This window comes from Mus musculus, chromosome 19 (genome assembly GCF_000001635.26).
Source record: "Mus musculus strain C57BL/6J chromosome 19, GRCm38.p6 C57BL/6J".
Classification (NCBI taxonomy): Eukaryota; Metazoa; Chordata; class Mammalia; order Rodentia; family Muridae; genus Mus; species Mus musculus.
The window spans coordinates 41,922,459-42,170,341 of NC_000085.6; the positions used below are offsets into that span (position 1 = coordinate 41,922,459).

General features: G+C 47.1%; 11 protein-coding genes and 2 pseudogenes across 54 annotated transcripts; 9 read left to right on the forward strand and 4 right to left on the reverse strand.

Moving 5' to 3' along the window:
- Positions 1-519: 519 nt before the first annotated feature.
- On the reverse strand, positions 520-10,965 carry Exosc1 (exosome component 1). 9 transcript variants are annotated; one of them, XM_011247312.3, is made up of 8 exons: positions 10,794-10,961; positions 10,552-10,706; positions 8,898-8,972; positions 5,567-5,655; positions 4,074-4,107; positions 2,731-2,781; positions 2,253-2,337; positions 520-1,630 (listed from the first exon to the last, which is right to left on the reverse strand). In XM_011247312.3, the coding sequence occupies exons 1-8, from the start codon at positions 10,834-10,836 to the stop codon at positions 1,524-1,526; spliced, it is 639 nt and encodes a 212-aa protein (XP_011245614.1). In that variant the 5' UTR covers positions 10,837-10,961; the 3' UTR covers positions 520-1,523. The 9 variants fall into 9 exon arrangements, with proteins under 9 accessions (XP_011245614.1, XP_011245615.1, XP_030106887.1 ...); NM_025644.4 differs by having other exon boundaries at positions 522-1,630; positions 10,591-10,706; positions 10,794-10,856; XM_011247313.3 differs by lacking the exon at positions 2,731-2,781 and having other exon boundaries at positions 10,794-10,965.
- Positions 10,966-10,986: 21 nt separating this feature from the next.
- Positions 10,987-21,646, forward strand: Zdhhc16 (zinc finger, DHHC domain containing 16). 11 transcript variants are annotated; one of them, XM_017318300.2, is made up of 13 exons: positions 11,001-11,207; positions 12,280-12,425; positions 15,145-15,392; positions 15,565-15,759; positions 15,906-15,994; positions 16,350-16,378; positions 17,142-17,275; positions 17,399-17,446; positions 18,192-18,277; positions 19,058-19,181; positions 19,478-19,548; positions 19,672-19,766; positions 19,856-21,117. In XM_017318300.2, the coding sequence occupies exons 3-12, from the start codon at positions 15,150-15,152 to the stop codon at positions 19,751-19,753; spliced, it is 1,101 nt and encodes a 366-aa protein (XP_017173789.1). In that variant the 5' UTR covers positions 11,001-11,207; positions 12,280-12,425; positions 15,145-15,149; the 3' UTR covers positions 19,754-19,766; positions 19,856-21,117. The 11 variants fall into 11 exon arrangements, with proteins under 11 accessions (NP_001347605.1, NP_001347608.1, NP_076229.2 ...); NM_001360676.1 differs by lacking the exons at positions 19,672-19,766; positions 19,856-21,117 and adding an exon at positions 21,124-21,645 and having other exon boundaries at positions 10,987-11,207; XM_006527406.3 differs by lacking the exons at positions 19,672-19,766; positions 19,856-21,117 and adding an exon at positions 21,124-21,646 and having other exon boundaries at positions 11,000-11,207; positions 16,262-16,378.
- Positions 21,249-58,706, reverse strand: Mms19 (MMS19 cytosolic iron-sulfur assembly component). Of its 16 annotated transcripts, XR_001782617.2 has the most exons (32): positions 58,541-58,702; positions 47,245-47,293; positions 43,756-43,856; positions 41,860-41,945; positions 41,405-41,479; positions 40,943-41,012; positions 40,492-40,620; positions 40,342-40,403; positions 35,400-35,486; positions 34,683-34,757; positions 34,051-34,128; positions 33,365-33,503; positions 32,961-33,115; positions 32,660-32,738; positions 32,275-32,400; positions 32,008-32,089; positions 31,459-31,559; positions 31,211-31,360; positions 29,949-30,104; positions 28,294-28,393; positions 27,523-27,625; positions 27,311-27,379; positions 26,997-27,123; positions 25,758-25,858; positions 25,232-25,288; positions 24,459-24,645; positions 23,464-23,745; positions 23,275-23,357; positions 23,001-23,165; positions 22,871-22,930; positions 22,199-22,299; positions 21,411-22,122 (listed from the first exon to the last, which is right to left on the reverse strand). XR_001782617.2 is itself a non-coding variant. In NM_028152.3 (31 exons), exons 1-31 carry the CDS (start codon positions 58,653-58,655, stop codon positions 22,095-22,097), a joined length of 3,096 nt encoding a protein of 1,031 aa, NP_082428.1. In that variant the 5' UTR covers positions 58,656-58,678; the 3' UTR covers positions 21,249-22,094. The 16 variants fall into 16 exon arrangements, 12 of the variants coding, with proteins under 12 accessions (NP_082428.1, XP_011245652.1, XP_030106942.1 ...); NM_028152.3 differs by lacking the exon at positions 23,464-23,745 and having other exon boundaries at positions 21,249-22,122; positions 58,541-58,678; XR_001782619.2 differs by lacking the exon at positions 23,464-23,745 and having other exon boundaries at positions 26,997-27,134; positions 31,459-31,556; positions 58,541-58,703.
- Gm23113 lies at positions 52,730-52,828 on the forward strand (annotated as a pseudogene).
- A 598-nt stretch (positions 58,707-59,304) lies between the features above and the next one.
- Positions 59,305-112,192, forward strand: Ubtd1 (ubiquitin domain containing 1). Of its 3 annotated transcripts, none has more exons than NM_145500.3 (3): positions 59,305-59,550; positions 109,431-109,658; positions 111,131-112,183. In NM_145500.3, exons 1-3 carry the CDS (start codon positions 59,481-59,483, stop codon positions 111,514-111,516), a joined length of 684 nt encoding a protein of 227 aa, NP_663475.1. In that variant the 5' UTR covers positions 59,305-59,480; the 3' UTR covers positions 111,517-112,183. The 3 variants fall into 3 exon arrangements, with proteins under 3 accessions (NP_663475.1, XP_006527060.1, XP_030106756.1); XM_006526997.1 differs by lacking the exon at positions 59,305-59,550 and adding an exon at positions 94,695-94,848 and having other exon boundaries at positions 111,131-112,192; XM_030250896.1 differs by lacking the exon at positions 59,305-59,550 and adding an exon at positions 96,917-97,118 and having other exon boundaries at positions 111,131-112,192.
- A 1,266-nt stretch (positions 112,193-113,458) lies between these two features.
- On the forward strand, positions 113,459-122,653 carry Ankrd2 (ankyrin repeat domain 2 (stretch responsive muscle)). Of its 3 annotated transcripts, none has more exons than NM_020033.2 (9): positions 113,569-113,664; positions 117,392-117,493; positions 117,626-117,784; positions 117,878-117,985; positions 119,494-119,592; positions 119,911-120,009; positions 121,295-121,393; positions 121,585-121,683; positions 122,403-122,652. In NM_020033.2, the coding sequence occupies exons 1-9, from the start codon at positions 113,578-113,580 to the stop codon at positions 122,547-122,549; spliced, it is 999 nt and encodes a 332-aa protein (NP_064417.2). In that variant the 5' UTR covers positions 113,569-113,577; the 3' UTR covers positions 122,550-122,652. The 3 variants fall into 3 exon arrangements, with proteins under 3 accessions (XP_017173753.1, NP_064417.2, XP_006527297.1); XM_006527234.3 differs by lacking the exon at positions 113,569-113,664 and adding an exon at positions 113,774-113,974 and having other exon boundaries at positions 122,403-122,653; XM_017318264.2 differs by lacking the exon at positions 121,295-121,393 and having other exon boundaries at positions 113,459-113,664; positions 122,403-122,653.
- Positions 122,654-123,100: 447 nt separating this feature from the next.
- On the forward strand, positions 123,101-149,231 carry Hoga1 (4-hydroxy-2-oxoglutarate aldolase 1). 3 transcript variants are annotated; one of them, XM_030251054.1, is made up of 8 exons: positions 123,101-123,652; positions 136,648-136,839; positions 137,430-137,558; positions 137,709-137,836; positions 138,470-138,604; positions 138,845-138,941; positions 140,734-140,867; positions 147,730-149,231. In XM_030251054.1, exons 4-8 carry the CDS (start codon positions 137,729-137,731, stop codon positions 147,877-147,879), a joined length of 624 nt encoding a protein of 207 aa, XP_030106914.1. In that variant the 5' UTR covers positions 123,101-123,652; positions 136,648-136,839; positions 137,430-137,558; positions 137,709-137,728; the 3' UTR covers positions 147,880-149,231. The 3 variants fall into 3 exon arrangements, with proteins under 3 accessions (XP_030106914.1, XP_030106915.1, NP_080428.1); XM_030251055.1 differs by having other exon boundaries at positions 123,104-123,652; positions 136,651-136,839; NM_026152.2 differs by lacking the exon at positions 136,648-136,839 and having other exon boundaries at positions 123,412-123,652; positions 147,730-148,485.
- On the forward strand, positions 129,770-131,170 carry 4933411K16Rik (RIKEN cDNA 4933411K16 gene). Its single transcript, NM_025752.2, has one exon. The coding sequence runs from the start codon at positions 129,974-129,976 to the stop codon at positions 130,886-130,888; it is 915 nt and encodes a 304-aa protein (NP_080028.1). The 5' UTR covers positions 129,770-129,973; the 3' UTR covers positions 130,889-131,170.
- Positions 149,232-152,480: 3,249 nt separating the features above from the next.
- On the reverse strand, positions 152,481-163,918 carry Morn4 (MORN repeat containing 4). 2 transcript variants are annotated; one of them, XM_030250897.1, is made up of 6 exons: positions 163,739-163,918; positions 156,221-156,318; positions 156,026-156,125; positions 155,507-155,621; positions 153,997-154,106; positions 152,484-153,797 (listed from the first exon to the last, which is right to left on the reverse strand). In XM_030250897.1, exons 3-6 carry the CDS (start codon positions 156,090-156,092, stop codon positions 153,649-153,651), a joined length of 441 nt encoding a protein of 146 aa, XP_030106757.1. In that variant the 5' UTR covers positions 156,093-156,125; positions 156,221-156,318; positions 163,739-163,918; the 3' UTR covers positions 152,484-153,648. The 2 variants fall into 2 exon arrangements, with proteins under 2 accessions (NP_932776.1, XP_030106757.1); NM_198108.2 differs by lacking the exon at positions 156,221-156,318 and having other exon boundaries at positions 152,481-153,797; positions 163,739-163,912.
- Positions 163,919-167,689: 3,771 nt separating this feature from the next.
- Positions 167,690-199,760, forward strand: Pi4k2a (phosphatidylinositol 4-kinase type 2 alpha). Of its 4 annotated transcripts, none has more exons than XR_877696.3 (10): positions 167,691-168,478; positions 178,179-178,379; positions 182,400-182,531; positions 182,872-183,025; positions 190,585-190,646; positions 192,579-192,678; positions 193,427-193,560; positions 194,049-194,108; positions 197,335-197,558; positions 199,137-199,573. XR_877696.3 is itself a non-coding variant. In XM_011247405.3 (10 exons), exons 1-9 carry the CDS (start codon positions 168,044-168,046, stop codon positions 197,494-197,496), a joined length of 1,440 nt encoding a protein of 479 aa, XP_011245707.1. In that variant the 5' UTR covers positions 167,691-168,043; the 3' UTR covers positions 197,497-197,526; positions 199,137-199,573. The 4 variants fall into 4 exon arrangements, 3 of the variants coding, with proteins under 3 accessions (XP_011245708.1, XP_011245707.1, NP_663476.1); XM_011247405.3 differs by having other exon boundaries at positions 197,335-197,526; NM_145501.2 differs by having other exon boundaries at positions 167,977-168,478; positions 197,335-199,760.
- Positions 199,761-200,816: 1,056 nt separating this feature from the next.
- Positions 200,817-206,535, reverse strand: Avpi1 (arginine vasopressin-induced 1). Its single transcript, NM_027106.4, has 3 exons — positions 206,413-206,535; positions 202,290-202,568; positions 200,817-201,390 (listed from the first exon to the last, which is right to left on the reverse strand). Exons 2-3 carry the CDS (start codon positions 202,556-202,558, stop codon positions 201,231-201,233), a joined length of 429 nt encoding a protein of 142 aa, NP_081382.1. The 5' UTR covers positions 202,559-202,568; positions 206,413-206,535; the 3' UTR covers positions 200,817-201,230.
- An 18,395-nt stretch (positions 206,536-224,930) lies between these two features.
- On the forward strand, positions 224,931-229,245 carry Marveld1 (MARVEL (membrane-associating) domain containing 1). The gene is made up of 2 exons (NM_183195.2): positions 224,931-227,101; positions 228,340-229,245. Exon 1 carries the CDS (start codon positions 225,191-225,193, stop codon positions 225,710-225,712), a length of 522 nt encoding a protein of 173 aa, NP_899018.1. The 5' UTR covers positions 224,931-225,190; the 3' UTR covers positions 225,713-227,101; positions 228,340-229,245.
- Positions 237,173-238,310, forward strand: Gm6937 (predicted pseudogene 6937; annotated as a pseudogene).

Sequence of the window (247,883 nt, forward strand, 5' to 3'; positions counted from 1 at the left end):
CCCTCTGACTACGCACGAGCCTACACTTATATACACAGCACATGCTTACACATACTAAGTCATTTCTTTAAAAAAGATAAAACTAAATAAAACATACTAACTTGCTGAAAGTTAGCAACCAGAGCTCACGGACCCAGGCAGGTTGAACCCAGAGCTCACCTCCAGCATGGATAAAGCACACTGAACTTCAAGGTCCTTGCATGTCAGCAAGAGCCACCCCTGCAGTGTCTTCATGCTTAGCTAGCTCATAGCTTTCCTCCTCCCCAAACCCAGAGTGTGATTTCTGATCTCCACGCACTAGGATCACCTTCACGCTTACCAAATTCCTTCACAATTCTTTTGGTCTTGTCACCAATCCTCAACCATCTCACATGGTGGCATCCTGCCTCTCCTGTCAATTCAGAGTCAACAGTTCAGGGATGCCTACTCTGTCACAGTAACTATGTTTACTAAACATTTTCAGAGCCACTCACATGCTGTTTGAGTCACCCACAGGCACAACAGTTTTCACTAAACATAATGCATGTTAGTGAGAGGTTTATTATGTAGTACTCAGACCTTGTCTCAAGAAACAAAACAAAAGAGTGGCTGAGACCAGTGGCTGAGAGTAGTTGGAGCTCACAACTTGTGACTCCAGTTCCGGGGATCCAATGCCATCTTCTGGCCTCCAGAGACGCTACACAACGACTCACATAGAGGGAAGCAGGCACACATCAGATAAAACACAAAAGGATGGGTTGGTGATGGGCATAGTTAATGAGGGCCACTAGGTAAATACACCTGATCCAAAAGTCACGCTACTACTTAGATTCTTCTCTCTGCTAAAGACAACAGAAGACATGTTAGCCATGCTTGTAATCCCTGCATTGGGGAGATGGAGTCAGAAATATCACTGCAAGTTCACCCAATAGTGACAGCATGGGCTGTGGAGATGGCTTAAGGGTAAAGGAAATCAATACCCAGTCATGAGCAGCTGAGTGAAAATCTCAAGCATTCACACAAAAAAGTGAACCTGGTATCAAAACACACAGAGAGAGAGAGAGAGAGAGAGAGGAAGAGAGAGAGAGACTATATCACTAACAAATGAAAAGAATTTTTTCCAGTCATAGCAAAATACATATGTACATATTTATAAAGAAGGCATAAGGTATTTTCAATATTACATGATTTTGTTTGTTGAGTGCCTTTAAATGAGATTCATGAGCCCAGAGTATAAAAATTAGTTTCCCAAAAATAGTGTTTTAGATAGTGTACATTTTCTTTTTTGTCTTTTGGTTGAAAGAGTCTTAATATGTAGCCCAGGCTGGCCTCAAACTTGGGCACTAACAATCTCCCTGTCTCAGCAGCGGCAGGGGCCTTGGGTGTCATTACAGCATGAATACATTTCCGGCACATTGTTTCAAGAGATGGTTGCCAGCTGACCGCAGGTACCTTAATAAAGACCATTGCATCTTGATGGTTTTTTTATATGTGTACTTTTAGAAGTAGCTGAAGTGCTGAAGTCCTCTTTGGGGTAGGTGGGCTTAGGTCTGTAGGAACTCGGGCTGTACTCGGGCCACTTTTCGGAATTCTTTAGTGTGGGTCTTGGGGCACTGCATCTCACACCAGCTGATGGGAACCATCTGAACACCTAGAGGGAAAAGACAAAAAGGAGGGGGCTCCAGAGACTCTGCTAAGGCTCTTTTCTTTTCAGCTGGACACGACGTGGCTTCAGCTGAAGAAAGCTTGCTTAGCATATGGAAGACATGGGTGTCATCTCTAGCACTAAGGGAACGTTTCTCTAAGGGAAAAGAAGAAACCCTATTTATTTAATTATTCCATGATACATGGGGCAGTTACCTAGTCTCTAATCCTTAGGGAATCAATCTAATCTCAGTAAACTGAGCTATACATTGCTCAACAATGGGTACATGTTCTCAGAGATGAGACATCAACACTGGGCAAGCATCGGCGTGAACTTGCACAGTAAGACAGATACATCACCAGGTGACTTTATCTTGTGGGGTTTTTTTTTTTTTTTTCTTCTGGAAGATGCTGGGGACTGAACCCAGGACTTCATGAATGCTAAGGAAGTACTCTAACATAAAGCTACATCTTTAGCACTGGGTGTTACAATTGTAGGGGACCATGGTATGTGACATCCATAATCGATCAAAATATTGTTTTCCATATCACATCTAAGTATGTGTGTCCCTATTGCTTCCCAGATAGCCATGGTTCCCAGGACGAGGGACTTGGGAGCAAGAACTTACCTGACTCACTGTGGGCCACCACAACGCCCAGCTCGTTTTCAGCAGTAGTCAGCAGGTAATTGGACTGTGCATCGCCTAGGGAGATCTAGTCACACCGCACAGTGAAGGGAAATGAGGCTCTCAGTGCTGTTCCTTCCACCACTTCACCTCCCTTAATACTTGTTTTCCTGACATGGTTTTATTTATTCCAGGCCAGCCCTGAACGCCTGTCTTCACCTCCCAAGCACAATGATTACATGATGTCATCGTGCCCAGTTCCATTTCTTCTGATAAACCACCCGAGTCTAGGGAATGAGGAATGCTGCTTGGGCTGGGCAGCTGCAGTGAGACCCTTTAATCCTAGCACTTAGGAGGCAGAGGCAGGTGGACATCTGACTTCAAAGGCCAGCCTGGTCTAGAGTGAATTCCAGGACAGGCAGGATTACAGAGAAACCCTGTCTCAAAAACAAACAAACACACAAACACTACAAAAGGATACAACTTTGGCCAAAACTATGTCACCTGGCCGAAAACTCTTGTAAATTTCTACCTGCAAAAAACAAAAAGGAGGGCTGGTGAGATGGCTCAGTGGGTAATAACACCCGACTGCTCTTCTGAAGGTTCGGAGTTCAAATCCCAGCAACCACATGGTGGCTCACAACCATCTGTAACAAGATCTGACTCCCTCTTCTGGAGTGTCTGAAGACAGCTACAGTGTACTTACATATAATAAATAAATAAATGAATCTTTAAAAAACAAAAAACAAAAAAACCAAAACAAAACAAAAAAAAACCAAAAAGGAGTAAAAGATATAGACTAGGTCTGCGTGGCATCACTAACCATGCAGAAGAGGTAGGGACCTAAATTCAGGCTCTCATGCTCACACAGTATAAGCACTTAACATTTTCATGCCTACTAATATCTTTTATTTATTTATTATTTTTTGGACAGGGTCTCTTTTTTCTTTTTTTAAAGATTTATTTATTATTATAAGTAAGTACACTGTTGTTGTCTTCAGACACACCAGAAGAGGGCATCAGATCTCATTACGGGTGGTTGTGAGCCACCATGTGGTTGCTGGGATTTGTACTCAGGACCTTCAGAAGAACAGTCAGTGCTCTTAACCGCTGAGCCATCTCACCAGCCCGGACAGGGTCTTTCTATGTAGCCCTAGTTTGCCTAGGACTTGCTATGTAGACCAGGCTAGCCTTAAACACACAGGGCTTCACCTACTTGCTTCTCTCTCTCATGGGCACTGAAATTATAGACATGTACCACCATACTTGACTAATACATTTTAGCAATAATATCAGCCTAACTTTATTTTGGTCAACTGAATAAAAAACATCTTGTATGGGAAGAAAGAGCAGTGATGTAAATTTCATGTTATAGCAGGAAATGTACCTTGAGACAAGGTCTTTGTTGTCTTGACCATCCTGGAACTAATTATGTAGACCAGGCTGGCCTCAAATTCAAGAGGTCTGCTAGCTTCTGGAGTGCTGGAGTTAAAGGTTGAGTATGCACCACTCCTGGCTATCCATCTATCCTCCTTTCTCTTAGATTTATTATATATGTATGCATGTGTGCCTGATATGTGCACCACATGCATGCAGGTGCCTGTGGTGGCCAAAATAGGTTGTCAGATGCCCTAAGACTGGAATCACAGGGGGTTGTTAGCCATTAGGTGCTGGGAACAAAATTGGTTCCTCTGGACAAAGAGTAAGTGCTCTTAAAAACGCTGAGTCCTGAGGGTAACAATTTTTAAAGTAAGATTCCTAAAGTCATAGGACTAAACCCTCAGACCCCCACAAAAACAAATGCTCAAACCACCAATCACCAACCTTGTCTTTTTCAGTTGCTCGGATATCTTCTTTGCTAAACAAACAAACAAACAAACCCGAAAACAAAGAAAGTAAGAGTAGTTATTTGAGAAGGAAAGGATAATGAAAGCAGACAGAAAAGGCCACACTAGGTTCCCAACTGTCCCAAGGATGGATGACCATCTTTAGCATGGATGATAAAATTTTCCCTTTCTTGGACAATACAGAACAGTAACAATGGTTACCAGAAATTCAAGGTCATTCTTGGCTACATATGGAATTTAAGGACAGCTTGATTACAGGACTTTTGTCCCCCAAAAAAACAAACAAACCAAATCAAATCAAACCACCCCCACCAAACCATCTGCCTACAATAATTGTGTAATTGTTTCCTTTCAAAGAAGCCACATAACAATCTACCGTTTTATCCAGAAACCTTCTCTTCTTTTTAAAGATTGATTTCATGAGTATGAATGTTTTGCCTGAGAGCATATATGTGTAGCGCATGCATGCCTGTTTGGTTCCTGGTACTGGAATTACCATGTGGGTTCTGGGAATTGAACCTGGGTCCTCTATAAGAGCAACAAGCACTCTTAACTGTGGAGCCATACCTCCAGGCCCTCTACAATGTTTTTCTTACAACCTTTGGGTTCAGTCAATATTAAAGAATAAGGTATACGTTGTAGTGCACTTCTTTAATCCTAGCACATGGTTTATAGAGGCAGGAAACCTTTTGAGTTCAAGATCAGCCAGGGCTAAACATTGGGATGCTATCTTAAACAAACAAAAAAATAAAATAAAGAAAAAGGTGGACGGCCAAGGTGGCTCAGGGCTAAAGACATGTGTCGTCTAAGCCTGATGAGCAGTTTAGTCTCTGGGACCTGCATCAAAGTGGAGAGAGAGAGAGAATCACTGCCATAAAGTCGTCCTGGCTTTCACGTGTGTGCTGAGGTATGGGTCAGCATACACAGATCATATACAATAATAATAAAAATGGGAGAGCAGAAAAAGAACATGAAGGTGCTTCCTACGAGGCTCTACTTTGTTTTGCTTGGTTCATCCCGACATGGCTGGCTAGTGTACAGCTTTCCTCAGTTCTTACTGAGACAGGATCGCATGCAGCCCAGGCTGGGCTTGAACTTGCTATGAAGCCCATATCTGCTTTTAGATTTATCTTGCTGTGTTTGTTGTGAACTTCTCACGTTCCTGTCTCCATTCCGGGCAGGCGCTGCTGCATCCGATCTATGTGGCACCTGAGAATCAAACCTCCACCAGCTGAGATGCATCACCATCACCCTCTGCTTTATTTATAAGTCCTCATTGTTAACATTGTCCTCCTCTTGTAGCTCATGTAACATTTCTCTGGCTGTACTGTGGGGCAAGCAGTGAAGCACAGAGGGGAGACTAAAGAGCAGAAAAAGGAACTATAATTGCTCCACAAATTCCAGTCTTGCCCACCATCCTCTCCTGACTCCTGGTGCTGAGGCAAATGTAAACACAAGAATACCTCTTACCGGATAGTTCCTCGAAAAGCATTTTTGAGTGGTGTGGATCCCACATACAGGATGTGTACTTTGGCAAACCGTGAGTTGATGCTAGAGACCTAGGGGGCAGAGAAAGGGTCAGCACCAGGGCACCGGCTGCTGTCACTCAGGGAGCCGGAGAGCAAGGAGGGATTACTAGGACTTTAGCTCAGATTGAAGGGTCTTTGCTTGGTTTTGCTTTTATTTTTAGAGTTATCTGATGCGATGAGTGTTTTGCCTACATGTATGTGTGTGTACCACATGTGTGTCTGCTGTCTACAGAGGTCAGAGGAGGGGGTTGGATCTCCGGGAACTGGAGTTATGGGTGATTGTGAACTACAATCTATGGGTGACTGTGGGTGGTGGGAACTAAACTCAGGTTCTCTGCAAGAGAAATAAGTGCTCTTAGCTACTGAGCTGCCTTCCGGTCCTCACTTCATATTCATGTGTGTCTGTATTTGGGTATGTGCACTTGTGTGCAGGTACTCATGGAGACTAGAGGTGTAATACCCACCCCCCAGAAAATGCTGTCCCAGGCAGCTGACCTGCTCAAAGTTGACGCTGGGAACTGAGAGCAGCCAGTGCCCCTAACCCAAGAGCCATCTGTCCATCCAGTTTAAGGGAAGTCAGCACCCATCTAAGACAAGTCTGTGGGCTTAAGCCACAGTGGCTACAGTGCTATTATGAGAATTCAAAGAGAATATACAGTATTGATTTTAAAAAGTACTCAGTAAGCCTAAATCAGGTGTGGTGTTGTGGTGAATTGTCTACAATACAGTCCTAGCTACCACAGAGGTTGACACAGGAGGCTCTCAAACTGAAACCAGCTTGTTCTTCATAGCTGCAAGTCTGAACCCAGCCTCAGCAACGCTCTCTCACTGGTCCTTCTTTCCCACTCCCCCAGACAGGGCTTCTCGGTGTAGCCCTGGCTGTTCTTGAACTTGGACAGCCTGCCTGCCTCTGCTTCCCAAGTGCTAGGATTTAAGGATGTGAGCCACCAAGGACTGGCTCAAAATTTAATAAAACAACAACAACAACAACAACAACAAAAACAAAGCCCACTAAGTTTTACATAAATATACAGTATAGGATAACAATCTAGCCCCTTAACACAAGAACCTAGTCTGTGGATGGAATGTAATCTACATTTCAGCTAATTCCTTGACAATGAGATCATTGTGACTTTGTAACATTTTCAGAACAACACAATATTTTTTACTGTAATAGTCTGAGGCCAGCCCTGGGCTACACAGTAAGTTCCAGAGCATCGAGCACTATAGGATGAAACTTTTTCAAGGAAAAAGAGAAAGAACACCCTTTTTCCAGACATGAGCAGAAACAGCCTCGTGGGAATTATGAATTCTTTTTTTTTTTTAATATTGATTCTTTTATTTATTATTATATCTAAGTACACTGTAGCTGTCTTCAGACACATCAGAAGAGGGCATCAGATCTCATTACAGATGGTTGTGAGCCACCATGTGGTTGCTGGGATTTGAACTCAGGACCTTCAGAAGAGCAGTCAGTGCTCTTACCCGCTGAGCCATCTCTCCAGCCCGGAATTATGAATTCTTGATGCTAGGCTGGGATCTTAACTCACTGCATAGGAAATGGTGATGCTGAACTATCTACCTTGATCCTGGAAGTCTTCAGATCAACAGAGTACAGTGAAACTTCTTCAAACAAAATAAACAGAGCAAGCCTTTCTCACCTTTTAGAAATTCATTATTATTATTAGTAGTAGTAGTAGTAGTGTGTGTTGGGTGCACTGAGTGCAGGCTCATGTCCCACAGCAGAAGTGCAGAAGTGTGGAGGTCTGTTCGGTTTACTTTCTGTTACTGTGATAAATACACAGACCAAAAGTAACTTGGGAAGACTCCTAACATTACAGTCCATTATCAGGGAAAGCCAAGAAACGTAAAGGCAAAACCTTAGGGTCAGGAAGAGAAGCAGAGGCCATGGAGAAGTGCTGCTTACTGGCTCTCCTTGGCTTACCCAGCTAGCTTTCTTATACAATCCAAGATCATTAACCTAGTGGTGGCACTGCCCACAATGGCCTGGGCCATCCCATATCAAATGTCAATCAAGAAAATGTCCCATAGACAGGCCAAGCTGACAGAGGCCAATCCTCAACTGAGGCTCCCTCTTTCCAGGTTAACTCTAGTATGTGGCAAGTTGATCAGACCAGACACCATTGTTGAGTTGGTTTTCTCCTGGATTCATATTTACATGGGTCAGCAGGCTTGCATGGAAAGTGACTGACCAGATAAGCCACCTTACTGACTGACCCATGCTCTCCCCCACCCCTCCCCTTTTCCCCTTTGTTTAAGACAGGGTCTTACTATGTAGCCCCCCCCCCCCCCCCCCCGTATCAGCACTAGCCATGTACACCAGGTCGGCCTTGAACCACAGAGATACGCCCGCTTCTGCCTCTTGAGTGGTGGCATTAAAGGCACATGCTGCCCAGTCTGTCTTCTCTCTTTGGGACACAGATCTACCACGCAGCCCGGCTCCCCTTTGAGATCCCCCACCTCTCAAGCACCATCTGAGGAGTGTGCACCTATGCCTGCAAAACTTTCTGTGATGTCATTTCCTGGGGCTGGACAGATGGCTCAGCAGTTACAGAGCACTGGCTGCCCTGGTAGAGGGTCTGGATTCAATTCCTAGCAGGCACACGAGGGCCTATAGTCATCTGCGCCTTCAGTCCCAGGGGGTGCCACACCCTTCCCTAGGCTTTGTGGCACCAGGCATGCATATGACGCAGACAAGGTGACTATTCACACGCGATAAAACAAAACAAAATAAAGAATCATTTGCTAGACCCAAGGGTGTACTTCAGAGGAGTCCATCACTTTCCCACACCCCCCAAACAAAAGTCCTATGCCAGCCAATATGGCAGTCACTAACCACGATTTGCTACTGATTACTTAAAATGTGAAGAGCGTTGGGACTGTGGGGTACAGGGTCTCACTCTGTAGCCTATTCTGGTCTTGAACTACTGTCCAATAACTCTGTTCAGCTTCCAGATACTGAGACCACAGATAGGATGAATCGTATCTATATTGTAGCCTGGCTAAAAATAAAATTTTCATTTTTCTTTTCTTTTGAGACAGGGTTTCTCTAGGAAGCCCTGGCTGTTCTGAAACCACTCAGTAGACCAGGCTGGCCTCACGTATCTACCTGCCTCTGCCTTCTAAGTACTGGGATTAAAGGCCTGAGTCAACACATCCAAATAAACTTCAACAGCCCTATATAGCCAGGCGACTACTGAATTCAGCAGCCGACCATGGCAGCTATAGCACAGTGACTAGGACCCGCTCACCTTACAGGTGACGACAGCTCCCACATCTGGAAGCAACTGGGACTCTGTTTCTCTCATCACTGACACCACGGGAACCTGTGGAGAAAATAGAAAGGTCAGTGTAGTGGCTAAGTAAGCCTTGGTTTGAGAAAGCAGCCTGTAGATTAGTTTTTAGCCTATAGCAGAGGACATCAGTCATTTTAGGAAATAGAGGATCAGAAGCCATTAGAATTAGGTGGCCAGGTTTAATATAGCCTTTCTGATTAGTTGTAAATTACTGAAGATTCTCTTGGAATTTCCTGGTACAAATCCTTTTGCTTATAATTATGAATATCCTGACTCTTCCAAGCTATACTTTTTTTTTTTTTTTTTACACTTCATAAGTCAGATCTTGCAATTAAATGCTACAGAATGGCAACTCTTGTTTTAGTCCAATGGCAGCTGGCAAGTACCATCTTACCTCTCTTGCTTGGTGCGGTTTCCTCACCTTACTAAGTCCCTCCCATGTCAGTGTCCGTCTAACCCATTCTCTACAGGAGGATCACATTCTTTGCTCTCCTCCACCTCTACTTATATTCAGATGACTAAATCCTGTCACTGTCTAGAATGCACAGAGCCTGTTACATGTTCTTATTGTACCGCACAATTCTTTTGTACATTTGCTCATGATTTCTGTCCGCCTCCTCAGTAAGAAAAGCTGTGTATTGGGCTCGTGACTCTATCCCCAGTAGCAAATAAGGGCAGCCCTGAGCAGGTCACATTGAAAGTGCTCAAGAGACATCGATGCAGTGACTAAACACACAGGCTGAGGCTGACTTTATCTCCAGAACCAACAGACTGGAATCTGTTTTTACAAATAAGCTCAACACAAAGAGAGATGTTTAGGTCTAGCCAGTTCCTAAAGAGTTTTTATTTTTTCGGGAGATTGGATCTGTGGTCCCAGGGTCAGCATACTACGTAAGCTCTGTACTGATGAGCCACAAGTCTAAGGTTTTAGTTTTTATTTATTTTTTATCGTCTTACATGTATCAACGATTGCTTTTATCTGTGCCTGTTAGAAGCTGGGGATACGCTGGTGTACCACCAATCGTGGCTCCACTTAAATGTCTAGTTGGGCAAGAATCTAGTGATCAAGAGTAACATTTAAATAAGTGCCCTGGAGGGAGATTCTTGGGCATATCGATCCTTCTGCCACCAAACCCACTTTTTTTTAGTCAGAAGGTCCAGAAGGGCTTCTCTGGGAAAAAAAAAAAACAACTAAAAAAACCGATTAAATAAAGGGGTTGAGCAGGAGTGTGTTCCAGATAGACGACACGTGAATTGCACAGGCTTCGCGACAAGAGCGAGCTTAGTGCACTAAGACACTGGAAATCGCCAGCATTACTACATTGATGTCAGTGACGTGGGACACATGAAAGCGGAGGGGTAGTCGAGATGTACCACGTGAGGAAGCTCTCGGCTGGCTGGGCTACTCTTACATTTGCGTGCTTTTCCCTCCACTTCCTTCTGTGTGCATCCACAGAACTTAAGTCAGATTAACCTAACGGGTGTGCGGCCGGTGTGCTTCAGCACAGCGCAGAGATCACAGCCGGGAGACCAAAGCGTTCTGCGGCTGAGCCACCAAAGACGCGTCCGCCCGCTCTGCCTGTGCCCAAGGACCGGAACTCAACGGCACCCGGAGAGGGAACGCGCGCTGGGTAGCCGCTTCCTTTACCGCGCCATTCTCGCTGGTCTTCATCAGGCAGCCAGCCAGCGACGAAAAGATGTAGCCATGCCGGGTGTAGGTGCCGCTGCCGGGGCTGCCTTCCTCCAAGTTACACAGACGTTCGCCTGCAGAAGACAAGCTGCCTCAGCCACGGGCTCCCAGAAGCTGGTTGCCACACAGCCTGGAACTGCGTGCGGAGACCGCTCACTTACCGGGGATGCAGTACCTCACCGGTGGTGCCATGCTTGCCACCATCCACAACCCGGATGAGAACCAAGACGACTTCTCATTGGTCAGCTAGAGGAGCGGCCTCGCAGTTACACGAGTACCAATTGGCGCCTTCGACCGCACGGGGTGTAAGAGCGAGGTCTGACTCCATTTCCCAGGCTGCCCCGGGACAGATCTCTGGGCGTGCCTTTGCGGGCTCCGGGCCTCGCGCCTGCGCAGCTGGGTGGTGATGGGCGGGCGGCGGGTCCCGGTCCGCTGGCTAGCGCTGTGGGCTGAGGGCCATGGTGGGTCAGCCTTAGCTCGGCCCGGCCTGGGTCCTGAGCTGGAAGGGGAGGCAGTGGGTGGCGGACAGGGAGACTGGGCCTAATCTGGCTGATTGAGAAGCTGGCAGGAGGCAGGTAAGAGTAAAGGCGCGGTTCTTGCTTCCCATCCGAGTCCCGGTGTCCAGGCCTTTAAGTTAAGTTCCTGATCTCTCTACGACCTGCCCTGCGTGGATGCGTCCTCCTAGGTCCGAACGCATTTTCAGCCCCAACTCGCCCATTTCATGAGTTTGAAGACTCAGATCCAGGTTTGCTTTGTACAACAAAGTGTCGAAGTTGGTTCGAGACAGCCCAAGCTTAAGCCGATTTTTTTTTTTTTTTTGGACCTGAGCCCATCATAGATGGACCCTGCTGCACCTGGAGACACAACCTTTTTCTAGTTTTGTAGAACGACAGTTTCTTCTCTTGCAGGCAGATACTCTATAGAGTGTGAGCTCCTTAACTATGAATGAGCAGCTTGACGTTAGCATAGCATTCCTTTTGCTTTTTTTTCCCTTTTAGCATGTTAGCCGGGAAAGAAGCCTTCATTAATAGAATATTGTGCTTTATTGATATCTGACATCAGCTTGAGGTGGCAAAGGTTCCGGGAGCAGCAGCTTTTTCCGGATGAAATTTGCCATGACTTTGATCTCACTTTCATCTATTGGCTCTGGAGTTTATTGCTCTCTCCCCTTCCCTCCCTGTCAGCCAGGCTTCTTTGAGATACAGATGGTGATTTAGGGGAGTGCTCTTGCCTGCTAATCTCTAATCTGGTGGCAGATGGCCACTGTGGCCTGTGGGTCCTACTGAGAGGTGGCAGTACTTGGAGTGTGGAGAAATTATGCTGGCTTTATTCCTCCTCCGTGCATTCAGGTCATTCGTGCCTTCCCGCCACATTTAGATGTAAATACGACTTTGCTTTTTCTCTGTTTCCTGAGGGAAAACTTTTTCACTTGTGGCCCATTTAATACGTCTTTTTCTAGCCTCGTCATTATCCTGATATCCCATTAGGCTGAGGGGAGAGGGTCCTGGTCTCACTCTGTTCACTCAGAGTTGATAGGCACCACAAGCTTTCCATTTTACGGGTTTGATTTCCGGTTTGATTTGTCCTCTAGGTTATTGATCTCTAGAGCTATGATTCTAATACTGGTTTTATTTCTTTGTTAATCAGAAAGGATGAGCGCAGCAAATACTTGGGTGTTATCACATTGGTGAGAGTGTCTTTGCTGGCTCCTGTACAGCTGCCAGCCTTTCCTGTTCTGCATCTCTCCAGGTCATTCATTCAACAAGTATTTATTGAATACTTCTACAAGCCAGGTATTAAGATGTTTATAAGCATTTGATTTAAACCTTGGGCATATGTGTGTATATGTATGTATGTATGTACACGCATACATTTGTATGTATAAGAATTTAAGGTTTAGAGAAGAAGGTTCCAGGACTACTTATGGAAAGATTTGAACCCTAAATAGGGTATACATAGATGAGAATTGGTCAATCGAGCCTTAAAGTAGGCATTTCACACAGAACTCAAGGATGGAGAAGGTGATTGACAGTCGGATTCTTTATAAAGATACATTCTCGTGTATCTCATGCTGGTCTCAGACTGGCTGTGAAGCCAAGGATCATTTTTATCTAATCCGCTTGTCTCCAGATGTACACACATGCCCAGTTTTGAGGATCTTTATTTATTTTTTTTTAGGTGGGATAACACACTATGTTTTAGATAGAACTGATTGTCCTGGAAACTCACTCTGTAGACCAGGCTGGCCTCTGCCTCTGAATGCTGATATTAAAGGCGTGTGCCTCAATCTTTCTTTTTTTTTTTTTTTTTCTAAGATTTATTTATTATTATATGTAAGTACACTGTAGCTGTCTTCAGACACACCAGAAGAGGGAGTCAGATCTTGTTACGGATGGTTGTGAGCCACCATGTGGTTGCTGGGATTTGAACTCTGGACCTTCGGAAGAGCAGTCGGGTGCTCTTACCCACTGAGCCATCTCACCAGCCCCTCAATCTTTCTTTTCAACAGTTCCTTTTAATTCTTTCAGCTTCATAGGAAGTGATGGGAAAGGCCGGTCTCTTACCCTGTGAAGTGGCTATTGGTCTTTTCCCCATTACGCTTCAGTTTTCTTGCAGGCTTTTTTTTTTTTTTTTTTGCATCTTTTTATCTCACCTTGGGGTTTCCAAGATTGTGGAAGGAGATCATTAATGATTTTTGCAAAACTTTTTAAAGTGGGGTTGAGCCAGGGTGCAAGGAGAGTACTTTACTCCAGTTACTGAACTGAAACCCATCTCCACAGCAGAGTAGCTGCATCCAGTTTCTGCTGGGTCATGAGCTGCCTGTTAAATAAGTCAGTGAGGTTGCTGAAGGCAAAGCAGTATTCCTTATCCATCCATCATTAAAACAGATTATTTTTACGAAGCTAATGAGACTATCATGGAAAGTCTGTTGGTGTCTCTGTGTCCACAGTTGTATTCATTGCCTGGGCAGTCAGTGTCTGGGAATTTTGGGGCCAAGACTATCAACCACAGAAATGCTACTTAAACAGAGAAGACCTGGAAAAGCTCCCAAGAGGGCAGGTCCCTCCCACTACTGTCTCATACTCTGAATACTTGAAGTTAACTTGGTTGCTATATCCCAAGGATAAGACTGGGAGTGAAATTGGAGACAAAGTATCTTATGTCATGCAAGTGGTGGTTGACTGTTCTTATAGCTCACAGCCATCTGAAAGTTTCAAGGGATCCTCTGGCTATGGCACTAGGCACAAGCATGGTACTGTTGCAGCAAGTTTGATCACATTGTGAATCCCAAGATTATGTTATTTATTTACTGAAAAACTGTCTAGTTGTGGTGTGGCTCAGATTTTTTTTTTTTTTTAAATATTTATTTATTTATTATATGTAAGTACACTGTAGTTGTCTTCAGATACACCAGAAGAGGGAATCAGATCTCATTACGGGTGGTTGTGAGCCACCATGTGGTTGCTGGGATTTGAACTTCGGACCTTCGGAAGAGCAGTCGGGTGCTCTTACCCACTGAGCCATCTCACCAGCCCCGGTGTGGCTCAGATTTAGCACACACTTTTAATCCCTCTGGCTGGAATACAGACACTTGCTTAGTTCACACCTTTAATCCCAAACAATGAAGGTAAAGTTAGTTTGTAGAAGGAAGCACCCATGTTTGAAAGTGATGTCTAACTGAGTGGCAGACAAAGTGATGAATCAGAGAAAGATTTTGACAGGATAGGATATGCCTAAGTCTCATGAGAAGAGAGAGGAAAGGAAAGATGTGTAAGAGAGCAGTGCAGAGAGAGGAAAGAGGCAGTTTTATTGAGACAGTTTTACAGAGACAGGTTGCAGAGAGAGAACAAGCCAGAGAATGAGAAGGAGCCAGAAGATTAGAACATACTGCCAAAGTTAGTATGAAGCCACGCATAGTAATTTAGGAGAAGCTGAGAGTGTTTTGAGGCAGAACAGCTGAGATGAACCAGAATCAGCGATAAGTCTCAGGCTGAAAACCTTCTAGGCCGAGATTAGATTGTATGGAGGCTAGGAGCTTCTAGGACTGGGCCTAGGTTAGCAGATGGAGGGGAGACAACAACTAATTCAGGCCAATAAAAGATACTTTTAATATGGTCCACTTACATGCAGTTGTAAAGAAATACATGGAGAGCGACAGGGGAAGAGATACCCGATACTCATGTCTGGCCTCCACATGTGTCCTTCACACACAGAAAAGAACTCCGACTTAAAGCTGTTTCTCTTTACTGTGGCCCTTCAAGTGTAAATTACCTGGGATTTCCTGCATAATCATGTAGTATAATGTAAATATGACCTTCATTCCCTACATCCTGTAATATGGTTGGAATAATGACACTGGAAATCCTATAGAAAAGTGACCTTTTCTATTTTCATAGCTGATGACTGGCCTAATTGAAAAGTGCTCTAACTTGATGATTTGGGGTCTTCTCACTGTTGGAGTAGGGTGAGGTATGACTCAGGCTGGATCCTTATATTAGTATACTCTCCTAGGAGCCATGCGAGGCCAGCGAAGTCTGCTGTTGGGGCCAGCCCGCCTCTGCCTGCGCCTCCTTTTGCTCCTGGGCTACCGGCGTCGATGCCCACCTCTGCTCCGGGGCCTGGTACAGCGCTGGCGTTATGGCAAGGTTTGCCTGCGCTCCCTGCTCTACAATTCCTTTGGAGGCAGTGACACTGCCGTTGATGCTGCCTTTGAGCCTGTCTACTGGCTGGTGGACAATGTGATCCGCTGGTTTGGAGTGGTAAGTGCTGGTGCTCTAAGAGCCAGGAAAGAGGATGTTTTATGGGGAGAGGGTACGTTTCTGATAGGCTTACACTGAGCTTTGGAGGCATCTTACAAAGCTCTGGAAGTTTCTGGGTCTTCCTGGGTATTGCTCCCTAATGGCCTTTCCTTGACCTCACTGGTGTTGGCAGGTGTTTGTGGTGCTGGTGATCGTGCTGACCGGGTCCATCGTGGCCATTGCTTATCTGTGTGTCCTGCCCCTCATCCTCCGAACCTACTCGGTACCACGGCTCTGCTGGCATTTCTTCTATAGTCACTGGAATCTGATCCTCATCGTCTTCCATTACTACCAGGCCATCACCACTCCTCCTGGATACCCACCCCAGGTGGGACCCCACAGGGCATGGGGAGGAGCAGAGCTGCCTGCTGTGCTAGCCAGTCCCATATATGGGAGGGAGAATGATTTGGGATCTTTGGAGGCAGAAATCTTCTCCTACTATTGTGGTCAAAATGTTCTTCTCAATGTGCACAGGGCAGGAATGACATTGCTACTGTCTCCATCTGTAAGAAGTGCATTTATCCCAAGCCAGCCCGAACACACCACTGCAGCATCTGTAATAGGTGGGTCTCAGCTTTGCTCTGAACCTCATTTGAGGGCAAACCGGCCCTGGAGTTAGTTAATTGTGTATCAAAGTATCTGTTAAGATGTAGCACTGTGCATCCCATCTGCTGACACTTAGTCTTCAGCATGGTCTATGAGTGAGCCACTACTGTCACTTGTACAGACTGAGGCCCGGAGATGTTTCCTTGTCAGTAGCCAATAAACGACAGAACTGTGTTTGAAGGAAGGCCTGGCTGTCTTCAAAGTCTGTGCCCTTTCCACCTCAGCAGGATGCTGGTCCTAGTAGGAAAGGATTGTCACTGACATCTCAAGATCCTTGGCCACCGTAACAGAGCCTGTGTCCCTCCCTCACAGGTGTGTGCTGAAGATGGATCATCACTGCCGTATCCTTTTGTTCTCTTCAGCCAAGACCTTCTGTTTTACCCTCAGAGCACTGCACGGGGTTCATAGTCATGAGCTCCATACTTTCTCACTAGCATCAATCAATCCAGAGAGTACTGGCTCATGAGAAGTTAGGCATTGGGGAGCCGGGGGGCTTACCATTTTTTGGGAGGAGCAGAATGTTTACAGGCTTTCTAGAATGGATTTTTGTAGGAGAAAGGAATTTTCTGGCATGTCTCTTGTGGAGAATCAAAAGGTGTTTGGGCATCTGTGGCTGAAGGTGCCAGCCAGAACTGTGGGTCCCATTTTGACTTTCTTTTTTTTTTTTTTTTTTTTAGATTTATTTATTTATTATATGTAAGTTACACTGTAGCTGTCTTCAGACACTCCAGAAGAGGGCGTCAGATCTTGTTACAGATGGTTGTGAGCCACCATGTGGTTGCTGGGATTTGAACTCCGGACCTTTGGAAGAGCAGTTGGGTGCTCTTACTCACTGAGCCATCTCACCAGCCCCCCATTTTGACTTTCTATGCAGATGGCTAACCTGAGTTAGGTTGAATATTTGCAGGTGGTTAAGATTTCCTGGTGGCATCTAGAAGCCCTGAAAAGCTTAGACAATTTTTACCTTAACCTTGGGAAACTGTCTTCTATTTCCTTGCCTTTATGCTGATGCCTTTGGGTGATGTCTTGAACTAAGGATGAGCTGTAGGGGCTTGGACAACCCCAAATTATATTTGATCTTGTCCTTAATCATTCCTCCACCAGCCTGGCTAAACAACTGTGTGGGCCACTATAACCATCGCTACTTCTTCTCTTTCTGCTTTTTCATGACTCTGGGCTGTGTCTACTGTAGCTATGGAAGTTGGGACCTTTTCCGGGAGGCTTATGCTGCCATTGAGGTGAGCCCATGGCTAGGAAAAGACTAAGTCAAACATAGCACAAACCTTTTCCCAAGGAGTTACTGGATAGCCCCTTGTCTTAGAGGCTTGAGAGTATAACCCGCACTGTTTTCATCCCCTTAGAAAATGAAACAGCTTGACAAGAACAAACTACAGGCGATTGCCAACCAGGTGGGCAGTCTCCACTCCACTGCCTCCTGCTGCTCAGGCCTGAGGGTTAAGAGTTATGTAATCAACTGGGTCTGCTCTTTTAGGAACGTAGGGGTCAGAGGTTTCTAAGGAAGCTTTCAAGGGTAGATTAAGTAGCCTGAGGGCAAGCTGAAAGTCTTGAGTAATCTATGCCAATCATCATTTCTTTGGGTTGAGCTTGGACTCTGCCTTTATGGGGGCCTGAGCAGCAAGGGGTCTATGTTAGTCTGTGTAATGGGGTTCCAGGGGACAGATACCAGGCTGGTCTGGCAGCTTTGGGATCACCCTGTTCATTTTAGGAACCCCTTATCCTGTGCACTTCTTGGACATTTATATTGCACTTCTGTTGCTTTCTCAGAGTCTTGCTTCCCCCCTCCCCATTAGTCCAAGCCAGGTATAGATCTACCTCTTGTGGGTGTAGCCACATAGTGAAGGATGTGGCTAGAGATTGGAGTGGTCTCCCCTGGAGTCCCATTACTGCTGGCAAGCTACAGATTCAGTTAGTTCCTTCTGTGCTTGGCTGTCTACCCACTGTCTGTCCATGTGATGGTGCCACTGGGCTTGGTCCCCCATTTGCCTGCTGGTCTCATTTCCTCTGTGGCTTTAATCCCCACTTTTATCTGCCTGGTTTTATATTAATTCCTGCCCGTAGGTGCTTGGGGTTCTGGTGACAGTTGCTGGGACTAGCACAGCACGGGGGCCAGGCTTTGCTGTTTTCTTTTTGTAGACGTACCACCAGACTCCACCACCTACCTTCTCCTTTCGAGAAAGGATAACTCACAAGAGTCTTGTCTACCTCTGGTTCCTGTGCAGGTATTTAACTCAGTTTTAATAGTCCCCCATCGTCCCCCTCCTCCTCCTGGGTTCTCGTTATAGCCTTGGCTGTCCTGGAACTAGCTCTGTACACCAGGCTGGACTTGAATTCCTAGAGATCTGACTGCTTCTGCCTCTTGAGTTCGGGGAGTAAGGGCGTATGCCATCATTGCCTGGCTCCATTTGGTAATTTTAAGGGAGGGCAGCATTAAGAAAACCCTTTTTAGATGCCATTGTCCTGGTCTGAGGCTGGCAAAGAATGCTTTTCTTATATATTTTTGGGGCAGAGAACAATGGAATGTGGCTATAAGTACCAATGGTACAATCATGCTTGTTATGGGACAAGGTTTAAGTAAAGCTCCTGTTTTATTGATCACAAAAGAACATAGCTCTATTTACTGAGAAGGGAAATCAGAAACTTAGAGGAATAAATGGATTTGTTCTGTAGTGCACAGCTAGGAGTTGCAGAGTTGGAATATGAATTTCTGACAACCAAGTACAACCCCTTATGCTTGTATGAGCCTTCACTATCTTCTGAGCATGGACATTTTAAGAAAGTCTACATTTTTCTCAGTGGTAGACTTATTTTCCCATCTTCCTTTCCATTACCACTTTTCTCCAGCCTACTTTAATAAATCTCTACTTTAAAACGTAGAATATGTGCTCACCTAGGCCCTATATGAGATCAGGAAAATGAAGCAGAGAGGCTATGAGCCAGTCATAACCACAAGTTTGACTCCTGTCTTCCAGCTTCTAAGTTCTATCAATTTTGCATCTTAGTTCTGTGGCCCTGGCCCTGGGTGCCCTAACCATGTGGCATGCTGTTCTCATCAGTCGGGGTGAGACTAGCATCGAAAGGCATATCAACAAGAAGGAGAGGCGCCGGTTACAGGCCAAGGGCAGGGTGAGTGGGGAAGGGACTGGGTGAGCAAGTGGGGAAGTGATTGTATGTCTAATAAACAGACCACTGTCAGGGCTGACTTAGACAAGTTTCTAGTTTTTTGTTTTATTTTAAAGCTGGGTCCTATTATGTAGCTCTGGCTGGCCTGGAATGCCTAGTGCTGGGGTCAAAGGCATGTATCAACCACAACCAGCCAACAGGTGTCTTAAAAGCTAGACTTTGCTTACAGGAATTCCATCATCTCCAAGATGAGGAGGAGATTAAGTTGAAGAGTAGCAATGTATTTTTCTTGTCTCTAGGTGTTTAGGAATCCTTACAACTATGGCTGCTTGGACAACTGGAAGGTGTTCCTAGGTGTGGACACAGGAAGGTAAGTACAGACAGAGCGGGGCCGTGCAACAGAACCGTGATGGGGAGGTGGTCCACACCCAGGAGAGAGACTGTAATTGAGCTGAAGCTAAAGCTAGTGCTGTGCATTAAACTCCCACAACAGGGAAAGCGGCCTGTCCACAGCAGGGAAAGTGGTCTGTCCACAGAAGCAGAGACTGCTTAGTGCCACCGGAGTCTGCCATTAGGTTTTACCCTCAGGTGACCAGCTTTTTGTTATACATTTGGAATAACTACCATTTTATTTGACCCATTGGGGCCTGAAGCTAAAACTTTTTTTTTTTTTTTAGGGGGTTCTTGTGTTCAAGACAGGGTTTCTCTGTATAGCCCTGGCTGTCCTGGAATTCACTCTATAGACCAGGCTGGCCTTGAACTCAGAAATCCGCCTGCCTCTGCCTCCCAAGTGCTGGGATTACAGGTGTGTGCCACCACTGCCCGGCAAGACGAGTTTCAATTCTGGTTTTGTTTTGTTTTTCGAGACAGGGTTTCTCTGTGTAGCCCTGGCTGTCCTGGAATTCACTTTGTAGACCAGGCTGGCCTCAAATTCAGAAATCCACCTGCCTCTGCCTCCTGAGGGCTGGGATTAAAGGTGTGCACCACCATAAAGAAAATAATTGTACAAGTATTTTTTCTGTGTACATGTATGCACATCGTGTGCATCTGGTACCTGAGTCGGGAGAGGGCACTGGATGGATCCCTTAGGACTGGAGATGGTTACAACTTGCCATATGGGCATTAGGAATCAAAACTGGGTCCTCTGTAGGAGTAACCAGTACTCAACTGCTGAGCCATCTCTCCAGCCCCTAAAACTGTGGTTTAAAAGGTATGTCTTCTCAAGACAACTAGAGAAGAGCTTGTGGTTAGGCACTGTATGTGGAGTTCAAGCCAACTGTGAGAGACTGAGGTAACTTACACATGACAGAGGCCCTACAGCAATGTGTGAGACTAGCTCTGTCCAGTCCAAGAGGAACCCATTTTCTAAACTGCAGATTACTAGGCCTGGCATGATTACGTACATCTGTAATCCCATCAGTTGGAAGGCACAGGCAGAGGATCAGGAGTTTGATGGCTTTGCCTCTCCTCACCCTATGTCCACCCTGACGGTTACTGAGGGTAGCAGTCAGATGAATCTGTGTCAGTCCTTCCTTCCTCTTTGCCCCATCGTCACCACATTCCCACCTCTACTGTGCTTGCAATCTCTTAAAAGATTGTGGCTGGTAATGGCAGCCCACGCCTGGAATCCCAGCACTTCAAGACCAACCCTATTGTGAAACAAAAATAAGTGACTTAAGTTGAGAATACAATTTAGAGCATTTATGAACTGTTCTTAAGCTCTGTCTCCCCACTTTCTAGGCTTTTTGTGCTGAAACATAAATTAAAACTTTTCTTTAAAAAAGTGCTTAAGATGCCCTCAGAGCCCCAGAGGATACAGTTCTGACAGAATCAGATAGAGATGAGAACTCTGTCTTTTTGTTTGATGTATGCTTGCTGCAGGGAAAATGGGAAGGACAACCAAGAACTGAGAATTAAAGAGATTTTCCCCCATCATTCCTCACAGGCATTGGCTGACCCGGGTGCTGTTACCTTCTAGTCACCTGCCCCATGGGAATGGGATGAGCTGGGACCCTCCTCCCTGGGTGACTGCTCACTCAGCCTCTGTGATGGCCGTGTAAGCCACAACTTGAACACTATTTGATGTTTATTGTCTCTCAAGAGCTTCCAAGGGCAGCTTTTCCTGGAATCCATGACCATGAAGAGCCATCAGGCTTGCCTTAGAGTACTACACAGGGACAATCAAGACCAATCTTCTGCCACCTAAAAACAAGATGCAGTGTGGAGAAACTCAAGGATTGAAGTCCCTTTACTCAGGCAAATAAGTTTTAGCTCCAGCCGAGCTCTAGGTCACAGCACTGGGGCTAGACACCATCTCTTTCTTTCACTTTGGGAAAAGATCCATCAGGTATGTTGAAACTCTGGCTTCTCAACGGGACAAAGACAGTAAGCCTATTGCCAAGGTCACTGCCATTTCTCACGTGCTACAGAGGGAGCGAAAATAAAGGCATTTGATTTGTAAAAAGATATGTAGCTTCTCTGTGCCTCGGTGCTGTACTGAAGAACTGGGAGCTCTCGGTGTGTGCTTCTCTAGCATCTGTAGAATAAGGCAGTACACGTGAGTGTGCCCATTACAAAGAAGGCTTTATTCTCTGGCAGGTGAACTCATGTAACACCAACCCCAGTTCTCGAGGTCACACTCCACTGCACTGACCCTTCAGCAGCACAGCTTCCTATTCCTGACAGACACGGGAGAGCCCCAACATCCAAGGTCTTTTCCTCAAATACAAGTCTCAGTCTCTTCAACAATCCATTAGAAGTCATGGCTCTTTAAGAGTTTTGCACAGCCATGCAGGAGGCCCAGCATTTGTACTGCATCCATGGGAAGGCAGACCAGTAGTCTTGCCTTGTGGGATGGCTCAATAGTTAGTACTTGCAGGTTAGATTGTCAGGAGGGTTTAGGCCAGGACCAAGGGCTCAGCTCCCCGGGCTCCCAAGTAGGAACCTGTAGACATGAAGAATGTTACACACTATTCTGAGGTTCTCCTTGGTCCCGCCATTCCCTTCAGCCAACAGCTTACCATTCTCCCCTCGCTGACACTGCTTCCTTTCGCACAAGTCTCTTCTTGTCGTCCAGAGGCTTGGCTAAGGCTCGGATGACCTGAGATTTGTATGGCAGTAGCTGTGAAGTCAGAGACATTATCTTACTCTTGCTGCTGAGCAACAGGAAATGATGCTTCCCACAGCATGCAGCTTGCATTCTGATGGAAGTAAAATGTGTCCTATTTTAAAGAATTGTTTATTTTATGCGTATGCCTGGTGTCATGAGGCCAGATAAGGGCATTGGATTCCCTAGGAAGGACATTACAGTTGACTGTATACTGCTAGGTATGTGGGTGCTAGGAATCAAACCTGGGTCTTGCTGAAGAGCAGCCAGTGTTCCCAAGCAATGGGCCATCTTTCCAGTCCCATTGTCCTTATTTGGTGTTTGAATGTAGGATGACCAATGTTATGAGGTGGTCAGAATTTACTAGATCCATTCTGTACTCAGGGGAGGGGGTGGTAGCATATCTATGCTTATCTATGTGTACCATGTATGCAATTCCTGTCTTACCACACTCAGTTGGTGGCTAATCTCACTTGAAAGCAAAAAAGTATTCAACCAGGTATGGCAATGTACATGAGTCAGGCCAGCATGGAGAACAGTGATTACCCTGTCTCAAACAAGCACTTCTGACTCTTTAGAGACTTACCACAGAAGTGGGGAGGCGAGTGAGAGCGTGCATACACTGCAGAGCAGCAATCCGGACAGCCTGGAACACAAATGAGGTCAGGGGAGACAAAAGGAGAAAGGTACTGAAGGGTGTGCTGGGCTCAACGCACCATTGAGTAACTGGAGCTGAGGTTCAGGAATTTTGTAACCAGAGTGTCAACATGAAGACTCATGATTTGAGGTGCTTCCAGTAGTAGGGGTTGGAGACAGCTCAGAGTGGAAAGCTGGACCACAGAGTCAGGGCAGGATAATGCTTCCAGCAGCAAGGAAAGAAGCTAAGGAACAACAGAAAATAGGATGCACGTTATGGTCTTGGATCTCCCTCTACCAGCTGTAGCCATGGGAACAGCCCTCTCCTTTGCTGAGGGTGTCTGCAGGACTTACTGTGGGCAGCTCTGGTAAAAGCACAGGCTTGGGCAGCCTGTTGAGTACGTGAGACAGACCCTTCAGATAGTTTGGCTTCACATCTGGGGATAGAAATAAAAAAAGAAAATGTGTGGGAGACAAACTGGGGTTAGACATTCAGTTTGAGAATTCAATCTCTAACTCAAATGAGTAGGTACATCAGCTTACATAGTAAGATGTGATGACTGAAGCCTATTCAGCATTCAGGAGGCTGAGGCAAGGGGCTTCAAAGCCAGTCTAAGTTAGACAGTGAGAGATCTGCCTAAGAGAAGGGTTGGGGCTAGGGAAGATAGGTCAGGTGGGAAAGTACTTTCTGAGAAACACGAGTTTTAGTCCCATTGACCCATAGGTACTATAAGTGCTGCAGTGCAGCCGAGTGGAGACAGAGCACCTGGCTTGCTGGCTAGCTGATCTTGCCAAAGCAGCACGTTTGAGGTTCCCTGGGAAATCCTGTTTCAAAAAAATGAAGTAGAAGCACTGGCAAGATAACTCCTTAGGTAAAGCATTTATGACCTAGCTCAATCCCTGGAACCCATTTGGTACAACTAACTTGGTTAGCTGTTCTTTGACCTCCAGGTATACATATCTTTGTGCATGTACACACATACCACACACACATACACATGGAGAACAATGGAAGAACATGCTATCAGGCCATCAAACTGGATCAGCAGGTCAGTGGGTAAAGGCACCTGCTGTTAAGCCTGATTAGCATTCAATCATTGGAAGCTACATGGTGGAAGGAGAGACTTCCACAGACATATTGTGGCAAGCAATTAATACATAAAAAATGTAATAGGGCTGGAGAGATGGTTCAGTGGTTAAGAGCATCGACTGCTCTTCCAGAGGTCCTGAGTTCAACTCCAAGCAACCACACAGTGGCTCTGTTAAAGTATTAGATGTTGACTTTTGGCTCCCACACAAACATGTCTGTGTCTGTCTCTCTCTCTCTTTCTCTCTCACACATACACACACACACACACACACACACACACACACACACACACACACACACACAAATAGCTCAGATGTACTCATCAGGGAAAAGTGGGATTTAGTACAGCTCTGTAGGCATAGACCACAATATAGCATCTGGGTCCTAAATTACTGTAGAGGCTTATGGCCAAGAGTAGAGGTCCATATATTTGGAGATCAGCTTTCACCTTGGGGAGCGGCATGGAAACCTTGGACCAAAGCAGGCACATTGTCTGTGAAGAACCGCTGGCGGAACATGATCCGAACATCAGCATGGCCGGCACGAGTCAACACATCAGTGCAGTCAGACATGAGCAGAGAGAAGCCATCAGCTGCTGCACAGCCAAGTTCTGGATCACTGAGGAGGCCCATGAGCTAGTGAAAAACCAAACAAACCAACCAGCCTTTTAAGTGTGCTAGAAAGAAAAATCTCAAACAGCAAAGAGGATGAAAGCCTTGTAAGAATAAGAGACCAGGGGCTGAAGAGGTGGATCAGTGGTTGAGTGCACTTGCTGTTCATCCAGAGAACTTGCGTTAAGTTTCCAGAACCACATGGTAGCTTACACCCACCCATAACTCCAGTTCCAGGGGATCCAATGTCCTCTGCCCTCCTCGGGCAGCAGGGATGCATATGGCACATCCTATATACAATGGCCACATGTGCAAAACATAAACATTTTATGTATGTTTGTATGTACGTACGTATGTATGTACGTATGTACGTATGTATGTATCAATCAATCGAGACAGGGCTTCTCTATGTAGCTCTGGCAGTCCTGGAACTCTTGAGGTAAACCAGGCTGGCGTCAAACTCAGAGATCTGCTTATCTCTGCCTGAGTGCTGGGACTGAAAAGCATGATGCACCACACCCAACAAAGTTTAAATCTTTAAAACAGTAAGAGGTAAATAGGATCCAAGGCAAGTTCTCTTTTAGATTCAAGTTATGTGTTAGAAACTTACCCGGGTGGTCAGGCAGGCACTGAGAGGATGGTATCTGAGGACTAGAGCCTTGGTTACCTGTAATCACCGAAAAGAGCAATCAAACTCCAGAAGCCAGAGGCACTCATACACACTCCTTCTACATGTGGCTCGGGGCTTTGGTGGCTTGGATGAGATGTCTGTCTCTGGTAAGTCTGGCATTTGAGGACCTAGGAGGTCTGGCCTTGCTGGAAGGAAGAATGTCACTGGGGGTAGGTTTTGAGGTTTCAAAAGATTTAAGTCATTCCCAGACTCTCTCTGCCTCCTGATTTTGGATCAAGATGTGAGCTCTCAGCTGTTTCTGCTGTCATGCCTTTGCTCTGCCATCACTGCCTGACTCCCTGAGACAAGTTTAAACCCAATTAGATGCTTTCTTTTTAAGCTATTTTAGTCATGGTATTTTAACCCAACAATAGGAAAGTAACTACTACAGGGGTAAATAGGAATATATTTTTTAAAATCTGACACACTTATCTGAGTCTAGCCAACATCTATGCTACCTCCTTACCCAGAGCAGCAGTGTGAAAGCCTGATCACGGGAGGATTCAGAGGCCAGGCCCGCCTCCACTGTGCCCACAGCGAGCTGGAGGAACTCCTCCAACTGCTGCCCTAGAAAGACGAAGGAGGACATAGTGGTCTGTAGGTTGTTCTTTAAGGACAAAGGATGTAAATCGACCTGGTGCTGAGGACATACGAAGCTATTAGAAAAGGACAACCAAAATGGCAGAATGCCAGCAGGACAGACTGGCAGAGTGCAGTACTCAACACAGGGTGCTGGCCCCTGAGAGCTGTCTACTCCAATAAAGACTCACTCTGTGGAGGCTGGAGAGAGAGCTCAGCACTTGAGAGTACTAGGTGCTCTTGCAGAAGACTGCGGTTTGGCTCCAGAACCCACATGGCAGTTCACAACCATACACAACTCCAGTTCCCAGGGATCCAATGCCCTCCTTTGGCTCCTAAGGACACCAGGCACCCATGTGGTACATATAACAGGTAAGTTCTCATATACAAAAGATAAGCATCTTTTAAAAATATTTCTATGATCTTTAAGTATGTGTATACAAGTGTCTGTGCAGCTATGTATACTGAGTGCAGGCGCTCCTGGAATCCAGAGGGTGGCCATCATATTCTGGAACTAGACTTTTTTTAATATGAATTTATTTATTTATTTATTTATTATATGTAAGTACACTGTAGCTGTCTTCAGACACACCAGAAGAGGGAGTCAGATCTCATTACGGATGATTGTGAGCCACCATGTGGTTGCTGGGATTTGAACTCAGGACCTTTGGAAGAGCAGTCAGGTGCTCTTACCTGCTGAGCCATCTCACCAGCCCCTGGAACTAGACTTACAAGCAGTTGTGAGTGTTCAGACGTGTCTACTGGGAATTGCTCTATGAGCACAGTACATACACCTAACCCCTGAGCCATCTCTTTAGCTCCCACTTCCCCACATTCTTGATAGCAGCATGATGGAACGAGATGGCAGGAGTGACTTGAATCTCCTCCTCCTTCTTGAATCTCCTCCCTCTTGGACCCTGAAATGCTCTGCTAAACTCTAGTCTCTGATAAGACTGTCTGAGGACAGTGGGTGAAGATTAGTCATTATGAGACCCTTTAAGGAGAACAAGGACTAAATTTGTAGATTTCATCACTCGGTGGCCAGAGGAGGCTCGTGACCCAGCCTAGCCCAGCCCAGCCCAGCCTAGCCCAGCCCAGCCCAGCCCAGCCCAGCCCAGCCAGGTACCTGGAGGCTGCTTGTTGAGGAGCCCTGCAAAGCACTTAGTGGCGGCAGTGGAGGAGAAAGGACAGCTGTGGCCACAGCTCTGCTTCAAAAGCTCCCGCATGAGTCGGTTCAGCTGAGGGATTTCCACCTACAGAAAACCTGGCCATGTAATGGACCCAGAAGACACTTGAACTCTAAGAAATACTCAATAGAAAGCAACATCAGAGTTCAGTATGGAAAAGAACTTTTTTAAGTGGGGAAGCAAAAGACAGCTTAGCCTGTGAACTAAGCCCAGAGGTCATCTTAGTCCAAGAGTCTTAGCCGTGCTCACTTACATTTCGTGGCAGGGAGCAGACAAAAGCCGTAAGTAGTGCAACCAGCCGCCTCTGCCCAGAGGAGCCATCCTAGAAAGGAAGGAAGAGCCCCTTTGAGCCTGCCCACCAGCAGAAGGCATGTAAGTCCATATGACCACCACAGAATAGTCCGAAAAATGAAGTCTAAAGGATATAGACTCTAGGCTCACACATCAGAGATATTAGATTATTACCTGGAACGGCTGGAACTGGTCAGGGAAGCTGTTTTCAGGTAGAAAGGAAGTGTTGCCATCTAAGAAGAGGGGCACGATGCATGTGACGCTCTGGGCAGCTAGTCTGGAGACAGAGTACCAGGTGTCATCAAGCAGTTAGGGTATGTACACATTTGTGTGCAGGTGCCATGGTTGTCACATATTAATATGTTAATTTGGTACAAAAAAAATGTCTATTCTAGACCCTGATGGTATAGAAATGAACCAGACTGATCAAAGCTGATTAAGACTCTGGGCCTATAATCTTGTTAGGAATTCAATGCATACTTTTAAACAGTCCACCGGTGAGCCTAGGACTGAAAAGTTAGCTCAGTGGTTAAGAGCACTGAGTGGTTAAGTGTTTGCAGAGGACCGGAGTCTGGTGCACAGAACCCACAGGGAGGCTAAGTTCGAGAGGATCTGACATCTTTTTCTGTCTGCATGAGGCACTGCATGCATATGGTACACACATTTGCATGCAGGTAAAACACAATACACATGAAAGAAAAAGAAATAAACCTTAAAAACCCTAACAACATAAAACACTAACAAAACCCATTACCCCAAGGTTCACCTAATAGTCTATGGTGCTTTTGAGAGACCCTTTCTTTGTGTCACCATCAAACTTATAAAACAACTGCCCCCACACTTCCATACAGACTCAGTGGACAACTGGAAAAACACCATCTGTGGCTTCTGCCCAAGAATGCTGTCCCCTTCCTGGGGGACCAGGCCACTCATGGTTTTACTCACTCAGGGCTCAGATGGGTAGTGGCAGTGCCAATGACAGATGCCAACGCAGCCAAGACCTCATCCTCCAACAGTACTTTTCTCAGAACTGAGGATTCCTTCTCTGCAAAGAATAAGACCCACATGTACACCCACAGAACCAGAAGGCCACTAGTGTGGTTCAGAAACCCAACTTTGACCAGGCACCTTTAGTCTCGGCGGTTAGAAGGCAGATCTCTGAGTTCGAGGCCAATCTGGTCCACAGAGCAAGTTCCAGGACAGCTAGGACTACACAGAAAAACCCTTTCTCGAAGAAAAAGTACCTGAAATTTGGGGTCAAGGTTGCTTGTAGTATCAGCTTTACAAGGCTGAAGCAGAAGGGCTGTGGGCTTGAGGTCAAGCCTGGGCTGTGCTAAATAGTGAGACTAGTAAGGAAAAAGGAATTCTAAGTAGCTCTTGTCCTCCTCCTGACAGGCTAACTCCAGAGCATGTTTTAGAGTGAGTGACTGAGTGTGTGTGTGAGTGTGTGTGCGTGCGTGCGTGTGTGTAGGGGACGGTTTATGCACCTGATTGCAAGTGTCCTCATAGTCCAGAAGAGAGTATGAGATCCCCTGGAGCCAGAGTGGCAGGTGGTTATGAGCCACCCATGTATTGGGAACTGAGCACAGGTTCCCTGGGAAAGTAGCCAACACTTTTAACTACTGAGCTACTCTCTCACCCCTAATATTACACGCTATTTTTTTTCTTCTTTTGCAGAAAGGGAATCATCATGTAGTACTAACTAATCTGGAACTTGCTGTGTAGACCAAGCTGGCTTCAAACTCACAAGAGACCCGCCTAATTTTGCCTATTGAGTGCTGCTGGGATTAAAGACATGCAGTTACCATGCTTTTTTTTTTTTGTATTTTTAACAGTATCTCATGAAGTGTGGGCTATACCTGAACTACTGATCCTCCTGCCTCCACTTTCCACTGGGATTATAGGAGCACTCCAGAAGTTTAATGTACCCTGAACAAACGCTATGGGCTTAAAACCTCAAAGGAAGGCATAGCTACACTTGATCTGACATAGGGCACAGGACTAGGAACACTGCACTGTGCTTATGGTAGTCAGCAGTGGAAAACAAGGCTAATTGGACAGTCTTGGCACTGTAAGTAGAAATGTTGGCCTTCCAAAATTTTTTAAGACATGTGCTTATTTTTATTGAGTCTTATTTATAAGTAAGTATCATGCAATACTACTGTCACATTATCATTAATCCTTATCAATAACCTGTGATCACACAATATGTCACACACACACACACACACACACACACACGCACGCACGCACGCACGCACGCACGCACACACACACATGCTCAGCTTAACTCTGCATGTTGTAGTGAGGAAGTAGCATTCAGATACGGCATCTTGTAAAGTTAGCAAGCTGAAGATGAAACCCAACTGGACCTACTAGACTCCAAAGCTCAAGCCTAATAAATTAATAAAGCAATTACCATGTGCATCCCTTTGACTGATGCTATTACCACTCGATTCTGGTTACTGTCACTGTTCATTACAGTGGCATTTGTGCTTTACAGTACAACACACAGTGCTGGCAATATCCAGGAGGTAGTAGTACTGTCCAACGCTAGTAGAAAGCCAACCTACTACAGGATGGAAGCAGAGAAAAATCACCTGGCATTGAAGCCTGCACAGCCAATGCAAACAGGCAGGGTACAGCTGTCTTGTGGAAATACCAGTAGCTCTCAGGGTCCTGCTGGCATTTTTCTGCCACCTGCTGGAGACTCTGACAGACAGCAACAACTTCACTGGACTCTGTAACCATATTCCCTGTGGAGGATAACGTCAGAATTCTCCTTAGGGTTTTCTGTAAAGCACTTCCAGGTCTAGGGGTGTTTTGCCACCATGTCTGTGTACCGTGTGCATGCTTAGTGCCAACGGTGCCAGAAGAGGGCATCGGGGTCCCTGTGACTATAGTGACAGACATTTGTGAGTTGCCATGTGGGTTCTGGGAGCTGAACCAGGGTCCTTGGGAAGGGTTTTATGTATCCAAGATGTCCATGCATTTCTGATCTTCCTACCTATCTCCACATCTGAGTGTTGGTATACAGGCAGGAAGACCTTGCCTATCTGATTCAGTGCTGGGGATGTGGCCCGGTGTTGCATGTGTTCTAGACAGTGCTCTACCAACTAAGCGACATGCCCAGCTCACGGTGCAACTTTTATACACACAGATAGAACAACAAGATCTCTAAAATAGAGCTGCGGGGCAGAGGATGTGTACTGTGTAATTCAAGAAGAGTAGCTCATTCAGTTTTTTGAAGATAATGAGACTGACAGAGTTGGACTGAAATCCAAGTATCAGACTTTTCTTTCTTTTATTTTTAACGTTTACCATGTCCACAAGAAAAATTTTTTTTTCATGTTTCAAATATTGGTTACCGGAAAGGAAGTGAAAGGGAGAAGAGGGAGAGGGTAGATACTGTGTGCCACACGGGATTAGAAGAATAGCTTTTGTGGGTGTGCACGGTCTCTGAATCAGCTACGAGGGTGAGCCAGGAAGCCCCGAGGATCCTCCCAAGAGATATAGTGTTCAACAGGATAACTAAGGATGACAACGGTTTCTAGAATATTGCAAAATACCAACTAGAAATGACTCTCAAGACTTCCGAGACACCAAAAGGGTTGATATGTAAGCTAACCGTAGACCACTTCCTTTCTTATGGTGTATTTGGATGAAACACCGAACTGTACAACCATAAATGTACATCCGCTTACTGTATAGCTATATTAATATAACCATATAAACAATCACTAGATATTGGTTTTAAAGAGCTTACCATGTCACTGCTACGTACAACTACAATTACAACTTACAGGCCCTAGACCAGGGTTCCATTTAGTCCTGCCCCTTGATGAGTGTTACTGCTACTTACCTTTGTTTGCTTGACAGAGATGCTGCAGTAGCAGAGGCAGTGTCTCCTTGACAATGCTGGGATGTGTTGAAACAGCTGACAAAGCTTGCAGACAGCGGAAATGCCGGGAACATTTGGTGGGACCATCTGCTCTAGCCACATCTGACTCCCCTGAAAGCAATTGGTGAGATAAGTTTTCCCTGTGTGGTGGTGTGAAGGCCCTCTCAGAAAGCCCTGCTGGCAAGGGTTGGAACAGTTAGGACACATACCTTTATGCAGCTCCTCAGCAAGCTTGGGGAGCAAGTGTCTGCTGAAGGCTCCAGGATACAGAGTGGCCAGGGTTCCTGATGCCTCCAGTGCGGCCACCCTACTGGGGACAATGAACAGCATTAGCAGAGCCTTGGCCCATCCCTCTCTTCCCAAGGCCTGGGAGCAGGAAGCTCCACGAGAATGGGCTATCATGGATACCTTGCTGAAGAGCAAGACCCAAGTCCTACAACACTTGGTTGGACAGGACTTCTTTTTTTGTTTTTGTATCGTTTTTGTTTTTTGTTTTTTCCTTCTTTTTGAGCCAGTGTTTCTTTGTGTAGCCCTAGTTGTCTTAGAACTCTCTGTAGACTAGGTTGAGGTCAAACTCACAGAGATCGGCCTTCCTCTGCCCTCTGAGTGCTAGGATTAAAGGCTTGTGCCATTGTCTTTCTGACCACTCAGGAGCCATAACACACAGCACAGAACTCTGGCCCTGGCTGCATCTGCTGCTACTGATACAGAGGTGGGGAACAACTGCCCAGGATACCTCAACTGCTTTAGATTCTCACCAACTCTGGGAATCTTCCTCCAGGAAGGTCAGTCGGTACAGGTGACCTACTGCCAGCTCCAAGTCCTCAGCAGACAGGAGACCTGCAGTTAGAGAGAACACAACCTGCATCTGTGTGTCCTTGTAGCCACCGCCCTCCCAGGAAATCCTAGGAGAAATTACAGCACCCAGTGCCGCAGTGAGGACAGGGAAACACTGCTCTTCACTCAAGACAGAGAATGCAAGGAGGGATCAATGCCCTCCTTGTCCTTTCTCCTGTGACATGTACCTGGCTGGGCACCCAAGACTGTGAGCGTCCGGATGCCAACAAGCTGAAGCTGGGTGCTGGGGTCTGTTAGAGCCATGAACACCAATGAGCATAGCTGGTCTTTGAAGCTACTCAGAGGCCTTTCATCTAGGAGAGACAAAGGCCAGGTCAGACGCGCTCACACCCATCCCTGACTGCAGTGCTGCAGACAACGTTGGGCAGATTTTAAGAGCTGGGATTCTAGGAGACATGCATTGGAAAATGGCAATGCCATCAGTATAATATTGCACTGCAGCCTATGAACATGGCCACTCTCCTGGACTCCTCTCTAGTACTCTGTCCTGCTGTACTTCTGGGCTACAAGGCTCAATAACTGCCCAGGATACCTCACTCCAAGTGACCTCACCTCTGTCTTCATAGCTCCATTTCTGCTGTAGCTTTAGGAATCCCAGGATCATTTCAAGGATTGTCCGACGCTGGTTGCTCTGTGATATTTCAAGGAATACTGGGGTTAGAGACTATGTTAAAGGATTTCAGCTCTGCTATTCTAACAATGAACCTTTTACTTAAGACAGAGACTATGTGAGAGTAAACAAGGGAACAAGCTAAGGCTAACAGAAAACCCAGATCTATCTGAGACCAAACTAGAGTATCAGTCTCTCCAAGAAAGGGACCACAGGCACCCAAGTCTCATCTGTCGCCCTTACCTGGCTGTGCTTGTGGAACTGTTCCAGCAGCAAGGGAAGCACGTTGCTGGTGAGGTGCTCACAGGCCCGGGCAGACGCACCTGCAGCTGCCTGCAACAGCTTAGCGCTAGGCCATACAAGTTTCATGTCTGGTTCACATAGATGGTGCCTGCAGTCTAGAGAGGCAGCAATCACAGACCTGGGGAGTAGGCCAAATATTGCCTGTTTCCCCTTTAATCATAGAGGTTGGAAACTGACACCTGGAACTATTTGCTATCAGTTAGCCTCTAACTGCTCTCAATACAAGTAGGGCTGCAGCCCCCAAATTATTGGACATGTGGGAGCCACCCATAAAGGACCACTGGCCCAAAGGAATATCAGCTCTAAGGTGCTCACTCCCTTCGCTGGCTCCACAGTCCCATTACCTTGAAGGATGTTGCTGAGGAAGGAACCAAGGAGGTCCTCAGCATCAGCTCTCAGCACAGAGCAGGACAGACACGCAGTCAGGGAGTGGAGAGCTGCCAGGCCCTCTGCCTCTACTCGCTCACTAGCAGTCTGGAAAACCTGTCAGGAAGGGATCCCATGGCTACTGAGGTGAGCTTGTACCAGCTAAGTCCCCACCACTCCACTGCCTTTCTTCTTGGGGTGCAGAAGAATATGTACTTGAGAATGTTTGGGGCACAGCAATGAAAATTAAAAACCCAATCTACTAGTATCATCTTGGTTGGTTATATGTTCAACAAGTCTTTTACCCCACTAGGAATGACATACTGCAAGAAACAGTTACCCACATAGAATAGAGATTATTGTGACCCTTATTTAAGTCTCTTTCTCTCTCTTTACATTCAGATGGTGCCAGACCTATGCTCCTTGCCATGACAGAACAAGAAGCAGGCATTGTACAAAGGTGGCCATGTATTGTCACCAAGCAGGAAGCCCTCAAAAGAGAACTGCCCTCTTTGACATTCAACTGGAAATCTTTCTATCCCCTTGCTTGTTCACTGAAAAGAACACACACAGCGTCTTGACCCTGGGAGACAGGAAAAAGGACAGGCAAGGGCCATTACTTCTCCTCAACTAACACCAGTGAGTTCAAGTAACCAACACTCACCTCTCTACGGATGGAAGCCCAAAGGCTGGGCAGGAAGTCCTTCAGCTCCTTCTGTCCATACACAGCACAGCAAGCATTCTGCCAAAAGAACCACAGCCATTAGCTAGCTCACGCTCAAGGTGCTCCAGGATACATGGGCACCTAAATATGGTGGATTCTCAGCAGGGAAACCTTCAAGGTGTCCTAACAGTTCTACTGAGTGCTGAGAAAAGATCTCAGCCTATTTCTTATTGAAAGTACAAGGCTGATGACAAAGCCCAGTGAAAGAGTGCTTGCTTACCTAGGATACATGAAGCTCTGGGTTCAATTACTAGCACCCATCCTCCACTAAGACAAAGTCTGCATTAGCAACACACATTAATCTTATTAATTGGGAAGTGGAAGTAAAAAGATTAGGCCAGCCTGACCTGAGAGACCCTTTCTCAAACATCCAAAAAGAAAAAGAACACTGACCAGTTCTTAGCTACACAGAGTAAGACAGTATGAATGTAATACAGTGCTTAGATAAACATTATAAGCCTAAGTCCTGGCCCCTGAGGCACATGAACTGACCCCCGGCTGTCCACGAAGCTGCACTTTAGTATCACTAACCTGTGCAGAGATAGCCGGATCCTCCAAGGAGAAACACTCACCAGAGTTTGCAGAGAATCCAGCTTGGCACTTAAAATCTCCGAATCCACTTTCTCAATTAGCAGAGGCAGTAAGAACTGTAGCAAAGGAGGAAAAAGCAGACGCCTGAGAGAATATTTTAGCCATCAGAACCAATGCCCATATTATCATCAGCCCTAAGAGACAGGTGCTATACCAAGGAGTGGGGTTCAGGTCACGAGTTACAACTGTAACCAACATTCCTGCTACGCTGTGGGACTTAAGAAATAGGTACGTTAGCAAAGCTGATGTGTGTGAAGTACGCTGTCTACAGAAGACATCAGTATTTTAGGGGATGAAATGATGACGTTTTCAATGCTGAAAGTCTGAAAGTATTTGACATATAAGACACTTATAGAACATCAACCCTAAGATACATAATGGAGCATTCTATCTCCTTATGCTTTTACTTTCCAAAAAACTTGTTGTTATAATTTTGTTTTACGTGTATAAATGTTTGCTTGCAGGCACGTCAGTATATCACATGCATGTCTGATGCCATGCAGGCCAGAAAGGTGTGTTGTATCATCTGGAACTAGAGTGACAGATGGCCGTGAGCCACCATGGGGTACTGGGAATCCCACCTGGGTTCTCTGGAGGAGCAGCCAGTGCTCTTACTGCTGAGCCCTGAGCAGACCCCCACACGGCTCTTTCTTCGGAGCGTTCTCTGGGCAGAGACTGTTACATTAGAGCAGACCCACCTCGGCAAAGCGCGGTGTAGACGCCAGCACAGCACGGAGACTCAGGATGAGATCCTCTCTCTGGATGCCATAAGGATCGTTAGGCGGCTGAAAATGGAAAGGAACCATGGCTTTGTACAATTTTCAGGCCACCCTTGGACATAAGTCTGAACCTGGCAAGCCTGCAGAACAGGCAATCCTTAGACACAATCTAGCACAATCATACACCACGAGCCCCAGCAAAAAAACTTGCTCACTCTTAACATATTTTTGTCTTTAGGCATTTATTTTATTTTTCGGTTTCTTGAGAGTTTTTCTAAGTAGCCCTGGCTCTCCTGGAACTCTAGACAACACTGGCCTTGAACTCAGAGAGATCCGTCTGCCTTTGCCTCCCAAGTGCTGGGATTAAAGGTGTGTACTGAGTGGTGACACCCAGCAAGTCACTTATTTTTGCAGTGCTAGAATTAAAACAAGCATTTTGTACATGCCAGGCAAGCATTGTACCACTAAGCTGTCTTCCCAACCCAGGCACATTCCATTCCCCTTTACCTTTATTCCTGTGTCTTGGAACGGTTGCTATGTAGCCTCCTAAATGCTAATTAGCATTACTAATATGAGCTACCACACCACTCCCCAACACATTTTCTATCGCATCTACTATTTACCACTTAGAGATAAAGATAAGTCCAATTACCAGCTGCCGTGCTTCTTCTCTGTATGTTGTTAAGATGACTAATTGTATGGCTTGTAATCTATTTCTCACTTACTACATCAAGAACACCTTTTTAATAAGAAATGATCTCATGTAGCTCAAGCTAACTTGGAACACTGGATGTAGCTAACGTTGACCTAGAACTTCTGATTCCCTTGTGTTTACCTTTCAAGTGTTGGCGCTACAGGCGTGGGCCAACAAACTTGTATTTTATGCTAGAATCAAACCGAGGATGTGGGCATGCCAGGCAAGTACTCTACCACCGAGTTACACTGTCAGTTACATTAAGATCATTCTCAGCCAGGTGTGAGGGCACACAACCCTCTCTTTAATCCCAGCACTCAGGAGGCAGATCTCTGAGTTCCAGGACAGCCTGGTCTCCAGAGTGAGTTCCAGGACAGCCAGGACTATACAGAGAAGCCTGTCTGGAAAAAACTAGAATGAAAATAAAAAAACATTACCAAATGGTATTATTCTTCCTGAATATTAGTTTTATTATGTGGTTAAGCCAGTTGAAATAATTTCTCTTGGATGGACATCTTTTTTTCACTTATATAAAAGGCAGCAACTATGACAGTATAAAAAGCATTGATAACATCTGTGTCAAACCAGCAGACTGAAAATATCAATCAGATTTTTCCTTTTCTCCTCTAGAAACTGCACTATAGTATAGTAAAGTTTGTTTACAATATAGTAAAGTTTGTTTGGTTTGGTTTGGTTTAAGTCAAAAACCTAAATGTTGAAGAGAACCAGATAAGAGAGACAAAATTCTAGAAACTGGAAGGCAGACAGTAAGAAGGAAATGACTCAACACAGCTAAGATGAAAGACCCAGGGTAGACCTGGGGATAGCTGAGTGACGATCACCGCACAGTCCCTGAGGGCTTTGGAACTGGCAGTTCTAAGGGAAGCTGGAACTAGGGATGGGGGCAGAGAAGCAGACGGAGCTCCTGGACAGTCTCTCTATTCTTCCTTCATCGTAGCAGAGCCTTCAAGTTTAATTTTCAACACTGGGTCAGAAAGGAGTCTACAGTTTCGGTGGTGCAGTTGAGAGCCTCAGTGCTGCACCAGGAGGTCAAAGGGATATGGTATCGGTATTGATAATCTCAAAAGGGATATGGTACCGGTATTGATAATCTCAAAAGGGATATGGTACCGGTATTGATAATCTCAGTTCACTTCTGCTAGGCAGTCCTTTTTTTTTTCCCCCTTTTTTCTTTTTATTTTTTCTTTTCTTTTATTTTTTTTCTTGTGCTAGGCAGTCCCTAAGGTTTTTTGTTTTGTTTTTTAAAGAAGATTGGCAAAATAAGAATGATTTTAAGAAGTTCCCATACTATCCATGTAAGTCATTAGAAAACGAAGCTCATATAGAATTTCCCCCAATGTGTTCAGGGCTTCCCCTCAACAAAACAAAACAAGGAAGGGAGCAAGGAATATGTATGAATATGTGTGTATGTATGTATGTATGTGTGTATATACATATATATATACATATATATATATGGAGAGAGAGAGAGATTGACCGACTGATGGAGCCAGTGATGGCTCACCAAGTAAAGGCCCTTTCTGCATAAGTCTAGAGCTGAGTCCAACCCTGAGAACCCATGTAAAGTGCAGAGAAGAACTGACTCCACAAAGCTGCCCTCTGATATCCACCTGTATCCCACGGCGCCTAAGTACCAGCTATCCTCACACACAGACTAAGGAGCCGGCTCAGTGTGGGGAAGCGGGCACCGAGGCTGACGACCTGGGATCCGCATGGTGGAAGGTGAGAGCCAACTCCTGCACATGCACATGTGCTGTGGAGCAGTTTCCTCAGAGGCTAATTAAGCCTTTTGTTTTGGAGAAGCTTAAGACCCAGGATAAATGGGGATGTCAAACTGGGTCTTTTAAGAAAGAATGTTTACAGGGAGATAAAGTACTCTATCCTCCAGGCAAGCTAGCTAAGACAGGAAACAAACAACTTAAAATATCTTTAAGAAGTCCTTGAAATTGACCAGATTCACTAGTCTCTCCCTCTCCCCAAGTATACATCATAGGCAGTAAAAATTGTGAGACGCTCTCAGAGGAACCAAGCAGCCTGGAAGAAAGACCAGCTGAGCTGCCTGAAGGGCTCAGGCCAGTGGAGGGAGGCATCTGAAAAGGGCACTCGCTGGCCTGCTGAGCTGCAGCAGACTGGGCAGAGTGCACCGAGTTTTATTTTGTGAGGTGTCTTTGGTGATGCACTTATCTTTGAATCATTTCTTTCCTGTAACCCCTCACTCATATTCCTGTTAGAACCTCAATAAAATTGTTTCACCAATTCAGACTGTGTTGGTGTCCGTACTGTGGTCTCTTGAGTGGGCAGACCTTTGTTTATACTTGCCAGGAACAGTGTTCCAGTGTGAGCAGTCACATGAATGTAAACAAAAAAGACTTAAGGGCTAGAGAGATGGCTCAACTGATTAGGGCACATAGTGCATGAACAAGGAACCTGAGTTCAGGTCCTAGACTCACGTTCGGATGCTCATAAGGACCTGTAATTGCAGCATCAGGGAGCCAACACCCTATTCTGTCATATGCACACATAAGGCTCAGATATATGCCATAAATTTTTTAAAATCTTTAAAAAAATTTTAAAGTAACATTATTATTTTTGAAAGATATATCTACCCATGAACTAAAAACAGAACACTACAAAACAAAGAGAAATCAATAATCATAATGATAATAAACTTAAAGAAAACTTTCCTATCTAAGAGTGACACAGAGTGTGTGTCAGGAGATGTGTGGGAGGCCAGGCCTAGTGGTACAGCTTGTAATTACAAGTTAGGGACTGAGCCTTGCTACAAGTTCAAGGTCACACACATAGAGAAACTTTATCTCACAACAACACCAGGAATAAAACTCACTTGTGTAGCCAGAGCTTTTACCTGCTGAGGCATCTAGCTTGCCCTATTACTTTACACACACATACTCACTCACTCTCTCTCTCTCTCTCTCTCTCTCTCTCGCCCTTGCCTGCCTGCCTGCCGGTCTGTCTGTCTGTCTATGTATCTTATCTATCAGCTGAACCAGTCTTTCACAGGTCTAAGGTTGTTCTGAGCTGTAACGATGGTTATTGGTTATGAAACAATTTATTGATTATGAAGCAGTGTCAGCAGAAAGGAGGTCTAGCAGGATACTGACTGAGATAAGCTGGGGAATGATGTCTAGTAAAGACAGCTGGGGCTCTTTAAAGTCAGCCAGAGCCAATATTCTCCAGCTCACTTGGCATGCTGCAGTCAAGGCTTTCAATTCTTTCACATTGCTAATACTTGCAGCACACATTCCCACACATCCCATGTAGAAGAAGACCAAGAGTACCTGACCGTAGAAAAGAAACATAAAAGGCCCAGAGTCAGAGCACACACTTCCTGTGCACACTGTGTGGAACTGTAATATTTTGTTGTGATCGTTTGTTTTATTATTTTTTTTCTTTTTTTTATTACGTATTTTCTTCAATTACATTTCCAATGCTATCCCAAAAGTCCCCCCCTGATCGTTTGCTTTATTATCCTAGATGCCCTCCATAACTACAAATTCATCTTCTATACTTCCCTCAGCAACCACCCAACATCCTCTCATCTGCTAGGTAAGTTCCTGCCAACTGTAGCTTCTACTAAACCCTTGTCTTTCAGAATGACTATAGTACCATTCATTTTGATATCTAATCTATATTGCTACCTCAATGCTGCAGCCTTCAAGGGCAGGGACCGCAGCTTACAACCCTGTGCCCTTCAGCACTGAGTGCATTGCTAGGTACCCTCTCACCTTTGAATCCTACCTTTGGTGTTGGATGACTCTCCATTTTTCAGTTTACTAAAATATGAATCCATAAGGACTTTAAAATATCTATCAGCCTGGGAAAATAGCTCGGTGGAAAAAGTGACAGGACAGCAGGAGCCACAGACCCCAGTACAACTGTCCCTGGGGCAGTGGACAGTGGTGTGCAGACAGTGGCCAGTCCAAAACCAGGGAGCTCCAAGTTGCGTGGCAGACCCTGGTGGCAGGAGGGTCTGTCATGAGCAAGTGGACAGGTATAAAGGAGACACTCAACGTCCTCCTCTGCCTCCACACTCAGGCACCCACACTGCACAAAACTGCACACGCATACACACTAAACAAACAAAATGTAAATGCAGGGACTGTCTGTTTTGTTTGCTTGTCTAGAACAATGTCTGACATAGCGCATATTCTTGACTATCTGATCCAGAATGAAGGTGCTACTTACAGGGGTAAAATCAATAGGGAAATAACAAGATGTCACTTCAAATAACTCTTCCACGAAAGGTCCTGCGGCAACAGAGAAAGGATAAAGTTGACTTGGGCTCATTACCTCTGAGCAGCTTCAACCAGCTAATTCAGTGCTATGAAAACCTACCCAGACTGTAGTCCTTGGAGATGAGGTCATGGACGATGCGGAAAGCCAGCAGGAGATTACGGGGATCCTTCTCCCCATCCATCACCTGGATGAAGCCAAATGTGAAGTCAGCTCCCAGACCCTTCAGCTCTGGGAAGGAGAAAACAAGGTCACTGCTGTCCCATGGGACAGAAAGCCTGGCGTCTTCCTGCTGCCTCTTGTTCTTCTTTCCTGCCTAGATCCAGGTACTCAGTGAAGATACGTGCAAGTCTGTGTGTGCGTGCATGCGCACTTACTCAAGTCCAGAATTAAAAACCTTCCTCCGCTGGGAAAAGTCTGTACTCCAAACCTTTATCATTCCTCAGTCTGAGGCCTTTCACATATCCCCTAGAGCACAATCCACCCTTCTAATGGGGTTCCGGGGCGGGGGCAGGGGGAGAAAGAGCAATCGCTTGCTTCTCAGACTCCTCACCTTCTTCTCGTGATCGCATGAAGTTAGTGATGATGCTGAAGACAGTATGGCGGTCCACCTGTAGCAGGGACTTGAGGGTGGGGAAGAAAGAGAGTGAGTGGAAAAGAGAACAAAGATTTCTTCAAACACTACAACCATGTCCTACTTCACGAATCTCTAAGGCAGCACGAGATCAGGTTAAGAGGACTGTAGAGAAAGGGCCTGGCTCCCGACCAGCACAACAGTGATGCCAGTGACCTAAACCTGCTTCATGTATGGCTCAGGTTCTTCAGCTGAGAGAACATTCCAGATCTAGTGTCGTCACCCCCCCTTACACAGTAGAAAGGGATACCACATACACAAGATCATCAGACCTTAAAGCATCCAGAACATGGAAGACAATCTGTTGTCACCTCGTCCTAGCTATATCAAGTACACAAGACAAAGGCTAGCAACAAGAAATTAGCAACCATTATCACTCACCTGTACATGTACCTCCTGGAAGATGGCTTTAAGCACAGAGACAGCCAGACCCGGAGGCAGGGCCACAGACATGCTCTGCGGTAGGAGGGAAGATATGAGAGAGAAAACTGTCTCTAAGATACAACTCTACATCGTGCCTCACTGGGTAATTGGGTATCCCAAAATCCCTGCTCAGGAGGAAGCATTCACAGTGAGAAACTTTCTCTAGCCGAGTATTTCTCCAGAGCTCCTTTTTTTTTTTAAAGTGTAGATGAGAGGTGCAGTGTATTACAAGGTAAAGTGAACTGCCACACAGGGTGACCTCACCCTCCAGAGTAAGAACTACAGGTCTGGCCGACAGTAACCTATTCCTCTATTCGCCTTTGTCCTTCAGCATGTGAACGTTCATCTCCAAAAGGCACGGAGAGAACCTTCCTAGGGCTACCGCAGACAGCCATGCAGTGAAAAGGACTTACCAGTGCCCTCAGGCCCTGTAAGACAGATGGGACCACAAGATGGTGGTCCTTCAGCCGGTTCTCATAGAACAGGATCAGGTGGACCACTGCACAGACCAGATCGGTGTTAGCATAGCAGGAGGAAGACCCAGCAGCTACCTTTATCTGCTTCCTAAGGCCATCCCATTGTGACTTCCCCACAAATGTTCTTCTGAATCAAGAAATGCACTTTCAGCCAGGCGGTGGTGGCGCACACCTTTAATCTCAGCACTAGGGAGGCAGAGGCAGGCAGATGAAACCCTGACTCAAAAAAAAAAAAAAAAAAAAAAAAAAAAAAAAAAATCCCCCAAATCGCCCCCCCCACCCCAACAAACAACGATGAAAGAAACGCACTTCCACTTCATGGTGTCTTTACTTAGCGAAACAGGAAAGTCTTTTTTTTTTTTTTTTGGTTTTTTTGAGACAGGGTTTCTCTGTTTAGCCCTGGCTGTCCTGGAACTCACTTTGTAGACCAGGCTTGCCTTGAACTCAGAAATCCCAGAAATCCGCCTGCCTCTGCCTCCTGAGTGCTGGAATTAAAGGTGTGTGCCACCACGCCCGACTGGGAAAGTCTTTTAGTATTCATTTTCATATAAACTCACAGCGAAACCCAGCTTTCCCCTCAGAACTGCTTTCTTTTCAACTGCATTAATTTATGTGTATGTGGTGGTCTGAATAAAGATGGCTCCCAAAGGTTCATCTATTTGAATGCCTGGTCCTCAGGGAGAGGCTCTACTTGAGAGGGATTGAGAGGCGTGGCCTGCTGAAGGGAGCATATCACTGGAAGTGTTTCAAAAGCCCAAGCCATGCCTAGTATCTTTCTCTCCTTATGACTGTGGATCTGGATGTAGAACTCTCAGCTGCTTCTCCAACACCATGTCTGCCTGCATGCCACCATGCTCCCCATTGTGACGACAATGGACTAAACCTCTGAAACCATAAGCAAGCCCTAATTAAATGCTTTTTTAAATAAGAACTGCCATGGTCAGGGCTGGTGAGATGGCTCAGTGGGTAAGAGCACCCGACTGCTCTTCTGAAGGTCCAGAGTTCAAATCCCAGCAACCACATGGTGGCTCACAACCATCCATAACAAGATCTGACTCCCTCTTCTGGTGTGTCTGAAGACAGCTACAGTGTACTTACATATAATAATAAATAAATCTTTAAAAAAAAAAAAAAAAAGAACTGCCATGGTCCCGGTGTCTCTTCACAGCATCAGAACACTGACTAAGACACTCCAGCTATGCACCATGTAGAAAACTCCCAAGAGCCAGACATAAAATGCAGGGCTCCAGGGTTTTGCCTAAAGCACCTTTATCTCTGAGCCGTGTTATCAACCCCACAATCGCAATATGGATCTTTTCCTCTTTTGCTTTGCTGCTGGGGCTGAAAGCAGTTTCACGAGCTCCGCCACTACTAAGCTTGCTTTCTTTCTCATTTTTTTGAGAGGCCCTGACTAAGGACAACTTTTGGGCACCTGTTCTCCCTTTACTGTAGTTCCAGGGATCAAGCCCTGCTGTCAGGCTTGCACAGTAAGCACCTGTACCCACTCAGCCACAACACAGCCCTCCACCTTCCCATTTCTTTACATGCCTGGGATTGAACACAGGCCTATCAATCTTTCTTTAAAGGGCCAGGCAGTAAGTATTATACATGCTTACAGGATGTAGACACTGAGATACACTGAAAAAATTATCAAAGGCTATTTGAAATCTACGTCTTGTATCTTATTTTAATCATCTCTGCCAAGTATACCAATAAGGAATGAAGGCCCTTAGTTAGCTGTGCATAGATAGGTTATAACCCTTTTGTCTGTGAACACTATGTAGGTCATGGCTCTGTGACTTGGGAAGTCATCCCTACTAGTGGTAAAAGTACCTTCCTTCTCCGAGAGCAAGGAGTGACACTGGAGCAGCACCTGTGACAGAAGCTGGGCTCCTCGAGCCCGAGTTCGGGGTTCAGCATTTTCCAGAGAGGACCTGGGAGATAGAAAGATAGAAAGCATCTGTCATTAACCAGTTCAAATTATAAAGAAAACATTCTGCAGCTAGTCACTAGTCACACTTAAGTCTCTAGACAATAAAGAAAGCAAAATCTTCTTAAAAAAAAAAAAACAAAAAACAAAAAAAACAAACCACCCAAAAATCCAGCCCATGAAGGTGCTCCTGAGCCAATAACATTAGTGTCCAGTAACAGAAAGTCCCAGACAGGCAGTGGTAGTGCACTTGGGAGGCAGAGGCAGGCAGATCTCTAAAGTTCAAAGCTAGTCTGGTCTACAGAGCCCAGGACATCCAGGGCTACACAGAGAAGCACTGTCTCTAAGGGGAAAAAAGAAAAAAAAAAAAAAAAAAAAAAAAAAAAAGACTGAAGCCCAAACCTACCCTGATTAATCTGGCAGCAACAGAGGCCTAAGTGACACCACAGTCAACCAAAGTCTGTTTCCCCATCTCTTACTTGGCACCTGATGGGCACCATACTGACTCTGGACACATCCCTCTGAAACAGAGCTTGGTGGTACCCATGGGGCTTCAGAGATGCCTTGCAGCTGCAGCTTCTACTCAAGGGAAGCAGCAGCCTTTCACAGATTAAATAGAAACTCTGTGTACGTAGACAGAAATTTCTGTGTGTGTAAACAGAACTCTGGCTCTAGTCTCGCTTTGGCCCAAAGATTTATTTTATTATTATATGTAAGTACACTGTAACTATCTTTAGACACACCGGAAGAGGACGTCAGATCTCATTACAGATGGTTGTGAACCACCATGTGATGTGGTTGCTGGGATTTGAACTCAGGACGTTCGGAAGAGCAGTCAGTGCTCTTACTCGCTGAGCCATCTCTCCAGGCCTGGAAGGAATAAATTTTTCCCCCTTTTTTGGAGACAGGTTCATATAGCCCAGGTTGGCCTCAAACTCCGCAATTGAGTATAGCCCTGAACTTATCCTTCAGTGTTCACCCTGAGTGCTGGAATCACAGAAGCGAGGCCTGATTTTATGTTGTTCTGGGGACTCAGGGCTTTGTGCGTGCTTGACAAGATCTCTCCCAACTGAGCGACAACTCTAACTGCATCATCTAACTGCAGCAGTTTTTGTTTTGTTTTGGTTTTTTTTGTTTGTTTGTTTTCTGTTTGTTTTTTGAAATAGGGTTTCTTTGTGTAGCCTTACCTGTCCTGAAACTAGCGCTGTAGACCAGCCTTAAAGTCAGAGAGCTCTGCCTGCCTCTGCCTCTGCCTCCTGAGAGCTGGTGTGAAAGGATCACACCAGCACAGTCCCTCCGACTCCAACACTTTTGGCTCATAAGGGAGTAGGTGAACTGCAGCAGCAAGATGATTATATTCAAAATGACTCTCCTGAGATCACACTTCTACATAACCTCAGCAGGAAGTCGATTTCTGGAAAGCTGATCCCACGAATTTAAAATTCAACCTTAGAGATAAAGGAACATACAACGATAGAGAAATAAAAGCACTCCTGACTCTGAGGACAGGAACTCAGAAATGTTCCTTCCTGCTTAGCAGGTAGAATAGCAGGTGCATTTGCAGCATCTGAAAGAGGGACCAAGGCACACAAATGCTCACAAGGGAATTTTTCTTAACAGCACAAGGGTGGAAACAACCCAGATGTCCATTCCAACTCATGAATAGTTAAACGGAATGCTGGTCATTGGTACAATGGAATGCTGTTTAGCAAGCCTTAGACCTGAGCACGACAAGAAAAACCTTGCAAGCATGCTGCAATGCTAACATTGGTTGTTATCTTGCCATGATCTAGAATCACCCAAGAGACAAACCTCTAGGCACACCATGAGGGATTACCTATAGTAAATATTCCTGTTACGGATTTTCTTGATGAAACTGAGTTAAGAAGGCGGACCCTGTATGTGGGAAACAACATTTTCTGGGCTGGGGTCCTGGACTGTAGGAATAGAGAGATCCCGGCTCTCCCCGACAGAGTTTATCCTGGAGCTGTGAGCCCAATACGCCTCCCTCCCTTAAGCTGCTCTCGGCAGCATTTCATCACAGCATTAGGAACAAGGCAGCGCATGCTCAGTGAGAGACACACAGCCCGGGGCTCTATGTATCTGAAATGTCCACAGTCGGTTAGTCCATAGAGTGCTAGGGCCTGGGAAGAAGAGGGGTGAAGGGAATGGGCACTAAGGAGCAGGAGGTTCACTTTGGAGTAAAAAGGATGTTTGAATGGCTGAACGGTGACTGTGGGGAAGGATGCAGGGGGTGAGACAATTTAGTGAGCTTGGATATATCAGATATGTATGTGTGTGTATGTATAAAAATATATATTTAAAGATTTGTCTATGTGTATGGATGTTTTGCCCCTATGTATGTGTACCACATGCATGCCTAGCTCCCACGAAGCCAGAAGAGGGTGCCAGATTCCCTGAGACTGGAATTAAAGATAGTTGTGAGCTGCCATAGGAGTACGGGGAACTGAACCTGGGTCCTCTGGAAGAGCAGCCTGCATTTTTCACTACTGATCCATCTCTCTAGCCCTGTGTCAATTACGTTTTCAATAAAACTATTATTAAAAAAAAATAATGCTGAGTGGTAGCAGTACAACTTTAATCCCAGCACTCAGGAAGCAGAAGCAGGCGGATTTCTGAGTCTGAGGCCAGCCTGGTCTATGGAGTAAGTTCAAGGACAGCCAGAGCTACCTAGAGAGACCCTGTCTCCAAACCAAACCAAACCACACCAAAGCAAAAAAAAAAAAAACCTAGGGCCATGAGAGAGCAACCAGAAAAGCTAAGTAGTCTGTTCTGTGTAAGATGTGGCAGTTTTTAAGACTTCCTTTATCTGTTTTGATTTGTTTTTCCTATTTCAGAAGCATGCGTTTTGAATAATAACTTATTAATAAGACTGGTCAACATAAGTGGTCTGTGGTCTGAGATTTGAGGAAAGCAAGCCCTAGACTACAAGCATGTATCTAATCTGATTCTCAGAAGCCCAGGTTATAACACTCTTCTTTGACTCGCACAGTCAGAGTCTGGGGATCTGGCACAGTCATCCTCCAGACAGGGAGACAGGACCTATCGGATGTCGAAGCCATCTGCGGCAGCTAGACTCCTGAGGGATTAGGTGGATCTAAGGAAGCACAGAGGGTTGGCGTTCCGATGAGACAACAGTGGAAGGCCGTAGCCACCCGTTTTACCTAAACCTGCAGGCTGAGTCAGAACCTGATGTGGATTACAGGTTGTACCTTTCTAAGAGGAACAACCCAAGACCAGCTTAGACTGAGTGCTGACATGGATCAGAAGCCTTCAACTACAAGGGAAAAAAAATCAGGTTCTAGGGAGGGAATAATGCATGGAAGTATCTAGGCAAGACTGGAAGCATATTCTAAAAGAGAGGGGCTTACCCAAGGGCTTCTACTACTTGTAACACTGTATAGCCACCGGACTTCACATCTAGAAGAAATCGAAAGAAATACGAAAAAGTTAAAACAGGGTTCGATGGTTGAGTGCTTCCTGTTTACACCGCGCCCTGTGCTAGGAGACTACACACTGCTGAGTAAGACCCCTCCTAGACAAGAAAGAAGCTGCCACATTTCAAATATGCAGTCGCAAGTTTTTTTTTTTTTTTAAATAAGCATTTTCATCTTTAACTGAAATGATTGTATAGGCAGAAAGGCCAGATTAAAGAATAAGCTGGCTACATATAAATTAGTATTATCAAATAAAAACCCTTTGTGTATATATACACACAACAGTCTATATAAAACAGCATAAAAGATGAATGGGGACAAATGGCACAAAGGCAAAACAAATAAACAAAACCATTGCTGAAGGTGTAGCTCAGCTGACCAAGTGCTGACCTGGCCTGCACTGAGAGCCCTGAGCTCAATTCCTAACAGTGACTAACCCAGCAGCTAGCACAGCCACGTAAGGGGTAGAGGAGGGGTAGATCAGGGAGACCAAGAGAAAGAAAGGAACTAGATAGAAATTCAGGCCAGGCGGTGGTGGCACATGACTTTAATCCCAGCACTCGGGAGGTAGAGGCAGGCGGATTTCTGAGTTTGAGGCCAGCCTGGTCTATTGAGTGAGTTCCAGGATAGCCAGGGCTATACAGAGAAATCCTGTCCTGAAACCCCCCCCTCAAAAAAGATATTTAGCAAAACTGTACATTTAAAAGGCACTCAATGCTCTGGCTTCATACCTGTCAGGATGCTGCTGCTTACAAAACAGACAAGAGACAAGGGTTGGAAGGACAGACAGAAACGGGAGTATGTACAAACTTCGTTGGTGAGAATGTAAACTAGTACAGTTGCTATGGAAAAAAAAAGAGTATGGAGGTGCCTCAAAAAGAGAAAAAAAAAAGCCTCTACAACCCAGCTATAACACTCCTGTTTCATATACAAAGGAAATAAATTAATATCCGCAAAGAGTGTCATATGCCCACGTTCCCTGTAGCATTGTTCACAATAGCTCACATGTGAAATAAGACTGAAGTAGCTATATGTGTGTGTGTACACTGAAAATCGGACAAGATCGTAACACAGAACAGTGTTATACTGTCCATGGTTATAGTATGTGCACAGAATACTTTATTATAATAATAATAAGTGCTAGGATTGAAGGCACATAGCACCACACCTGGCCTTGGGATAGTTTTAGATTAACAGAAAAGTTGCAAAGACAATGCAGAGTTTCTGTACAACCTTCTCCCAGTCTCCCCATTTTATCAGCGGACACAGTACATTTGTCAAATATATACATTTCTTAAAACTAAGAGCATGACATCGGCACATGGCCACCTAACTCTAAACATTATTCAGGTTTCACCAGTCTTCCCACTATGCTATGGGTCTAAGATGGAATTAAATATATCACTTTATAATTAGTGTCAAGAACCCTCAGGCTCGTCCTTAAGTTTCTCAGTTTTCCATGTTCTTCACAACCTTGATGAAAGAGTTCCTTTGATAGGATGTCCTTCAATTTGGGTTTGATGCTCTTCTGTTTAGACTGCAGCTACTAGTTTTTAGAAGACAGTCACAGGTAAGTACTCTTCTGTCACAATGTCAGGGACAGTCATCCACAGGACCTCTTGTGCTCTCACAGGAGCCAGATTTACTTCAGTCATGTGGACCAGGTGTATCTGTCTCTGCAGCAGGTAGGGATACTATTTCCTTTCAGGCACCCCATCCTTAAAGGGGGGCCATGGTTAGCCCTATTCAAGGAGGGCGAGATAAAGTTTAACCATCTGGAGGGAGTAATTCTACCTAAATTACTTTAATTTCGTCTACAAAGAGATTCTAGTTATTACTGTATCAATATTGACTAGTATACATTCGTACACCGAGTTACAAACCAATAAATATAATCAATTTAATAATAGCCAACAAGTCTTTTTCATTGTTCCCGATGCTCCATCTTTAGTCACTGAGCTTTTTGTTTCGTTTATCTGTGTATGTGTGCATGTGTGAAGGTGTTCTTGTACCACAGCACGCAAGTGAGGTCAGAGGATAATCTCTGGGAGACAGCTCTCTCCTTCTACTAGGTGGGCTCTGGGAATGGAATTCAGGTCTGTGGGCTCAGCAGCAAGTCTTAACCTGTTGAGCCATCTCACTGATTTGTTTTTGTTTGTTTTGCTTGTTTGTTTGTTTTGGTTTTTCGAGACAGGATTTCTCTATATAGCCCTGGCTGTCCTGGAACTCACTCTGTAGACCAGGCTAGCCTCGAACTCAGAAATCCACCTGCCTCTGCCTCCAGAGCGCTGGGATTAAAGGCATGTGCTTATTTTTAATTTTTTTTTTTTAACTTTGGCTGTCCAGGAACTCACTATGTAGATCAAGTTGGTCTCAAACTCACATAGATCATCTGGCTGTCTCCTGGGTGCTGGAATTAAAGCAAAGTACTCCTATTCCCAACCCCTACTGAGCTTTTCTCTGAGAACTGGAAGCCAGCTGCTCTCCATAGGAAGCTCGAAGATAGTCAGAGCTATATAGTAAGACACTATCTCAAAATTAAACCAACCAACCAACCATGATCTGGGTGTGTCATTAGAATGAAACTGCTTCTAGATTCTCTCAGTTGAAAGAGCTGAGAAATATATATATGTGTGTGTATACACACACATACATATATACATATACATATATATATATACACATACACATATCTATATATGTACATTATATGTATGTATAACAATCCATCCACATTACATAAACATCTGCCACTATTTCTTTATCTGTATATGTCAAACTAAATATAAAATGATAAAAGTCTCTAAGTCTCAGGGGCTGGAGAGATGGATGGCTCACTGGTTAAGAGCATTGACTGCTCTTCTAGAGGTTCCAGGTTGGATCACATGTTGGTTTGTGGCTCCAAATGCAGTTCTGTGGGATCTGATAACCTCTTATAACCTCTTTGGACACCAGGCATGAAAATAGTTCACAGATATACATGATTTTTTTTTTTTTTAAAAAGTCTGCCAGGGTGTAGTGCCAACATACCTTTAATCCCAGCACTTGGGATGGGCAGGCACATCTCTAAGTTGGAAGCCAGCCTGTTCTACAGAGTGAGTTCCAGGACAGGACAGTTAGGACTACACTGAGAAACCTTGTCTCAAAAAAGCCGAAGGGGGAGAAATGAGAGAGAAAAGAAAGAATAACAAGGAAAATTCTTTAAGTCTAATCTCTGTAGCCTTCAATTTGTAATATCTCTGACAGTGGGAAACTAGTTCTTTTATTTATTTACAATTACTCCTTGGTTATGAGGGTTTTTTATATATACACGTGTGTATGTGTGCTCATATTTGTGTGTGGTATATGTGTGAAGATGTGTGAATGCATGTATAGTCGGGGGCCAATCTCAGCTGTGGTCTCTCAGGCATCTTTTGTCTTTGACACAGGGCTTTTCAGTGACCTGGAACTTCCTGTTGTAGGCTGGCCAGCTCTAGGAATGAACCTGTCTCTACCTTTGGTCACTCCGTCACTAAAGTACAAGCATGTGCCACCATGCCCTGCCTTTTAATGTGGGGTCTGGGGGTCTGAACTCAGGTCTTAATGCTTGTAAGCCCAAGGTATTAACAACTGAGTTACCTTTCCAGTCCCATAAATTATCTTCAGAATTGTTAGCCTCCTTGAGAAACACGTTTATGGGAACAACACAGTGCTTTTATAGTTTTATCTTTGGCTATACAGTTTCTAGACAAACTTGTTCTCTATAATCACTCATGTCAGATCTTTCCCCCACCACTTCAACTGAGGCTATGTCCCACAGTAACAGCAAAGATCGTGCCAGAGTCTACGGTCCACTGTGGGGTGGAAGAGGAGCTTTTCACTGTGTATCCTTTGACACCCTCAGTCTCCTACCTGTTAAGTATATAGCTTATTAGCATTAGCAACACACACAAGCAACAGATCTGCCTCTACATTTGCACGAGGAAAGCAAGGAGTAACAGGCTGTCTTGGAAGGACTGGGTTATCATGGATGAAGTACCTAATGAAGGTATGGGAATTACTTCCAAAAGTCTGTTCAGGGTTCTTGACTTAGACATCTCTAAATGCTGAGCCTTCACCCGTCAACAAAAGGGAAATGCGGGAAAGACTTCAGCACGCTGTCCTAAACCTCCAGTTCCCCGAAGTCTGCTGCTTATGGCAGCAACATTGTGAGCTGAGATGGGCAGAGGCTCAGTTTAGTACTAGAGTAAGCAATCCAACCAGACGGAGGGAAGGGGAACTCTAGTGAGAATTCATAGCTCGTGACTGGCACCAACTTAGCCTTCAGGCACTCCTAGCTCTACTTGTGCCAGGATGTGGAAGGCCCAGCTGCTGCCCACATGCCTGAGAAAAGAGCCCAGGGGAAAATGAGCAAGCTGTACAGTGGGGGTAGGGGCAACAAGGCAGGCTCACAGGACAAGCAGACCAAGGAACTCCCCACAGCCAAGTCCCACTCGAGAGGGCCCTTCAGATTTTAAACTGAAAGCTGCTTCTTCAGCATTCAGAATGAGTCAAATTGAAGCTGGCGGATTCCTACAGCAGAGCATCAGTGTACGTGTGACTCCCTGACACGTGGTCGTTAAGTTTAGTTAGTATCTAATTCTAGCTCTGGTTACTCTACCTCAGACATGACTTTCTACACCTTCCAAATAACGACTACTTCTCTGCTCTTACTTTTGGTGTGATAAAAAGTGTTGGGAGATGAGGATGCTCTGAGTGAATGCAAACTATTGACAAAGACCAGCCCCTAGGCCCATGGGAATTGGCAAAGGCTTCCTCCAGTCTGTGTGAACGTTGACACAGTGTACAAAAAGCGTGAGCTGCAGCTGCTCACAGCCCGACACTGCTCCCCTGCAGAGACCTCCCACAGAGAGGAGCTATCCCTCTTTATTTAGCTATAAATACTCTAGGGGTATTTGGTACCCAGAAGACATCTGTGTGTCTATCCTGTCTTCATTCTCTCACTGCCTCAGTCAGGTTTTCAGGTCCAAGAGGTGCTTGGGTGCAGTGGAAATGTTCCTGAGATTCTTTTTGTGTTGGGGGCAGCTGTGGTGGGGTGCACATGTGCAGCTCAGAAGACAACTTGCAAGAGCTCCTCTTCCCCTTGGTTCCTGGATGCACGTCACTTTTTTAGCCACTGAGCTTTTAGAATGTAGCAATGCTAACAGAACACTGTGACTAGACAAAAGCAGCTGGATTGTGCTCTTAAAACAGTTCAAGTGGGTTAAGAGCACTGGCTGCTCTTCCAGAGGACCTGGGTTCAATTCCCAGCATACACACGACAGCTCACAACTGTTTGTAACTCCAGTTCCAGAGGATCCAACACCCTGATACACCATACAGGAAGGCAAAACATTAATGCATATGAAATGAAATGAATAAAATTTAAAAAAAAGTCTTTGAGCTCACTTTAGCACATATGTTAAAGTTGGAATGATACAGATTCTCATGGCCCCTATGCAAGAATGACATGCAAATTAATGATGCATTCCAAGGTTTAAAGTTTAAAAAAGGTTAAAAGTCTTCCATTCTGCTGGTACTTTATGTAGAATTATCTATCTGAAACACAACTATTTGTTTACCATCCTCATTTTCTCCTTATTGCCCCAAAGTCCTTTACAAGGTGGCTCCGGAGCTCTCTAGTCACTTTCCCAGGAGTCTTCTCACTCAGTCACGTGAAATGGGAAGTCCTTGTCTTTCAGTTTGAAATGCTCCTTTCCATTCCTGGTCTGAAGAACTTACGCACTCAAGTGTCAATACCTATGATGCCTTAAGTACCCCCAAGCAGAATCATTCTCTTCCTCCTTGGTCTTCCTTACATCTTAAAAGGTTGTTTTCCTTCAATACTGTTGTCTTTTATAAAGCAAACACTGTGTAGGGTTTAAGGCAGAAATTGAGAGGGTCTTACTGTGTAGCCCAGGCCAGCCCTGAACTCACAGAGATCTGCCTCCCTCTGCCTTTCGAGGACTGGGCTTAAAGGGAGTGTGCTTCCACACCCAGCTAGACAGGGAGTGCTTAAGAAAACCCACTGTTGCCAGGCGTGGTGGCGCACGCCTTTAGTACCAGCAATCAGGAGGCAGAGGCAGGAGGATTTCTGAGTTAGAGGCCAGCCTGGTCTACAGAGTGAGTCCCAGGACAGCCAGAGCTATACAGAGAAACCCTGTCTTGAAAAACCAAAAAAAGAAAAACCAAAAAAAAAAACAAAACAAAACAAAAAAAAAAAAACCAAACCACTGTCAGGCTGGAGAGATGGCTCAGCTGTTAAAGGCTAGGCTCATAACCAAAAATATAAGAAAACCCACTGTCTACTGGGGCAGGAAGGCATTTTTAAACAAAGTGTCCACCATTCAGTCTCCCCACAGTAATATAAAAAAAGGTAACAGAAGGTGTTCATGTTCTGGGTCATGGATATGGGTTACTAAGTTTATTTTGTTCTTGAAAGCAGGGTCTCCATCCATCCTATAGCCCAGGCCAAGCTGATCTACAACTATTTATCCCAGGCTGGCCTTTATAACTCTTCCTGGTAAAGTTTCCTGAAAGACAGGATTATAGATGTGAATGAGCCACCTGTGGGCCTGGGCTACTAATTTTAAGTCATAGTAATTTTCTCAAATGAAAATAGCCAAAATACACAGAAATACTATCAATTATTTTTTGTACTTTGTACTTCTGGGGTAAGAGAACCTATAATAGTTAAAATAACGAATTATTTTCCCCCAAGGGTAGTTTTACTGGCACAAAGGAAAAATATAAGTTCCTTTCCCTTTATAGGACGCCTAAGTTTTTACAATGTGTGCAGGATTTTCTGTATAACAATGGCCTTGCTAGCTTTCCTAACTTTGTATGCTTTCCTCAGCCGGGCGAGTTCATGTGGAGTATGGAGAAGGGTCAAAAGCAGGATTTATGTGGCCATCAACACAGAAGGAACAATTAGGTCTCTGTCTGATGGAACTGCAGCCTCTTGAGAATCTGGAGTGGTAGCCCAAGGAAGGGGGGACCAGGGCTGGGGTGCTGTGGGTAGAAGCGCATGAGCAGAATGGAGGGAAATCCCCCAGGAATAGGTTCTAGGCAGGCTCTTAAAAAGGCCATTTCTGGGGATGAGGATGTAGCTCGGTTGGGCAAGCGCCTGTCAGAGGCTCTGAGGTAGGTTTCCAGCACTGTATGGCGCAAGCCTGTAATCCTGGCCCTTGGATCATATAAGTGCAAGCTCATCCGCAGTTAATACAAGCAGTTTTCAGCCAGTCTGCTTACAAGAGGCCCCATCTCAAAATCAAAACAAAACAATAAAAACCTTCCTGATGATGCCACAGTCGTTTCTCTACAGTTACTCTTTACTCCTTAATAATTTTATTTCAGTAATAGTGGTTTCTTTGGGCAATCAAAACCATGGCAAAATAGAATGAACGCTGAACTAAAGGGAAACCCTAGTGATGGGGGTGGGAAAGTAGACCGGTGCTTCTGTTTTTGATTAAGTTACTTCTTTTCCCTGGCCCCAGGCTCAAAATGCTGGGTGCATCTAGGGTAGGCTTTTTTATTTCCTTCAAGCCTTAGAGCTAACTGGGCCTCAAATTCCACAGATTCTACTTGCTTCCTTAATTCTTGTCATACAAACTTTCCTTTTTACATTTTGTGTATGTGGAGGTCAGAGAACAATTTCAGAGAAACTGTTTTCTTCCCATCACGTGTATCCAGAGGACTGAACTCAGGATATCAAGCAATTTTTACTCACTGAGCCACCTCACTGAGCCACCTTGTTGGCCCTGAAGAGTTTTGTGGTGTGTGCACTCAGGCTAGTTCCAGGGGACTCTTGGTAGAAATGGTAGGGTAGGTCAGATGTGGGTACTCATAGACATACCTGTGAAACAAATCTGCTCGTGAGTTCATGAGCGGGTGGGAAATCTATTGGGGTTGGAGATGTTGTCTAGACCAGGAAATAAGGAAATACTGGGGGAACAGCACTAGCTGGGCCTTGACCATACGGTCTAGCTTTGGATTTAGATAAAGCTGGTGGAGGGAACAGGAAGGACAGCGCTTGGGAAACGGAGAACAAAGGCTGGTGCCTAGAACTAAAGGTCCAAGAGGCTAGTGGTGAGAATAAAGGCTGGGACAAGTACTGGCTATCAATGAGAGGCTGCCTGAGAGGCCTTCATTCCTCGGCTTCCAACTCATTTCCTTCCTAGTACTTGCATGTTCGTGGGAGCTGACAACTATTTCCACCAGGAACCACCAGGTGCCAAACAAAGATGGCAGTTCCCTTGTGATCACAAAGGATTCCTTCTGCATTTGTAACTTGTAAGTGAGCTGCTGCTTCCAAGGCTGATGTATGGGTTCAGTACTGCACAGACTGACTGACTCAGGCTGGAGAAAGTGCTCTGGGGATAGTTCAAAACTGTCCGCTTATCATAGTCTAACAACGAAGACTATGATCAGTTAAGACTAAGAATACTAATTTAATCCTTCCTAAATTTCCTTTCATTCTACAACCCTTGCTTAAAGGGCTGAACACCCATTACCTAAAACAAGCCATTCAGACCTTACCGCTGGAGTTCAGGGTTATATATAATCCGGCTCCATCAACCCATTCAACCTTACTGGCTACTATTCCTTTGTACCAACCTTCCTTTTGTTAAGAGGAATAAATTACAATAGGGTTCACTTACACAGGTACTACAGAGTAGATTTTAAACCATACATGCACTGGCTAGTTTTGTGTCAACCTGACACAAGCTAGAGTCATCACTGAGGAAGGAGCATCCGTTGAGGAAATGCCTCCATGAGATCCAGCTGTAAAGCATTTTCTCAATTAGTGATCAATGAGGGAGGACCCATCCCATTCTGGGTGGTACCATCCCTGAGCTAGTGGTCCTGGCTCCCGTAAGAAAGCAGGCTGAGCAAGCCACAGGGAACAAACCAGTAAGCAGCACCCTCCATGGCCTCTGCATCAGCTCTTGCTTCCAGGTTTGAGTTCCTGTCCTGAATTCCTCCAATGATTGACTGTGATCTCCGAGTACAAGCCAAATAAACCCTTTCCTCCCCAACTTGCTTTCTGGTCATGGAGTTTAGTCATAGCAATAGAAACACTAAAACAAGATGATAGTTCAGGCTCCCTTTTTTGACATAACAAAAAAAGGTATTTTATGAAAAAATAAGAAGGCAGTTATTTAAGCTGTCTTTTAAAGATGTGTTATGCATCCATAAAATCCAAAATTATTATTCCCAGAGTGCACAAATGTGGAAGAACAATTACAGATAACATTAATATAGTAACATCTATCTTGGTATGGGGGTGGGTTTAAGTATATCTAAGCTTCTGTGAAAACAACGGTCCTGATATATAGTTCACCGGATCTAAAGTTTACCCCCCAAACAAACCAAAAGCAAACACTAGTCAATGAGGAGCTCGATAAAGAAGTTAGAGATTAATGTATTGATCTCTGCAGTTTAAATGGGTAGGTTTGTGACAATTCAAATTAAAGAAAAAAATGTTAGTGATAGGCTCTAAGTAGTGAGTCTATGATCTTTAAAAAAAAATTTAAGTTGGGCAGGGGTAGTGCATGCCCGTCATCCCAGCATTTGGGAGGGGGATTTAGATCTTTGAGTCCAAGACCAGCCTGGTCTACAGAGTTTCAGGATAGCCAGGGCAACACAGAGAGAGCCTGTCTCAAAAGACAATACACAAACAGATAAATAACTAAAAATTAAAATTCTTTAGATTTTGTTAAATGCTGTGAAATCTCCATAGTAAAATCTGGGGGGAAATGGCATTGATAATAACCCATAACAGACTATACTTGATTAAGTTGTAAAATGTTATAAGCTTAAGTGCAAGTACCAGGGGCTTTATTTTCTTTCTGAGATTGGGGCTCACACTGTAGCTGAGGCTGGCCTAGAACTCACTAGCAAACTTGCCACCCCCCTGCCAAATCCTGGAACTAAAGGAATGCACTACCAAGCCCAGCCAATAGCAGGCATTTTTGCCCCTTGATGCTCTGGAACCATATATTTACCTCTTACAACACAGTTCTTTCTCTCACTAATTATAATAGTTTGATGGCCATAGATAGTATCTTATTTGTATTTCTGTCCTCAATTCTTTTCATGCTGGGTAAAAAATACGTGCTCAGAAATAATAGAATGGCAGAGAATGTGGACTATTGCTAAGGACCAACATATATTTCTAGCAGTTCATTTCTCACATATTCTAAAAATTAATCTGTTCAATTTGCTAAAGAAACTTCTTCACCCATAAACTTCCAAACATAATTTTTAAAAACCCGCATCTATATCCATTTTTTATTCTATTTCTTAAACCCGACACTGAAGGCCTAACATTCAACATTCAGAAAGAATTCTAAAGAGGCACCCTGGATTTGTTCAAATCCTGGATAAACTCGGAACTGAGAGATTCCTGAAATTGGAACTCTGGGAAGAAGGATAAAAAAATGGGACATTAAAAAGTTATAAATCTAATTTATCAAAAAGCCTATTTGGGGCTGGAGAGATAGCTCAACAATTAAGAGGACAGACTGCTCTTGAAGAGGTCCTGAGTTTAATTCCCAGCAACCATATGATGGCTCACAATCATCTATAATGGGATCCGATGTCCTCTCCTGGTGTGTCTGACAGCGTACTCACATACTATATATATATATATATTCTTTTTTTTAAAGCCTACTAAGACACATAAGTGAATCTTTAAAGACACTAGTCATCTACACGCCCACCGACCTAGAGCCAGACTGGCTCCTCCCCTCCTCCATCCAATTACAACCACTCAAACAGCTGGAGCGCACGCTACTTCCAGGAAGGCAAGAGGCCGGAGCGTAACCCTTGGAACCCAGACCTTCTCACCTAACACTCCGCAAACAACGCGGTCCTGCGGTGCAAGCACCAGGTTTGGACCAGAACACCCGAGTCCAAGTCCCAGCTCCACTTCCGGACTCGTCTGTGCCTTGCACAAGTCTATTACTCTCGGAGAAATGTAATGATTCTCTATGGACCACAGCGAGATGCGGAATGTAAAGAAAGCTTTAAGGAAGATGCAAGCGACTCTCCAACTTGTTAGGGCAGTAGCGCTCCCAGCGGGGGCAGAGCGGCCAGAGGACCAATCACAATCACCTCTCCCTTCACTCCCTTCCCGCCGCGCGCGGGTGCTGAGGCCGCTCCCTGCGGTCCGGCCCCTGCAGAAGCCTCGCGGCGTTGTTTGCCATACCTGCAGCCACCTGGTCAGCGGGCCCCTCCTGTTGACCCATGACGAAGTCTTGCACGAGGCCACACAGGGCGCCCATAGGCGCCACTGCCTCCTCCAGACCGGTGGCGGCAGCCATGACGCTAGCCAGAGATTGTGGGAGGGGGAAGTGGGTGTGGCTACGAGATGTGTCTCTCCGCGCACGCGCCTCCATGGCCAATAGTTGGGCGCAGACTTCAGGGGCGGGGCACCTCCAGGTCACGTGCCTGCCGGCTCTGGGCCAGGCAGTCCCTTCAGGGACCTAACGGCCCCTCCCCAGAGGGCGGGGCCTGGGCCGGGGCGCGGCTCCGGGAGGGGAAGTGACTGCCGGGCACGCAGCCGGGGCGGTTGAGGGCGCATAATTCCCGGCCGCTCTCCCCGGGAGACGGGCGACAGGGCGGGCACCTGGCTGGGTGGGGCCGAGGGGCGGTACGCATCCTGGGAAAAGCCAATGAGAAAACCAGACCCGGCCCGAGGGGCGGTGCCGTCGGTCACATGCGCACCTGGGGCGGCTGGCGACCGTGGCGCGGCCACCCCAAGCGGGAGGAAGGGAGCGGGGCCGGGCCGGGGCGGGGTTAGGCAGGTGAGTGACAGGCTCCGGGGGGCCGGCCCCAGCTGGGAGCTCGGAGTGATCCTGGAGTAGCTGCGGCGGTGTCCGCCCCCTCCCTCCGCCCCTCCAGCCGGGCTGGTCTCTGGCCGGGCACTGTCGCGGGCCCCCCTGGCCTGGCCACCTCCCTCTCCGCTGGCCCGCAAAGTTTGTGGCGAAGCCGGCGTCGGGCAGAGCGCTCCCCAGGGGAGATCCAGGAGCTCTCGATGTCGGGCTGCGGGAGTCGTTGACCCGGGGACGCCGCGGTTCGGGGCAGCAGCGTGGAGCAGCCGGCCGACCGCCGCCTCTGGTGCATGGGGGACCGGCTGAGAAGCCAGCATGGGCAACTGCGTGGGGAGACAGCGCCGGGAGAGGCCGGCTGCTCCGGGACACCCCCGCAAGCGAGCAGGTAACGCCAGGAAAGGCAGCGGGGTCCCGGCGCGCTGCCAGTTGGCCCTTGCCTTGCCCGAACCTTGGGGTTCCCGAGCGACCTCGCTCGGCGCCGGGCGCTTGGGTTCCCCCACGGCTTCTCGGAGCCAGACGGGGCCCTCCCCGGCGCGGGCTGTCTGGGAAGCGAGTTGGGGTAACTGCGAGCGCTGACCCGGCCGGGAGGCCAACTCGCTCCCACCGGGAAGCTGGGGATGGGGGCGGGGGCAGGAAATGTTTCCAGACCGCGACGAGGCTGGCGGAGGGGGCCAAGCGAGTGCGCCGCGGATCTGGCAGCCCCGGCCAGGGTCGGCCGGCGGCCGGCCGGGGCGCGGCGTGGGCAGCCTGCGTCCCCAGAAGTCGGAGCGATCGAGGCGAACACAGTCGCTCATTCCAGCGAGTCACTGTGTCATTATCGGGCTGCAGGTCGTTGTCTGCGGGAATCCGACTTGTAAAAAGCAGTGCAGGACCATGGAAAATAGAAATCTTTATTTCCTCCCACCTCTCCACACGGCTTTTTGGAGCCTCGGTGGCTGTCTGGGAGTCTAGGAAAGGTGGGGTGCGGGGTGAGCGTCGCCTTCGTGTTTGTTAGGAGCGTTCTCAGCTCTTGGAATGGGATCCCTCTCAGCCATGAGAATGGGATCTGCTCTCTGGCAATCTTCGAAGCTCCAGTAGCGCGGTCTCACTTTCTTGGTACACCAGCCCTGTCCTGGCGCTTCGTTTGAGGGTCATTTCCCTGTCTTGTACTCTCTTCTCTGGGGGTGTTGCAAAGAACTTATGCAAATGATAAACTGTGGCGCGCAAAAAGACCTTCAACACTGGACTGAATTTCCAGATCTACCTCTCTTTTATGTAAAAACACAGATCCAGAGAGGTTGGGCAGCTTCCCCTAAGTCACACAGTGAGTTAGAAGTGCAACTGAGGTTGGAATCCGGTCTCTTCCCCCTTGTTACCACATACCCCTTTATGTAAGAGGAGCCACAGGCGCAGTTGTTAATGAAGTGGAAACTCTAGTTGGAGTTTCCTGTCTGCTTTGACACTGAAGGTGTGTTGTTTTGCTTGTGTAAACTGGGAAGGAAGATGGGGAGAAGCACAGGGGAAGCTGGGAAGGATGTGTGTGTGTGTGTGCTGGACAGGATGACTTGTGCAAGCAGAAACGTTTTTATGGGAGGATGGAGTAAAACTTACAAATTCCTTTTGAAAGCAACCCTGGCCTTTCTTCTGACCAAGGACTTTTGTTCGTTCATTCATTCATTCATTTATATCATTCATACATTTGATCAAGCAGAAAGCAAATAATTTTGATTTCTTGTATGCTCCATCCTTGATCTTGCCTCGTGTTTTTATGGTTGACTACCCTTTCCTACCTCAGTCTCCGAACTGCTTTCTATCTCTGCTATCCTTATCCTGGTTTCCTTTCTCTATCATTATTTTTTTCCAGTTTTGAGGGTCAGGAGTTTACAGAAGCATTCTGCCATTGAATTGCATCTCTATCCTCCGATTTTCCTTTTCAATTTCTCTTGCCCACCCTCACCTGTTATACACCAGTGGCTCAGTCTGACAATCTGGGTTTCCTCATGACACTCCCTCCCAGAGATAGCTTACTTAGTTGCACAACTCTTTGTCCATCAGGAAGACCCCTGTCTCTTAGTTACCAGCTTGATTCCCAGACCCCCATGTCTAGGCAGACATCAGTACTGTGGATATCCTGGGGCTCAACCCATCCACAACAGGTTCTGCACATCTCTACCCGCTGTCCTGTACTCTGCTGACTTGTCCTCAGCTTTCTGTCAGCTCGTCACAGGAGCCTGCTAGTTCTTCCATCAGAGTCATTGTGTCTTACAGACATGCCCTTTCCCAAACCATCTCAAGCCCGGCTATTCCCCCAGGCTGCAGTGAGCTCCAGGGAGGGCAAGCTCACCATCAGTCATTCATCTCATACCTGCATACACTCCATCTAGAAGCCACTGTGTGTCCAGACTGCAGTTATTTTTGTTCAGTACCTTCTACCTCTACAAGGCCTTTAACTTTCAAGACTGGGCAAGTCTGGCCTGGTCCTTTTAGAACCCGATTGCTTCCTCTTCCTTGACATTAAGGCCAGTAATGTTTTCATACCTTTTCCACTTTAGGAGAGTCTTTCTTCAGATTACACCTCAAACCCCAAATGCATCCATCCATCCTATTTGCCTTCATTTCTTTTCTTTTGAGACAGGACATTTGCAATATAATGAAAACAGACTGGCCTAGAACTCCCTATGTACCTAGTATAGCCATGTACCCTAGCTTGGCCTTGAACTCTCTCCAGCCTCGAGTGCTGGGATTATAGGAGTCTACCACCACATCCTACCTTTTGTTTGTTTGTTTGCTTGTTTGTTTATTTGGTTTTTTTGAGACAGGGTTTCTCTGTATAGCCCTGGCTGTCCTGGAACTCACTTTGTAGACCAGGCTGGCCTCAAACTCAGAAATCCGCCTGCTTCTACCTCCTGAGTGCTGGGATTAAAGGCGTGCACCACCACACCCGGCTAATTTTTTTTTTTAAATCAGCACACAAGATGGGTTTAGTTTTTGACATTTTCATATATCTACATCACATACTCTGCTCATACCCATATCCCCTTGAAGCAGCCTGCTCAGCAGGCCCCCATCCCCAGCAGAAAGGTGGCTTCTGAGAACTCCTGCAGACACTTAGCAGTGCCATGGTGCCACTTTGTTAACAATTATCTGTTCTATATTATTAGTCATGTCTTTGAAGTTCACAGTCCTCTATCGGCAGCCGACGCTGTAAGCCTGAAGACCTGGCTTCTGTCTTTCCTTGTGTGTTGGTCTGTTTCTGTCCCTCACTTGCTCGCTCACTCACTCACACAACTATGTACACACAGTCAGCACTGAGCACAGTGGCTCCTACCAAGGAAGCCCTCAGCACTTGTTACTGTAGAAAGCTACCCTGACTTCATCCTGCCACTTTAATCTTTTATGCAAACATTTTGCTGAAGTATATTACTCTCAACTTTTTTTTAGCCTGCTAGTAAATGGTCCTTTTAATTCTGTGGACCCTACTATGAATAGTTTTATTCATAAAGTCCAAAGCCAAGGGCTACTCTGATGGATGACAGATTTGGTGCAAGGGGAGGGATCCCTCTTAACGTCACAGCATGCACTTGGCACCCTGTAGTATCTGTGGCTTTACCTTTTGACAGGGACACAGTTTCATGTTGTCAGACTGATGCCTCGAACTAGGAGGTGGCACAGAGGTAGACTCCTGGCCTATAACGTATAACTGAACCCCCAACACTGAGTTTAGGGTGTACCTGACCCTTCCCCATAACTGAACCCTAACTTTTGCTTTCTTTTGTCATGAGTGGGATGAACCCCTGAACAGAGCAGGTCAGGTCACTTGGCACCAAACCTGACAACCTGCGTTTAATCCTTGAGATCCACATAATAGAAAGAGAGGACAGCCTCCTGAGTGTTCTTCTTTGACTTCCACACTCATGTCTGAGACAGAGTGTATATGCCTCTGTGTGTGTGTGTGTGTGTGTGTGTGTGTGTGTGTGTGTGTGTGTGTGTGTGTGCACGCGCGGAGAGGTAGGACACGGTGATACACATTGTGAATCCTAGTACTCTGGATGCAGAGGCAGGAGGATCTGTGAGTTTGAGGCCAGCCTTGTCTACATATTAAGGTTTGGGCCAGCCAGGGATACATGATGAGACCCTGTCTCAGAAAACAAAACAACAAGAAGTTCAAGAGGAAGAGTCTGAAGTCTGGGCCTAGGCCTCTGACCCTGTGCACCTCAGCAGGGCTCTCTAAGCCACATTTCTACCTTGTCAGAGTGGACAGAATCACTGGAAGCCATCAGTGTTATCGTCTCCCTAAAGGTGGTTGTTCCAGCCGGGCGTGGTGGCGCACGCCTTTAATCCCAGCACTGGGGAAGCTGAGGCAGGCGGATTTCTGAGTTCAAGGCCAGCCTGGTCTACAGAGTGAGTTCCAGCACAGCCAGAGCTACACAGAGAAACCCTGTCTCGAAACAAACAAACAAACAGAAGGTGGTTGTTCTAGACTAGAGTTATTGGACTGAAATGTACCTCGCGATGGTACCCTTTGTCCTTAATTCTGTCTTCTCAGTCATTTGACAAATGAAATGGACTCAATGTCCCTGGTCAAAGAATCTCGGTCAGAGGACATTTGGCCTGAGTTGGTTCTCTCTGTCTACCATGTAGTTTGTGGCAGTCACAGACACAGGTGCTCAGTAGTGGTAGCAAGATCCTTCAGCCACTGCCATCTTGCTGGCCTGATTGTGACTACATTTTGGTTTTTTTGTTTCTTTAAATAGAGGTAAATACTATTTTTTTTTTTCCGAGACAGGGTTTCTCTGTATAGCCCTGGCTGCCCTGGAACTCACTTTTTAGACCAGGCTGGCCTTGAACTCAGAAACCCGCCTGCCTCTGCCTCCCAAGTGCTGGGATTAAAGGTGTGTACACCACCGCCGCCCAGCTCCATAAATATTATTTTTTAAGAGTTATTTTTATTTTATGTGTATTGTGCTTTGTGTCTATGGGTACCCACAGAGGCCAGAAGAGTGTAGAATCTCCAGATCTAGAGTTACCAGCAGTTGTAAACCATCCAGTGTGAGTGCACTGAACTCAGGTTCTCTGGAATAGCGGCAAGCACTCTGGACTGCTAACCTGCCTCTGAGCCCTCACAATAAGTATGATTTTCTAGTCTCGTTCCTGTTGGGAACTCATTTGAGTGCTAGTGATTGAGAAAAGGAATCTTGTGCATCTATGGTATTCTTCATTGTTTAGTGACATTTTAAATTTTTCTTGGGTAGTAACAACTACAGACACCAAAGACACCAATGTATTTTTAAATAATTTTTGAGACATAGTCTTTCATTTTTCTTACTAGTAGCCACCTTTAAAGTTACTTTTGTTTGTTTGTTTTATTTTTTCTAGACAGGGTTTCTCTGTATAGCTGGCTGTCCTGGAACTCACTTTGTAGACCATGCTGACCTTGAACTCAGAAATCTGCCTGCCTCTGCCTCCTGAGTGCTGGGATTAAAGGCATGCTTATTTGTTTGTTCTGCTCCGAATGCACCCTGAGTAGGCTCAGGTTCCCCTTTTCTAGATCCTGGTTATCCCGGATGCTTCGAAGCCTACTTGAGGATTTACTCCTGTGTCGAGTACTTCCCATCCAGTGCCTCAGGCAGGGCAGTATCCTGCCCAGGAATGGGTGAAGCAACCCTGGTCCACAGCCATGGTAGAGAGAAATGGAGGTGGCAGAACAGGCTCCACTCTGTGAGAATGTGGCAGGGCTGAAACCCAAATGTCTGACCCTGTGCTGTGCCAGGTGGATCCGCTTACATCCTGGACTCGTTAGCTTAGAGGGGAGAGCCCTGGGCCCTGGTTCAGCCTGGCTGGGCTGGACTCTGTGGTTGCAAGGACTCTGCTGCTTGTGGGGCTGTGGCCAGTCTTAAAGGAGTAATGGAGCAGCTTCTCCATTTGCTCGGTAAACATTTACTGACCACCAGGCACCTTGCTGGCTGTGGGCGGCCATGGTCCCTGGCCACACAGATCTTACAGTCTTGGGGGTACAGACAGTAAATACAAGGAAATTGCATGATTACCCATGTGATCATGCTTATTGTTTATAGTTATGTATTATATATGCTAGTGACTCCCGTGTTTATAATCTCAACCCATCCTCTTCAATTTCAGCCTTGAAGATTTTCCTGTTTGTCTGTCCCTCTCCTTCCCAAGGGTTTCTCACATGTACATCCAAGCCAGAGCGAATCCACACTCCTCTCTTACGCTCCATCTTGTTTCTGTCTCTGTTACTGGTGACTTCATTCTTCAGTTGTCCAGGCCTCTAAAACTCTCAAGTTGCCCTTGTCTCAAATTCCATATCCATTTAATCAGTAAGTGCTGCTGGCTCTGCCCTTAGTGTATTCTGCACTAGACACTCTCCCTTCCGTACCACTGTGAACCACAGACAAAGTGATGGTGTGACCTGTAAGTTAGATTTTGTTACTCCCTTGCTCAGCCCTTCCTGGGACTGCCCAGCTCACCCTGTCCTGCTGGTGGAGTACAAGGCGCCCGTTCACTTGTCTTTAGGCATCTGCTCTCTTCATCCCCCTTCTCAGCCCCTTGGAACCTGAATTGGTTCCATCTTCTCCTCAGCCCTCCCAGGCCATACTTCTGGAAAATCATCCCTCCTTCCTTTGCTCTTGGCATTATTTCCCATCTCTGTTCTGTTTTCCTCCATAATCCACAGCATCACCTAACACTGACTGGATCACCTTTCTCTGTGTAGTCAGAGATTTGGTCTTCAGTGCCAACAGCAGTGCCTAACATGGTAGGTGCCCAATCAGTTTTTCTGGAATGAGTTAACATGTAACAGAGCTAATAGGATCTGCAGGAAATGTAAGTGAGCCTGCCTGTGTTAGAGCAGGTATCCTGAGGAAAGAACTTGGGCTACAGCCTGAGTGACCTAGGACCAGCATGCCCCTACCCAGGAGCGAGTAGACCAGCTAGTGCCTGGGGTATGATTCTGAGTGGGAGCCTCATGTTGGAGACAGAGGTACTGAAGCTACAGCACTCCTTAGAGCAGCGCCACTGTGAGGTCCTAACCAGGCAGGGGCACTGCATTTGATGTGTGCAGGCTCACCCTGTGTTCATAGTCTGTAACTCACAGGGCAGGGAAGGGGTAGCCGTGTAGAATGTGAGGCAGGAAGTGATGTGGATCCCAGGCCTCTTCACCATTGATTTGGTAGAACATTTTTAGGATCATAGGATTTCAGAGCTGAAAAGAAACCTAGAGATTTCTTTAACTCTTTTTTTTTTTCTTATCCAGCTATTAAAAAGGAGAACAAAGGTGTATCCGTACCTCACCTCGTTCACAGAACTACAGTGCAGCTTATATCTAAACTGCATGGGCTCTGTCAAGTATTGATTGCCATGAGGTCAAGAAGTGTGGTGTCGGCAAGGTCAAACGTATTCAAAAGGGAGGAGCATTTAGTCTCTGTTATGTTCATGATTGGAGTTGGCAGGTCATTTGTTTCATGCTTGGTTGATATATAAGCTGTATACACATATGTATATACATATATGGCACTATTTCTAGTTTACTGCAGCAAGAAGTTATGAGGATAAAGTTAGCTAAATAATTTTAAATTCTTTTCATGGCTGCACAGTCTCAATTCAGGCTTTCATCTGACATTGGAGGGAAAGCTTTTCTTCCTTTCTCCATTCCAGTTGTCTGTGGCTTTGGATAAGCCCCTTGATCTCTTTAAGCCTCAGTTTCCCTGTTAGTATAATGGAGAGACTGCCTCTCTGCTGACCTCTCAGAGAGGTTGTGAGACTGAAACGAGACCCTGGATGAAAAGGAGACTTTGTGAACTTAGGTTTCTATTCAGAGCTACAGAATTTTTACAAAGGCATATCCAATGATTTTTCCCCCCTTTTAGATCACTGAAGCTCTTTTTAAGGTGAAAAACTATAAAAGATCTAGTTAGAACCTATTTTTGGATGGGAATCACTAAAACGACCAAGGTTCTCCTGAGTAAGATAGATGCAGCATAGAGATCGCTGTGTCACTTTGGTTGTTGCGGTCACTCCGTGTATGTGTACAGCACCTGCTTGGTGGGAGTGAGGACCCCCCAACAAGGTCTTCTTAGAAGCTTTATATTAGAAAGAAGAGAGTTCTGGCTGGCGAGAAAAGTGATGGGGCAGAAGGCAACCATGATCTGTCCTGCCTGTCACTGTACATCTAATAACGTGAGGCCTCTGAGGCCTGGGGCTGAGGATTCCCACCTGAGTGGTCCCATGGCTGAGTTCACTGTGGCCCGTGTTTCCACTTACAAACCTTGCTGAGTCTTCCTGGAAATGAGTGGTCACCTTTCCCTGTTAACAAGCAGCCTAGTTAAGCTGGGCCACTGGGGAAGAGGAAGCACATGAATGAGAAGCTCGGGTCAGTTTAGGCCACAGAGGAAGTCAGAGGCCAGCATGGGCAACACTGAGATCCCATCTCATCAAAACACAGCAAACAGTGCCCCTCCCCCACGGCTAACCAGACATGTAACATAAAATATATATAATATACATAAACTATACTTGAGTTTCTAATGACATCTGGGACCTTACACGTGCAAGTCCTAGACCACTCGGTTATGCCCCTTCGGTTTTTTAGGAGTGGTCTCATTCTGTAGCTCAAACTGGGCTGAAACTTGCTATGTAGTTTAGGCTGGCTGTGAACTCATATTTGTTGAATGCCTTACCTCTGCCTTCTGAGTGCTGGGATTCCGGGATTGGGGCACCAGGCCTATGTAGAATATTTTCACTATTCATCCATATTGTAGTATGTGTCAAAGTGTCTTTTCAAAAAAAAAAAAAAAAGGAAAGAAAAAGAAAGAAAGAAAGAATACCTAATTGTCCTGCTTTTTTTTTTTTTTGGCTTTTTCGAGACAGGGTTTCTCTGTAGCCCTGGCTGTCCTGGAACTCACTCTGTAGACCAGGCTGGCCTCGAACTCAGAAGTCCGCCTGCCTCTGCCTCCCAAGTGCTGGGATTAAAGGCGTGTGCCACCACCGCCCGGCTGTCCTGCTATTTTGCTTCTCTATCTTTATAATATCCACACTAATGGTTTCCCATGTAGTGGACATTTCTTTTGGGCTCAGATAGCCCCTTCAGACAGCAGAGCTTCTTCCGTTTAGAGAAAGATCAGTAGATCGGAACTTGAAGCCTGAGGGGTATTCCAGATGGTGGGTGTAGGCCAACATTTCTTGGTCAGAATCTGGCTGGCTTCTGGGTTTCTAACTCCGTGGCTGGTGGTTGGGAAAGATACAACATGGTGTTCTGATAATTCGTCTGGCTCCTAATGCCATCTTACTCAGGCCTAGACAGCCACTAGTCTTGTCCCTTTTGCAGACAAGAGTGGTAGACCTATGGCTCCCATGGGGGAAGGTAGGGCGTGGTCCAGGGCTTTGGCTACATGGTGAACTGCTTAGCCCCCCAACCCCCACCCCCCACTCCCAACCCCCACCCCCACCTGCAAGGACAGCATCTCCCTTGCATTGGAGAGAGACTGAGCTCTGTGTGCATTGTACTTGTACCATCCTCGACCCTGGTTTTTGTTGCCCTCAGGACAGCCCATTAGGAAAGGAACAGACCCTCTGCCGTGTCCATATGATTACAGTGGTGGTTTGGCTCCTCACTTGCTGCTATTTGTTCTAAGAGGCCGGTTTTAGGAGCCCACAGTGAAGAGTGGAATTCTCAGAGCCCAAGCCTGGATGCCTGAGAGCCAGCCAGCCACTGTCTGCCAGTGAGCCCATAGGCTGCAGGGTTATTCTTGAGAGCTCAAGAGATGCAGCTAGCAGGTCATCTGGGGTGCACCATGTTCCAGGAGCATCAGGTGCAGGATTCAGGTGAATTCTACTAACCAAAGGCTGCCACCATCATCTTTAAACAGGCAAAGAAACAGTCCCAGAGAGACAGTTTTGCTGTCCGGGAACACACAGCTTGTTGCACCACTGGACTGAAACCCTGATGAGCTGAGGTCTCAGAGCCCAGGGTTCTAGCCACCACAGTTTTTTTGTCATTGCCTTTTTGTTTCTAGGTTTTTCATTTGTTTTTGTCTTTCAAGACAGGGTTTCTCTGTGAAGCCCTGGCTGTCCTGGAATTGCTCTTTAGGCCAGGCTGGCCTTGAACTCAGAGACTCCTCTGTCTCTGCCTCCTGAGTGCTAGGGTTAAAGACATGTGCCACCACCTCCTGGGAAGGCCTGGACTATTAATTCCATGTCCACAGAGCATGTGTATTGCTGTAGCCCTGTCCAGCTTATGGAAGCACCAGGCTGACAGCCTTGAGGTCTACACAGCTCCATGATGAGAGCTTCCCCCTGTCTGTTGCTGGCTCTGCCTTGTTTGGTTTCCTGGCACCAGACCACACCTTCACAGGCAGAAAAGCCCAGCCACCATCCTCTTGGCACATAGTAGGTACTTGATAGATGTGCCTGGACTGCTATTTGAGGGCTTAGTGCTGGAGGCAGTGGAATTCCGGCCAAGATCCTGATCCTGAAGAGAAAAACAAAACAAAACAAAACAAAACAAAACAAAAACAAATAATAAAACCCGCTAGTAGAATGCAAATGTAACTACTTTCTCTGCCTTCTCCCAGTGAACCCCCACTCCCCAACTGCCAGGTGCCAGGGACTTGAAGAAAGGAGTTGCCCACGCTTCACAGCCTCTGAATTATTCTCAGACTCCCAGGGAAAGCAAAAAGGAGAGTCAGGTTAGTAAGTGCTTACAGAGCCAGGCGTCACTCTTTGTGATTAGGAAGATGAACGATCCCTTGCTTTGCTCAGCACTTTGTAGATTTCAGAGTGCTTCCTCAGCCACTGGGTACTGTTGGACCCCCACAGCCTTCCTGATAAGCAGGCTGGGCAGGAATCACGGTTCTCCTTCCAGGCACCTAGACTTGAGAGAGGCCTGAGCTGCCTTAGGTTGTTATTTACTAGCAAACAGCAGGAGCCTGGGGGTGAGGGGAAGCACTTGCTCCATGGAGTGCTTGATATGTGTGGGTGTTTTGTGTTTTGCCTGCATGTATGTTCCAGTACTGGTGTACAGGGAGGACAGAAGAAGAGGTAAGATCCCTCGGACTGTGAGCTGTCATGTGGGTGCCCAGAATTGAATCTGGAGCCTCTGGAAGAGCAGCCAGTGCTCTTAACTGCTGAGCCACCTCTCCAGCCCCTCCATTCAGTTTCAGTTTCTACATCAGTGAAGTGGAGACCAGAGACTGTTTAGAGTCACTAGGTTAAGTGTGATGATGAGTGGGAGTGGCAGCTGAGGGCCCACACCCATTTTAGAGAATGGTACTGGGTTTTACTGACATAACCCAAGGCAGAGCACCTGGTCCTGTGAAGACTGTCTGTCTTCCCCAGTGTTGAAAGGAGCAGAGCATAGCTCATCCTATAACCTGGGAGGGGCCTGGTAGTCACCCTCTGATCCTTTCTTCAATTGAGTGCACAGTAGGACTGGCCATGACTTTTCTTTCATTCACAAATACTGGAGTTCTCTTGCAGGAAGATTATGAAATAGTTTTCTTTTAGTGGCAGGAAACTGTGGTAATTACAGTAAAAAAAATTTATTCATTTGGTGTTTATCTTAAATATCACAGATCCTCTAGCTCATTAATGTAATGTAGGGCAAAGTAATTTGAATTTTTTGGCTCTCAGTTTGTTCATCTGTAAACTGGAGAAGGCAGTGCCTACCCCAAAGTGTTGTAATGAGGATTCAATGAGCTACTCAGGGGAGAGAATTGTGCCCAGGGCGCATTAAACGTGCAGTTAATATTAGGTATTATTTATTATTGCTCTCTGTACGTGGTGGCTGTCTTCCATCTACCCCTCCCTTGGTTAAGATAACCAACTGATGTTCAAATGCAAGTCCTGATTCCTCAGTTATTTCTAGAGTTAGCTACCATTCTTTTTCATTCCATTTATTCAGGAAGGAAAATTGTAAGCAAGTTGCCAGACAGTGATGTTATTATGGAGCTAGCCTTGAATTCAGCTTCACTTTTAAAATGTGAATCATTCACAAAAACTTGAGAACTTCAGCTCTCATTAGTAGCAAATCATTGGCAGCGCTCCCGGCTGGCCGCTCCTGCAGATGATTGCAGTAGCAGCCAGCGGCTGTTCTAGGCTGTCTCCAAACAGACTCAGACAGTTCTTGTTCAGTAGGTCAGAGCTGCGGAGGGCACTCAGTTTGCTGGGGCGGTAGTACCTCCAGGTTGGCTGGACTGTCTCAGACTCTTTGGGGCTTCCTGGAGCCTCTGCTCATTTGTCTGACACAGGCCAGCTGTGATCATGCTCATTGTTGCCTGCCTCGCACCCCCCCCCCAACCTCTCCACACCTGAGAAGCAGCCCCTGGATTGGGTGAGTCCTGTTGGATTACTGTAGTAAGCATTTACACCTGTTTGCTATGATGGTCCTGTAAAGGTGCCCCTCCCCACCCCGGGTGAGGGGTTCCGCACTTTGTGATATTAACTACTGTGTGAGAACTGGAAGGGGGCTCATACAGTAAAAAATAGAAGAATGTGGACTTAGACCATTCCTCCTGACCCTCTCAGCCTTGGGTTCCTTCTCCACCCTACCTACTTACCTTCCATTTCAGCAAAGGGCTCACTGGTCTCTAAACAGGTATAGCTGGTTTACTGACGTCATTGCCGCTCGTGACTAACAGTACCCTACTTCTGCCAGTTTGCTTCAGTTCCTGAATGTTCCAGAAAGTACATTTGTAACAGTATTATAGGTCCATGCTCCCAGTGCCGCCATCCCAGCATCTGGGGCAGGCCACACTTAACCTCTGTAACATGGGACAGTGCACACAAGGTTGGTGCGTTGTTTTTCCTAGCTAAGGCGCCCTGTCTTCTTGCAATAGGTGCACACACTGTTTTATTTCCGAGGCCCTGTCCCAGAGCTGCAGGAATCCTAGTTACTGAAGTCAGTACAATTTATTAATCTACTACATTTATGGTAAGTCCCCTCCCAAGTGTTTATCATTGAGTCTTTAGTCTTCACTTTGGGTTTGCGGTGTAGACCTGTCACTTCCACTTCACAGAGGCCCAGTGGGTGAGGAAACTAAGACTTCGGAGGATTGCGATTGAGCCAGAGCTTCGTGCTTGTAAGGCACGCACCCTGCTAGTGCCCTGACCACTCTGCTGCCAGCTTCTCCCTGACCACTCTGCTGCCCGCTGCTCCCTGACCACTCTGCTGCCAGCTTCTCCCTGACCACTCTGCTGCCCTCTTCTCCCTGACCACTCTGCTGCCCGCTGCTCCCTGACCACTCTGCTAACCGCTGCTCCCTGACCACTCTGCTGCCCGCTGCTCCCTGACCACTCTGCTGCCCGCTGCTCCCTGACCACTCTGCTAACCGCTGCTCCCTGACCACTCTGCTGCCCGCTGCTCCCTGACCACTCTGCTAACCGCTGCTCCCTGACCACTCCGCTGCCCGCTACTCTTGCGAGATGTGAGAAGCACTGACACAAAGGGTCTGTTCCAACTCCACAGGGAGCGCACAGTGTGATAGCCTGAATGGTGCTGAGTCTCTGTGATTTGTTTTTCTAAGTCAGCTTTCTCCTCCCCACACCTACTCCTCCAGGCACATCCATAGTTCACCGCACCAGGATTCCCAGGGGACCTAGGGGAGGCAGTGCCCGAGGGAGCCTACAGTGCTCTGCACAGCCAGTTTATGCCCAAGGCCAACTTCTGTCTACTTTCTGTCCTCTGAATTCTCATGTCTGCTCCACAGAACCCAGAGCTCATCTGGGTCCAGAGCTCTGTGATATTCCTGGCATGACCTGGTTCAGGTCCGTTTGCTGAGGAGATGGGAGACATCATTTGGCTAGAAACTTATTGCTGCTGTGATTTTTACATCATGGTTCACCAGAATCCTTTTACAGTTTCCTCATTTCTCCTGTCATTGGGGTCTCTCTCTCTAGGAATAGGATGGACTAGCAAAAGGGGGAAAACAAAGGGGGGTGGGGGGGACAGCCACATTCTCTGGGGAGTGCCTGTAACCTGAAACCAACCCTTTCTGAACCTGAGCCTTGCTTTGTTCTAGTAGTTCAAGGTTCCTGATGGAAGAGGCAGGGCCTGGCTGGCTGGTCCTTGATCTTCAGGCATTTCTCCTGAAGGCCTGGGCCAAGAATTGAGCCTGCTACAGTTCCACAGCACCTTTCCTTTGTCATGAGAGCCGTGACCCAGAGGCTGCTTCCAAGAAGCAGCTGCAGCCTTAGGCCCCATTCTTCTGGTGTCTGCCCACCATACTGTGCCAGTTTGAGTTTCAACAGATAGCCTCAGCTCTAGAGGTGAAGGGGTAGTTTTCCAAAACCTGGGAGGTCAACAGGCTTGTCCAGATGCATCCATCGAGGTGACAGGGACTGATATTGTAGGAGTTCCCAACCCAACCCTAGCCCTGAGTGAGAATAACTTGATGTGCAGGGGGCTCAAGACACTGGTCAGTCAGTACAGAGGTGGTGTGAATTTGATGCTCTGGTACCTGATAGGAAACATGAGCCTGTTTCCTGTGTTATTTGTGATAGATAGTTGGTCCTGCTTCACAAACAGGCGCGTATGGCATACTTGTCCATCACATCGTCTGCGATGGTTTATGGAGAAACGCCTAGAGGAGGGAACAAAGGCAAAGACAGGGTAGCATTTCAAACAGCAACTGTGCGGACCAGGCTTGCATGGTATGATCAAGTTGTATAGTAGTCACTGAAGATGAGCTGGGGCGGGGGAGGTCCCTATAGACTCAGGGGTTCAGGGTTCATCTCCAAAGGAAGCAGCTAAGCTGCTCCCTGCAGGGCAGGAGTTGGGGTCGAATGAGAGCAGAGCTGAGCAGAGGCATGAATGGGTATGGTTGGCAGAAAGGTCAGTGCTGGGAAAAGGGTGCAGGTGGGAGAGGAGCAGTAGCATTTTCCTCACTGTAAAATCAGGGTGCATTCACGTAAAATATGTGAATTACAGTGCAGAAAGGCCAAGTAAGAAATCTGTCTTCCTGCCACTGGAGGGTCTCCATTCTCTTTGGATATTTATCTAGCTCCTCACCCGGACCCTTTCTTTGTTCTTCTACACCAAGATTATACAAGATGTTGCATAGTGATCAGGGTGTTTGGATAAATAGGAGTTCCTGTTGGTTTGTGTGCAAGGGGACAGACGTATGAAATGACTTGAGAAGAGTAACCTGGCATTGTGAGCAGGCAGGACTGGAGGCTGTCACACTCGGTGGTTTTAGCATTTAAGAGTTGGGACTTGGGACTGGAGATATGGCTCAGTAGCTAAGAGCACTTGTTGCAGATTCCCAGTCCCCACACGACAGCTCACTGCCATCGGTTACTCCGCTTTCACTGCCCCTTCTGACCTTGAGGATTCTAGGCATCCATGTGGCTCACAGATACACATGAGCAAATCATTCATATATATAATTAAATAAAATTTAAAAAGTTTAAAAACAGATTTGGAATTCATTTAATCACTCATCTACCTCATAAATGTCAGGTTGACACCTCCAGTCCCCCAGAGGTCAGGGGTCAACGACAAGAATTTCACCAGAGTTGTCTGAAACACTTGCTTCCACTTCGTACACCCACCTTCCCAAGCACTGTTTTCCCATTGCTACATGCTTTCTGCCGCTGCCCTCCTCCGGACTCACGGACACAGAGCCAGGTTTTGCCACAGCACAGATCTTTCTACTATGTGAGGTCATTTCAGGGGAGAAACTATATATAGCAGAGGGCCAGCATCAGGACAATCCCACATTGTCAGGGCATTTAGCATCACCCTTCCGCTGATGCTGTCAGGGTCACCTTAGATTAAGCTGTCCGGTGGGAATGGGGTATGATAGGAGCATGTCGGGGCAAGTTCCCTGTGCCCACCACATAAGGCATTAAGACTGACTCCTTGTCTGACGGCGTTGGTCTGGCCCAGGATTCTTAAAACATTTTTAACTACTAAAACTCTTGCAGGTGGAGGTCACAAGAGGCTCAGTAAATACAACCAAATGGACACTGCATTGAGAGAAACCAGGGAGAATGGTCCTCAAAGATTATACTTAGGTCCTTGGGTTCTACGAAGGGCACAATTTGAAAACGAGTTGGCAAATGTTCCTCCGAGGTGTCCTCCAGCTATTGAACTATTAGGTCTAGCCTTGTGTTTAGTCTATGGGACTAATGACTCATTGACATTGTCCTTAGTTTTATGACCTGTTAGAGACTGGCAGTCATCCTGGGCAGATCAGGGGTATAGCATAGGGCAGAAATATCAGGGAAGGACGGTACCGTTTGCAGCCCCAGTCTGCCCTGCTGGCCTGTGTTCTGAAGGCCCGTCATTTCTGGCCTGCTCCTGCTGCCTCTCCTTCAAGTGCTGATTTGCCCCAAAGAAGAGATGAAAATGGGGATGTGATGCATTGTAGGCAAGGAACATGTGTTCAGTTTGAGCAGCCTGGGGCTGAGCTCCTCGCCTCACATAGCGGGTTTGTGGGGTAGTGGTGCCTTTGGCAGAAATAGGAAAGCTCAAATCTGGGGCCAGTTTTCCTTCATTTAGCAACCATTTGTGGAACACCTGCTTTGTATTCCTGGAAAAACTTAAAAGGGAGACCCTAGCTATATTAGGACCCCCAGATCGCAAGTAATGTAAACCAACTGAATCTAGCCTAATTTGGCAAGAAGCCACAGGCGGATTGGTGCCTTGGGAAATTGCCCCTCTGTAGCTCAGCTCTTAGTTGGCTTCTCTCTGTGCACTCTAACTGCTTCTGTCCAGGGCTCACAAGTCCTGTCTTGCTGCTCAAATGGGTTGAGGTCTTTCTACTCAAGAGTCTGCATGCCTGGGGCTAGAGAGATGGCTCAGCCGATAAGAGCACTGACTGCTCTTCCGAAGGTCCTGAGTTCAAATCCCAGAAACCACATGGTGGCTCACAATCATCCATAATGAGATCTGATGTTCTCTTCTGGTGTGTCTGAAGACAGCTACAGTGTACTTATGTATAATAATAAATAAATCTTAAAAAAAAAAAAAAAGCTGGGTGCGGTGGCGCACACCTTTAATCCCAGCACTCGGGAGGCAGAGGCAGGCGGATTTCTGAGTTCGAGGCCAGCCTGGTCTACAAAGTGAGTTCCAGGACAGCCAGGGCTATACAGAAAAACCCTGTCTCGAAAAACCAAAAAAAAAAAAAAAAAAAAAAAAAGTAAAAAGTCTGCATTCCTATAGGGACCAGTTGACCCTGTTCTAGTCAGGTCTCTACTGGTCTACTTAACTCTAGTTAGGATGCAGTCTTGTAAGACAGAGAACTCTGGCACAGGCCACTCCAAACGTTGTACATTTTCGTGACAGTTCTAGAGAAGGTGACCTGGAATCTGCCCAGCTCGAAAGCTCTATGCCTCTCAGGCCTCCAGGAGGAATTCTAGTTCTTGGAAGAAGACCAACTTTGTGGGGAACATGTCATAGCCACACAAGAGGACAATGAAACAGTACCTTTAACAGTGCCTACATCTGCCTCAGAGAAGGCTTGCTCAGCTCGGGCTATTGGACAAAGAGCATGGCTCCCTGAACTTGATGCCCTCAGAGTTGCACAGGACAGGGGGAGATAACCAGTTCAACTTAGAAAAGAGTGTTCTGAGGCTACTGCCCCTAGAACAGGCCTGAAGGAGGTCAGGAATGGGGGAAGCTCTGGGACCTGTGAACATTTCTTTTCTTCTAAACATCTGCTCTTGACTCCTCCCTTGGTAGTCACATCCCTCTTAGTCATCAGCTTGCTTCATGACCTAGCAGCATCCCAACCTCCGCAACATCCCAAACTCCGCAGCATCCCAGGGGAGCCTCGCGCCCTCATGGCTCTTCCAGTCGGAGTGCTGTGCATACTAGAGAATGGATCCTTGTATGAATGAGCAGAGAGAAGAGCTAGGAAGGAGGACCAAACTGAGCTAGAGCAAAGTGTGTGTGTGTGTGTGGGGGGAGGTTTGTGTTCTGAGGAGGGGCGTTGAAAAGAAAGGCCAGAAGGGCACCTTGACTGTAGAACTTAGAGGCAGAGCTGTGGAGCTGAAGGGAAGCCACGGGAAACTGCCACCCAGCCTCTAGGGCACTTGTGGAGTAGACTAAAAAAGGAGGAGATAGGGTAAGATGATGGTCACTTAGAAGAACAGAGTGCTCCAGGCAGAGGGGGTGGGCTGGGAGTAAAGTGAGGTGTAGAAGCCCACTGAGGAAGTCTACAAGACCTGCTGACAGGTTAGCTGCACCAGCAGGACTAGAGGGGTGGAGGCAGATGGTAGGAGACCTGGGGAGGGCTGTATGAGTGTGTGTGTGTGTGTGTGTGTGTGTGTGTGTGTGTGTGTGTGTGTGTGGACTAAGCAGGTGTTCTACCCCTGAGCTACATTCCAAGCCCTGATTCTTCCTCAGAGCAGCAGAGCGCTGCTGCAAAGTTTATAGTTTCTTGCTTAGGCTGTGTCTTCATAGCAGAAAAGGAAGTTCTGGGGTAAAAGGGCAGACTGCTGCACCCACCAGCTCTGCTTCTTAGCAAGTGTGACCTTGGCCAAGTGGCCCCAGCTTCCTCTTCCAAATGGGAACAATATCTGACCAGTCCCTTAGAGTGGGGAAGAAAGCCAGGCAGTGGTAGCGCACGCCTTTAATTCCAACACTTTGGAGGCAGAGGCAGGCGGATTTCTGAGTTTGAGGCCAGCCAGGGCTACAGAGTGAGTTCCAGGACAGCCAGGGCTACACAGAGAAACCCTGTCTCGAAAAATCCAAAAACCAAGCAACCAACCAAACAAACAAACAAACAAAAAAAACCAGAGTCGGGGAGAGGTGACAAAGCTTTGTACACAGCAAACCCAGTAAGTCTAGGAATCTTGTTAGCATGACCTTTGCTACACAGCCATCCTGTGGGGTCAAGGAGACCCATTAGGCCTGAGATGTGACTTGATACTGAAAGACTCTAGGAGAACACGGGAAGTATGAGTGCTAGCTTTATTATGTCTAGTACTGTGCTTGTTTCCCAGTAGGAATCTGGACAGCTGGAAGGGCAGTCATCAGGCACCTGGCAGCCCTCTGCTTTTCATTTCCTATTTATTGTCACAAGTTATGGAATCTGGTTGAGGACAAGAACAGCTGGGCAGGTCAGGGGAACACGCAGCAGCTGCGTTTTAGGAAAAGTAATATGCCAAGGGGCCTAGTTTGGGAACGAGCTGACACTGGAATTCAAAGTCTGGCCTGGAGGGTGGGGGCCAGGCAGTTCCCACAGAGGCTCTGGGAGGGGAAAACAAACAGAAATAGCCAAAGAAGCTATAGAGTGAGGAACACACACACCAAAGGCAGCTTGGGGCTCTGAAGACCAGGCTCCTGGGTAAAGGAAGCTTTAGATCCACAGGAAGAGCAAGATGTTGAAAGCAGAGGGGAGCTGGGCCCCCGGACCAGTCAGCTGGGAAGGCAGGGCAGGATGTGAAGGAATACCATAGGCTCTCCTCTGCCTGACCCTGGTCCTTTCCTGAAGCATCTTCCACCTCCCTAAATTCAGTGGGCCCCAGACTTTAGCCTCCATTCTCTTTCTCCATCTGGGTCCTCTTCCTAGGCTGCTGAGAAAACCAGATGCAGCAACGTTTCACGTCCCCCCTTCCCTGTGTCTCGGGAACATGCGCACCATGGTTTTCTTGATGGGGAGCAGGCCATGGAGGCCAACACAGATGGACAGGGAGTGGCCATAACCATCATTACCATGGGTAAGTTGGCCCACCTGCAGGTCCTTCTAGCACTGCACTTCTCTCTTGGAAGATGAGCTCAGCCCGCTCCCTCCTGACCCAGTTCTGCCCTGACCACACACACACACACAAAGCAGTCATGGGAGACCAACAGAAGTCATCTGGAATGAGGACCTAAAGGTCACTCAGACAGGGCTCCACACCACGCCCAAGTACCACGCAGCATTATGTCATCTGAATGGAAGTATGGGCAGCTTGGGTGGAGCCAGTACAATACAAAACATTTCACATGTATTACATTAACGTCATGTAAGCTACCGAGCTAAGTCGTATCCCCGTCCTCTCACAGGTGGAGACTGAAGCTCCAAGGTGTTCCCCCTCCCCAGCACCATCAATAAGTGGGATCAGGCTAGACTCTGTATTGATCTGACTCCATGGCTGGTCTAGCTTGTGCTACCCTTGCCTCCTACTGGCGGAGGAGAGTTAGTTGAAGGATTGCAAGCCAGATACCTCCACAGCCCATCTTAACCCCAGCTTCTCCAGTTCCCCTTTTGGCTGTCGTAAACTGTTGCTAGCACAGTTGAGGAAACTCCACAGTGTCATTCGCAGAGTGTTGGGTGGGAGTGCTGTGAGTGTTTTTCTTTACTGTGGATTCCTCCACTCCAGTCGCCCACTTCACCGTGTCAGAAACTGCCTTCCTGAAGCTATAGCCCAGTGGTTCTCAACCTTCCTAAAGCTCTGACTCTTTAATACAGTTCTTCATGTTGAGTCAAGCCCAACATAAAATTATTTTGTTGTTACTTCATAACTATAGTTTTGCTACTGTTACAATTTGTAATACAAATTATCTGATATATAGCTATCTGATATGCGACCCCCCAAGGGGGCACAACCAATGGGTTGAGAACCACTGCCCTGGACCTTTAATTGGTGCTGTCCTGACAAAGGGGCAAAGGAGAAGCAGTTGTTGAATCGCTTGAATCCCCCTGCAAGCAGTCTTCCCACTGAGACTCAGCTGCCATCCTGCTGAAATGCCCATGGTTTGCCCTCTTTTGCACACTGTGCTGGCGCGAGCCATCTCTGCTCTTAGAGGCAGGCCCTTTATGTCTGTCATTGTCTGTGAGTGGTAACTGTCAATGGGGAGAAAGAATAAATTGTGATCTCTGGGGACTGTGGCAAATGAGACATTTGAAAAGCATATTCAATATCATAATCCCATTTTGGGTTTTGAAAATATATTTTATAGGTAGAAACTCTTGAAGGGAGAGTTTGACAAAATCTTACCTACTATGGCATTACTTCTCAAGTGAAATATGGCTAGGTGTTGGTGTGTGTGTGTGTGTGTGTGTGTGTGTGTGTGCATATTTATCAGAGAGATGTGTACTCTGAAACTTCATCTTTCATCTCTCGTTCAGCCTTGAAGGGATATACTGAAGGTCTTTGGACATGGTCCCTATCTTAGGGAAGGCCCCAGGCTTAAGCAGATGCAGTATTTAAACACTGGCTTGCTAGCCTCAATCTGGTTACAAAGGGAGACCTTGCAGCTTAAAGGCTAGGGACACAGATTGACTTAATGACTGTATTGCTTAACCTTGTGTTATTGTAATAGACATGGTCTTACAGTATACAGCCCAGGGTGGTCTGGAAAGCTGGGTAACCTAGGCTGGCCTTGAAGTTATAATCCTCTTGTCTCAGCTTCTCAAGTCCTGGGTTATTTGCTATTATGCCCAACTTGTATTTCTTAACTCTTCCTCCCCCCACCCCTCTTAGATAGGGTTTCACTATATAGCCCTGGCTATCCTGGAACTCGATCAGGCTGACCTCAGACATACAGAGATTCTCCTGCCTCTGCCTCCCGAGTACTGAAACAAACCGCATGTGCCACCACTGCCTGGCATATTTGTTAACTCTTAGTGCCTCAGTTTTTACATATCTTTAAGGAGGGTGACTGGCACCAAGCTCATAGAGCAGCTATGAGGGGTAAGTGGAGTTATCCCACTGTCTGGCATCTAGGAGCACTCCGTCACTTGCCCACAGTAGACACTGTTGTTATTTTCCTGGCCTGTCTTGTCTCTGTTGAATCCAAGGTCCTGGGGCACTGGGTGGCCGACTGTGGCTTTGCTCTCTGTATGGATAAAGGTGGCATCTGTGTCTATCTGAAGCATATACAGGTATTCCTGACTCACACTGAGGCTGTGTCCTGATAAAACTCCATAAAATGAAAATATCATTAGGCCAGCACCTCTCATCTAAGCTGGTTTGGTGGTGGTTCTATAGTCTCAGTTTCCCAGAAGGCCTCTGAGTCTGGAGGATGGCTTGAGCCCAGAACTTGTAGACCATCCTGGGAAGCATAGTGAGATTTCCATCTCAAATGTATAAATTAATTATACTTATTAATGTGTTAATTAATGTGTTAATACCTATTATATATTTATTGAGCCTCATAACGGGGTATTCTACCTTGAGTATACTCGAAACACATTAATTTATAGTCAGTCAAAATCACCTAACAAAGGAAGTACTGAATAACTGTGTCATCTGTTGACTGCTGTATTAAAAGTGAAAAGCACAGTGGTGCTATGTGGGGGCCTCAGTGTGACTAGCAAATGGACACTTCCTTAGCCAAGGACTGAACCCCACACCTCGGATGTGCCCTGAGTTTGTATGTGCTGGGCCCTGTGCTCAAGCCTGAGCTTGAAGTTGAACAAGGACCTACAGATAGTGGGGAAAACAGATGATAGTTAAATAACTAACATTGACAAATGCCACTGTGTGAAAGGAGGTGGTATGGGGACAGAATTATAGGATTAGAGAAACGAGAATGGAGCGAGGGGGTCAGGAAGACTTCCCTAAAGAAGGAACACAGTAGCCAAGCAGTCTCGTGAAGGTTGGCACTGATGGAGCCATGTTTATCTCCCTGTGGCCCCATCCCTGTTGAGGACTACCTGTGGATGAATTTAAATAAATAAATGAAACTCCTCAGGGCTGGAGCATCTCTGCCAGAGCCATAGTTGACACTAGAACATGTGCTTTATAGCTGCCACTGCTGGACAGTCCAGTTCTTCTGTGATCCATACAACTAAAGTGGGGTCTGAGCAGAGAACTCCAAAAAAAGGCTCTTGGATGGTGACAGTCTTGCCGTCTCGTAGGAAAGCAGCATGTGCAGCAGGACACTGGCCAGATTCCGAGGGCCAGGCCTGGCAGCCCCTCCCCCTCCCCCAGGACATGGTCTTCTCTGAGTTGTGTGCTGTTACTTGATTTGGATTATCATGGCCTGTGTTAAGAGTTTCCGTCACTGGGACGAAACACCATGGCCAACAAGCAGCTCAGAGAGGAAAGGGTTTATTGGATTTACTTCCACACCGTAGTCCATCACTGAAAGAAACCAGGGCAGGCGCTCTAAGAGGCAGGAAGCTGAAGGCAGAAGTTGAAGTAGAAGCCGTGGAAAGGCACATCTGACTGCTTGCTCCCCATGGCTGCTGGCCCAGCCTGCTTTCTTATAAAACCTAGGACCACCAGGCCAGGGATGGCCCTACCCACAAAAGGCTGGGCCCTCTCCCATTAATCACTAGTTCAGAAAATGCCTACAGGCTTGCCCACAGCCTGATCCGAGGGAGGCATTTTCTCAATTGAGATTCCTCCTCTCAGATGACTTATGTCAAGTTGACATAAAACCATGCAGCACAGGCCTTTTCTACTTTCACCTCAAGCGTACACTCCATAGGAAGAGACAATAGACTCAAAGGCAAATGAAGGTTTAAAGTCAGACTATGCGGGATGCATGAACCCTAGAGCCTTCATGAAGAGACAGCATTGAGTTTACCATAGCATTGCTTTATGGAGTAGCTAGGACCCTAAATCATTGGAAGGAAGGTTTTGGTGTAGTGGAGCAGTGACCCTGCAGGACTCGGTGTGGTACCTGAAGGGTACATCGAAGGTGCTCCTGAGATTGAAGAGATCCCCTCTGGCATCTTACCAGAGAGAGGTGTTCAAATTCTAACACAGAGTTTGGCTCCTTTCCCAAGACATGGCATTGATACTTTAGCTGCCAAGGGACAGCGATGAGGGGATGTTTGAGGAGCTTGAAATTATGCCGTCAGGAACTGGGAACTGCTTAGTAAGAAACTACAGGGACTTAGGGTGACGAAGAGGCTCTCAGAAATCTATCCTAAACTGTCACCAAGGCTCCCTTAGTATCCCTTACCGAGCATGTAGTGGGTGTAGCAGTGTGTCCGAGCTGTGCACGCCCTCCTGCAGATCTCTCCCTTGTTAACCCATATAGTGGATTCTCATCCCCCTTCAATAAGGGAAGAAGTCGGAGGTTAGGTAAATGTTCTACTCTTGGTTTTAAGCAGATCCATCTAAGTCCGTGGCACACAGTTATTGAGCCTACCACAGGGCTTCCTGCCTAGAGAGTTGTTGTGTGATTTTTGTAGATAGAGTTACCACCCATGGAAGGAACTTCCTGGAAGTTAGGTTTTCTGTTCCCTATAAGAGAAAGCTTAAGAAAGCAGTCTAAAATAGGAACCAACTTGTGCCGAGGGAGCCCACCCCACCCCCAATTGCTCATGTCTGCTCAGGGGCATGCTTGCATCATCTGGGGCATCTAGCTAGGACCTTTCCAGCTCTAACAGGATCTGGGTCTGCAAAAGATAAGCCCTGGCGCCACAGCCTGGCAGTAGCTCTTTCTGGATGGTGCTTTAGAAAGGGTCACCCTCACCCAGGCATGAGCAGCAGGGGAAGCCCATTCAGGACCTCTGGTTACCCTTCTTCTTTGAGGATTGGTCCAGGTCCCCTCCAGCAGGAGCTAGGCGTCATTGTGTACCTCTCCAGAGCAGATTATACAACCACCTGGCCAGGTATCTAGACTGGGCATGGAAGCTGACACGGGGCTGGGTCTGAGAGCAGGGTGCACCTACTGTCTGCTGTTGCTAATCAGCTAGCCCGGGATTGTGGGGCTTCAGACTTTGCATAACTGAGCTGCCCATCCTTCGGCCTTTGCTCAGTCTCATTGACTTTCTGTAGGTACAGCATGGGTTTGGAGGTTCCTCTCAAAGCTCCAGATGAATAGGAGCATTGTGTAAACCTCAGAGGCTGCAGGAGGAACATATCTATAACTGGCAGTGCTGGGAATTGATCCTGACCAGGGTTTCATATCAGATATCCTTCATATCAGATATTTATATTATGATTCATAACAGTAGCAAAATTACAGCTATGAAGTAGCAAAGAAAGTAATTTTATGGTTGGAGGTCACTACAACCCGAGGAAGTGCATTAAAGTTCTCACCTTTGGGAGGGTTAGAACCACTGCTCTACACTCTGTTTTGTTGCTACTTTATTGCCCAGGGCTGCTGTGTCCTTTCGCGGACAGTTCTGTTACTCAGCGAAATTTCATGAGCTGAGTGTGCCCGCCTTGTGTGTGCCATGTGCTGGGTCTGTTCTGTTGGTTGGTGGGCTAGGCACTAACAATCTGTCTTAGAGTGGAAGGAATCAAACACAGGCCAAATGACTTGCCTGAGTCACCCCTCGGAATGCCTGCCTTAACTCTTCGCTGCCCAGACACATTCTGCCTCCTTTCTGACCACAGCATTCTTATTGCAGCATCTGAAGAGCTCTGTTTGAAGAGTAAAGCTAGCGCTTTAGTTACCTTCTTCCTTAGAATGTATTTGGCCAGGGGGAGAGTGGAGATGGGCATGCAGGGCCGTGTGGTGCTAGGAACAGGGTGTTAAGAGGTTGGAGGGAATCTGGAGGGTGCTATGCTGTGACAGTGTCTCTGAGAGGGAACTGACTGAAGACACTAGGCTATTCTGGCAACTCCTGGGGTCTCCCCTCCCCTCCCCTCCCCTCCCCTCTCTCCTTCATGCCAGTAATCACACCTAGAGCCTTGTATGCACTAGGCAAGGGCTCTTCAACTGAGTTACATGTCTGTCTTCTCCTAGGTCTTCTGTAGAGGTTTTTATCTCCTTGTCCTGTTTCTTGTCTGCCTCTCTTTTTTCTTCTGATGAAGCATCCCTGAGCTAACAGGCCCCTCTAGCTGCCTTAGCATCTCTTGTCTGCCTACCTAAAGGATCTAGAGACCTTGGGATTCAGCTTCCTTGACACATCGTACTTCCAGGTACTGCTTCCCTCCTGGTTCCTCTGCCACTGACATCTCATTTCAGAGCATCTGTTTGTGCTGGGCACTTTAGCATCAGAGCCTCAGTCAGACACACTGCACTCAGCCTGCTGGCCCAGACCGCCTTGACCCTCAAGGACAGGCCTGACGGTGGCAAGACAAGGAATGAGAGGATGACACTTGGGAACAATAAAAGGAAACGGTCATTTCTGGAATCCCATGCAGGCACAGGCATGTTCTGTGCTTTCTCTAACACCGACAAGCTTTTGCCCAGCTATTGGCTGTTGGCATCTTTATTTACCTATCAGAAGTAACTTGGGGCAGGGTCACTCAGCATCTTACCTGTAGACTCTCTCATTTCTGGGGCAACCAGTCTTAGGGGCCCAATATTAACATTAAAATATAAATAACATTAGGCCAACTCACTATATTTTAGGGTGTTTTTAGAAATGTGTCTATGTCTATGAGTGTGTACTGCGTGTGTGTGTGTGTGTGTGTGTCTGTGTGTGTCTGTGTGTGTGTGTGTGTGTCTGTGTGTGTGTCTGTGTGTGTGTGCGTGTGCGTGTGTGTGTGTGTACCTGTAGAGGCCAGTGTGTGTGTGTCTGTGTGTCTGTGTGTCTGTGTGTACCTGTAGAGGCCAGAAGAGTGCATTGGATTCCTTGGAGCTGGGGTTCCAGAAGCTGCCTGACTTGCTGCTGGGTCTTCAGGAAGAGGTGGCCTGCACTCTTTAACCACCGAGCCGTCTCTCCAGCCTCTGCCTTACAGGCATTGGAAAGTTGTGGAAGGGAATGTTTTTGAGCAAATGAGTGAGATATCACTAAAGTAAGGAAGATGGGTTAGAACAAGAAGAGAGCCTCTTATTTGGCCCAGCTTATCTGCAAAGCTACTTAGCCCCACTTAGTTCCTTAGCCTCAGGTCCTGTTGCTGTAGCGTGACCTGTTCCTGGAAGCCATCCTTTCATTCGGAACCTAAGAAAGGTGCTTCCTGAGTCTTTTGTCCTAACAGTGGAGGGAACAGGAGCTGCCCTCTGACCCCTGTTGGACCTGAACACTACTGCACTTGTGGGCACTACTGGTAGAATGGAAATTCAGAGGTCTTTCTGGAAAGCAGTTTGGCAAAAGGACCAAGAGCCCTAAAAATATCCTGCCTCTTTGACCTAGAAATTCCCCAGTGAGGATTTTATCACAGGGACCAAGCTGAAATGTGCCCAAAGCTTTATGTGCGAAGACTTTCATCACAGTGTAGGAAATTAGAAACATGCTGGGGAGAACTTAGTGGTTGGGTATGTGCCTGCCCTTGGTAAGAGCTCCAGCCTTGGTTTTAGAAACAGAGTTACCTAATATGCAATTCAAGCCCCTCCCAGATCCAGTCCCTCCATCTCCATCTCCATCTCCATGCAGACTGCCTGCTGCAGAGACCTCAGTACACTGCTAGGCCAGACAGGTTCCTTGTCCATCACAGCAGCTCAGAACCCTGACAATCATACCCTCTACTGGGGCCCAGACTGAGAGATGGGAGCACGTCCTCTTCTGCTTTACCTCCTCTAAGGCCATCCATCTCTGTTCTCTGCGCTTGTAACTTGATCTTTCACTGTCCTTTTGTGTTTGTCTCCCTGACTGGCTCTGACCTTGAAAGTGTTTTACTCTGTCCACAGTCACAGGCCTAGGGCTTCGTGCGTGTTGTGACTGAGTGGATGGATGGATGAATGAGTCGAGGATTCTGTCTGGCTTTGAAGAATCACATTTGGTATAGTGCCTAGCACGTAGCGTGGTGAGCACCGAGTAATTGCTTCCTGAGTGAGTCTGGAATAAAGACAGCAGGACTTTTTATTTTATTTAGATTTCACGTGCTTCCTGAGTCACTAGCAGGCACAACCAAGCATTTGGGCATCTGGATTTGCATTGAGCCGCCATAGGTGAATATGACTAGCAGCAGGCGGTTGGGAGTCACTGAGCTGGGGGCTGGCTTCAGAGTGAGGCTGTTACAACACCACAAGCTTCAGTTATGCACACTGTGTGATCCCAGTGAACTGAGAAGAAAAAGAAAATACCTCAGTGTGGTTTTGCTAGTTATTTTTAGGCAATAGAATACAGGTGACTTACATTTTTCTCTTTTTATGTTTCTCTTAGGTAATTTCTCTATGTGTGGCGTATGTCATTTTAAAAAAATTTCTAAAAAATGAGGAAGGTGTTTGGGTGAGGGCTCCTATTTAGTACTGCAGGGGCTGGACTATGTTTCTGCAACTTGTGCCGGTTCTGGGGCTGGTCCCAGGCATATATAACCTAGCCTACAAGCTGATCCTCTGATAAATCAAGTAATTGCCTCATGATCTGAGAAGAATAGAGATAGCTCCTAGGTTGAGAGCAGATTGCCTGTGGCTTGAGGGTCCAAAAGGAAGAAAGGGGCACGAGTGCTGTGACAGACCCTGGGGTGAAGGGGTTTTCCTTAAAAATTTGCCAGTGATGGGGCTGGAGAGATGGCCCACCAGTTAAGTGCATTGGCTGCTCTTATACAGGGTCGAGGTTTGATCCCAACATCCACCTGGTGGCTCACAACCATCTGTAACTCCAATTTGATGGCCACAGGCATCAGACACATACATGATGCACACATACATACGTTCAGGCAAAACACCAGTATACAGAAACATAAAGGAAAAAAAAAGACCTAAATAATTCACCAGTGAAAAAGCCTTCACTGAGGCTGGCCTGGAGTACATTGTTGGGGGAACCTAGGGCTACATGTGAGCCTAGACAGCAGAGATTGTGACACTGGGGTCTAGGTAGTTGGCTGGCTTAGCAGGCAGTTTGAAGGTCAGCCGAGTGGGACGCCATTATTAGAAAGGTAAGACAGCTGAGAGAGACTGACTGGCTTGCAGAAAGCCACCACCTGGGGGGAGCCAAGGTGTTCTCATCTTTGCTTCAGAGCAAACCAAGCAGGTGAAGCTGTCTGCTGTGGGGATGTGCTGGCTTGTTTTGTTATCTAATGCCACCCAGCTCAGAGTCTCTTCTGCATTCTCCCCTAATGTGTTTGTGTTCTCTCTTTTAAAGTCCGGCTCATCTTTGCTCTTGCCTCCTTCTCCAGCTTTCTGCCCTTGCTTTTGGAGGGGCAAGATGGAGCCTTGCACATCTTTGAGGTCTTCATGTGACCATGTCGTTCCATGGTTAGGTTAGAGTTCACTGAGGGAGGCGTGCTTTGCATTTATCCACTTTCCCAGCTGGAAATGTCAAGGCTCAGTGCAGCCCTCTCTGGCTTTGTGACTGGTGCCTGCCCTGTGCTTCCCTGGGTCACCAAGGCGACGAAATGTTCACTTGCAAGCAAATAGCATCCCTGGTCAGGGCTGCCAGCCTTAGCTTTCCTTGCCTTCTAGCTGAGCTGAAACCAAGAGGATGCCTTTCCCACTGCTCTGAGATGTGCCCACAGGGCTCTCAGTCTTTGGTGGCAATACTGAAAACAGATAGCTAGCTCCTGCTGCCTGGCATTGTTGGCACTGCCTCCTCCTCCTCCTCCTCTTCACCTCACTCTGGAGCCTATCTAGCATCTATGGCAGGGAGTAGGTTTGGGACAGGTGCTCTTCTAGTGTACAAATAGCAGCTACAACCTGTCTGCAGGGGCACCATCTTCTTGGGCTGCTTCCTCCTGGGGGCCTCTTTTTTCTCCTGGGTTTGATAAAGAGGCTCCGGTCTTCTAAGCTACCCCAACAAGGGAGGAGCCCAGCGTGAGGCTGCTCTGGCCAGTGTGGGACTAGTGGAGCACTCCTGAGAGAATGAGGCTTGACCCGTCTGCCCTGCCTCTGCATAGCCCCACCTATCCCAAAACTGACTCAGCTCTCTTTGACACAGATCTTAAGCCCTTGTCAGACTTGTCTCAGAAAGGACAGGTGATATGGGCTGTGACCAGCAGCCCCAGGCCAGCCAGGCCCTACGGTCTTCTACTCCAGGAAACCTTACAGCCTGGAGCAGCTGTGACGCCTGGCCACCCAATTGTCAGCCTGCCTTCTGCTAAGAGACTATTCCACGGAGAGTGGGCAGGTCCTCTCTGTTCCTGCTGCCCCTCGCTTACATCACCTTTTCCCAGGAGAACTGAGTGTCCCTGCGTGTTTCACTCTGCTTTGCTCTGCTTTAGCACTGAGCTAAGCACCGTACTGAGCACCGTATATGCCTGGTGCTCCTGCAGTGTGAAGGCTCAGTCCTGCCCCAAACCCCATTTTGGTTTAGGTTTTGGTTTTGAGACACTGGCAACTGCAGGACTCACCGGATCCTGTCTCAGCTTACAAGTATGTGCACCGCACCAACCCTCGTAGCTCATCTGAGGCGCGTGGCAGAGGGAGCAGCTCAAGTTGAAGCTTTAGATGATCCAAGACGATCAATACATTTTTCTGCAACCAAAGATCCAGCTGGGCTGTCTCAGACTTGTCACAACAGAGGCCTCTATTGCCCTACACGGCTTTAAATTCTCTACCAAACTTCATTTAGATGAAAGATACACACTCAGGTGCATTGCTCTTTAAAAAGCCCACCTGTGCACAAACACGCTGCTTAGAAAAGGCACGGCCTACCCAACAGCCCTCAGCTGGCAAGGTTGGTGTGTGTTCATCTAGATTTTCTTCCTCACAAGTGCCAAACCTGAGCTCACTTAGAGTTGCCCGTTTTCTTGGGAAGCACACAAACCTGACAGGACCAACTGACCACCGACAGGGCCACTAACTAACCACTGACAGGACCACTAATTGACCACCAGCAGGACCACTAACTGACCACCAACAGGACCACTAACTGGCCACCGACAGGGCCACTAACTGGCCACCGACAGGGCCACTAACTGACCACCGACAGGGCCACTAACTGGCCACTGGCAGGGCCACTAACTGACCACTGTCAGGGCCACTAACTGATCACTGGCATGACCACTAACTGACCACCGGCAGGGCCACTAACTGACCACCGACAGGACCACTAACTGACCACCGACAGGGCCACTAACTGGCCACCTACAGGGCCACTAACTGATCACTGGCATGACCACTAACTGATCACTGGCATGACCACTAACTGACCCCTGGCAGGGCCACTAACTGACCACTGGCGAGACCACTAACAGGACCACTAACTGACCACTGATGGGACCACTAACTGACCACTGATGGGACCACTAACTGACCACTGGTGGGACCACTAACTGACCACTGGCAGGGCCACTAACTGACCACTGCCGGGACCACTAACTGACCACTGGCAGGGCCACTAACTGACCCCTGCCGGGACCACTAACTGACCACTGGTAGGACCACTAACTGACCACTGGCAGGGCCACTAACTGACCACTGCCGGGACCACTAACTGACCACTGGCAGGACCACTAACTGACCACTGGCAGGGCCACTAACTGACCACTGGAGTTACCCAGCTCTGACATTTGCCAAGTAGAGGTGGTGTCAGATGCAGTTCTTACCCACTCCCCTGTCATATTGCTCTTTGTCGTTGCTTTAACACCATGGCTGGCAAAGGTGTGACCGCCCCCTTTCAGGATGACACAAGAGTAGGCATCAGGGACAGCTCACCAGAGACTGTGAGCATCTGGGTTTCTGTCCTTTCTCTCTCTAGCCTTCTCTCTCAGCTCTTCTGCTGCTGCCCCTTCTCTGTCCTTAAGACCCTCTCAGGCCAGGCACAGCCATCCTTTTGGATTTGGGTCCTATCAGTTCATTATGGCTTATACTAGACCAGTTTCAGTTGACAGACATGTCAGCATTTCCATCATTAAGAAGCTTGCCTGTGGCTGGGTGTTGGTAGCGCACGCCTTTAATCCCAGCACTTGGGAGACAGAGGCAGGCAGATTTCTGAGTTTGAGGCCAGCCTGGTCAACAAAGTGAGTTCCAGGACAGCCAGGGCTATACAGAGAAACCCTGTCTCGAAAAACCAAAAACAAAAAAACAAAGAAGCTTGCCTGTAAGCTAAATATAGTACCACATACCTGTAATCCCAGCTCTCAGGAGGCAGAGGCAGGAGGATCACAAATTCTAGACCAGCCTAGGCTACACAGAGTGTCCTTGCTCAGCCTTGGCTACGCAGTGGGACCCTATCACAAAACAGAACAGCCAACTACTTACTGGGTTATCTGAATGAAGTTGGAGATACCTACTTTTGAGGCTTGGGAGAGCGGGCCATAAGAGCTTTTCTTTAATGCACCCATGGGGCATGACCAGTTAAACGAGCTGATCAAGAGAGGTACAGAGACTGAAAACAAACAAGCAAAACATCAGGGCAGCCCAGTGAGTGGCAGCTAGAGTTCAGTTTAGAACTGACCCCATCACCACACCACAGGCATGTGTTTAGATATTTATAGAGTCCTCATTTATCCACAAAGAAGAGCGTAAGTAGGCGGACCATGGGATGGGGCAGGGCAACCATTAGACCTTGCAAGGTCCAGGTCAACCCATCAGATGCCCAACTGGTCCTGCTGGCTGCCCTGGCTATCCCACCTGACTGAAGGCCTCTGCTTCTTCCATTCCTGCCACATGAACCACTTCTTCCAAAGCCAAGGTCCCAAGGTCCTGTCTCCTGCAGTAAGTTTCCCAGACATGCCCCATTCCCACCTTTGTTTCTCCTCAACCTTTTGGGTCTCCTTTGTGCCAACCAATGCTTGTCTGATAACTAGCCAGCCAGCCATCCGTTCATCATCTACCCAACCACCCAAGGACTACTGAAAACTGAATCTGTGCCAGGGACCTAGCAACTATGAAGGAGAGATCCAGGCCCTGCCCTAGAGGCTCCTTCCAGTAGTAGAGATGGGGTCAAGGTGGTGGGTTACCAATGGCTGGATTGGGAGGAGAGCTGAGATAGGGAATAGGGAGACCACTTGTTAGGTTGGAAGGGAGTCCTTAAGCTTTGGATATTCTTAAGGTAATTAAACTGTCAACTTCACTTCCTCAGGCCCTTGAGGGCCTGGCAAGGTCTTCAACCCAGAGGGTGCTCAGGAATCAAATGTTGAAATGAATCTGGGCCATGACCCTTTTGTCTGGGCCTGCACACCCTAGCAGCCAGTAATCATCTGCTTCCCTGCCTTTGGGCCTCCTGGCTCCACTCCAGTTGTCATTTGAGCACAGAGAATTGGGTTACCTGGGAGGGGGGTGACGGGGTGAAGCAGGGTCCTAAGAACTTGAGTGGCCCAGTATGGAGCTCAAGGCTGACTCCATCAGCACCAGGGGAGAATGGCTGCAGAGCTGGCAGTGTTGGCCCACAGGCTCTGGGTTACTCTTTTACACAGATTCTCTCATAGATGCCTCTGTTCCCATCATTACCCCTAAGGGAAACTGAGGCCCAGAGCTTGTTCTTGTAGCAGCAGCAGTGTGCTGTGTTGGAAGGAGGGTGAAGTGAGGAGTCTGAGTTCAGGCACGAGGCTAAGGCTTCGTCCCTCCCTGCCAGAGTCTGTGTCACACAGGGTCAGGTTTGGAGGCCTCCGCTGAGCAGCCCTGGGTTCCAGCCATTGCTGTGGTAGATGTGGAGGAGTCCGTGGGTCAGGGCGTATGCTCCCTGCAGACTGGCTACACGCCTCCACTCCTGTACCTACTTATTTGGATGCTTGTTTCAGCTTTGAATTTACATATTTATTTATTGTATGTTTATATAGTTAAAAAATGTGCTAGAGCACATATTCCAAGGATTTCCTAAATTATTCAGATATTTTCATAACAACAAGTGTGAACATACTGTATCAAAAAACCAAAAACATTGTGCATCATTTGTGTGATTCAGACTCAGCTGAGTCAAGGAGATAAGCTTGTCTGGTCAGAGACTTATTCTCGTCTCAGAGCTGTCCACTGGGCCTAGCCCTGCCAGAAGACCAGCGAGTGACTGGGAGTATGTGAGTGGTCTGAGCACTTTCTCTCTCTGTCTCTCGTGTCTGTCTGTGTGTGTGCACATGTGCTTGTGTATGTTGGAAGGCCAGGAGTCCTTACAGACTTTCCATTGAGTGGATTGGAGCTGAATGGAGAACGAGAAGCAGCTACGAACAGTAGTGCCGAGGAGCTCAGCTAAGAATCCAAAGCAGTGGGGGCTGGAGAGATGGCTCAGAGGTTAAGAGCACTGACTGCTCTTTCAGAGGTCCAGAGTTTAAGTCCCAGCAACCACATGGTGGCTCACAACCATCTGTAATGAGATCTGATGCCCTCTTCTGGTGTGTCTGAAGACAGCTACAGTGTGCTTATATATAATAAGTAAATAAACCTTTTAGAAAAAAAAAAAAAAAGAATCCAAAGCAGCTCTGCCCAGACTGCTTGATACAGGAAGGGCCTGCTACCAGGTAATGTCCTGGTCTCTGAGAGTATCTCAGCTGAGATGCCCCTGTCACACAGAGCTGAGGTAAATGATGTCCAGGTGAGGGCCTTCCTCCTCCACCAGCAGCTCCTGTTGAGAAGCCCAGGGAAGGCAGTGGAAGCTGAGGCTCTGATGTCCTCTGGAGCCTGTGGTCTTCATGGAGCTGTCAGGAGGATGTTTGTACTCCACCCTTCCCCAAACTGCCTCCCTTTGCCTGCCTTAGAGAAGAGCTTCTTTGAAAGCCTTCTGCTACTTTCTTTGGGGTGTGTGTATGGGGATAAGAGTTTGCTGTTTTTAAAAAGGAAGGAAACAAAAGCCGGTCTCCTACTGTTACTTAAACCAGGCCTCACCTGCCCACTGCGTCGGCCCATTCTGTAGGGAAAGGAAACGAAGGCCTGAGCAGGAGGAGCACGGAGAGTTCCTGGTTCAGTTTGGAGGCCCTGCTCTGGGGCCTGGGATGTGCTTTGTGAGAATGCTGGGCCCCTGGCTGCCCCTGGGTTCCACGCAGGTGTCAGAGCCCTCCTGGGGACATATACCACTGTTGGCTCCCTGTTTTCCAAGACCACTTTTTTAAGCATTGGAAATTAAATGCCTTAGGTTACCTGGACAGCCTCTCAGGCCTTTCCACAACCAGCTGGGCACAGCCAAGGAACGCCTCTGGTCTCTCCACACACTGAGGAGCTGTTACGACTCATGTGATGGCAGAGGACATGGTGCTACCAGAGCTGGGGCTATTGTCTCACCCAGAAATCTGGATCCTGTTATTCCTCCTGTGAAAGGAATAGGAGGCTCTGCTCACCAAGGCCCTAGCTTTTGTTGCTTCTGATTGCTTTGTGGCTGTTGCTGTTTGGACATGCATTCTTGCTGTATAGCCCAGGCTGGCTTTATATTCGAGATCCCCTGCCCCAGCCTCCCAAGTGCTTGGGCTATAGGCCTGTACCGCCACACTGTCAGTTGATGGATGTCGAGATTGAGGTCACATCTGTGAAGGTGGCATCAAGAAGTAGACCCAGGTCTTGTGATTTCAAAACTGCTTTTTTTTTTTTTTTTTAAATTTAATGTTCTAAACCCTTTAGTTTCCTCACCTTCCCCAGCTCAGCTAGTAACTTACTGAGCCAGCCCCAGGAGCCTGTGGCTATTGGGGGCCTAAGCTGAGCTAGGTTTTCTTGCCAGAACAGCCACACAGTCTAGCAGCTATTGTGGCCGGATATGTCCTGGAACACCCAGGGGATTAAAAGGGTGGACTTTATTTGTGCACAGTTCCAGTTGGGAGCCCCCTGTGGACTGCCCACCCAATTCTGGCGAGTGTGTTGCCTGCCTGTGAGTCACACAGACACTAATGAGTCAGGTTTTTCCCTCCTTCAGTCTGGAGCAGCTGGGGAGGAGCAGCTGGGGAGGAGTGGGGTTTCCTTAGGAGACCGATCCCTCTCTGCTCTCCTGCTCACTCCCGTCTTGGAGCGGAGTCTTTTCTATGCACACAACCACATCTTGGGCCTGGATGAAGGGTCCTCTGTGTCCCCACAGAAAAGTGTCTGAGCTATGGTCACACTGGTCAGGCCTCAGGCTGAGTGGAGTCAGGAAGAGGGAAAAGTGAAGGGGCCTTGCCAGCCTTAGAGGTAAGGGTTGCAGGGAGTCCATCCAAGGTGTCTCCCTGGAAATCCATGCGCCTGGGCTGGGGCCCGGTTTGTTCTCTCTGCGCAGAGGTGACTGCCCTCTGGTCATGCATTGAGGTTCTCCCAAGCTCTCCTCTGATCTCCCTTAAGCTGGCCCTTACTGCTGTTAGCCAGCCTGATTGTCCAGATGGTCAGCCTCAAGCAGGCAAAGGGTTCTCCCAGAGTGCCCCTTGCCAGGCCCTCACCAGAGGCCTGATTAAACACAGAGAAAGCAGCCAGCTTGGCCGTGTAGCAAGTTCCTGAGCAGTGCTTCTTGGCATGGCTGTCTATTGGAACCATCTGGAGAGCTTCTAAACCCCTGTGGTGCTGGGAGCCAGGAGCAGACTCTAGAGCAGTTAAGTCAGAACTGTAGCCCTCAAGGCAGGGTGTGTGTGTGTGTGTGTGTGTGTGTGTGTGTGTGTGTGTGTATTTTTTGTGTACCATTCTGTATTGGTTCTCAAGAGCCTGTTCTCCAGTGATTGACGGTACCTGCGAGGACAGCAAACCATGGGAAATATCCCGGAGAGTCACCCAGAGCTTGTGTTGGGGACTTCAGGCTGTCAGGAAAAAGACTTCCTTTGGTCCTGGATCCTGATGGACTGAGGCTAGAAATCTGGACCCCTTAGTGCTACGGAAGGAAAGCAGGGGGCCGAGGTCTGCCAGGGCTGATGAGTCACAGACTAGAGGAGGAAGGGGAAGGGATGAGTCAGGCACAGCTGCCGGCAAGGCCCAAACTTGGCTTTGGAGCACGAATGTGTTCAGTGAGTTCTCTGTCAATCTGCAGACTAAATGGAGTGTGTCCCAAGCTGTGCTGCACAAGGAAGTGGGTGATGATCCTTGAAACAATGGGGTTCAAGATCTCAGAATGTTGAGCATTGGTGTGCATACTTTGAGCAGTTTACAGAGACTCTAGGCAGATAAAGGAGTGGCTTTCGTGTGTGTGTGTGTGTGTGTGTGTGTGTGTGTGTGTGTGTGAGAGAGAGAGAGAGAGAGAGAGAGAGAGAGAGAGAGAGAGATGTGCATGGAGGATCACTCAGGGAGCCGTGATGAAGAGGACTTGGACTTCTCATCCCAAGTTCACTCGACTAAGAATGACAACCAGAAAGACAATGGCATAGAGATCCTTACTGACTCCTGAACAAAATGCCAGTAAAACTAACCGAGGGCTTGGGAGATATTGGAGCCTCACCAGGGAAAGCCACAATCGTTTTAACTGTGATCATACAAAGCAGGGCTTTTGTCTTTGTTTTAGGATAGAGTTTCATACAGTTGAGGCTGGTCTAGAACCCACGATAGAGCTGAGGATGGTCCTGAACTCCTGATCTTCCTGCCCCCTCAGCTGTTGTGATTGCAGATGTGTCCCACATGCCCAGCTTGACCCCAGTAGTTTTCCACATGCTCGGTGTGGTGTTTGCTGTGGGGCAGAGTTCTAGTGAACTTGGTACTAGGCCTCACCTGGGCTGTTCAGTCCTCTCAACTCACCTAACTAAACCAACGCCTGAGTGTTGTTCACGGCCTCTCTCCTGGTTATTGTTACCCTCGGACATTTCATTTCTTCCAGGTAAGTCTGGAGGAGTGCTGTGTCTGCATGTATCAGACTCAACATCCCGAGTGTTAAAAATGAGAGAAGCAGTAGCAGGAAGTAGGGATTGTCAGTGTGGAGGGTAGTGAAACGCAGGGAGCCCCACTGTTGTGTGTACTTTTAAAACTACTGCCTTTGCTGGAGGTCTGACGTGCTCTGACCCCTCCCAGCTTCCCCTTTGTTCTACCAGCCTAGCTCTGGGAGGTGACTCTGTCAGCCCACTCCTGAGACCCTGACAGCACTCACAAGCCTTGCTGAGAGGAGGTGGGGCCTTTAGGGATCTGTCCAGTGAGTGGCTTGATGCTTTCTTCTACGTGCGCCCCTTCCCTTTCCTGAACACATGCTGCTTGTTCTTTGGCTTTTCTGTTGAGCACATGACCTCATTCATTTAACCCCTGTATCCTCCTGTACTTTGAAGCAAAGAGCATCAGGTTTCAAGGTTTTCAGAACAGCAACTTCCTGAAGAAGCTGACTTTGTTCTATTGACTCAGCTTGATGATTGGAGACAGTTTCCAGCACCATGTATGGGACTTTTAGAATTGTGGGCTGAAATAGGCCTCTTCTTCCTTCCTGAGGTAGCTACTCTCTGCTCTTCTGTTATAGCAACGGAAAACGGGCCAAGACAGTAGGCCAGGCTAAGCTGTGCTGTTGGGTAAGTCAGGTATATTAAATGCATTTTTGTTTTATGCTGTTCAACGTACAGAGGGCTTACATTTTCAGGTCTGAGCATCTGTGCTCCCTTCCCCCAGTGAGGAGTAACTAGAATTAGTATTTGCTTTTCAACACTTATCCAACAATGGAAGTAGACTTCTGCATGGTGTAACAGTTGCCCCAAGTGGGGTAGTTATATGAGATTGGAGACTGGTCTCCACTACTGAGCCCTAAGCCAGCACTACTGAGCCCTAAGCCAGCTGTGCTTAGTTGGGGTCTAGCTGGTTCCCCAACCTGTGCCTCTTCAAGCCTGTGAATGACCTGGTGGGCACTCAGTCTTTGGAGTGGGCTGGGATCTAGGATTTAGAGCAGGGCTGGACCTCTAACTCCTGTCACCTTGCTCCTATTCTGGTATTTTGTTTGTTTGTTTGTTTATTTTGTTTTGTTTTTTCTGCCTTTCCCACCCTAATCACTGAGTTTAGCTCCAGATATCTTTATTTTCCAGTTAAAACTTAGCCTGCTCTATTGGTGGAATAGATTTTGTTTGTTTGTTTGTTTGTTTGTTTTCGAGACAGGGTTTCTCTGTGTAGCCCTGGCTGTCCTGTAACTCACTCTATAGACCAGGCTGGCCTTGAACTCAGAAATCCGACTGCTTCGCCTCCCAAGTGCTGGGATTAAAGGTGTGCACCACCCCTGCCCGGCAGAATAGTTTAACAGAAGGAATTTATGACACACACACACACACACACACACACACACACACACACTTGGGAAACAGACATAGGTTCCAGGGCAAGTCGTCTTACCTCTCAGCCCCAGTGTCCTCATCAGTAAAACGAAGGGCCAAGGCTACACTATATTAAGGTATCCCTCTCAGCTTCAAGATTCTGCCCTACCTTCAATGTTATGTGCTGATGAAATGGCGTGCCTAGTCCTCGCTGGGTTTTCCCCTGTGATGGCAGCTGAGACATCTGGTCTACCTGTGTGGAAAGAGCTAGCCCCGCCCTCTCTTTCCTCCCTCCTTCCCTACAGTCCCAAGGTAGCAAAGGGAGCTGGCCAGATGCAGGAGACCTTTCTAGCAGCCCCCAAGGAGCTCCTGATTTATTTATTAGCTGCCATCTCCTTCTTCTGCCGTAGGAAAACTGCTGACCCTGTGCCATGAGGCCTGCAAGGGAACACAGCATCCATCAAGCCTGCGCTTTGTCCCTGATAAACTTAACCTCCTTTAACCCCTGTGTTCTCCTGTACTTGGAAGTACAGAGCAAGGCTTTTCAGGTTTTTAAAAATCACCTCAACTTCAGAAAGGAGCTGCTGACCTCTGTCTAAGTGCACTGTGGTAATGCATTAGTCTTTTATTTAGGCACCAGGCAGAGTGGTCACACTTAGCCCTTAGCATAGCCCCATGAAATGGTCTTTCTACATGTGGGAACACCGAGGCATAGGATGGTACCACATCCACACAGGTGCTTGCTGGTCAGAGAGAGCCCCCTCTGCCCATCTCTGAAGGCCTTGGGGAGTAGTCAGAAAACAGAAAGGTGAACTGTCTCCTTAGTTATCTGTGGCCAGAGAATTTGTGTTCAGGTCAGGACCCTGGTTGCACTTGGAAACAAATGACAGCACGAGGTGAGGAGGAGCGTGTAGTCACTTAAGTGTGGGGACTTTATCAACACCTGCTGTTTAATGGCATTTATGTTCTCTTCCCTCAGACTAGCCTCAGCTACGGGAACAGTTGGGCATATGGCATGTTAGAATACCCTCCTGAGATGGGGGCTCTGTTTGTCACTGAACCTCACATAGGCCAATTCTCCCTCAGGAAGTAGCCCGTTCCCTGGTTGGTAACCAGGGTGGTTGGTTAGTGCCCACTTTGGGTACTATCTGCTTTTGCTTAACTTTCCAGGGGCCTGGGCCTGGGGTTCAGGCCAGAGGGCAGATAATGACATCTTTCCTGGTGTACTCAGGGTGTCCTGCCTGTGAATGTGTACATTGTGTCAGAGTAGTGAAAACACGGGCTGTCTGTGCTCTTGTGAGCCCCCTTGTCCTTTTCCATAGCTGCCCCCGAGACTTGTGGGTAAGACTGTTTCTCTTGGCTACACTTGGAGCTCCCCTCACCGCAGAGGTTCCGGCCTTCTCTGGGCTTGGTTTCTGGCATCCAGTGCCTCGTCCTTCTGCAGTCTCCTCACTGAGCGCTCTGTGACTGGCCTTGGACCTCTCAGGCCCTCCTCTGTTCCCCCTCCCTGTCTTACTCACAAACAGTCCTCTCCCCAGTTTGCAGGGCTTTCTTCCCAGTGAATCTGCCATTCTGTCTGCTCACTTCATTTGTACCAGATGCTGAACCTGCCCATGGGACCAGGAAGATAAACTTCAAGGCTCTTATAGCTTCAGGCCACTGAAAAAGATAGTGGGAGAAGAGTGCAGTGCTCTGGGCGTGGTGCCATCCTGGAGCCAGAGTTCTGGAGGACCGGAGTCTTCCTGCCTTGATCCTTGCCCTGTCCAGGACCGCTTGAGACCCTCTCTACCCCAGGAGGACATACAGTTTAGGATGTCTGCCTTGTCACTTAGCAACCAGCTCCACCCTTCCCCTTCCCTAAGCCCTGGAGGTTGGCCCCAGGGAATGGGAGGCAGGGCCCATAGGCCCGCTTAGAGCCCCAGCTGAAGAGAGCTGGACCAGCAGACTCCCTCTCCTTTCCCATCGAAGGTTACCCGAGCTCTGAGGGTCATCTCAGGCTACCTCTGGCTATAAATACTATCTATCCTGAGGGATTACCTGGACTTTTCTCCTGGCTGCACCCTCTTAGGCTGGGCTGATCCTCTCAGGGCCAGTGGTTCTTTCTGACCTCTCATCCCCTTAGCCAGGTGGGTCACTGCAGACTTCTGCATTCAGCTGTGACTGCTGGGGACAATGGGAAGAGCCAGGAGAGACTGAGGAATGTGTTCTAGCCAAGTGAGCTCTTGCAGCCCAGACTGCTGGGACCAAGTGACTCTGATTCTTGCTTTCTTCTGTGTGGAACTTCATCTCCTTTCAGCCAGCACAAGCCCAGGCTTGTCCATAATCAGTACTTCAGGGCAGGACACTTTTGGCCCCATCCTTGGAGCCAGGCCTGGGGTGGAGCTTGCTTGGTAACTGAGTATGGAAATAGCTGAGGGAGTTCTGCGGGCATAAATAGGGCCAGCTCTTGGCTTGTCTTGGGAAGTGTCTGTTCCCTTTTGTTGGTCTCCAGCTCCGTATCACATCTCAGGGGCTCAGTTGCTCTAGTCCCTGAGCCATAGGAAGGATCTCCTGGGGTCTGAGATCAAGAAGCAAAGGGAGGGCAGGTGTGATGGCAGACTTGTAATCCCGGTGCTCAAGAGCCTGAAGCAGAAATATATGACTTGTAGGGAGCCTGGGCTACGAAAGCGAGACCCCGTGTACACACTCACACAGCCGTGCACTCCCATCCTGCTCTGTCAGTTGGTTCACAATTCAGCTATTTCTGAGAATCTGCATTGTACTTGACACCCTCAAGACACTAGGTTACTCAGAGCAAGGCCACGGAGTCTGCCATGCCCTTCCTGTGTTTCTGAGAACTCCTGTTCTACATAGTCATTCTGACTTAGGCAGTCTGAGTCAGGTGCTGGGAGTGACCACACACACACACACACACACACACACACACACACACACACACACACACGCGAGCGCGCGTGCGCTTTCACCACCTGTAGTGTTCTCTGTCCTGCCTTCCTCTCACCACCCTCCCTTTGGTGCCAGACACCACTCATTATCCAGGCCAAGCCACAGCAGCCACCATCATTATCCTCCCCCACCCCAGACACTGTGCCCTCTTGCTTTCTCCTCTCCCCAAGTCAGCTTGGCATCCACATTGAAGACCATATGTTAAGCTAACCTGTGTTAACCTATGCTGCGTTATGGCATTTCCCTTCCTGTTCTGCTATGTTTACAAATAGGATTTTTTTGGGGGGTGGGGGGGTTGAGGCAGGGTTTCATATAGTCCAGGCTGACTTTGAATTCCATGTACAGCAGAGAATGACCCTGAACAACTAGCTCATCCTGCTGCTACCGCCCAATTCTAGGTTTACAGATATGTACCCCACATATAAGTACGAATTGGGGTTTATGGTTTCCCATGCTGGGGATTGAACCCAAGGCCAGGCACCTAGGCATTAGCTTGGTAATACTCTGTCACTGAGCTGAGCCCCCAGGCTGTCCTCTAACCTCCATATTGCTTTGTGACCCATGCTCCCTCACACACATCATGCCTACACACACACACACACACACACACACACACACACACACACACCCTTGGTTTCAGGGATCAGACTTAAGTCAGCAAGTGTTTCCTCCACCAGGACCACCTGAGCTTTGTCAGCTTGCATCTGTGCTCTTAGCAGGCACTCCAAGAACTCCGGTACAGGAGCTATGCAGTGTCTCTTGGAGGCTCCTGCCCCTCCACTCACACACACACACACACACACACACACACACACACACACACACACACACACACACACGTCCTGCCCAGTCACAAGAGCTTTTGCTCCTGCCTGCTCACTCGAGTCACAGGAGCCCAGGACCTTGTCGCTCTTTCTTTTACCTCCTCCCATGGAGATGCGCCTTGAGCATAATTGTTGTGTTTACAGTCTTTTGTGGGCTACATCCAAAGCCGGGGTGTTTCCTCTGCTCCAGCTTCTAAGTAGTCACCACTGCATGTGCTGCTGTGGAACCTGCAGAACCCACCCTGGCCCAGGACGAAACTCACGGTGCTGCCTGCCAGTGCTGAAACTCTAACTGCTGCTCTCTCTTCCTTCCCATGCTCCCTGCTCACCCTCAGCTGGCTACCCCCAAAATACCAAGTGTCCTCTGAGCTTATTAACAACTTCCATGGTAATCTGATTACAAACACAACTAATTCTCATTGTAGAAAACTTTTTTAAAAGAATTATTTGTTTATTTTATATGAATACTCTGTAGCTGTCTTCAGCCACACCAGAGGAGGGCATGGGATCCCATTACAGATGGTTGTGAGCCACCATGTGGTTGCTGAGAATTGAACTCAGGACCTCTGGAAGAGCAGTCAGTGCCCTTAACCACTGAGCCATCTCTCCAGCCCCCAAAAAACTTTTGAGAATTTAACAACAACAACAAAAAATCACTGGTAACTGCTGCCATTCATCTATAGCCACTGTTCACATTTCAGTATAAATTCTTGCAGCCTTTTTAATATTTATATAATTATGCATACTCTTTTAGAAGCAAAAGCTGGGGCACAGAGCACTTGTTGGTCTAGAGCCTTTCCTCATTGTTACAAAGTGGCTGCCACTGATGGGTGGCACAGAGGGACATTTTACTTCTTTTTCTGCATAGTTCAGCTGTCCCAGCTGTCCCTGCATGAAACTGCTGAATAAAACCATTTATCTTGGGGATATGTTCTCAGAATACATTCCTAGAAAGCCAAAAAGTTAAGCCAAACTTTGTAGTTTTGACATCATATCAAATAAATAAGCTTAATAAGATTTATAACAATGCATTGCCATACGATTGAGTATTCATATCCTTTTTGAGACAAAGTTTCATGTAGCCCATGCTGACCTCAGACTCACTCTGTAGCAAGAGCAACCTTCAACTTCTGACCCTCCTGCCTCCACCTCATGAATCTTGGGGTTATAGACCTGTACCCAGTGGATCTGATACTAAGGATCAAACCAGGGCTTTGTGGGACCACCATCAATCAACTTCATTCTTTTTATAAAATTATTCTTTCATTTATTTCTTCATGTGTTAGTTAGTTAGCACAGCATCTTACAATGGAGTCCTAGCCAGCCTTGCATTTGCTGTAGCACAGGCTGGCCTCAGATTCTTGGCAGTCCTTCTGCCTCAGTCTCCTGACCAGTACAACTACAGCCAACTGTCCAATTTGATTTTAACGTGTGTGCATGGGTGTGTGTGTGTGTGTGTGTGTGTGTGTGTGTGTGTGTGTGTGTACGCGCACACTCGAGTGCGCATCTCACTATAGAAACACAGGCATCACAGACAAGCTCTACCTTTCCCAGCTCTTACACAGGGTTGGGGGGGTTGAACTTAACCTTTTTTGTTTGTTTTGATTTTTGTTTCTCTGAGACAGGGTTTCTCTTTGTAGCCCTGGCTGTCCTGGAACTTGCTCTGTAGACAAGGCTGGCCTTGAACTCAGAGGTCTACCTACCTCTGCCTCCCAAGTGCTGGGATTAAGGACTGTACCTAGGCTGGAGAGATGGCTCAGCAGTTAAGAGCACTGACTGCTCTTCCAGAGGTCATGAGTTCAAATCCCAGCAACTACATGGCAGTTCACAACCATCTGTAATGAGATCTGATGTGTCTGAAGACAGCTACAGTGTACTTATATATAATAAGTAAATCTTTTTAAAAAGGCTTGTGCTACCATCTGGCTGAGGTCCTTATTTATTATGTAGCAAGCATCTTACTCTCTAAGTCATTTCCCTCAGCCCCAGTTTGTTTGTTTGTTTGTTTGTTTTGTTCAATTCAGCTACCTACAAAATATCTTGAAAGTAAAATTTAAAAGCCATCATCAATTAACTTTCGTGCTTAGATGAAAAGCTTCCTTTTCTGGTTTGTCTGGATTTTGTCTGATTATACACTCCGGCACATAGGGCTCAGATATCCAGGCATGTGTCCTGTGTGTGCTCATGTTTGTGCCTGGAGAGCTGATATTTTTATGCTATGTTTGACCCACGATGAGGATCCAGGCTGGCCTAGAGATGCTGCTACTGCCCTCTGCCGGCCCACAGGAGAACAACACTGAAAGCTCACTGGCCTGATGGTACCTCCCTTCTGCTCCTGCCTCACCACCCCCTCATGGCTGAGGGAAGCGTGAAAAGCCTTGTATCCCAGGTCACTGTGGTGCAGAGAGGCTCAGGAACAGTGTCAGCTCACGAGTGAGAAGTGTATAAATGGCACTTTAGAAAGTTAGCTGCTGTGTGGGTGGAGGAGAGATAGCCCTGGAGGTTGCTTTAAGAGATATATGAGCAAAGCAGTATTCCCAAGGAAGTTGTGAACAAAGACAGCATCCCAGGTATAAGTGCGGGCTTCCAAGGTGATGCAGAAGCATCAGATGACAGACACCACACCGCCACGCTGTGTTTACGTGGGTTCTAGAGATTTGAACTCAGGTCCTCACAGTTGCACAACAGAATACCACAGGGTTGTTATTGTGAAGAGCAGTCCTTTACACAGCCCTTGGGAGAGGCACGTATACATAGTTACAGTTCAGATGTCCTTAGGGTCACAACTAAGTAACCTCAGTTGTCAGGCGCGGCTGAGGTAACACTTGAAACATCCCCAAGCTTTCCTGTGGCTTCTGTAGGAAGCCCATGATTAGCAGAGAATGAGGGCACATTCCTGTAACGCTAGCATGGTGAAGTCAGGGGAGGCAGGTTAGGAGTTCAGGGCCATCCTAGACTAGCTGAGACCCTGTCTTACAGGAAAGCAGTAAGAAAAGGAAGCAGTGCAAAAGGAAGCAGTGCTGACACTCAGGAGCCTCCTTTTCTCAGCTCTCAGCAGGTTAGGGGCTGCCATGTGCCAGACCCTACCTCTGCCCAAGCTAAGAGCAGCAGACAGCCAGAGAGAAGTATATCTAGCAACAAAGGAGGCAGGAAAACTACAGAAAGGTTCCAGAGGCCAATGAGCACTGAGCAGGGGCCAGAGGCTCATAATCAGGGTCCCAAGGGCATCCCCACTACTAGCCATGGCTCCTGCTGGATCTCAGCTCCAGCCAAGGAGTAATCACCCCCAAGACCCAGAGAGACAGAGGCAAAGGGCGTAGAAATCAGGAGAGATGGGTCCTTGCTCAAGGCAAAAACATCTTCAAACCAAAGTCCATCCCAAAAATGTGTTTTCAAAATGTGTTGCATTTCCCAGTGCCTCTTTACGTTGATCTTGCTTTGCTTTTTGTGGTTTGTAGGAAGTGTAGGGATTATTCTATACAATAAACCTGTAACCCCAACATGATTACCAGATAGCTCACCTTCTACCCCTGTCCCTACCAGCAGTGTTCTTTCTTGCTGGAGGAGAGGTGGTACGTGCACCTGGGCTCATTTCCGGGCTCTCTCTCCTGTTCTTTTGGTCTCTTTGTCCATTCCTGATGAACATGGCACAGGGCCTCCATAATGGTGGTGCTGGCTATCCCACTGTATCCCTGGCTCATAGCTCTTTCCCATTCATTCATTCATTCATTCATTCATTCATTCATTTTGTATCCCAATCAGTTTATATTGCAGCCCAACTCCCTTTTCCAGTCTCTGGCTCATGTTTTAAAGACTCTTATTGCTTAACTTTGCTAATTGATAACCTGTTCTAATTCCCAGTCTGAAAGTACTTGTAAGCCTGGTTCTTCTGCTGTTCTCTGGCTCTGACTCACACCACTGTATTTATTGCATCTTATGAACTCCATTGTTGGGTTCTTGTTTCTTTTGGTTTTTGAGACAAGGTTTCTCTGGGTAACCTAGATTGGCATAAAACTTACTGTGTAACCAGCCAACCTCAAACTTGTGATCCTCCTACCTCCATCGTTTGAGTACTGGAGTTATAGGCAAGACAGAGTCTTATCATAAAGCCCTGGCTGTCCTGGAACTCACTGTGTAGATCAGACTGGCCTCCTAGCTCACAGAGATCTGCCTGCCTCTTCCTCCCAAGTGCTGGGATTAAAGGTGTGAACCACTACACCGGACCTCTGTTGAGTATTTTCAAGAGCTGGTTTGAAGTTGTTTTCTGTGTTTCCCAGGAACATGTTCCATTTAATGTTGGCCACAGCTTTCCACTCACACAAAAAGAACTGTGTATTTTGGAGTACAAGCCATAGGACTTAGTAAAACCCCTCATTCTGTCTTCAAGGAGGCCATTTAATCTTCCTACATCTGCCCTGTCTTCTGTGAAATTGCATCCTAGTACCTACTGCCTCAGGCCACAAGGCTGGGATGGGGTAGGGCATGTAAATGAAAAGACATCAGTGGTGGTCTGTGAGTAGCGTGTTCTTGTACTGAGTAGCTGCAGTCCTGGCCACCAGTGGGGGCAAAACAGTGCAGCCTCAGCCTCGGCTACTAGCATGACCAGTTACAGAGCACAGCCTTGAACTTGCTTTGTAGTCAAGGTGAACTTTAATGCTTCACCTAGCTCCTGTGAGTTCTCAGCCCTCAGCTTTGAGATGGCTGAGCCTCCAGATGCCTGACAGAAGCCTCTGCCCCTGTCTTGACCATAGGCTGGAACTGTCTTGTAGATCATTTGGACCTGGGCACCAAGAAGAAATGACACTTAACAGAAATAATTTTCTTCAGATGTTGAAGAAATTAGTTGTTTATGACTTTTTAAAATTATTACATCATGAATACACCTCAGAAATATAATGATTATTTATATATACAGACACTGGAAAAAAAGAAAAAGTTCATTATATTGACATGGTAGAGTAATAAGATGTTAGTAATTTTATTTGTATGAGTGTTTTGCCTGCATATAAGTCTGTGTTCCACATGCATGCCTGGTACCTGAGGAGGCCAGAGTAGGACTTCAGGTTCCCTGGATCTGGAGTTATAGCCAGATGTGTTCCAGTATATGGGAGCTGGGGAGCAAACCAGAGCTAGTGAGACAGCCAGTGTTTCTTAACTGCAGAGCCAGCTCTCCAGCCTCAAAATGTTTTAGTCACGTGAAAAGTTGACATTAATATAAATATGAAGTAAAAGGATGATTGAAATCGTATATTGGCATGAAAATATCTTAACTCCTTTCGGGGAAAAGGATTGTAAAGAAATGAATTTAATATCATGATCCAAGTGCAGAGTACAGGAGAATATTGCACCTGTCTGCCTGCCTGCCTATCTCTCTCTTTATTTCTTTCTTTTTTCCTTTTTTTTTTTTATGACAGGGTTTCTCTGTGTAGTTCTTGCTGTCCTGGAACTCACTCTGTAGACCAGGCTGGCCTTGAACTCAGAAATCCGCCTGCCTCTGCCTCCCAAGTGCTGGAAGTAAAAGTGTCCACCATATTCCTTTTGAATTCTAAGTAATTTTTTCCCAGTGGCAGCATAGTACAGTGGTCAGAGGCTGGACTTGGAATCAGAAAGTCATGGGCTTAGCGTCTGTTTGGCTTTTGACGATAGACAGACTCCTGGTTTTCCCATCTGTTGGGTTGTTCTGAGGTGTAGCCACGCGCCAGGGTGCATTTCTAGTATGCAGAAAGCCTTGCCTTTTTTTTTTTTTGGTTTTTCGAGACAGGGTTTCTCTATATAGCCCTGGCTGTCCTGGAACTCACTTTGTAGACCAGGCTGGCCTCAAACTCAGAGATCCACCTGCCTCTGCCTCCCGAGTGCTGGGATTAAAGGCGTGCGCCACCACGCCCGGCTCTTTTTTTTTTTTTTTTTTTTTTTAAAGGAAGGAAAGAAAGAAGGCAGGCAGGTGAGGTGGGGCATTGAGTCTGAGGACTTTCCTGTGTTCTGGCATACTTGGCTGTAAATGGTTTGCGTTACTAGGTTTCTCCTTGTTTATGGTGTGGCTTTGGCTATTTATAAGGTAGGAAGCATATTCATGGGCATACGATGACCCCCTTTTCCTCTCAAAGCATGGGGGGTGGATCTTCCTATAAGGTAATTATTCCCATGATCCTCTTGAAAAGCTTAAAGATGGACCATAGCCACAGTTCGAACGTTCTGTAATGAAGTGGAGTACTCTGAGGATACAGATCTGTCATTAGTGCACAAGTCTGACTACTGGGAAAGTTCGCTGGCACCATAGTTGCTGGCACCGTGGGAAGACCCTAACTGCAGCCTCAAGGATGCTTGTCCATAAAGGGCGTCCTGGCCACTGAGCATTGCTGGGCACTGCTGGGCCTTCCTAGTTAACCCAGCTGGTCTTATTCTGTTATTCTTAAGGTATCTGTACTGTTTCCAGATTTCTTTTATGCTGAACATATACTTCTTTATAATCCAAGAGCAAGATAAAAATGTCCAATAACAAGCTGGAGGCAGTGGGACATGGTTATATTCTCAAACCTTAGAAAGCTGAGGCAGGAAGATCGTAAATTCTAGGTCAGCCATGAGATATTCCATAAAATAAAATAATAAACCTTTAACAACAGCAAAGGTTGTGCAAACAGTCCCTAACTTTGGATCTTTTCATTGTCTATCTGTCTTTTTTCTTTCCTTCCTTCTTTCTTTTCCTTTTTTCCTTCTTTCATTTCCTTTCTTTCACTTTCTTAATTTTTTTTCCTTAAAAAATCACATTGTCAAGGTTAGAGAGATGACTCAGTGGTTAAGAGTGCTTGCTGTTCTTACAAAGGACCCTGGTTCAGTTCCTAGCAATCTTGTATGGCTCACAACTATTTGTAAGTCCAGTCCCAGAGGCTCAGATACCTCCTTCTGACCTCTGAGGGCACGAGGCATACACATGGTGTGCACATGCAGCTAAGACGCCCATACAAATCACAGAAAGTTTAGAAACACATACCCATACCCACACGGAAGTCAGAGGGCAGCGTATAGGGGCTGGTTCTCTCCTTCCACTATGTGGGGTCCTGGGAACAAATGTAGGTAGTGCCTTACTCACCAAGCTGTCTCATCGGCCCAAGATCTTTTGATTTCAGAAGGTGCAGAAGTGACAGACAACCAGTAGAAACCACACCTCAGCTTTTAAGTTTGATCTTTTCCTCTGCTAGCAGCGTACAGTGTGACACCCTCCCCGTGCTGGCTAGCAGCTGTCTCAGCCATTCATGGACAGCTGACACTCAGCTTGGACTGAGTTGCTAAGCTACAGTGGTCTGTAGATTATAGACACTGAATTTTGTCTCAGAATATTTTCAGTTTATAATGGATTTAGTAGTACATTGTAAGTTGAGGTTCATCTGTACAGAACATACTTGGCTCAGGGGCTGGAGAGACGATGGTTCGGTGGTTAAGAGCACCTGCTTCTCTTATAGAGGACCCTCGTTTAGTTTCAGCTCCCATGTGGCAGCTCACAGCCGTTCATAACTCCACTTCCAAGACGTTTAACACCCTCCTCTACTGGTTTCCTTTGACACCAGCCTTGCACATGGTGCACACATATAAAATAAAAATAAGTAAATACAAGGGACAAGAACATACTTGCCTGAAATCTTTATTTCATATTCCTAATGTGGGTTTCCATACTCTTTCCTGCTATTCAGAAAGTGTCCCAGTGCCCTAAATACATAGGGACTGGTAGAGTGAAGTCCCTGATAGGCCAGGGCCAGAGAGGGGGTCAGTTACAGCTTAAGTGGCTTCCAAGATGCTGAACCTGTGCACCTGTCTTACCTAGGTCGCAATGAGCCCTTGAAGAAGGAGCGGCTCAAGTGGAAGAGTGACTATCCCATGACTGATGGGCAGCTGCGGAGCAAACGAGATGAGTTCTGGGACACAGCACCTGCCTTTGAGGGCCGCAAGGAGATCTGGGATGCCCTCAAGGCTGCTGCCTATGCTGCTGAAGCTAATGACCATGAGCTGGCTCAGGCCATCCTGGATGGAGCCAGCATCACCCTGCCTCATGGTAAGCAGGCAGGGCCTGGGCTCTGTCCTTACCTGGACTGGGGCTGGAGGTTTCATTAGCGCAGAGGTGGAAAGCAAGTTTCTCATGTGAGAAGTTTCTGTTTTAGCTGGTGGAGATGAAGGAGTATGCCTATATGTGTGACTGTCTTCTTCGTTTAAATGACTCTTTATGGCATGAACAAAGAAGCACAAGGCACAGAACCAAGCGTAGTGGCACATGCCTGTGGTCATGAGAGGTAGACACAGGGGGAGCTGAAGTTCAAGTTCAAGACCAGCCTAGATTACATGAGACTGTCAGAAGGAGGAAAGGAAGGAGGGAGGGATGGACAGAATCCCCCTTTGCCTAGTGAGAAGACAGGAAGACACCAATAAAACCTACAAGTTTAAAAGGCACTCAGGGCCTGAGAGCATTTGAAGCACTGATCTGGAACCTTCTGCTGCATTGCCGCATTTCTGTTCCTAGCACCCTCATTAGCTGTGAAGGGAAAGTGACAGTGACCTTCAGTCACAGACCTGGGTCTTTTTTTGTTTGTTTTTGTTTTGTTTTTCAAGATAGGGCTTCTCTGTATAGCCCTGGCTGTCCTGGAACTCACTCTGTAGACCAGGCTGCCCTCGAACTCAGAAATCCACCTGCCTCTGCCTCCGGAGTGCTGGGATCAAAGGCGTGCGCCACCATGCCTGGCTTCAGACCTGGGTCTTGACTGTGTTCCTTTCTCAGCTTGTGACTTTTCCTAGCCATATGTCCCAGAGCAGGGCAAGTCTCAGGTTAGAGCCTGAGTCTCTTGCAATCACAAAGGATTAATCGTGATGTGCATAGTACCACCTAGTCTAGTACCAGCACTTACAAGGATACTGAAGACTAAATAAATGTGTTTCCACCTGCATTATATCATACCAGTAAGGAGACAGGGACCCAACCCAACACTTGCATGTGCATTCAGCCACCACAATGTTGAATAAACACATAAGAGGTAGCATCCTGTGGCTGAGGAGCCAGAACCTGATGACCAGGAGGTTAGCCCCAGTCTACTGACTATGGGGAAGGGCTAGGGACAGTGAGGTAGCTGTGGTGAGTGAATTAACCTGCTTACACTGTTGTAGCAGAGGACCACAGGCAGGCTCCTTAAACAGTAGAAGTTTGTTTCTCACAATTTGAGAGACTGGAAAGTCCAAGGTCAAAGGCCCAGCTGTTTAGTCCTGATGATGCTTCTTGGTTTTTTTGCTGTTTTTACGTGGTAGGCGTGCAGAAGAGAGGACTGGGTGGGTTCTCTGTTTTTATTTGGTAGGCATGCAGGAAGAGAGGACTGCTCGGGTTCTCTGGGGCTTTTCCTTGAAAGGAAGCTGGTCCTGTCATTTACCCGTGTAATCTTATTCCTTCCAAATATGCCTTAACATGGGAGTTTGGGGGACACAGCATTCAGTGTGTGACATCAGGCCCCCCAGACTACACTGATCACCCTGCCTTTCCCACAGGAACTCTTTGTGAATGCTATGACGAGCTGGGTAACCGCTATCAACTGCCCATCTATTGCCTGTCCCCACCTGTGAACTTGCTGCTGGAGCACACGGAGGAGGAGAGCCTGGAGCCTCCCGAGCCCACCCCTAGTGTGCGCCGTGAATTCCCACTGAAAGTGCGCCTCTCCACAGGCAAGGACGTGAGGCTCAATGCCAGCCTGCCTGACACGGTGGGGCAACTCAAGAGGCAGCTGCACAGCCAGGAGGGCATTGAGCCATCCTGGCAGAGATGGTTCTTCTCTGGGAAGCTGCTTACAGACCGCACAAGGCTCCAGGAAACAAAGATTCAAAAAGACTTCGTCATCCAGGTCATCATCAACCAGCCCCCACCACCCCAGGACTGACGGACTGACGGACTGACGGCACCAACTCCTAGGAAAAGAGGCCATGGGGGGCCCTGCAGGCTGTGGGGCCCAGTCCTGCCGCCTTCCAGTGCTGCTGTCTTCTTCAGGGGCGCCTCCCACCGCCCTGCTGTATGGCTCTTAGTGAGCTGCGAAGGGACTTGCCCTCTGGGGCACTGGATCCACCAGTGCTCAGCACCCAGGGAGCAGTGCTGCCTGCCACACACAGGCCTTGCCAACCTTGGAGAAAAGGCACATGGCACTCTCCACCACAGGTTGGAGCCATGGGGGCCGTCCTGGCGACCTGTCATCTGGTGCCACGCTGTGCTCACTCCAGTTTTCTGCTCAGGGTTGGAAGCAATTGCTGTCTCCCCTTTATCCCTCACCATGACTCTGCCCTGGGCACAGTGCCAGTCCCCTGGATGGGGAGGGAGCCCGGTGGGCCCCAGGGCTTAAGGAGCTTCAGGTGGGCCTCTCTGCCTCTCCCTGCACCCAGCACAATCTGCAGAGATGAGGCGGGTGGCTGGATAGCCAGGCTTCATGGCAGGGGTTTGCACAGGGCTGTCCCCAACTGTAACCCAGGCAGGGTGGGGTCCGAAGCCTGGTCATAGCCCAGCGGGGCCCTGTGTACAGACACATCTGCATTTTATCAATAAAGCCTTTGCTCCTCTCTTGCCTAGCACATGACTTCCTGTTTCACAGCACGCCAGCCAGCCGGAGCCCAGAGCTTCTGCTGGCTTGGCTGCAGATGGGCACAGCAGAGCATCCAACTGATGCTCCTCCTGGGGGCCCTAGTCTCATCCAACCTCGCTGTGTTCTGTGGGTCCTGAAAAAGGCCACTTCACCTCTGAACACAGTTTGCTTTCCTTTAATGGAGAGATGGTGCCTCCCACCCTGCCTCCTGCAGCAGTTGCTGGGACAATTATGTGTCTGTGTGTGTGTGTGTGTGTGTGTGTGTGTGTGTGTTGGGGGGCGGTCCAGATAGGAAAAGTGAAGGAGCACCCACAGAGGGCAGCATAGCCATGTGGCAACCACCCCACAGGGCCCACATGGGATGCTGTGTCAGAGCGTGGGATGACAAGCTTCCAGAAATGTGCGAGCCAGAGACAGACAGGGCTGTCTCCTCCTGTTTCTTCTGCAGGACTGTGTACATCACCAGAGGGGAATCTCGGGTGCCACTTGCAGTTGTAGAAGTATGGAACATTTGTAGTCCACTGGCAGATTAAACCTAGCTCATAATGACCTCGGGCTCCAGGCTGGGAGTCCCAGGCGAGGAGCTCAAGTGCAGGTCTGCCTTTCCTCTGTGTATTCTCTGTTCTCGGGGAGTGTGACCAGCTCCGCCCACGGCAGTCTGGCATCGCCTAGTACTCGTGAGATGGCCTTAGCTCTGAACTCTGACTTCCTGAGCTCTTAAAACAACACTAGGTTCTGCTGAGGACTCCAGGAAGATGAAACAAACAGATGGACAGGTTCTGTTCATGGCTAATGGACACGCCATGCAGCATAGCCGTGTTTCCCTAGGGCCCATGGGACCCATAGCAGCCACCAGAGGGCAGCAGCCGTTCCAGCTCTTGCTTGGAGAAGGTCTCGGATGCCCACAGGTCTGCTGGGGCTCATACTTGGTTTTTCAGGCTCCCCTGCCTGGCACAAGCTAGACAGCATTTCTGGGCATCCAGCAGGTGGCACTCCAGCCAGACCAATGGCAGCATGTAGGTCCTTTGCAGCCCGTTCACCCTGGCTAAGACTTAGCCAGTTCCCAGCACTGAGGACACACTGGACAGGCCTCTTTCCCGCAGCTGTCCTTCGGGGCGGTGTGCCTTCTGGCTCTGGTAGGCCAGAGGTTAGGGGAGGGGCAAGTTCCCTGGCCTGGACAGTGGCTTCCCATGCTCCCTGGGGCTGTCCGAGGTGAAGGTGACAGGTGGGGGAGGCAGGTGGAGAGTTGAGCTAGTAAGCTCATGACAGATGGAGAAACGAGCCTGTGAGCTAATGACAAAGGCGCCCAGTGGGCGGGGTGGGTGCTTGGGCCTATAAAGACCCCATGCCCTGTGGCTTGCAGAAACAGTCATGGAGGGTACCATGGAGGGGCCCGAGGCGGTGCAGAGAGCCACAGAGCTCATCGAGCAGCGGCTTGCCCAGGAGGAAGAGACTGAGGTGGGAGCTGAGGTGAAGGGTGTCGGGGAGGGAGGGAGGGGGGCCTCAGGGTTAACGGTTGGTCCATCTGTGCTGTCATGAGAAGGGAAAGTCGGCTGCTACCTGGGTCCAGACAACATGCTACTTCCCAGGGCCCAAGCGGGATGTTCCTAACATGGTTGTGGGTGGTGGGAGATGGGGCTTCAGCCCCGCAAACAGGCACTTGGAGGGGGCAGGCCTTCCCGAGACCCTGCCCACTCACCTGGGCTTCAAGAGATAGACTGGACTGGACAGAGAAGACAGATGAGTATTCTCTGGGAAAACCAGAAAGGTAAGGTCCTGACACACACACACACACACACACACACACACAGAATGTCCCCTGGATGCCAGGGCTGGTTGCTGCGGGAGAGCAAACTGACAGGAGTCAGGAAAGGAGATGGGGAAGGGCAGCTGGGACTTAGCCAGGACTGTTGGCAGAGGCCTAATGCACACACGGGTACGTTTTCTCTTGGCTAAGTTAAGTGGGGCTGGACTACTGACTGGTCCTGCTCTACATCTTATTCAAAAACAGTTGAGCCAGGTGTGGTGGTACAATCCTATAATCTCAGAGGTGGAGCCAGCCTGGGCTACATGGTGAGATTACCCCCCCCTGGGGTGGGGGTAGAGGACCAGGAGCCTAGAGTCCAGTGCGTAGGGCGAAGGTGGGCACTAATTGTAACCTTTTATTTGTATCATCAACTAAGAAGAAGGCAGAGGGCAGAAACGGGCGTATGGAAAATGGAGAGTAGTGATGAATGGGTGGGTGAGCCCTTCTGGTCCTCTGGGACTACTCTGGTCAGGATGGAGTGTGAGCTGGACCTTTGGGATTAAGAAGTGTGGTCGGGATGTGGGGAGAGGTACTTGAGGCTAAACAGCAGATAGATAAAAGTGGTCATGAAAATGTGTGACAGACACCAAGAGCTGGGGCTAGAAAGAGGGCCAAGGACAAACCAGAGAAGACCAGGTAAGAGGTGCAGGCTCCGTGAGCAGTGAGGACCACTGACTGTTAAGAGTGCTGTGCCACTGTCTGACCTGTTATAGAGCCGGTTCTGATGTTGCTGATGTTATTAGAGGGGGAAGGGGGAGCCTATCGGAACTCAGAGGCCCCCATCATTTAAGAGAAGTGATGAGCTCAGATTTATCAAGGGGAGTGTGGACAGCAGCCGAGCATCCCAGGAATCTCGCTCCTCCCTCCCCCGAGAGCGTGTGCCCATGGCTGCTGCTGCTGGACAGGAACGTCATCTGCTTGTCATCTCTGGAGTGTGGCCACAAGACACTGGAAGCTTCTGTGAGGGGACACGGTCCTCCCCCATCCATTCATCTAACAAATATAGCCACAGGGCTGCAGGGCCACAGGTACCCACAGTGCCAGCCTTCTCACCCAGCTCCTCTCCCTGCCAGCGTCTTTACAAGCATCCTCTCTAAGCTGAAGTCTGTTCTGTGGAGTCAGGTGGGAGTTTCCTTCTTACTCCGGACCTGCATTCGATTTCATAAACATTCAATGAATGCAAACTCTGCCAGCCCACCAACAAATCTGAGAGGAGTCAGAGTAAGAAAAGGGCAGCACTAGAGTGTAAATTCCTCCTGTATTGGAAGGAATAGAAGGCAATAGATTTGCTGCTCACCAGGTAAAGTCTCCATTAACTAAGAACTACCGGATGGGCAGAGATGCTGCGTCTGTGTGGCCATTACTCATTCACTTGTTCATCGTCTGTTTGATTAACAAGTGTTAAGTGAGCAACTACTCCATGCCAGGCCCTGTCACAATAAATGCTGGAAACAGCAGGTGATTAAGCCCAAATTCCATCCCCCTGATGCTCCCTCATAATCCAGCCAGACTCCCACAAGCTAGTTGTAGCCCAAGGTCATCTCTTTTTTCCTAAAGGAAGATGCCTGAGAACAGCCCTGGAGACTCCAAATCATACAATCCTACAAACCTGCCAGGTTGTGTAGTCAGAAGTCTGGCAAGAAAGGCAGTCAAGGGACCACCAAAATAAACACTGGGAGAGAGTTTGATAGAGCGTTAGACTGTCCTGTGAAGCCCTGAGTTCTAGCTCAGCGCTACGAAAAATCAAAGTAAACGGGAAACATCGGAAATAAAACCTAGAACCTTCCCTGGGAGAGGCTAGAACCAGGGCTCTGTGGGAATGGGCAAGGTGCCTGGGCCACATGAGGGGCAAGTTCTCCCCAGCTGCCCTCCTGCCTGGTTATCCTCAACCTGGGCACATATGTCTACCCACGCTGCTTAGGAGACGCTGGGGAAGAAGTGCCAGAACATCACTAAGACTGAAGCAGTCTGGGAAACCAGAGCTTCAGATGCAGAGAGGAGGCTCGTCATACCAAGACCACGTGACCGTGAAAGCCAGAAGCTGCCGCTCTACCCAAGCTCTGGATATTCAGAGCCGAACGTTTCTGAGAAAAATGCCGTATCTAGCATAGAACTACCAAGCTTTTATATCGCCGAAAGGGCTGTTGTTAGGGGGAGAAAGACGATGGGGCTGGGGACTGTAGCTCAGTGGTAGAGCCCTTGCAAGACCTAAGTTCAATACCTGGGGCTTGGGGGACACCAAGACCAAAATTGCCATCTCTGGTCACAATTATCTCATCAAAACGATTTTTTTTTCCTAATTAGACCCCTGTATCCTTAGGTTCTACCTCTACGGACTCAACCAACCACAGACGGAAACTTTCTTACATTTTGGCTTTGTGTTAAATTTATGTGTGTGAATATTTTTGCCTGCATGTATGTCTTGCATTACATGCATTTCTGGTACCTACAGAGGCCAAAAGAAAGGGTTGTATCCCCTGGAACGGGAATTACAGATAGTTGTTAGCTGTCATGTAGGTGTTAGGAATCAAACCTTGTTCCTCTGGGAGAGTAGCCAATGCTTTTAATTCCTGAGCCATCTAACCCTATGGAAATATTTAAATTTTTTATTTGTAATGAACATGAACAGGATTTTTCCGTCTTTATCCCTTAAACAATAAAAACACTCACATTGTTTTAGTCACTATATATAATATTGAGGTTAAAAATATACGGGACTGTGTATAGGGGTCTTAGGGTTTTACTGCTGTGTACAGATACCATGACCAAGGCAACTCTTATAAGGCAACATTAAATTGAGGCTGGCTTACAGGTTCAGAGGTTCAGTCTATTATCATCAAGGTGGGAACATGGCAGCATCCAGGCAGACATGATGCAGGAGGAACTGAGAGTTCTACATCTTCATCTGAAGGTTGCCAGCAGAATACTGGCTTCCAGGTAGCTGGAACTAGGATCTTAAAGCCCACACCCACAGTGACACAACTACTCCAACAAGACCATACCTCCTAATAGTGCCACTCCCTTGGCCAAGCATATACAAACCATCACAGTAAGTATATATAAAGAAGTATGATATTTTATAAAAGGGCTTAGATTATGCTAGAATTTGTTGTGGTGGGTTTTGTTTTGGATTTTAAGACAGGCTAATGTGTAACTCCAGCTGGCCCAGAACTCACTATGTGGACCAGACTGGCCCTTCAGAGCAGTAATCCTCATTTTTTAGTCTTAAGCGCTCAGATGGTAGGTGTGTACTACTACGCCTGGACAAAAAAAAGAAAAGAAAAGAAAAGAAAGAAAAAAGAAAAGAAAAGAAAAAGAAAAAGAAAAAGGAAAAAAAATCGTATCCTTAGTCTTAAGTAGGTTTCGATGGCTTTCTAGAAACTTCGAAGATCCGCTCCTGGGAAGCTGTCCATGGACATGCTAGTGCTAGAGGAAGAGAAGCGCCTCGGGGTTCAGAGTCCTGCTTTACAAAAGGTTAAGGTAAGCGTGGAGGAACGAAGAGTGTGCGCTCAGGTGACAGGCCAGCTAGACCCTCGACCCGCTGTCATCCTGCTGCCAGCTTGGCTCTTGTGGCTCTTGTATCACTTGTATCATAGGACCATCTCCACACAGGGCCAAGAGCGCGTGCGCAAGACATCCCTGGACCTGCGACGTGAGATCATTGATGTGGGTGGGATCCAGAACCTCATTGAACTGAGGAAAAAACGCAAGCAGAAAAAGCGAGATGCCCTGGCTGCAGCCCAGGAGCCTCCTCCAGAGCCAGAGGAGATCGTAAGGCTCCTGATTTAGACAGATGTGGGCAGGGGGAGCCTGGGAGGCCCGGAAGCTCCCTTTATTCTTTATTGGCGGATGTTCTACCTGCAGACCGGCCCTGTGAATGAGGAGACATTCCTGAAAGCTGCAGTGGAGGGGAAAATGAAAGTCATTGACAAGTACCTGGCGGACGGAGGTTCAGCGGACACCTGTGATGAGGTGATCCCCCGCGCCCCCTGCCGTTGCTCCACTTGTGGGCTTGTTTGAGAACTCTCACAGATATTCTTAGGGTGGCTTAGGTAGCCCCATAGTGGGCTTTCTTCCTCACTCCATAATTCCCCCAAATCCGTTTCAGACCTTTCTCCAGCCCAGGTCACCTCCATAACAAATGTTGCATGTTTCTGCATGGGAGATGAAGGAAAAGAATTCAATTAAGACAGCTCAGGAGATTTGGGCTAAAAATCTTCTATCTCCCTAGAATCCCTAGCTGTAGGACCTGGACCTGTGGCTACGCTGTTCCCTCCTCATGATCCAGATCGTACTAGTGTGGACCATGAGTGCCACAGTACATGTTGAATGGATGGAGGGACTATAAAGTGTGTGCGGAGATAGGACACTTTCTCTTCCTTGTGATATTCACTCATGCTTCTTTTTACAATTATCTTTATTTATTTTAAGACTGGGTCTCACTATGTAGCCCTTGCTGTCCTGGAACTCACAGAGATCCACCTGCCTGTGCCTCTGTGTTCTGGGATTAAAGCTGCACACCACCACGCCTGGCTTACAATTATTTATTAATATTGTTAGTATCATTTGCAGCTCCAGGGCACTGTGTGTGCTAGGCAAGTGTTCTACCACTGACTCACACCCCAGTCCCTATTTTTATTATTCTACTGTGGAAATATATAACATGAAATACATCATTTTAACCATGTTGATTCAGAGTGGCACTGATTACAGTGTTGTACGACTATAGCCACCATCTGTTTTTTTTTTTTTTTTTTTTTTTTTTCCTGTTGCCTGGTGCACTTTTTTTTCCTTGCTCTCATCCCTGTCATGATACCAAGCCTGACAGTGGCTACCTACCCTTGGGCCTGCTCTGTACTATGATAGACATCAACTACGTCTTTTCTGTTCTTTTGCTTCCAGGCTCTTAATGGTTTTTTTTCCCCTCCCATTTGCTGCATATCAAGACAAAAATATAAGATAAAGCAAGAGGAGGGTCATGGAAGACTGCCCATAACCAGATGATTAGCCCATAGAAAGACTTTCATTGTGGCACAAGGGTTCCCTGAATCCCAAGCAGAAAGTGGCCTTCAGAGAGGGAAGTCTGTTCCTTCCTGCCTGTGCATCCAAGCCCCGCACTTCCTGTCCTAGGGATGCAGACTCCAGCCTGTCAGTGTTTCCCTTAGACTCAGGAATGAGCCGGAGGCAGCTTGGAAAGAGGTTTCAGTAAAACCATGGCACACATCTGTGAATCACCACCAAGCATCATAGCATGTGAGGTAGAATAGCCATGACCAGCAGGGGTGCCAGCCACGGGCGTCAGCTGTCCAAAGCTGTGGCTGGCTGCACAGGAGCGGTGAAGAAGCTGGAGTCCCAGAGCAAGACTCCAAGGCCAGTCTGGATAAGAGCTGGCTAAGCACAACACACATAGGCACCAAGTTTTAGCAAGGCCTAGGCCTCGGTTTCATGGAACTCAGGCCTGACAGTCTCTTTGGGGACAGTTCCGTCGGACAGCACTGCATCGGGCCTCCCTGGAGGGACACATGGAGATACTGGAGAAACTTCTGGAGAATGGGGCCACCGTGGACTTCCAGGATCGGGTGAGAGGGCAGGTATTGGGTGGGAGGTAAGAAGTAGATCTAGTCTGTAGAATTCTACTTCCTGTCAAATCTGTTTTAGTGGGCTGCCAGTGGGCTACCAGGGGGCCAGGTCCTACCTCTGTGTGTTCTGTGACATCCAGTGAGCCCCATCACCCCCTAAATTGTCTCTGGGACTCTCACGTGGACTAGTTGGGTCCTGGGCTGTCTATCTGTCCTATTCCCATATCTTTTGTCCTTCCACTTTCTTGGCTTCAATCCTTTCCCCAGAGAGCTTCTTTCCCTTCAGCTCTCCCGTTAAATCCCATCTATCCCTTCCAGCTGGACTGCACAGCCATGCACTGGGCCTGCCGTGGGGGCCACCTGGAGGTGGTGAGACTCCTGCAAAGCCGGGGGGCCGACACCAACGTGAGAGACAAGGTGAAGCAGTGCTTCAGTACACATTGGGGTGCATGGGAGGATGGGGACAGCCAATGGCAAACAAGCTCAAGTGGTGGCCGGTGGGCAGGTAAAGGACCAGCCTGGTTTCTAGTCAGCTGCAGAGAGGCTTCCGGCCCTCCAGGGAGCTTGGCAGGAGCAAGCGCTGAGAGGAGACAAAGACAATACTCTCTTGGAGCTGTGGTCCACTGAGAAGATACAGGGTTTGTACATCCTTGGCATCCGCCATCCTTCATCATCCACCCGCCTGTCCATCAGTTTATTCATTTATTCATCCATCTCTTTACATGGAACCTTGAACAAATACCTTGGCTTCCAAGGCACCGTTTGTCAGCCGTAAAACGTGTGGAGTTCTTACATAGATTAGGAGGAGAATGTTTGTAAAGGAATTACTTTTTAACACAAGAAGCTTTTGCCACATCTACCACAGTCATTTCTCAGTTAATGGCATCGAATATAATTATTCAAAAATGCCGGAGCTGGGTGATGGTTTCACATCTTTAATCCTAGTACTCGGGAGGCAGAGGCAGGAGGACCACTAAGATCAAGGTCAGCCTGGTCTACACTGTGAGACTTTGTCTCATTAAAAAAAAAAAATTACTAAAGAAAGTGCGCCAGGTGTGGTGTGTGACTCCATGGTAGCATACTTGTTTAGTATGTGCAAGATCATGGGCTCAGTCCCACTGTTCCAATGAATAAGCATGTTAATTGATTGAAGGAGAACCTAGATACCTGGGAGGCAGAGATAAGAGAATTGAGAGTTTGCAGCTGCCTGGGCTAGGTAGTGAGGCCCTGACTTTTTTTTTTTTTTTTAAGATTTTATTTATTTATTTTATGTATATGAGTACATTGTAGCTGTCTTCAGATATACAAGATGAGGGTATTGGATTCCATTACGGATGGTTGTGAGCCGCCATGTGGTTGCTGGGAATTGAACTCAGGACCTCTGGAAGAAGTCAGTGCTCTTAACCGCCGAGCCATCTCTCCAGCCCAGAGTCCCTGACTTTTTACAAAGGTGGAGGAGTGGACAATAGTTCACTGCCAGGCAAGAAGGGAACTGTAGTAGGCTCGCCAGAGGAGGTGGCACTTAGAGCTGTACGATCAGGCAACTGGGAGGGATAGTGGTATGTTGGACCATTCTCTCCTGTCCAAGGCTCAGGCTTTGGCACTCGGACTTGAGAGTAGGATTAAGCTGGAGATAGCTCTTCCACCCCAGGATACCACAGCCCAGGCCCATGTGCCAACAGTCCTGTTTCCTCCCGCACAGCTACTGAGCACTCCCCTGCATGTGGCCGTCCGTACTGGACACGTGGAGATTGTGGAACATTTTCTTTCCCTGGGCTTGGATATCAATGCCAAAGACAGAGTGAGTCCTTGCTTGCTCCCCTGCTCAGCCAATATGGGTGTAACAGCAGCCTACCAGGCTGCCAAGGGCGAGTAGTCCTTCCTTACAGGACCCTAGGGTGTCTGCTTCTGAGCAAGGTCTTTAGCCCCATCTCCTATCACCCTACCCACCCACTGACCTCAAGGGTTACCTGTGTGCTACACTGATTCTAGGAAGGGGACAGTGCCCTACATGATGCCGTGAGACTCAACCGCTACAAAATCATCAAACTGCTGCTCTTGCATGGGGCGGACATGATGGCTAAGAACCTGGTGAGTCTGTTCCTCGGGCTTGGTGGTTTGGGGTGCCCTTGCATGGTGGATGTTCTGCAGAGGCCATGGGGCAGCCACAGCCTAGGTACTCATGTCATTGGCGCTTGGCTACACCATCCTAATCCCAGGTCTCCCTTCATGTGTCAAGGCCCAAAGCATAAGTTTAGAGAAACAATAAGAGAGGTAATGGGAGGACTTCCCCAAGGTTCCCAGATAGGTGAAGGGGATCGCAGTGCCCAGGCCCAATCCATGGAGGGCCAGTGGAAAGGGAATCAAATTACTTGGTTGGTGTGGCCATTCTAGCACCTCATGTTGGTTCGTGGTAGGTCTCAGACTTTCTATGAATAGATGTCCTCTGGCCCAAGCCTATCTATTGGTTCACAGAACAATCACAGGAGAGGGGCATGGAAAAGTTCTTCTGGCACAGGAAAGCATAGGGACATTGAGGGAAGCAAGAGCACATGGAGAGGGTGTGGATGGTCTTAGCCTTGCAGACACTGGGGCTGGACGATTCATAATGAAGGGACTTTCCTGTGCACTGTCCCAGCATCTCAGGTCTCTGCCCACTAGATAGCAGTAGCAACCATAACCTCTAGTTGTGAAATGCAAGATGGCTTTACCCCTGGGCATTTGCCTCTAGCTGAGAACCACTGGTACAGCTGAAGACAATTTCGGGTGGACTGCTCAAATCTGAGTATGTCTACTTCTATTTTCTCCAGGCGGGAAAGACCCCCACGGACCTGGTCCAGCTCTGGCAAGCAGACACCCGGCATGCCCTGGAGCATCCCGAGCCAGAATCAGAGCAGAACGGACTGGAGAGGCCTGGGAGTGGCCGTGAGACACCTCAGCCTATACCAGCCCAGTAAATACCTACCCGGAGCTGGGCACCCAACCCCCTACTATGAGCTGCCTGCAGCCAGTCTAGCAGGAACACCCCTAGATGCAACACAATAAAGTGCTGGCTTTGCTATTTGTGGCGTTTGTCTCTGTTCGTGCTCCAAACACGTAAGAGCAAAGACTGGATGCTAGAGTGAGCTTGGGAACGCAGGAAATGTGGAGTCCCTTGGGTCCTGAATTAGTAGGTCTCCCGACGCTGGCCTGGCCTTGCTTTGTCCCTCTCATCCTGCTTTTCTTTCCTAATCCCTGGGGCCGCGATTGTGGTATGTTTCACACTGTGGCATACTCATCTTCTGCTCCTATCTTCAAGACTGTTCCATGGAGCTGTGTGTCCCTGTGTGGCCAGCAGAGGGCTAACACGTGACGGCCCTTGGCAGCCACTTGTAGACAGGAGGAGTGATTTTTCACAACTGCTTCTGGAAGAGCAAGTGGTTGGCTACAGTAGGGCGGGGCCAGGCCAGCTCAACCAATCAGTTCCGTCATGTTCAGCCAGCCTGGAAACGGAGGGTGTGCGTGTTGGGGTCGGGGGTAAGGGTGGGGTGGGTGGCTCCAGGCCCTGGCGCTGGGTAAAGAGGTCCCTGTCAGAGACTGTTTTTAGTGTTGAAACCCCAAGGGCCAGCTCTCTTTTAGGCCGTAATTGTGGCGTTTCTCCAGCGGCTTTCCAGCAGGGAAGAAAGCCGGCCTGGAGACTCTCTAGACCCGCCCCCGACCTGGGACACCCAGTGCAAAGCTGCACGCTCCCAAGCCATGCCCACAGGTTGTGGTGGGAACACAAAATTTTAACTGTGTATGTAGATCATTAACAGAGCGGGGAGGAAGGAGTCCAAACTCAGTTCCCCTGTGGTCACAGACAGCTGAGGCTCCAGACCTCCCGCAGAAATGCTGGGCCCCCAAATTTGGGCCTCCATGAGGCAGGGTCTGAGCAGGGGCTTGTCTAGGAATGTGAAGGGCAAGAAGGTAGACATTGCCGGCATCTACCCACCCGTGACCACCCCATTCACCGCCACCGCAGAGGTAGACTATGGGAAACTGGAAGAGAACCTGAACAGACTGGCCACCTTCCCCTTTCGAGGTAAGAGGGAAGTTGGGGAGCCAGATCCAGGAGGGTGGGGAGCTGTGGGGAAGCTCTGGCACTTTGGACAGAGCCTCACCTGCCTTTGTTTCCCCATCTGGGAAGGGCTAAGGCACCTTCTTTACTCCCAGGGTTATTGTAGTGAAAACATGGGGCAGTGAATGGGGGCATCCTTGTCTCTCAGGCCCGCTTGCTGATGGGAAGGCGCTAGCCAGGTCACACAGGAGGGCAGCCTGTTTTCAGCCTCCTTCCCCCTGGAGCCTGCCTGGGGGCTCAATGTGCTGGATCCTCTGATCCACCTCTTGTTTTAACCTGGGTCCTCTCCTTGAGGCCACGGACTACATCCTATGTGAGATTCATCTGCCTCACAGACATAGGTCCAGTAAGAGAAGGTAGAAAAGGGCAGTCCCCTGCCCTGCTCCATCCCATTCCACCCACCCAGAGCAATTCCTGGTCAGTGCTGTCAATGACACCATCTTGTAGGAGGGAACGTGGGCTCCCAGAGATGTGGTCACTGTCTAAAGCCACTCAGCTAACACATAGCTGAGCTGAGACTTGAACTGCTGACTAGAAGCTCTGTTCTGCCCACTGATTCTAAGTTGTGGGATCTATCTAAGACTATCCCTACAAATGTCGTTTGGTGGGTACCAGCTTGGAAAATGGCTTCCCTCTGACTGAGAAGAAGGTACAAGCTAGCAGCTAGGATAGTGGACTCTAGTTTCCAGTTGCAGTTTTGCCAGTGGTCTTACTCCGTGGGATACTCTAGCCCTGTTTCCCCATATGACACACGGGAGTGATAATGCTCTTGCTGTGGGGCAGCCAGAAGAAGAATCTGGAAGAATGTGAAGAAAAAGAATGGTATAGATTCTATAGTGCTATAGATTGGAAGGGATAGACTCTTGGGAAGTCTCAAACCCTGGGAGAACTATCTGAAGGATCTATTTAATATATCAAAGCGGACCTGGCTGCCAGGTTCTCCCAGCCTCCTTCAGTCCCTACCTGTTACAGGTATGGCTGGCATACCCCACCCTCTAGTTCCCTCTTTCCCCAACTCTCCAGCTCGGGGGCTGGGCTGCCCTATCCCAGAGGCTCTTCTCTGTAGAGTGCAGCCATTTTGGTTATCCACCCCTTTCTTTTACATCTTGGCCCCTGCACCTGATTCCCTTCCCTCCCATCCCCCGTCCCCTCCTTCCTCTCCTCAGTGGCTCAGGGTCCTGGTCACTCTGGACTCTCCCAGATGTTTCTGCCTCTGGCTATGCTCTCCCTTTGACCTACAATGAACTTTTCCCTCCACCACACCTAGGAGCAGTCATGCCCTTTTTCAGTTTTTATTTTTTTTTTTATTTTTTCATTCAACACTGTAGCAAAACTGCTTGGTGCTTGGTGACAGTGACCACTGGCCCAGGTGAGCCCACTTCATAGCTCAGGACCCAGATGATGTTTGTGAAGGGACAGTGGCCTTTGGGTGCACGTTCTGAGTGAGCAGGGGATAGCATGGCTACTAGAACTTGCTTATGCTGGCCTGGAGGGATAACCCTTAGCTTCAAATTGAACACTGTGCTTCAGCTTAAAGATCAAGGACACTTAGTGTAGGGGCCAGAAGACTGGCTTCTGTATCCATTGTGTTTCTGAAATCCTGTATTTAGGATTTCACAGAGATCTCCACAGTTGTCTTTGAATTCCCCCTTTGTCTCTCTAACTCATGCAACCAGCATCGGGTGCCCTGGGCAGGTTTGTTGTTTGGTTGGTTGGTAGAGGGAAGGATTTGGCTTCTGGGTTCCTGATGCTGTCTGATTCCTCCATTCACCACATAGCAGGAGATTGGGGCTTTGGGAGGAAGGCGACCAATCTCTGAAGTTGGAAGACTCCTCCTCTGGCTATTATAGCAACTGAGAAATCACACTCAGGCTGGAGAGATGGCTCAGACATTAAAGGCTAGGCTCACAACCAAAAATATAAGAGAAATCACACTCCCTCTGTAGTCCAGTTTCCTTACTTGAGAATAGGAGCTAAGCCCTCAGGATCTTAGCCAGTGGCTCAGTATAATTCCCCCAAGATAGGCAGCCAAGATAGGCTGGCACAGAGGACGAAGAGTCAGGGGTGTCTTTTCAAGGTTCTTGCACTTAGCCAAACATTGATATTTCTCTTTCTGGAATAGACCTTGCAATCTTAACACTCAGGAGAAGATAAAGACAGTTGCCAAATGCTATTGCTACTTTGTATCAGTGTGGGTAACAAGCCCTCCAAAGAGGTGGGAACCTGCCCTTGGTGCTTCAATGAACACAGAATATTCTTGAAGGCTTAGTCTGAGACTGTGAAGTTATTTGTTTTGATTTGTTTTTTTTTGAGACGGGGTTTTTTTCTGTGTAGTCCCGGTTGTCCTGGAATTCCCTCTGTAGACCAGGCTGGCCTCGAACTCAGAGATCCCTGCCTCTGCCTCTCAAATGCTGATAAAGTATTGTTAATTTGTGATTGTTTAAATGAAGAGTATTCCTTTAAAATAAAAGTTAAGGACGAGATGGCACACTGGGTAACGGCTCTTGCTGTCAAGCGATTTGTTAAGTCCAATCTCCAGAATCTATGTAAGGTGGAAGGGGAGAACTAGTTTCTACAAGCTATCCTTTGACCTCCACGTGCATGCCATGGTACACATGTCTCTCCCCTCCCACAAATAAATAAGTGTAAAAGGCATTTTGGGGGGACAGATTAACTAATACTTTATCAAATGTGTTAAAAAAAACCCACAATTATTAATAAAAGGACCATGCAAAACCTTTAGCCTCTGTTTATGGAAAATACATGTCAGTTCTGGGTCACAATTGTTCTGTTGAACTACCAAAAAAACAAATCATAAGAAAGTATTGAAAAGCTATGCAATGGCTGCTTTTAGTGTCAGCTACAACAGACCAACCCCCATTAGCTGTTTTGGAAAGTGAAAGTGGGCCTTAGTTTGTAGATAAGGGATGTCTCCAGTAGTTAAGAAAATTATAGGGGGCTGGAGAGATGGCTCAGGGGTTAAGAGCACTGATTGCTCTTCCAGAGGCCCTGAGTTCAATTCCCAGCAACCACATGGTGGCTCACAACCATCTGTAATGGGATCTGATATCTTCTTCTGGTGTGTCTGAAGACAGCGACAGTGTACTCACATACATAAAATAAACAAATAAATCTTAAAAAAAAGAAAAGAAAAAGAAAATTATAAACTCTGCAAAAGTTTGTCAGTCTTATATAGAAGCAGGAAATGGTGTCAGCACCACAGTAGGCATGGGTCTGCTCTTATGTTTTCCTATCTTGTGCAGCATGCAGACTTGATGTTGTGCTCAGCTATAAAAATGAACCTTGAATAAAGGTTTTTATAATCATAAGTTTTAAAAAAAAATTTAAGTAAAGGACTGGAGAGCACTGACTGCCCTTCCAGAGGTTCTGAGTTCAATTCCCAGCAACCACGTGGCATCTCACAACCATCTGTAATGGGATCTGATGCCCTCTTCTGGTGTGTCTAAAGACAGAAACAATGTACTCACATACATAATAAATACATGAATAAGTAAATAAATCCTTTAAAAAAATTAAGTAAAATAAAAGTTATAACCAAATATGGTGTGCCTAAGCCGTACTCGAGCAATGACAGTATTGATAAACTAGGAAGGGGGAATCTCATGGATTCTATCCTCAAGACAGAGACAGTTAACTACTGACTGCCAAGAGAGGGAGAATTAGCCTCTGCCAGGATGAACCTTAATTAGTTTTCCAGTGCCAAGTGGTCAGCCTTGAAGTCATGGACATATGGACTCTGCAGGTTGTATTTCTGATATGCAATGGTTATATGTATATCTGTGTCTATGTGTGTGTATGTGTATATATATATATACACATATATGTAATAATAGAGAAAAAGAGAGCCGGGCGTGGTGGCACACGCCTTTAATTCCAGCACTCGGGAGACAGAGGCAGGAGGATTTCTGAGTTCGAGGCCAGCCTGGTCTACAAAGTGAGTTCCAGGACAGCCAGGGCTATACAGAGAAACCTCATCTTAAAGCAAAAACAAAAACAAAAACAGAAAAAGAAAAAGAAAGAAAAACAACAAAATAAACCCAAAACAAAACAAAACAAAAAAAGAAAAGAAAAAGAGGCCATCTGTCTGAGGAGGAGAGAGAGGAGAGACATGGAAAAGGTTGGAGGGGAGAAATAGAAGAGGAAAGTGATGTAATTATATTTTTATTTAAGTTTTTTATTAAAAATAAAACTTTTAGCACATTATAACCAAAGGCCAGCAGGAAGAGTTGACCAGGAGGGCCAGTGGCCCTGGACTTACACCTGTCAATAGTCTCACAGGTGGACTTTGAGTTGTTATTTCCAGTGAGGTCAGTGGACAATCACAGGGCTATTTCAGCAAGGCTGGAGAGGTAAGGTCCCCAAAGCTTCTAGCTGTGCCTTATTCCTTCCCCACATAGAATCGACCAGAGTTTCTTCTCAAAGAGAAAACATTTTTGTGTATATAAAAAGCATTACTTCTTTAAAGGAAATGTTTCAAATAACATTTTTTTTGAGGCAGGTAAGAGGTTGGAACTCACTTTGTAGACTCAGCTGACTTGAACCCACAGAGATCTGTCTACCCTTGCCTTCTGAGCGCTGGGATTAAAGGTTGTGTGCCACCATGACTGGCAACAACTTTTAAAGACTATTTCCTTTTTAAGTGTGTCTAGGTGTGTGTCTGCATGTGGGCGTGGGCATGTGAATACAGGCACCAGATAAGGCCAGAGGTGTTAGATCCACTGGAACTGGAGTTACAGAGGACTGAGCTGCTGGACGAGTACTGGAAACCAAACTCAGGGCCTCTAGAAGAATAGCAAGTGCTCTGGACCTAGCTTTCCAGCCTCTCAGATACCACAACTTTTTTTTTTTTTCCAGCCAGGGGGTAGTGCAGAGTTAGGTGGATATGAGTTTGAGGCTAGCCTGGTCTACAGAGTTAGTTCCAGGACAACCAAGGTCACATAGAGAACCCTATCTAGAAAAACAACAAAAAATATATTTATGTTCATGAGCTCTCTGCATGTCAGAAGATGACATCAGATCCCATATTAGATAAATTGTGAGCTGCCATGTAGTTGCTGGGAATTGAACTTAAGACCTCTGTAAGTGTTCTTAACTGTCTAGTATTTTTTTTTTTCTAGCTACAAACAACACAGCTTCTCCAATGCCAACATTTGGCATTTTTTTCTTTCTTTCTCTCAGATAAATAAACTGTAGCTGTTTTCAGACACACCAGAAGAGGGCATCCGAACTCATTACAGATGGTTGTGAGGCACCATGTGGTTGCTGGGATTTGAACTCAGGACCTTCAGAATAGCAGTCCGTGCTCTTAACCGCTGAGCCATCTCTCCAGCCCCCATTTGGCATTCTCTAAGTGTGCTACTTGCCTTGAGGGAAACAGTAGCACAGGCCTGCTTCTAGCCCCATATACATAGGAGTTACTCAAGATTGAGCAGGCTAGCCAGGCTCAAAACTTTGTCATGTTTATCAGGGGGCAAATTCTGTATCTGCTGGCTATTATTCAGGCAAGATGTAGCTTAATTACCCTGGGATGGCCCTGCAGTCAGTCCTACCTGCTCTGCTTTCTCAGCCTATTCTTTGTTCTCAATTGTGACCTCACATTGTTCCATATGAGCCCCTTCCCGGACCCTTTCCCTTCTGGACTCTTCCCTGTAATAGAGCTAGGGATATTGTGCTGACAGCAGAGATGGGTCGTGGGTATTGAGTACAACACTTATTGACCAGGGATGGATATCAGTCTAATTGAGTGGTCCCAGTTTTTCATGGCCAAACTGACTCAGTATCCTCTATCCTGTGGCGGCCACTAGATCAGGAACAGGAACAAGGGAAACCGAAGACTGGAAATTAAGCAGAACAGAAGAGCAGAGAGCCTTGGAAGTGGGAGGCAGAAGAGTTAAATGATGCTATCTTTCTTTCTATGGAGAAAAGGAGACAAGACCTGATCCTTACAGGAAGCTTGCCAGACTAGGTCTGAGTGATGAGGTGGCCTTGCCTCACCCCACCCCCAGCTGCCTTCCTCACAATGGGGCTCATTGCTGAGGTGTCAGAGGGCATCCTAGGGAGGGCGAGGCAGGGGCCTGCTTGCCAGATACCTGCAGGGCTCCGGTCCCTTCAAGCATGAACCTTACCATCTGGGCTCCAGCACTCCCACTGTGCTCTTAGTTCTCTGTGAGGCCTAGGGCCCTGGAGGACTTCTTGGGGTTCCTCCAGCAACCATCATGCAGGGTGGTGCTGGGGACCGCTCTCTTGCTCGGAGGTGGAGGCCTCATGCTGTGGGCTCACAGGAAGAAAAGGAAGGCAGCCACTGAGACTACAGAAGACAAGCCTCTGGAATCCCACCGAGCAAATGACAGCTGGATCAAATCTCACTTCAGCCGCCTATCCGAGGAGAGGTTGCCCACCTACCGCTATGTCAGCAACAATGGCCACTCACCTGAAAGCAGGCATGGGGAAGTCAATACCACCCTCCACGTGGATACCCTCACCACCAAACACGGAGAAAGGGGCGCGGCTCTGCACCGAGATTCGTTTGCCAGCAAACAGAAGATATCTGGAAGCTCAATGACCAAAGAGATGCAGAGGGAGTCAGGGAAGTCCCCGTCCATGGAGGATGACACCTGGGCTGCTGTGGCAGCTTGTACGAAGGAGATTGATGCCAAGGGGCATCGCGTGGCTAACTCCATGCTGCAGCGCTCCACAACTCACCGTCGTAAAGGCCATGCAGAATCCAGGAACATCAGCCCAGAAGAGCTGAAGGCTCTGGAGGAGGTGGAGATAAAACTGAAAGGGAATTTCCTAACTCACCATGAAACTGGAGTAGCTGGGGCCAACCAATCGCACACAGTCTATAGCCAGAGTCGCCATAGTAACCAAAGCCACCATTCCTATCCAAGCCACCAGAGCAACCAGAGTCATCCCGTTTACTCCAGCTACCAGGGTCATCATCCAAGTCACTTGAGCCCCCAGAGTTATCCAAGTTACTCAAGTCACCAGAGTCATCCGGGCCACTCCAACCACCAGGGTCATTCAGGCCTCTCAAGCCACCAGACTCATCTGGGCCACTCCAACCACCAGGGTCATCCAGGTCACTCGAGTCACCAGAGTCACCAGGGTCAGCCAGGTCACCCAAGCCACCAGAGCCATAATCTGCCCAACCGCAGAAACCCAATCTATGGCTCTTGAAACCATGTGTCCCTGCCCCCCACAGGGCTGGCTCTCATACATAGGCCTGTTTTCTCTTCTATGGGGAAACCTACGCGGTCAGGGTAAGAGACTGCCAACCAAATTCCTGCTGCTTCTGGCCCCAGCAGAGGTCATGAGGGAAGGAGGAAAGGACGCAGCTTCAACAGCCCAAAGGCCCTGATGACCCACGAGAGAAGACAGGAGGCAGATTACAGGAGCAACCACAAGCCCCACACTGACTCCACATGCCTGAATGGAGCCAATAAAGCCCTGCACACCCTCACTCTGTGTCCAGGGGCTCTGTAGTCAACTGACATCTGGGCAGGGTTGGAAGAGAGGGTATGTCCCCAGCAGTGCTGCAAGTGGGCCTTGTCTGGGGCCCTTTCCATTGCATCAGACTTAGCATCAGAACAGCCTCCCCTGGTCTGGGTTAGGGTACTGCCAGAGACCCCAATCCAATCTGCCTACTGTTGCCAAGAAGTAGGATATAGCCAGATGCTTGGGAAGAGGAACCAGGGACAGGCTTTCAGACAGGTGGGACTTTAGGCCCCATCCTCTTGGTGCCATCTCAAGTTTCTAGAGTCCACAGAGATCCATGTGTCCACAGCTGGAAAGCTGTATGAGACATAGCTGGGTCATGTCGCCATTGCTTGACTTGTGACTGTGGCTACTATAGATGCTGCCAATATTAAGACTACTTACGGTTACCACTCACGATTTTGTTTTTGAAACTGTGTGGCTCAGTCTGTCTTGGAACTCATTGTGTAAACCAGGCCGGTCTTGAATTCACAAAGATATGCCTGGCTCTGCCTCCTGAGTGCCCTGCTGTGCTTCTTTTAAGTAGATGCGTTGTGTTAAGCCACAGCCATGGGGATGTCTTCTCTGTCATAAACAAGGTTCCTGAGGTTCAGAGATAGAACTACTCCTGGATGACTTAGTGAGATTTTTAGATCCATCTTGCCCCACAGTCCCACAGTCTCCTGACCTCTGCTCAGAGATTGTCTCCCTGTCCTCTTCTGTCCTGCCTCTCAGCCTATCCGTGACATCCCTCCACACCCTGCCACTTCTGCCCGCCCACAAAAGCCTGGCATTCTTCCAGTGTCTGCCTCCTGGGCCTCAAGGAGTAAGAAGTGACCCTCTACTCCCACATCAAGCAGCCACTTCTGCAATTCTTTGGACAGGTCCCCGAGTCACTGCTGACCTCCAAGTAAATCTTTGGCATAGATTTGAATCTGTTACACATTTGCCAGGGAGGTTACCAGTCGGTGGGCCTTAGACCTCTGGGGCGAAGCACGGCCAAGTTCATAAATACCTTAAATGTGGTCAGTTGCTTTTTATGGAGTTTGATGGGAAGTAGTTTTATTTTCTGGGCATCCCTAGTGTGAATCTGTATGCATTACATTCATTTTAAATGTTTAAACTTTTCTGTGGGCATATGATGCATCTGTGTAGAGATCAGAGGGCAGCTTTATGGAGTCATTTCTTTCCACCTTTGCGTGGGTTCCAGGTGTGAACCCAGGCCAGCAGCTTTTATCAAGGTGCACAGAGCTTTTTAACCACTGAACCACTGCCCTAAATGTACATGGATTTTTATTTACATCGAATAAACATAAACTTAGGGAAATGGAGAAAGAATTCCTCCAAGTGAGAGGGGTTCTGTGAAAGGAATGCCTTATAATTGCATATTTTAAATTTTTCATAAAGGTTTGACGTGAGGAGGTAGAGACGAGTGGATCTCTGGGGCTTCCTGGCCAGCTGCCATAACTAACTTAGTGTGCTCCATGCTAGGGAAAGACTGTCTCAGAAAACGGGATGGACAGAAGCAACAATTGAGGTTGTCCTCGGGCCGCCACATGGACACACACATATGTACACACATACACATGTGGACACACGTGGACCAGTACATATACAGCCACCCACAGATACAAATACACTTTATTTGGAAAAAAGGGGGGTCAATCAGTGGAAAGTATTGTAGGCTGCAAACTTGTATAAAAAGCAAGAGTGGTGAAATTTGGCATCTGAAATAGACAAAACATACAAGCACAGGACTGGAGATATAGTTCTATGTTGGATAAAGCCCCTGGTTGCTGTGATCAAGGTCTTGGATTTGTTCCTCTGCTCAGAAAAAAAAGCAAAGGAACATATATTTGGGACATCTTAAAACCATGTACTCAAAGACTTACATAAAATTTCAAATTAGCTCACAATTTTGGAATTTTTTTTTCAAAGTTTCATGCAGGCACAGTGGTGCACAGATGCAATTTCAGTACGTCAAAGATGGAGAGGCAGGAGTGTCCCGAGGTCACAGTCACCCTCAGCTCCATAGTTTGAGGCCAGCCCAAGCAACAAGTGATCCTGTGTCAAACAAATTTGAAAGTATTTCAAGTTGACTAAGTTAAGTGTTCAGCTAGCACCCATGTTAATTCTTGGTTCTGTTTGTTGTGCTGTAAGGAAGATGCTATCGGCATTCTGCACTTTCTGTCTGTCTTCAAAATCCAAAGCTGAAACACTTGCCGACAACCCACGAGGACATACACGTCAAAGTTTTATTGTAGTCTTGTTGTAAGCAAAATGGCCCAGAGGCAGGCCACTCAAATAGATTCTTGGTGAGGACATTTTTATTAGGGAAAAGAAGAAACGGCAGATGACTGAAATTAAGGCTAGGCACAAAAGCAGCTAACCAGCCCTAGACCCTGGCCTGAGTCAGCTGGGAGGTGGCTGGCTTCCCAGTCCCTGGCCTCATCCCACTGAAGTTCATTGGGAAATTGCTTAAGCATTTTGCTAAGCTTTTTATTCCCAGAGGGTAGTTATAAATTAGATCACATTCAAAAGAACTCTGCCTCAGGCCTGCAGTTTATGATGGTTATTTTGTTTGTTTGCTATTTTGTTTTGGGGACCTTTGTAGTCCTGGCTGTCCTGGAATTCACTCTGTAGATCAGGCTAGCCCTCCAGCTCAGATATAGGATAATGACTTTATACAGCAAATTATCAACACCCACCTCAGAGAGTCTGTATTGGACATCATGAACAGGGCCACTGTCCCTGACTGAATGATTCCAGGCCAAGCAAGAAGAGCCACACTCCTGCTTTAAGGTGAACTTTCTTCTAACTCCAAAAGTCTTGTATACCTAATGATTCCAGGCCAAGCAAGAAGAGCACACAGTAGGGCAGCAGGATGCTGTGGGCTTCAGGACCCAGAGGGACAGGGATTTGAGATACTTAACAGCTTTTGAAATTTTGAAGTATCTCTGCTGGGGTTGAAACAAAATCAAACCACGAACAACTGTGCTGAGGCAGGAGAATGGCAGTGTGTTGGGACAGAACCCTGACAGATTTGCTTCTGTGGTTCTTAGGAATCTAACAAGGGCCTCACACAAACCAAGCAAGTGGTCCCTAAGACACACACCCCCATCTTGAGGGACAGGGGACATTAAGAGATGGGTAAGGGCTAGAGAGAAAGCCAGAAGAGTGAGTGTAGAACTCAGAGCAGAGGAGGACTTTGGAGTTTGTCAGCTCTCTGCTGTCATCCTGTAGGAGAGGCCAGGGTGAGAACGCTTGCCTGATCCCTTGGTGTGGTTGAAGGGCTCTAAGCGCCTCTTTACATGTGAGCATACAACAGGGAACATGATAAAGAACTGGGAAGGGAAGCTCAGAGGAGAAAGGCTCAAAGTCCAGAGACTCATAGAGGGGTCCCAGGGTGGTACTTTAGAGGAGGAAGCGATGTTGAAGCACCACGGGGCCATACCAGTAACCAAGGTTACCTCTTCTGTGAGACACCGAGTCTCCTGTTGGCCACAGTAAATCACCAGGTCTCCTGTGCAGCCCAGCTCCAGGCAGCAGCCTCACCCACTTGAGCAGCCAGCTCCAATGAGAGGGACTCCTCCTGCTCAGTGGGAGACAAGAGGTGAGAGGTGCTCCCTTCTGGCTCAGCCACACTCCTGCTTTAAAGTGAACTTTCTTCTAACTCCAAAAGTCTTGTATACCTAATGCCCACTATTCCGAGGCTCTGAAGATTAACTCATTTTAACTTCCCTGTTTGAAAGAAATACCAATATCTCTGTTTTTCAGTTAAGGAAGCTAAGGTTTGGTTAAGTCATTTTCTCTCTCTCTTTTTTTTTAATATTTTTTACATATTTGTATATGTGTGTCTGTCTGTCTGACAATCTGTCTGTGGAGACTGGAAGAGAGCACTGGATTCCTAGAGGTGGAGTCACAGGCAGTTGTGTACTGCCCGACTTGAGACCTGGGAACTGAACTCAGGCCCTCAGGAAGAGCAGCAGGTGTTCTAACCACTGAACCATGTCTCCAACCTGCTGCCTTTCCCACTTTCCTCGGAAATGATGATTTTGAGATAGGATCTGTGTATCCCCAGACTGGCCTTGTATTCATAATCCTCCTGACTTGGCCTCCTGAGAGCTAGGGTTGCAAGCATATGCCTCCATGCCTGGTGGCTATGCCATTTTCTCAAGCCATTTCTCAGTTGGCCACCCCAAGCGCTGGCCCTGGGTTTTCCAACTTAAGAGCCTGTGCTCCAACTATCCTACGTGTTGCTTTGCGCTTGCTTTCCTCATAGGGTCCTTTGGCTGAGTCTCTCCAGACTGATGCAAATCCTGCAGTTGAATGAAGGAGGGAGGAGGGGCTTTTTTTTTTTTTTCCAGATCCCAGACATCAAAGTACTTTCCAGGACATTTTCCTAGCTGAGTTTTCAAAACAACAACTCTGTAAGGGCCCAGGCGTAGGTCTAGTGCCTGATTCCAGAGGCAGGCAGCTGAGAGTTGAAAGCTGTGCTTCAGGAGACGGGAGTATGGAGCCTGCTGCTGCCTCCCAGGGCATCAGACCTTACTGTCCTGCCTTGAGATCTACCGATGGAGCCCAGGGGTTTCTGGAACTGTCTGCCAGAGGAAGAGTGACTGTGGCCAGGTTCGGGCCATAGTATAAACCTGTCGCTACTTGATTTAGCAGATAGATAGCTGTGGCAACTAAACAGACCCAACACAATCTCGATCTTGGAATAGTCGAGGACTGGTCCCGTGTTAGCTAAATGGGAGCCCTCAGCAGGGCAGGCAGCTTCTTCAAAGGGGTGGGACACTGGCAGCAAAACAAGAGATTCTACCCTCCCAGGCTCGAGGAACTGACCTCAGGACAGCTGAAGCCAAATCCTTTTGATTTCAACATGGTTCCTTGTAGTAGCAGAAAGGAAAAGAAAAACTCCTGGCAGCTTTCTCAGTGGGGAGAGCTTCAGTAAACACGGAAAAGGTGTGTGGGATGAAACCGTGTGGCCATCACACCGTGTTCCTTTCAGGGTGACTCACGGGAACACACTTTCCCTCAGTCTCAGTGCCAGGAAACTCTGTGTCTCTCCCGGGCAGCTGCTCTGCTCCTTACTCTCAGGTGACTGCAGGGAAGCTCCGGTTCCTTGATGGCTCATCACACAGGGCTGTGTGGCATGCTAATACTGCTCCCAGCTTTATGGTCCTTTTCGTCTACAACATATCTATTTAATATCCAGGTGTACTGGGTTCTGTAATTGTGCACTACTTATGATTTTTATTGTTTGAGACAGAGTCTCCCATATTCCACAGGGTGGTCTTGAATTTTTGATTCTCTACTTTGCACATCACAGGTGCTGGAACTACAGATATGGTGGGTTTTTGGTTTTTGTTGGTTTTTTTGGGGGGGGGTGTTTGATTTTTGTGAAAAGACATTGTTTTAGTTACCTTTTCTAACATTAATATATTCTGACTAAATGAAAGAAGCAAAGGAATAAGAAGAAGGAGAGGAGGAAGAGGAGGAGGAGGAGGAGAAGAAGAAGAACAACAACAACAAGAACAACAAGAACAAGAACAACAAGAACAAGGACAACAAGAACAAGAAGAAGAGAAGGAAGAGAGAGAGAGAAAGAGAGAGAGAGAGGAAGGGAAAGGACAGGACAGGACTGCTCCTAGGTATGGTGGAAGAGGAGAAAGTTCATTGTAGATAAAAGGGAGAGCAAAGCCAGAAGTATAATCTTATTCGTGGTATTTACATAATAATTTTTATACACTTATTGCAAGTGTAGAAAGACATGAAAAAGAGCAATAAACACCTGAGTTGGTGCAGAACACCCAAATGGAAGGTAATGGGAGGGTTGTCCCGGACCCTGGGAACACGGGTTCAGGGTAAGTTATGGACTATTCTTTCTGGAATAACCGAAATATTTTTTTTAAAGATTTATTTATTTATTATATGTAAGTACACTGTAGCTGTCTTCAGACACACCAGAAGAGGGCATCAGATCTCATTACAGATGGTTGTGAGCCACCATGTGGTTGCTGGGATTTGAACTCAGGACCTCCGGGAGGGCAGTCAGTGCTCTTACCCGCTGAGCCATCTCACCGGCCCCAACCGAAATCTTTTAAGACCCCTCTGTTTATGGCCGGACAGGGATGGGAAGGGTGTGGTGGGAAAGTAACCCTGGGCACTGTGCAACATCAGCATCCTGATGTTCTTGAAACGGTCGGAATGGGTACACTGCACTGATGGGGCTGTGTTGCAGGCTTCGTGGTCCAGGGTTCGACTGGAGAGTTTCCGTTCCTGACCAGCCTCGAGCGCCTGGAGGTGGTGAGCCGCGTGCGCCAGGCCATACCCAAGGACAAGTTCCTGATAGCCGGCTCTGGCTGCGAGTGTGAGGACCCAATGCCTTGGGACCTGGGGTTGCTGGGCGGTTTCGGGGCAGAATCCAGGCTCCTTGGCCCTGGGGTTGGGTTCTGTCTGTTGTTTTGCCTCTGCTGGGGTGCACTGAGGCCTGCTTTGCTTGCCTTCTCCCTCACTGCAGCCACGCAAGCCACAGTAGAGATGACTGTCAGCATGGCTCAGGTGGGTGCTGATGTCGCCATGGTGGTGACCCCTTGTTACTATCGTGGCCGCATGAGCAGCGCTGCCCTCATTCACCACTACACCAAGGTAGGTGGGAGCGGTGGGCGTGGACTAAAGGTCAGGCACTAAGAGATTGACAGAGATGGAGGCGGTGCCTAAGGAGAGGCTAGGAACGGATAGCATATGTCCTGTTAATAGCCACTCTAGGACATACGTATGATGCTAGTGTGTACCAACTGTGTGACAGTAGACCATTTCTACCAGATTCCTTTCCTTTAAAACAGGGAGAATAGGAACTGGAGAGATGACTCCTACAGAGGACCTAACTTCATTTCCCAGCACCCATATTGGGTGGCTTGCAACCACATACAACAACTCCAGTTCCAGGGGATAGACCTCTGACCTTTGAGGGCACCCGCACTCGTGTGCATATACCCATGATTAAAAATTAAAAAAAAATCTTTTTAAAAACCCAGGGAGAGTAATGGCCTCTGCCTTGTGTGCTTCTTCAGGGTTACATGAGGTCTACAGCATACATAGCTTCAGTTGTGCCTGATGTGCACTCAGAAACTTGCTACCCATCATTCATTGCTCTTTGTACTTCAGGAGGAAGACCTGCCACATAGCCCCACGCAGCGACCCAGTCCAGGGCTTGGAAGGGTGAGCCTGCAGCCCTTCAGACCCAGGCAATTGCCTTCTCCTTTTTCTCTGGGCCCACAGGTTGCTGACGTTTCTCCAATCCCTGTGGTGTTGTACAGTGTCCCAGCCAATACGGGGCTAGAGCTACCTGTGGATGCCGTGGTTACATTGTCTCAGCACCCAAATATCATCGGCTTGAAGGACAGTGGTGGAGATGTGAGTGGCTGCAGCTCCCAGACTGGGAGCTCCTTCCCTTTCACTGGTCCCAGTTCGGCAGCTTGTAACCCAGAGCAGCTCTGAGACCTATGGCAGTCCCTAGGCTCTGCTTGTTGGGTGGGCTCCCTGAGGCACTGCCTGGACTTCAGAGCATCCCTATGGGTATTTTGACAGGACATGCCCAGCCCATCCAGGCTGGTGGTTCTGGGCTCAGCTCTCATGCCACATTTACTGCTATAGGTGACCAGGATTGGACTGATAGTTCACAAGACCAGCAAGCAGGATTTCCAGGTGTTGGCTGGGTCAGCTGGCTTCCTCCTGGCCAGCTATGCTGTGGGTAAGCCTCCTGCTGTTCTCGAACCACCCTGACCAACCAAGGTGCACACAAGCATCTGGGTCTGCAGGAAACAACTCCGGGTCAACTCTGGGTGCTTCGGCTTGACCCTTTCGGGTGGGTGTACGAGGACAGTGGTGACCTGTAGGGATGCCTGAAGTTGGTAAAGTCCCAATTCCATGCTTAGATGACAAAATTAACTCCTCTAATCTCACCCTGTAAATCATTCTCAGAGCAGAGGTCTGGGGCCTCTGTTCTAGGCCAGGAGTCCGCTTTCCTCTGCCTCTATCCATGGGGCGGAATGAACTGTCAGACCTGGGGTTGGGATGGGATCTCTAGCTGTCTGATCAGACTCTCTTCAGTCTGGCCTCCCAGCAATGCCATGGAGACCAGCTGCTCTTGTTTTGAGAGCCAGCCTTTGGGTTCAAGCGGGATTCAGCCATGGTGGGTAGGGCCGAGGGGACAGAAGCATCAGTGCCCTGAGATCTGAGTAGATTTTTCAGCACCGTGAGAGACAATAGTGGTTTCCCTTACCTTAGGCTCTGCAGACTGGTCTTTGGTCAAGGTTCTTGTGTATTTCCCTTTACTATCCTACAGCTTCTAAAATGGAGAATTCACATGGGGAAGGCACGGGCTCTGGAGGTGGGGGCAACTGAGCTGGGGTTTCAACCATGCCGTTCATTCACTCAAAACACCAGCCCTCACTAGGCTTGTCTTTTTACCCTAAAAATTGAAGTGGTCTGGTGAGGGTTAGAAGGCCAGTTCCATCTACCAGGTGCCCAGCACATAAGTATTTTTCTTTTCTTTCTTTCTTTTTTTAAAAAGATTTTATTTATTTATTTTATGTATATGAGTACATTGTAGCTGACTTCAGATATATCAGATGAGGGCATTGGATCCCATTACGGATGGTTGTGAGCCACCATGAGGTTGTTGGGAATTGAACTCAGAACCTCTGGAAGAGCAGTCAGTGTTCTTAATCATTGAGCCATCTCTCCAACCCTTCATTTGTTTTTTGAGACAGGTCTCTCTCTGTAGCCCTGATTAGCCTAGAACCTGCTATGTTGCCCAGGCTGGCCTTGAACTCAGAGATCCACCTGCCTCTGCCTCCCAAGTGCTGGGATTACAGGCATGTACTACATGCATATGTATACAGGAGGGTACACATGCTTAACAAACAGCACATATGTGGAGGTCAAAGGACATTGAACTTGGATCACCAGGCTTAATTTATAAGAATCTCTTACACACAGAACCCTCTCCCTGGCCCCATAGGAGGTATCTTACAACTAGCAAACATACTGGCCCATTCCAAACTGCCTTCCTTCCAGTCTTGAGCCACTATGCGAAGGGTTGTCACTCTTAACTCATCATGGAAGCACAATCAAAGGCTGATTTTCACATCACAAAGCAAAGGGGTGCACTCTCCTCCTCCCTACCAGTTAACTGGAGGAATGAGATTTCAGAACTCCAGTTCTTAGTTCCTCAACCTCTAAGGTGTCAAGATCCTGTTGGGGGAACATGGTGGGTGGGAGTAGGGGAAGGGCTGTCCTGCAGGCTGTGTTCCCTGCCCTGCGGCTGGCTCTGAATGGCAACTGTCATGCAGACTTCTCATTTAGAACATATGGGAATCTTTACCTCTGGAAGTACATATTCTGGACACACAGAACATGCCCAAAGATTATAGAAATCTACCTCCAGTGTTCTCAAAATGAAAAGGTATGGAGCCCAAGGTTTGGGATTCTGTGTAGCAAGTAGCTCTCCCTGATGGATGTTCTGTGTCTCCTTTGGGCAGGAGCTGTTGGGGGCATATGTGGCTTGGCCAATGTCTTGGGGGCCCAGGTGTGCCAGCTGGAGAGACTCTGCCTCACAGGGCAGTGGGAAGCTGCCCAGGAACTACAGCACCGTCTCATCGAGCCCAACACTGCGGTGAGCTCCCAGGCTGTACTGACAAGGGGTTCCTGTTCAATGCTTCCCTCTCAGAAAGTCCATTTAGAGAATGTCCTAGTATGGCGACCCCCACAGCCTCCCCCAGGAAACCCTGATTGCAGAGAGAGTGATCCCTGTCCATTCTCAAGCTTTGGAATTCATTGGAGTTCCCACTTAGGCCAGTTAAATGTCCAACCCTTCTCATTTTGAACAAACATATGGGCAGTCTTTGCCTTTAAGCATGCATTGAAACAAGTATCCTGACAGATGGCAACATCGGTAACTCTGGGGTTATACCTAGAGATCCAAAGCCTCGAGACAGTGTAGCCTGGCCTTTACAAGGGACAGATACCACAAGTCAGAGTGACTGGCAGGGGAGACCTGGAGATATTTCGATTTCCCAGGAAAGCTGTCAGAATAAGGTACTCTGCAGTTGAGACCTTGTGTTCTAGTTCTTTTGGGGGCGGGTCAAGAAGGAATTAGCAGGGAAGGCTGATCTAGATCCAAGTTATTTTGAAATCTGAAGCAAGCTGAAAAAAAAATGCATTTCCTCATTTTATTTGAAATGGAGTCTCACGGTGTTTGCCCAGGCCGGATTTGAACTCGTTGGCTCTTGAGATCCTCCTGCCTCAGCCTAATGTGGCTGTGTGTGCATCCACTGGCATGCATGTTGTACTGTCTTATTTCAGCTCTTTTGGTAGCTGGGCAGTAATGTGTGTCTGAGGACACTGAATATCTTTTCACGCATTTGCTTGTCCCAGCCCTGTAACTCAGATATCTGCTTCTGCCCTGAGCCCGTTTTCTTTTTTCTTCCGGGGCTGGAATTCTTATCCAAGCTTTACACAAGCCAGACATGGGCTCTGTTTCCCAACTCCAGCCCTGCCCTGTCTCTTCACCATTTCTAAGGGAATGTCTTTCTTAATTGTGGAATTTTGAAGAGCTACACACTAGTCCTTCGTTGGATACGTGTTTACAAATATTTCTCCCTAGTTTTTAGTTTGTCTTTTTCATTTTCTTTACACAGTTACATTTTGAAAAAAGAATGAGATATTGATGAAGTCAATTTTCTTTCTTGAATCATACTACCAATGTCAAGTCTAAGAAATCTCTGTTCAGCTCTAGTTGCTAAATATGTTCTCCTACTTTGTTTCCTAAAAGTTTTATAGTTACGTTGTAAAAGTTAGTGACCCATTTTGAGTTAATTTTTGTGTAAAGCCTGAGACTTTGGCCAAGGTTCCTTTTTTATTATTATTATGGCTGTCCAGTGCCTCCAAACCCATTTGTTGGGAAAGCTTTCTTTCTCCCATTGAACTGCCTTTCTGCCTTTGTCAAACCTCAGTGGGGCAGATTTGTAAGAGTCTATTTCTGGGTTCTCTGTTCTCTCCATTGATCTGTGTGTCCATGGCTCCCTGTGCTGCAGCCTGGACTTGTTGCTGCTGCAGATGAAGGGCCTCAAATGTCTTTTAACAGGATGCTTCCTTCTGGTTTTTTTCTTCCTCAATATTGCTTTAGGTAATTGGTTCTCTTGTTTTTCCACATTAATTTTAGGATAATCTCGTCTATATTAACAAAAACTCTCACTAGGAATTGCTAATCAGTTTGGGAAAGCAATGCCCTCTGTGTCCTCATTTGATCCTTAAACAGGGTGCTTTCTCTACTCATTGGAATCTTCTTTGTTTTCACTGTTTTGGAGTTTTGTTTTGTTTAGTTTAGTTTTGCTTTGTTTGTTTTTTTCAAAGAAGTTCTTTACATAGTTTGAAAACATATACTTATCCTTGGCTGACCTGACACAGAGATCTGCCTATTTCTGCTTTCCAAGTTCTGGGATTAAAGGCATACATCACCACATCCAACTACTTCATGGTTTTTTTTTTTTTTTTGAGCAAGTGAAATTGTGTTTTAATTTCACTATCTGTTTATTTATTGCTACTACTCTAGTACTTAGAAACATGACTCTCTCTCTCTCTCTCTCTCTCTCTCTCTCTCTGTGCATTCGTGTGCATGTGTGTCATGTATGATAACGATGAACTCCAGGGCCTCAAGCATGCTAGGAAATTTGCCATATCACTGAGCTACTTTCGAAGCCCTATAGCTGGTTTTTAAATATCTTTTTTTTTAAAGATTTATTTATTTATTTATTATATGTAAGTACACTGTAGCTGTCCTCGGACACTCCAGAAGAGGGAGTCAGATCTTATTACGGATGGTTGTGAGCCACCATGTGGTTGCTGGGATTTGAACTCCTGATCTTTGGAAGAGCAGTCGGGTGCTCTTACCCACTGAGCCATCTCACCAGCCCGGTTTTTAAATATCTTAACCTCCTGTAGCTTTGCTGAACTCACTCAGTAGTTCTAGAAGGGGGTTCTTGTCATTTGTAGATTCTTTGGGATGCTCTACATAGACTTCATATCATCTACACACAGACCACAGACTTCATATCAACTACACATAGATATCATGCCATCTACACATAGATGTCATATTGTCTACACATAGGCATCATATCATGTACACATAGGAAGACTTAATTGTGTTCATATTTGTTTATTTAATGTATATGAGTACACTGTATCTATCTTCAGACATGCCAGTGGATGGCATCGGATCCCATTACAGATGGTTGTGAGCCATCATGTAGTTGCTGGGAATTGAACTCAGGACCTCTGGAAGAGCAGTCAGTGTTCTTAACCACTGAGCCATCTCTCCAGCCTCTAATTGTATGTGTTCATTTTGACTTGTCTCATTTATTTGCTTTTTTTAACCTTTCTTCACTGACCAGGACTTCCTCTGCCAGGTTGAATAAAATTCCTGGTTCTTGATTTCAAAGAGAAAGCACTCAGTCTTTCACAAGTATAATGCTTGCTCTGAGTTTTGTAGATGTGCATATATATATATATATATACATATATATATATATATGTATGTATATATATATACATATATACCAGCACTCTCTGTTTCTACTTTTCTTTGAATTTATACAAATCATTAATGAGTGCTGAATTTTGACAATTTTTTCATATTGCATTATATGATTTTTGTGACTGTTCTTTAGCCTACTAATATGGTGGACTACTATTTTTATTTTATATGTTTTTCCTACATGTCTGTATGTGCACCATGTGCATGCCTTGTGGTCATGAAGTCCAACTGAAGTTACAGATGGTTGCAATCTACCCGTGCAGGTGCTGGGAACTGAACCTGGGTCCTCTGCCAGAGCAGCAGCACAGCAGCATGCTCTTGACAGCTGAGCCATCTCTTCAGCCCCCAAACCATTGCCTTGTTTTGTTTTATTTTTTGAGACAGAGTGTCTTTATATAGTCTGGGCTGTCCTGGAACTTGCTATGTAGACCAGGCTGGCCTCAAACTCACAGAATGCTACCTGCCCCTGGCTTTAGAGTGTTGGGATTAAAGGTGTGCTCCTGGCTAACCACTTTTCAAATACTAACACAGATGTGCATTCCTGGGACAAACCTCATTCAGTCAGAGTATTTTGATGTATTGTTGAAATTTAATTTATTGATGTTTTGCTAAGAATTTTATGTCTCTATTCATAAGGAATAAAGGTCTAGTTTTTCCTCTTTCCTCTCTCTCTCTCTCCCTCCTCCTCTTCCTCCTCTCTTCCCTCCTCCCCTCCCTCCTTCCTCCACTTCCTTCTTCTCAAATGAATTAGGAAATATTCCTTGCTTTTCTGTTTCCTGACAGAAATGATGTAGAATTGATATTAAATCTTCAAATGTCGTGTAAAATTGCCTAGTTGAAACCATATGACCAGGGTGATTTATTGAGTTCATTGGACCACAGATATAGATGGTTGTAAGCCGCCACGTGGGTACTGGGAACTGAAATCAGGACCTCTTGAAGAAGCAGCCAGTGTTCCTAACTGCAGAACTTTTATTTTAATCTTTTTATTATTTTGGGGGTGGCACCTGCATGCCCTGCTGTGCATGTGAAAGTCAGAAGACACCTTTGTAGACTTGATTCTCTTTCTCTACCTTTTATGGGTCCCAGGGATCAAACTCAGGTCATTAGACCTGCCTGGCCAGTGCTTTACCCACTGAGCCATCTTCCTGGCTTCTGTTGGGAATTTTATTGGTTGTGCCCACTGGAATTTTATGGTTTGACTTCAGTCCTACCTCTGAACCAGGGGACTCCCCACTGTGCTGGGTCTGGGCTTGAGGTCCCTCTAGTTGCTCTTCCTTCTCCAGTTTATCTTTCAGAGTTTCCTTTGTGTTTTTTGAGACTGGGTCTCTGTGTAGCTCTGGCTGGCCTGGAACTCACTCTGTAGACCAGGTTGGCCTGCAACTCACAGAGATCCACCTGCCTCTGCCTCCCAAGTTCTGGGATTAAAGACGCCCAGAACAGATCCGTCCGCCTGTTTTCTGTAATGCCCAGAGTGTTCATCTGTGGCCATCGGAAAAAATGAACACAAATGCCTCTACTTTCTTAAATGTGAAAGTTTAAGTCATTTCCCAGGTTGTGACCCCTCCCACCCTGAACATTCACAGTTGAAAAGAATACTTAGCAAATTGGATATATAAAACCGAGGACATTACTTACTTTAGGTTTAAATATCTGATACATACTTAAGAATTTATTATCAAGCCGGGTGTGGTAGCACGCGCCTTTAATCCCAGCACTTGGGAGGCAGAGGCAGGCAAATTTCTGAGTTCAAGGTCAGCCTGGTCTACAAAGTGAGTTCCAGGACAGCCAGGGCTACACAGAGAAACACTGTCTCAAAAAACCAAAAAAAAAAAAAAAACAAAAACAAAAACAAAAAAAAAAATTATTATCATTTTACTTTCCTGGTTTTAATGGCAACAAACTCATTAAAACATCTTTTCTTTTCCATAAATTCGTTTTTAGAAACAAAATCAAGCCAACAAACAAAACATTGCCCAGGCTGCCCTTGAACTGTCTCTATAACCCAGGCAGGCCAAGCAGTTGTGAGCCTCCTGCCTCAGCCGTCTGACTTGCTGGTATGGGAGGCCTGTGCCACTGGGCCCGCCTTACCTGGATTTATTTTTGCTTTTTTTAATTTTGCATCAAAGGCACGTATTCAAGCTATCTGTACAGTACACGGTAGCCGACTCTTTGTAGCAAGATGTAGATGAACTCTATGTCTTCTCCCTAGCTTGGGTCCTCTCCTCTGTTTTAGAGGAGAGACAGCTGAGAAGAAGAGCAAGCCTCTTCCTGCATGTGGCGCCTCTTCCTGGATGTGGCGCCTCTCCCGGAAGTGACTGTGTCAACAGGTTCTGAGAACTTGTAGAGACAAAGCCTTCTAGCTAAGCTAGGCACAGGCTGCCCTGGACACTCTGGTCATTCCCCTGGGGAGAACACATGATTCTCCCGCCCCACCTACCCACATGAGAGAAGGGCCCCACATCTGCATCCTGCCAGGACAGGAGGAGGTGGTGCCTCCAGGGATCTTGGGACCACTGCGATGTTGTCTGTGGCGTTTTTCTCATCTGATGTTGGAGTCCTCTCTATGGGTGAGCGTAGATACCATCTCACTTTACAGAGGAAGCGAAGTTGGCTGCCCCTCCAGGAAGATGGAAAGCCCGGTTGCCATTAAAGCTCTCTGAGGTCATCTCACCCTATCCTGTCCCACCCTTCAGGCTATGCTCTCATATGCCAGCCCTGGGCACACACTCAGGAATGCCTGGAACCCCTTGCTGCTGCTGCTGCCTGAACTGTAGGCTCAGATACTCCAACAGCAGCCTGATGTCACTTTATTGACCTGTCCTTGTCCAAGGGGATGTCCTGCCTTCCCACCCAGCCAGCCTCCTGCCCCAGCTATATTTAGGACTTTGCCACCCAAACCTTTCTCCAGGGCTGAGAAGGAAGCACATGGCGTACCTTTGGAAATCCGTGGTAGAATCAAGGTTTCTCCAGGTCTTGCATGGTTCTATCTTCTTTGGGAGATTTTTGCCACTTACGAAGCTTCCGGATTTTAAAAGGCAGGCAATTAAGACATCATGGGTGGGAAGACATATTTGCTGAAGATGGCTGGCCTCTAGTGGTGGATAGCTGCAAGCCAGTTATCCGGCATCCCTCCTAACCTTTCTCCACTGACCGGCTCAGTGTTTTTACTCTTTATGAAATCCGTAACCTCTTAAAGCTTCCTTTCCCCGCCCCAAACAGAACTTTATTAAGCAATGAGTTCTTTCTTGATTTTTAGGTCATCAAAGAGTCATTCCACTATTTCTGATCAGTTGCTATAACAGAAGGAAAGAAGCTGGATGCTGCATTTAATCTGTAAAATCCCCTGTATGGTTTTTTTTCCGTGACAGTAGCTGCCGGTGCCCCACTGTGATACGCAAGCCCTTAGTGACCATGTTGTTCAGCTCCTTCGTGTTTCTAGGGGAGAGAAGTTGCTTAGGCAATAAATCATACAAATATGAAACAAACCTCCTTTGTCCAATAATAATATTGCTTTCTGTGAGAACATTTAAATAGGGCCAGGGAGAAGCTGTGGGTGTTAGGGGGAACCTTGATGCTGGGGACTAAGGGTCTGGGGTGTGCCCAAGGCTGTCTCAGAGCTGTCCCCTTCTTTGCTAACCAGATCTGCTGTGCTGCAGGGACCTGGCACAGGTCATGCTCTCTGGTCCCCAGCCTTCTTCTTGTTGAAGAAGATTTTCTTCTAAAACCCGACAGGGAATGTCTTTCTTCAGTCTGAGTCTCTCCATACCTGACCAGCTTCTGGGGTCCAATCTGGATCCTCAATGCACCCTGGATGCCACTGGTTATGGTTTCTTACAGGAGGGTGGGAGATTTAGGAAGCAACAGATGCCAAGGTAGGTGTATGTCAGAAGTGAAGGTGGGGGCTTGGCAGTCTTTTCTAACAAGTGCTTCCTCTCAGGTGACCCGGCGCTTTGGAATACCAGGGCTGAAGAAAACCATGGACTGGTTTGGCTACTATGGAGGTCCCTGCCGCGCCCCGTTGCAGGAGCTGAGCCCCACAGAGGAGGAGGCACTGCGCTTGGATTTCAGCAACAATGGCTGGCTTTAATGACAAGCAGGAGACGCCTGGCCTGAGCTATCTGGGACTTTTGTTCCCACAGCCTGAGGAGGAGCAGCAGGGCATTAGGAATTAGGGCTTATTTTTGTCTGTGTTCTCTTGCTGTGAAAAGACGCCAAGACCATGGCAACTCATAAAAGAAAGTGTTTAAGGGTGGCTGGCTTACAGTTTCAGAGGTTCAGTCCATCATCATCATGGCAGGGAGCATGGCGGCCTGCAGGCAGTCATGGTGCTGAAGAAGAAGCAGAGAGTTCTACATCTAGATCTACAGGAAGCAGGAAGAGAAAGCTACTCGGCCTTGCTTGGACTTTTGAAAACCTCAAAGCCCACCTCCAGTGACACAGCCTCCAACAAGGCCACACCTTCTAATCCTTTCAAATAGTGCCACTCCCTAAGCATTTATATATGTTAACTTGAGGGGGGGGCATTCTTAATCAAACCACCACATTCCGTCCCAGGCCTCATAGGCCCTGTAGCCATATTATAATGCAAAATGCATTCAGTCCAAGTTCAAAAGTTTCCGTAGTCTATCAGTCTGAAGACTGCTTAAAAGTTTAAAGTGTAAAGTCTCTTCTGAGGCTCACTGTAAAATCAAAATAAAAAAAAAAAACAGATCAGATATTTCCAACATACAATGTCACGGAATATACACTGCTGTGCCATAAGGGAGAAATGGGAACTTAGAAGATACTGGACCAAAACAAGCCTTAAAACAAGCTGGGCAAACTCCAAACTCGGCATCTCCACGGCTGATGCCAAAGTGCTCTTTAGATCTCCAACTCTTTTCAGCTTTGTTGAGAACAGCATGCTTCTTTCTCTTGGGCTGGTTCCACTCTCTGTCAGTAGCTTTCCTCAGCCAGTATCCCATGACTCTGGCATCTCCAACATCACGGGGGTTCCAGGATTCGCTTTCACAGCTTCTCGCAATGGCCGCTCTGGGCCTCCATGCTGACACACTTCTGACACACATCAGACACACATCTGGCCTCAGCAGCTCTCCTTAGTCACAGAGGGAGAGTCTACAACCCCTTTCTTGTATCCTTAACTCTAAAGTCTGAACCATGTGTCCCAAACTGCCAAGTTCTGCCGCTTGGTGGGGCTGGAACCTTCCCCTCTCGTTCAAATACACGTAGCTGGTAGCTGTTTTTGATGGATTTCCTCCATTGTGTAAGCTTTTCCTTCATACTGTTTCCCAACTGTTTCCCAAGTTGAAAGCTTTGCTGGGTAGCATCTTTCTCAGGGCTCACCACTCTCTTTATTCCATTTAACATCAGGCTTTTCTTTAAACTTTTTATCTCCCTAGGCACTGAATTTAACTCTATTAAACTTCCGGGTGCCCCTTTTCTCCTCCAATTCTTTTTATTTTGTATATCTTACACGTTACATTTTCCCTTGCCCCTCTTGCCTTTTCCTGCATAAGGCTGGCCACTATAACCACGTGACAAAGTCAATATTAAGCTGTCATGACATCTTCTCTGCCAATTGTATTAATCCAAAACTTTTCAATTTAGACTCCAGAAGATGTTTTTGGACAGGGCAAAAAGCAGCCACGTTTCGACACAATAATCACCAGAGCAGTTATCTCTCGGCCACTTAATACTACTCTTTCCCTCTGAAACCTCGTGAGTGTGGCCGTCATGTTATACATTGCCCTCAGCACCGCTGTCTTCCATGTACTTGCTAGGATGGCCCATTGAACCCCACTGACAGTGTCTGGCTGCTTTCCTAATCCTAAGTCCCAAAGTCCACATTCTGCAAACAAGAACCATAGCCTGGCCTATTACAGCAATACCCTGCTCCCTGGTACCAACGTCTGTCTCAGAGTCCTTCTATTGCTATGAACAACTCTTAAAAGGGAGACTCAGCAGCTCTCCTTAGTCATGGAGGCAGAGTCCACAACCCTCTTCTTGTGTCCTTAACTCTAAAGTTGCCACGGCAACTCTGAGAAGGGAAAACATTGAAATCGAGTCTGTAGTTTCAGAGGGTTAGTTCATTATGATCATGATAGGAAGTACGGCAGCACACAGGCAGACGTGGCACTGGAGAGGTAGCTCAGAGGTCTGGATCTGCGGGGAACAGGAAGAGAAAGCCATTGGGTCTGGCTTGGGCTTTGGAAAACCTCAAAGCCCACTTCCAGTGACATACTTCCTCCAATAAGGCACACGGCTCCCAATCCTTTCAAACAGTGCCACCGCTAAGCCCTCAAGTCTATGAGCCTATGGGAGCCATTCTTACTCAGCGTCCCCACAGGGCTCCTTTCCCAAATGCTCTCAGCTTTCCCCTCCTCTTCACAGCCTGTGGCTTCTCACCTCTGCACCCTGCACAGAATCCCTAGAGACCCTTTTCCAGGAAGGAACGCTCTCTTACTTGTCTCTATTGTGGGTACTTTATTCTGTGCTAAGGTGGATGATCCAGGGAACCTAGCAAAAGGGTGAGGGGTGTAGCTGGAAACCAAGGAAACTGGCTACTGAAGGGATTGCCACTTCTAACTTGAGGCTAGAAATCTTGATTGTGCATGACGTGGCTGGAAAGGCAGGGATGGCCTGATTGGAATGTGTCTCTTGTTTTTGAAAGGCATCCAAGCTGTATCCTGGCCTTGAAGTCCTTTCCTTACTCACTCACTTCTGAGTCTTGTCTCCAGCTTTGATCCTCACTGTTGCGTGACCGACCGAGACAGTCTAGTGCCTAGTCACATTAGTAGATCATGACACCTGGTGGATGGACACCTGATGTACACTCTAGACAACGTTTGACTGGCCCAGGTATGAATCCTGAAGACTGGGACTGAGATAGGCCCACCCTCTTCTCCGAAGGCACTTTTATTATCAAAACTGGCCACGGTGTTACTATAATAAAATATAACAAGTGAGACTTGATTGACTATGGAGAAGAGTTCCTGGCCAGATGGCAAGGATCTTCCTAAAGGCTGTGGGACCTGCATGGTCGGTCTTTTCTCACCACTGAGCAAAGCCTTAGTAATCTCAAGCAGAAGCCCACTATTAGAGAGGTAGCCTAGGAAAACGTAATGACTTTTTTTGTGAATGTGTATAGACACCACGTGCAATTATTCCTGCAGACAAGCTGGGGGCTAGTGATTGATGTCAGGCATCCTCTATCACTCTCCAGTTTATTTCTTTAAGGCAGGGTCTGTCATTAGATCTGGAGTTTGTCATTTTGGCCATACAGGGCTGCCATCAATTGTCTGAGACTTGCCTGCTTCTATTTTCCAGTGTTGGGGTTACAGGCATGCACCACTATGCCTGGCTTTTTATGTGGGTGCTGGGGGCTCAAACCCAGGTCCTCATGTATGTGGAGCAAACCCGTTGCTTATTAAGTAAGCCATTTCCCCCAGCTTCCCACTGGCTTTGAATGACAGAGAGTAAGAGACAAAAGGGCTCAGCTGAGATGTTTAGAAACACTTGACACATCAATCAAAAAGATGGCCTTCTCCAAAATGCTCAGCTCATTTTGGTGGTGACGCAGGACCAGCAGCAGAGAAGCCAAGACAGAAAGTTTAAATTACTCATTAAATAGAGAACAGGTCCCTGTTTGGGGCAGAGGCTAGAGAAGACTATTAAAGATAATCACCAATCAGAAGTAGGTGTCTGATGGCATCAAAGCCTGGGGCATGGCTCTTGTATTTCTTTCATGATCACCTTCCAGAGCAGTGGGGCTTATACAATAGGAGGTTTAGGGCTGATGGGAAAAGGGGGCCAGTAGAGGCAGCCTAGAAAGCTGGCTAAGAGCTTAGCCTTTGGGCTTCAACAGCCCTGGGTTTAAGACTGGGACCCCTGGTGTTTATGAGGCCTTGGAGTAGTCCCCTAATTTCCTGAGTAGTCCCCTAATTTCCTGAGTCTCAGCTAGAATAAACCTTTCTCCCAGAGCTGTAGGGAAGACTGAGGAAGAAGTGTAAATAAATGAGCTAGTATGGTGGAGGTGTTCTGTTATTGGGTGTAGAAAAAGGGAAACATGGGCAGGAGATAACTTGTTTGAGGCCACCCAGTGGGTCTGGCAGTAACTGGTATTGGGGCTTGTAGACATTGATGCTCAGGGTGAAAGGAATCCAGTGGAAGGGAATTATAATCAGAATGTGTAGGACAGAAACCCCATCTAGTCTGCCACTTACTGGCCTGGACAACCTGAACCTGCTGGTTTTAAAAACTTCATGCCTTCTACTTCACAGAGGGTGTGTGTGTGTGTGTGTATGTGTGTGTGTGTGTGTGTGTAGTTATAGTTCGACATTCTGTGTCCCCCAGGAGCTGTCCATTCTGGTACTTGGGACCCACTAGTTAGGCTAGGCTAAGCTGGCCGGACAGTCAGCACCAGAGATACTTTGTCTTTGAATCCCTGGACCTGGGAGTCTAAGCATGCACAGCCACATCCAGCTATTTACGTGGGCACTGAGGATCGAACTCGGGTCCTCACGCTTGCATAGCAAGCATTCCACTGGCTGGCTTTTCTCTCCAGCTCCCCACAGGGGTTCTGAGAAACAGATGACATCACATAGCAAAGTGTTCAGTATCAGCTGTTTCCATAAATATTAAACAGGTTGACATTCATGAATCCCAAGTCCAGAAAGTTCATAACACAAATTATAGGCAGTTCTGGTGACTGGTTTATTCCTATAAACACTTGTTTCTACAGTACAGTTCAGATAATAAATAGAGGCACACAGCTATAATTTCCACCACAGTCTGCTGTTGAGAGAGATTGGAGGATGGGACCTGGGGCTGGGACTAGGGCTGGGGCTGGGACTAGGGCTGGGACTGGGACTAGGCTAACTGGAGACCTTATGATCATTTTGGCAGGAAGATCTGTCCCAGGCCTGAGGGCCAAGACTCTTGCTTCCAGAGTCAAAAGGAGAAGCCCATGCTAGACAGTTCTCACGCTTGGATGGACCCAAGTCTGTGAACACCCAGGGGACAGTGAGCCTGATCCAATGGTACGCTGGGAAGGAGCTCTCAGTGCAGGCCTTTCCTGGGATTCCAGGCCATTCCACAGAAAGCCTGGATAGGTCTGCCCTTCACCCTGGAGTGAGTCAGGAGTGCAGGTCATAAGTTACTTTTACACTGGTTTCTTACTTGGCTATTCTATAAAGGGATCCTGTCTGATGTCTAAGGGGGGAGAGAGGCACCGACGGGGATTGGGCTGTCTGCTGTAACTCAGGTAAGGAAGACGCAGCTAAAGCTGAGGGAGAAGAAAACCACACTCTTACACCGAGGAGGGATAAGAAGACACAGAGGCCAGTCTGGAGCCAGGCCTCCAATTGCAGTGAATGAGTGGGTAACCCCCAGAAGAGCTCTGGCCTGGACTTCACAGAGCTGCTGTGGTCTAGGTCACCCCTGTCTTTTTCCTGATGTCTCCAATGGTAGCACACGGGACTGGTTCTGAGTCTAGGCCCAGATTATCTGCGGTAAGTAAGGGTGGGCAGAATGAAGAGAGTCTGTATGGTTTGACAGCAGGCGGAGAGAAGGCCACAGCACTGGGTAACCCAAGGTCTTGGGGATAACAAGGAAGAAAGGGCAGGCCCTGTTCTTGAGCACATCGGGGCCAGGGAAGGACATAACTGCCGCAGGGCCTTGGGGCCAAACCCCTCCACACTTTTCTGCGACTGAACTCCTGGTCGGCAGGGGACGGAGCACCTCCCAGGCTGTGGCATCAAGGTCATTCTCATCTCATATCCGTTTCATTTGTTCACCTGCACGCATACAAGGGAAGCCACTGCTCTACGGATCCTTTCCAGCTGCGCCCAAAGCTCCGTCAGGCAGTGAGGTTCCTGGCTGACTTGGAGGCGCTCTGAGCCCGCTGAACCACGGCGGAACACTTCTCACGCCGCAGTAGCTTGTTGTTCTCGAACAGACCTTCGTTGCGGGGTATTCCATGAGAACCATCTGGGAAAGTCAGCAGGCCTGTGAGGAGGACAGAGGGAGGGAGAGGGCATTAATGTTTCCGCTCAGCTTGATGTGTCAAGGCTGAAGGAGAAGAACAAGTTATGGCTATGGGCACTGCAGGTTGCTGGAGAGAGCCCCGGGAGAATTAGGATAAAGGGGAAGGATTCCATCCATGTTACATTTACCTAAATTACCATTCTACTGAGCTGAAACTTACCAAAACCGTCTACTCTGCCATTTTTAAATTCCCCCTCAAAGGTCATGTTGTCATATCGAATGAAGACTCCGACGCCATTGAACTTGCCCTGGGAAAACTCCCCCTCATACCTGCAGAGACACCAAGATGTAAGTTAGCCTTTAGTGCATAGGTTAGCTGTGCGGGGTAACGGAGGCCAGCAGCTGTCAATGTGTCTGTTAGTCAGGGTACAGAGGGAAGCTCATCTCAGAACTCTTCTAGTGCCACCTGGACCACTCCTCAGTAGCAGAGAAGGGTCTGAGGCTATGTAATGTGAGGTCTTAGTTCCAGGAAAGGAATTCTCTGTATAACAAAAGCCATGTTTTATTTGTATCAGAGTTGTCTAGGAACTCACTATGTAGACCAGGCTGGCGTCAACTCACAGAGGTCTGCCTGCCTTTTCCTCCTGAGTGCTGGGATTAAAGGGCGTGCACCACCATGCCCAGACAAGGAAAGCGAATTTAAGTGAACAGAGGTAGAGTAGACAGTCACTCACCTTCTTGGCATTTCCAATTTCATAACTATTTTTTTTTTGTTTTGTTTTGTTTTTTTGTTTTTTGAGACAGGGTTTCTCTGTGTAGCCCTGGCTCTCCTGGAACTCACTCTGTAGACCAGGCTGGCCTGGAAACTCAGAAATCCACCTGCCTCTGCCTCCCAAGTGCTGTGATTAAAGGCGTGCGCCACCACTGCCCAGCTATAACTAATTTTTTAAAAGATTTATTTATTTATTTTATATATATGAGTACACTGTAGCTGTACAGATGGTTGTGAGCTATCATGTAATTGCTAGGAATTGAATTTAGGACCTCTGCTTGCTCCCGTCAATCTCGCTTACTCTGGCCCAAAGATTATTTATTATTATAAATGAGTACACTGTAGCTGTCTTCAGACACACCAGAAGAGGACGTCAGATCTCATTACAGATGGTTGTGAGCCACCATGTGGTTGCTGGGATTTGAACTCAGGGCTTTTGGGAGAGCAATTAGTGCCATCTCTCCAGCCCAGCTATAACGATTTAATTTGATATACTTGTTTTATTTAGGGACAGAGTCTTGCTATGTAGTCCAGGTTGGCCTCTAATTCAGGATTCTCTTGCCTTTGTCTCCCCAGTGCTGGGATTACAGACATTCGTCACCATGCCTGGCTCTCACATCTATTTTAAAATAATAAAGGCAGGCAAGATGGCTTAGACCAAAGAAACCTGTCTCAACACTTAATAACTGAGTTAAATCCTGGAGACCCTCATGGTGGAAGAGGAGAACTGACTCCTCCCACCATCATAAGCATGTGGTGCACCCTCCACAAATAAAGAACACATAGGAATAAATAAAAATTTAAAAAGCAAACTAATTAATAAAAGAACTGTTCATTCTTTTCCTGTTTTCTTTAGGGCTTGCGCAAGCTCGGGGTTGAACTGACAACCACCAGTGCCCATATCTGTATTAGAGTCTTGCCAGTTCAAAGATGGAGAAAGGAATGACTTAATACTTGCCTTGAGCCATCTGAGAAGGTCAGGACTCCAAAGCCATTAAAAAGCCCATTCTCGAAGTGACCCAGGTAGGTGCCACCGTCTGCAAACACCAATTGACCAAAGCCATGTCTCCGGCCTGAGCGAAGAGAAGGACAGATACCAGGTTGGAATGGGGAAGCTTCAAGGTCCCTCCTCACTGGCTTAGCATCCCACGCTTTTCCACAACCTCACCCACCAAAAGCTGCCCTTTGCCCCTGTGAGTATGGAAAGGCCCATCTCCTTGTGGGCAGTTTCGTGGATTGCTAGGACTGAACACTGGGAGACTCTAAGACTGCACACCAAAGAGTTGACTTGGCTCTTCTGGGCACATTCACATTTAAGACAACAGACTGTTAAAGCACTGTACATCCAGGAGTAGAGACTGCATTCATTTCTAGTTCCTTCATTAAGCCCCGACATAAAGGAAAGGTTCTATGTGGAGCCGAGTCCTGCAGTGGGGACTGAGTGACACTTGATGGCTGCCCCAGAGCTGCTTCTCACCCTCTTTCCACTCGCCGCGGTACTCCTCCCCGCTGGAGTAGGTAAAGGAACCTTTGGTCAGGGTCATGGTGGCAGCTTACAGAAGAAGAGGATGACAGCTCTAAGAAACAGAGAGAGAAAGCAGTGTCACGGAATGGCTAGTGGACTAGAGGCGGTGCTCCGGCAAGTGCACACTTACCTCAAGTGGACTCCTACCTCAGGTCACTTAAAACGCCCTCCTCGCCACCACCTTCGCCTCTGCTATGGCACCCTCACCCCTACTTCTTTAATAGTTTTCAGCCAGTTCCTGTTTCCTGTGATGAAGAGGAAAGCTCAATCTACCAATATTTACTTGACACGTACTGTGTGCTCAGTGGATGTATAAACAGGGTCCCCTCAATGAAGTTATCATATGGTCAGTAGGCTCAGCAGGTGAAGCACCACACGCTATACCAGAGACAAGGTAATTCTGCATCAGCTCAGATGGCAGAAATTAGTAAGTACACAGGTGAGCAGCCCGCAGCACAACCATGGTGCATGTCGGCAGCCTCGGCAGAGTCAGGCGGCTCATGCATTCGACGTCATCCTCAGCTAAACGCAAAGGCCTCAAAATAAATAAATAGGAAAAATAATAGAACAAAAGCAAGCAGCAAAAAGAGGGAAACAACAACATCAACAACAACCAAAACACAAGATATCCAGGGGAAAAACGCAGAGCTGGTCCACCCAGATAAGACGGCTTGTTTAGAGGCGATAGATACTCTACACCGAGACCTTGAGATGTTAACGAACGGCACAGATGTGATGCAAGCTCCTTCATGTTATAGATGAAGAAACACAAGCTCGGAAGAAGCCTTTGGGTAAGAAGTTTTGGTGGTGCTGGCAAGGTGGCTCAGTGGTTAAGGGCACTTGTTGCTCTTGCAGAAGACCCAGGTTTCATTCCCAGCTTCACATCATGTTTCACGACCATCTAAACTCCAGTTCCAAGGGATCCAAAACCTCCTTCTGACTTCCGTAGGTAGTGGTCCACACACATACCCACAGGCAAGTACTCCATACAGGTAAACTTTAAAAAAAAACTTAAAAAATTACTCATAACAAAAATTTTGTTGGTGGCTGAGCAAGGGACAAGAATATAACCCTCCCTGACCATGCTGGTTCTCCTTCCTCAGGTTGAGCCTCTGGTTTAGGTCAGACTTATTGATGGTGCTCTCTGAAAACTTGGCAGACTATAGCAGCTAAGTTAGGGAAAGGAGGAGTCGGTGGTGTCTGGGGTTGGGGGCGGGGCACTGAACAAGGATTGTTATTGGATGAAAGCAGCGGTCAAGAAAAATGACCGTGACAACAGGAGGGGTTGGAGCAGCCGAGTCCCATCAGAGAAGCTTTCGAGGAAGAGCTAGCCTCCTACCAAGAGACAGAATTGCCTTAGTTTGGGTCAGCTGTATGCATTACGTAGTTAATGGAATGTTATCAAAGGTGATGATACAGATATTTAAACGCAGAGATTTGAGGAGCACCCGGCTAGCCTCTCTGCTACACTGGGACCTGTTCTGTTTCCAGTGCAGGAGTCTAGACTAATCTTCCAGATGAGAAGAGATCACATGGAGTAATTGTTCCAGCTGACCACAGAAACCTGAACTCAGCAAGATGTCGAGGGCACTGCCCTTTGAGCTGGGGCCCCATGCTAATGAGTCATGGTTTCATCCGGCAAAGAAATTATGGTTGTTTCTGGCCACTAGGTCTTGGAGGTATGTGTCATCACGCAGTAAGAGCTGACATCTTCATATGGGTGGCTGTGGTGTGCAGAAGGCATGCTAAGTATGTATCATAGAAAAAGAAGCCACACCAATAGCATTGGGGACTAGTGGGTGGTAAGAGAATTTTGTATTCAAGGATATCCCATAAGGGAGACAAACATTTAAGATACCGTTCAGAATAAACAGGGGCAAACAGAATCAATAAACAATAGAAATATTTTTCTAATTTTCTAGATCTTTTTATTCACCCCTTTGTCTTTTCTATATTTAAGCATTACAATGTTTTCTCAAGTGATAAAATGCAGACTCACAGGCCCGACCTCAAACCTATTGAGTCCAATTCTGTGTAGTTACAGCTCGGGAACCTGTAGTTTGAACAAGCACATCACTAGATTCCCATTTGAAAGTCTGCGGACCGTGACTCAACCATAGGGAGACACTCAAAGTTACGACCAAAGGTTGCCACGGTGAATAACCAACTGGAAGTCTCCCTCGCAGGCACCTGCCTGATGCTAACAGGACAAGTGCAGCTTTTCTTCAGAGTCCGGGACTGTTCTGTCTGGTGCACGGAACTAGAGAGCATCCTTAAATCCTCGAGGGCCTGGTGCCAGTCAGCAGCTCCTTTCCTTCAAGCCGCACAGAAACTGAAACTCTTATCATCAGCCCAGCATCAGAGCAGGCTCGGGCTGAGGTCAGTGAGGTTTCACAGCAAATACAACATTAATGAGAGGAAGACAAGAAGTTTTCCATAAGAATTTCAAGAGAAAACTCTTTACAGTGGAGTTAAGGTATTCTGAGAGCTACAGGCCATCTTTAGCTTTTCCAGAACTAAATGAGTTCGTGGCAGTCAAAGTCAAATGATGATACAAATTGTAAAAACGCTGGCCACTAATCCCAGCACTCTGGAGGCACAGGCAGGCAGATGTCTTTGAATTCCAGGCCAGTCAGGGTTATGCATGAGACCTTATCTCAAAAGACAAAATAAAAAACTCCAAATTGAACATAGCTCTTCAAAACACACCCACCTGAATCTGAAGAGCTGTGTGTATGTATATGAGTGTGTGTGCATGAGTATGTATGCATATCAGTGTATATGTATATGACTGTGTGTATACATATGAGTGTGTGTGTATATATATATAAGGATATGTATGTGAGTGTGTGTGCACACGTATGAGTGAGTATATGCAAATGAGTATGTTTATATGTGTATATATATGAGCATGTGTGTATGACTGTGTATGTATGTCTATGAGTGTGTATATATATATGAGTATGTATGTAATGAGTATGTGTGTGTGTATGAGCATGTGTGTATGCATATTTGACATTCTGATCTCTCTATGAAGAGAGATAGGGTCTCTCTATGAAGTCTTGACTAGCCTTGAGCTTGCTGGGTAGACCAGGCTGGCCTTGCATTCACAAATATCCTCCTGCCTCTGCTTCCTGGGTTTACCGCATGCACCACCATTCTTGGCTGTGCAATTGTGTATTTTTGACTAAATTTTATAACTGCATGTCATGATGAAGTCAGTCAGTAGACTTAGAAGATAGTACGATAAGGGAATCTTTTTTTTTTTTTTTTTGTCAGTGGTTAACCAACTTCTCTTCTGTCAAAAGTTGGTGAGTCGGGCTGGTGAGATGGCTCAGTGGGTAAGAGTACCCGACTGCTCTTCCGAAGGTCCAGAGTTCAAATCCCAGCAACCACATGGTGGCTCACAACCATCCATAACAAGATCTGACTCCCTCTCTTCTGGTGTGTCTGAAGACAGCTACAGTGTACTTACATATAATAATAAATAAATCTTTAAAAAAAAAAGTTGGTGAGAACTAGGATGTGGCACGGGGCTCCAAGGGATGATGCTTTTGTATCTGTTTGCTCTTCATGAAAGCTACATGGAACTTCCAGGGCTGCATCTCACCGTGGTCCACAGGGACCAGGGGGGAAGCAAGGAAGTATTTGAGGATTCTCTATGGACAAAGTACTAGCTATGCTCCTAAGTGTAACGCTATCTTGTTGTTGTTGTTGTTATGCTGTCAGCTCTTGAGCTAATATCTTAAATATTTTAAGGAGGGTGATGAAATTTGAAATTTTATTTAAATTTTAAAAAGGGATTTATCTTTCAGTCTATCTGTCTGTCTGTCTGTCTGCCTGCCTATCTATTTAATGTATCAGTGTTCTGCCTGAATTTTTGCCTGCATGCCAGAAGAGGGTCCCATTATAGAAGGTTGTGAGCCCCCATGTAGTTGATGGGAATTGAACTCAGGACCTCTGGAAGAGCAACCAGTGCTCTTAACCGCTGAGCCATCTCTCCAGCCCCTGAAAATTCTTTTTTTTTTTTTTTCTAATTACTTAATGTGGTAGACTACATTTTCTAAAGATGTTTGCAATGTCTCCCTAAATTTGATCAGACTTGGGCTACTTCAAATACAGTACCATGGAAGTGATGCTTCACCCCTTGTGTGCACCAAACACAGCATCACAAACGCTCATTCTGCTCCTCACTATGCTCCCATGGCTTGAGAGCCGAGCCACGACCTGAGCGCACCTGACTGGAGCCTGTGAGATGGTTCAGCAGGTTAAGGAACCTGCCCCCAAGACTGGCAACCCGAGCTTCATCCCTGGACCCACACGGTGGGAGGAGAGAACCGACTCCAGCAAACTGTCCTCTGACCTCCACAAAGCATACCGTGGCATGTAAACATACACACAGAGAAATAAGTAAGTAAATACGGAAATAAAAGTGTCATTCTAAAATTGAATATATTATCTGGAGGTTCCCAAGTGATGAGGAAGCCAGAAGGTACAGGGCATGATCTGTTTCTCCAGTTGATATTCCAATTTTGGGGATGGGAGGTGGGAAGAAGTTTCAAGACAGGGTTTCTCTGTGTAGCCCTGGCTGTCCCTGGAGCTTGCTCTGTAGATCAGGCTGGTCTCGAACTCACAGAGACCGGTATGCTCAGACAGGAGCAGGCATTAGTGAAGGAGCTGTCAATCGGTTCCAGTTCCCAGACTCTGACCCACTCATCGGAGAAACTACTGAAGAAATAAACAGAGGCTATCTCCATGATGTCAGGTCTAGATTCCTGGCCCATAGGATCTGGGAGTATTGTGGGGTCGTTTTAAGCTGCTAAGTGTTGGGTTAATTCATTGTTTAGTGATAATAAACAGAATACCATCTGCTAACCCACCCCTGACACCATTCTGTGCTGGTTTTCTAGAGTATACATTACAAATTTCCATTCCTTTTTGATCTAGGGTGATACAGTAAATTCAGAAGTAGTTTGTCAGGACCATGCCCAGTCTCAAGACTCAAATCAGAAGTGCTAATTAAAAGGACCACATGTGGAACTCATGGACCTCAGGCTATGGCTGAATACATTTGGCTAGGAAATGCAACATGTGTCCAAACAGCTGATACTGTCACTACCTGGGACAGTGTTTGAATTTTTAACTAATGAATCTTGTAACTATCAGTATTAATTAATAGCTCCACAGCCACGAGGCCAAGAGGGAATTTCACCGGTAACCAAGATTATCCATAGTTACTGAGACAAATATAGTTTTTTTGTTTTTTGTTGTTGTTGTTTTGTTTTTATTTTATTTTATTATTATTATTTATTTATTTATTTATTTATTTTGGCTTTTTCGAGACAGGGTTTCTCTGCATAGCCCTGGCTGTCCTGGAACTCACTCTGTAGACCAGGCTGGCCTCAAACTCAGAAATCTGCCTGCCTCTGCCTCCCGAGTGCTGGGATTAAAGGCGTGCGCCACCATCGTCTGGCTCAAATATAGTTTAATAAAGTGTAGCCAGTACTAGTGGAAAAAAGCCCAACACTTTAATAACGGACACAGATCGATGTTCACAATACTTGCTTATATGATCCTGCTGAAGAAAATTGATGCCCCAAGCTTTCAAGCTATACACGGAAGAATACAGTCACAAACCAAGACGACTCACATTCCCACAGAGCCCTTTCTATACTCGTGATAGACAAGCTGCAAAAGACCAGTCCGAAACATAATCTAAAAGTACTATTCTGTCTCTGTAATCCGAAGTCCTAGGACCGTGCAAAGGAGACCATATCCTTTGATATTTTACTTAAAAAAAAAAAAAATCCATGGATGGCTCCAAATAAAACCCAAAGACAGGGCTGGTGAGATGGCTCAGCGGGTAAGAGCACCCGATAAGAAGTTGTTTTCATTTTTTAAAAGTGCTTTAAATTCATGTGTTTCAATGTGAACCTGCATGAGTGTATGTATGCTACGTGTGTACAAGAGCCCATGGAAGCCCGAGAGGACTTTAGATGCCCTGGTACTGGAGTTACAGGTGCTGCGAGCCACCATGTAGGTGCTAAGAACTAATTCCTGGCTAGTAAACACTATTCACTATTGCTGAGCCATTTCTTGTGTGTCTCATTGTCTCCCCACCCCTCATAAAACCAAGCTTACTAAAGAACATTTATGTATTTGCAGCAACTTTTGTCTAAATTAAGAAGTTTTTGTTTGTTTTTTGAAAGAGGATCTATGTAGTCCTTGTCCTGGAACTCACTATGTAGACCAGGCTGGCCTTGAACTCACAAAGATCTACCTTTGCGTCCTAAGGCTCCACCATGTTCAGCTTAAATTAAGAAGTTTTAAAACAAAATAACCGGCTGGTGAGATGGCTCAGTGGGTAAGAGCACCCGACTGTTCTTCCGAAGGTCCAGAGTTCAAATCCCAGCAACCACATGGTGGCTCACAACCATCCGTAAGGAGATCTGACTCCCTCTTCTGGAGTGTCTGAAGACAGCTACAATGTACTTCCATATAATAAATAAATAAATAAATAAATTAAATTAAAAAAAAAAGAGTGTACAAGTCACCGGGCAATGGTGGCACATGCCTTTAAAAAAAAAAAACAAAAAAAAAAAAACAAAATAACAACAGTTCCCCCCTCCAATCTACGAATAATCATATCCCAGTTAGAGACTGTTTGGAAGTAGCCACCCAAACTACTCACACAATCTCCAAAATGTCCCCAAAACCACTTTCTTGGGTTGGCAATCTTTTAGTTATAAAGGAAGCAACCAAAAACAAACAAACAAACAAACAAAAAAAACAAAAAAAGGGAAGCAACCTTGGGTTTTTAGAACCCTAAGAGGAGAAAAAAAATGAAAGCTTTGATGAACAAATATTAGGAAACTGGAAATACTGTTTTATAAAATGTGTTTTTAAATGAATATGAAATAATTAGGTTTTGAACTTTATAATTCGAATCCCCTTCCTAGCTGGAAAGTAAACAGGGGCATTGTTACTATAAGCAGGTCTTATTTAGGAAGAATGTGGGATAGTTAGATGCAAAAAGATGAAAAGAGAACACTGGTACAGGAAGGTTTTTAAAAACACGATGAACCAAGAGTGGTGGACTCTCCGAAGTAATATTGTCTGGACACTATTTTATGCCAAGGGAAAGGAGAATGCCTGTGCTGGGCTCTAATAAAGCGAAGTTACTCAGGTTGGTACCTAAGTTGTTTGTGGATGCGGAATTGCAGAGATGACAATCCATTTCCCAAGCCTCAGTATGTGGGACCTCTCCCTACCTGTGGCACAGACGCGCCCTAGATTAAACAAAGCCCCAGACTTTCACCAGGCAACCCAGTCTTCCACTGCATTTTTCATCCCAGCCCGGCTCCGTCCTTTTTTGGGGGGGTCGGCCCCCACCACACAGGCTCTTCAGGCTCTCATGGGTCTGGCATTCCCTCCAGACACAGCCTGGCACACCCCTCTCGATAACCAGTGTTCTGTGTTCTCCGGGGCTACAACCTCTGGATCGAAATTCCAAACCCAATTTTGGGGTCCCACTCACAGCCACCTTCTGGTCAGTACAGCCAGGACAGAGGCTCGCTCCCTAGCCCAGTCACCTGCTTGCCGCCTTAGTCCCTACCTGGTGGACCGCACTCCCAGGTCCTCCTCCCACCCGCGTCGCGAGCCTACCTGAGCTTGGCTTCTGGGCGACGACTGTCACGCCCCAACGCGATGCGGGTCTCCAGCAGCTAGGATCTTTGCTGCTCTGGGCTCCCAACTGCCACTCTCCCCTCCGCCACCTCCACCCGCCTCAGCCACACTGGACGCCGCCATCCCTGACGGGCCGCACTGGGCACAATTCCTGCTGTTCATTGGCTGTTACCTAGGCAACCGCGAGCAACGCCACTCCCCATTGGTCCAGCCCTCTTTCGTGCCATCTTTGTGAGGGGCCCAGTGTTTTGGGAGTCTGGGCCAAAGATCTGAAAGAGAGGTGGGGCTGAGCCGGCTGTCCAATCTCATTAGTCCCAACAGAAAACAAGGACCCAGGTTTCCCCTCTCCAGAGACCTCCAGGCATAAACTTTAATCCTAAATAAGGCTGAACAAGTGTTCAAAGTGGCTACCCTCTCTAAAGGTTGTGATTTTTAGATGCATGAACAACTCCACCGCTAAGTATGAAGAGAAAACCTAAACCGTGCTTTAGAAGCTCAGCTTTGTAATTAATGATGCGCTGCACATTTGCATTCATAGGGAATCACTGTGTTCCACGTCTTCTGTATTTAAAATATATTGCTATTATTGGAGCAAATCTTCCCAAATACTGTTCCCGAATGTCTGTATAGCTGTATGTTTATTTATTGAAGTGCGTGTGGGCAGCAAGTTCTTCAGGGCTTGGGAAGCCAGGGTTGTCCGTCGTTGCTTCTCTCATGGAACTCATATGACATGTGTGAGGCATTGAAAGACAAAGCAAATGGCTTCAAATAGCTTTTTGGATTGGGATTTCTTCAGCTGCAGGTTAGAAAATGGTAATGATGAAAATAAGGGTGGCTTTTCAGGACCTGTATGAGAACATAACGCCAAAAGAACGGTAGTTTGAAGTTAATTTGAAAAGATTTGATTTCTGTGTTCAAATCCTATCTTCGCTACTTACAAATTGTGTATGTTTTTGAGTAACTTAGTGAGCTCTCTGGCCTGTAAAATAAGATCAGACCAATAAATTCAATATGGTATTAATAATACTCACTAGGTAATATAAGCTAAACTGTGGAATAGATTGTAGATTAAAGTGCAGTCATTGAGTCGGGCGTGGTGGCGCACGCCTTTGATCCCAGCACTCGGAAGGCAGAGGCAGGCAGATTTCTGAGTTTGAGGCCAGCCTGGTCTACAAAGTGAGTTCCAGGACAGCCAGGGCTATACAGAGAAACCCTGTCTCAAAACAAAACAAAACAAATAAGTGCAGTCATTGAAAAATAGAATGTAAAGAAAGGGATCTCTTTAGAACTTGTGTTAGGAAATATGAAGAAATGAGATTAAATCACAGATTATGTGAGACCAAATTATGGAAAGACCTATAAATTTGCAACAACAACAACAAAAGCTTGCAAAATGTAGTTTCTTTGGCCAGCAAGATGGTTTGTTGGTTTGTTGGTAAGAACAAATTACCTTGTCTCCTTGGGACACAGCATCCAACATCATTGGAGTTATAATGGGAGTTAGTGAAGCGAATCCATGTAAGATACAACGCCCAGCACATACTTAGCACTGGGTAAGCGCTCTCCATGTGTATTTCGACATAGACTTACCTAAAAGAGAAACCTAGTCCCAAGTGGCAGACACAGAAATAAAGTTTGAGGGGAAAACTCAGAATTCCAGGGAGAACTCAGAATCTTGGATCTTTCCTTGCCCATAATATTAAATCCATTAGCTAAATGAGATGAATGATATCAAATACTATTTCCATGGTTCTGAGAACCCATTATATCACTACATGAGTTAGGTAGACATCGCTACATAGCTACTTTACCTATAAAAGGCCATTGAACTCTATATAGATCTTTGGCCAGGATGGTGTATTTATTTTTTGTTGTGTTGGAGGTGAACACAGGGTCTTCTATATGGTAAGCAAACACTCTACCACTGGGATAGCCTCTCAGCCCTGGAAGGATTCATTGGAAAAAAAGAAGTTGGAGACATTCTCACACATACAACTAAACAATAGCTCTTTCGGTTCAGTACTTCTCTCGAGTCGGAATAATAATTTGACTCAAGAAAGTAGGCTGATGGGGGCTGGTGAGATGGGTCACCAGGTTGGCACTTGTCACCAAGCTTGACAACCTGAGTTTAATCCCTGGGACTCACATAGAAGTGAGAACCAGTTACTGTCCTCTGACTACCACACATGCACACACACGAGACACACGTGTACATGCGATCATTCAAAAATGAAATAAACGGAAAACATTAAGGTGATTATGTGATTGGTCATCTTCTGTGAAAACTTCTGCTTGCTGGTGGTTCTGAGATGAAAAACAAAAATCCCATTAATCATAATCTCAGCAGTTATGAAAGGGGATGTCTGTGGAAGGCTTTTTGTGTCCTGATTATAGGTAAGGGTGATTACTGTCATTTTATAGATGGGGAACTTTAGAAAATTTAAAAATCAACTTCTTAAAAAAAGCTAATAATTTATAGAACAGAGCTTAACTTCAAACATCTCTGATTTCCAAGCCCATGTTTTTATGTATTACATTTTACACTATAATTGTATTGAAATTATTTATTTTATTATTTATTTTATATGCATTGGTGTTTTGCCTGCACTCTGTGCCTGTGCGAGGGTGTCAAATTCACTGGAGCTTGAGTTACATAGACAACTGTCATGTGGGTGCTATGCTCTTACCTACTGAGTCATCGCTCCAGTCCCTCCTTATTATTATTATTATTATTATTATTATTATTATTATTATTATTATTATTATCATTTTCTCTATTCTTCTGAATCTGTCTGTTTCTCTCTCTCTCTCTCTCTCTCTCTCTCTCTCTCTTCTCTCTCTCTCTCTCTCTCTCTCTCTGTCACTCTCTCTTCTGTGCCTGTCCGTGTGAAGGTACCTGAAAAGGCTTAAAGGAGGGTGTCAGATTCCCTAGAGCAAGGCTTAGAGGTTTTTGTGGCCCACCTGATATGAGTGCTGGGAACTGGTTCCGGTTCCGGTTCCGGTTCCGGTTCCGGTGTAAGAGCAGCAAGTGCCTTAGCTGTTCCTCCATGCCTGCAGCCTCTGTTCTGTCTCTAGGTTTAGAGTGGATGCGCTCTACATTGCACTCCTGCAAGCTCTGCCCTCTGAAGCTTCCGGATGTCACGTGCCCTCTGCTGGCTCACTAGGCCTTTAGTGTTTAGCTCTGCTTTTCCTCAGCCAAGCAGGGTGTCCTAAATAGGCTTTAGCCTTCTTCCTCCTTCACTTTGGCAATGCTCCCTGTGCATGGTATGCCTTTTCTTCCCTTCTCCCCTTGCAATTCAGCTACTTCCTTTAGCAGCTGGCTCTTGGTACAGACCCTGTATACGGCCTTTTCTCACGTTCTCAAGTCTATGAACTATTGCGAACTTTCAGCTAATATTGTTAGCTTTATATCTGTCTCCGGTGGTGCTTATACAGAGTGAGGACAAAGCTTCTTCCTTTTATTAATGAAAACGAGGACCAACTGTGTCTAGACATTCAGGTGAATAAAGTCACGGACTAATTTATTCTCAAGGGACCAAAGCTTTCCTCAATGATCAGATTTACATAGTATATGAGCAAAGCATACTATGTAAACTGCATGAAGACTGACATTTATTATTTACTTTTGGTTTTTCGAGACAGGGTTTCTCTGTGTAATCTTGGCCGTCCTGGAACTCACTATGGCCGCAAACTCAAAGAAACAGATCTACCTGCCTCTGACTTCCAAGTGCAAGGTTTAAAGGTTTAAAGGCATCCGCCCGGCTGAGGTACTAGGATTTTTTTTTTTTAACTTATTGCGATAGCACAAGTGACCTATGTCATTGTTGTCGTTTCAATTCTTTGTCCATAGCTGGTGCTTAGTGACACAAAAATGACATTTTGCAGTTTCACAGTCAGCTCAGCGTAGCCAGTCAATAAGTTAGCAAGGAAGCAGCTATCGGAAAAGCTTCCGAAGATCTGTCTGCCAATTGGAAGCTGGGGCGGGCTAAGGGCAGAGGGCGTACCTAACCCGGGTTTGTCTCGAGCATGCGCGGTCTCCACAGAAGGTGACGCGAAAGCTAAGGAGGCCGCGATTGCGTAGGCGCAGGTTCTGATTGGCCACTACACAAGCGCGAGGGGCCGTGCCTACGCGTCGCCAAGTAAACAGGACAGGCTAGGGGCGGAGCTACGGAGGCGCGGCTCCCTGGTTGGCCAAGCGGGAGGTGGGGGAGTGCCGCGGATTGGTCACGGCCGCGAGCTCGCTGGTGTGGAGCGCGCCGGGTCCCCGAGCCGGCGGCCTGAGGGATGGACGAGACGAGCCCGCTAGTGTCCCCCGAGCGGGCCCAACCCCCGGAGTACACCTTCCCGTCGGGCTCCGGAGCTCACTTTCCGCAAGTACCGGGGGGCGCGGTCCGCGTGGCGGCGGCGGCCGGCTCCGGCCCGTCACCGCCGTGCTCGCCCGGCCACGACCGGGAGCGGCAGCCCCTGCTGGACCGGGCCCGGGGCGCGGCGGCGCAGGGCCAGACCCACACGGTGGCGGTGCAGGCCCAGGCCCTGGCCGCCCAAGCGGCCGTGGCGGCGCACGCCGTTCAGACCCACCGCGAGCGGAACGACTTCCCGGAGGACCCCGAGTTCGAGGTGGTGGTGCGGCAGGCCGAGGTTGCCATCGAGTGCAGCATCTATCCCGAGCGCATCTACCAGGGCTCCAGTGGAAGCTACTTCGTCAAGGACTCTCAGGGGGTGAGCGCGGGGGTGCGGGCGCAGCGGGGGCGGCGCCCTGGGACCGGGGAAAGGGGGAATCGAAAGGGTGCAGAAAAGAAACTTCAGCGCCAGCCCCCGGCGAGATTGGGGATGCTTCTGGGGACTGGAAGTGGAGAAACCTCGCGGGATGAAGAAATCAATCAGAACCTTTTTGCAGGGGAAGGCGTGAGCGAAAAGAGAAAAGAGGAAATTGACCAGATACGGGGCAGAAAAGTCCTGACCCAAGCTGCTTTCCAGTCGGTCCCTTAGCTTCAAACTACTGGGACAAGTAGCTAGTCATTGCCTCCAGATTCAGGGTTTTAGACCTATTCTCTTTCACCTTTTATTTATTTATTTTAGTTTGGCCCAAAGCTGTGTGTCGACCCATCACGGACTCAGAGGATTTAATTCCCTCTTGTGTTGTGGGGCTGTCTTTGTAGGGATCCCAGGTTTCTTATTAGCAGTCATTGGTGACAGCGTGGGTGGATTCGTCAGTGTCATCTGTCCTGATTATTGCTCACTTCTGGGAAAAGGTTCATATCGTTGCTTATGGTTCCTCAGTGTCAGAGTGTGGAGCTTTAAAAACACGAAACTGTCTCCTGCCCTTTAATTTTTCCTTCAGTTCTATATTAGCAGTTTACTTAGCTAGGGCAGTTTTGCTGACCTTAATTCTGTCGCCTGCTTTTGTACTGGGGGGGTGTGGAAGCAGGATAATGTGGGGCATGAGGTGACTGAGGCAGCGAAGAAGTGACCTTTATCCATTTGAGACTTCATAAGAATTTAAAACTTTGGACACAGATCAGACCAGAGCTATTAGAGGATTAGTAGGTCAAGATATGTCAGCTCTTTCTTGTTGATGTTGTCAGATGTGCCAAATGGTTCATTTTAAAAATTTACTATTTTTATATGTATTAAAATTATGGGTGTTAAAGTTGTATCAAAATTCCCTCCCTTCCCTCTCCATATATCGCCCCCCCCCCCCCCACACACACACCGTTTCTCTCTGTAGCCCTAGTTGTCTCTGGAATTCACTCTGTAGACCTGGCTGGCCTTGATCAGCCTGCCTGTACCTTCCCAGTGCTGAGATTAAAGGCATGTGCCACCACTGGGCAGCTGGTCTCTTGCATTTGTGTGTGTGTGAATTTAAAAACAAAACCAAAAGCGCAACCTTAAAAATTAGCAGGTGTGGACCAAGCCTTTAATCCCAGCAATCAGAAGCTGGGGGTTCTTTGTTAATTGGAGGCCAGCCTAATCTACAGAACGAGATCTAGGGCAGTCGGAGCTACCTAGAGGCACCCTGTCTCATTTCACTGTAGCCCAGGTTGGCTTCAACTCACATTCCTCCTGCCTGAACCTCCAGGGTACCGTGTGGACTCTTTGTTTATCTTATTTTTTCATTTTAAAACTTTTTTTTTTGTTCTGTTTTGTTTTGTTTTTTGAGACAGGGTTTCTCTGTATAGCCCTGGCTGTCCTGGAATTCACTTTGTAGACCAGGCTGGCCTCGAACTCAGAAATCCGCCTGCCTCTGCCTCCCGAGTGCCGGGATCAAAGGCGTGCACCACCACGCCCGGCTATTTTAAAACATTTTATGTGTCTTGATATTTTGTCTTTATTTATGTGTCTTTTCCCAGAGGATGGTTGGGTCCCTGGAATTGGAGTTTCAGATGACTGTGAGCTGTCATGTGGGTGTTGAGAATGGAACCCCGGGTCTTTTAGAAGAGCGGCAGCTTCTGAGCCATCTCTCCAGCCCCTTGTGTGCTCGTTAGATGGGTTGCATGCTGCTGTGTGGAACTGGTCAGGGTGGGTTGTGACTTACTGCTCTTGATAGAGCTCATTTACCCAGAGCTGCCCTTGAGATTACAAAGCCAGAGAGCCATTCTGTCAACAGCGCTGGTATAAACTGGATTGGAAAAAACTTTGAGAACGTCCACAAGGCCCCTGATTCAGCTCCAGCACAAGAAGCCAAGTCAGCAAGACTTCATTCTTTTTTATTCCAGAACAGAATGGGACTTAGGTAGGAATTGTGTTTTGGCGGGGGGCGAGTGGGTAATGTGTAACGTGTTGCCTGGACCTTTTGATAGCCACAGGAGGAAGATTTTTGTTTTTTTCTCATTTAGAAGTATGTCAGGTCAACTGGGAAATGATCTGGTGCTCTGATAAATGGGAGTAACATGATCTGTGAGTTCTGTTACCTCAGTTCATCATGGAGGACAGGCCGTAGGGCTCGGGTTTGGAGGCTGTTGTTTTGGTTTGGGCGGTGGTTAGGATCTCAGGCTCTAAGTTTCAGGCCACTGTCCTCTGTTAGAAGTAAAAATCTACACACACATTTCCAAAACAGGAGAAAAAAAAGATTAGTAATATGATTGCCTTGCCCTGCTCCCTCTGAAAGTGTGGTCTAGGACTGAGGAGCCACTTCCTGAGTGCTTGTGGAGGTTAGACTGCCCACAGAAACAGTTTGGTATTTGTCACCTCAGAATCTGCACCAAATGTATTTAAATTTAATTAATGCTTAAATAGTGCTTACTGTACGGCAGAATAGTTCAAGTGCTTTATGAATATTGACTTGTTCCCTATAACCACCTCGGAGGTTGCTACTGTTTTGTCTCCACAGGTGACCCTGGGTACGGTGTAATTGATTTGCACAAGGTCGGTCCCCTAGGAAGGCATCTTGGCTCCGAGGTTCTGCTCCTCACCTCACTACTGTTTGAGAAGCAGTCAGCCATGCGAACTCAGTTTCTCTGGTGTCGGTTAGCATTGGGCTAGCCTGTGTGTGACAGATATTTTTAAATAATGACCAAAGGTGGGAAAAAGGTTTATTTATCTCAAATGTAAAGGGAGTCTATGGGCTTCTCAGAACCAGCGTGGCTTTTCACTGTGCTTGCAGATGTGCCCGTCCTCAGAGTGTGGCCTACACGTCCTCTGCTAATGGCTACTCAAGCTTCCTTGTTTATCAGCCATTGGGAAGAGGGAGAGAAAGAATGTGTCCCCACCCTTGCTGGCCCTTCCTAGAAGTTGCATCAGGTTTTTCTGCCTACATCTTATTGTCTAGAACGTAGTTGTAGTGGTTAGTGCTTGTGAGCCTTGGCTTTTATCTTCCCTACACAATAAATAAATTAAGACAGGCAAGGAGGAGCCAGTCGTGTGTGTAAGAACCACTTTTGGAACAGTCTGAAAAGTTCTTTTTAAAATTTTTTTTTTTTTTTTAGATTTATTTATTTATTATATGTAAGTACACTGTAGCTGTCTTCAGACACACCAGAAGAGGGAGTCAGATCTCGTTACGGATGGTTGTGAGCCACCATGTGGTTGCTGGGATTTGAACTCTGGACCTTCGGAAGAGCAGTCAGGTGCTCTTACCCACTGAGCCATCTCACCAGCCCTTAAAATTTTTAAGATTAATTTTTTTATTTTCTGAGACAAGGTCTTACTATGTAGCCTTGGCTGATTTGGAGCTCACTATGTAGACAAGGCTGACTTTGAAATCACAGAGGTTCAGCTGCCTAGTTATGGCTAGGATTAAAAGTGTCCAGCACCAGTCCCAGCCTGTTTTAATTTAAATTTATTTTATTTATGAGTGTGTCTGCAGGTTTTTATGCCACTTGGATGTGGTTGCCCTTGGAGGTCAGAAGTGAGTGTTATGGATCTCCTAGAGTCAAGGCTCCAGGTGATTGAGAGCCACCTGCTTTGAGGGCTGGCAGTGTGCTCAGGCCCTCTAGAAGGGTGCGTGCTCCTGCTCATTCTGAAAGACTCTTGACTGTGACAGTCTTGACTGTACTTCCCAGTTTATGGTAGTTTCTGCCACTGGATGATTAAGTAAGGACCTGGCACAGTAAAATGGAAAATGCTAGATTAGCGGTTGCCATGGTGATGTGTCTCACATTACCCCTCCTCACTTACAGGCTTGCTGCTTCAGATCTCATGGTCACTTGACTACAGATGTATTTTCTTAGCATCTACTCTTTGATGAAGTTCATAGTTTCAGGAATTGCAGAACATGTGATATAACTAGTTTTAAGAAGATCAATGGACCAGGCATGGTGGTACAAGCCTGTAACCCCAACCCTCAAGAGGCAGAGGCAGGGAGCTGTCGAGATGGCTCAGAAGTTAAGAGCAGTGACTGCTCTTCCGAAGTCCCTGAGTTCAAATCCCAGCAACCACATGGTGGCTCACAACCACCTGTAATGAGATCTGACTCCTTCTGGTGTGTCTGAAGACAGCTCCAGTTTACTTGTATATAATTATAAATAAATCTTTGGGCCTAAGTGAGTGGGATTCACTATGTAGACCTGGCTAGCCTGGAATTCACAGTGCTTAACACCCTCTGCCTCCCAAATGCTGGGATTGAAGGTACACACCACCATGTCCTGCCTATGCTGTTTGTTTTTGGTTGGTTGGTTGGTGGTTTTTGTTTTTGTTTTTGTTTTTCGAGACAGGGTTTCTCTGTGTAGCCCTGGCTGTCCTGGAACTCACTTTGTAGACCAGGCTGGCCTCAAACTCAGAAATCTGCCTGCTTCTGCCTCTGCCTCCCGAGTGCTGGGATTAAAGGCGTGCGCTGCCACCGCCTGGCCTGTGCTGTTTTCTAAAATCTGTTTATTTGTTTAAGTGTGCATGTGCCTCTCTGTAAATAACATTTAAAAACGGTTTTCTTGTTCACATGCACAGATAGAAGAAACACATTCAGTATTTGAAAAACAGCAAAAGATGACTTCCTCAGCTTCTCCCACCCGTTCAGAAGAATCTTCTCATCCTTCCACTTGGTTAAGAACCATATTGATAGCATCACCAGACCGTACTGAGCAAACACTTTAATGATATAGTGAATGCTGTATATCCTCTGTGGATATAGGTTATGAGATTTTAAGCTTTATCTGCCATCTGGTACAGGGAGCTACCACACACCCAAGTTAGGAGTAAAATAGTTTGCAGGTCACCGTAGTTCTTAGAGTATGGCCCAGGGATCACTGAAAATAAATGTCTTTTGAGGGCCCAGAGATGAGCATTTTCATAATTAATATGTGTAAGGCTTTATTTGTCTGCTCTCCGTCATTTCCCTTTGTGTGTAGAGAAGAGACTCGGAGATCAGATGTGAGATACTGAAACCTTGACTAGGTATGAGGACGCAGCTCTAGTCTGTTAACTCAGACACTACAGGGTTTTACAACACTGTTTTGAAATGGCTATTTTCATAAAATATTGGTTATGTTAATATTAGTGTTTATTTTTATTAAATGGACAGTTTTAGCACTTAAGCTTTAATTTCAAATACAGCAAGTATAGCTTTTACCCACAAAAATGAAGGCTTTGGGGGAATCTTTTGTTTTTATTGATTTTATTTTATGCATATTAGTGTCCTGCCTGCATGTATGTGTGGTATCTGCTATCTGCCCTGGTCCGAGGATGTCAGAGGTGTCAGAGCCTCTGGAACGGCAGTTACCGATGGTTATAACTCACCCTCTGGGTGCTGGACCCTGAGCCTGGGTCCTCTGCAAGTGCAGCAAGCACTCGGAGCCACTGAGCCAGCTCCAGTCCTGGAATCTTTAAAAAATAATATTTTAGTTAGTTCTTTGAAAATCTCATATATTTTGATCATATTCACACTCCCCTATTTCTCCTAGGTTCTCCCTCAATACCTTGGAGTTTTCTTTTAAATTATTTTAGTCTAATCTGGGCTGCCCTGGAGTGCAGTTGACCTACCAGGAATTACACCATTAAAAGACTGACTCACCCTCTCTTAGTGGGGGATCTTACTAATTTTTTTAAAAAATTTTTTGTTTTTGTTTTTGTTTTCCGAGACAGGATTTCTCTGTGTAGCCCTGGCTTTCCTGGAACTCACTTTGTAGACCAGGCTGGCCTTGAACTCAGAAATCCGCCTGCCTCTGCCTCCCAAGTGCTGGGATTAAAGGCGTGCGCCACCACCGCCTGGCTACTAATTTTTAACAATTTAAGAGAATTCTAGTTCTGTGCTATCATGCCTGTCTTGAAGGAAATCTTAAAAGAAAGAAATTTGTGAACCTTCCATGCTGTGTGTACCAAACAAAATTTATTTTGAATTTTTGTGCACATATGCACAGAATGAGGTTGGAGTTCAGAAGGCAAATTGTGAAGTTAGTTCTTTGCTTCAAACCAAATAGGTTCTAAGCATTGAAATCAGTCATCAGACTGGATGGCAAGAACTTTTTAACCCACTGAGCACTCTGGCTAGCCCCTAAACTTAAAAAACAACCAAATTTTAAACTAAAACTCACTTCTGGATATATCACTGTACATGAGTGATTTATTTAAACTCAAGTTTTGAGTCCTTGGAAAAAAGAAATAAATTTATTCCTTCTTTCCTTCCTTCCTTCCTTCCTTCCTTCCTTCCTTCCTTCCTTCCTTCTTTTCCTTCAGAGACTTACTATGTAGCCAAGGCTGACCATGTTTGTGAACTTCCTGCTGCATTACATTACCTCTGGGCCATTTTGTTTATTAAGATGGGGGTCTCAGCATTGTTTCCAAGCTTAACCCTGGGGTCTCAGCATTGTTTCCAAGGCTGGCCTTGTACCCCTAGACTCCAGTAGATCTGCAGTCTTTCTAGTGGGTAGCTTGGCTGCAAATGTATGGCACTTTTCGGGGTCTCTCTATCATATCCTTATGTTGGTCATTGCTTGTTAGTGATAGGAAACTTGGGTTCCAGTAAGTGATTGTGGATTCTGACACCAGCCAGCAAGAAGTTTCCTGGTTCCTGATACAGTTCTGTTTTTATTATGGACTTCCTAAGATATCTGTATATTATTTTACATTAACTAGGGAGCATAGTAAGTGGGGGTTAAGGAAGGATGCTTTTGGGCTGGAGAGATGGTTAAGAGCACCGACTGCTCTTCCAAGGTCCTGAGTTCAAATCCCAACAACCACGTGGTAGCTCACAACCATCTGTAATGGAATCTGATGCACTCTTCTGGTGTGTGTATGTCTGAAGACAGCTACAGTGTACTCATATAAATAAAATAAATCTTTAAAAAAAGGAAAGATGCTTTTAAAATCAGATCCATAGAGATCCATTCTCTTGGGTGTAACAAGAATTAACTATCTAAGAAGAGAGAATGGTGAGGAGATCAGTCGTTTTCTTCCCGAGCTGAGCACTGGGAGGTATTTTTTTTTTAATTTGAGTGGTGTGGTGTTTTGTATGACTAGGCCCCCATAGATTCATGTGTTTGAATGCTTGGCCATAGGGAGTGGCACTATTAGGAGGTGTGGCCTTTTTGGAGGAGTGAGTCCATCGTTCACTTGTAGGTGAGCTTGAGGGCTCCTATGCTCAGGCTCCGCCACTGTGGCTGTTACTCTCATCCTGGCTGCCTCTTGGTTCTTCCAGCACCACATCTGCCTGCATGCTGCCAAGCTTCCTGCCATTATGATAATGGACTAAACCTCTGAAACTAAGCCAGTCCCAATGGAATATTTGCCTTTATAAGAGTTGCCTTGCCGGGCAGTGCTGGCGCATGCCTTTAATCCCAGCACTTGGGAGGCAGAGGCAGGTGGATTTCTGAGTTCGAGGCCAGCCTGGTCTACAGCCAGGACAGCCAAACCCTGTCTAGAAACCCCCTACCCCCCACCCCAAAAAAAACCCCAAAAGAGTGTCTTCACAGCAGTGTCTTAGAGTTCATCCTCAGGAGAGGAGAGAATTTTTTGATTTGTCAGCAACATCGTCCACTCTATGCAGTTAACATGGCTTTGAAAATTAGGGCAGAGGCTGCTTTGTGTCTTGAAGAAACCGACCACATGCTTGCACAAACTAGATCCTAATCAAAGTTTAGCAGAGCTGAGTTGTACTGAGGTCTGTTCTTAGTCCTAAAAGGTGTGTGTCTCCCCCTTGCCGAATGCCCTTCTAGTTCTCAGTTCTCCCTCCACTTTAATTCCCCCAATTCTTTAATCTAGACAATATTCTTCATTGATGTCCCTGTGTTACAGAGATAACCATATTTTATTCCTTTGAAGAACCAATTAATGGTTTCCTCATGATGAGTGGAAGTTGAGAGGCCTGGGAGGTCAGTAATAAATGACACTTAGTACTTTGCTGTCCTCCCTGGTATCTGGAATGTCTCTGTCCCCCTTTCATTGGCGACTGCATGCTGCACTGTTGAAGGGTCCAGTTCAGTGGCCTGTGGCAGCGTCTCTGGTTTTCAGAGACTGGGTTCTGTGAACACAGAAGCTGCTTCATGCCAAGGCGTCTTACTAGCCACCTTGGATAAGAAAGTGATTCTGTGGCAGGGTATGATGGCATACATCTTTAATCCAGCACTGGGGAGGCAGAGGCAGGCGGATTTCTGTGAATTCAACTAGCTTGGTCTATCTAACAAGTTAAAGGCCAGCCAGGGCTACATAGTGAGACCATGTCTTTAAAAAGTAATTACAAAGACTTACAATATCATTTATATTTTACTTTTACCAATAAATTTACCTTAAAAATAAATGTATTCTTGTTAGAAAGAAAAAAAAAGAGTTATGGGTTTTTCTTGTCTTTACAAATCCTTATAAGTTTTTTTTTTTTTTTGAAGGATCTGGCCTCAAGATTTAATTCATTATTAGCAGTGGGATGAGTCAGCTCACTAGTACTCACTAAATGAAAGCAGATGGATATAATACGTTGTCTAATGTGACCTACCCTAACTCAGGAAGTGATACAAAAAAAATTGCTTTATGACCCAGCCACCCTTGGATTGGCTGTGAAGTAAGGAAGGGAAGAAGAAGAGCCTAAGATGACTCACTTAGTTAGCATATCTGCCTCTCTTCCTTAGAAGTAGCAGTTTGGGGACTGGAAGGAATGCGATAAATGGAAAGCGAGTCCAGAGGGCCTAAGGGTCTGTGGAAGAAAACCTTCAGAGTTTAGGTGTTGTAGAACACACCCTTAGTCCCAGCACTCAAGAGGTAGCAGAGGTGGATCTGAGTTTGAGGTCAGAGGGTCTACACTGCCGAATTCTGAGCCAGCCAGGGATACACAATTAAGACTCAACTTAATAAGACACAATACTTAATACACAACTCAACTTAATACACAGTAAGACACAACTTAATCTGTTTTTCTGGTTTTGGACAAACAAAACCAGGAAAGCAGATTAAGATGTAGGTTAGAGAAAATGAGTTGTGTGTTCTCTTCTCCTGAACCTTGCCTATCAGACTGTGTTAAGAGAACCCCAGTTGTGACCATGTTGTAGCACCTTCTTTTTCCTGCTATGATTTTTGTTTCTTCTTTGCTTGTTTTGTTATTAGATTGTCTTTCTTAGACAATCTCCCACCCTCCAAGTGTCTCCCAGCATTTGGGAGGCAGAGGGAGGTGATGGATCTCTGAGTTTGAAGCCAGCCTGGTCTACAAGGCAAGTTCCAGGACTGCCAAAGCTACACAGAAAAACCTGTCTTGAGCACCCCCTACCCCCTTCCTGAAAGATATCTTACCAAGTTGTCTTCTCACCTGGAAGCGTACATTTACTTTGTTTCCTACAAACCATTGACATTGAAGCATAGAGTTATATCAGAGAAGGAAGATGGGGAAGCAAAAGTGTGAAGCAAGAAAGTCTCAGGGGTCTGGTATTGTTGGCTGTAGCTCTTTCTAGCAGCCTGTCTCCACTGAGTTAAGGGCCTTATAAATGCTGAGTATGTGATCTTCTACTGAACACCGCCCAGACTTGTGAATCACCTTCCCTGCCCTCTCTCTGTTTTGCCTATGTAGAGAATCGTTGCTGTCTTCAAACCCAAGAATGAAGAGCCATACGGGCACCTTAACCCTAAGTGGACCAAGTGGCTGCAGAAGCTGTGCTGCCCCTGCTGCTTTGGCCGAGACTGCCTTGTTCTCAACCAGGGCTATCTCTCAGAGGCAGGGGCTAGCCTGGTGGACCAAAAACTGGAACTCAACATTGTACCACGTACAAAGGTCAGTGACCCAGTTCTGGGGAGCCTTAGTTCTTTGCTCTAGGCTTGCCATGTCCCTGAGTTCTGTTAGTGGAACTGAGGGCTCAGGGAGGGCTTGTTAAAATCTGAGATACTCAGCCTTTTGGGCATGGGTGGTAGGAACAGGCTTACAGTTTAAAAGCTATTCTCAGGGCATGGGTGAGTTTTATATATAATCTCAGGGATCTGACAGGTGCCTTGTATACATTTATGGGCTTCCTTGGTCTCTGTATTTGGGCAGCTGGTTATAAGCCTAGGTGCTTTTCCTGCTCATCCTCAGTGACCTTCTGGACCAAGGTTTAAGTGCACAGTTTCTTTTCTTCCTTTCCCCTCTCCCTTTTCTTCTTTCTGGGGGGGCAGTGGTGGTAGTGGATTTTGAGACAGGGTTTTTCTGTGTAGCCCTGGCTATTCTGGAATGTACTATACATACTAGGCTGGCATAGAATTCACTGATAACTGACTGCCTCTGCCTCCCCGAGTGCTGGGATTAAAGGCATGCACCACCATGCCCAGCGGATGCTTGCTTGCGCTCTCTCTCTCTCTCTTGCTCTCTCTCGCTCGCTCTCTCTCTCTCTCGCTCGCTCGCTCTTTCTCTCTCTCTCTCTCCAAAAAAAATGATGTGTTTGTCTCTGCATGTATGTGTGAGCTCATGTGTGCGGGTGCCGACGAAGGATCCTCTGGAGCTGGAGTCACAGGTGATTGTGAGTTTTCTCATGTGGGTGCTGGGTGCTGGATTCCACTCCTACAAGAGCAGCAGTGCTCTTAACCTGAGTCATGTCTCTCTCCATTCCCTCCTTTCTTTCTAAGAGACCAGGAAGGTCTTGTTATCCTCCAGCGATCACCTGTATCAACCTCCCAAGTACCTGAGTCTATAGTGTGCCACCATGTCTGCCTTTAGATACAAATTATCTGATGTCAGCTAAAGAGAATTTGGTTGGGCTGAGGATGAGAGTAAAATGTGTGCTCCAACTCCCTGCAAAGGAGTCCCTTGGAGTTGCCCTCACCTGCCTTCATGATGTGGAATCCTGGGACTTGTCTGAGCATATCAGGATAGAGGGCCTGGCCCGGGGTTGTTACTCACTGTTAGAACACTTACTTAGCATACGCATATGCAAGCCCGGGGATTCAATCCACAACACCACAGGGAAAAAAGGAAAAGGAAAGGACCCCGTCCTGGGCAAGTTGAAATACAGAGGCATCCACACACCCCTTGTGTTTGTTATGACTTAGCTGAGATTCTGATAAAGAGTTGGGGCCATACTCCCCTTTCCCCTTTGAAGCAGTACTGAATGCATAGTTGATTTCATACGACTTCAGGGAACTTAATGATCCTGTAGTGTTTAAGAACATCTTATGTGATAATTACTGCTTTATAGTCTGTTTCCTAACCTGAAATCCTAGGTCAGACCCCTTCGAGCCTCTAGGAGCCTTTTACACAGTCCCTGCTCTGTGCTTGTCATAGTATAAGCAGCACAGAGCCACAGCTGCTTCCTCTGCTAGTGCTTCTGGGTACAGTGCCTAAGGCCTTGTCCAAGGACTGAGTCTGAATTCTACTCAGTGGCTTTCCTCTTGTTAGAGATACAGTCTTGATCTGGCTTTAACTTGTGATCTTTCTGTTTTAGGCTCCTAAGAACTGGCCTCTGTGGCTTCTTTTTTTTTTTAAAAAGACTTATTGATTGATTGATTGATTGATTGTATATGTGTGCACTGTAGCTGTACAGATGGTTGTGAGCCACCATGTGGTTGCTGGGATTTGAACTTAGGACCTTTGGAAGAGCAGTCAGTGTTCTTAACTGCTGAGCTTCTTATTTGTGTGACCCATGGGTAAATTAGTGACTCCCCTAGTGTATGTTCACTATCCTCCTTGTAAAAATAGAGATAGAACTAGTAGTTACCTAGAAGAGTGATTTTTAAGATTATACTGGATCCATATATAAACACATGGCATAATGTTAATACTCTATACGTTTTGTGATTTTTTTTTTAAAATTATCTTTAGTTTTTAAAAAATTATATAATTCTCATTTCTCCCTTTTCTCCCTCCAAACCCTCCTACGTATACCAACTCTTTGATCTCTTTGAAATTCACAACCTCTATGTCTTTATTTGTGTGTGTGTGTGTGTTTCTAAGTACATAAATAAGTAATGCTCAGTTTATATGATTTTTTTTTTTTTGGTTTTTTGAGACAGGGTTTCTGTGTAGCCCTGGCTGTCCTGGGACTCACTCTGTAGACCAGGCTGGCCTCGAACTCAGAAATTCACCTGCTTCTGCCTCCCAAGTGCTGGGATTAAAGGCGTGTGCCACCAGCTGCCTGGCTGATGATATTTTTAATATGTTCTAAGGGCTGTCTGTCCATTGATTGGTATTGGATAACTAGTTGGTGTGCTCTTCCCTGAGGAAGGCTATTTCTCCTGCTCTCAACATTCCTTAATTACCTATAGTTCTTTGTCTAGGGTTGAGGCCTCATCTGTTTTTTCCCTCGCACGTCAGTCTGACTCTTTGTGGTGGTCTTGTTCAACTCTTATCTAGGCAGCCATATTGGTAAGACTTCATAGATGTAGCTTCTGACATTTTTAGAAGACAGTCTCATAGCAAGTTCCTTGCTCCTCTGGTGCGCGCTCGGGCTCTCTCTCTCTCTCTCTCTCTCTCTCTCTCTCTCTCTGCCCTCCCTTCCAGAGCGATCTCTGAGCCTTGGGTGTAAAAGTGGCCAAGAAATTTGCTTGATGAGGGGTCTTGTGTTTTTATAAGCTGTTTTAATCATTAACAGTATCCCTCTGACTCCCTTGATAGAGAATAATGAGTTCTGAGGCTTTCTTGTATCAGAATGAACAATACAAAAACACTTAATCTGCCCATGATAGTGGTGTGCACCTTTAATCCCAGAGGCAGAAGCAGGAGGATCTCTGTGAGTTCGAGGCCAGCCTGGACTACAGATTGAGATCAGAACATAAAAAAACTCCCTATCTTCTATGAGGCTGAGTTAAGACAGGACTTTGCAAGTTTAAATTAAGCTGCCAGAGAATCTAAGAGGAATCTCTAACCTTTACTGCCTGTCCTACTCTTGTGCCAGGATTCTATCCAGTTGATCAGAGCATCTGTCACTATGGAAACAGGGCTCGCACTGTGAAGGTACTTCAAATAGTAAAGTTGTGGTTCTCACTCACTGGCCGTTCCGCTTCCTGTGAGGAGGTGACCGTTTCATTAGTCACACAGAGAGGAGTGGTGGGCTGGGAAGAAAAGTGGCAGGGGGAGCTGATGGCAGGGGAAGCTGATGGCAGGGGGAGCTGATGGCAGGGGGAGCTGATGGCAGGGGGAGCTGATGGCAGGCTGGGGTTTTCAAGTGGAAACTGGAAAAATGGCCTGAAAACACCTTTTCCCACACTTATGTATTATGTATAGTAATAATTAGGTAGTAGAGAAGCATGTATGCCAACACTCACTTGTGGGAGTCGATGCTCTCTCCACAGGTGTGTGTTCTGGGGGCCACATTTAGGTGGTCACGCTTGGTGCCCAGTGCCTTGACCTGTGAGCCATCTTCCAGTATTTTTTCTTTCCTTGTTGCTCCTTTCTCCCCTCTCCCGTTTTTTTCTCTCCTCTCTCTTTTCCTTCTCTTCCCTTCTGTAAAATGAATTACTTTTTTTTTCCTAGGGAGTTGGTTGATTTATATTAACCCCTAAGCTAATCTGGCTACCTTTCAGCCATGCTCCCAACTAAACTTGCAATTAGGGCTTCTGTTGTTCAGATGAACTCTTTTTTTTCTTTGTTTGTTTTTTGTTTTTGTTTTTTTGAGACAGGGTTTCTCTGTATAGCCCTGGCTGTCCTGGAACTCACTCTGTAGACCAGGCTGGCCTCTAACTCAGAAATCTGCCTGCCTCTGCCTCCCAAGTGCTGGGGTTAAAGGCGTGTGCCACCACACCCGGCCATTTTAAAACATTTTATGTGTGCTAGTCTCCTTTCTTAAACTTAACTCTAACCTAAGTATGTTTTCTCTTTACCCTGTAGGTAGTATACCTGGCCAGTGAAACCTTCAACTACAGTGCCATTGATCGAGTAAAGTCCAGGGGCAAGCGGCTTGCACTAGAGAAAGTGCCAAAAGTTGGGCAGCGGTTTAACCGAATCGGCCTGCCACCAAAGGTATAGATTGCACCTATGTGACTTGACAAAGTAGATGGTTTATGGTGGCACCGTCACTCGGGGGCAGCAGAGTCTTACAGACTTCATCTGTGCGTGGGGATGGCCTACCCGAGGTGCTTGTCTCTCACTTCTCTCAGGGACCGAAGAGTCCTCACCTCATTCCTCTAGAGTCTAGACCTTCAGCTTGAACCTACAAGGAGATGAAGGCACGATACTCTGAAAACGCTCCTTTCTCTGTCTGGTGTGAACGCCACAGGGCCTTTGTGGGTCTTTGGCTTACTTCTGAGGTCTTTAACTTGGCCTCCACAGAGATGCTTTTGTTCCTTCCTCTTGGTTGTAGGTCGGGTCATTCCAGCTCTTCGTTGAAGGCTACAAAGATGCAGACTATTGGCTGCGGCGTTTTGAAGCAGAACCTCTCCCTGAGAACACGAACCGACAGCTGCTATTGCAGTTTGAGCGGTTGGTGGTCCTGGACTACATCATCCGCAACACTGGTGAGCAGCCAGGGGTGCTCCCATGCTTTGTACCAAATCTCCGAGGATTGAGGTGGGCCTGAAGCTCTGTAGGAACTGAAGTCTTTGTGAGGAATGTGTTTTCCTGTGTTTGAATGGGTATTTGTAATGGTCCTGGCAGATCAATTTTCCAGGTTACATTTTGTCTAGATATAGCATCTGCAAGTTGTCAGAGGCAGTAAAGCCCGAGTTGGGATTTGCCTGGCTCTTCCAAACTGTGAAAAGTACACTCACTCTAGGGTCCTTTATGACTTTTTTGAAGTGGGTTCTTGGATCACGGATTTTCTTTTGTTGTTTTTTGAAACAAGGTTTCTTTATCTCTGGTTGTCTTGGGACCTTGACCTCACCGAGATCTACCTGCCTTTGCCTTTCAGGGCTGCAATTGAGTGGGTTACTATGCCTGGCATGTTTTTCTTTCCTCCCCTCCCCTCCCCTCCCCTCCCCTCCCCTCCCCTCCCCTCCCCTCCCCTCCCCTCCCCTCCCCTCCCCTCCCCTCCCCTCCCCTCCCCTCCCCTCCCCTCCCCTCCCCTCCCCTCCCCTCCCCTCCCCTCCCCTCCCCTCCCCTCTTCTTTTCTTTTCTTTTCTTTTCTTTTCTTTTCTTTTCTTTTCTTGTATGTTGGTGAACTTGAATTCATCTTACCTGACCAAACCTGCTTGTATTGAGGATAAAAGCTTTAGATTCTTGCCTTCTTTTTTCTTTTTTTCTTTTTTTTTTTATTGATTTTTTTTTTTTAATTTTTTTATTAGGTATTTTCCTCGTTTACATTTTCAATGCTATCCCAAAGATCCCCCATATCCACCCCCCCAATCCCCTACCCACCCACTCCCCCTTTTTGGCCCTGGCATTCCCCTGTACTGGGGCATCTAAAGTTGGCAAGTCCAATGGGCCTCTCTTTGTAGTGATGGCCGACTAGGCCATCTTTTGATGCATATGCAGCTAGAGACAAGAGCTCCGGGGTACTGGTTAGTTCATATTGTTGTTCCACCTATAGGGTTGCAGTTCCCTTTAGCTCCTTGGGTAATATCTCTAGCTCCTGCATTGGGGGCCGTGTGACCCATCCAATAGCTGACTGTGATCATCCACTTCTGTATTTGCTAGGCCCTGGCATAGTCTCACAAGAGAGAGCTATATCTGGGTCCTTTCAGCAAAATTTTGCTAGTGTGTGCAATGGTGTCAGCGTTTGGAAGCTGATTATGGGATGGATCCCTGCATATGGCAATCACTAGATGGTCCATCTTTTTGTCACAGCTTCAAATTTTGTCTCTAACTCCTTCCATGGGTGTTTTGTTCCCATTTCTAGGAAGGGGTAAAGTGTCCACACTTTGGTCTTCCTTCTTCTTGAATTTCATGTGTTTAGCAAGTTGTATCTTATATCTTGGGTATCCTAAGTTTCTGGGCTAATATCCACTTATCAGTGAGTACATATTGTGTGAGTTCCTTTGTGATTGGGTTACCTCACTCAGGATGATGCCCTCCAGGTCCATCCATTTGCCTAGGAATTTCATAAATTCATTTTTTTAATAGCTGAGTAGTATTCCATTGTGTAAATGTACCACATTTTCTGTATCCATTCCTCTGTTGAGAGGCATCTGGGTTCTTTCCAGCTTCTGGCTATTATAAATAAGGCTGTTATGAACATAGTGGAGCATGTGTCCTTCTTACCGGTTGGGATATCTTCTGGATATATGCCCAGGAGAGGGATTGCTGGATCCTCTGGTAGTACTAAGAAGATCTCAGGAGATGGAAAGATCTCCCATGCTCATGGATTGGCAGGATCAACATTGTAAAAATGGCTATCTTGCCAAAAGCAATCTATAGATTCAATGCAATCCCCATCAAAATTCCAACTCAATTCTTCAACGAATTAGAAAGGGCAATCAGCAGATTCATCTGGAATAACAAAAAACCTAGGATAGCAAAAACTCTTCTCAAGGATAAAAGAACCTCTGGTGGAATCACCATGCCGGACCTAAAACTGTACTACAGAGCAATTGTGATAAAAACTGCATGGTACTGGTATAGTGACAGACAAGTAGACCAATGGAACAGAATTGAAGACCCAGAGATGAACCCACACACCTATGGTCACTTGATCTTTGACAAATCTATCTCTAAACGCTGTGCTGTATATCCTGTACATTTTAGTAAGGTGTCTATTTGCTTCCATTGTCTCATAAGCTTTTCTTAGTTGCCATTGTGATTTCTTTTTCATCTATTGGTTAAAGAATTTGTTGTTTAATTATGGAATTTTGTGAGTTTTCTTCTCCGGCCTCCTCCTCCTCTTGCTCCTCCTGTTCCCCCTCCTTCAGGACAAGGTTACATCCTCTAGCCCAGGCTGTTCTGGAACTCGATGTGTAGCTCAGGTTAGTCTAGAACTCTGCACTATTTCTGCTTCTCGGAAAGCAGGCGTGAGCTCCTGTGTTCAGCCTTCCTGTTTTCTGTCTGCTGTTGCTTGGTGACTGACTTTATTCCATAGTGCTCCTTTATTTGTAGTTTTGCTTCCTGTTGTTTGTTACCTGTGGCTAACTCTGGGTGGAAAATATTAAATGGGAAGGTTCAGAAATAAGTAATTCATAAGTTTTATATAACTTTTTAAAAAAGATTCCATTCTGAGCAGCTTCAAGTTTCTTGCTGTCTTACCCAGCACGTGAATCATCCCTTTGACCAGCAGATCTGCACTGCAGAATTACCCATCTGTCCTGATGATCCTAGCTAGTCCCTCGGCTGGTGCTGCAAGAGTTCCTTATTTTGCTGAGTAGTGTGTCCTAAATACAAGATTATTAACAGTAGCAACTGGGACAGGTCAAAGACAAGCATAGAGTATTTCCTTCTGGAAAGGTAACCTTATCAGAGCATATACGTGAGGGGGGAGAACACAGTTTATATGTAATTTAGTGCTTTAGTTTTAGGATCATTGGGAGTCTGGGAACACACCCTTGGATAAGGAGGAGCCGCACTTTGACTGTCACCTACTTTTCTTCAGTCCATTAATAGTCTGTGACTTCATACCTGATCATCCTGGGAAGAGGTCTGTGTCTGTGTGTCTGTTAGACTTGCCCAGAGTTCTGTGTGTGTCTGTGAGGGTGTGTGTGTGTGTGTCTGTGTGGGTGTGTCTGTTAGACTTGCCCAGAGTTCTGTGTGCGTATGTGTCTGTTAGACCTTTTGCTGGCCTTTCCCTATGTACATTCCTTTGAAGAATAATTAAAGTAACAAAGGAAGCCAGAATACAAGGGTTACAAGCAAATGCTGAAATTAGAAAACCAGGCAGAGGGAGAACATAGTGGTGCACGCCTTTAATACCACCACTTGAGAGGCAGATCTCTGAGTCTGAGACCAGTCTGTTTTATAGAATGAATTCCAGGTCAACCAAGGCTACACAGAGAAACTGTCTTGAAAAACCAAATAAACAAACAAATAACAGGCAGAACTTTGTCTCTGTTTAATTACTATACTGTGATGTTTTTTAAATGGTGTCCTATAGAATGCTATTCAAGTGTCATATAACCAAATTGTCTCATGGAAAAAGTAGTTTTTGTTTTGTTTTGTTTTGGAACAAGATCTCACTATGCAGAGCAGGACTCAAACTCAGAGATCTGTCTGCCTCTTCCTCCTGAGTGCTGGGACTAAAGGTGTCCCATATCTGTTTTGTTTAATGGTCATGAACATAGTTTTTATTACATTGACTTATTTATGGAGGTGGAGGGAGTCATGTCTGCCATGGCCCCACATATAAGGTAAGAGGACAGTTCAGGAGTCAGTTCTCATATTCTACTTTGTGGGTCCTGGGGATTGAATTTAGGTGATAAGGTGTTCTTACCTGCTGAACCATCTCAGTTAAAGATGTATTGCCTCTTTATCCCTAAGTATTTCCTAAATACAAGGATATTCTCTTATGTAACAGTAGTAGAACTATAAAACATTTAAATGTGCTATTATCTAATCTGTGCACTGAATTCATTCAGTCTTCACCAGCTTGCTTTATGATGTTTTCATTGTGAAATAAAGCTCTGGATCTTAGATGGCTGCGTAGCACAGGGCTGTAGTCCAGGGGAGGTAGAGGCAGGGGGTTGGAGGACAGTGGTAGATTATACATAAGACATCTGGACCGGGCTGGTGAGATGGCTCAGTGGGTAAGAGCACCCGACTCCTCTTCCGAAGGTCCGAAGTTCAAATCCCAGCAACCACATGATGGCTCACAACCATCCGTAACGAGATCTGACGCCCTCTTCTGGGGTGTCTGAAGACAGCTGCAGTGTACTTGCATATAATGAATAAATAAATCTTTAAAAAAAAAAAAAGACATCTGGACCACTAGTTTTGTCTGGTTGTTATCTCTTGTTTCTCCTTTAGTCTGGAACAGTTCTCAGTCTAGCATGCCGTCAGCATTTCGGAAGACTGTCATTTGGAAGGCCAGTGATTATTTTGCTTGTCTGCTCTTGAGCTTGGTGTATCTGCTTCCTCACAATTAGCTTAAACTAAGCATGTTTTAGCAGGAGTATCACAGAAGTGGTATTAGGTTCTTAGAGCAGCAGCAGGAAGCATGTCCTACCCCATTATTGATCCTAATTTTGTTAACTTGATTGTCTCTTGGATTTTCTCTATTGTACAGTTTATCCGTACTTGATGTGGGAATGTCCTTTTACATAAGTGGTGAGGATAGAACCTAGTGGACAGAAGTTTAGGTCACTGGGGTCGTGCCATTGTTGAAGTAAGGGGCTTGGGGCCCTGGTTCCTTCTCATTTCTGTTTGCCTCCTAACCATCTTTAGGTGAGCATCCTCCTCCCCATAGCCTCCTTACTGTGTTCTGCTTCCTTCCCACAAACCCAGGGTAACAGGGCCAGGTGACACTGAACCAGACTAAATGTTACCTCCTTATAAGCTGATTTCTTTCGCAGGTACTTTGCCATAGCAATGGAGCACAAACACATTGACTTGTTTGTTTATTGAGACAGGGTCTCTTTATGTAGCCCTGGCTGTCCTAAAACTCTGTATACCAGGCTGGCCTTGAACTCATAGAGGACCATCTCTCTTTCCTGGCTGAGTAGTGGAACTAAAGGTGTGCATCACCCAGCCACATAATTTTTATTTAATGTATTTACTCACTTTCTGTCCTTATTTATTTTGATGCTCAAATTGTCCCTAAGTTGGCCAGTGTTCCTGTGCTCTTTTGATATGTATGTGCTATAAGCACTTCCTTAATTTCTGGCACGAGATGTTCTGGGTTCACCTTCTGGTTCCAAGCTGGAATTGCCATTTCTCTGAGGTTCCTCTTTTCAAAAAGGATGTATTTACAGCTATGGGAATTTATGAGTTCATAGGACTACCTCCATTTTCATTCATTTTAGCCTTCTTTGATTTATAATTCCTTTCTGGATACAGACTGACCTAGCTCCCATTACAACTATTTACAATACAAGAAATAATATAAGTTTACTTATTCGTTTAATCCTTACAGCACAGAAAGTAGTTGCAGAATTGCTAGAGGGAGGAAAAAGTACTAGGTAGATTTGATGAGACTTTGTAGAAGCACTAGCCTTTTTCCAAATAGCAGAATTATCTACTATTATTGCTTCTTTTCACACCTTTTCTACTTCCTCCCCCAAGCCCTTCTTCCCATTCTTTTTACTTTTTCTTCTTCTTCTTTTTATTTATTTATTTTTTTTTGAGACCGTCTGTAGTCTGTATGGCCATGAATGTTTGATCTTCCCGCCTCAAGCCTCATTAATGTCAGAATTATAGGCATGTGACACTAACCAACTACCAGAATACTTTGCCCACCTGAATATTTTATTCGTAATGTGCATTCACCTTTTAAAGGACTCAGTTATTCTCATTTTGACAAATCTTTCTGTTTGTTTTGGGGATGGGGTGTGAGGTGGCCTGTCCATAGCATATAGTCCAGACTGGTTTGGTGTAAACTCATAATCTTTCTGCCTCAGCCTCCTGAGTGGCCCTTCTCCACCCTTCTCCTTTTTGTTGTTGTTATTGTTTTGTATACCTTGTAGCCCTGACTGTCCTGGAGCTTATAGTGTAGCCTACACTGACCTTGAACTCACATCGATCCACCTCTGTCTGGGTCCCAAGTGATGGGATTAAAAGGTGTGCTCCGCCAGCCTGTATGGCTTGAGTTGCAGTTGCCTTTAATTTTATTTTTTTTCCAATGACTTAAGACAGTCTTACTTAACCCAGGGTGACCTTGAACTCCCAATCTTCCTGTCTTCACCTCCTGAGTGCTGGTATTATAGGCCTGTATCTCCACTCCTGGCTATTCCTTTTATTTTGAAGATACTAAATATTTTACTTGGCCATTTAAAAGTCTGTAGAAAATAAGTCCCTTGTTTGGAGGTGTTACAGGTGTTTTTGTGGTCTTATTTCTGTTTTTTCTGTGTTTGTTTTTGTGCTTGGTTGGATGTCAGATACTTTATCAAAACTGTAGAGATTTTCAGGTGATATGGATGTGTGTGTGTATGTGTGTGTGTGTGTGTGTGTGTGTGTGTGTGTGTGTGTGTATAGTTTTGTTTTCAAGACAGGGTTTCTCTGTGTAGCCCTGGCTGTCCTGGAACTCACTTTGTAGACCAGGCTGGCCTCAAACTCAGAAATCCACCTGCCTCTGCCTCCCAAGTGCTGGGATTAAAGGCATGTGCCACCACTCCCGGCTTGATATGTATGTCTTATCTGGAGTATAAAGTTTAGGAAGGGCCAGCACCTAAGTCACTGGTTGCCCAGGGTCACATTAGCCTCAGATACTGAGAAGGAGCTTTGGTTGTTTCCAAGTGTTTTCTCTCAAGAGCCACTGTCCCATTTCCCAGCCTTCCAACCACCTCTTCCCAAATCAGTGGGTGCTGCCTGCAGTAGGGGACGGAAGCCATAGGTATGGAATCCTTTCTGTGTGTGCTCTCTCTCCTGGACCCAGCTCTTAGATTCTTTTCTTCTTTCCTTCCTTCCTTCCTTCCTTCCTTCCTTCCTTCCTTCCTTCCTCCCTCCCTCCCTCCCTCCCTCCCTCCCTCCCTCCCTCCCTTCCTTCCTTCCTTCCTTCCTTCCCTCTCTTCCAGACAGTGTTGTGGGAAGAACTAGGTTGGCCTTGAGTTTAGGATCTTCCTACCTCAGCTTCTTGAATGCTGGGATTTTGACTCATTTTTATGATCGTGTTAAAATCACCAGTGCCTTCCAGAGATTTTAAAATATTTTATCCTGCAGCTGGGCGTGGTGGTGCACGCCTTTAGTACTAGCACTCAGGAGGCAGAGGCAGGTGGATTTCTGAGCTCGAGGCCAGCGTGGTCTACAAAGTGAGTTCCAGGACAGCCAGGGCTATACAGAGAAACCCTGTATTGAAAAAACCAAAAAAAAACCAAACAAACAAACAAACAAAAAAAACCAACAAATATATATATATACATACATACATACATACATACATATATATTTTATCCTGCCTTAAAGTTGATCTCAGTTGGAGGGGTGGTCCACATATCCCAAATGTTTAATCCATCATTTCTAAATTCAGACAAGTTATTTCTACTAACTCTGTTTCTGTTTGCAGACCGAGGCAATGACAACTGGTTGATCAAATATGACTGTCCGATGGATAATTCTAGCTGTCGGGTAAGAGGTTGCACCCTATCAAAGAGGAGGATGGGAAGAGTGGCCCTTAAACTGTGGACGCACAGAAGAGAGATTTAGGTCACAGACGTACAGAAGAGTCAGAGAAACACAAGGATTTAAAGTTCATAGTTGGTATAGTTTTATTGCAATGTGTGTTTTCAGGAGCGTCTTGCTGAGTGGTATTAATTGGGGTAGCATCAAGAAAAGGAGCAAGTTTGGAGCACATTACAGACCTTTCCCTTCTTTCCTTTGAGCTTCATGCCCACCGTAGCATAGTGAAGGTCTGAGAAGTACCACATTGAATGAATCTGCCCAATGTGCCAAGGTGTTTATCCCAGTGGTTCCCACCCTTTGAGGCCATGGGGCACTTTTTTTTAAAACAGACAAATTAGACCCTACAAGTTTAGAAAACGTTTCAGTGCCTTTTTTTTTTTTTTTTACTTTGAAGATTGAATTCATGTGTACGAGTTTTTGCCTGTGCAGATGTCTGTGCACCACAGTGTACCTGGGTCTTCAGAGACCAGAAGAGTGCCTGATCTGTGGCTCTGAGCCACCGTGTGGGTGTTGGGAATCAATCCTGTGTGCTCTGCAAGAACAGCCAGTGCTCTTAACCTCAAGCCATCTTGCTGCTTCCATTTCTGTTCCTGGGATGGCTCCACTGAGCCTGAGGAAGTCATGGAACCACATGGTGTTCCAGGTGTCACCTGCCAGGGCTGCTGACTCTACCCTGGTCCTGTCCTGTCCTACTCTGCTCTGCTCTTATTTTCTTTTGTTTGTTTGTTTTATTTTTATTTTTTTTTCCCAGACAGGGTTTTTCCTTATAGCCCTAGCTGTCCTGGAACTAGCTCTGTAGACCAGGCTGGTTTAGAACTCAGAGATCTGCCTCTACCTCCCGAGTGCTGGGATTAAAGGTGTGTGCCACCACTGCCAGGCTTGTCCTTTTCATTTTTGTATATCACTGACACATGATGGTTACCTTATACAGAAATCAGCCACCTGTCATCTTGATTCTGTTTTCTCAATGGAAAATGGGGACATTGTTACCATTATCAGTAAAGTCATGTCTGAGCTAGGTTCCACACTAAAAGACCTTGGCTGACTGACACAAAATTTTCTTTCCTTCTATTCTCAAATTTTACCTTAGGATAATTTCCAACAATTTTTGATTTTGTCGTTATTCTAGTAAGGACTCAGGCAAATTCTAGGTAAATAAATATACATGTTCCAGAACAAGCAAGGACCTCTACCAGTGTATATGGTACATACTTGTAACATTAGCACTTAGGAGATAGAGACCAGCCTGAGCAACATAGTAAGACTCTGGGAGTAAGTGGTGGGGAAAGAGGGAGAAATTCCAGAGGACCTTGAACAGACTCAGGTGCCACTAATAAACAGGTCCAGAAAACAGTATGAAAACCTGTAGATGGGCTGGTGAGATGGCTCAGTGGGTAAGAGCACCCGACTGCTCTTCCGAAGGTCCGGAGTTCAAATCCCAGCAACCACATGGTGGCTCACAACCATCTGTAACAAGATCCGACACCCTCTTCTGGAGTGTCTGAAGACAGCTACAGTGTACTTACATATAATAAATAAATAAAATCTTTAAAAAAAAAAAAAGAAAAGAAAAGAAAACCTGTAGAGGTAAGATCTAGGTAAGCTAAAGGAGGGGCTGAGATGAGCTGTCTTGCTGCTATCTATTTATTTATTTATTTGCTTGCTTACTTGTTTGTTTGTTTTGTTTGTTTGAGGCAGGGTCCCTCTATCTAGCCATGGCTGGTCTGAAACTTGTTATGTAGACCAGGCTAGCCTTGAACTCAGAGATCCTCCTGCCTCTGCCTCCTGAGTGCTAGAATTGAAGTTATATATCAGCCCCATCCTCCTTCTTGCTGCTATTTTAAAGGGCCTGCCTGAGCAAGTCTCTTTATTCTGCAGGACACAGATTGGGTGATGGTGAGGGAGCCTGTTATCAAGGTGGCTGCCATAGACAACGGGCTAGCTTTCCCACTGAAGCATCCTGACTCCTGGAGGGCATGTAAGTTTAAGAGCACTGGACTTTGCTCTGTTCGTTGCTGCAGTAGGGTCGGCCTAAGAATTAAAGAAATACTGTAGCTTCAGGCATTTTACACGGTAGCCAGCAGCATATGGTAACCGTTCCATAGTATAAGCTGTTTTACTTTTTACCATTTATTATTCCCACTAGAGGTATATAGGTAAAGAGAGAGTAGACACACGTGGGCTGGGTATGGAGCATGTGCAGAGCCCTTGGATTCCATTTCTAATTCTTGCAAAGTAAATGAATCAGTATAAAGATGCTTTTTCTCATTTCCACTTTGCCTTCAAACTCCTCATATTTTATTTCATTTGGGTTTCTGCAGATAAATTACTGTTGGTGCCCTGTCTTCCTTGTTGTACTCCATACCACATTGTAACTGAGAATCTTTAAGGACAGGAGTAGAATCATTAGCCCCCTTTGTAGTGCTGGGCTTCATCTTCAGGACCATCTAAAAGTCTAGCAAGAAGTTGCATCTGGATGGGCCTGTTTGTAGAAGGTCATATGTCACCTGGGAAAGAACTCTGAGATCAGGCAGTTCTGGTGTGACGCCTGAGTCCTGTGTATACTAGTCCTGTAGTCTTAGGATCAACAGCTCTCGAATGTGGATTTTGTTGGCCATGTATGTTAGGGAAGAGTTGTTTTGTTTTCGGAGCACCCTGACAGAAGGCAGGCCCAGGATAGGGGACTTTTCCAGCAGCAGCTTTGCTGTGGCCTTTTCTCTTTTCAGATCCTTTTTACTGGGCCTGGCTGCCTCAGGCGAAAGTCCCGTTCTCTCAGGAGATCAAAGATTTGATTCTTCCAAAGATTTCAGACCCTAACTTCATCAAGGACTTGGAGGAGGACCTATATGAACTCTTCAAGGTCAGCCTTTCTGGTTTTTCTTCTTTGTCCTGGCACAAGTCAAGAAGTCTTACTCACTTAAGTTAGCCAGAAGAGCAAGGTTACTACATACCAGCTGGAGCTGGTTTGGACGGATTGAAAGAAGTGGCAGCCCTGGTGTATCTCAGTTTGCAGAGTGCTTACTTAGCAAACAGAGAGCCCTGGTTCCATCTCTAGCACACATGAAGCCTGTGTGCTGTAGGACTCCACCAGGGGAGGCAGGAGGATCAAACAAACATTCAGTTTTCTAAGTGGGACAAGAAATAGTGCACTACTTCCCAGCCCACTGCTTCCTTTCTCTGTACTGAGGAAACTACTCTTAGAAACTTAACTGTGGGGGGGGGGGGTCTCAAAAAACCAAAAAAATAAAATAAAAAATAATAAAAAAAGAAACTTAACTGGGGAGAAAAAATGGCTTCCTGGGAGGCATTCACGCCTCCCATCATTTCCCTTCTGCCCTTCTCTTGTAGAGAGATCCTGGCTTCGACAGGGGCCAGTTCCATAAGCAGATTGCTGTCATGAGAGGCCAGGTAAGCCTGGGACATCCTCCTTGCCTTTTTCTCTCCCGAAGGGTTATATGCTCATGTTGAGCAGATGGAGCAGGATTGGTGGCGCCCTTTTAACTGTGTGCCGCATATAATTATGACTCTGCCCTAAAATATGGGACAGGAAAGGTAGCCTTGTGCAGTCTCCTTCGCTCTCATCCACAGTGTTGATACCAGGGTTGGCTGAAGTACTCATTGAGTGTTTAGCCCTGCACTAGCTGCTATGTGCGTTATTGGTAAATAAACCAGCACACTGGCCTTGAATCGCTCAAGGCTACATGTCTTACTCAGGGCCTGATAATTGGGCAGATCACACCAGTTGCAGGTTCTGTGATGCTTGGGCAAGAGTCTGCATTTTCTTGCTTATAAAATAGGGTAGTAACTCTACCTTGCTCTGTTATGGACAAGTGCATAAGAGAATTCATGGTAAGCAATAAGTAAAAAATACTGCCGGGCAGGTACATGGTAAGCATGCATATACTCATCATAGCTACAGTTTTGTTGTTTGAGGTATAAGTTGTATTCTTTCTTTCTATTTCACCTTCAGAGGGAACTACAGAAATGAAGAATTGTCAAATTGTGTAGACCCAAGCATGGTGGTGCACATCTATATTTCCAGCACTCAGGAGGCAGAGACAGTTGGATCTCTGAATTTGAGGCCAGCCTGGTCTACATAGTGAGCTCCAGGGCAGCCAGAGCTATGTAGTTAGATCCTATCTCAGAGACTAAGCAAAACTGTAGGTATTGGTGTCCTGAGTTATCACTTAAGGACAGTCAGCTCAGCAGTAAAGGATACAAAGTGATCAGAGTACCTGGGTCTGGAGCCTGCCTGTGAGACCTCCTGACTCTCTCTCCTTTCCTTCATTTCCTCTCATGCACTTGCTTCATGCTCTTATGATTAGATATATTTTTTTGAAATAGTTGTAAATAGAAAAGTCAGTTTCTTGAATTTTTTTTTTCTTTTCTTTTTTTTTTTTTTTACACATGACAAGTTTCTCTGTGTGACAGCCCTGGCTATCTTGGAGCTTCATTTGTAGACCAGGCTGGTTTCGAACTCACACAGATCCACCTGCCTCTGCCTCCTGAGATAGGATGTTGTACAGCCCGTGCTGGGCCTAAAGTTATTATGTAGTCCAAAACTCTTGATCACCCTGGCTCCATCTCCCAAGTGCTAAGAGATGACAGGCGTGTGGCTAGAATTATCTTACTAACTTGAATCTTCAAAGAATGTATTAATCTTCCCACCACAAGTATATTTCCACTCTTCCTGCCATTTAGCTAAAGGCTCCCAAAGAGTGCATTTGAGCTTGCTGAGCTCATTTTCCTCGGTAATGGGATAGTCAGGACATTTTAAGAGCTATCATTTATTAATCTATCTAAATGCCAATATTCTGCCTTTCCAGGTAAAGCAAGGGCCCAGGGAGGCTGGCATAACCTGTAGAAAGCTACATTGTAGACTCTGATATTAAAGCCACAGCGGAAAGGCTTGCTTCCTGAGAAAATCCAGGTGGCACCTCATCTGTATTATACCTTCTTCTCCAGTCACTTCTCATCGAAGTCTCTTAACAACACCGTAGCAGTCTTCCCACTATACCCAATTAGGGTTATCATCTAAGTAGGGGTAAAGCTAGAGGAGACTGGCAGGTGAAATTTTACCTTTCCTCTACCTTGTGTTCTTAATGTCTTTAGCACAGCTTTTGCAACAGGTTGCTATGTAAGCAAAGGAAGCATTGGTTCGCGCATAGGAATTGCATTTGATTGCGTACTCAGGGACAGACCTGCAGTGTGTTCTGGCAAAGGACAGGGGAAGCCGGGCAGTGGTGGCGCACGCCTTTAATCCCAGCGCTTGGGAGGAAGAGACAGGCAGATTTCTGAGTTTGAGGCCAGCCCGGTCTACAGAGTGAGCTCCAGGACAGCCAGGGCTACACAGAAAAACCCTGTCTCACAAAAACAACCCCCCCCCCCAAAAAAAAGAAAAGAAAAAAAAAGGAAGAAAAAAGAACAGTGGAAGAGAAACTTACAAGGAACCCAGCAGAGTAGTCTTAACTATGTCACTTGTTTTGAAACTTTTTGGGTAAGTTGATGGACTGTGGGTAAATAATCATAGGGTAGGACTGTATCGTAGCCTTCTGACTCAGATAATCATAGTTTGCTTAGTCACATACACTCAGCCAGTTTACCTACCCTTCAAAATGACAGGGCCAGCCACGGTGATACTCTGAACCCGTGGGAGGCTGGGGGAGGAGGGCTTAGCTGAAGGGCACTGCCTGGTCAGAGGAGGCTCTGGGTCTGGACCCCAGCACCACAGGTTTTGAGAGAGGATTGCAAGGTCAAGGGGATTCTTTTCAGCTTTCCCTATAATTCCACGTTCCAGCCCCGCAGCCATGTGGTCTGTGTCTCTGAGCACTCTCCACCTCTCAGGCCATATTTTCTATCTCTGTCATCTTAAAGGGCAAAGAAGTATTTGTTTCTACTTGGGATTATAATTTCTTTATTTACTTGTCTGTTTGAAGGCAGGGATATACCATATTGTCCAGGTTGGTCTCAGATTCCTGACCCCTGCCTTACACAGGCAAACACAGTTTTTAAAACTTGTCAGGGAGGTGGTGCCCACTTCCATGGAATGCCTATTCAGATTCCTACTTTCTTAAAAAGAAATTTAGGATCATTTTATTTTATTGTATGGGTGTTTTGCTTGTATGTTTATCTGTACCCCACTTGTATGAATGGTGGCCATAAAGGCCAGGAACAAAGGTCAGATCCCCTGGAACTGGGATAGCAGGTGGTTGTGAGCTACCATGTGGATGCTGGGAGTTGAACCCAGATGCTATGGAAGAGTAATCAGTGCCTTTTAAGTATGAGCCATCTCTTTAGCCCCCACATTTTCAAATTTTCATTTAAAATTATGTGTCTGTGTCTGTGTGTATTTGTGCATGTGAGTGTGGTGACCTAGTATTGCATCAGACGCCTTGGAACTGGAGTTAGAGGTGGTTGTGAGCCACCTGACAGGGATGCTAGGAGCTGAACTCAGATCCGCAAGAGCAGTACTTGCTCTTAGTCACTGAGCTGCCTCTCCAGCCTCACATGCCTACTGTTGGAACTAGCCTGCTTCCATGGTACTTCCGCTGGCATTTGTTTTTGACATGAAGGATGACACTGCAGAGGCAGGCTTAGAATACTAGGCCTTTCACCTTTTCTCTTTTCAATGCAGATCCTAAATTTGACCCAGGCCCTGAAAGACAATAAGAGCCCCCTGCACCTCGTCCAGATGCCACCTGTGATTGTCGAGACGGCCCGCTCTCACCAGCGGTCTGCAAGCGAATCCTACACACAGAGCTTTCAGAGTCGGAAGCCCTTCTTTTCATGGTGGTAGCCCCAGAGGCAGGCAGAAGAAATCCTGCAGGTGACAGGCTGGGAGGAAGCCTGGAGTCCCAGGTTCGCAGAAGCCAGAGAAGCTGGCGGGCGCACAGCAGAGCCTTTCAGAGCCCTTCCTCTTTGCTTGTCACCTCCCTCAGGGCTTTCCTACCCACAGGGAGAAGCACAATGGGGGGACAAGAGTGTTCCTGGACCTTCAGAGTGTTGGGGAGGCTCCTGTCCAGGCAAGGAGCTCAGGCGGCTGAGGAGGAGCCACTCCCTCCTAGCATTTGGTGGCTGGTTGGGAAAGTCCCATCTCTCCCTGACAACCCTCTCCATCCAGGTTACCTAATATATTCTGCATCAGAAACCAACAAAACAAAAACAAAAGAAACAAATTTAAATGCTTGTAGGAAAACCTACATTAGATCCTCTGACATCAGAAGCCCTTAATCTAGAACCTAAATTTGCTCAGACACAGGCGCTCTGATACCTAGCACTTGTTTACTCCATGAACTGAGCGGTCAGAGGTCCATCGCTGGCCCACGGACAGAAGCCATTCCTTTCTGGTTTTGCCAAATTGAGCCTCCTCTTGCCACACTGGTACTGACTTCGTGTGGCAGTGAGCAGGTTCATGCTCTGCTCCTCTAAGGCTCTGCACACAGGCTTTTTCTCTGCCCTGCTGTAACTTGCCCGGCACTCATCTGAGGTGGGAGGGGCTAGCCTTGGCAGTGTGCTCTGCCAGGAGTGGTTGTGTGACGCGGAGGTGATTGACTTGGCCTGGTTGCATGCTGGGTGCTAGGAGGGTTCTGTGGGAGCCTGGCACAGCCTCACTCCTGGTCCTTAGTTGCGGCCTTCCCTACCTTTCTGTTTGGTAGTCTAGTTTCCCCCATTTTAAAATGAGAAGTTCAGTTTGGGTTCTGGAGTGGCTCTCAGTAGGTGTTGTGGGTCAGTAGGTTCATGGGCAGCCAGGACAGCATCTCTGTTCTTCATGTGTTAACTGCTGCTGCCTGGAGAGAACAGGACCGTGTTCTGCCCCCTAACCGGCGTGCCCCTTGGCTCCTGCCTTCCGTCTTGGGATGGTTTCTTCTCAGCTTCTTGAAGAGAGGCCTTCGGACAGTTCCCCAGTGCCTGCCCAGCTCAGCGTGCATCTTCCTGCTTCCATGTCTTCTCCCTTGCCAGGTGTTTGAACCCTTTCTACACCAAAGCAGAGAACTGACTTCAGGAGGGAGTGAAAAGGGGGCCGAGAGGCCGTAGGCAGCGGCAGTGGTCACACCCTGTGCTGTGGACCCTTGAGTGTTCTCACACTCTACAGTTGGTCAGTCAGCCTTGGAAAGAAATGTCCTGAAGGCGTGAAACAACCAAAGACCTGGAGTGAGGAGCACAACTGTGCCTCAGCTGCTTGCCGGGCTCCCACCGCCTAGAGGCAGGGCTGAAGACAGCCTTCTGTCAGGTGTGGCAGGCTGCTCCCTGCCCATTCCAACCCAGGAGCCAGCTTGCTATGGGCTTTCACTCAGCAACATGAATCTCCAAGCACTGGATATGCATGCCCAATGGACAGTCGCTGTTGTTTGCCCCATCTTGACAATCCCATCCAGCCCACGTGGACTCTGGCCTCAGAACCTTGTTTGAGAGAATCTCTCTCTCTCCTCGCCACAGGAGCCAGCAGGGGTCCAGGTGTGTGCCGGTCTTCACAGATGTTTCCACACCAGCCGGGTGGCGAGACTTCCCCCTGGAGTGCTGGAGAGAACTTAGTCCTGCCCCAGACCAGGTTTGCCATCAGGAGGAAATTGGGTCCAATGGAAGAGGGGGCCGGTGCCAGGCCCAGTGGGCAAGGGTGCAGGCAGCCTTACCTGCCTCCCTCCCTCGAAGCTTGTACTCAAGTTGCCTTGAATGTGGACTTGGGAGTGCCAGGAGCCCAGAGTGTCAGGTACTTCAGAACAGCCGCCCCTCTGCCAGCCTTAGGCCTGTCCCCTGTGTCTAGGAGCTGAAGCTGGCTGGTGAGCGCTGCTGCCCTGTTCTTCTAATGCACTGTAGAAATTGTATGTATTGTATTTAAATCAATGCAAATGTATGAATAACAAATCCAGTTCTGACCTCTCTGTCCAGTTTCCTTTGGGGGAAGAAAGACAAGATAAATGCAGTTTTAAGGACAAAGACACATTTCTGTGGAGTTATGGGGACTTGACTCTTGAAAACCAAGTGTTTTCTTAAGACATTTCAAAAACTGACATGAGTCTGCATTGATAAAACACATACTTGCTTTTGGTATGAATATTTACTATAGTGTTTGCCCTGGCTACTTCCTTACAGTCAGAATTCTGGGATTAGGTATAGAGCAGTGGGTTGCAACCCTTTTGGGGGGGGGGGGGCGTTGAATAACCATTTCACAGGAGTCTCCTAAGACCATCGGGAAACAGATATTTACATTATGATTTATAACAGTAGCAAAATTAGTTTTGAAATATGAACAAAGTAATTTGTTGGGGGTCACCACAACATGAGTAGAACTGTATTAAAGAGTCGCAGCATTAGGAAAGTTGAGAGCCACTGGTTTAGATGCAAATTTAGGAGAGGTTGGCTTTTATCCATGGCCATCAGAGGGCAGTCCTGCCGTATAGGATCATCACTGTTCCTGGGGGATGGGGGTTGGCAAGGAGAGGGTCGTGCTAATGAGCACATAGTCTGGAATAATGGGAAGAGCTCTTACTCCTGTGTCATCAGATCTAATATATTCTGCATCAGAAACTCAACAAAACAAAAACAAAAACAAATTTAAATGCTTGTAGGAAAACCTACATTAGATCCTCTCACATCAGAAGCCCTTAATTTAGAACCTAAATTTGCTCAGACACAGGCGCTCTGATACCTCGCAGTTGTTTACTCCATGAACTGAGCGGTCAGAGGTCCATCACTGGCCCACGGACAGAAGCCATTCCTTTCTGATTTTGCCAAGTTGACCCTCTTCCTCCTCCTCCCATCTCACGCCTGTTACATCAGTCCTGACCCTTGATGGTACCGTCTGACAGATGATGCTCCCAGCAACTACACACACTACCTAGGACCCAAGTGCTGCAGTGTGGAGCTGATGTAGGCTGACCTGTCTCCCCTTCCCCTGGTCTGCTCCTTTGGATCAGGCCTATCTGCAGAGACCTCATTTTTTCTTGCACCCTGCCCACCTCTGGAAGAGGAAGCTGTAGTACCAGGATGCCCAGGGCTGTAATTACAGAAGCACAAGCATCCAGCCCAGATCTATGTCCTGGAGAATATCCTGTCCTCCAAACCTGGCTATGTCGGTTTTGGGATTCTCCCCTTCTGTAGCACACTCTGACAAATCTTGATGCAAATGTCTTTATTTTCCACTTAAACAAGTTTCCCTTTTGCACTGGCCTGTGGCACAAAACAGATGGCTGGGTGGTGACATTAACTGTCAAGTTAGTGAGATGCAGAGATGGTGAGACACTGCATTTGAGTGCATAATACTTTTATTCCAGAGGAACGCCATGCAGCCCAGTTACACCTTTAGGTCAGAAAGGCTGATGCGTGACCAGCCTCTATTGCCTCCCTTGGTAAGAAGGACCCACAAGTGCAGAGTCCAACAGATGCTGGCTCTGAGCTGAACTCAGGGCATTCCAATTACCACTTTCTTCTTCACCTACACAGGGCCTGCTCAGATGTCCTTTTTACAACTCCATAAGCCCTTTGGCCAAAGTCCCTGCAGTGTTTGGGGAGGACCTCCCCACCCTTCACCAGTCAGTGTCTGATCTGGTGGAGGTAACCTGTGGGGCCTGGCTTATTCCAGTTCCGGGGGGCTCTAGCACTTGTTCTCCGGGAGTTCCCAGACTGCTCGCTGGAGGCCGTGTCAGTGGTGCTGGCCTGGGGGTCAGACGCTGTAGAACCAGGCTCCGGCACTCTGTGAAAACAAGTGTGTGATAGATAGGTCAGTGTCAGCACAGAGAGCAGGAGGGTCTATAAAAGGGGACGGTCTGCCCCCAAGAACTGTATGGCACCTTTCCAAAACTGAACGTTAAGAGGCTGGGGCTGGATTGGGGGGTGGGACACTCAACAAGTCTCTCCCCACCTTCTTTTTCTCCTTCATAGAGCCCTGGCTGTCTGGAACTCACTCTGTAGACCATCTGCCTCAGACTCCTGAGTGCTGAGACTAAAGGCATGTGCCACCACCGCCTGGCTCCTCCCTACTTTCTCAGCCTGGCTTTTATGGCACTGTGTAAGACAGGCATAAATGACATCAGTTAGTGCAAGCAGTGAAGACTCACTCACCATCTCAGACCGGAGGATCTGTTCAGACTATGAGGGGAAGATCCTAGAGAGAAACTTGTAGTGATGGCTTTAAAGCCGGGTAGTTTACCTGGGTCCCCCGAGGCTCACTATTCCTGGGCTGGCAGTGACGTGGGCAGAGGTAGATGGTCAGAGATAATCTCTACTGCTTTGTCACCTAGACTCTCCACATAATCTTAGACCATTATCTCTCTAGTTCCCCATAAGGCTTTAACTAGGATTGCCTTTGAATTTTACTACTGGTAAGTTTTTATTTCTTTCCAAACAGTTCTCCCTTCTAGCTGGCCAAGAGTCACAGAAACACCGTAGCACTGCTTTGACTGGCCTTTCTTTCCTATGGATATTACAGAGTCACATGACTCTAACAATAACAATAGTCTTTGAGGTACCAGCACCAAAGCACTAGAAACAGGAAGAATGAGGGCAAGTCACCGGCTCTAGGCCACACAGCCAGAGCAGTGGGACAGGCATCCTTTCTCCCCCACCCTCGGCCCTCCAGTCCTGGGCACCTACCTAAGCCGGCTGCAGTGGTTCTGTTTGGGCGGCCTTTTCCTGCGCAGCCTCCTCAGCGCCTCAGCTACACGGTGATCCCCTGCACACTCCCAGATTATCTGGGCCCGCTCTTCAGCCAGCTGGTCCCCACTGCGCTGGAACAGGCCCTGGATCTGGACCAGCTCAGCATCCTGGAAGATGTTGGCAGAGGCCTGCTTGCGGCCCCGGGTCTGAGGTGTTGAAACCTGCCACAGGGGTGGCTCGCTCACGACAGAGGCTGGAGTCCCCATCACTGGTACTCTGAAATGAAAAGTAGAGACATAAACACTCCTGTAGCCATCCTTCAGAGGCGCTGCCAACCAGTAGCTGGCCATACATCGGACAAGAGAAAGAATATATTCACAGAAAGATATGTACATATTTGCTGAAAGTTGGCAGTGTGTGTGGAATGGGGGCTGGGAATAGCTCGTTTCTTTCAGAGTGCTTGCATAGCATGCGTGGAGCTCTCGATTTGAGCCCCAGTACCACATCAACTAAGTATGGTCGTACATGTCTGTAATCTGGGAGGTGGAGCCAGGAGGATTAAAGTACAGTCAGGACCAGAGAGGTGGCCAGCAGTTAAGAGCAGACGATGTTCAGTTCCTAGCACCCACATGTCTGCTCACAACCGTCTGTAAGTCCAATTCCAGGGAACCTGATGCCCTTTCCCTGGCTTCTGAAGGCCCCAGGCATGTACCCATACATGCAGTCAAACAAACACATGAATTAAAAAGAAATCTTAAAAAGCTAGAAAGCCATCCTGGGCTATATATATACTGAGTATGGGCCAGCCTGGACTACACGATGCCATCTTTACAAAAAAGTGACACAAGCATTCCCAGTTTGTCCTCAGCTTGCCCTCGGCAGTAGCCCTAACCCTCACCGCTGGTCTTTTTGTCCTCTCGAGTCTGAGTCATCACCGCATTCAGAACTATTACCCCTCCCTAGTCTGGCCTTCAGTCCACCTCCTTATTCAGACACATTATTCCAGTAATTGCCACACTCACACTGTCCTAGTTTCTATCCTAAGAACCCCACTCTCTTCGAGACCTACTACCTAAGTAAGATAAGCCCACAGAAGGCATCTAGATAAAATCATAAAACTTGTATTTGTGCCTGAAAAATGGGAATAAGAAAATTCATCTCTCAGGCACTATTAACAGAGCCCAGTTAAAGCCCGTGTGGTAATTAGCCCCCAGGAACCGGTGGATCTACACACACACACACAGAGAGAACAAAAGATAAGTGACTGAGGCACACTTTGAGGTTGATGAGAAAGAAAAGGCAAGCGTGGGTGTTTACTGTGCCCTGGCTGACGTGCACAACATCACTGATGCTCAAAATAACCCTAGAAACTAATACTGTTATCACTATCCTGCTGCAAGAGCAGCAAGGCCTGGGGCCCAGGCTGGACCTTGTCTTTTGACTGCGGTTCACAGTTTAAACCACTGCACCACATGCTTTCCAAGGCGAGCAACTCAGCCCACTTCCTTCCATTCCCATGAGGAGTGAAGGACAGGAGCTATGTATCTCCCAGGGTGAAGTCTGCGCACTGGTTGGTTAGTTCAGTCACCAGTGTCCATCAAGGCTGCCTGCTGACTAGGCGACCTACCTCATCCTCAACCTTGAACCAGCGGCCCTTTTCAGATCTCCAGCTTCTCCTAAACAACTGTAGGACTGCGGCGGAGCCTGGCTTGTGACTCACTCAGCATTCTAGCCCTGCCACTCAGTAGCTGACAGGCTTCAGGAATACCCATCATCTCTGGGCTCTGGGCTCTGATTCTGGTATTCTGGGCTCTGATTCTGTCTGCTGCTCTAGAGGAGATGCTGATGGTCTCCATGGTCTCCGAGGGCTTGCACTGGTGTTGAGTCATCAATGTGTGACAAGGACAGACCTATGTTGAAGGATAGCACTGCTTGCCCGCTCCTTGTGGGCTGGGAGCTGCATGCGTGGACAGGTCTCACTAATTAGCTTCCAGAAAACGCCTCAACTAGTAGTTAGCCTTCTCCTCCCTACCCCAAGCCTCCCTAAGACCAGATACTGATTTGCTACAGTGGGTGGAGGGGTCAGTATCTGGCAGGAGCACAACACGGCTAAGTGGTCAAGCCCTAGGTAGCCTCTTAGGCTGGCCTGGGGTGGTAGAAGAAAGGGTGATGCCCTTTTTTCACAATCAGCAATCTCGTGTTCTCTGTAGAGGCTGGCAGACCAAGGATCAACCAGCAGCTGTTTGGAAGGAGGAAATGGCTGCCCACTTTGTTCCAACAACCTCTAAGGGACTGTAGGGCTTTGACTGGCCAGCCCCCAGTGAGCTAAGTACACCCAAGCAAGAAATACCGGGCAGTCTAGTGTCTAGCACTCAACCACACACCCTCTCAACCCTGGGAAGCCTTGGCCCCCGGAGATTTTGAAGCCCTTTGCTAGTGGGAGCCTCACCCTGGGAGTAAGACAACGGAGTGAAGGTAGGATTCCAGGTAGGGCAAGATGGTAAACATTGGGAAAACTGAAGTGGGGGTGGGAACACTTTGTCAGGAGACACTTCCTGTCTCATTCAGTAGGTTCAATCATTAATTTCTTCCTAATCGCCTGGACAAGACCTTACGCCAAGAAGCTCAGTGTATACTTGAACAATGGTACATTTTAAAACTGAAAAGCAAAAGCATGGGGCCGTTAAGATTACAGACAGAGCTTTCCTTCTAGAGCCGACATAGAAGATAAGCTCGGATCCGTGCACAGACCAAGCAAGTAAGGACTTGTCGCAAAACACTACAAATGGACCCTAGAGCGTCAGAATGAACCCCCAGAGTAAATACTGAGGATGGCAAAGTTCAACATCTTTTGAATTGGGCATTAAAGGAAGGACATACTATAGAGCTCTTAACTCGACGCTTCTCTGCCTTGGAAGTGAAGAAAGAAACTGGGCCCCTACTCCAGACCCATTTTCAGGCATGACTTGAAAAATGAACTAACAGAGCAAGGAAAAGATCCTTTTGAAAGAATTCAAAACCCCTAAGGTGGCAGTGACGCTGACCACTGAGTGACCTTGGACAAGTCACTTTTCCTTTGCTTTGTTCATCAATCAAAATAGTGAGAGGGAAAATCCTCACTGGGTACAGAGATGAAATATGAATGACCATCCTAGTACCTGGCCTACTGTGGACACTCAACATTGTACATTGGTTGAATGAAAAATGATGCGAAGAGAAAGCTATTAACAAGACTATATAGAACCATGGCCGTGGTTAATTTAGCACTGACGTACAAACTACTCAGAGGGCTTCAAAGACAGGCTCATCTGTGCACTTTTAAAACCATGGCTACATAGAAGGAAGCTTGCTGCGTCAAGCAAGAAGAGCACTTTTGAGGACCTTTTGGTCCTCCTGTCAGGTGGCATCCTAATCCCCTGTTAGCGGGCACTATTGTTAAACACATTTTCCAGATGAAAAAGCTGACCTCTTGAAGTGGTGACTTGCTCAACTCCACAAGGCTGGTAGGTGATCTTAGGCTATTAACCAGGTGGTCAGACCTGGGCGCCTTACCAGTGTTACTTTCATTCTTTCCAGGTGGCTGAGAAGGTGGTCAAAAGAAACGTGGGGGCAGAAGGTTCTGAAACCTCTAAGACCGTGCCATCTTCGTCTGGGGGTTTTGGAGGTCGCCACTGATTCGCAGACAGGATTCCCACGCCAGCCTCTTCGCTGGACTTAGAGCAAGCGGAGCTAGAGTAGAGCCCTCTGGGAAGTTAGATCGGTGTCGGGTCAACCTATTGCCAGTTCCAGGAGACCCCAATCGGGATCCGGCGGCCAAGACGCCTACTGTAACCTCTCTCGGGCTTTGGGAAAAGGGCGAGCGCAGCTCTGGGCTCCTGCCCTGAAAGTGATCACAAAGGCCAAGCGGAGGTGACTGGCTGGCTAAGAGATTGAGAGAGGATATCTTGGCCGAAGTTACAGGACGACATCCCCACCACAGTGAGCCCCAGGGCTCAAAGGTGGCGACTGACAGAGAGAAGCCCCTAAGTGGATCTAGGATGTGAGACCCAGCGGATTCCCAGCTGCGACCGTCGGCCCGCGCGCTCCCACGCACAGCTGAGCCGGACCGTGGCCTACCTACCTGGTTGCCTTAGCTGCCCGAGGCAGGCGGAACGCAGCCGGGAGCCTGGCCGGGCCACCTGGATCACGGCCACAGTTCCTCAGAGAAAGTGCTCCGAGCCCCTTCAACAGCCAATCCTCGGTCACAGCCTTAGAGCGAGAAGCCGAGCCAACTTCGCCAAATCGAACGCGGAGCCTTCGCGGACCAATCAGCTGCTGCAGGGGGGAGGGGCGTGCCTTATCCCTCCCTTTTCCCGTGCCCGCCTCCAAACCCAGTGCGGAGATTCCTTGAGTCCAATCATCTAGGGAGTATCGGCGAGGGGCGTGTCCTCCGGGTCCTCCCCATCCTCCCAGCTCACCTGCCCTCCCCACGCCTGGAGGCGCCCCCTTGATTGACGTCAGTCCCAGGGGCGGGCTCTGCTTTGCGGGCACGCAGGCGGGGCGGGGTCGCATTCCTGACACGGGGTGCGGCTGGAGACCGCGGGCCCTGCAGGGTACACGTGACAAGTGCCCCTTTTCTCTGGGTCGAGTCCAACGCACGTGGCGTAGGGTTTCACTGTTAAGATCCTCATAACCTACAGTTCCTAAAACTCCCTTCACCTCCCGGGCCTCCTGGGCCTGCATTCAGAATGATTTACAAATCTTGTAGCGACTGTGCCAGTTTGGTTACCTAAGGAGAACTTAACAGCTCTTTGGACATCTTTCACTGAGACCCTTTCCAGTTCAGTTTCCTTGACGGGCTGTAAGAGAACTGCAACCCTTACCTTGAGGTAGTTAACAGCCTAGCGACAGAGGCTAACACTGAACCACCACTTGGTATGTGACTACAATCATGATCACATGAAGTTGAAAGAAGGTAAAGAGGAAGGAAGCATCTTTGAGAGGTCCTGGAAGCCACAAGAAGGAGCATAACCAGTAAAGAAAGGAGCTAACGTTTTTAGAACGAGGAAGAATGGGCCTGGGCAGAATAAAGGAAGAGAGGGAAGAAAGCACGCTGGAGCCAGGACGGCTTTTCTCCAGAGGGATAAAATAAGGCCTGGAGATCCGCTATAAATAGCAAGGTAGCCATGGTGGGAGGATGTAGGTAGGCAGTGACGTTTGCATTTGCCCCTCTGAGGCTCTATAAGCAAGGAAATAGAGTGATTTGTACTTATGAATAGGCATTCTGCGGTCTTTACAAGTCTTTACAGAGTGACTATAATGTGGTCAGCCCTTTACAAGGGTTAATTTATTCCCCACCACCAACAACAACAACCGTGGCGTGGCACTAAATTTGCATTTTCAGAAGGTCTCACCAGTTCCAAGGAAGCCGGGTTGGAAAGGACAAATGACTGCAGGGGATCTGTGAGGCTCTTTTTTAGTTCTTCACTGCTGTGAGCATGCTGAGAAAATGCTCCGTCCCTGAGCTACTGTGTGCCACTTCTTGTCTGTCTATCTGTCCGGCTGCCTTTCTGTTTCACTGAGATGGGTTTTACTTTGTAGTTCAGACTGGCCTGGAATTTCCATCCTCCTGGCTCAGCCTCTTGAGTGCTGGCATAATAGAGCTGTACCACCAGGTCCAGCTGTCAACCTGGAGGGATGTTGATTTCCTTCATCCGGGGCTTGTGCTCCTGTCCAGAAATGTCCGGAGGGATGCCTGTCTGGGCAGCAGGTGCAAGCAGAAAGTTTTCCTGACTTCCCTCACGTCAAAGCTGACCTTCTAAGTTTAGTTTCTCTTCTATAAAACTCCCAGGTAGGGAGGAGATGAAGGGGGCTGGAGGGAAGGCTCAGTGGTTAAGGAGCACTTAACCAGCACCCACAGGGCAGCTCACAAGCTTCTGTAACTCCAGCTTCAGAGGATCTGATGCCCCTCTCTGTCTCTGAGGGTACCAAGCACACACCCGGTGCATATATACTCAAGCAAAAAATACACGTAAAGAGAAACTTCAAAATGTTCCATCAGCTTCGTGGGATTCTTTTTGCAGGGTAAAGGGGAATTTTTTATTCTTCCTCATCCTGGTGACTAGTTCCTCCTTGTCCCTCTGCACAGCACCACACGACAAAAGAATATGTCTCAAAGGGTTTGTTTACTTTTTTTTTAAGTCCTGGGGAAATGAAGAGAGAATGATAGACAAAAGATATCCAAGTGCAAGATCTCGCAAGAGAAATTAGCAATGTTTGTTCCTTCTAAGTGCTGCTTGGAAGTGCCAGGCTGAGGAGAGACCGCAGGCTCTTAAACCGGAAGGCTGTGCTTCTCAGACTCTCAGCATATCCATATTTAAGGACCTGGGGGTTCTGATGCCACCTGCTCAGATGGATACCCCATGCTGGAATTGGGACTTGGGACCTCTGGGTCAGATGTGACTAAGGCTGGGTGGAGACAGTTTTGCAGGCTCCTGCTGGTGCTCGCCACACAATGGGGCTGTTTCCTTCCCCACAGCTTTATGATTCAGTGTTTCTGATGAGCAGGCAGGGCACTCCCCTCAGGCATGGGCGCCATAAGAAACCTTGCCAGAAATGGGGATATTTGAGAATCTCGCAACAGTGCAGGAAACCAACCGTAACTACCAACACAAGGGACCCTGATTGTTTGTTTTGAGCCAGCGTCTCTTTCTGTAGCTCAGACAGGCCTCAAATTCCAGATTCTCTTGCTTCAGCCTTCAGGGTTCTGGGATTACAATCTGGGTCACCATTCTGTAGCTTTATGGGGCCCTGTTTAGAGGAGGTTAGCACTGAGGAGTGTCCCCTAGTGTCATACAAAGACTTGCTTTCATCCAGAACCCAGATTAAGGTAGGGACATGTCTTAGTTAGGGTTTTACTGCTGTGAACAGACACCATGACCAAGGCATCTCTTATAAGGACAACATTGAATTGGGTTGGCTTACAGGTTCAGAGGTTTAAGTCCATTAGCATCCAAGCAGGCATGGTGAGAGTTCTACATCTTCATTTGAAGGCTGCTAGCAGCATACTGCCTTTCAGGCAGCTAGGATGAGGGACTTACAGCCCAAATCCACAGTGACACACTTAATCCAACAGGGCCACACCTCCTAATAGTGCCATTCCCTGGGCCAAGCATATACAAACCATCACAGGACAGGTGAGATGGCTCAGTGGGTAAAGGTGCTGCCACCAAGGCCAAGTTTGGGAACCAGTTTGACCTGCAGGACCAACAGGATAGGAGAGAACTGACTCCTGAAAGTCATCCTCTGACCTCCACACACCTCCTTGACATTGGCATGGAGATACACACACACACACACACACACACTGAGTACATAAATGATAAGTAAAATGCAATAAAAGTTAAGATGAGGATAATGAAGAAATCTTCTGGGTTGCAAACTTAATAGACATAAAACAACAACAACAACAAAAACGCCGGGCATGGTGGTGCACGCCTTTAATCCCAGCACTCAGGAGGCAGAGGCAGGCGGATTTCTGAGTTCGAGGCCAGCCTGGTCTATAAAGTGAGTTCCAGGACAGCCAGGGCTACACAGAGAAACCCTGTCTCAAAAAACCAAACCAAAAAAAAAGAAAGAAAGAAAGAAAGAAAGAAAGAAAGAAAGAAAGAAGGGAGGGAGGGAGGGAGGGAGGGAGGGAGGGAGGGAGGGAGGGAGAAAGAAAGAAAGAAAGAAAGAAAGAAAGAAAGAAAGAAAGAAAGAAAATATAGAAAAAACAAACAAAACAAAAAACCAAACAGATGCCAAAAACATCTGAGATGAGCAAAATATGAAAATTTAAAACACAGACCTTCGTTTGTTTTCATGGCTCTGATTTATTTTGTACTCGACACTCATTTCCCAGCAGCCTTCAGTCCCAGTCACACTATCACAGCAGTGGCTTCAGGAGGACTGGAGACAGTCTGGGAACACACTGGGCAGCTCTGCTTTTCATTAGTTTTGGTTGGGGGCTTATTCAGTTTTTCCGTTCAGCTTAGGACTTGGGAAGATGTCTGCACGAGGGCATATGGAGCACCCGGTTGCCCTCCTGATTCTTGCTCCAATCTGGTTCAGCCCGGGGCTGTTTTCCCAGAGGGAAGTCTAGGAAAGGCTTCTGCTTATTCTTCCCTAAGCAAGTGATTAAACCTTTCTGTGCCTCAGCTTTCTGGTCTTTAAAATGGGAGTGATTGAGGCTGGAATCACAGCTTGGTTTTAAAATGTGACTTAGCATGAAAGACATCAGGGGTTCAATCCTCTGTGCCGCAAAGTAGATAATAAGGTGATTAATAAGAAATTTAATATGCATGTTACCATGACAATGGAAGGAAGTACTGCAGCCTGAGTGCTTCAGTCACAGACTGAAAATACTATATTTTCCAATTGTTTTCTATCTATCTGTCTGTCTGTCTGTCTGTCTGTCTGTCTGTCTGTCTGTCTGTCTGCTGTCTGTCTGTCTGCTGTCTGTCTGTCTGTCTGTCAATCAATCGTGAATGTCTCCTGTAGCCCAGGCTGGCCTCTTATCTTATTATAGAGTCAAGGATGTCCCTGAACTTCTGATTCTCTTTCAGCACTAGTTTCTGTGGTACTGGGGATTGAATGAAGAACTAAATCCCCAGCCCTTAGACTGGAAAAGCAACAAATGGGAGCACTTACAGCACACGCAGGGCCTTACAGCACACGCAGGGCCATACCAGCACACACAAGGCCTTACAGCACACACAGGGCCATACCAGCACACACAAGGCCTTACAGCACATGTAGGGCCTTACCAGCACACACAAGACCTTACAGCACATGCAAGACCTTACCAGCACACACAAGGCCTTACAGCACACGCAGGGCCATACCAGCACACACAAGGCCTTACAGCACATATAGGGCCATACCAGCACACACAAGGCCTTACCAGCACACTCAAGGCCTTACCAGCACATGCAAGACCTTATGTTTTAAGTCCTGGGATTCCAGTTAAATAAAGTAAAAATAATTTTATTTTGAGATAGTAAAAGTACCAAGACAAGACGTAAAGTCGTGTGTGTGTGTGTGTGTGTGTGTGTGTGTGTGTGTGTCTGTGTGTTATGCTGGGATCAAACCGAGGACCTTCTAAAGCTATTCACATACTCTTGTGGAGCCACACTCCAGCACAAAGACCTGGCTATTTTATATAAGAGACGTGAACATCTCCAGATTATTGTATTTATAGGCACTGATCTCACCCCCTTCCCACACAGATCCTAGAGATCCCTGGACCTCCTACAAACGCTAGACCAGCACCTGCCCTCCTCCCTGATTCTCCCTGTTCTGCAACCGCTGGGGTGACTGGGCCACTCTTGTTCCCCAATGCTGAGCCTTCTTATTCAGTTGGTGTATCTTCTTCTGAAAGAGCCAAGAGTTCGCCTTCAGCTGACAACAGTTTAACTTGAAAGTCAACTCTGTGTGGATACGGATGCATGCGAAGGCCAGAGGACAATTGCAGGTTCTTGCTCTCTCCTTCCATTGTGTATGTAGATCATGGGCATTGACTTCAGATTATCAGGCTTCTCGACGAGCCCTTTACCCAATGAGCCACCTTTCTAACCACGATTCGTTTTTTCTTGATACACGATCGATCGTGGGCAGGCTGCTGCTGTGGTTTGAATGTGAAATGTCTCCCACTGGCTCATGTTTTGAATGCTAGGTTCTGAGTTTGTGTTGTGATTTCGAAGAAGGTTCCAACCCTTCAGGAGGCAAGGCCTGGCTGGTGGAAGCGGCTCTCCAGAGGGTGTCCCACGGGTGCTGCTCATCTTTACGTTTTGTTTACTTATTTACTTATTTTTCTTGGAGACAGAGTCTCTCACTGGCCTGATACTTGCCTTGCCTAGTAGGCGAGGCTGGCTGGACAGCAAGCCTCAAAGATCCACCTGTTTTATCTCCTAAGCACTGGGATTGCAAGCACACACATCCAAAGCTTCCCCATGTACAAGTACTTTACCGACTGAGCTACCATCCAAGCTGAGAGATGTATTTTCTCACGGGTCTTAAGGCTGAGACATCCAAGTTTCAGGTGCTGGGTGAATCTATTTGTGGCAAAATGGGGGTGTTAGTGGTGGATGGATGGCTCAGTGGTAAAGAGCACTTCCTGTTCTTGCAGAGGATTTAACTTCAGCTTCTCCAAATGCTTATAACTTAGCTCTAGGGCATCCAGTGCCTCTTGATTCCATAGGTACCAGCACAGTACATACCAGAGCACACATGTACACATATACACAATTTAAAAATAATAAAATAAACGTTTAAAACAAGTGACAAGAACTCTGTTGCTGCCTTCCTTGTAGATGGTGACCTGATCTTTTGGGGAAAGGAGAGAAAAAGGGAGGGAGGGAGGGAGGAAGGGAGGGAAGGAGGGAGGGAGGGAGAGAGAGACCATATTTATCTGGGAAGAAATGTTTCATGACTTGTTTCTCTCCCTCCCATTTCTTGTGGGCAAATCTTATCAGTCTAGTCCAGTTGAAAGCCAGAGAGAGAAGGAGCCTTCTGATGTGTTGAAGTCCCTGACCCCCAGAGGACAGGTGCCCCAGAGAGTAGTAAATGATGGAGAAAGACCAGGAAGAGGACAGAGAAAGTGCCTACTGTGTAGTTAACATGATTGTCAACTTGACAGAGTCTAGAATCAGCCATGAGACTAGCCAGCAGGCATCTCTGTAAGGAAGTTTCTAGAATGGGTTAATTGAGGTTGAAAGACACCCCCCACCCCAAATGTGGATGGTATTATTCCATGGCTGGGGCAGGGGGTCCTGACCTACAGATGAAGGACAGGACCTGAGTACCAGCATCTCACTTCCTGACAGCAGACCAACATGATCACCTGCCTCTGGCTCCTGCCACCAGGACTCCTGGCCCTGATGGACTGACTGCACCCTCAAACTGGGAGCCAGAATAAACCCTTCCTCCCTTAAGTTGCTTTGCCAGGTACTTTTGTAGGCAATAACTTAAGGATGATAGCCTTATCTGTTCCCGTTCTAACCCCAAATAATTGGCACGAAGACCCTATTAAGTTTATTAACAAGCTTTAAGCACTATGACAGGGCAGATATTCATCATTCTAATCCTCTAAGCTATCGACTTCCCAGCCACAGGCCCTGCATTACTTGCAGTTTGAGTCTTGCCCTGGCATGCTTTGTGCTGTGTGTGTCCTCACGGAGGATCCCTTAACAGCTTGCTCATCATGATTCCTCTTGGACCCTCTCCTGGTGGCTACCTCTTCTCTTCCTCCGTCTTCCCCTTTTGGATGCTCTGTATTAACCAATCAGAGATAATTGGGAACATTCTTTACACAACCTAGATACCTTTAGGTGGTTCATTACATGACAACGCTGGAGTCAGACTTTTACTGGTGGGCGTCCAGACTGTAATCTGATCTCTGGGCAGCCAGATTAGCATCTGAATACAGAGTGCCCCAAACCATCTCCCAACACACTTCGTCACAACTAGGAAGGTAATTAACATAACCAGGTAATGATGTAAGCAAATGAAAGCATATTCTCTCTCACCACCAGAGGCCCAGAGGCTGGGGAGGGGAGAGTTCCTGGAATGACCTGTTAAGTAGGGCAACCGAATTGATCTGTTGATTCTGCTAAATCATCTCTGCACACTGGCAACACTGAATCTCATAAGCCCCTGGGGTTGCAGAAGAGATTCAATCAGGACGAGATTCAATCAGGACTGTTTCTTCCCAAGTACCGTGGGTTTTATTTCTCTGTTGTACTGTTTTTATTTGGTTTGGGTTTTTTGTTTGTTTTTTCGAGACAGGTTTTATTTGTTTTTAATTACCTTTTTTTTTGTTTTTTTTTTTTTTTTGGTTTTTTTCGAGACAGGGTTTCTCTGTATAGCCCTGGCTGTCCTGGAGCTCACTTTGTAAACCAGGCTGTCCTCGAACTCAGAAATCTGCCTGCCTCTGTCTCCCGAGTGCTGGGATTAAAGGCGTGCGCCACCACGCCGGGCACTTAATTACCATTTTTGAGATGAGCTCTTGCTATGAAACCTGGTCTGGAACTTGAGATTCTCCCATCTCAGCCTCCCCAGTCCTGGAATTACAGGTGTATGCCACCCACGGCTAACCTGGGTCTTTTTGATGTATTACCTTATTAAAGAGCAGTGTTAGTTCACAATCAAATTGAGCACATCAGTGAATTTCCTAGCTTACAACTCACGCCTGGGAAGCCTGCCCCTCCCCCACTGTGCAGTACCAGAAGGGCATACTTGCTGTAATCACCAAAGCTACACAGACACAACATTGCTACCCTTTCCTCTGTTGGGCTTTGACACTTGTGTCCACTATGGTAATTCCATACAGAGAAGTTTCGCTCTCCCAACCATGCTCTGCCTCCCTGCTCATCCCTTCTTACACGCTGGCAACTGTCTCCAGCTTTTTGCCTTTCCTAGAGTGGCGTATATGTAGACTCATACAAAACATAGCTTTTGGGGGTTCCTTCATTCCATCCCACACTTGAGATTAAACACAGAGCTCTGTACTTGGAAGACAAGCACCCCACCACTGAGCTGTACCCCTCAGTCCAGAATATCCTTTATCTTTCAATTTGGCTTCTTCCGCTTCTATGCATTTAACGTTCCTTCCTGGCTCCTTGTGGCCTGATAACCCATTTTTGTTTCAGCACTGAATAATATTCCATTGTGTGCGTACCACAGCTCACATATCCATCTACCTACATCTTGGTTGCTTACATGTTTGGGGAATAATGAATCAAGCTTCTCCATGCATCTGGACAGGCTTTTGTGTGGACATGAAACTCACAATTAGTCTAGAAAGGCTATGCTGAGGGTTTTTTGGTTTTTTTTTTTTAGTTTTTTTTTTTTTAAGATTTTATTTATTGTATGTAAGTACACTGTAGCTGTCTTCAGATCTCATTATGGGTGGTTGTGAGCCACCATGTAGTTGCTGGGATTTGAACTCAGGACCTCTGGAAGAGCAGTCAGTGCTCTTACCAGCTGAGCCATCTCACCAGCCCCCTATGCTGAGTTCTATAGGGAACTATCAAACTGTCTTTCAAAGTGGCTGCTCTACTCTGCACTCCCATGATCCTCTGCTGCTTCACATCCTTGCAAGCATTTTGGGTTGCCAGTGCTTTAGATTTTGATTTATTACCATTATTATCATTTACATTTTAGATAAAGTCTTATTATGGAGATATCCTGACATTAAAACTTGCTGCCAGCCGGGCGTGGTGGCGCACGCCTTTAATCCAAGCACTCAGGAGGCAGAGGCAGGTGGATCTCTGAGTTCGAGGCCAGCCTGGTCTACAAAGTGAGTTCCAGGACAGCCAGGGCTATACAGAGAAACCCTGTCTCGAAAAACCAAAAAAAAAAAAAAAAAAAACTTGCTGCCATCCTCCTGCCTTTGCCTCCCAAGTGCTGGGATTATAAGTATACACCGGATATCCAGTGTGGATTTTGCTCTCTCACTGGTACTGAATACATTGTTTTAATTTGCAATTCACTGATGACGTAGGATGTTAGACATTTTCATATGCCCTTTTGCCATTCTTGGTGAAGTTTTATTCCTTTTGCTCTTTATTTATTTGTTTGTTTGTTTGTTTGTTTTTTGGTTTTTCGAGAGAGGGTTTCTCTGTGTAGCCCTGGCTGTCCTGGAACTCACTCTGTAGACCAGGCTGGCCTCGAACTCAGAAATCCACCTGCCTCTGCCTCCCAAATGCTGGGATTAAAGGCGGGTGCCAACACTGCCTGACTTCGTGCATTGATTTTAAATGAAGACAATCTTTCCTAAACATTATCCATTAAGTTTATACCCACATTTCATTAGCTGACACTGGATCGTATACTCAGTCTCAGACCATTCCAGAGAGACATTCTGTCATAACGATCCAGACCAGGCCACTCCCATGGTTTAATCTGCACCCATTGCCATCTGATATCTGAACAGTTGAATTGCTAACAGGAACAAGGGGAAATGGCTAGCAGGCAAGCAAATCCTGTTTACCACAGATCCTGAGCATGATGGGTCTGGGAACTCACAAGGCCTAAGTGGTGTGGGAGAGAGGGGTGGGGGTGGGGGGTGGAGGTGGGGGTAGTGGGGGGTTGTTCTTTCCACAGTCTGAACTTCTTAAAGAGCCTTACCAAAGGATCGTGCCTCTTGTTGATATAGGTGGTGTGAAGTACAAATGGTTTACACCGTAGAAAGCCCATTGTGTGACGTGGCTCAAAATGTGCTGATGCCTCAGGACTTCATTACTGTATCTGAGGAGCATGGTCTGAGAACTCTGGTCCGGGCTTACGTGACTACGGGTGGATCACATTTCCTATGTGGGAAGTATGGCACGTGTTCCAGGCCAGGAATTTGGCAGGGAGCAGGGAGGTGCCTACTGTCTTAGGTGGGTACCCACAGAGTTTCCGGGATCTCTGCCTGCTCTACCCACTAAGCTTCCCAGCGTGGTTTCACGTCCTACAGTCGACTGGTTTACGACTCTATGGACTCCCCACCAAAGCTGACCTAAATACGCCTATTCTACCTTCCCCAACTCACCACTCATCAAGGGGACCAGCAAGCCACCTGTGGCAAATTCATTGTAATTTTCGGGGTCATGAAAGAAAGGGTTGATACATAGCAATTACTCTTCCTGCGCCTGAGACCACAGATTGGCAAAAAGCAACCTAAGCAAGAAGGAAGGGCTTAGGGCTGGAGAGATGGCTCAGTGGTTAAGAGCGCCGACTGCTCTTCCGAAGGTCCCGAGTTCAAATCCCAGCAACCACATGGTGGCTCACAACCATCCATAATGAAATCTGATGCCCTCTTCTGGAGTGTCTGAAGACAGCTACAGAGTACTTACATATAATAAATAAGATCTTTAAAAAAAAAGAAAGGAAGGGCTTAGTTAGAGTCACAGCCTGAGGGTACAGTCCACTGTGACAGAGAAGATGTGGTGGGAGGAGCACGAGGCAGAGGGTCACGTTGCATCTGCAGTCAGGAAGCAGAGAGAGATGAAGGTCGGGGTTGTGCTAGATAATTTTATGTCAATTTAACACAAGCTAGGGAAATCAAGAAAATCCCTCCCTCAGATCAGGCTGTCTGCAAGCTTGTAGAACATTTTCTTAGCTAGTGCTCAGTGGGGGAGGGCCCAGTTCACTGGGGAGGAGGCCAACCCTGGCTGAGCAAGCCTTGAAAAGCAAGGCAGTAAGCCGCACTCCTCCTTAACCTTGGTATCAGTTCCTACCTCCAAGTTCCTCCCCTGTTTGAGTTCCTGTCCTGACTCCCTCAGTGATGAACAGTGCTGCCAGAAGTGTGAGCCAAAGAAGCTCTCCCCTCCCCAAGCTGCTTTGGTCATGGTGTTTATCCTAACAATAGTAACCATAACTAATAGTAACCATAACTAAGACAGTGCTTGATTTCAGTCTCCATTTTATTCCGTTTGAATACCAGCCCATGTGTGACACAGTCAGTCTTCCCTCTGTATTCAGGGTAAATCTTCCTTCTTCAGTTTATCATCTCTGGAAAACACCCTTGCAGACATGTGTAGGTGCGCCTGGTAGGTGGTTCCAAATCCAGTGAAGTTGACAGAGCAGTTGAAAGATTAGCCATTGCAGCTCCAGATCTGAGTATGTGTTCCTTGCCCACAGTGTTTCTGCTAGGATTGCCATCCACAGACTCAGATGGGGCTTTTCTACCACCAAGGTGTCTTAGTTAGTTTTCTATTGCTGTAATGAAACACCTTGACTAAGGCAACTTATAGAAGGGACTATTTATTTGGGCTTATGGTCCCAGAGGAATAATGGTGGCATGGTATCAGCAGGCAGCAGGTCTGGAGACTGGAGCTGAGGGCTCACATCTTGAGCCACAAACAGGAAGCAGAGACCATCCTGGGAATGGAGTATGTCCACCTCCTGTGACACACTTCCTCCAACAAGGACATACCTCCTACACATCTCAAAACAGCACCACCAACTGGGGACCGAATATTCAAATACCTGAGACATTTATCACTCAAACTGCCACACTGAGATTCCCTTTAGTAATACTTTTCTAAAAAAAAAAAAAAAGTCATGATTTTATTCCATATGATATAAAACAACATGGATAGATTCGATACATTATTGATACATTATGGTTTCGTTTTCACTGCAGGACAAGGAAAAAGTGAACTCAGTTGGTAAAGTGGTTTCCACACAAGCATGAGGACCTGAGTTCGAATCTCCAGAATTCACGAAAACAAACAAACAACAAAAACAAATAAACAACAACAAAACCATGATAGTGTACACCTGCTATCCCAGAGCTGGAGATGCAGAGATAAGAGCATCCCTGGGGTAGCTGAACAGCCAGTCTAGACAAATTGGCAAGCTTCAGGTTCTGTGAGAGCTCAAAAATACACCTCAAACAATAAGGTGAAGGTTGGAGCGATTGCTAAATGAGTAAGAGCACTAGATTCTCTTCCAGAGGACCTAGGCTCAATTCTCAGCACCCACATGGTGGCTCAACACCATCTTTAACTCAACCAGAAGATCTAACCTGCCCTCTTCTGGCCTCTGAGGCCACTAAGCATGTATTTCATATATAGGCACGCATGCAGGCAAAACACTCAGACATACTTTTAAAAAATCAAATAGCAAAAACAACATGGTAAGGTTGAGACAGGGTCTGGGGAGGTGGTTTGGTGATTAAGAGCACTTGCTGCAAAATCAGGAGAATCAGAGTTCAGATCCCAGCACCCTGCTAGGCATGGTGGCACATACCTTCAATACCAGTACTCAGGAAGTTGAGGCAAAAGGATATCTGGGAGTTCAAAACTAGCCTGGGCTACATAGTGAGTTCCAGGGCAGTCAGAGCTATGCTATCTATCTATCTATCTATCTATCTATCTATCTATCTATCTATCTATCTATCTATTTATCTATCTATGCCCTGTCCTGAGAGAGAGAGAGAGAGAGAGAGAGAGAGAGAGAGAATGTGTGAGGCTTAGAGGCTCAGTTGGGGTTTTATTGTTGTGAAGAGACACCATGATCAAGCAATTCTTTTTTTTTATACATTTTAAAAAAGATTTATTTATTTTATTTTATTATATGTGAGTACACTGTAGCTGTCTTCGGACACTCCAGAAGAGGGCGTCAGATCTTGTTACGGATGGTTGTGAGCCACCATGTGCTTGCTGGGATTTGAACTCAGGACCTTTGGAAGAGCAGTTGGTGCTCTTAACTACTGAGCCATCTCACCAGCCTGACCAAGCAATTCTTATAAAGGCGAACATTCAATTGGGGATGGCTTACAGTTTCAGAGGTTCAGTCCATTATCACCATGGTGGGAAGCAAGCACATCCTGCAGGCAGATGTGGTGCTGGAGGAGCTAAGAGCTCCTTGATCCACAAGAAGCCAGCAGGAGACTGTCTTCAGCAAGCAGCCAGGAGAAGGCTCTTTCCACACTGGGCGGAGCTTGGGGATAAAGACTTTAAAGCCCACCCCATAGTGTCACACTTCGTCCAATAAGGCTACTCCTACTCCAACAAAGCCACACCTCCTAATAGCTCCACACCCCATGGACTAAACATTCAATCACATGAGTCTATGGGGGCCAAACATATTTAAAGCACCAAGTTGTTGGGAGGAGGGAGGGAGGAGGGAGAGAGGACTAACATAATAAAGCAAATGTCCACACAAACTCCTGCAGCCCCAGCTCCAGTGTGGGTAGCATCTTCTGGCTTCCAGTCTATCAGAGAAAATGCAAGCCTCGGGTTTAGGAAAGACTGTTTCAGAGGAAGAGAGTACCGGAGAACACCTAATGCCCTCTTCTGGCCTCTCTCTCTATGCCTATACTCACACTTGCACACATACACATGTGTATAGCCCTACCCAGACACACATGTACACATATACACAAAAAACCTTTTGTCCTATTGCTGCGAAGAGCCACCATGATCATGGCAACTTTTTTTTTTATAAAGGAAAGCATTTATTTGGGGGTTGCTTACAGTTTCCAAGGTTTAGTCCGTTATCACAGTGGGAAGCATGGTGGCACAAAGGCAGACAGGATGCTGGAGAGGTAGCTCAGAAGTTCAACATCCAGAGCTGCAGATGGCAGGAAGAAAGAAAGACACTGGGCCTGGCTTGAGCATTTGAAACTTCAAAGCCCATCCCTAGTGAAGTAACATATTTCCTAAACGACCACACATACTCCAACAAGGCCACATGCCTTAAACCTTTCAAGTAGTGCCCTCTACCCCATGACTAAGCATTCACATCAATGAGCCTGTGGGGGGCCATTCTTATTCAAACCACTGCAGACATGATTTTAAAAATAACTTAGAGAGATAGAGGAAGACACTCAGTGTCAACCTCTGGCTTCCACATACACTTGCGTATACACTTATGCAAACATTTAAACATGGAGACACACACACAACTAATGGCCAAATGGTTTATCATTTTCTTCCCTTTTTCTTTTGAGAGAGAGTTTCATGTAGTCCAGGCTACCCTAGAACGTGAAGTCCAGTGGGAGGCTCCATTAACACCCCTGGGGTCTCTTCTTGATGGCAAGACTCAAAAAAAAAAGTCTGGGCCTGGACAGCTGGAAAAGGAATTTGAATAGCAGTCTTATCCCACCGCCTGCCCACTCCATGGGATGTTAGCTAACCAGACCACAAGGTCCCCAGGTGCTCACTGTTGCCCCTGATGTCTTGCCATCAAGAAGAGACCCCAGGGGTGTTCTGACTCCCTCTTCTGGAGTGTCTGAAGACAGCTACAGTGTACTTACATATAATAAATAAATAAAATAAAAAATATATAATTGACACAGGGCTAGAGAAATGGATCAGTAGGGAGTCAGATCTTATTACCGGTGGTTGTGAGCCACCATGTGGTTGCTGGGATTTGAACTTCGGACCTTCGGAAAAGCAATCAGGTGCTCTTACCCACTGAGCCATCTCACCAGCCCCCAGGCCCAGACTTTTGTCCCTAGCTCCTGCTCCTATCCAGAGTTCAGGCTGCTTGTGGCCTGGGGACCCTGTGAGGGACTGGATTAACAAATCACTTAAGCCGGGCGTGGTGGCGCACGCCTTTAATCCCAGCACTCGGGAGGCAGAGGCAGGTGGATTTCTGAGTTCAAGGGCAGCCTGGTCTACAAAGTGAGTTCCAGGACAGCCAGGGCTACCTGTCTTGAAAAAACAACAACAACAACAAAACAACAACAGCAGCAACAACAACAACAATCAAGTCACTTAACTGCAAAACTCTCCTCCTCTATGGAGAAACGAATTGCCTTATCCCCAGGTTGCAGGCTGCGTACACACAAAGAGGGGTCATATATGTGCCATGGTCTTATATTCTGGGTATACCCAGGGGAGACTCCAGCAAGCTCAGAGCCCCCTGGGGATAGCCCCACCCAAAGTTTGTCTTCAGTTTCCTCTTGTCTGAGTACTACCCACCCTCTATGACACTTGTGACTGAAAATTCCCCAGTCGTCCTGTCAAAACTCCCTCCTCTTTTGTGGTTTGCTTATAACCTTCCTTTCCTTGACCTCTTTTGTCCCTTAGCAACCAGTGAGTGCCAACACTTGAGAACAGGAATAAACTCTCTTCCGCCGGGCAGTGGTGACGCACACCTTGAATCCCAGCACTTGGGAGGCAGAGTCAGGCGGATTTCTGAGTTCGAGGCCAGCCTGTTCTACAGAGTGAGTTCCAGGGCTACACAGAGAAACCCTATCTCAAAAAAAAAAAAAAAAAAAAAAAAAAAGTCCTCTTCCTTCTGACATTCTGTGTTTGTATCTGGAAGGTGCTTAGATTTATTGAGTAGGACAGAATCAAAGCTTTTCTCTAAAACTGTATACTTACACTTTTCCAGAGAGTCTGTTCCGCCTCCTTTTAGAATGTTTTCAAGATTCCAGAAGCTAAAAATATCGTCCCAAAGCTTTTGAAAGAACTCTTCCATGTAAGGAGCCCAGTGGAGACGCTTGAAGCTGAAAGTTCATGTCCACCAGGTGGCGCCCTAACCCACACATCTCCTGCTGCCTTTTTTTTTTTTTTTTTTTTTTTTTAAGATGGAAGAATTCTTTCCTTCCTCCTAATGTTAATAGGCTCCCTGCTCCCTTCAGCGGTCCAGCATCCAGATTCAACTGCTAGATGCACTTTAGAGTCTCAGCCATAGGCAAGGGCACTAAGCACATCGTTCCAGGGGCTGCTAAGTTAGGATCAGAACATACAGGTCTGGATTTTCCAGTGGGACACAGACTCTGCGTCACTTTTCTGGGTCCCTGCCAGTGTAGCTGTAAACAGAACATGAGAAATATATAAAAGTGCTAGGATTGTGGATGAGAAGTCATCTTCATCTGTGCCCTAGCAGCTCCTGAAACAAGGTCAACTGCTTCAACGCTCTGAACCCACTCTTGGTCCCTATTGGTGGGTCAGAGCTCAGAACACCATCACCAGGAGCAGTAAATACAACTTCTTCCACGGGGTCTAGCACAATAAACATCCCCTTCCCCAAACCACACATATCTTACATCCCTGGCCTCTAAAATGGTGCTCAGTGTTTAATAAGCTCTCATTGTCTGCTTGCTGCATGAAATTATTTTACAGATGAAGTAATCAGGCACAGAGGGCTGGGAAACCCCTCCTCCGTGCCCGACGATGGAGTGAGCAATGGAGTGAAGAACTCACTCTTGTTCTCAAGTGTTGGCACTTGCTGGTTGCTAAGGGACAGAACTCAAGTAAGAAAGGCTATGCTGTCTTGTGTGGGTATGCTACACACCACAATTTAAGCATTTATAATATGCATCTGGAGCTTTCTTGAGTAGTATGTACTGGGGTGGCAGTGACAGGCCAAAGTTTTTTTCTTCAAAGGGGAACCAGGCTGCAGGGAAGGGCACCTACTGTTCCAGGCCAAGGGGATGGGACTCTGAAGTGTATGATCAGCTGTGGTTTGATGCAGGCATTGTCCTGTAGGCAAATGTGGCTTGCTTAGTGTCTTAGTTAGGGTTTTATGGCTGTGAAGAGATACCCTTACCACTAAAACTCTTGTTACAGTGTCATGGCAAGAAGCATGGTGGCATGCAGGCATACATGGTGCTGGAGAAGGAGCTGAGAATTCTACATCTTGATCCGCAGGCAGCAGAAAGAGACTGTGTTCCACAGTGTTCCAGCTTGAGCACATGAGACCTTAAAGCCCACAGCCACAGTGAAACAGGTCCTCTAGCAAGGCCACACTGATTCCAACAAGGCTACACCTCTTAACGGTGCCAATCCTTATGGGCTAAGCAGTGAGTTTATGTGGGATGTATCTATTCAAATCACCACACTTAGGTCCAGTACTATTCCTGCAGCCAATTGGCAAGCAACTCCATTTGTATGTACTGAGGGGCTCCTACATGCCAGGCTCAGGCAAAGATGGATAAGCCAGAATAGACCAGTTTTTGATGTAGTAGACTCAGAACTAGGGATGATTCAAATGGAGGCCCAGACAAACAAATAATTGTCAATGTGGGGAGCTCAACCTTAAACCAGTAAGTGCTTAAACTGGGTATGTCTGCTGGTGAGGGAGTGTCTGGAAAATAAAGAGCATTCTGAGTTCATGTGGGAAACTTGCAGTTCATAAGTGACAGAGTTTGGACATGAGTTGGGGAAGGAAGTGGAAAAAACCCAAGAAACTGGAAGTTGGTTGGGGACAGATTATGTAATGTGCCACATTGACAGGACACAGCTCCATACTGGGTTGGGAACAGCCAGGTCAGTTGTGTAACATTGCTGAAGCACAAAGGTTGGCTCTTTGGTGGGGTGGAGAGCAGAGAAGCCATCTCTGGCTTCCTGGTCTGAAACCCTTCAGTCTTCAGGAAAAATGAAAACAACTATTGCTCTCCTGTCTTGGGTCGCGGGAAGCTTACATAGAGAGGGCCCTGTAATGTCAATGAACCTTGGCATCGTTGGGATCCTTGCCATCTAGGTCAATAGTTAAGCATACGGGACATGCCATCTCTGAGACCTAGGCCTGTCCTGACCATGTTAGGTGACATGTTTTTAATCTAAGCAAGACGCAAAGATGGCCAGGAAGGAATGGTCGAAGTGTTTGGCGTTGCTATGCTCTGTGCGCTGTGGGTAAGGCAGCTGGGCCTCCAGTGAGTGATAGTTTTCTTACACTGACCAAGAGACCTTCATGGCAAGACAGTCTGAGACCAGCTTTGGACAGGCGAGTTTGTGGTGGGCAAGTGAAGGGTACTGAGGATGTCCCAGTGAGAACAACTGTCAGTTCAGACCTCCTGCTTACTCAGGCTTGATGGGACGCCTCGATGGGAGAGAATTATGTCTCCAGTCTCCTGTGACTGGAGAGAATCAAGAGGGTCCAGCCACAGGCTGGGCAGAGGCTGTTGTAGCTTTCTTCTCGAAGACCTAAGATCGGCCAGGCCTGCGAGGCAGGAAGGGCTGGGGTGGCTCCAGATGTGGCAAACTTGGCCCAGCAGCCTGGGCAAAAGGCCTGTCATGGGCCAGGGGGGTGCGGGCATTCAGCCCTGGCTGCAGAAGGAAGGAATGGGAGCGGAGGAGAAAGGGGGGGTAGCCAGGGTGGAGGGCGCGACGGCAGGAAGCTGGGAGGCGCGAGGAGGGGTGGAGACCAACGAAGGGGACGGCCAAAGAGCGAGTAGGAGGGCTGGAGAGAGGGAGAAAAAGGAGAGAAGGGAGGAAGGGTGCCGATGAGAAGCAGCGCTGAGGACTTGAAGTAGAGGGAGGAGGGCAGGCCTCGGAGCAGCGGGAGCAGCGGGAGCAGCGGGAGCAGCGGGAGCAGCGGGAGCAGCGGGAGCAGCGGGAGCAGCGGGCCCGGGCTCGGGCCGCCCCCGCGAGCAAGGCGCCGCCATTCCGCTGCTCGGGGCGCCGCCGCCGCCGCCGCCGCGTCCGGGGGCCATGCTCCCGCCGCCCCCGCGCCAGCCGCCGCCCCAGGCGCGCACGGCCCGCGGCTCCCTGCGCCTGCAGCGGGCTTTCCTGCGCGGCCCGCTGGGCGTGCTGCGGCTGCTGCAGCTGCTGGCCGGAGCCGCCTTCTGGATCACCATTGCCACCAGCAAGTACCAGGGCCCGGTGCACTTCGCGCTCTTCGTGTCCGTGCTCTTCTGGCTGCTCACCCTGGGGCTCTACTTCATCACGCTGTTGGGCAAGCAGGAGCTGGTGCCCGTGCTGGGCTCGCGCTGGCTCGTGGTCAACGTGGCGCACGACCTGCTGGCGGCTGCTCTCTACGGGGCGGCGACGGGCATCATGATCGACCAGACGCAGCGCCACAGCTACTGCAACCTCAAGAACTACCGGCTGCCCTGCGCCTACCATGCCTTCCTGGCGGCCTCTGTCTGCGGCGGCCTCTGCCTCGGCCTCTACCTACTCTCGGCACTCTACGGCTGCTGCCGTCGCTACCAGGGCAAGGAGGAGGTGGTGTGAGGCCACCCGCTCCACCGCGGCCCAGATCGGTTTAGGGAATCCCTCCCGAACCCTTCCTGCCGCCGCCTAGTGCCGGTGTGCCCCTGCACCCTCTCCCTGCCTGCGTTTCCACTGCCCGCGCCCTGGATCCCCGACGTTCAGTTCTAGTCTGACTGCTGTACCGCAGCTCAGCCCAGATATCAGCTTCCAGGGACCCACGCAGCCATCCGAGGCGCCGACGCACACACCCAGTTGGGCCGCTTCAGGCGAAGCCTGGAAGTCCCTTTCCTCATTCCCTGTCGAGAGCTAGACGTGGACAGGCGCCGCCGCGTAGATCCGGGGGAGGCTCCCAAATTGGAACCAGTCTTTGGACTGCGCCATTGCCCCCTCCCTCCTGCCCTGCAGTCGGAAGAGCATCCCTTCCCTGCCCCCTCTTCCAGCCTAGGGAGGTGTAGAATGCAGTCAGGCAGCTGCAAGAGGAGCTGGGGACAGGCTTTAGCTAGTGCTAGGATGGATGATGGATGACGTCTTTAGTTGTAGTTTGGCTCTCTCCCTGCGCAGCCCTACGTCTACGAAGTCTTTGGGTGGAGTCAGCTACAGAAGTGGTGGATAGCAAAGGCCTGCTGGCTATACCTTACTTAACGACGCAAGTCTTCTCTCCGCCTAAATCCTTGGTGTTCATTCAGATTGGGCCAACTGTACTAACTTCCCTGGCCTCTCAGATGTCACTCACTAGCTTCCGCCGCACTCCACCTATAAATATGTTTGCATTGGGGATCCCACGTGGCCAACGGCGATCATTAAGGTGCTGCCCACCTCTTTGGGAACCCAGATCCCGCTCTTCCAAACAGCTGTTCTAATATTAGAAGCACACTCTTTCCTCTAAAGCAGTGGGTTGTCTAGGGAGCCAGTACTGTGTTACTTCCCAAAGAAGGGGTAGAAGGCAAACGGGTCTGTCAATGGTGCTGCCTTCCCGAGCACATTCACAATGTTTGTTAGCACAATGCGGTCTCTCTGAGAAGTTCTGCAGGTATCGCAGCCACACATGGTAATTCAGTTCACTGGAGTAACTATTGGGCCTAAGCCATCCCCACCGCAAGACTGTGTCTATGCTGTCTAGGTCATGCCTACAGGTTGACCCACTGAAAATTAGGAAGCTCTTTTTTCCCTAACTCTAACTGGGGGTCCACCCAGTGACAAAGGAGCTAGGACCCCCTCCCTAGCTAGAGACCTGAGAAGAGTTGAATATTCATTCACGTTGTTGGAAACAAGAAGCCAAGGATATCCAGATGATCCCCCAATTCAAAGAGATCCTGGCATTGACTCTGAGCAGCTGGTGCGGTGAGTTCTGTCTGCCACCAAATTGAGAACTATCTGGACCTGGGGTGGACAGCTGGTGCCACCTCTAAGGTAAGGCATTTTGGATAACTGGGAAGTGCCATAGGCCTCTAGCAGGAAGCCCAAGGCCACCTCCTCTTCCAAACTGAAAGTGACCTTATTCACAGAGTATGAAGAGTGACACTGATAACCACAAGGGCCAGAGATGGTGTGAAAACCCACTGTTGTTACTAACTCAAGCTCTGCTTTCTCTGGAAACAGGACATAGGACACTGCATGTTAGAGATGGAACCCAGAGCTCCTGTCATGTTTAAGGAGCACCCACCACAGAGCCACACCCCGCCCCTGCAAGTGTCAGAGCCACACCCCAGCCCCTGCAAGTGCATCTTCCAAGCTCAGGGGTGGAGGTGTGGGATTGTCTGTAGCCATTACGAAGGCGGTGGCTGGAGTGGAATATAAATTTTATGTAGCACTTACTACAGCCCTACTGTGTGGGTACACTGCTTGAATGCATGTGTTCTTTGTCCTACTCTGAGATCAGTGCCCAAGTCTCCTTGGTGATGAGTGATGGCGGTTGGCTTTGAACCCTCACAGTCCAGTTTCTTCAGTACTAGGCTATATTATGTGTAGAAAGAGTCAATACATTGTTGATGTGGCTAATACTTTTTCTGAGGCTAAGGTATGGCTTGGTGGTGCCATTATGTGCAGTAGGTACGAGGTACCTGGTTCAGGACCCAGCATCAGAAGTAGTTTTTCCTAAATTGGAAAAAAAAAAAAAAAAGCAGGACCTAAAACTTACCCTTATAACCAGCTTAAAGGGCAGTTTGAACTTGAACTGCCAAGTGAAGAGAGTCACACAGTGTAGCCATCACCACCATGTACCTCCAGAACTGTTCTAAAAAAACCCAGAAAGTCTGTACCCACCAGGATTCTGGGAGTTTGAGCTGTGCATGCTTGTACAGGCATGTAATCCTAGGGTGTTGGAGGTTATGGAGGGTAGATTATGAGTTCAAGGCCAGCCTGGGCTACATAGTTCCAGGCCAGCTCCAGTCACACAGTAAGACCCTATCCTCCAAAGAAACAAAACAACAAGCAGGTTTGTTGTTGTTGTTGTTTGTTTTAGTTCCTCTAGGAAACCCCAGAGCATGGCCTCCTGTGTTCTTCAATGTCTCCAGCTAGCTCTGCTGCCCAGCTCCACAAAGGATGATTTTCCCTCCTTCCTTTCCCACCAGAGACAGTAGTGGTCTGTGCCTGGGGGGAGCTTTGCTGGGACACCTTGATAGCCAGTGACTCTTGTTCTTATGTTGCAGGTTTCCATGTTGCTGAGGCCTCCAAGATTCTCAGAGCAGTCAGAATGGCCCTGCCTGATTGGCTGAACTGGTCTCCCTGGGACCAGCAGAAGGTTTGGCAGTCTTCGCTGCTTCGGGGCAGTGGGGAACAAACAGTCTCTTTTGCAAGTGTCTAGTGGAAGAGCCGTGGTAGAGAAGACTTGATTTCTTTCTTGATACAAGAGGATTCCCAAGCTCTTATGTTATCATTTAGGCACAAGATCTGGTCACTTGGGACTGAACTCTGCCCATCTCCCATTGCCTAAATGACAGGTGTCAGTTCTGGCTCCCATTCCTTACCTGTTTGCCTTTCTTAGATCACCGTCTAAGCTCAGGTCCAGTCCCCTCAGGATAGGCTCAGTCCCAGCGCTCTGGGTCTGAGGCCAGCACACCTTACTCAGGAGCACACGTCTTGGCCTCTCTGGTGCCTCATCTACCCTCGCGTGCCTATAGCACTCGGGAGCTCACGAGCTCTTCTCCACGTGCCTTCCAGCTTTGACTCCAGCAGCGGGCATGGCGGTCCCTCCGTTTGCCACTCGTGAGAAGCACAGATAAGATTATTATAATACCCACCTTTCCTCAAACGGCATAGTATGATCGCCCTGCTGTGGCCCAGAGCATTTGGAAACTGGTAGCACTCTCCCTGGCTTATCTCTCTGACACCAGGACTGGGGCCAGGCCAAGACCACCCAGACAGCTCCCCACCATAAGTCTGGGGTCTCTTGTGGGCCCAGGAGACAATTTCTACAGTGTGGACAAAGGCCAGGCAGGGTGGGTTTTGGTGTAGGGAGGGTAGTTACAGAGAGGGGCCATGTGCCTTATCCAGTAGTGTATTCATGGTCACCCCAGTATGCTTTTTTGGAATAAAGTTTGTTTTGTCTGATCTTGTGTTTGGGTCTCACGGCCTGGTCCTCTGTGGTAACTTTCTGCTGGGTTCCCTCAGACTCAGCCCTTGCCTTCTGGGAGAGAAGGGAAAATGAGCTCACAGGTTTCCACTGTGGCTAGTCAGGGCCTGAGGGCAGATGCAGAAGAAGAAACACTCTGTTTTGGGTTGGTGCTGAATAGAACTACAGAGCTTTCTCCCTCCTGTCTGCTCTCTACTGGCCCCTACTTATGAGTGCCACTCCCTGTCAGGCTGGGAGTGACTGTTTGTAGAGCCAGCAGGGTTCTGTTTTGGTCCAGCCCATTGTATCATACAGAGGAGTTAGTCCAGGGCACAGAGGCAACGTGTCTAACATCATATGAGAAAAGTTGGAGGCACCCGGAGCCCAGGCCTGGTTTATTCCTGCTGTGCCTGGCCTGTGGCCCTGACCCCCCCAGAGGTTATTGGCCAGGCTGTTCCTGCAGACAGAGATGCCCTGGAATAGAGACTTGGAACAGAAGGGAGCTGTATCTTGGGCTCCCCCTGCTGGTGGGAAATAGGATTCCGCCATCAGAGCTTACATCGGGGAGCAGCTCGAGCTGGGACCTGATGCGGGATGTTCTCCAAGCCTGCCTGCTCTTCCTGATGCCTTCTCCAGAGAGACACTCAATGGCATGGGCACATGCCCACCTCCCTTCTCCTTTTGTTTTGGTGTAGGATTTCCAGGGTGAAGGTATCACTTGCTGCATCCCCATCTTCTCTCTTGTTTGTTTCTTTGTGTGCTTGTGTGTGCACATGAACAGGTAAATGGGCACACGGAGGCCACTGTCAACTTCAGATGTCTTCCTCATCTTCCTTAGTTGCAAAACCATGTAATTCCGGCTGCGATGGAACTGGCTATGTAGACCAGGCTACCCTCAAAGTTCTAGTGACCCACCTGCCCCTGCCACTACACCTGGCTTCTACCTTATTCTCTTTAGATATTTTTAAAAATTTTATGTGTATGAGTGTTTTGTTCCCATGTATGACTGTACTGAAATACTTTTATTGGGGGGTTTTCTGCCCCACTCTTTCCCATTTAGCTCATCACCCAGATACATCAGAATTTATTAACAAGCTACAAACCTAAACTGGGCAGGCCCTGAGACTATTATAACCCCGTAACTCTGTCTCCGCCTCCTCGTCCCTGGGATTACAGGGATCATACTCAGGTACATCATATCCAGCTTTTAGTCCGGGTGCTGGGCACCTGAACTCGGCTCCTCATGCTTGCACACCAAGCTCCGTATGGGCTGAGCCATCTCCCCAGGCCCTTCAATTTCTCAGACAAAACTAAAAGTTATGCGGCTTCACACGAGGGGTTCCCGTGTTCTGGCTTTCCTCTTAGGATGTCGGGCGCCGCTACGCTGGCATGCAGAGGGCAGGTCAGAATGGGTCTGGAATGGGTGGGGTCCCAAGTCTGCCTCTTCCTTCCAGGGAATCAGACGCCCGCTGTTGGCTGCCAACCAGGCCAGCGGTGGGTGAAGCGGAGGCCAGGACCAGCAGGATCCCAGTCTCATTAGGAGTGAGTGGAGGGTGGGGCAGGAAGGCCTTCTCCGAGGGTCTTTAAATGAAGCAGATCTCTGAGATGAGACGATCTTAGCTTGTTCGTTTTGTTGTTGTTGTTGCTTTTTTGTTTTGTTTTTTTGTTTTTAACTGGGGGTGGATTTGAACGTATACATTGAAGGGAAGGTGTGAGAATATCCACAGAGGAAAAGGTTGGCTGAAGGCTAAGACTACTGAGATGCCTCACCAGCGTGGGAAGCGCTCTAGGCGCTGGGTATGTGACTGACTGCTGGGCACAGTGACCACCTGGTTGGAGGTCATCTGTGTACATCCCCTGAGGTAGGCGCGGAAACAGGGAAGGAGCTCTCAAGTTCTGAGATTTCCCGGGCTTGTACTTGCTCTAACTTGCCAATTCCGTGCCAGTTCCTCTGGTGGCAAGGCCCACATGCCCTGAAGCTTGCTGGGGCGGAGTAGGTACTTTTACCTGAGCTACTAGAGGGTCAACACCTATTACTGCCTCTGCCCTTGTAGAGAAAATGGAACCCTGAGGAAGGAAGAGCCTTGTCCAAGGTCACAGGCTGACTGCTGACTGGATGGACACTTCTTGACCCCTTGTTGTCCTTGGCAGGCCTTGAAACCTAAGTGGAATTTGGTTTTCCATCTTTGAGGTCAGTTGCTTAGCTGGGGGCGGCGGCGGGGGGGGGGCACGCCTTTTATGCTAGCACTCAGCAGACAGAGGAAGGAGGATCTTTGAGTTCAAGGTATGCCTGGCCAAAGGTAAGTTCCAGGAGAGACAAGGCTACACAGAGAAGCCCTGTCTCTAAGGTGGCAGGCGGGCGGAGTGGTGGCTGCTATGAATTGGCACCCCCCCCCCATTTTAGAATTGTGGTGTGTCTGTGTGTGTTGGATGAGGGGCTCTTTGAAATAAGACGCCACTGTCTGAGTCTGGGAAATCCCAGAGGGTTGCTTACTTTTTGACTGTGACTTTTCCCATTTTTTCTACATGGGGTGGGGTTTATATACATATAAACAAAACACACACACACATATATAAATGTATATATATATATATATATATATATTCTTTCTTTTTTACAATATTTGGAGAATTAAACAATTGATACAGTATTTAGGGTAACTTTTGTTGTGGCGAAACATCAGGACCAAAAGCCAGCTGGGCAGGAATGGACTTATTTTTTATTTTTTTTTTTTCAAGACAGGGTTTCTCTGTGTAGCCCTGGCCGTCCTCGGACTCACTCTGTAGACCAGGCTGGCCTCGAACTCAGAAATCCACCTGCCCCTGGGCTTGTTATTTTGTTTATCCTTACAAGTAGGGAAGACAGGTCAGGAACTCAAGGCAGGAACCTAGAGGCAGGAGCTGAGGCTGACCCACAAGAGAGTGCTGCTTATTAGCTGTCTCCCTCGGGGCTTTCTCAGCCTGCTTTTTTTGTAGAACCAGAGACCACCAGCCCAGGGATTCCACCACGAATAATGGGCAAGGCCACCTCACATTGAACACATTAACCATTAAGAAAATGTACTACAGACTTGTTTATAGACCAACCTTAAGAAGGAATTTTCTTTCTTTCTCTCTCTCTCTCTCTCTCTCTCTTCCTTTTTCTTTTTTGTTATTTCAAGGTAAGACTCTGTGTAGCCCCAGCTGTTTTGGAACTCACTCTGTAGACCAGTCTGGCCTCGAACATGGAGTGCTGTAGTGATATGTATAGTGAAGTCTCTGTGTCTGGCTTTGAGTGAAATGTTTCAGCAAAGCCTTTGCTGTGTTTGCGTCAATCAGTAGAGGCTGGGAAATGGCTATGAGATTGAACCTTGAGGAAATGTCTCTTTGGAAAGTCTGCCCTTGGTGCTACATGAGAGCTTGCCGCCGCTGCAGTCATCTTGGTTCTCAGACACTCCTGGCAAACCTGGAGTTCTTACTTGTGATTATGGCTAGCCATGGTCAAAAGGGACTGAGATTTGTGTGGGATGTCTGCTCTCATGGGCAGTCAGGGCAAGATAACTTTGGTAGTTGGAACCTTCCCCAGGCCCAATTACCCTTGTATAATGTTTGGATAAAGTAACTGGGGTGAGCTAGCTGGGTGACAGTCTTCTCTGAGAGGCTGTTCTCTACTCCAAAGGAGAATGAAGGCTTAGCATCTTGGTGAGCACCTACGACCAACATCAGTCAATAAAGACCTGCTTACCTCTGCCTTTTTTTGTTGTTGTTTTGGTTTTGGTTTTTCAAGACAGGGTTTCTCTGTGTAGCCCTGGCTGTCCTCACTCTGTAGACCAGGCTGGCCTCAAACTCAGAAATCCGCCTTCCTCTGCCTCCCAAGTGCTGGGATTAAAGGCGTGTGCCACCACCACCTGGCTAGAAGGCATTTTCTTAATTGTGAGTCCTCTTCCTAAATGACTCTAGCTTGTGTCAAGTTGACATAAAACTATCCAGGGCAACTGATGTAATAGCAATATCTGATCATTAAAAACACATTTAAATTTCTATTTTTTTGTGTGATTGTATATGATGTCTGTGAGGCCAGAAGACAACTTTGAGGAATTGGTTCTCTCCTTCCGTCTTTCCGTAGGTCCCTGGGATCGAACTCAGGTTGTTGGGCTTGTGAGGCAAGCAGTTTTATCTGCTGAGCCAACTCTGTGGCCCAGTACTTATATTTACTTACTGTAGCCGAAGCTGGCCTCGAATTGGCATAGGTAGCTGAGAATGACCTTAAACTTGCTGCCACTTTCCAAGTACCGGCACACATCATTGTAGGCACGCATCAAACGTGTTTACGTGTTGCTGGACTAAACCCAGTGCTTGGTGCGTGGTACGGTGCGCATGCTCTCTATCAGCTGAGCTTCATTCTCAGCTCCTGTCCTGGGTAGCTTTATGTCAATTTGACACCAGCTAGAGTCATCAGAGGAGGCAGCCTCAACTGAGAAAATGCCTCCATAAGACTGAGCCATAGACAAGCCTATAGTCATTTTCTTAATTAGTGATTGGATGGGGGAGGGCCCCCACCCATTCTGGATGGGTCATCACTAGGCTGGTGGTCTTTGGTTCTATAAGAAAGCAGGCTGAGCAAGCCGTGAGGAGCAAGAACTCTTCCGTGGCCTCTGCATCAGCAACTTCCTCCCAGTCTTCTTCCATGGGTGAGTTCCTGTTGGAACTTCCTTCACTGATGAACAGTGTAGTGGAACCCTAAATGGAATAAACCCTTTCCTCCCCAAGTTGCTTGGTCATGGTGTTTCATCACCGAAATGGCAACCTTAACTAAGACAACCCCTATTTTAAGTTTAAAAAAATGTTTTATTTTAATTATGTATATGTGTGTGGGTGTGTGCACTTGAGTGCCTGTGGGGGTGGGTATTGGATCTCCTGAAGCTATAGTTACAGATGGTTATCAGTGCAGATGTGAGTGCTGGGAACCAAACTCTGGTCCTCTGCAAGAGCAGAACAAACTCTTAATCACAGAGTCAAGTCTGCAGTCTCCCAGGGGACAAGCTTTCCCCAACCGTCTGCAGATTACTGGCGTGGAGAGCTGCCTATTAAAACAGGGGACCAAAACTTTTGGAAGAGATGATTTTATCCAAGTTTGGGCTTGGAAAATGAGGTAGAAAAGCATTCCCCATTTTCAAAATGGGAGTTAGTCTCAGAAGCTTTTACGGGATAGCAGGTGGGGTGTTCATGTGCTTGGAGACATCGGAAACCTCTGGTTTCCCAAGGTGTTGTTTGTTTGTTTGTTTTGTTTTGTTTTTGTTTTGTCCGTAAGTTCTCTGAAGGATTTGTAGAGTGGAAACTCTGTCTCTTTTTTTGATATCCCCCTTCTGGCGTCTGACTCAGTGGTTCAGAACACTTCTTGCTCTTTCTGAGGACCGATGTTCAGTGTCCCAGCTCTCAAAGCCATCTATATCTCCAGTTCCAGGGGACCTGATGCTGTCTTCTGACCTCCTCACAGGCACCAGGCATGCATGAGGTATGTGTATACACTTTCAACCAAAAATGCTCATTCGTGGGCTGGTGAGATGGCTCAGTGGGTAAGAGCACCGGACTGCTCTTCCGAAGGTTCGAAGTTCAAATCCCAGCAACCACATGGTGGCTTACAACCACCCATAATGAGATCTGACTCCCTCTTCTGGAGTGTCTGAAGACAGCTACAGTGTACTTACATATAATAAATAAATAAATAAATCTTTAAAAAAAAATGCTCATTCGACAAAATAAAGTGAATTTAAAAAAGAAATATTCTGCTGGGTGGTGGTGGCGCACGCCTTTAATCCCAGCACTTGGGAGGTAGAGGCAGGCGGATTTCTGAGTTCGAGGCCAGCCTGGTCTACAGAGTGAGTTCCAGGACAGCCAGGGCTACACAGAGAAACCCTGTCTCGAAAAACCAAAAAAAAAAAAAAAAAAAAAAAAAAAAAAAATCCTTCTTCCCTGATCTGTTAAAGAATTCCTGTTGCAAGAGGAAAAGAAGTGGTGTCAGGCAGAGGAAGAGGAAGAGTGGCTAAAGGTCCCTTCCTGGCACTTAGAGGAATCAGTTCTTCCCCAGGAGTGGGGGGCGATTGGCAGGGGCTTTATTTACATACATTTCCTACCATAGCCAGCTAAGGAAATGCTAATACTTCCTGGTACGCATGGCTCCTTCTTTATGAGTTCATTTGCATTTCCCTCTGTAACTTCTAGCCTGTTCAGTTACACAAAACTGTCACCCAGATAGGGTTCCTTTGAGTTTCTTTCTGTCGCCAGCCTGAAGGACTGTAACGAAACCCAGCTATTACAAACCTGGATTACATCAGCTTTTCTCGTCCCGGGTGACAGGGGTGTTAGAGACTTCCCTTCAGGTTAGAGGTTCCCTCGCTGTGCCAAGCCCAGCTCTCCTGCTTCCTCTGCTGGTTCCTGTCTGCCAGATGTGCACAGACAACCCCGAAACCCAGACACTCCTTCAGTGTAGTCACCTGGCCTGCCCGCAGCCTGCTTTCTCAGTCCCTCCTGCCTCTCACAGGCTCCTCACAACCTCTTCTGTGGCTCCTGGGCATTTAATATAACTGACTCTCTTTCAGTCAGGTCAACCCAATTTCCTGAGGCCCAGAACGCCATCACTCAGCCAATGGGGCTAATGCTCATGCCTCCTTCACTGGATGTAGAAAGAGCATCATGAGATGCTGACCAGGCCATAGATAGGAGGGCCTGGCAATCAAATCTATACAGCTCTGCCTGAGGCAGCATGGCTGCCCTCTGCAGGATTTCATAAGACCATGTACAATCAAAGCAGAGCCCGTACCATGCCCGATAGTCTGTAGTGATGAGGAATATAAATTTCCTTCTGCCCAAGGCTCCATGCCTTTTCCCCAGCTGAGAGAGGACAGTCTTAGCTGTGCCCCCCACATCGGCTTTCCTGTAATCTGAGTTCCTTCTTTCTCTCTTTCTTTGTTGTTCCCTTGCAATGCCCTCCCACCCTGCCTTGTCTCTATTTCCAACTGTTCCTTCTCCTGCTTTCCTTTCAGCTAGCAAGGGACGCAGTCTCATGAAGAACTTATCTGGGGGTTGGGGGTGGGGGTAAAGTAGCCTCTGACCTCAGCTGTCAGTAGTGAAAAGGCTATAGATTACCCTCGGGCGTTTGTTTATGTTTTTATCGATCCTGGGACTTATCTGGGCAAAGGGAGCTGTTTTCAGTCACACAGCTGGTGCGTATCTTCCCTTCGCACGCGACTTTTCTGCCTCGCAGATCATCAGTGGTTGAATTTATCAGCTGCTTGCTGTCTCTTTCCTGGGTCCCAGTAGATTTCTTGCAGAGTTTGACTTTTCAATTTAATTTTGTATGCATGGGTGTTTGGCCTGCATGTATGTCTGTGTACCATGTGAGTGTACCGGGTGCTCACAGAGGCCTAAAGAGTGTGTCAGATCCCCTGGAACTGGAGTTATAGATAGTTGTGTGTCACAGTATGGGTGCTGAGATTGAACCTGAGTCCTCTGGAAACGCAGCCAATGCTTTTAACTGGTGAGCCATCTTGCTAGCCTTTGGATTTTTTGTTGTTGTTGTTGTTGTTTGTTAAATAAATGAACCACCTTACAGATCTTATTGTAGGGTATGTAGATATCAGCTTGATATAACTCTAGCCATGTTAAGCCATGATGGAGACCACTACTCCAAGGAAACAAACTTACCTGGTTTTTCCTGCAAAGCATCAGAAGTTAAAAGTTTAGGGTCAGCCGGGCGTGGTGGCACATGCCTTTAATCCTAGCACTCGGGAGGCAGAGGCAGGTGGATTTCTGAGTTCGAGGCTAGCCTGGTCTACAAAGTGAGTTCCAGGACAGCCAGGGCTACACAGAGAAACCCTGTCTCAAAAAAACAAAAAAACAAAAAAAAAAGTTTAGGGTCACATGTGTGGGAAGGGGATTAAATTTGGATCCTGCTTTTTTTCCTCTGGCGGCAGCCATCAGGTGAGCCAAGATGGGTGCATACAAATACATCCAGGAGCTATGGAGGAAGAAGCAGTCCGACGGGATGTGCTTTCTTCTGAGGGTCCGCTGCTGGCAATACCGCCAGCTCTCTGTGCTGCACAGGGCTCCCCGCCCCACCCGGTCTGATAAAGCTCGAAGACTGGGGTACAAGGCTAAGCAAGGCTATGTCATTTACAGGATTCGTGTCCGCCGTGGTGGTCGTAAACGCCCAGTTCCTAACTAAGGGTGTAAGCCTGTCCACCATGGTGTTAACCAGCTGAAATTTGCCCGAAGCCTTCAGTTTGTTGCTGAGGAGAGAGCTGGGCCCCATTGTGGGGCTTTGAGAGTCCTGAATTCCTACTGGGTTGGTGAAGATTCCACATATAAATTTTTTGAGGTTATCCTCATTGATCCGTTCCATAAAGCTATCAGAAGAAATCCTGACACCCAGTGGATCACCAAACCAGTCCACAAACACAGAGAGATGTGGGAAGCCACATGTGCCGTTGTAGAGTGGCACTGACTACTGCTGGCCACCACGCATAAGTTTGGACAAACAACCAATGTGTACATATGCAGTAAAGTTTTTTTGCAAAGACACTGCCTGGCCCGGCATGATAATGAGCTTCTGTAAGGTACTGAGAGTATAACCAATCAGATGTGAGACATGCAAATGAGGTATGATAATGAGGTTCTGTAAGGTACTGAGAGAGAGTAGCCAATCAGATGAGGAACATGCAAATGAGGCTTAGTGCATAACCAATCCGGGTGTGAGACACGCCTCTCCTAGGCCTATAAAAGCAACACCAGTTCTGGGCTTGGGGTCTTTTCGCCTCTACAATCAAGCTCTCCCAATAAACGTGTGCAGAAGGATCCTGTTGCAGCGTTGTTCTTCCTGGCCAGTCGAGCGCGCGCAAGAGAGAGATGCGTGGGCTGACATCTGCTGGCCGAAAGAGCAGTGGCCTTAGAAAAGGCCACAAGTTCCACCACACTATTGGTGGTTCCTGCCGTGCAGCCTGGAGAAGGCGCAATACTCTCCAGCTCCACCCTTACCACTAATACACGTGATATTTGTAAAATTCATATCCAATAAACAATTTAGGACAGTCAAAAAAAATTGGATCCTGATTCTCCACATGAATTTGATTATTTGATTTTGTTTTTCCAGATAAATAGAATGCATGCCAGTCCGGATGAAGTCAGTTTTATCCTATTAGAATTTCTGGCCTGAATTGCAGAGGGCCTTGCTCTTTGCAACCCGTGACTACACCATCTCTTCAGTCTCCCCCAACCCCCTTTTAAGACAGGTTCTTGCGATACTGTTTTAGCTGGTTTGATCAATGTGGACACCAAGCTGGTCTAGAACTTGCAGTGAACCTCCTGCCTTTGCCTCCTGAGTGCTGGGATTACAGACCAAATCATTCATTTTTGTGACTGGGTGTATTCCACTGTATGGAATTTATTATTATTATTATTTATTTATCTATTCACCTGCTGATGGACACTTACATTGTTTCAAAGGCTTCCTTATAAATGCAGTTACTATGAGAACTGACCAAGCCTTCATTGGGGCTTCAGTTTCCCTTGATCTGTCAGTGATGGTCAGTCATGCAGTAGATTTTCATTTCTGAGATGAGGTGGGTTGTGGTTTGGCTCAGCGTTTGTATCAAGCAGGGTAAGGCTGGACCCAGGATAAATTAAGGAGTTTTTCATCTTATTCTATGTGCCGGGATAGTTTATATTTTGCAGGGAGGGGCTTGTTTGTTTGTTGGTCGGTTTTTGGTTTTGGTTTTGTTGTTTGGAAGGGGTTAAGACAGGGTCTCGATATGTAGCTGTCTCTGTCTGGTCTGGAATTCACTCTGTAGACCAAGCTGGCCTCAAGCTCAGAGGCACTCATCTGCCTAGGTGTCACCCCTCCCATTATTCCTGAGTGCTGGGATTAAAATGCATTATTACCATGCTTGACTAGTTCCCCACCTCCCCATGTTTTCAAACAGGGTTTGTGTAGCCTTGGCCATTCTGGAACTCATTTTGTAGACCAGGCTGGCCTTGAACTCACAGAGATCTGTGTGCCTCTGCCTCCCAAGTGCTGGGATTAAAGGCATGTGTGACCATTGCTTGGCTGCTAGTTTGGTTTTTAAAAAAGACGTTTATTTTGGGGTTCAGTGGATAAAAGGACTACTTGCTCTTGCATTAGTACACGGTTCCATTCCTAGTGCCCACATGGTAGCTCACAACCATCTGCAACTCTAGTTCCAGGGCAACTAATACACCTGGTATAGATATAGATATAGATATAGATATAGATATAGATATAGATATAGATATAGATATAGATATAGATATAGATATAGATATAGATATATATGAGGGCAAAGTCTGAAATACAAATAAATCTTTTTAAAAATATTATGTATTAGTTTACTTTTGTGTGTGTGTGCATGTGTGTTTGTATGTGTATGTATGTGTGTGTGCACATGCCACAGCACAGTTGTGGAGGCTGCAAGCAGGAAACAAAGATCATACTGGGATTAGCAGGACCACTTTTTTGTTTGTTTGTTTGTTTGTTTGTTTGTTTGAAACTGGGTCTCACAATGTAGAACAGGCTAGTCTCAAAATCAGAGATCTGCCAGCCTCTGCCTCCCAAGTGCCAGGATTAAAGGTGTGCGCCACCACACCTGAACTAGAGATTGAACTCAGGGCTTTGTGCACACTAGGGAAGCATCTACTATTCTGGGCCCAGAGTGTGATTTCCCCCCCAAGAAAGATGAAGGCTATTAAGGCAGGCATACAGGCACACACCTGTAACTTAGCCTTGGAGCCAGGAAGGTTAAAGCAGCAGATCAAGAGCTTGAGAGCCAGAGACCAGCCTGGGCTGGATACAGCAAGAACTTGTTGGGGCTGGAGCGATGGCTCAGTGGTTAAGGGTACTGACTGCTCTTCCAGAGGTCCTGAGTTCAAGTCCCAGCAATCATATGGCTCACAACTATCTGTAATGGGATCTGATGTCCTCTTCTGGTATGTCTGAAGACAGCTACAGTGTACTCATATAAATAAAAATAGATAAATCTTAAAAAGAAAAAGAACTTGTTTTTTGTTTTGTTTTGTTTTTTTGTTTTTTGTTTTTTGTTTTTTGTTTTTTGTTTTTGGTTTTTCAAGACAGAGTTTCTCTGTGTAGCCCTGGCTGTCCTGGAACTTACTCTGTAGACGAGGCTGACCTCAAACTCAGAAATCCGCCTGCCTCTGCCTCCCAAGTGCTGGGATCAAAGGCGTGCGCCACCACCACCCAGCAAGAACTTGTTTTTTAAAAAAATTCTGAGGTATTTACCCCCATATTCTCATGAAAGATATTCTGTGAATCCTTGGATTAATGGATGTTGTTGCCCAGATATTATAACAAAAACATTTTAGGAACCTAAGAAAATAAAATTGATTAATATTCATACATACTTTCAGTTTAATTTTTTAATATTTTATTTATTTTTATTTCATGTATATGACCGGTCTGCGTACATCTATGTCCATGCACCATGTTTGTTCTTGGTCCCTGTGGAGGTCAGAAGTGGGTGTCAGATCCAGTGGAACTGGAGTTACAGATGGTTGTGAGCTGCCAAGAGGGTTAGGAATTGAACCTGTGTCCTCTGCAAGAGCAGCCAGTGCTCTTAATCTTAATCCAATCTTAAGATGGAGAACCATCTCTCTAGTACCTCCTTTTAAAAAAACAAACATTTTTATAAGTTCTTTAGGAACTTCACACAATGTATTTTGACCACATGACTTCCCAACTCCTCCCAGATCCACCCCAACTTCTTGTCTTCTTAGATTGTTCATTTAAAAACTCCAATTTTTGCTCCACACATTTCTAGGTGTAGGGCTATCCAATGGAGCACAGTCAGTCCACCAGGAGCTGCACCTTCAAAAAAACCAAACTCTCTGGGCTAAAAAGGTGGCCAAGCAGTTTACAGGACTTGTTGCTCTTGTAAGAGGACCCAGGTTCAATTCCCAGCAACCACAGAGTGGCTCACAACCCTCTGTAACTCTGGTCCCAGAAGATCTGATACTTTCTTCAGACTTCTGTGGGCACCAGGCACACACGTGTTGCACATACATACACATAGCAAACACATCCATACACACAAATAAAATAAAATACACATAAACACTCAAAATAAAATACACATTAAATAGATGTGTATTTTAAACAAACCCCATAGCCCCTCCCCCCTGTCAGTTAGGGGTAGAGCTTGTGACCTCATTCCATGCTAGAATGTTGACTGAGGTTCTCCTCTCACAACGGTCCGCTGTGGGTTGTCTCCAGAAGTGGGGGATGGTCTCTACGAGGTACTTTCCCTCTGCAGTGAGCTGGCTGGTCCAGGAGGGAGGTAGCCGGATGTAAGTTTCTGACTTTTGAGCATCTTGGTCTGCAAGCAATGTTCAGCAACCCCACTCACTTCCTTGGAAGTCATATGCATGTGCAAAGGGGCTCAGAGCCATCGTCCCCAGACGAGCAGCCTCTGCCCATCAATCCGGTGGTTCTGTGTGAGGGAGTGTGTTATACGTGAGGGAGTGATCCCTGACAGGTTTTGTGGATGATAGTTAATTGCCTCTTTCGTGGGAGCCATGAGGTTTATTAGGGAGGTTTTTGCTGCTTTCCACTGTGAGAGTTTTTTGCGCCAGTGTTTGATGAATGGTTGTTTTCATGGCTGCCAAGAGCTGCTGAGTAAGGATGTAGCTGCCGACGTTCGTTGCCTTGCTGTTTGTCCAACAACTCACTGTCTCCCAGCTGGAAAGCTCATTACTCATGAGCTCTTCTTTCCCAGGTACAAGAACATAAAGATGTATTTATGGAGCACCGTTCAAGGGCAACAGGAGCAAAGCTGTTGATCAAAAAGAATTATACAGTCAAAGAGTGCATTTACATACAAAAGACGAAAATGCAAATGCTAAAGAGAACCCGAAGACATGTGCCAAACATTCTTTCCTTTTTCCATTCATTAAGAGAAGGGGAAGCACAATTCATACAACGTAGAATTCCACATAACAGTTTTCACTTCAAGATGAATTTTACAGAGCTAATATAAGCCATTGCTACCAGCTCATTCCAGAATAATTTCAGCCTCAAAAGAAACACTGTGTATCTTGTCAGTAACTCCGATTTCCCTCTTTGCAGCATAAAGTCTGTTCACACTATTCATTGGGCAGCATGAAGTCTGTTCACACTGTTGGGAAGCATAATGTCACACTGTCTGTTGGGGCAGCATGAAGTCTGTTCACACCATTTGTTGGGCAGCCATCACCACTGCCCCATCTGCAGAGCTCTTCCCATCTCACAGGATGGAAATTCTCACTAAACAACTCGTTTCCCTTCACTTATTATTTATGCATTTTAATAAACAGTCTGACTATGTAGCTCAGGCTGGCCCAACAACTCACAATCCTCCCTCTGACTTGCTAGTACTAAGGGTGCAGGTTTGCACCACCAAGCTCAGGTAGACACTGACCATCTAGTGTGTCAGGTCTCTATACTTGGTTTAAACTGGAGATGCCCAGATGTTGAATGTCTGCTCTCAGAAGCTCAGGGCACCACGGGAGAAATGCAGGGTGATGGCCGTCTACCAGAGGTAGGACAGAGTTCTGTCCAAGCATAGAAAAGGAGGCGAGGGGTTAAATGAGAGATGCCACCAAAGGCATTTAACAGGATGTGGGTGGTGAGTGGGAGGTGGTCAGGGGCACGCCCTCCACAGGGTCTCTGCTCTTCTCAGCTGCTAATGTTACTTTTGTATAATCTTCCTTCCACACTTAAAAAAAAAAAGTTATTAATTGCTGAATTGTTGTATTCGTTCTTATGTATGAGGCGTGTGTGTGTGTGTGTGTGTGTGTGTGCATGTGTGGGGAAGCGGTGCAGAGGGTGACTTTGCAGTTAATTATCTTTAGTCACCTTTATATGGGCTTTGGGGGTCAAACTCAGGCTGCCAGGTTCGTGCAGCAAGCATCTTGCCACCCCATCCCCGCCACATAAAATCAATACAGTATTGTAAAAGTGACTGAGTGCTATATGGGGAATTGGTTTCTTGCCTTGTTCCATGTTGGATTTCTTGCTCGGGAATGTTAGTCATAGTGCCGGTAAGACACTCAAGAATCCCTCTGGAGAGCCCCAGCTGAGAAGGTACCAAAACCTTCTTCCAGTGTGACTGTATGCTCATGCCAGCACCAAGTTAGCAGCCACTCAGCGCCAACGCTTACAGGGACAAAGCTCCATCCAGCCTCAGATGCAGGTGAAGCTAAGAACTAGCTGAGGTGTCATCCAAACCTACACACTGTCCATTCAAACACCTCCAAACCCTAGAGCCCTAGAATAGTGTGAGGCAGTGCATGTTAACTGCTCCTTAAGGAATTTTGTTTTTGTTTTGGAGGTGCCCTCTTGCCCAGGCCAGTTACCATGGTTCTGGGGATTGAATCCGGCCAGAGCTTTGTGTATGGCAGGCAAGAGCTCTGCCAGCCCGAGGTGTTAAGTTTGAACAATTTGAGAGACAATAATTTGAACAAGTATTGAGAGACATGAGAAAGATAAGGAATATTCTGAAGAAGTGAGAAAACAATAGAGCCTAGCACGGAAGATCTGGCCAGGAACCGGAATTTGAAGTGCAGAGATGATTCCGAAACTCACAGTTCTCGGGAAGGGTAGGCGAGTGCGCCCCCTCGTGGCAGAAATCATGCTTAACCATTCAACCTTCCCAGCTTGCGCTCAGAATGTCAGCTTAGAATTCCTCCAAAGGCCATCGTGAATTTTATGACTCAGTTATGTGGCCCATAAACACACTCCCGTAGCGATGCAAGACTATCCTCTGAAATGTCAAGTTAATGTGTTAAGAGTCCTCTCTGGTCATTTTCTGTTCTTTCTTAGCCTCTTGTTTTTATTTGCAAAGCCTGCTGATTCATGATTTTCAGGAGGAGACAAATATGTAGAATTCAATTATAAAATGTCAGAGCTAGGCCTGGAGGTATATCTAAATGCTATAGCACTTGCCTAGTATATGCCACACCCTGGGTCCCATTTTTTACCAGTACTGAAAATAACTAAGATAACCCCAAAGTATCTTATGAATAGGGCAAGGCTTTGCTCATTGTTCTGGTCTTTAGAGCCTTCTTTTATTCGCTGATATTTGTCCCAAAAAAACCCCTAGGAGTTTGGGAATCATATTCCCCAATCCGAGAGTAGCTGAAGGGGAAAATAAATATAATTAACATTGCCACCAGTCACAGCCAGCCTCAGGTCAGACACAGGTGGGAAAGTTGCCAAGAAAATGAAATTTGCCTTTGGGGAGAGTTACTGATGGTAGAATGCCAGGTGGTTAGGTCATCGAAATAAGCAATTTTTTTCTCTAAGGAAGGAGGCCTTATTTTCTTTGAGGCAGGATATTGCTATTTAGCCCAGGATGACCCATGGTGCTGGGATCACAGGTCTGCTCTCCCACACCTGACTGGAACAGAGGCAGGTAACTCTAACTCTCCCCTATGCTCAGACTTTTACTGGAGGAACCAGTGCGTTGTATTCTGTCTGAGTCGAATTAGTGCCTCCTATGGAACTAAGAGCTCCTGGAGACTTTTTTTTTTTAAACCGAGACAGGGTTTCTCTGTGTAGGCCTGGCTGTCCTGGAACTCACTCTGTAGACCAGGCTGGCCTCGAACTCAGAAATCTGCCTGCCTCTGCCTCCCAAGTGCTGGGATTAAAGGTGTGTGCCACCACTGCCCAGCGAATGAGACTTCTTATTTCTACCAGACCCAATGCACCATTTTAAGGGAAGAGATATTATACTGGGCCTTAGAGTGGAAGAAACGAGAACATGCAAACTTGGAAGATGCGGGCGTGAGTGCCCAGACCTTGGGGAGATACTGACAGGCATGAATCACTTGGGGAATAGTTGTGCTAGAGGCTAGGTGCATTGAAGTTACTCCAGCCAGTTTTCCCGGTAGCCTCAGTCTAGGCAGAGGATCCATTAAGCAAACAGGCAAGCGACTTTGCATGTGCCAAGTGCAGGACTGGGCAAGCCCAGGGAAGCAAGCCAGACGGACACCTATCCCACTGGGGTGTATGAGGGAAGACTCCCTGAAGAGGTGAGGTGAGCTCTGAGCTGAGCTGTGAAAAGAGTAGGAGGTGGTCAAAGCTGGAGCAGGTTCTGGAGGAGCCGAATATGCCTGGGCCTGGGGGGCGTGTCCCAGGGGCGTGTCCGGGGGGAGTGTCCCTGTGTCCATGAAGATGGTCTCAGGTGAGTATCGGAATGGGTAATGGTGTGTGTGCAGGAGGGAAGAGGGAAGAGTGGGAGCGGCTATGGACCCTGTAGGTTCAGGGATGAGCTGGGTCAGAAGAGGGAGAAGCGGGGTCTGCAGAGGCTGCGTGCTTGAGAGACTAAGGGGGCCCCTGGGAATAGTCATCCAAAGGAGGAGGTAGATTCCAGCAGACAGCTTTAGTACTACGTGTGGCATTCTAGACTTCTGGACCTCCTACAATGATGATGAGTCTCCTCGTCCTCCTCCTGGCCTTGAACTAGCTATGTAACTGAGGATGGACCTCATCTCCTGATACTCTTACCCCCATCCCCAAGTGCTGAGATTACAGCCATGTACCTGGAGTTGATGCTGGAGATCACACCTAGGGCTATGCAAATACTCTAGCAACTGAGTAGAGTATTTCATTAACTCTGGGTCTACATCACTAACTCTAACCAGCCCCAGGTCCTCTGCAAGAGCAGCAAGTGCTGTTAATTGATGAGCCACTTCTCAGTGCCCACCCACAACTAACGTTAAAAAAAACATTATTATGTATGTGGTGTGTGTGTGTGTGTTTGCAGCTGTGCATGTGTGCATGAGAGGAGGCAAGAGGACAGTTCTGGGGAATTGCTTCTCCTTCACCATGGGGCTGGGGGATTGTACTCAGTCCTTCAGGTTTGTACAGCAAGTGTTTTATCCACCAAGTCATCTTGCCAGTCCACAGATTTTGAGCACTTAAAATGTGCTGAGGAGCTGGGCGGTGGCACTGCACGACTTTAATCTCATCCCTCAGGAAGCAGAGGCCAGTCTGGTCTATAGGGCGCATAGTGCCAGTGCTCTAGCTTCTGATGACATTAGCTAACGGCTGATGGTGAATGTGAACGTGAATGCAATCCCCAGGGAGGGTTAGAAGCAAGGAAGGTGGCAGATAGATGACATTCAAGGGAAGAAAAACCCTAAGGAGACCTTGAGGGTAGGAGGCCAAGAGAGGTGGTCTCCTGGACGCTCAGGTGGGGAAAGGAAGAACAGCGAAGTGTCCAGTGTTGCTGAGAGCTCCTGCAAGGAAGACTGGAAATGTTCGCTGGGTGTGGCAGCCAGAAAGGCAGAGGTGACCCAGGAAGACGGGATTACAGTTGGCGAGGGCTGAATAGGTGAGGAATGAGCAGAAGAGCGGGCAAGTCAGAGGAGGAAACAAAAGTGGAGGTAAAGAAATTTCTTGTGCATCTTGTCTCCAGGCGAAGGGGTATTACTGAGAGTAAAGATTTCAGAGCCTGTGGGACAGTGACCAGCCTGAAGGAAGTGAGGAGAGCCCAGATTCCCAGTGCAGCTGAGTCCTGGCTGAGGAGAGCAGGCGTGCCTGTCTCTCTGAAAAAGAGATGCTGGACGAGATGTCAGTGAAGCTTTGGGGTAGCTCAGAGGAGGGGTTATTGTCGGCTGAACAGCTAGGGAAGGCTGCTCACAGCTGACTCCTGCTATGATGGCTTGCTTGGGTTTGGATGGAAGCAAGAATCGGGGCAGGCAGGTGTGACAAGCAATCTGAGGACTTGGCAAGAGTCCAGGGCCCTTGCAGGTAACAAAGAGGGTTCAGCTGGCTGAGACTGAGGCACCTGAGAGAGAACAGCAGGACAGATGAAGCCAGTGGATGCAGCCTCGTGTGGGTGGTGGTATGGCTGGGGTTGCTGGCATCCAGTGATGTATTTGGCTCAAATCCCAGCTCCGAGCAGTTTATGTGCTGTGACATTAAAGAAGTTACTTACCATGACTACAACTCCTCATCTGTGAAATGGTGATAACCCCGATAGGGTTATTGAAGGAGGAACAGATAAGATAATGTGCACAAAAAGCTTAGTGTACTGCCTGCCTGCTGGTTAAATGGAAACCCATGGGAGGTGTGTTTTAAGGGACAACAGCTGGGTCACAAGATGTGAAGAGGATAGAGCTAGGAACGGCCTGCACAGGACCTTGAACACAGCAGCTACGGACCACCGTTCCGTCTCTGCTAATGTTGTAACCCTCGAAATTACTGATACTACTAGAGAAACTTCAGTGTCGTGTACAGTTTGTCTCTGCGTTCTCACGGCAAGCACTATAGCAGACAGCTGGTTTCTGTGCTGCTGTGTCTTCCTGCAGCAAGCCAGGGGCTCTCTCACCGTTAAAATGGCACTACCCATAGGCACCTGACATACAAGATGTGTTTTCTGTCTTCCCTAGGTTCTCAGAGCTTCTATCCACATTTTCTTTCTTTTTTTTTATCCTTCTCCATCCCTGCCCCCACACGCCCCACTTTTTTTTTTTTTTTTTTTTTTTTTTTTGAGCCAGAAGCTCCCATAGCCAAGACTGGCCTTGAACTTGCAATACTCCAGCCTCAGAAACCAAAAGGCTGTGGTTACAAGTGTGTCACCACGCTAGACTCTC

Coding starts and splice junctions, on each gene's coding strand:
- Exosc1 (XM_011247312.3), bottom strand. CDS start 10,836: ATGGTGGCAAGCATGGCACCACCGGTGAGGTACTGCATCCCCG. Junction 4,108..5,566: donor GCTTTTCGAGGAACTATCCG/GTAAGAGGTATT, acceptor TTGTTTGTTTAG/CAAAGAAGATATCCGAGCAA. Junction 1,631..2,252: donor GGTGGCCCACAGTGAGTCAG/GTAAGTTCTTGC, acceptor TTTTCCCTCTAG/GTGTTCAGATGGTTCCCATC.
- Zdhhc16 (NM_001360676.1), top strand. CDS start 15,150: ATGCGAGGCCAGCGAAGTCTGCTGTTGGGGCCAGCCCGCCTCTGCCTG. Junction 17,276..17,398: donor AGGCTTATGCTGCCATTGAG/GTGAGCCCATGG, acceptor TCATCCCCTTAG/AAAATGAAACAGCTTGACAA. Junction 18,278..19,057: donor TACCTCTGGTTCCTGTGCAG/GTATTTAACTCA, acceptor TTTGCATCTTAG/TTCTGTGGCCCTGGCCCTGG.
- Mms19 (NM_028152.3), bottom strand. CDS start 58,655: ATGGCTGCCGCCACCGGTCTGGAGGAGGCAGTGGCGCCTATGGGCGCC. Junction 32,090..32,274: donor AGTCTTGGGTGCCCAGCCAG/GTACATGTCACA, acceptor CTCTAACTGCAG/GTCTCCTGTCTGCTGAGGAC. Junction 25,859..26,996: donor CCTCAACAAGCAGCCTCCAG/GTACCTGGCTGG, acceptor TCGTCTTTCTAG/GGCAGCAGTTGGAGGAGTTC.
- Ubtd1 (NM_145500.3), top strand. CDS start 59,481: ATGGGCAACTGCGTGGGGAGACAGCGCCGGGAGAGGCCGGCTGCTCCG. Junction 59,551..109,430: donor ACACCCCCGCAAGCGAGCAG/GTAACGCCAGGA, acceptor TGTCTTACCTAG/GTCGCAATGAGCCCTTGAAG. Junction 109,659..111,130: donor CAGCATCACCCTGCCTCATG/GTAAGCAGGCAG, acceptor CCTTTCCCACAG/GAACTCTTTGTGAATGCTAT.
- Ankrd2 (NM_020033.2), top strand. CDS start 113,578: ATGGAGGGTACCATGGAGGGGCCCGAGGCGGTGCAGAGAGCCACAGAG. Junction 117,494..117,625: donor CTGCTTTACAAAAGGTTAAG/GTAAGCGTGGAG, acceptor ATCTCCACACAG/GGCCAAGAGCGCGTGCGCAA. Junction 121,394..121,584: donor ATATCAATGCCAAAGACAGA/GTGAGTCCTTGC, acceptor CACTGATTCTAG/GAAGGGGACAGTGCCCTACA.
- Hoga1 (NM_026152.2), top strand. CDS start 123,460: ATGCTGGGCCCCCAAATTTGGGCCTCCATGAGGCAGGGTCTGAGCAGG. Junction 123,653..137,429: donor GGCCACCTTCCCCTTTCGAG/GTAAGAGGGAAG, acceptor GCTGTGTTGCAG/GCTTCGTGGTCCAGGGTTCG. Junction 137,837..138,469: donor TCATTCACCACTACACCAAG/GTAGGTGGGAGC, acceptor CTGGGCCCACAG/GTTGCTGACGTTTCTCCAAT.
- 4933411K16Rik (NM_025752.2), top strand. CDS start 129,974: ATGCTGTGGGCTCACAGGAAGAAAAGGAAGGCAGCCACTGAGACTACA.
- Morn4 (NM_198108.2), bottom strand. CDS start 156,092: ATGACCCTGACCAAAGGTTCCTTTACCTACTCCAGCGGGGAGGAGTAC. Junction 154,107..155,506: donor ACCTTCTCAGATGGCTCAAG/GCAAGTATTAAG, acceptor GTGTCTCTGCAG/GTATGAGGGGGAGTTTTCCC. Junction 153,798..153,996: donor TGGCAGAGTAGACGGTTTTG/GTAAGTTTCAGC, acceptor TCCTCCTCACAG/GCCTGCTGACTTTCCCAGAT.
- Pi4k2a (XM_011247405.3), top strand. CDS start 168,044: ATGGACGAGACGAGCCCGCTAGTGTCCCCCGAGCGGGCCCAACCCCCG. Junction 183,026..190,584: donor CTACATCATCCGCAACACTG/GTGAGCAGCCAG, acceptor TTCTGTTTGCAG/ACCGAGGCAATGACAACTGG. Junction 190,647..192,578: donor TGGATAATTCTAGCTGTCGG/GTAAGAGGTTGC, acceptor TTTATTCTGCAG/GACACAGATTGGGTGATGGT.
- Avpi1 (NM_027106.4), bottom strand. CDS start 202,558: ATGGGGACTCCAGCCTCTGTCGTGAGCGAGCCACCCCTGTGGCAGGTT. Junction 201,391..202,289: donor AACCACTGCAGCCGGCTTAG/GTAGGTGCCCAG, acceptor TTGTTTTCACAG/AGTGCCGGAGCCTGGTTCTA.
- Marveld1 (NM_183195.2), top strand. CDS start 225,191: ATGCTCCCGCCGCCCCCGCGCCAGCCGCCGCCCCAGGCGCGCACGGCC.